At 43.8% G+C, this 267,232-nt stretch overlaps 5 protein-coding genes across 14 annotated transcripts; 4 read left to right on the forward strand and 1 right to left on the reverse strand.

The window, feature by feature from the left end:
• The first annotated feature begins 5,893 nt into the window (after positions 1 to 5,893).
• Positions 5,894 to 64,692, forward strand: LOC118228867 (connector enhancer of kinase suppressor of ras 3-like). 5 transcript variants are annotated; one of them, XM_035420434.1, is made up of 25 exons: positions 5,894 to 6,173; positions 14,992 to 15,155; positions 23,820 to 24,022; positions 25,718 to 25,805; positions 27,736 to 27,777; positions 28,633 to 28,752; positions 29,903 to 29,962; positions 31,690 to 31,758; positions 32,109 to 32,255; positions 33,601 to 33,725; positions 34,042 to 34,244; positions 35,349 to 35,435; positions 37,084 to 37,325; positions 42,309 to 42,346; positions 45,392 to 45,434; positions 54,001 to 54,054; positions 54,733 to 54,823; positions 55,785 to 55,954; positions 56,620 to 56,693; positions 58,525 to 58,596; positions 58,691 to 58,749; positions 59,483 to 59,586; positions 59,857 to 60,127; positions 62,069 to 62,250; positions 63,674 to 64,692. In XM_035420434.1, the coding sequence occupies exons 1-25, from the start codon at positions 6,122 to 6,124 to the stop codon at positions 63,878 to 63,880; spliced, it is 2,967 nt and encodes a 988-aa protein (XP_035276325.1). In that variant the 5' UTR covers positions 5,894 to 6,121; the 3' UTR covers positions 63,881 to 64,692. The 5 variants fall into 5 exon arrangements, with proteins under 5 accessions (XP_035276325.1, XP_035276333.1, XP_035276297.1 ...); XM_035420442.1 differs by having other exon boundaries at positions 37,087 to 37,325; positions 54,733 to 54,769; positions 59,857 to 60,190; XM_035420406.1 differs by having other exon boundaries at positions 5,896 to 6,173; positions 59,857 to 60,190.
• Positions 64,693 to 65,880: 1,188 nt separating this feature from the next.
• On the forward strand, positions 65,881 to 106,700 carry scaf8 (SR-related CTD-associated factor 8). The gene is made up of 22 exons (XM_035385012.1): positions 65,881 to 66,046; positions 71,985 to 72,068; positions 88,953 to 88,997; positions 89,397 to 89,558; positions 90,217 to 90,373; positions 90,853 to 90,980; positions 91,736 to 91,912; positions 92,371 to 92,450; positions 93,021 to 93,180; positions 93,484 to 93,612; positions 93,888 to 93,997; positions 94,501 to 94,694; positions 95,028 to 95,128; positions 95,452 to 95,565; positions 95,801 to 95,957; positions 96,311 to 96,441; positions 97,997 to 98,135; positions 98,639 to 98,704; positions 99,112 to 99,321; positions 99,485 to 100,566; positions 100,612 to 100,785; positions 106,686 to 106,700. Exons 1-22 carry the CDS (start codon positions 66,017 to 66,019, stop codon positions 106,698 to 106,700), a joined length of 3,645 nt encoding a protein of 1,214 aa, XP_035240903.1. The 5' UTR covers positions 65,881 to 66,016.
• On the forward strand, positions 100,577 to 190,241 carry tiam2a (TIAM Rac1 associated GEF 2a). Of its 3 annotated transcripts, none has more exons than XM_035387767.1 (27): positions 100,577 to 100,880; positions 134,596 to 134,697; positions 134,876 to 135,970; positions 142,724 to 143,183; positions 144,257 to 144,429; positions 145,482 to 145,706; positions 149,312 to 149,497; positions 149,995 to 150,144; positions 152,815 to 152,871; positions 156,499 to 156,666; positions 157,672 to 157,776; positions 158,164 to 158,242; positions 158,345 to 158,434; positions 159,008 to 159,247; positions 165,850 to 165,959; positions 174,169 to 174,357; positions 174,834 to 174,902; positions 177,007 to 177,132; positions 177,886 to 177,994; positions 181,614 to 181,793; positions 183,010 to 183,128; positions 183,605 to 183,713; positions 184,048 to 184,106; positions 184,246 to 184,348; positions 185,769 to 185,856; positions 186,215 to 186,363; positions 188,014 to 190,241. In XM_035387767.1, the coding sequence occupies exons 3-27, from the start codon at positions 134,876 to 134,878 to the stop codon at positions 188,616 to 188,618; spliced, it is 5,043 nt and encodes a 1,680-aa protein (XP_035243658.1). In that variant the 5' UTR covers positions 100,577 to 100,880; positions 134,596 to 134,697; the 3' UTR covers positions 188,619 to 190,241. The 3 variants fall into 3 exon arrangements, with proteins under 3 accessions (XP_035243658.1, XP_035243667.1, XP_035243674.1); XM_035387776.1 differs by lacking the exon at positions 100,577 to 100,880 and adding an exon at positions 116,611 to 116,849; XM_035387783.1 differs by lacking the exon at positions 100,577 to 100,880 and adding an exon at positions 132,294 to 132,428.
• A 1,383-nt stretch (positions 190,242 to 191,624) lies between these two features.
• Positions 191,625 to 223,537, reverse strand: tfb1m (transcription factor B1, mitochondrial). 2 transcript variants are annotated; one of them, XM_035387796.1, is made up of 8 exons: positions 223,476 to 223,537; positions 220,455 to 220,598; positions 218,810 to 218,961; positions 217,172 to 217,280; positions 216,677 to 216,828; positions 215,998 to 216,117; positions 193,974 to 194,101; positions 191,625 to 193,451 (listed from the first exon to the last, which is right to left on the reverse strand). In XM_035387796.1, the coding sequence occupies exons 2-8, from the start codon at positions 220,585 to 220,587 to the stop codon at positions 193,202 to 193,204; spliced, it is 1,044 nt and encodes a 347-aa protein (XP_035243687.1). In that variant the 5' UTR covers positions 220,588 to 220,598; positions 223,476 to 223,537; the 3' UTR covers positions 191,625 to 193,201. The 2 variants fall into 2 exon arrangements, with proteins under 2 accessions (XP_035243687.1, XP_035243696.1); XM_035387805.1 differs by lacking the exon at positions 223,476 to 223,537 and adding an exon at positions 222,222 to 222,303.
• On the forward strand, positions 194,166 to 205,161 carry LOC118211062 (claudin-20). 3 transcript variants are annotated; one of them, XM_035387819.1, is made up of 2 exons: positions 194,166 to 195,106; positions 203,224 to 205,161. In XM_035387819.1, the coding sequence occupies exon 2, from the start codon at positions 203,395 to 203,397 to the stop codon at positions 204,256 to 204,258; it is 864 nt and encodes a 287-aa protein (XP_035243710.1). In that variant the 5' UTR covers positions 194,166 to 195,106; positions 203,224 to 203,394; the 3' UTR covers positions 204,259 to 205,161. The 3 variants fall into 3 exon arrangements, with proteins under 3 accessions (XP_035243710.1, XP_035243719.1, XP_035243730.1); XM_035387828.1 differs by lacking the exon at positions 194,166 to 195,106 and adding an exon at positions 201,165 to 201,907; XM_035387839.1 differs by lacking the exon at positions 194,166 to 195,106 and adding an exon at positions 202,597 to 203,005.
• Positions 223,538 to 267,232: the final 43,695 nt, after the last annotated feature.

Genomic DNA, 267,232 nt, shown 5'->3' on the forward strand with positions numbered 1-267,232 from the left:
AGGCTCTGCTGTGCACAGGAGTGGGCCGGACGCTAGCGCTACTTACAAACCAGGGTACATCCTGAACAGTGGAGACCTGTGGAGACCAGGAAATTCCTTACACTTTCCTCCGTGCTGTGAGCAGGCCTCATTCACCACACTGGAAAATATTTGATACAAATTTCTAGAAAGTACATGGTTCTCCTCTCCTTTAAAATCCTTGAAAATCCTTGTATTTGGAAAATAAGCTCAACGAATGAAGCTGAACTATAGCTTTATTTATTTATTTCCTATGAATATGACCTGATAGTTGAACCGAGAAATCAGTTCCCTTTATGGAGATATCTTTTGGAATCAAAGTGGGAATGAAAGCATGGGATTGTATAGCCAATCAGGGGAGGGGAGGACTAGGTGGCCAGATGTAGGATGCCAATTCTTACATGAATTTGGCCGGGGATAACACCCCTACTCTTTTGAAACTGCTGTGGGATCTTTAATGACCACAATGAGTCAGGACCTCTATTTAATATCCTCCTACTGTGCCCCCATCACTGTGTTCGGGGAACTGGTTTTCTATGTTTATCCAGAGAGTAGACGTCCTCTACTGGCCCGTCAGTGCCTCTTCTTTACATTTTGAAGGGTTGGATTTGGCCACCTTTGGCATTTTGGGAAAGGAAAGGGGAATATTGTTGAAATTCTTGCAGCCATGCCAAAGCAATGAGCTTCGAGAGTTTTTGCTTCTTGTTTTGGGAGGAAGCGTGTGTTTCTATTGAAATCTCTTAAGCAAACAGGAAGCAATGGCTACCGGTCACCATTCTCTTCGCTTCTCAGATTAGCCCAACTGGATCAGTGAAAAGGTGTTTCCCTGCATGTTTAGAAGATGGGGAGGAAGGTGGGGGCGGAGAATATTTCAGGAATATTTAGGGGGGAGGCCCCCCACAGGGCTAGCATGACCTGTTCTCAGCTCCAACAGGAAGTTCCTCGCTGGACAACAATCCCATGATTCATTTTTGCTTTCAGGGCCCACCCCACAGTTTTGAAATCCCCTCCCAAACTCAGGAATTCCCTATGATTCACTATTGTTCCATCTATGAATGGAATGTCCCTTTCTCCGGCCCAACGGTGTGTTCAGGCACATCAACAAACACCTAGCAACACCTGTCGAACGTCTAAACGAGTCCTTCATTAGCTGGGCTTGGCAGGCACTGTCCTCTCACCTTGGTATGTTAACATCTAGCATGCTAGCAATACCCCATACTGTGGATAATGTAGGTCAGAGCATTTAGATTTAATTTCTGCAATATGCTGACCTGAATTTCGTATTGTTCACAATCTGATCATGAACTGTCCAACAATAGTGGCAATTTTGTTTGTCACAGTATCAGTGTGTACATTGCCATCACTAATACAAGAATGGACGAAGGCCCAAAGCATCTTGATCTTTTGGGTTATGATGGTATGCCACATCTGTGTGTGTGTGTGCATGTATGCGTGTGAGTGTGTGTGTGTGTGTGTGTGTGTGTGTGTTTATGTGTGTGCATTGCAGTCTAATCACACATATGGTCTAGTCCAGTGTATTTTTTGAATAAGGGATCATCTACCCTAAATGCTCTCTATTGCTCTGTGAGAACCAAAAGGAATCTGACACAACATCCTGTTTCTCCCAGCTCAACTCAGCAGACCACAAGGCAAATCCAATGCGGGAAAATTGAGATTTCGCACCCTCTTATGCGCGGAACACACTTGCTGTAACTCACCCTCACGGTGTTTCACTTTATTTGACCTCGAGTTGCTGGACAACTTTCTGAGATAACTTACTACATATTGCAGTTTCGACTCTCATCTCTCATCTTTATTTGTTATGGCATTGACTGATGATCATCAGGTTCCTGTAAAAGGCTGTTTTTGCATATAAACTTAAAGAATGGGCAATGGAAGGTTTAATAGAAATTCACTCTGATTCCACAGACTGTGCCTGCCATCTCTTTTGTTCACATACAAAGCAAATGCCCCCTTTCAACTCTGACACACACCCCCCCCACACACACACGTGCACTCATGAACACATGCACATTCGTGTTTCCACATTCAAACATACCTGCACGTGCACTTGTAAGCACACAAGCATGCATAAACATGCACACACATACTCACAGAGTTCCAGCTAAAAATACCCCACCTTAATGAGGGCAGTTTAGGACACAGTTCCCCCCTCACCTTGCGTCTTATACTGTGGGATGAAGACACGATTTCCTAAATTCTGATATTTTTTGTCCTGAGAGGATTTTTAGCTCTGCAGAATAGAATAATAAGGCAATATAAAGCCGACTGTAATTTTGCTTAGTGCATTTTAGCATTAGCGCTGGCATACAGCCACATTACTGGGGAACAGCAAACCGAGACTAACCCCTCAAAAAGCAAGATGGCTGCTCAGTGAATGGCGTGTTTGCTCCACTGGGGTTACCTTAAGAACAGGTGCGTGCCTGCCCTTTCCTCATTTGATGGCTCGTCAACAGTCGGACGAGGCACATCTATCCAGATCAACGATCAGGTGAGCAAACAGGCCCACTCATAGCAGGATATCGCCCGTCTTCAAAACAGAACAAGTTTAGGACAAGAATTCTGCCTCCATTTTCAGATTCCATTTCACGATGACTGTTGGGCAATTTCTCTGCCATATTCCTAAACGAAATATGTTCAACTGAAAAACAGTATAAGTTCTGTCCCACCCATTTGAGTCACGTCAAATGCTAAATCAGGAAAATGCAGAACAAATGTTTTCCCTAGAGGGCAAACTTGATCGTAGCACACCTGTATTCAGCGTCCCTGCAAGTTAACGCACGGAAGGCTTCTGTTTTTTTTTAAAAAAGCACAAAGAGAAATGCAGAACTAATTTTACAAATCTTTGCGGGGTTTTATAGCCTGCCAATAACCTGATGTGGGCTGAGGTTAAATTGATGCAAACAAGGTGCAGCTGGCAATTTGCGTTTGTGTAAAGAAGGAGGGGACTCCCCCATGGCTGAGTGCCAATGGAGAGAAAGGGATATCGTTTATACTGGTCACCAACTGTTTCTTTGACCTTAAGGAAACCACCGGGCAATTACATGTACCACCGCCCAGTCGCCTAGCGTTAGCAGGGCTATCTGCTACCGATCAGAACAAAAAGGCGCAAGCTAATATCCCAGTGTTTCGTTCTGCATCGTGCTGTAAATAGAATCGTGGACACAGAAATAGTTTTCCATGTCGCAAGCGCTCACAACGTCCTTTGGACTGGCCCTGAGGTTTAACTGTCCTTTCCTCTCACACGTGGGTGTGGTGGGCAAGGCCAGAGAAATTGTGTTGTTTTTTGTCCTCCTCCATCTTCCCTGGGGAAAATGAAAAAAAAAAACGAAGAAAAAATGAGAGCCAACACCTGAAAGAAAGCAACAGGGAAGCTTTTGCACGCCTGTTTTCACAGCAAGAGGCTTCCGCAATGAGGTTTATAAACCTACATGTTTTGCAGAAATTAAAGTTTGTATGAAAGTGTTTGATATTATGTATGTAGACTTACTGCAGTACTATATTGCTATACACACAACTCATACCATACGCCAAAGACAAATTATTATTTTTTTATATAGAAAAAGTACTGGAATGTATAACTTTCTCATTTATTCTCTCCGAAATGCCTTCTTTCGCACATGACTGAAATTGAGAGGACCACTGACAGAGGTTCATAAGTATAAATGGTATTCCAAAATGGGAGAGAAGTTCAACTAGTCGATAAAGATTTGTTCGAAAATTGACTAAAATGAAAAAATTAATACACTTAGTATATTCATTTATACAGACAGATATACACTAAAGCAAATTAGGTTAAATTCTATTCTCAAGAGTACAACAATAGTGTTCTACCTGGGAATCAACCGTGCGACCTTTAGATTGTAAGCCCAGTTCCTTACCTGTTACATTACACTGCCACCCTTTACATTACACTGCCACCAAAATAAAATGAAAAAGGGTTAATAAACTCCTTTGTTTAGCTATGTGTTGGTTCCTTGCCACTTAACACCTTGGTTGGCCATAGGTCAGTTTCTTGCCTTGGGTCCTTGCCAAACAAGTGAAAATGTGAGGTGAAGAAGCTTACACGTGCTGTCCAAGGATCCATAGCCAAGTCTTCTTAGTCACAGGGTTTTTACATAATTAGGGTCACCCCTAATCACCTCCACACATTAATTGTGTTCAGCTGTCAAGCCCAGGCTATGTCACAAATTACTACAAAGCGCAAAGACAACCAGCTTTAATCCTATTGTCTTCCATTGTCATTAGCCCAAAAGTGGCCAAGGTCAAGGGCTATAATGGGGGAAGGTGATCGGGTTACAAGTGCTTTTGCATCTCAGGGGTGCAGTACTCTTGCCTCCTACAGAGGGAGCCATTTTGCAGGAATTCAGAGAACTAAAAAGTATAGTTCATATTATTTCCTTTTTAATTGCATTAAACCATAAAGCCCCAAATGCCTTCATACCCCCCATTGTAAAGCCAACAGGTTGTTTGAAACTAATCATCACTTGTACTAAAATTTAAATTATTTAAAAACTTAAGATTATCCCTTTAAGCCTTTGTTACTGTACATGGCAAATAAATAAATAAATAAATAAATAAATAATAGAATGCATTTACTTACAAGGGATAGAGGAGGGATTACTTGCCAGCTATTCTGGGGGATACACAGTTAAACAGATTGTGAGAGCCAGGTTGGGAATTTACCAGGAACATTGAGCGAACCCCTTACTCCTTGGAGCCATGGGATATTCAGTGACCACAGTGAGCTACAGTAAGTTAAATGCCTCATATGGAACACAGATGGTCCACATCCATTGGTTGTTTGTATCAAATAGGCTCACCATATAGTCGCATAAATAACCGTACACTTGAGTGTGGAACCATAAACTAGGGGGGGAAAACCTATACCCGGAGTGTAGCACAGTGGGTAAGGAACTGGGTTTGTAACCGAAAGGTTGCAGGTTCGATTCCCGGGTAGGACACTGCCGTTGTACCCTTGAGCAAGGTAACAGGTACTTAACCTGCATTGCTTCAGTGCATTGCATTGCTTCAGTATATATCCAGCTGTATAAATGGATACAATGTAAAATACTATGTAAAAGTTGTGTAAGTCGCTCTGGATAAGAGCGTCTGCTAAATGCCTGTAATGTAAAATGTAATGTAATGTAATGTAAATATACCCAGTCTGTGGTATCCCGTAGCCTGGAGAAAACAATTATGTACCATAGACTGGAGTATAGAACCAAGATGAAAAACGAGTGGATATAGAACTATGTATCTTGGATTGAGGTAAACAACCACATATCACAGACTGGTGAATTAATGTTTATAGGCTAGCTTTTTTGGATTCCCAATTTCCAAATTGAACTGACAGAAAGCGTCAATAAGAGTTCTCAGTAGGCTACGATACAACATCTAGGTACGCTCATGCTACTTCTTCAGTCACCTGCATTAAAGAGTATAAGCAGTCAGGTACAAAGGCAGCGGAGGAATCAAAATTTGTCGGAACATTATTGCTCTGTTGGGTAAACCCGACGGCGAAGTCCTTCACACGCAGATTCAAACAAAAGCGGCGGGATCCCCGTCTTTGGCATAACCAAAAGGTGTATCGTGTAACCTGTAAAATACCAAATTATAAACGCACAAACTGTGAAAAACCTTAAGGGAACGTAATTACAGTTTTCATACAGGTCAAATGTGTAGCATTGAAGAAAAGTGCATCTTAAAACTGTCCGTTTTAAAAGGAAAAGTATACCGTTTCTTCATTGATATTTTCCATTGAGTGGGACGCGTCGGATAAAGTTCGCTCCTCCCCCTGTGGTTGAGGGAAACAGAGGGCAACCTGAGAGAAATCCCCTCCCGAGTCCTGCCGCTTCGTTGATCACAGACAGGCGCGTTGTCATTCGCTAGTGTGCGTCGAGGAGGGAGCATGGAGTAACTTATTTGTCTTTGAGAGGAGTTCCAGTTTGTTGTGGCTATGGGAATATTTTTAACATTTGGACAGTGACAATCATATAATTGAGTGCAGCAAAAGCTGAGTGTGGTGTTTTTCTCAGCATTGTGATTTAAAGTGTATGAGCTGTGTCTGAAGATACACGACATGGACGCGATAACTAAGTGGTCGCCAAAACAAGTTGTGGATTGGATGAAAGGTAGGTTTTGCAAAGTTTTTCTTTCGTGTTGCGAACAAGATAAGGTAACTGTTTTTAAAACAGTGAATTGCGAAGTGAAATGAAAACGGTATGCGAAATGTCACATTTAACAGCACCATTCCCTTCGTATGATGCCTTTGTTTACTTTTGACGAGTTTCGTTGAAACCAATGTAGGCTGTGTCGATAACTGGCGCAACGTTCGATACATTTTGGCTTAGTTTAGTCCAAGCAAGGTTTTGTCAAAGTGACAATATTTTATTCCAGTTTATAAGTTTTGATGTCATGGGTAGCCTTAAGCCTAACTTTGAATCGATTTGTAAACTTTTTAAGCTCATGGCTAAATACACAAATAAAAATGTCCAAAAGCATGTGAGTCCATAGCTTTGTCTAATTTATGAAGACATGATGCATGTTTGTGGCAGACAGTGTGGCGGTGTTAAGGAAAACAACTTGAAATATTTTTGTTTTGAGCGCCTGTTTACTTTCGATACACGTGCGCTCAAGTTGTCCAAAATGTGTTATGGTTAGGCTATGTTTGTGCTAAATGCTGTTTTGTTGCGGTGTTTATGTTTTTGTTGCCTTTGTTTGGAAAACGTTCACAAATAGGTGACCAAATCAACCTTATTGGTAACTGTAAACGGTCGTATGGTTTTCTTAACACAGAAGGCTGTTTTTTTTGGGGGGGGGGGGGGGGGGGGGGGCGGCTGGTGGCTAACGTCTTCTTTCAGCATCTGGATTCGGAGCGCTTTGGTCTACTTGAAGTGTTTGATCTTAGTGTATACATTTACACTCTTCACTGCCAATCCCATCAATGTCAGTGAGACCATTCTTAATATAGCATAACATCTTTAACCATAAACTGGTTCAGAGCGCATAACAAACTACCACTGCAAGCTTTTTATATAAAGCAGGCCAGGGGATGCTAATGGCGGGATCTAATGGGCAAGCATAAAAGCGGAACAAAGTTCCCAAAGTGGCAATATTTAAACAGCTGGAAATGCAGAGAATAAACAAAGGTTTATGTACGTAGTCAAACCAAGTCTGTGAACTGACAATGCTGAAAATTTGTTGAAAGGCAATACGTTTAGAAAGACATGGCATGGGCTGGGAAAGTTCAAGGCGGTAAGGTGCAGGTGCACTTGGGCAATCCATTCTGGTGTGTGTGTGCGGGGAGGCGCTACAAAACAGAGCCCACCAAGCATGTGTGCATGTGCAGGAAACTAATACTGTGTTGAACTTGAAGTGAAAGGTCTCACACAAATTTCTCCACAGACAGGAGAGAATGTTCTAGGGAAACAAGCCGGCTACACGGCTCTCGGGTTTCCACCCCCCAGAGAGAGTCCTCCCATGATCTGTCCCTGGAGGAATGCTATCCCACACCCACTTGTTTTTATTAGTATTCATTTTTTTAAGCTGAGAAAAAATGTTGTCATCATCGCTTTTTAAAACTGTAAAGCGGTTTGGCGAGTAAAGAGTGAAATGGGCCGTTTTAACTTCGTGGATTCCAGCGGCCCAGTGGTACTCCACCCCTTCGCTTCCTGGCGTACGGCTGGAAACGGAAAAGCGGAAAAGGGTGCAGGGCCGCGGATGCAGCGTGCGCACGTGGTCCTGCATGTCGCTTGCGGAGGGCGTATTTTTCCTCATGGGGCATCTTCGAGGGGGGGGGGGGGGCGGGGGCACCTTTGTATAAGTAGAAATTAGAAATGTTACAATGGCTTTATTATGAACTTTGTCTTGTAGCTGCAGCCGTGCGATGCTCTGTGTGGGGTGAACTGCTGTTTATTGCTGTCCCATTCTGGATCGGTGTACACCGGGGACGGGACAGGGGGAATCTGGTCCAAGATCAGCAACTATGAGCACCAAAGTAACGGCGGTGTTTTGCTGTCACTGGTCAGTTGTAGGTCAGTCTTTTGTCACTTGGTGTGTGCCCTCTGCAGCTGACTCGCTACCTCCTGGCTTTCATTTTTAAGCACTTTGCTTGACACTCACTAGAAATATGAAAGTATAATTTTAACTCTAAAATGTTTATTAGATAAAAGATAGGTAGGTAAGGCACCAAATATTTTCTCTATTCCTGTGCACATTATTTAACTCACTATTATACGGTGGGTCATCCATAGGAGGTGTGCAACCACTTTGCTTTGTGTGCTGATAAGAGTGTAATGTTAGTAACAGTTTTGGAATCAGACTCTTCGATGCTTGGCCTGATCTGTGAACCCGTTACATGGAGTTGTGTAACAGCTTCTAGGCTTTCATTTGTCACGTATTAAAGTGTACCGACAACTAAACAGTGTGGTTTCCATTCCTGTTTCAGTACTCGTGTCATTCTCTTTGTCCGCCCTCGGTTTCACAGTGCAGACTCCAGCTGTATGTGTGTGTGTGAGAGAGAGACAGAGAGAGAGAGAGAGAGAGAGAGAGCACCTGGCACACCAAACGGTCCCCTGATGATATACAAAACAAACAATTTCAAAACAAGCCACCTTTCTGTGTGGACTCAGGGGGCTTATGATGATTTACAGCCTCTCCTGATACCATCGCGATAGGCAGCGAAGGGGAACTTCCTCTCCGGCTCTTTGCTTTGCGTTGTGGAAGTCCCGTTTGTGATGACGAAGAGCACCCAAAAGCTCCACCTGAACTGAAGCGGCATCCCTATTTTATCGTCGCATTTTTAAAATAAATTAAGTGTGAACGGTCTCGATTGCTGCGCCCAAGGTAGGGCATTGTGGGAAATTCTCCGCCGCGCTCGTTGTCGCGAACCAAGCCGGAGGTCGTTCGTCAGGAGCGTTCTCCGTCTACCCGGCTCCCGTTCCGGATCTGTCGCGACGGGATGAAAAGGGCCGATGGGCGCAGTTCCCATTCGTTTTAACGCAGCCGAGCGCAGGAGTAAAATCCTGAACTGTGCCCAGGGCGCGTTTTCTGCACCCGGCACCGTGGAAGCGCAGACGAGAGTCGCGCTCGTTCGCTTGCGAGGGGCGTCCCAGCCTGCACGGTCCGGAACGCAGGTGGGCGAGCAGACCGCGCAGGTGTGTCCCCCCACCACCCACACCCCCCCTGCTTTCCCTGCCCCCTCCCCCGGTTCTGTGACGGTTGGTGTCGCCGCAAGCCGTCACGCTGCTGCTCGAGGACAACAAGCCGGCAGGAGTGACTCAGAGTCTCGAAAAAAAGCCTGCGAGTGTCGTCTTCGTCAGTGCTCTTCGCACACGATTTCTGTGGGAGGAATAATAAATAAATAAATAATAAAACAGGCAGAGCAAGTTTTCTTTATTTATTTAATTTCTTATTTTTTTCTTTCCCACTTCTTTCTCTTAGTCGTGTGAGATTGCACATTCAGTGCACATCTTAGGCTACTTTGCTGTACTCTGGCACATTTTGATTCTTTAATTGATATTCACTCACTGACAAACTTGATATTTTCATTCTAATTTTGTGGGTAGAATGCACAATTGTGGCCTTTCCATTTTGTTGGCGGGAACTCCATTGAACACCTCTCGGGCCTCAGCTCCTTCAGTGTGGGAAAGGGTCGGGACATAAATCTGTCGCCGAGGGTCTGCTCGCTGTGACATTCCCCCACCCCATCCCGGGCCCCCCTCAATCAGACGCGCTTCCATGGCGACGCGGGGAATGCTGCGTTCTTTTTTTTTACCCTCCGCCCGTCCCGTCCGAAAGCCCCGGTCTTAGCGACGGTGGCGGCCATTGTGATTGCCTGAGTCCGGGACAAAAGAGGGAAGAGTTACTGTTAATGCTGGATTTAGCAGGGAAAATGCACGGCGGGGTGTGCATCTCTGGGTCTCTGTGGTTGCAAGACAGCAGACACAGCAGGGAGATGTTTGGGCCTTTGGAGGGGGGACACCGGGGGTGTTAATTGCTGGATTTCAGCTGTAGGAGATCCGTATTCTTTAATTGTCCTGTCGGAATTTTTTATCTGGCCCATTTTGTGTTTGTGTGTGAGCTTAATGTGTACTGTGAGGACTTTGGTCTCCTACTGTTTTCCTCCTTTCACTGAAGGGGGTGAGGCAGCGGCGAACGCTCTTTTGATTGCATCTCAGGGATCTTTTCCACATCCACTTCAGTCAGCAGGGTTCACCCATTCTGATGCTGACCTCAGAGTGGATGAATTTTGATCAAAGTTTTGCGGACATGTTGCGGTCCTGTTCCAACGGTCCTCACAATGGCTCACAAAACAGTACTCTGCGATTTTTTTTCCCCCCACAACTTATTTCCCACAGATCCTTTTTCATCAGCTGACATCCCTGCATGGCAGTGCCTTGTTGGCTGTAACTATGTGCACGGAGGGAGCTTTTCGGGTTTGTGGGATTGTCCCTGACTTATTGTGCTTCCCTTGTGCCCATGTCCAAAGTGTCATCCACAGAAACAGTGACTACAGTACACTTCTACAAGGGTAATGAAGCTGCTACTTGCTAGATTGTATTTCTAAGGAGGATGTTGCAGTAGTGAGAACCTATTAAAACCATTTGCCGTAAAAAAAAAAAAAAAAAACGGTTAAAAATTGGTTAATAAAAATAAAGAGAGACTTTGCTGTTTATGTTGGTGCCTCCCTCTTGACCAGCAGTTGACCCAAGGGTGTGTGTTTGGGCTGACATGTCTAACGCGCTGCTGGCCTCGGGTGGAAGATTGTGTTGACATGCCCGTTAGGGCATGGCGTCGCATCCCTTTTTCTGGCCGTCTGCCAAAACGCAGCCGAGTTGGAATGCGGTTTAACCCTCGGGTTCCATCAAAACCCCGTTTTTTTTCTTTCTTTTAAAGTTCCAATTCTGCTGTGTCAGTCACCCTCTTCTGACTCACCGTACCAGAGGCAGATGTCCCTCCCCCGATCCCCGCTAAAACCGCCACAGACTGCCTGTCTGCAGGCCTGCCTTGCTGCTCCGGAGACTCTCACACAACTTTGTTTGATAAACAGGGAGCACAGCCACTGTATCATGCAAAATAAGGCTAGGGAAAATGTTAATGCTGGAACTGATAGCACTCATACAGCAAGCTTCCCCGTGGTCACACATAATGAACCCCCCCCTCCCCCCCGAGGTTTGGGCTGGGGCTGTGGCTGTCCCAAATCTGGTGTGGTGGAGCCTTTTGCACAGAATCATCTGCTTGGGGAGTGACTGCAATTCTGGTTTTGCCTCTCGGGTGGTGTTAGAGAGTGAGGGGGAGGGAGGCGTAGGGGGTCTAGACAGAGTCATGTCTCCAAGAACCCCTTTGAATGGCTTTGGAAGGCCTGTCTCTCACTGGGTGTTCTGACTGTGTTGTCTAAACAGCAGAACCACAACAGCTATTTGCGTGGAAAGGGGCTCCATTTTGGAGGAGCGTTCGTTTTGGAGGATCATGGCCAGTGGTAGAGACTCTTCTCTCTGCTTTTGCTTGATTGAGTTTTGCAGAGCAAGAAATGAGCCCAGGGGAATCGTTCGATCTTTGGTCGTGTTCACACACGGTTTGCTTCAAGGGGAACGTTAGTCGCCCTCTTATCTTGAAATTCTGGGGCACGTGTGAACAGCAACCCACCATTCCGTTCCTGGGAGGGAAGCATAGTTGTTCGCTGTGATTAAACCGCGGTCGACGCCGGTTCGTTTGCTCGTTTTCGCCCTGCCTGCTCTGCATAAATGATGGAGAGGTTGTGTACTCGCAAACAGTCAAGCGAGACTTTGAGCCCTGCATTCGTTTGTATTGAAAAAAGAAGAGGGAATTACCCTGGTGCCAGTTTGTAATGCAGATTCTGTTGCGTATTATTTTGTTTTCAATATTGAATTTTTTTTGCTGTAACACTGGTCGAAAAGCTCAATGATAAGTTCCAGGACTCACAATATATGATACTTCCCAATATATGACACTTCTGTTGTCAGCTGGGTAAAAAAATGAAAGCCCTCCCCTCCTTCCCCCTCCTTGCACGTAGCCAGTATACGCAATACCCTGTCATTTCCATGCCCCCCACCCCCCCGTACTTTTCACACAGGAATCTACTGTTTTGCTTCCGTAAGGATGTGAGGCAGGAAATGTTGGGATTATCAGAGTGGCTCTGAAGGGCCTATGTGAGGGGGAAGAGGTGCTCAACATCGGCAGGAATCTGCCTGCTTTGGCCCAGAGACAGCCAAAGCGTCCAGGGCCTTTGGAGCCTTGCAGTCAGGATCCTGACGGATGAGCCACCCAGCAGTCCCATTGGACTCCATATCATGAAAACCAATGGCCTAGCCTAAACGCATTGAACTGAAACTTTACTCGTGGAGGCCATACATTTTGTAAAACATTAATGGAGGGAGAACTCAGGAAATTACATTGGGGTCTCATTTCTAGCATGTGTACACCATGTGTGCACATCGTGTTTTATGAAGTGTGTTTGAGCCAAGTATGAAAATTACATAGAAAAACTGAAAAATATATGAAAATAAGAACCATTTTTGTTAATTCCCTTCTTGAAATTTTTCTTTTTCATGTTGCTTCCTGTCGATATTTAACAATATTCTTTTTACACTTGTAAACCCATTGTCTTTGAGCAATATCAACATTCACACACCAGTGAACCTACTGCCTGAACACAGTAGGAACTCTATGAAAGCACGATGCATCGAGCTTGAAAGGTATTTGTGCTAAAGCTAATATTTGCCTGTGGTAGTCATGTCCTTTGAAGAAGCCAAGGACTGAAGTTGACTTTACCTTGACCTTAAACAGACTGAAGTTTAAGTGCATGTGTTGGCTAAGTGCTAATTTCTGGAATGGCTGTGTAAAAAAAAAAAGCCATTTGTGAAAAAGATTTTGTTGAATAATTCTGTTAAATCTGTGGATATGTAATTCCAATTATGGTTACAGTGAGTCCAGTGAAACGGCAGACATTAGCAGATAATCAGGATCGCCTTTTTATTTATTATATTATAAATAATATAATAATATAATTTATTGTATTATTTTATTTGCCTTTTTTATTGCTCTGGGAGCTGTGTGTGACTTTGAATTGGAGTCACCTGCTCAAGGCTGGCCAGCAGACTCAACACAAGGCAAATGTGGATATCAATCAACCAACCTTTTTTTTTTTACAAACAGTAAATGCGCAGTACTTCATAATGGACATTTCAAAGGAGGTACACAAAAATAACACAATTCTGTCCCAGATGGACTGCAAGGTCGAAGTAGACCCAAGGGTGAATTCCAGACTCCTGTTGAGTGAGGAGAGGCAGGTCAGTTTTAGGTTGTGTGTGTAAATCCTTTGAAGATGGGATATGAAAAATAGCTTTTGTGGCAAAGGTTAGAAAGCATCTAAGAGTGAAATGCTTCGCATTATCTCTTGGCCGGACCTCGCGCAGTGCATATTCGGTTCTGAGTAACGAGGCTTCAAAGGAAACATGCGGCGAGAGAAAGCTGTTGATGCCCTGCTATCTGAAGTGTGCTCCGGCTGTCCTTCTCACCATCGCAAGCGATCCCCACGGCAAAAATACCGGTGTCGCTCTGTGGGAGATGCACCCTTAACGCAGCGTGTTGTACTCGACAAAAAAAAAAAAAAAATCAAACATTCAATATTCATTCGCTTTGTTTATGGAATGCCGGTACAAAAGCGGCACCCCAGCCGAACCCCTGGGTTCTGTTTGCTTTGGGTCAAGTTTGGTCCTCTTCTGTGTCGTTCTCACACTTGCATAAAGCTTTGAAGTGAATTCCATCTTTGCTGAACCACTCTCGATTTCAGTGTAAGTTGGGAATTGTAGCAGTATAAGAGTCATAGTGATAGAAAAGTTTTCTAGGAAAAGACATTTTGCAATTATTCACTATTATTATATCACAATTATTTATTTTGTGAGTAGTTTTTGGTCACCGTTCTAAAATGTAGTTCACTTTTCCAGAGCAGCTATTTAAGAACTTGTTTTTTGTTAATGTTTTTGAAATAAAACCACATTTTAAAAAGTATTGTTTTTATATCGATGGAACTGTTTGAATATTTCTAGGCCTGTTTTGTAAATCCTCACCAGCTTTTAGCTATTGTGCCCTGGCTGGCATATTGTACACATTACACATATTCAAATAAGAAAGTCATAGGCCATCATCAAAATTCATCAACTCTCAGGGATTTTCAGTCACCAACTTATTAACTCAATCACTTATTCACTGATTTAGTGAGTCAGTCACACAGTCACTGACATTTCTCTAGGGTATGCTTGCTCGGCAAACAAAATGGCAGCAAAATATTTGCTCCTGTTGAACACAACCTGTTCATTTCATGCTTGAGACCATTCCCTGTCTTTCAGATGAGGGTGGTTAGATACTGGTACTTATCCATAGATAGCATTTGCTCACTAATATAGTTTTCCTCTAACCAGCACTTATATATACAGTAGAGCCTGATAATCAGCACAACGTAACAAGTCAACGCAGGTGAAAACAGGGCTTTTTACTTTTTTTTTACAAGTGAAAACATGGCAGTACCCAAACAAATTGCCCTTAGCACTCCAACAGGTTCTGTGCGTGACTATACATTGTCTTGTTATTATTTTTGATAACTCTACACTGGAACAGGATTTCCAACTCCTCGAAGATCCTTCAGAACCTGTTCTGTGCCCTCGGAGTGAAAAAAGGAGGGGTGATACTGGTGCACACAACAGGCAGCATTAAGTGTGTAATGAAAAAAATAAAAATTTAAAAATATTTATTCAAAATGGCTGTTAAACATGAATGGGAATTTGCTTGATGGCAAACATTTTTCAAACTGTATTACAGCTGTGAGCACACATTAGGAATGGGAAGATTTTTCCATTGAAAGAGCCTCTTTGTCTAACATTTCTCTCTCTCTTTCTGCCCCCCTCTCTCTCTCTCTCTCTCACCCTACAGGCCTGGACGACAGCCTGCAGCAGTATGTGCAGAACTTTGAGCGAGAGAAGATCGATGGGGAACAGCTGCTGAAGATCTCGCACCAGGACCTGGAGGAGCTGGGCGTGGTCAAAATCGGACACCAGGAGCTGGTGCTGGAAGCAGTCGACCTGCTGTGTGCCCTGGTCAGTGGTGCCAGCTCTCTCGATCCCTTAGTCTCTGAGCGCGACTTTGGTTTCTCATCTGTTTCTCTGAGGTTTCTCTCAGGATATGCGTCTGCTCCTGTATGCTGTTCCTTAGAGCTTGTGTTTTTGCACTATACCTATTTATAAAGCTGGGTACATACTGACACATATTTAAGAAATTCAGGTCAAGTAGCTCCCTCAAGGGTGCAACAGCAGTGCCCCGCCTATTTAATTTGCAGCTAATGAACGTCAAGAGTAATTCCCCAAACGTTAAAATGGCATGCCAGGGAATTAGCCTTAGAGTCTTGACACTGCGTATCGTAGTTGTCAGCGAGTTTGCTTGCCGAACCTTTGAGATGAAAATCATTGGATGCCTCAGGTGTTCTGTGGCCGGGGTGAGTTTTTGGGGGGTTGGCTTATTTCCAGCGTAGATTTGGCATTCAAATGGTGACACGGTGCCTGGGAAGAGCCGCAGCGAGGGAGGACAGGTGTGAGCACGAGCTTGCGCCGACCTGCTTTTCATCCAACATCTCGGCAGGCGTTTGTCTCCAGCTGCATTTCAACAAAATCCCCTTAAGCTATAGGGGAGGTATTGAATCCTGATTGGCTTCTCTCGTTCACCTGTCCACACACCAGCCTATCATAATTCTTGTAAAGGTCATGTGCCCATTTTCTCTCTTACTTTCTTGCCCTTATTGTCTACACCCTAGTATTCCTTATAGTGAGACAGATTTGTAATTGTAAATTTGTACTTTGTTCCCAGCGCATGCATGTGTGTTGTGAGTATATGGGGATTTGCAGTCTTAAATCAAGTTTAGCTTGTAACCACAGGATCATGCCCATGATGAGAGAATGTGAGTGCGTGTGTGCGTACATGTGTGTGTGTGTGTGTGCGCGCGTGTGCGCATTCATATTATGTGTACAACTTCACAAATATAAACTGTGAATCATGATGTATAATTTTCATGATGCAAAAGTATTGTGATGATGATGACTTTTGACACTGATATAACTCCATAGTTTTCCATTTTTGCTGTTCTATCACTCAAGCTTTTCCATGGTCAGCCATCTGAATTTTCTCCCAAGTGAATGAAAAAATTCTGGCTTAGTATCTTGACCCAACCCTCTGTGCTGCCCACCATCCTTACCCCACCATACACAGAGGAAGCAAGTGAGATGACTTTCATCGCATTGACTTTTACCAAATGTGTGCACAAATGCTAAGCTAGCTCCATGATTCCAGTGGTGAGAGAGCCTCAGAAGTGCGGGTTTTGTGTGAATATGTTGTACAAATTAGCGCCAGAGACAACACAGTTGGCAAAAGGGGAGACCCTTATATGGTCATGAAGTCTGCACCGGGTCTGGGCATAATGTGATTGACAGCCTGATGTGGAAAAGCCCATGACCTTGAAGTCTACTTCTCCCTCATCCTTGCCACATACTACTTACTAAAATATCTAACTTTATCCCTGACGGATAAATTATCCAGGCGCCATGGAATATGGTTTTAAGTCAGAAATTTGGATAATGCTCTGAATTTAAAACAAATTTTGTATAAAATCTCATATAATCTGCTATAATTCAAGAGATGTGAAAAAATGTCAGACTGCCTAATGGGTTCACAATCAAGTATGGTGCCAGATGGTTACAGACAGTGAATTCAAACAAACTGAGAAAACGTGTGGCGATTGTAACAGACATGATAACTGGCAGCTATGTTGGGTTTCCATGAATCATCCCCACTGGCTTAAGAAGTTAAGCTATTACAAATAAAAAGTACACCAGCCTGTTTGACTAATGAAAGTTAGCAATGTCGAAATTCACTGTATATAAAATGCGCTTAGCTGGTGGAGAGCATAGAGGGAAGTACAATTTCAGTTCCCACTTAAAGACTGTTACTAAGCTCTTTTTGCTGCACTTTTTGCTGCACTTTTTGTACGTCGCTTTGGATAAAAGCGTCTGCCAAATGAATGTAATGTAATGTAAGCTGTGATAAATTCAATAATGTGACTAATATGTATTGTGGCATTAAAGTTCAAATGCATGTCAGATAAAATGCTTAGACACAAAGGGTGTCTATGCTTTTAATTGTGCCAAGGCTTATGGAATTACTCACCCGACAAGCCAGTAACCATGTTTGACAGGTTTTACATTTGCCAGCTAAGGTTAGCTAAATTGTTTTGGAGCTGAAGTTGCTAACTCTATTAGCATATAGGATTGACTTATATAGCAAATAAGCCTTATCGAGGTTAGGTCGCGGTAGGTAGGCTATAGTTGCTTGCTGCTAACTAATTAGTTGGTCAGACAAGTAAAGAAATCTCAGAATGTCAAGCTTGTTATTAATCGCTATGAGATACCGTCCCCTCGAGTGATGTATAGTGACTAGGCACTGATGCCAACTGTCCTAAATGGTCCACAAAATATTAAAATATTGACGCACTGCCACAGTCACTTAATACATTGACTCATGTAGAGACATTAGATGAAGAAAAAAACACCTATTGCGACTACGTGTTCTTGTGGGAAAAAATGATTGAAATTATTTGACCGCATTGGTGCCATTGACTTATCATGAAGCGGGTGGCTGAAAGACCCATACTGGAAACAACCTCACTGGTGCTAGAGAGAAATGACCAGGAAGTGAGCTTCAAAATCAAAGCCCGGTCTGAAGATAACCGATTTCTGCGTCATCAAGCCGGTGCTGTGGGTCAGTATGTTGTAGACTCGAGTGGCTGCATGCAAGGAATGTACACTGCAGGGAGAAGAGAAGGAATTACCATTCTTCTCTTGAGAAACAACACAACTGTACATTACAGCCCCCACTCCCCCTCACCATCCCTCCATAATCCCACCCCCTGCAGCCTCTACCCTTGCTGCACCATACTGGGAAAACCCTTGAAGTGGGTTTCTCCAGGTGCTGATAGCTGACCCGGCTGCCCCTGCTGTCTAATCCAGTTACAGTCGAGAGAGAATTTAAGGGGCCAAAAACCCATTTTGAACCCGGAATGCAGAAGGAAGCCTTGAAGGCACCGGGACCGAGTTCTCACACTGTGGTTGGGGATTTGATTTGGCATCTGGTAGTGCTTTTGTTTTACGGTTTCCTGCATCGTAAAAGCACAACAGGATTTAGGTCTGAATCTCAGAACCTTCAAGTGCAAGTGACACATACACAGCCTTGGTTCTGTCAAGAGAACGTTTTTTAACCCTTTCAGTCTTGAGAATAAGAATGCTTTTTCTCGTTCAAGATATTCACTCTGTTAATTCAGGCAATTCACAGGTGGCATTTTAATTTCTTAGCTTAACACATACGGATTAACCTTTTTGTTTGCTATATAAACAACAAGCAGCATAGTTCTACTTGGAGGTAGTTAAATATTCCATCTTAATTATCCCCTTAGCGTGCGATCAGAAGTCACCAGAGGATTAAGGGAGATTAATATTTGCATTAATGGGCTAGGTAGGGAAAGTTGTGGTTGTAAAATACTTGTTTTTTTTTTTGCTTTTATTTAAATTCTAAGCTGCTAAAGTGAGCATGGTAGGTGATATTGAAACCAGCTACATGTGATGGTGAAAGGGTTGGCATCTTTGCACAGACCAGACATGCAATGATCTTTATTTTTTGGAAAAGGTCAGCACACAACTTGGAAGAGAGTATGTGAATGACTTGTTGAATGGTGCTGATGGAAAAAAAAAACCTGAAAAGCAGAAAGTATCTGAATGCAGGAACTGAATGCAGGTTTCTTCCCCATTGGTAACGCAAGTTCCCTTCACTTAGAACATGGCCTTTACCCCGAATGCTGGCTCGGTCCGAATTTCCATCCTGGAACTAAACAGTGCCAATTTGTTAGTCCTGAAATTGAATCTTGGCTGCCATAAATGTGAAAGCGAACAGCCACTGGGAGGGGTTTCTCAGGTGAAACTAAATCAGTGTCAGCTTTTATCTGACCTCTCTATAACCAATTTTGAGCCTCAGCCAACTGTTGGCCCAGTACAGCATATCCACACACACACACCTTATCCGGTTACGGTGGCATCAGCTGATGACAAAGTTGGGAGCTCTGATAGATGTTCCCGATGTTTGAAGTGTTTGGCAGGGCTCTGGGCACCCTCTGAGTGGGGTTTGGACGAGGCTGCAGAGCTCAGCCTTGACTGCTTTCCAGGTCGATTGACAGAGCTGGGACTGAAGGCGTTAGGCCAAGGATGGGTAAAGGTTAGTTTGTCCACTGTAAACCATATCAACCCAATAATAGCTACAGCTGTCTTCATTCTAATGATGGAGGCAAAATGCTCAATTGATTAATACCAAGTATATTATGAATTATGTGTGAGGAAAAATGAAATGGAACAGCTAGCTCAATTTGTTGTGAGCCGCACTGAGGGACAGAGGCGAGGGCTTTGCCGAATTTATCTAACGCCCCTCGTGAGATGGTCTAGAGGCCATCGCTTAATGTCCATTTGTAACTAAGTCCAGATTTCTGGTTTGGCTCGTACTCGTTACTTTGAAGGGAAGGGGATTGTTTCAGTCCCGCTGATCCACTTCATACATTCTCCACGGCCCCCCTTCCCTACAGGAGAGAATTGCCATCTTTAATAAAGTCTCCCACGCCAGCAGAGAGCTCTCGTTCGGGGTCTTTAGCCCCGGAGTTACATAAGTCATCGGATGAGGGAGCTGACGGGGCTCTACACTCGGAACGCGGGGGGTGCAGGCGGTGGCCGTCACAGTCCGGTGACTGGGAGGAATGCGAAAGCCAGTCGCGGCGGTGGAAATGTCAGCGTCTTTCTCGTTAATTGCGAGGGCGGTCGTCAGCGAGGACAGGGGGCTCGCGGTGAGGAAGCGGGGAGCTTTGTTTTTGACTCATTTGTGTGAGAAAGGGAACACATGGCAGACCGGCCCGCGCTTATGATGTAACGCTGGGAACTTCACTATCTCCTTTCCTCTCCCGCGGGACCCGAACACGGACGGTTTCCAGATTGAGGTGGCGTTCTGAGAGGGTGGGAGGCGCAAAACAAAAGGAACAAATTCACAGTTTTTGCTACTCTTCTCATTTATCTGTTTTTTTTGTGTGCAGTTGTCGATGTTGACGTCCTCCTGCTCGTGCAGACAGCGTGACAGCCTGCAGTTCTGCCCAGTCAGCAAAAATCGGGGCATGTGTTTTAGCTTACCTTCAAACAGGGGGGGCGCTAGGACCGTGCGTTTCGTGATTTTAACAGATCGGGCTTTCTTTGCTGTGTGCGCGCGATCATGCCACGGTTATTTAAGCCACATGCATCACATGTGCGCAAGCCGCAAGCCAGCAGTGTGATTGCACTTCAAGGCTGGGAGGCTAAGCATGTTCTTCTGAGAGCTACAAACCTATGATTTACATGCGCTGGCTTTCCAACCCCCCCCCCCTTCACAAGAGGCCGATCTGCCCCATGTGTTTTAACGGGCCGGAGCGGATTCTCATCAGGTAACGGTCTGCGGACGGCGAAGCGAGCCGCTCTCCAGAACCGCTGATGGCTTGCGCAGAGTCCGGAACGATCCGAAACCCAACGCCCCCGTAGTGTTCTTCGCAGCGGGCCACTGTGAAGGAAAGGAACTTGTTTTGTCTTGGAAATGTGATGGAATACACATTAAACCTTTGGAGGCCAAAAATTCAGTGTGGGGAGGAAAAGGGGGAGGGCATATCTGATGCTGGTCCCCCCCTCCCCCCCCCTACCTGAAAGGCAGGAAATGGACACGGCCCTCCTGCTCCACCTTGATGCTGTGCCGCTCCCACCTGATGGGCACGAAATGGACCCGCCCCCTCCCCCCCACCTGTTTGAGCATGGGAGCTGTAGTCCCTTGCCCTCCACCCCCTGCTCACCCCCCTTTTACACAGCTGCTTCAGGGTAAACCCATTACAGTTGTTCCTGCTGCTTCCTCCAGACTGTATCAGGTGGTGATTTCCCAGCTGTGTGATGGAGACTCAGTGCTGCTTTGCCCTCGAGCTTAACTCCTTTCCCCCCTCCAGGGCCAAACGCGTCTCCAGGAAACCTTCCCCTTTTATTTTGTTTGATAAATCGCTGTCAGGTAAAATAAGCCTTTTCTCTTAATATTGTTGTCATTGCACTTATCCAGTGTTTGTATTGTAAGAAATAGCTGTACGCCTTACATAGATCCATGGTGTGGTTAAGCGATTTACGTGTGCTTCCTAGTGCTATTGTGTTAAGTATTAGCTGGACCGCAGCCTGTAATGGGTGACAGATGACAGAGTCATCCTTTTGAAGCTCATCGGGGTGCCTTTCGCACTCAGCAGCCCGCCCAGCGTCGTCCGGCACGACTGTGACCCCGCCCTCAGCCGTTGCGCACGGCGGGGGAAAGCTCATCTGGGCTCCGTCCCCGGGGGCGGAGCGAGAGCACGATGGGCGGCATGCAGTCGCGGTTGCTCGGTCTCGTTCCGTCGTCGGCGTGCTTTCGCTCCTGCCCGTCGGCGCCGTTTTTTAACACCTGGTAACGAGCGGGGGGCTCGGGCGCGGGGAACATCTGCCGCCTCCGTCGCCGTCCGCTCGCACGCTATTAGCCCGCTAATAGCTTCGAGCGGAGGAATGCTTGATCTTTATCAGCTCCTTATGCCTGCCGGAGCGAAGCCTTTTTGTGTTTGGTTTTGGGATTAAGATAAGAACTGAACGCACGTCTGTCAAAGATGCGTTGAAAGTTTTTTGCCCTTATTACCAGTCTCTCGACCTCTGCTGTCTTTCAGAAACATTGACTGAGGCTGAGATTTCCCAGTGCCCCAGACTGAGATTTCCCATGGTCCCAGACTGAGTCTGAGATTTCCCAGTGTCCACCACGCTCACCGGCACTAAATTCTTTTGAATATCAGTGTTTTTGTATAAGGCAAGAAATTGAAATTTAGGAGACATCTGGATGTCCATATTCCTCATTTTCAAATTCCAAGACTGTGCACAGATTCACAGAATTTATGTTTTTTTTTTTGGTAACACACTCTTACTTGGATGTAAAGTGTTTTTCGTTATAAAGCAGCACATTGGTCCTGGTCACCAGATTTCCATATTCCTAACATGACCGAACCTGAGAATTGACACAGCACAAATGGCTAGCTTTCCGTTGCGGGAGCTACGTGAACGTGATTGTTTGGATTTTTCTGGTAAAAGTGTAACGTGAACGTAATGTGGCGATGGGGAGTTTGGTTTCTGATCACGCGCAAGTTCCTGCTCGGTGTCCCTGAATAGACCCGATCTATCTGCAGTCCGCCGGCATGCTTGGCATACCGCATGGCGCAGGCACCCTGGCAGGGGCACAGTGCTCCTAAGACTAGATTCACCAGAGCAGGCGGAGGTGCCCACCCCCTCCCCCACCCCCAAACCGAGGCTCAGCTGCAGGTTGGAACAAATGTGTTCATTCCACCACTCCGAGTCGGGTCCAAAGTGGGTTGCTAAGATTAACATGTAAATTCAGCCCAATAATTACTTCTAATGAAACCCAGAGATTCCAGCAGAATGCTGGTTACCTCAAAGTGATACTGATGGTTAGCATCAAAGTGAATGAAGATGATGTCTTAACTTTGTATTTAGAACTTATCAGGATATGAGAATGGGACCGTGTTCTACCATGTTCTACAGTCCCGGGCCAGCCGGGCTAGGCTGTGTTTGAGTCAGGCAGGTTCCTCTTGTTTCACTCTACATTGTTTCCTTCAAACAATATAATTGTTTACCGGTTTTTGTCAGTGAGATATGCCTCTCCTCTCATCAGCCCAAGTTATGTCATTATGTGTGGGCAGTCAGCTGTAGTTACTGGCTCGTGGGTGTATTCTTTGGGAGTGCAGGTTCTTCAGCTGTGGTGCTCCTGGCATGCATTCGGATAGCATGGCGGTGACTCAAGGGGCACTACTGTCAAATACGCAGTGCCCGCCTTTTCCTTAAATGATATAATGCTCTTGGAGACTGGGCTGATGCCCGATCAAAACAGAAGCTCCCGCCAGCTACGCTTGTAAGGTGAGCCCCCGTGAAAGCGCGAACAAAGTCCTGCCTGCACGCAGACCTCGTAAACGATCAGAACGCCAGGAGGTTTATGGGAACTGGGAGTTGGGGTTCATGTGCTTGTCTCTACAGAGTCGTGGCAAGCTGTGAGAATCCTCCTTACTTACTATTTATTTGTCTGAAGTGGGGATATTATTTGTTGAAGTGGGGAGCACTGTTGAAGGCAATGTTTCCTGTGCTGTTATGGAGCAAGCGGTAGTGATAAAAGCTCCCTGCGCCGCTGTGCCAAGTGTGCTTCATTCGCTGACCTGTGCCACTTGTCATGCACATTGTAGCTTCCTGAGGAAAGCGCTTCTCCAGATGCTGTTATTTTGCCTTATTATATTTTTAAGCTCCATTTTTCATAATTTTGCTTATATTGTAGCTTATATGGCATTGGCATACTATATTTTCAGCTCATGTTACTTTGCTTTGAATTATGTTGAGCTCACTATTCGGGTTGTGTTTAAACTCATTCTAGCTGGTATTGACTTTCAGTATTTGTCTGCTCACACTTCAAACTTTATTTATACTCACATTTCAGTCACATTTATGCTTATTTTGTGTTTATTTTTGAGCTCTTATCGATATCTCATACTGCAAGGCCAGCTCATACTGCAAGTCGTATTTAAGTGCTAACATTGCGGTTCTTCCCTCTCCCAGAACTACGGGCTGGAGACGAACACCCTGAGGACCCTGGTGAAGCAGATGCGGGCGGCCGCCAACGGCCTGCGGGAGTACACCCTGGACCGCAGGAAGAGCCCCTCCTACGACGGCACCACCTCCCGGAAGCCCCCCAACCACTTCCTCACCTCCGTGGTGGGGCTCATCGGCACTGCAAAGAACCTGCTGGCCTGGCTGGACAGGTATGATGTAATGTCTGTCGCTACGTTTTGGGGTTGAGCGCTCCTCATTTTCCGGTTCACTTTTGTCCTACATTTCTATATACACCCTTTTTCTTGGAGTATTAACATGGGTAAACTTATTATAATAAGATAGCTATTGCGCACCATGTATCCTTTCTTTATTGACATGTGTTATGTTCTTCACAACTTATCATTACTATTATTTGTTGCAACACTAAACCCATAGTTTGTTGCAACGACGGGCTCTGCCCAAGAGCAGTTACTAAATATTTATGTATTGATATGCTGCAGTAATTTAACAGAAGATTTTATCCAGATTGGCTTATGTGAGAAAATATGCAAGCGCATTCAAATGGACAAATGGACCAATACCAGCAACAGTAACTTCAGAATAGGATCAATTTCTTAGACTCAGCAAGAAGACATGCTAGAATCATCTATGCTGTTAGCAATGTGAAATGTCCCAGTGAACCAGTTCAACTAACCGGATAACTTGGCAAGCTTTAATTAAAGTGCTATGATTGTTCTAGAAAAGAGCGTAGGGGTTGAAGGCTGAAGAGGTGGGTGCTCAATTTGAGTGGAAGTATGGGAGTGGGAGTATGACCTGTGTCTCTGTTGTCCCGGGAACCTCATTCCATCTCCAAGGAACCAGAACAGACAGGAACTCTTAGATTAACTGATTTAAAAAACCTGTGTACTGTTATTTTAAGCAGACAGAACACAGTATCTGACAGACAAATGCACATTATGGTCAACACTGAGAGATCATAAAAAAACTGCACAACCAGAATGCTTCTCCTCTCGTGTTTTGTCTCTCACAGGGTAGGATTCTTTTGGGATTGTTATGGCAATGTTGTTACTCCACAAAGTAATGGGTACCTCATGTCATCTCTCAAGTGATTGTTTTGTGAATTTGCACTTTTGTGTTTGTTATTGTTTGTCTTTTTTTTCCTCTTAAGAATTTTTTTATAGACTGGTTTATTTTCTGGATCATTCCCTGGTTTATTTCTCATTTGAAAAAGAAATTCCTTTGTCTCATCTTACATGCTGTTTGTCACAGATTAAGTGTAGGCATAAGTCATCTTGAGGTTAAGCGTAGGCGTATTGTGTAACGTTTGTATACACCATGGAGGTTGAAGTAAATCTAGTCAGAATTCAGCGAACGGAAAACATTGTCTCATACAGTGCTTTATATTCTGACAGATTTATTATGCCATTGCAATTGTTCTTACCCAGTGTGCATGTGTCTGTGTGTGTGCGTGCACGTGTGTGCGTGTGCGTGTGCTCGTTTGTCTGGATTTTAGTGTTAGCATGCCGTGACGTGTCATGATATCCCTGACCTACTGCGGGCAGTATTTTGGTTGGACTCGAAAGTTTTGGGGCCTTAAATCAAGTAAAAAGGCAGACAAAGGGGGAGTCATCTGGCACCACAAATCCTGACCCTGTGTCTGAATCTAGGACATGTGTCTGTGCTACTGCAGACTCTGGAAACAGTCAGATTGTGCTCTGTTCCCTTCTTCAACTTCTTTGTGAAGATCCTGGGCCATTATTTTAATGTACCAAATGGTATCGGTCTCTAAATGCTCATTCTCTCTCTATATATACTGTCTATCTCTTGCTTTCACTCTTAATCATTCACTCTCTCATGCAATCACTCGCTCACTCTCACTCTTACTTCCTCTTACTGTGCTGCAGGACGCCCCTGACCGGGATTAGTGACTTCACCACCACCAAGAACAAAATCATTCAGCTGTGCCTGGAACTCACCACCACGGTCCAACAGGTCGGCATACCGCTCCTCTCCCCAGATTACACCCCCAGCATCCCTCAAAGCCTTCTGGGTGCTTTCGCTGCTCTGCACAGACTTACCACATCACTCTAAAACTTGTTATTTAACAATGGAAGTGGGGAAGGGGCCGGATTTCTGAAAATAATGTTCAGAACACATTCCCTTTTCCTTGTCCATCTTGCCCATCTGGTTAATGAGAAGGGCCCCCCCGCGCACCCTTGAGTTCTCAGACTCACAGTTTGCAGTTTCCAAACAACCTCTGGACCCCTTTCGGAAAAGCGGCTCCAACATTCCTCTGCGGCTTTATTCTGGCAACGTCTTACCAGTTTTTGTTCCTCTGAGACCCTCCTAATCAACTCAACAACGCGATGTTGCGCTCCCTGTCAGCGGTAATCCAGGCCAAGAGGAGGTTATCCTCTTTTACCTAAAGCAACTACCATTTTACCCTCCTCTTGTTCTTTACTGTCTGTTTAAAAAGCTGTCAGCCTGCTGTTTGACATTGCACGCCGGATTAGAACTGGAGACCGAACTCCAGGGGGTTGCCCCGTTGCTCTTCGCAGTTTGCGATGCATTCGTTGTTAAGCCGTGGTTACTTCAGTGTTCGCCAAAGGGAAAGGGCCCAATCTGGCATCTCGGACGCCATATCTTTGTAGTAGATTTTATTTTATGATATCCCCTGGGATCATTCTCAGTCAATGACTGTCATAGTGACTCCTTGAAGGCAAACACATGTGTTAAAGTTCTTTGCAGGTATAGCTATTTGGCTCGTTGATTGAAGTCATTTCAGCACGGCCATGATTTATCACCCGGGGTCTTAACCTGGGCCAGTGCGGTAGTTAGCCGTTGATGTTTGAAGATTGATTTACCTCAGCATGAGCTCCATGCTCTGCTGACTGTCTGCCAGATCTAATGAGGTACATTCAGCCTCCAGACGGTGGCTCCATCTCCAGACTTTGCTGGGTCCCAACTCTGTACAGGGGCACCAAGGGGTACCCTGTGTGGTCCCCAAGGGGTGACACAAGAGTCATTTTTATTGGTTCAGCACTTTTTTTCTTTTTACCTAAAATTCTTTATATTTTTTCCAAATTTGGAACACCCTGGGCTGGTGTCATAACAAGATGAGGCACCCAGAAGCCGCCGGTTCAATGCATATTGTACAACAGTCAGCAAGTCAGTCAGGCCAGATGCGCTGTCATGGCAGTTCATTATGGTATTCTGGACCTTTGACCTTTAACCTTAGATGGAGGCAGAAGTCTAGACACCGTCCTCTCTGAGGAGGAATGTCTGCTGCGAGAGTGAGTTCAGCTATGCTTGCTACCTTGGTTCAGATGAAAATTATTCCCCCCTTGAGGTGAATCCACATTAGCTAAACTACATATTTTGGTTTCCGGGTTTTGTAAATTAGTCATGGTTACTGAACAATGTAGCTCAGATTAGCCTTAAGCCCTAATCATTTTGAAACCTTGGCTGACCAGAAATGTGGCAGGTTTGCTTTATGAACGTTTAATGTCAGAAATTCAGTCTCTAGTCTTTTGCCCTCTGTTGTATTGCCAAGGTGTCAAGATTGACAAAGTTTACATTTGCTTTTCAGTATGGAAATATCTTTGCAAGCCCCTCTATTTTAAACTGCATAAAAGGACCCATCCCATGTGCTCAGCCAAATGAAACTCAGAACTTGCATATAATAATAATAATAATAACGATAATAATAATTTTAAAATAAAAGATCCAATAATCACTAACTGCGATCTGTCTTTAAACTTTTTTTTTCATTTTTATGAATGTTACAATGGCAAGGAGCCATTTTGGCCATCTTGGCTTGGCGATGTGCCTTTTCTTCTTGAGGGTGTCTCAAGTGAGAACATCCTCCTGCACGTTGACATGGGACACGGCATCTCAAACGCTGTCTTCTCCTTTGTTGTAGGACTGCACGGTTTACCAGATGGAAGAAAAGATCTTGGAAGTGGTAGGTGTTTTCCCTTTGGTCCTGGTATGTGTTACAGAATACTGCGGAGGCGAGAGGAGAGAGGATGTAGTCGTAGGTAAATGAGTATTCCAGGACTGGGAGCTTGGGCAGTATACTCTCAGCCCTTCCTCCATTTTCAGGTCTTAGGGGGACTGGGTTCATTGGCCCCCCATCAGTAGGCTGTTATGCCTGGAGTCCCCGTTAATCACCGCTTCCTGCGGATGACACACTCCAGGCCTGTAGTCCTGACAGCGGGCTTCCTCTTTCTCAGACGAGCCCCTTCGCACACTGCCGTGGTGGCAGGGCCCGTACAGTATGCCTCCTGCTTGGAATCATTTGGTTCCAGCAGAAGTGGATACCTTGCCATGTTTACGTCAAACTGCACAGCTTCGTAGAGTCACAGCCTGCACATCCTGTGCTAGATAACAGTGGGGGCCTTGCTAGGTTAGCGTAAAATTCAAACAGTGATTGCCTTGTGTGTGTATGTGTGTGTGTGTGTGTGTGTGTGAGTGTGTGTATGTGTGCGTGTGCATACGTGTGTGTGGTTGGGTATATAATGTGTTGTGTGGGAGGGAGGGTACAAACCTAGTCCATTGTTGCTATCGCTAAGTGGTTCCCATTAATGGTGATAGCAGTAACGTTGCATCTAACGAGGGAGGCCTTGGATGTGAATGTAATTGATTGTTGATAATTGTCTTCCCACCCACACACATAGACATTTGTGTTCATGGGAGAAACAGGTGGAAGACATGTCCTCATTGAAACATGAAAGGGTTTATGTGAGCATTTATAAAAAGGGTTAATTAAATAAATTAATAACGAACATGATTGGAAAATGCCACCTGTGAATTCCAGTCAAAGGTCCTGAACAGCATCTGTGACCAGACCATAAGGACCACATCAGACCCCCTGAAGAGCCATTCAGCTTGTTTGGAGGAGGTCCGGATCTCCAACATCAGACCAGGAGAAGGATTGGTAAGACCACTTTGTCATATCCTCCTGCAAGATCCTTCTACCTACAAACCATTGAACCTCTATATATAGCCCAAGCTTTATTCAGTTACAACACCCAAAATTTGTTGAAGGCTTATGTACGTAGTGTTTTTTGTGTGCTGGCACACCTCATTTTAAAACTATTGGCACTGAAACTGCTAGTACTAGTGTATATATTTTCACTCATGCCAGGCCACATTTTAAATTAGGTGATCAATGTGATAAAAGCAATAGGAGGCCTGCAAATGTGTTTGTAAAATATGTCATTAGTCTGCGAGTGGCCTCTTGAGCTATATATAGCAGTGGATGCCATTGCAATGTTTCCATCATCATAACTTGCGTATCTCGCGTGTTTTAGTTCCGGCTTTAGCGGTACCTGTTCAGGATGCAAAATATCTTTTCTTTTTGATCCTTCCATTCTTGCACTCGCTGGGAGATATGTTCCAAAGTGTGTTGCTACAACCTCACTGGAATTTCCTCAGCGTACTCAGCAATGTTTGATTTGAATTTAATATTCAAATGATGCTCTCTGGTGCCAAAACCAGTAACCTGCAAGCTAAGTAGCTTCCCTCTGCCAGTGAGCTGTTGCGGCAAACTGATTAAATACTGGCCTGTTGCCATGGTGATTTGTTTTTATAGGAAGCTGGTTTTTATTTTTTTTTTTATTTTGTTTTTGTCACCAGCTACTAAGAGACTGGTACTTGTTAGAGACTCACCATCTGATACAACTTTTACAGTATGTTAACACGACTTTTACAAGTTTTAGCAATGGAAATTCTGTAAAGCTGACTTAGGGTGGTCGCATGTGTTGGGCCCTAGTTTTTAGAAATGCGCAGAACAAAACAGTCCTTACTTTCGAGATTTGAGCCTCAGCTACAATGTCAGCCCAGTATTCTGGAAGTCTGTTGCAGGGGCACAGTTAGCCTTGTACCACTGGTGATGGGGTGAGTTTAAGTCTGCCTCTGGTTATCAGTCATATGCTGAGGCCCCATGTATCAGCTTAAGGGCTCCTGGTGTGAGGGTAGCAATATTGGTGACTCTTTCCAAAATGAAGAATTCTTATGCATTTTAAAAAACGGGGACCTACGTTTTATTTTTGAGTCTGGTACATGAGCCGAATCTCTGTTTACAGGGCATGTACATCAAATCCACCTATGACGGGCTGCACATTATCACCGGCACCACAGAGCATGTGAGTATTACAAGACGGTCGATCCCAGGAAACTTAAATTTCCTCATGGGATTTATCCTCCTTTTATATGTGTTTAAGGCTGTTCTGAAAGCATACTATTTAAAGAAGGTTGAAGGAATTGTCTCAATTCTACTTCCCAGTTATTTAGTTCCTCCTTGGCTGATCTTTTTATGATTTTATGATGTTTCTTTTTGTGATGATATAGTTCCCTTGTTCATTACAGTTAATTTGATTGTATATTATTAATTAATATGCTGTTATATTCTATAATTTTGAGTATATTTCAGTAATCCATGTTAATTAATGAATACACTGGCACTTATAGAATGTAAGCCTTCACTTGCTGAATCAGTCATTCAGTGACCTTGTTCAAACATGTCTTTTATTAAAGACATGAAAAAGCAAATGGATGGATGTCAGAAGGAGGCATTAATATCCCGCGTACAGCTGTTCTGTTCTTACCTTCAGTTTTCAAAAGAATTTTCCTGGAAATTCAAATCCTGGCTGTGTATAGTATGCATGTTAAAAGGTAATTTTTGATCGATGCAATTATTCTGGGAATTGTTTTGTTTGTTCCCAAATTTATTTGATGGGGGAGGGACTGTAAACCACTTTCACTAGTTTAAATATATACCTAAAGGGTCAAATCAAATCAAATTTATTTATTTAGTGCCTTTTACAAAAAAAAAGTCACAAAGACGCTTTATAGAGTGGAAGAAAAAGCAAAAACCAGGGCAAATAGCAAGCACATGAGGGGGAAAAAATCCCCAGTAAAAAAACCCTCAAATGGTAGTGAGAAAAAACCCCCAGATGAGTCAAAATTTTCAAAGGTGAGAACACCTAATGTTCTCCATAAATCGAAACGCTCATTCTTTTCAACTGTTACAGAGTGAACTAATGTATTGTGTACGATAGCTCCCAAAGTTTTGTGGCTCTCTTTGTAATGTTTAAGACCCTGTTAAGTTATCCACTACTGATGATCGTATTTTTCACAGAAGTCATGTTGGTATAGCAACCATAATATTATGCTTCCTTGTGCCAAGCACTACGAGGGAAATAAATCGTCCAGTGTCGGCAGAAGTGGAGGCTGTTTACCGCTCCACATTTTTGGGCGTTGCTGTGAACTCGGGTTTGAGAGAACGAATCCCTCAGTCCCTGTCAGGAAGAGGAATGGGAGGCTGACTCTTCCCACCCCCCCCCCCCCCCCCCCCCCCTTTTTCTTTTTCTCCCTCTTTTGGCCCAATTGTATTTGTGGGCTTGTCCCATGGCAGTCCATGGTGCATGATTCTACCCTGAGAACTCGCACTTTACCTGGATGCTAAAGAGCCCTCAATCCCTGCCCTCTTTCTTACTTTGTATTTGTCCTAAAATTATCGAGCTTGTCTCAATAAGATTAAAATCTCTTTTCCAAGAGGCATAAAAACACACACAACAGTCAGCATAAAAGCAGTGGTACAAGTTAATAGAGGAATTAAAGACAATGCATGAACTATGATCACCTGTCAAATGTGCTGCAAAAAAATTCAAATTGAACCCTAGCGGAAAGCTTATACACACACCATTTAAAAAATGAGAAGGTGTATGCTTACGTTCTAATTAAGCAAGCCTCTATGTCATGTAAATCTATGGAAAGGATGGTGGAATAGGATGGAATAGTCTTGGGCTCTCTCTCTCTCTTTCTCCCTGTTATTCTCAATCTCTCTGTCTGTCCTGTGATCTGTTTGCAGTCTCCGGCTGACAGAACCTGTAAAGTCCATGCAGGGGACGAAGTGATACAGGTCAACCACCAGACAGTGGTGAGCACTCCTGCCCGTCATCCCTACTCTCCAGTCACTCAAGCCGCTCTCCTTGGGGCCACTCCCCCCAGCACCCTCCTCTCCCCACCCACATCACTGTGTTAAATGACAGTGATACATTTTCATTTGTCAATGTGGCATTTTAACAAATGGTTCAGTTAAGTTCTTACTTAATAAAGGGTACAGCAGAAATAAAAATTATATAATTGTCAGCCTCTTCACACACAACAGGTATCCCTTTTTTGCACCTTGTGTCTTTAGTGCATTGTCAGTATACCAACTGGGAACGTAAGAGGTGTTTTGGTGGGTTGTAGGTGATGGGTGCTAAGGGGGTGTACTGTTTGTTCTAGGTGGGCTGGCAGCTGAAAAACCTGGTTGGAAAGCTGAGGGAGGACCCAGGGGGCGTGGTCCTGGTGCTAAAAAAGAGGCCCACTGCGACCTCGGGCTTCACCCCCGCCCCCCTCAAGAACATGCGCTGGAAGCCCCCCCTCGTCCAGGTAAGGTTGCTACTCCCCTTTTCTGTCTCCCGCCCTTCTGAAAGCAAAAATCTTTTGTTATCATTTCCGGCCTTATCTTCCTGAATGACAGCAGGACTCTTTTCCGCAAGTGTTGCCTCTGGAGTTGGGCCTGGTAAAACAGTGGAAAGTCCAGAAGTCTCCCAGGCAGTGGGGGTTTGTGTAAATGGCAAGTGATGTGGATGAAGAATAAGGGTATCTTGTGTCCCCCAACCCCCTCCCACCCCCCACACTAAAAATCCCAACAATTGAAAATAAAAACATGCAGTGATGTCCTGTCACAAAAATCCAGGAAGTGGCCACAGCCAATGGCCTGCTCCGTTTAGCCTCTTCGTTGGGGTCGGAGGTCAGGATGTGTGCTGGAAACAGATTGTGGACATGCCAACTGAAGTCATAGAGGCAGGGCTGGGAAACTCCCTGTTGTCAGGGCCACTCTGAGCCTGTTGCACTATCCCAGGCGCCCTGTTGGACTCCTCACAATAGCCACTGAAAGGTCGACATCCAGCCCCTTTGAATAGATCAGACAAAAATAAGCTTCCTGTTTTCCCATCTATTTTCACACCGAGGCAGTTTTTAATACCGTTATGCAATAATAATCCAAACGGGAGCTTGTTCACATTCACATGCCTGTGAAACTGTAGATGGCAAGCCTGGAGAGGCCAGCGTTCCAATCCAAACCCAGCAGAACACAACAGGAAACAAAAGGCCTGTTTGTAACGTTAGCTTTCGGTTGGCGGCATAGCGTCCCGTCTCGGGTCCTTACCTGACCTCTACCTGGGAAGACGCGGTGAGACAAAAGGTCTCTTTTGGCCAGGACCGTGCCAGGACTTCACTGTTTGTTTATACAAGAGCGTCTGGGAGTCAAAAGTGCTGAATTTCGAGGTGCGATAAGGTGGCTCTGGTGCGCGGAACCAGGTCGGATGTTGTTAATCAGATAAATGACTCATTCTACCGCCTGAGTGGGAATTCAACAGGTAGGGCCGAGGTGGAAGGAGGGTGTAGTGGTGAATAAAACTGAAGTAAAGCTGCGGTAAAAGCACAGTGCTTGAAGATGTATCCACCCAAAGAAATTTGCTCTTTCACCCAGAAGCACTTTTAAAAAGCAATTTAAAAAAAAACCTGAATTCCCACTGAGGTAATGCACCCATACGTTAAACATAGAGATAAGAAGACTCCACAAAACCCATCTTTGAAAACATAATGGGATCTTTGACGGTTATAGAATTTATGGTGTGTTTCCATCTGTATGCCAGAGTTTTGGCAGGATGCCTGTTTGAGGTGGGTGTCTGAAAGGGGGGGGTCATCCCTGCTGTGTTGTGTGTTGCAGAACATACCTTCTCTGACTAAAGCCCAGCCTTCACAAGGCTCAGGGGTCAGCTCTGGGAAGAAGGAGAAGCTCGCCATCCTGGACCTGTACATCCCTCCTCCACCGTCCGTCCCGTACACCCCACGGTGAGTGCCTGCGACAGGGGGGCCCAATCCAAAAACCTGGAAGTTTAGTTCCATGTCTAGATAACCAGCCTGCTGCTGGCCTAGTCATTGATGTGAGATTGCATGACATTACATTCATTCAGCAGGCTTTCCTATCCAGAGCCTTTCCTATCCTACTGAGGACAGAGTGCACAGGTACATTCCTTAAGTTTATGGAAGCAGCAGCAACTTCTCAGGAAGGAAGTACATCAAATCCCGCCCCCCTTCCCCCACACCGATGAGAGTGACAGCAAACTTGTCCTTCTTTTCTCATTGTCTTTTTTCCCTTGCGGTGAAGAGATGTGAAGACCAGCACGAGTGCTAGCAGCAGCACGAGTGCTAGCACCAGCACGAGGCAGAAGGGGTCGGAGTCGCCCAACTCCTTCTTGGACAAAGAGAACCGGCGGCGCTTCAGCCTCACGGACTACAACAAAATGGGGATCGGCCCCGTGGTGGCCGGCGTCCCCAAACCCCAGCTAAGAGATCGGACCTCCTCACGTGGTCAGTACTGAAATCGCAGTCTGCACCAAATGCACCAGACCCCCTCTCACTATCTGTAGAAACACACTGAACCCCCTAACAAACAGTCATTACAAACACACCGGACCCCTCACACACAGTCAGTACGAGCACACCGGAACCCTCACACAGTACGAACACACCAGACTTCCTCATATCATTCATACCAAACAGGCACCTGAAAACATGGCCATACCCCAAGGGCAATATTTGAGCAGAATTAACATGTCTGTACATGTTCTTGCTTGCAGGCTAAAGTAGTTAATCAACTAGCAGAGCTTTTGAGTGTTCACCAACTAGCTAATTTAGTTTTACATCTATTCGCCTAGCTGCAGTGTTGTAATACAAATATAAGGCTACATTTCTAGTTCTAGTATATTTCTATTCTGGCTCACTATTTTGAACATGCTGTTATAGAAGTGGAACAGTCTGGGTCATTGTCTTTCATGTGTTGAGTTAAAGTAAAGCCTGACGACTAAAGTCCATGTATGACTAGTTTGACAGCCACGCTGAGGTGTGTCATTAAAATACCAAGCTGAGGAATGTGATAAGGAAGTTAAATTGGGCTTAATGGGTCACGCGTGTAAATAATTACTTAAAACGAACTTGCATACCAGAGGCAAGGGCTCTGAAGGTTGCCGGCGTGTGCCTGGGCGTTACAAAGGTGTGCGTGTGTGCACTGTTACCGGGAAAAAGAATCTCTCCAACTATGGGTTAAAACTCAGTTTTGAACCATTGACCATGTATGCGTGTGCGTGCGTGTTTGTGTGTGTGCGTGTATATGTATAATATTTTCATAAAGTTGATCCAAAATGTAAAAAAGAAAAAATGATGACAATGAGCCAGTGGACAGGAACCATTTAAATTATAAGAAATACATTTCTCCCTTTCAGTGTTTTGTTCAAACTTTTTTTTATTGATTTCTTAAATTATTCACAAAATTCATAATTATAACAATCCCCATTCATCAGATTCAGTGGTTAAACTGTATGAATGTACTATGCATTGAGCTCTGCCGTTAGGTCTTTTCCTTCAAATATACATTCCAAAAGTGCATTAAAGTCTGACCGTCTGTTCTTAATACAGGCAAACCTCGCCCACTCTCAATGCCAGCGGATACCTGCGTTGGAGCGGTCGACCCTTTCCCCAGGCCGTGGCCCCAAAGCCGAAGAGGTATGGAACCAGCTTTCCCTACTGGACGATATGTGACCAACAAATTTTCCTAGCAGAGAAATTTGACTTCACTACAATTTTGCATTGCACAACCTGAGCTGAAATCAAAGAAAAGGCAGTCGTGCATCCTTTCTTGCGGTGCTTTACTCATTGTGCTCAGGAATCACGGTGTATTAGCGGCCATTTGTGGCAGGAAAAAAATTATTGTCGATTACAATCTCCAAACTCCAAAGAGCTTTCCTGCCCCTCGCCTTCTGACTCTGTCAGTTGTGGCGGTGAGGAATTGCACCTGAGAGCCGTGTCCGGTGTCGAAATGAAATTGCGCCTCTGTCAGTCTTGAGTGCTTCTTGCGTGGTAATTGACGTGGCGCCCCGGGAAACAGCATCTGTGCTTCTCATCGTGTGGGTTCCAGTTTATTGCTGGGGGTGGGGAGGTTGGTTGGGGAGGTGTATCGCCACCACATGTTGCTTCCCCTCCTCCAGAGGTTGTTTCCATGGAGCTGAAACCCGTGCGCACGTACGCACGCGCGGGTGGTGGCCTTGGCAGCTGTCGGGCCAATTAAACCATGCCCATAAACCTGCGGAGGAACGCTCTAATTGGTTTGGAGTCCTCTGCAGCTGGACCACAGAGCCCTTGTTGCTAGAGGACAGAGATGGGTCCGTAACTAGGGGACGGAGACAGGTCCGTTGCCAAGGGACAGGGCAGCGTCTGTGCCATCTCTTCTCCACAGTCGGTCCTGCTGTTACTACTTAAGAGAGAGCCTGGTGTTTCTTTATAATGCAGTTCCACCTTCTGATTAAAAATGTCAGACTAAGTGTAAACCTGTCTTAATGATTCATCAAGTCCTCTCCTGCAAGCGATCTGTTCCTGTTAAACACAACATGGTCCATTTAGACCTTTGTCCAGTAAGACCACTTTCTTACTTTTGGGTCTAATAGTTAGTCCACCCTTTGATGCTATAACAACCTCCACTCTTTTGGGAAGGCTTTATACTAGATGTGGGAACATTGCTGCAGGGATTTGCTTCCATTCAGCCTGAAGAGCATTAGTGAGGTCGTGCACTGATTGGGCGATTAGGCCTGGCTCGCAGTTGGCTTTCCAATTGATCCAAAAGGTGTTGGATGAGGTTGATGTCTTGGCTCTTTGCAGCCCAGTCAATTTCTTCCACATCAATCTCAACAAAACCACTTCTGTATGGACCTTGCTGTATGCCAGGGGACATTGTCATGCTGAAACAGGAAAGGAGTGAAAGACCAAGGGGTGTCCTGATACTTTAGGGCGGCATATATTGCATATATTTGCATACAGAAAGCATTGTTGTGGCTATGTATTGTATAGACCAACTATTATAAAACTATTGCTTAGCTATATATCTAGCTTATTTGCTAGCTACTGTAGGGTGCTGTAGGCTTTGCTCTATAATGTCAGATTGTTATCTTGCCTAGCTTGAGAGAAAGCTAGCTTAGCAAGTAAATTTATGAGCCAGCCAAGCACTGCCGATCCACAATGGTGAATTACAAATCACCCAGACAAGGTCACTGTTGAGACTACTTTTAACCCTGTTTGTGTGGTATTCAGATTACTGGCATTCAAGATCAGTTTTTGGATGTGTTTCCATGGTGACCATGGCTCATGTGGTTTTACCCAGCAGGGATGGATCTTTATCGATACCTGAGCAACGAGCGAATCCCCACCATCGCTGAGGAATCCGCGCCCGCCCCGGTCCGCTTGCGGCCCACCTCACAGCTGCTCCACGGGGTGGACCACATACGTGGCAGCCGCCTCTTCGTCAACACGGACACGCACAACGTCAGTACGATCCCTTACCAAGAGGACACCAAGAAGGTCCCCGCTCACTCCCCATCCACCACTAAGTCGCCCTCGCTACTGGTCAGTTGGATCACGCGCCTAAAGCTATTGACTCATTGATGAGCACTTCCTATCTTTGGCGGGGCTGCTTCTGACTACATCTTCCTCAATGCTTTTTTTTTTTTGGTTCTGTGGGTGGTTTGTTGGTGGTCTCACTACCTTAACTGGGGTTTTCCCACCGCAAAAATTTCCACGCCACTCTGTCAGAACTCTTGCTGTGTTCTGCCTCTTTTTCCGGAACGTTCTGGTCCTCCACTCCAACCCTCAATGGAGTGCATCAAAGTGAACAATACTCGTTCGGCTTGTGTCCTGATGGATTGTGAATAAAAGGTAATGGGGGGGGGGACTTTAACTTTCAAGAGCGGAAGTTTAGTTGAGGTAAGGAAATGATGGCCTTGCTTCCTTTGGCAAGCTCTCTTTCGTATTACAATTAAGTTATTTTTTTATTGTTTTTATTGTGTCTACTATTTTAACTTGCCAAAGTGTGTACTGTTTGTGTAAAGGAAGACTAAAAAAGAGAATTAAAAAGTTTATTTTGTATTTAAATCTACTGTAGCTGTACATTTCTTTACATATTCTTATCTGTTTGCATTTGGTTGGAAATGTATCCACTGCCAATGGTTGCCTTGTAAGCTATGCATTAGAGAGATCTTTTGTACACTGCACTATTATGGTTGCCCAGCCTGGTTCTCATTGTTGAGGACATAATGTGTCCAGCATGTGTTTGTCAGGCAGAGGGAACGTGGGCCTTAATGTCTCCTGGGTCTCTGAGGTGCAGTTGTTCCAGTCACACCTGTGCATTTCAGTTTAGTCACATGTGTGCAACTACTAGTGTATGTTAGTGTGAAAGTTTTTTTTTTTTTTGATCCACTGAACATTTCAGCAAAAGTCTATGATATGGTGCTTGTTCACCCCATTTAACTTAGATGAAATTATCATTTGTATCATTTGCTCACAGTAGGGCATCACGGGAGTGTAGTTTTTCAGTTTTGTTGGACGAAGAGCAAAAAATGCGCTGAAATTGCACAACTACTATATTCAACAAATCTGGAGGAGTACATGGATTACTTTTTTAAAGATGGACTTGTGCCTTGCCTCTCCCTCTCATTTTCAGCGACTTTTTGTACAGTGTGACTGAAGACTGGAGACAAGGTTGCATGGGTGATTTTTGATAGTATGACAGTTTGCAATTGACTTTCCTTGTAAATCTGATGAATGTGAGATGTTCCCATAGTTTCATGGGACATAATCCCCAATAATCACAATTAATAAGATTTCTAGAGAATCACAGGATAGAAGGCCATCTGGTGCCCACATTGGGTTATGGCTAACAAGTGTTTCCAGGGCTTGACTGTCAGTATTAAATACTTAAGGCAAGAGATGTGTATAACGCAATTGTACCTGATCTGCCATTGTAACACTATGGGAAGTGTATTATTAAAGCTGCAATTGACTCAGACACTCCTTTGTATTGTGTTTATCAGGCCTGCTGAATGTTTCGTTGTGCAGTTGCTGTAATGAAAATGGAAAAGGAAAGCTGCCGCACTCTCAACCTTCTATGCCAAAAATATCTCAAACCAAACCAGCATTTCGGCAAACTGGTGCCTTAGTCATGGTATCCGCCTCAATCAACTGAAACACATTTTTTATTCTGTTCACACGGATGCGTGTAATCATGTGGTGTGGGAGGGTCCCACTACCAGATAGGTGCTTGGTTACACAACATGATCAGTGAGCTGTGAAGAACAGTAAACACAGAGACAAGTCTAAAAGTGAGCTTGACATTGGACACTCTGAAAAAAATGCTGAAATATAAAAACATACCTCCTGAGTTGACATACTTTTAAATAAAAGGCCTTAAATCTAAATCTACATGTAGACCATGGGGAGCCAGGGCCCTAAGCCCTTGGATCCGCATGGCTTCACATCTGAGGAGAAGGGTCACCCCCTCAACTTGGAGTATTTTTTTTCCATATCGATATATTGAAGGGAGGACACGGGGTGACCTGCTTCGCTAAAGTGAGTTTTGACCAAATATGTTAGGCTTTCATGCCTGATAGTACTGCGGCGTTCTGCAATACGTACCTTTAGCTCTCGTGTAGTCTTACCAACAAAGGCTCTGTCACTTGGGTATGTAATAAGGTAAAAATCCCCCTGGGAAGAGCAAGTTATAACCCCTCTAATAAGAATTGTTTTTTTTACCCGGCTGTGAATGTTTAAAATAATGACATTTGCAAGTACGATTGCATTGAGCCGCATTGCGCACATAAGTTGCATTTATAATTCTCATCGGGCAGAGGTAGGAGCTTAGATTGTGGAGACTGGGACTTAAGAAAAGGGGTTAGATCAGAATGGACTGGAATATCCTTTAAGGTACGACCTTGAGAGATCACTGCTAGAGACGGAGAATTTCTGAAATGCAGTCATCTGATTGAAGAACATACCAGCGTTTTTGCAAAATAGGTTTTCAGTTCAGTTCAGCACAGTGAGAATACCGGGGGCTGAACATACAGGAATTGTTCCGTATTTATGCCTGACCCTGTAGGAGTTCAGATCTTGACTTATTGATTTTAGCTATAGCATCCTTGTTTTGTGAATCTCTGTAGCCTCTCTCTCAGAATTTTGCTTTCATTGTAGTCAACTTCTTATTAAGAACATTTTACAAATACATTTACAAAATTGGTTATATGGCAAACTATTCTTAAGGGGAAGAGGATGACCGCTATTGGCTCTCAATAAGCTGTTGTGGACAGCCGGGTGCCTATAAAGATCGGTATACTGTACATTTTTTGTACACGTGGTTCATTTGATTCAGGAGGACACTCTGACGAAGGCACCAATTTGCAGAAACACCGGTTTTGTTTTAAACAAAAATATTCTGCGCATCAAAGCTTGAGAGTGCAGCAGCTTTCTGTTTTCAGTTTATGTTTCGCCAGCCAGCACCTCCGCAATCTAGGTGTGCCTCACTTTCATTCGACTATAGGCTGTAATGAAAATGTCCTTGTGGTGAAGGTTAAGCAGTGAAAAAGGGCTGTAGTTCAGAGATTAGAAGGGTCATATTGAGGTTTCAGGAGGAAGAAATGTAAACTTCTCACTGGTCGAGAGCCAAATCTGCACATTAGGCATACATTAGAGGTAGCTACTTATAAACATTTCCCCCTATGAAGTAGGTACATTTTGGAAAATAGGTACATTTTTTGGGACCTAAAATGAATGCTACTGTATATACTGTCCTTAATGACATGGTGAAAATTGATACAATTTTCTTAGGTAACACTGCTGAATTTAGTTGTTGTCCTTTAGTTATATTAGGAACATTTTAGAGATGTATACATTGCTTTTAATTTAGCTCAGCTGGAAAAACACCTCAGAAAATTGGTAAAGGTATTTTTGTGTAAAGCACATTATTTTATTTTGCCAAAAACTTGAATGCATGGATAATCATTCAAGTGGAAACATGTCAAGTTAATCCTTCTTATTAGTGTCAGGCTGATAACTTGGATAACAGTTTTGAGTGCATTTTTCATTCCTATTTTATCTTTTATCACTTTTTATCCAAGAAGCATACAACATTGTTGCTCTGGTTCACTCTTACCTGGCCAAGAGAAAAACACAAAAGAATGCATCAACGGTTGTCCTTGGGCCATCAAGCTGTTGTTAGCTAGAAACCAGCTGTAGCACAACATTCCCCATAACACTTATTATTTGACTGATTTTGTACTTTGCAAACATAAGATGGAATGAGGTCACACGAAAGCGCAGCTACAAAATAGCCCGGCTTTACATTCCTGATAAAGATCTAAATTATATGAAGAGCCTTGTCAGGGAAGCTTGATTTAATCATATCTCTACTCCTCCCCGTCTCTGTTTCTGCATGAGTCTGCTGGTGAATGGGGCCTCCTGTCAATCTCCCTTTGTCTGCTCTGCTCTCTGCCCTGTTGGGCTCCCTCCTGCACTGAACTGTGATCTACAGGTTCTGGGTCTAAGGTGATGCAAAAGAGGGAGAAATTCCTTAAAGCCTCTTCTGGATCCACGTGGTCAAGCTAGCCCTAAGCTATGGTGCTGCTGGAAGGCTGGAATGTGATCGATGAACTTTCCTCTACCTTGCTGACGGTGGGGAATGGCTGGGATAATTGTGTGTTTTGGGGGAAAGGGGGAATGGTGTATAAACAACTGTATTGGCAGTTTGCTTCAAATATACCAATATGCACTATGGACATGAATTGCAGTGCAAGGTTAACATGGTCTGGAACAACAACAATAATAGCCATTGTGAAGCTGGTATGGCATTTAAAATGGATCAAGCATAAGGAAAAATTAGTAAAGGATGGTGCCTAACAGGCATGCTCAACAGCACCATTCTTGGAGATTAGAAAAATAAACAGAATTGCAATATATGAAAGCAACACTCAAAACAACTCAGATCATCGTGTTTTCACAGTTCTAAACAATAATCTCTAGAGTAACTGCATTGGTTGTCCATCGGATGACTGTTCTTCCTGAATTTCAGGTTGCATGCAGTTTTTTTCAAGGAATATGATTGGCAGCTTTAATTGCTTAAATAAATTTTGGGTGTCTGACAGACCAAAGTGTTTATGCGGTTGAAGATCCAAGAATGTGTCTGCTGTGGCACGCAATATACTGTACAATAGTCCACTTACTGGCTCAGGGAACACATTTTCTAAAATCAGTGACTTCAGTTTTCAAAAACACGTGAAGTAATAATGCGGCCTCCTTTAAGACTGGTTATATCTCACTAAGAAGGTGCACCACTGTTTTGGTTGTGATTAGCATAACTGCAGTACGAGAGGAGAGGCACCAAAGATACTTAAAACTAATATATGGATGTATTTAAGGTTACCAAATGAACATTTTCCAAAATTTATTGCCATGACCACAGTGAAAGTTTACCAAATTGTTCCCATTTTTAAATGTGGCTCAGAAGATGGCAGGTCCGTTTGACTTGGTGTCCTGTCTTAACGACCCGCTTTGTGTCCACCGCAGGTGTCAGAATGGCCTCCCCGGTACATGCCCAGCAGGAGGTGGGTAGATGCCGAGACATCGCTCCTAATCAAGTAGCACTATTCCTATCAGCCATTTTCTTCAAACCACAAACGTGTCATTAAAAAAAATCCACAAGTGACTACTTTAGTACAAAGAGTATGCAGATTACAGGTGTATTACGGGTCAGGGTGCTCACCAGCTCAATGAGCTCGCCCCCAGGGGTGATTAATGGGGGGTGGTGTGAGGTCAAGTGTTCTTAAATGACGCTCAGCGCCAGAGACGCTAATGCTGCCTGTGCGTGCTAACAATGTTTGGACGTATTTACGACCCGTAATGTTACACTAAACCCGGTCCCAGTGCGGTGTCAAAACGAGAGCAGACTGTTTGCAGGAAAAGAGATAAATGGAGGGGTGTACTGGCTGGATTTCATGCCAAGTGCCTAAGTGCTGGGTGCAAGTTTGATTTAAATATAATGAAAACATTTCACCATTAACCCTGCTATTGAGGTGGCTAGGCCGAATCCCAATTTTAAAGGGTGACGAATCCGGCAAACGCAAATGTCAATGTTGTATCAGTCACCCAGCGATTGCATGGCTCCAGAATTGGTCACGAAACAAAGAGAATGTCAGGCATCTGTGCGATCTTTAAATGCTAACTCTTTGAAATGGTTCTTTTGTGCATTTTTTAAGACTACATCTGTTTATGCTGTAAGAATCAGATTAAATGTCAGACACATATGTGTCCTAGATGTGATTTTGAAGGCTGAGTGACTCTCATTCTTAGCGGCATGATTGATGACTAACTCCAAGTTTTCTATTTAAGGATATTTCTCTTGGCTGTTAGTCACAGCCTTTGCAAGCCCCCACGTTTGGCCCGAGACCTGCTTACACGTTAAAACGCTTCCATCAAAACAGGGCCTCTGCTTATTCACTAAATTTCAAAATGAAATATTATTTTCCATTTCAACGTTCATTTCTTTCCAGGGTTTAAGATAAATGCCTACTATATTCTGTTTAAAGTGCAGCAGTCTCAGGTTTCATGTGCCTACACCAGCAATTGTAAAGCCAACACAGCATCAGAATCTCCTGTACATCCAGGACCTGAAATATACTTTGTTGCAAACAAGAACTGTCTGGGCTATTGATAACGTACACTCAAGCTGAAATAACATCATAAAAAGGAGTAGTGAAAGGGATAGTTATCACTTTAAGATGCACATGAAGTGTCTTCTTCCTAAATAATGTCTGTGAAAATTCAAATTTCTGTATTGCGTTGTGTTAAGGAGCAGCATCTGATATTACATGCTTCAGAGGAGAGAATATGTTGGTTGGTCCTCTCCTGGAATTGATAGCTGAGGTTGTGGCAATTATTGTTGATTAATGCAATTTAGCATTCCAAAATGGGAGGGAGGAGGGCACATTTTTTTTAACTACAAAGAAAATTCAGTTCCAGATTGCACAATTAGAGATGTAGTGGTGTAATTTATATATGCATGAGTAAAATATGATATTATGATAATATGATACACTACCTGCTGACACTCTTACCATTAATATGTTATAACAGTTGCAAAGGACAGAAAGGACTGTAAACTACAATTAATTTTAACATTTTAAAAACTTGATCCAAATACTCAAATCCGTTGTCTTCTAGCATTGCAAAAAATCTGAGCTGGAATATTTCATTCAGACCAAATATGTCCTGATAGGTGTAAACACAGCAGAACTTTTCCTCGAAAAATATCTCCAGATTTGACAGCAAAATACCAATAGCCCTGGTTAATCGCTTAGCAATAACCAAGATGCGATTGGGTCACAAAAATGACAAACAATTAACATACCGAAAACAGACCGCTTCAGCAAGCGATGCTGTCATTCAATAAGGTTAATTTACTCCACAGCACTTCACAGCATGTGCTTCAGCTGGAAAACGTGCATACCTCTCACGTGCCCTCACATTCGAATGATTTGCGAGATAACGCGGCAGTCAGACAGCCTTTGAACAAGCCGATCTTCCCCCGCTTTTGTGCGTTGCAAGGCTATAGCAACAGGCCATCATCAATCATGTGTTAATCAGTTCAATCGTACTTAACTTTGACACACGGATAATTGCAGAAGTTTATTTCTTTTCCACAAGCCTGCCTAGTCAATTTTATGTAGATCGCTGAACATGTCAGATTAAGAAAATAGATGATCGCTTGCATTTCCATGGTTCGTTCAGGACATTTTCTATGCTCGTAAACTATATCTTAACCACATGCCGGTTTGGATTGCGATAAGAGGATGGTTCTGCAAAGTTACTCCTTACAAAGTAACTACTTGGAGCTTTGCCTACAAATATTTGAACTCCCTTTCAAGTTAAAAACAACCTTTAGTGATCTCAGAATGCCAGTTTAAATGGTGCCTACTGAAATATGAATTTTGGCAGAAGGAATGACAATGCTCACTTTGCCAAAATGTCTTGGAAAAGACGTGGGGAAAGAAAATCTCAGGAATCCACATTCAGCAAAAACCAAGGCCTTTTATTTTTTCCAAATTGCAGGGTGAGCAGCACTATGTATTTGTGTCAATCTGGGTATTTTGAGCGATGTGTACACTGCACCACAGTGGGTCCCCGTTCGAAATAACAAGGTTGCAGATAGGTCTTCCAGGAAAATTGTGGACTAATCTTACCCTGTAACCCACCAAATAATCTCTGTGTCCTTAAAAGAAATTATCGCATCTTACCAGAGAAATGGAAACATTTTCCATAGAGAATGAATACGCTTAATTTTTTTGACAGTGGCTGAAAACACGGTTAACCATTTCATCAAGGAACTTCAAGACTTTATAAGGTTGCATAAACCTCTGGTTGAATGCAGCACCTATTTAACATGAAATATATATGACTGATATCTACAAACTCTTCCACATCTGTTATTCTTTAATTTATACTGAATTTAAAAAACTTTGCATCCCAACCTACAGTATGTTCTTAAAAAGCTGAGTGGCCATCTGGTGTCTTTCAGTATTTTGATTACTGGCTATTGTGTGAGTTCACATGCAGCTGGTTAAATGCTCTCTCCCTTCCCTTTTCACCCTCAGATACAGCTACCCTGCAGTCAGACCCTGGTCTTTCTCTCAAGCGGTAAGAACATTTCTAAGACCTGATCCGGATCCTGTCATCTTTTCCTTCACTGACCTCATGAACACCACTGAACACTGCATTGTGTTCCCATATAGCCATCACTGCAAACCCCCTGACTTACAGTGTCTTTATTCTCCGCTGAAGGAGTGCACTAATGGGGTTTCAATATTGCTTGAACAGATTGATATGCAGATTCACATAAATTGAATGAATGCATTTAAATGCCTGTTGGAATGACTGTAAATGACCTACTGTCTAATGCCTGGGTAAAACTTAGTGGCTTGTGCCAACTGGAAAGTTTGTGATGGCATTAAGTAAATGGCATTAAGCTTCTGCTGGAATGTGCCCTTTTGGAGTGCAGGCATCTATGTCTGTATTCAGAGGGCCCTTTGATTAAAGAGGTAGTCTGCGTCAAAAACTGTGGTTTTAGCTTTTCACCATCTTAATATTTTGGCTAAAAGGCTAAATATGCTTGGGTGTGCATAGTTTGATTACTTTGGATGCCATCTTGAGGTCTGGTCAAAGGTTTTTAAGCACATGGTGAGAAACACTTACACAGATGGAAGTGTGCATTAAGGCTTACCACCAGACTCTTGTTCATAGTCGTGGTCTCTATCGCCCCCTGGAGGAAGTGGGCGACTGCTCTCTGTGGCTCAGTGAGCAGAATTCCCTCAGGCTTACCCTTTGCCCTCCTGTCTGCTGTGGTATAAACACAGGGCCTTTACTGGAATTCCTCTGTAGCTGCACAGATAAGCCCAACTGCAGGACCTGGCTGTTTTATTGCTCTTCACTATTGGCATTTTTTATTTTTGCTGTGTGAGCCATTTTTTTTTGGAATACTGTGAATTTCTTTGGTACTTTTTCTCTTAAGGCAACCATTTTTCTTAGTTAAGATCTATTTAAAAATCATTTTCAGTCATGTCCTTCCTGGAATGCCACTGTAATTGCAGAGCTAAAGGCAACAGTGTGTATGGGTGGAAAATTCAGCTGAACACAGATGAACGACTGCTAGTTATTAACGTAATTACCACACCATCTACGTTATGCCTTCCTTACAGTGTGTGGATGTCCCCTTTACAAACATTTCAGTTTTTTGTTTTAGTACCAGTGAATAATAGTAATAATGTTATAATACAGATTTATTTTTTATTGGATTTAGTTTTAAATCATTATCAAGTATTTGTGACATGTCTTTTTGGGAAAAATATTCTAAATAGTTGTGATAACATAAAATAACAGAATTCTCCCATTTTTAGTATATTATATATTATTACCTGTATTACTCATTTTATACAGCCTTCTTCGCTAATCTTTATCATGGGTGTGACTAATATTGGAGGATACTACAGGTAGTATATATAACACTTGCTTCATATCCCTGCATGTAGGTTTCATTTAGGTTCTTTTCCCTTTTCTCTTTACCCTTTTCCCCTCAAAGATGGAAAAGGGAAGTTTGGCTAAGCAGGTTTTTTTTTTTCTTTTTTTTTTTCCCTTTTTTCAAACAAATATTTATAAATTTTATAAGTTGCCCACATTTACTCCTGCTCGTATCAAAAGGTTCTCTGCCATATCACAGCAGCAGCTGATTTGATAATCTGACATGTAGATGGAATGTATGGACCATGGCCCCTTTAATAAAATAAAATGTGCAAAAACATTGAGGCTCATTGTGAGGAAATGTGTGGACAAGTAATAGTCATTAAAAGGCTATACACTGCATGGCAAGCTAAGCTATGCCAGCAGCTGTTTGTACAATGATGATGGTGAGCTCTAAATGCAGATATATGCTACATACTACAGGCAGTCTACAGGTATTGTCTTTTTTTGACTGACAGAAACCTATTGATTTGGCGTCAGTTTGTCAAACATTTGTTGCGAACAGGCAACAGTCAATGTTTGGCAAATATGGTTTGAACACTAGCGTGAAGGCTAATAAAAATGCTGTGACGTGTGATTGGCAGTGGGAAGGAACCTGGAAGCCTCCTCCTCTTGGGCTGTTGCCAGAGCTTCCTGGTTTTTCCCAAAACCTTCAGGACCATGGATAGTGGTGGCCTCACCAACAGGCGGGCACAGCTGAGGTTGATTGGTGAACAGCCCTAGTGTGTCTCCTTGACTTTGGGACAGACGTTTACGATGACAGATGTGTGTTTGATGCTTTCGTCGCAATATCTTCTAGTTTATGTCATTTCAAAAATTTTATTTTAAACTCCAAAAATTAAATGGCAGTGGGTTTTATTTTATTTTTTTTCCTTATTCACCTGCACACCATCTAGCATGACTGCTGTGCATGTGCATCTCTTTTTTATACCTCGCCATACATGAATTGACTCAGACATGCATCACTATGTGCTAAATCTAAGTTTAATATGTGCATTGTATAATTACATATTATTGTGTAAAGGTGAAAAAAAATCTCAGTTTTAAAAGCTGGCAGGTTCAGCCAATCAGGTGACGGCGAGATCAAGCATCAAGTTTGTCACAAGCAGCTGTAGACATCCCTACCAGGGATATACAGCTGTTTTTGTGTAAATTTTTACTCTTAGCTTGTTCTTTCTGGGAACTGTAAAATATCTTGGAAGTTTATGGCACATCTTGTGCTCTGTCTTACCTCCAATGCCAGATAGTAAATTGTCCCTGTACACTCTGGCATGCAAAATGCACATTTTTAGTTTCTGGCAAAACTCAGCATGTAACTATACCCAGTCTAAGAGTAGACGCTGTGAACTGTGTTTCCACCAGGTATACAGTGAAACTTCCCCGCTGATAAGTTTAGCGGCAGCAATTGCAATGTCAGGAATATTCATATCGCTGCTATGATCATTAGCACCCACTGCAGTTTACGGTACATATCCTGACTTCCTGTAGAGCTGTGTGTGCTATTTCAAGCAACACATCTTTTGGTTTGATTGCTACTGCACTTAAATGAATGTACTGAAGAGAAAGTATACAAGAAATTACAGTGCATGCCTGATTGCATCAAAGGAGGACTATAAAGGACTACAGAATTGCACATGTTTTGAGCACAGAATTTAGCGAACAGAATTTAGCGAAAGGACCAAAAGGCATGTCAGCTGCTTCAACATTAAGGCAAGTTGTCATTGTCAAACAAAGAAGATATGTGAAATACATGCACATGCTGCATTTTTTTGTTGTTCTTATATTTAATAATGAAAAAACACAAAATAAATGTATTTGTCCAAAATAAATTCCAATTTATGAAAGAAGACGAATAACTACCTGTTTCATAAATGTTTTTATGGGCCATCATCAATACCTAGAACAAAATGCCCTGCATTTTCACCCCTCCATGTGCTCTTGCCAGGATAGATGTGCAAAATATTAAATTAGTCTGCAACTATCTTATGACAATCACTGAGAATGTGTACAGCCATACAGTATGATAACAACTGTTTACTCATCCAACTTTTAAAAATTTAAAATAAAAATACCTATATTCTGTCTATTTTGTGTATCGTCATTTAAAATTGGAACAGATTACTGAATTCTCCGTAATTTTGGAGCTTGTAGTAAAACAGAATTCCATAGAGAGTGAATTGGAACTAGGATAAGAATAATAGCACAATGGATCATACTTTTTAGATAAAAGTCCATAAATAAATTTTAACATACATTTATTTATACTATCCATATAATATCCATCTCCATAACATCCATGTATTAGTTGTCTGTGTAACAAAATATAGAAATGAATGCAGGCCTTGTAATATAAGGTGTTATTCATGGGAAGGTTATTTTGAGAGCAATATAGCTTCACACAGTGCTTGTGTGAACCATAGAATTGGTAGAAACATATATCACATATCATACAATGAAACCTATATCCTTAATATGCCAACCCTGTCAAATGTTGGTGCAGAATTACTGCCACTGGGATACAGAATGTACTCATGACCTTTAGCATTTGGTACCAGCATCCAGCAGGTAGCTTTTCCTCTCTCGCGTCAGAAAGTACAGGGTTCATGCCAAGTTTCAACACACAGGCCTGGATTCAGCCAACATTTCTCCCTATCTTCCCTGTCTTCGACTCACAATTGAAAGAATCTGAAGAAGTGTTCACAAATAGTTTGGCCAGTTCAGCAATCGAAACTGTCCACACTGTGTTTGTGAAGGAAAATAAACTTGTAACGAAAGCAAAGCATGTGTTAAATGTGGGCCAGAGGATCCTCTGTGTGGTCATGAACGCCATTCAAATTTGTTGGAAAGCTATATTGTGACTTCTAAACATCTGGAAATTCAGGAACCATTTTCTTATCTGCAGAGCATTCAGGCAACTGCTACATGTCAAGATTGGTGTGCATGGGCAGCACAGCACCAGCACTTAAAGAGTTAACTCAGAGTACTCCGCTCTGCTACAGGGTTACATCAGGAAACAAGGCCATTATCCTAATAGGGCTCTCAAAGGAGAACCCAGTGCCAATCCTTTCATCCGTGTGACGGACGGACAATGCTGATCAGAATTAGACCCAACAGAATGTACTACCCTAACACGGCCACAGCCTGTGAGAAAGAATGGCCATACTGTGCTTCACAATAGCTCTGCAGCAGCACAAAACCCATGGGGAGGCTTTAGCTAAAAGGCGTGAATGGGATTGGGAGGCTTATAGTTTCCTGAGATGATGTAATGAATGTAATGAAATCGACCGATTTAGCAAAATTGTTGCCACCAGGTTTGTAAACTGTGTCCTGGTGATGTTTTTCTTAATGTTCTGAAGTTTAAAAAAATGAGGAATGAGAGGTCAAGAGTGGGTGGATCTAACAACTGGGACTGTCCTTGGGCCCCTGAATGTGGCAGACGGTGAGGAATTAAGTGTGTCCCTGAAAAAAGGAAATAAATACATGTAACACTTAGCCATTCAGAGTGTAATAACTTACCAAGCACATAGCAGGGTACACTGACAACAGTGTTCGTCCCCACTGTATATTTACAAATAAATGCAAGTTTTTTTTTATTTCACAAATAATTTTGGTCATTGACAAAACTGTACTGATCTTGTATTTGTTAGGCAAAGGTAAGGAAAAAAGTTGATTGAATCCAGGCCAAAGTTTGACTACAGCTTTTGCATCTGGGGGAGGTGGTGCTAAGAGCAATCCTGTTAAATAGCTTCCTCATATACATTTCCTCTACTGTATTTGCTTTGCAGTCTCTCTTATTCAGACTGATTCACATAGCTTTTTTTACATGCCATTAATTTATACAGCTAGATGTGTTTGGAGTGCTTCATATTGTCCTCCACATGCCGGAAGATGTCAGGGTGCGTGGGGGGTTAGGACCCAAACGCAGAGTGAGGGGAACTCCAAATGGTGTGAATACAGACTTTACTAAACAGAACAGGAACTAAAGCAGGGGACAAAAGGCCTCGCAGGGCAACTCTCAAAAAACGCAAAGAAAAACTTCAAAACACAGGAGACAAAGAAAATCCAAAAATCCAAGAGCACGTAAAAAACGGAAAGTGGGCAAAAACACAGGAAGCTACTCTCAGAGGAAACACGCGGGGCACAACACAATCAGAGGCACACACAGGCACACACAAACAAGGATCCAGCACCTGAGTCAGGGAGAAGGGAACTTAAATAGACAAGACACTGACGAGACACAGCAGGGCACAATGCACAATCAGGCCACAGGGAGGGAAGGGAAAAGAGACAACCAAAAAACAATAATTGAACAATTGAAAACAATAATACAATTAAACAGGGTACACGCAGGACACAAAACAGAAGTGCCGCCATCTGGCGGCCCAACAAGGAAAGACAGAGACGGAAGCACAGAACCATGACAGGAAGATGCAAAAAAATGTAACTGGACAGTTTTAAGGCGGTTTATTCATTTTCATCTATGGAGAAACGATGATACGGTACCTTGAGTTAGAGTAGACCAGCTTTCAAAAAACACTTGTTTGTGCTTGGGTAACTTGTGAGTACACAAAGTACAAAGAAATTGAATGGCAGCACAAATGTGCTTGAATACATAACTAATCTAGACGTCTGGACCTTTAAAAGAGGATATGTAAGGTCTCCCTGCTGACTGAATTTGTGGCTTCTGTTCTACAGAAACATTTCCCATTTTTCTTGCCTTTGTCCAAATTTAGAAGTTCATCTTTTTTTCCGCTGCAACTGCTGTTCTTCGCTTGTTCTGGCTCCTTGATCCTCAAATCAAGACCACAGAGAACAGTCGAGCTGTCGAGAGCAGTCGCAGCTGTGACACTGCGGTGACTCATCCTAGGTGCATTTATCCAATGAGAAGGCGGGGCCGTGAAACTCATAATCGCCAAGCTTCTTGTTTATTGAGTAAGTAGGCGACACAATCAACGGCACCGCGAGATGCTTTGAGCCTATGGATTTATCAGCTGGGACAGGAGCGGCCAACAGAATCGCTGGCTGATGAGAGCAGCACAGATCTAGATCAACCTATCTTCCCCTGTTCTGTAATTCAGAGGAACAGGTGCCGTGGCAACAGGTGCTTTGAGAGAAAAGGAGGGGAAGAGTAAATCCGTAACTGTCTGATTGTATCATGCTTTTTGTTGGTGTACGGATCTGTTTCTGTAAGTGATGGTTTTACAGACATAATGCTACTTTGCTGAGAGTGATCACAAGCTTTTTCTTATGGGCACATCAAGTGAAGTTATTGATTACAAATTATTTTTATTTTGTAACAATTTCAGTTGCTGGTGTTTCAGGACAATTGATAAGAAGGCAGTTTTAGGAGACTCAAGTCTGATTTCTTTCGTGGCTGAATTCTTCTGTACCTCAGTATTCATAAAGATGATCCAAGAGCACATTTTCTCTAGGATAATCTTTATGTAGCTGTACCAAAAACACAACTACACAAATATTCCTTTTTGATATTTTGTTCTGGCAGCAGTGATTAGAATGACTTTCTTTTTTTGGTTGTGAGGTCTTGTTTCCAGGTTCTTTGGCTAGTAGTGTATTAAAATAAAATAAGCCTGACTGCCCCATGTTTAGAATGTATCTATAATGTTTCTCAGAATGTGTTTGCTTGATGATAACTTAGTGCCATGATAATTCTGGAATACTGTATTCACTATCTTAGTTATGACCTTATGATCATAAAGGAGGGACATATAGGCTAGATTTGTATTTTAGTTGCTGTGTTTTTGTTTCTGTTGAAGACAAACTTATTTTGTTTTCCTCTCTTCTCTGCTGCCTGTCACGCTGGCAATGAGGAACCACAGCGCAACGCAGGAAGTTGGTCAATTCTGACTTCGCCGTTGCACAATTTCTGCATCTGAAATTTGTCTGATGACTGCTCATATCTAGTTTCACCCCTCGATCTGTAAATATTTATTTCGTAGGAAGTAGTGAACTTGCTGGAAAAATCTCATTGCTTCAAAAGTTTGTGTTTATTTCTGTGATGAACTAGGCTGGGTTGTGAATTTTGAGGCAGGTTTTTTTTTTTTTCCTCCTCATTGATTCAACAATTTGCCGCTGTGGTTGGGCAGTGAATACGCCAGTGACGTGCCTAAAGACACATCGGTTCTGCTGGGAATATCTTTACTAACTACAAAGCCGTGGATGAAAGGGAAACTTCCTCGCCGTGGTTACCGCACCATTCAGATCAGTGCTCGTTGGCGTGTTGCGGTGTGCGTTTCGAGCGTTGAAAGAAAGGAAATGCGAGAAGCATTTGCGCGCTTCTGCATTCTGAGGTCAGACCAAAGACTGACTCACTGCGAATATTGCTTGCTGAAAGCGCATGCTACCTGTTTCATTAATATGCGATTGACATTTCTGTCACACTTCATATTTGCTTTGTCACCTACTGGATAAATGCTCTGCTAATTTAAGGATATTGTTAAGGAAACTGGCATATGTAAAAGCAGGGGGATGCACAATTATTGATGGGTAAATTAGGATATCCAGGAGATTCTGGTCAGGCATAAACTAAAGCCCTAGTGAATTACAGATAGTTTAGAAGTGGGAAAAGTGTGAAAGTAAGTATTTTTTATAAGAGGTGAGTGTTTAGACAAGCCAATGTCAATGGGTTATCAGGACATGATTGTTGTCCTGATGAGTTATGACAGGGTTGTTAAAATAATAAGTAGGCTCTGGACCTGTCTTGCCAAGATTTCATGCATCCTGATATCACTTGAGGAATCCATGGGGCAACTGAAGACTGACATGCATGTGACAGGGTGCAACATTAAGGTTATTTCACACTTGGCTGGTCAGGCAAGTAGGTAACAAACTACTACTTGCCCAAGCTAAATTTATACTTGCCTGGATATGGAAAATATGATTTTGTTCTTGTTGGAGGATTCTCATTGCAACTGGTTGGGTAGATGTTAATCCTGACTGATACTAATATTCAGATTAGTACCAACTAACAGCTCCTTGAGTAGTCAAATTGACAATAATTTACTTCATTCTCATTAGATGATTCAATCCAGCATTGCCTGTGAGTAGATGACAGGATCATTAAGGAAACGACAAAGAAAAGGAAGACAATGACTGAAAATATAATGCAGCAGCAGCAGCAAGCAGCAGGTTTTAACCTTCAGTCTTCATTGTTCTTTTTCTGTTCTTGCAGGCCGCTTTCCCCCTCTCAGTGGCTCCCCCTATGGCGGCTGATGGCTATACCCCTGTAAGTAAAGTTTGTTCACTTTTATGCTCCCATACTTCCTAATAAAACAAAATTCTGCAATTGTGCATGTGCATTACAACAATGGGCAGTTTCTCATTTTACAGGACCAACGTACGCAACATTTTGCATATTGTTTGTGTTACAGCTGTCTGAGGTTTCTAGTCAACATTTTATCCTTTGACTTAATGAATGCACTTTTCTTCTTCGCAAACAGATGAGCAACTTAAATGCATGATTTCTGACCTCATGAAAGAGAGAAAGGAGAAGGACTTTTAACACTTATATATAACTGATGTCTAACGAGCACGAACACAGGCAGTGGTGAAACATTAAAAAACAGCGAGAGAGAGAGAGAGAGAGAGCGAGAGAGAGAGAGAGAGGGAGAGAAAGAGAGAGAGCGAGAGAGAGCTGTTGAAGGCAGAGGCGGGCCGCATTTGTGATTCGGTGAGAAACAGGATGCTCGCCCCAAGCTGATAGGAGTGGAGCAGTGGTTGAAGCCGTTGAGCTTTGAGCGGCTGAAGCTCGGGGCTTTGTGGCAGACGGCTCGTGTACCCCTGCAGTGACGACCTCCGCTGTCCCGCTGCCTCCTCCCTACGCTGTCTTGTCATCACCTCTTCCTCTCGCGTTTTCTGCTATCCTGATCAACCTTTCTAACCATTCCTCTCTCTCCTTCTGAAGGTTTCCTTGCGACAGAAGTCCAGGAAGAAGAATAGAGGTGAGACGAGAGCTTCCAAAGTGTTTCTTCATGACAGGCTCCTCCCCTCGGACTGTAAGCATGATTGGTTGGGTGGTGTTGATTAGAAACTTTAAACGGGCTCAGTAGAAGGAGTTTGCAGAGTTGGAGAAATGTTCGCATGTTCTCCAAGCCTATTCAGTCAGCGAACAGTTTTTGCAAAATTTTGTCTTTGGTGAAAGTCTCCTGAAATTGTTTATAGAATTCTTCGGGTTGATTAGTGGAAAAAAGATACGCGGTACTGAGTGTCAGCTATGGAAACATAATTACAAAAAACGGCAGTCATGCAGTTTTCCAACATTAGGCTCAGATGTAATTTACAGATAACACAAATTTACTTAAAGGGGCAGTTCACCAAAAAATTTAATGAAGGTATGTTTCCACTTACCTGGAGTAGTATCTGTCCATCCAGATAGTATCGCTGAAATGGAACTGGTTTTCTAGATATTCACTGCAACTCACCCTGATGAAACGGACCTTACGAATCCATCTTCATGTGGCCTCAAAGCGCCAAAATATGCATTCAAATTCAAAATGTTTCTTTCCAACTATAATCCTGCGGTTACTAACAAACATCCACAGAGCTTAATTTCTGCACAGTTTCATCAAACTATGCAGATAGTATGAAATGTGAGTGGTGGTGATGTGGGGTTTGGGATCCCTGCTATAGAGGGTGTCATGTTACAGCCTGCACACAAGCAGGACATGCGCTTTGTCTCAGTGGCCTGCAGCACACAAACAACAAAGCAATGTGGTCTTGGTCCATCTACCACGTTCATGATTTCTGAGTTTCCGCTTCTTTGATGCTGTCTGATTCTGGGGCGGCAGAATGCAGCTTGCAGCGCTGCCGTTCCTTACAGCCCCGTGTCTCTCTTCGAAGAGAAACCGGGGGTCACTTCTGGGCCATTCTATGAGAAACAGACATTGAACTTTTTGCATTCATCCCGGAAAATCGATGTGCAGCGGGGACTCAAATTAACGAAACGGTCTCGCGCAGGCAATGCTCCGATGAGCCGGAGGAGGATCTCGGTGAAAGAGCTGGGTCAGCCCGACCACCAGGGCTGGCTCTACAGGAAGCGAGAAGACAAAGGCTTCCTGGGGATGAAGTGGAAGAAGTACTGGTTTGTGCTGAAGAAGTCCTCGCTCTACTGGTACGCGTGCCCGACGGTGAGTCACCCTGGCGTTGGACGTTGTCCATAAGAGCCAATATGGCTGCAGCAGAAAGGTCACAGACTGATGGTAGCATACTGTATGTCTTCCTCACAGCTGGGTGAGTAAGCATCAGCTGCTGAGCATGCTGCAGGCATTGCAAAATGTCTATGGGAAATTTGAAGGCCATTTCAAAATGTCAAGGGGAAATTTGAAGGTCTTTTGAAAATAGGTTTTATACTGCATACATCATAATTTGGAAAGCATGTTTTTTGAGAAATATTCTGTCCTATAAACCAAAAACAGGGTGGAGCGGGGGAAGGCTCTTCCACTTTGAGGCCTCACTTCAACAAGTGCTAATAATATGCTAAGTGCTGATCTTGAAGAGCACACGTGCTTGTTCTCTGATAACTAATCAGTGGTGTACCTCGTTGTCACCATTTAACGTTATCGTTTAAAGTGTAAGCTTGTGAATACTTCAACTTTTTTTCAGTCAAAACAATTTCAAATATGAACCCCAGAGAATGTTTTTGCTAGGCATATCGAGCCCAAACCAGTCAAATTACCGTTGCAGTGCTGATTGGTTGACGTTTGGTTTATAAAACAGAACACTTGAACAAACCCAATTTTGTTAAAAATCTAGGTTTTTAAAACATTGAATTGCTGTTGCTTTGTCGTAATAGGCTGAAAAGGCTGAAGGATACATAAACCTAACGGATTTCATGATTGACCGGGCAATGGAATGCAAGAAAAAGTAGTAAGTTTCCATTTCCTGTTTGTCATTCTAAGCACACCTCTGTGTTATTTGCGTTTAGAATGGACAACTGTGAACCCATCATGTTGAGTATCATGGCTGTCTGACTATTTGATAGATGATAGATGTCTGTTGCTGTGAAATCATTATTCTTCCACATCAAAATGACAGTAATGAGATTTTTTATTCGGTAATCAGACGCCCACCACAACCATTTCAAGTAATGTGCTGTCAGCATTTCTTTCACACAGGAAGTAGATGGGCATATGAGTCAGTTAGAACTGTACTGACTACAGCACAGTTTGTTTCCTGTTCCAAAATGAACTTAAACAATTTTGGCTGTTAATGTGGTTCTTTTCTGCTCATGTTTGGGAGAATTTCATGGCTTTAGTCACAAAGACCTTACATATTATAATGTAAATACTGAAATATCTACATTGTTCAACAGTACCATGACAGTCAAATCATATAACAGTGAAATTGTTAGCTCAACTGTTAGCTTTCTTATGTGTCTTAGGTGCGCTTTGTGTTGTTTTGCCTCTGTCAGTGTTTGGTTTGTGGTACGCCTTACCTCCTGTCTTTGTCTCACTTGTCTCTGGTGTCTCTGTCTCTCAACATGGCTGTGTCACAATTGCAAGTCAGAGTCCTTCACAGGTGGTAATAAACTCTACCAAAAAATATCCATCTCCCTCTACTTTGTCTAGTTATGGTTGTGAGCGCCCTTTCCTAATTTTGTATCTATTCTTTAATTATATATTTGCTATAATTGGTGATAAATTAGATTTAATGCATTTGCTGTTCATAGTCCCTGAATATTGGTATTATCGTTCTGACTGTCTACAATAGAAAAATTACTTACCTGGTGAAATGCCTTTTTTGGTCTTTCATGGCCTCCGTATTCTATAAACGGTGATTAAGCTGAGTTGTAATAAAACATACAGACAGTGAAGCAACACGTTTTTACCATTACCGTGCATACAAAACATGGAATGCATGATCTTGTCCTTTACCATCCAACCAGCAAAGTGAATGAATTAAGTTATTAATTGAAGAATTGAACTATGATGATGATGATCAAGTTGACAATGATATTGGGTGCCAACTTTCATTGTGTTGTCACCTCTATGCATCATACCTACGGGGAAACATAGCTCAGGAGGTAAGAGTGTTTGTCTGGCAGTCGGAGGGTTGCCAGTTTGATCCCCTGCCCTGGGCCTGTCAAGTGTCCCTGAGCAAGACACCTAACTCCTTAGTGCTCCCAACGAGCTGATTGGTACCTTGCATGGCAGCCTTTTACCATTGGTGTGTGAGTGTGTGTGTGAATGAGTGAATGAGAGGCATCAAATGCAGTCCATTACCTCTGATATGAAATAAAGTATCTGATATGCATGAAGTATACTGTAGATATTCAGACATGGCCATAGTCTTACTTTCTATCACTGGTATCCCTTCTTTCATGTCCTGGCTCAGATGTCACTGTCTCACTCCCGGTCTTTAGTGTCTGTATCTCACTTTTTGTCTATTGCATCTCTTTCTCATTTTCTGTGTCTGGTATCTCTGCTTCACTTCCTGTCCCTGGCATCTCTACCTTACTCCTTGTCTCTGGCCGGGGTTAATAAAAAATTGATTTGCAGTAGACCGTGATGTATTAATGCATTGGTTCCAAACCAGAACTGAACAGCTACATACATTTTTATGTCTGATTACTTCCCGTGTGGCACTAATAAGTGGATACAACAGTATGTTGTATCCCTATTCTACCAACCCTGTCCCTGATATCTCCATCCCATTTCCTGTCACTAGTATCTCACTTCCTGCCTGTGATCTCTTGTAGTGCCATGAAGGCTTGCCACCCTGATGTCATGATGTTTTACTTCGCAGCAGAGAGCACTGAGGAGATGAACAGGTAAGAAATTGAGGAAGAGGAAGAGCACTAAATGTGTGAAAAGCAGTGACTGCTAATCAGTATCATCTATGCTTCTTATATGCTTCTTTTGCAGGTGGTTGAATAAGCTTGGGCTGGCTGCTATTCTGTATGACCCAAATGATAACACAGGTGGTAAGTCATGTGATGCCTTCTTCTTGTTATCATACTGTTATTATTTGAATTACTATGACTGTTAAGTTTGTATACACAGTACATTTTGTTATGCATGATACCAGTTGGACTCATATGTACTCTGTTAGAGTTTAATTAACACTGGACATGCGTGACACCAATAGTGCCGTTTCACATTATAACACAATTGCAAAATCGGAACCAGTTTCCACATTCACCGAGCACAGACATCCAGTTACGAAACAGGAAGAATGCAACAAATGTTATGCATTGCCTCTCTGGTGCACATATGTTGTGTCATTATATTGGCCCATCATATTGACCATAATCTTAGCACTGGGCAGATACCAATACCAAGTCATTTTAAGATAGTATTATAATAATAAGATATTATTATAGTTTATCATTATAATAAGATTTCATTATAATAATGATAAACTATTAGGCATCATAATTTATGCACCTCTGCGTGAGATATTTGGACCTAGCCAAAGGTTTAATATCATCCGTGAATATGCAGTACTATCACTGTGATGAATAGTATAATTGCACAACGGATTATTGCGTTTTCATTTTCATATTCTCTTACTCACTTCCAGTGAAGTATTACACTGTACTATGCTCCAGTTTTACAAAGCATATGTGTGTGTGTGTGTGTGTGTGTGTATCTGTGCGCGTGCGTGTGTGCGTGTGCGTGTGTGCATGTGCTTGTGTATGTGTTTGCGTGCCCCAGAGTGTTACAGTGAAGGGAGTGACCAGGAAGAAGAAGACTCCTCGGATGCACCTCCTCCCCCGTATTCAGAGCAGATGAGCACAGATTCAGGGAATGAAACACAGGTCAGTGAATTATTTGTGCCGGTCAAATTGTCTCATAGTATGTGCATAAATAAAGAAAAAACAGGAAAACTTACTTTTTTCCACTGAGAGTCAATGTGGGGAAAAATCTGAAATTTTCATTTATTAAATTGAGCTAAACTCAGTAAAACATGGTAGGCTATACAGAATAACAGCATATGTTGACATTATTAAAACATGGAAATCAGGAAGCTTCCGGAAGTGTCATTGTTCCATTTCTACTTCCCATGGCCTTATGTTTATTTCAAACAGGGCAGCCTTCCCCCGCCTTACTCCTCTGGCCCTCCCAGTGACGCCACTGACTCCACCTCCTCGCCTGTCAGTACTATGACATCACAGAGCTCCGCTTCCTCACTGACCAATCCCAGGCAGTCCTCTCCCGACATAGTCCCAAAGTCCACGCCCGCTGCTGGAGAGACATTGGTTTGTTCTGCGCAGATTCACCGACTGGATGCCTTGCCTGCTGAAGATGAGAGGCCAAATGGGGAGTCTCAAAAGCCCCAGGACACCTCCCTCTCGCAGGATAACTGCATAGAGCAAAATGAGGAGCAGGGGGAGTCGGCTGTAACAGAATCTAGAGAAGGGGGTGAGCATGCTGAGAAGCTGAGTGCTTGGGGAATGGATGTCAGGCCATGGGCACCAAATGGATTTTATTTATTTATTTATTTTATTCATTTATTTAGTTGTTTGTTTGTTTTTAGTTGACCAAGCAGGTCAACTAGAAATAAATCTGAAGTGATGGCTTGGGGAGTCAAAGTAAGTGGGGAAGGAATGTGTCGCCAACCAGATGTAGGGTGGATGATTTGATGGCAAAATAAGAATCAATTTATGGCAATTTGGCCAGGAAAGCAGAGTTATCACCCTTACTCTTATGATAAGTGTCATGGGATCTTTAAAGATCACAGTGAGTTAGGACTTTTAAAGGTATGCTATGTAGGATTTTGGGGCCCTTGTAGACTCTGTGTTTGTAAACCCCACTCACTCCTAAGTCCTCAACCCCACCCACACCTCCATTGAGGTCACACCCTCAAGCACTACAAGCAAAGTGCCCAGCAAAGACGTGAGGTGGTCAGATACATTTTTAGCAACATGAATGATTCCATATAGATGATAACGGTAATTAGGCTGTGTTATAACGACATTTGCACTGAGTGCGCCCCTAAGCTCCTGGGAACATTGTATGGTAGCTACTCGATAGTGCCAGTGCAGCTATTTTTTGTTTTTCCTCGTTTGGTATTTAGCTATTCTAGACCCTGTTTCACAAAGCAGGATTACTGAGTTAGCTGGATAAATGCAGTGTAACTTGGAACTCTCCCAAATCTGGAACATGGACTGAGCTCTTCTGGGTTTTACTCCACACAGTTGGTTCCTTCCTATTCATGATTATACAAAATAATTTTCTTCATACCATATTCCCCAAATATTAAAGACAACACCTTATAATGATCTCCTACAGTTAAATGTGGAATTATCACTGTATTTAATTTATTTCTTTATTCTTCAATAAATGAAGTGGGATGATGCTCCTGAATTCACTAAATTATTTTAAACTTCTTACTTTGATTATGCTGTATTTTATTGATTGTATTGAAACAGTAAGGGATGTAAAGCTGGTGACAGGCCAACAGATATTTTGCAAAGGGCAAGCTCACTTGTTCTTTAAATGAAAGTTCCCACCTCCAGTCTGAGTACCACAATTTTAAGGCCACACCATATCCTCTTTCTTGGATTTTTTAGTGTTAATTCCCCTTAAAGTTTGTTTGGCTGAATCTGAGAAAAAAAAAAAAAAACTTATGTCTGATTTGATTGAATTGGAAATGCTCTTAAACTAAGTCCACTTTAATGTAGGGGAATGTAGGGGAGTCTATGTATTGAGTGTGGGTGGATACTTCTCTATTTCATTACCACCTGACACATTCACAGCCCCTAACTGTCATTCAAAGCACAACAGTAGAAAATGGTCAATAGAAGAGGCTCCGGAACTGATTGTTTAACCCACTTCTGCTGTGTGCAGCAACCGGAAGGAAAATTGCATCATTTCAGCAGCGCAATAAAGCCATCCCCTCTGTCCTAGTTCAAAGCAGGGGGGGGGGGGTGGTGGGAGCAACCCACTCCCTTTATCTAAGTTTAAAGTAATTATTTGGTCTGTGCCATGGTGTATATCCCTTGGCTAGGCTTAAAGAGTTTCTCATTGTGCATCATAGGATGGTACAGCATGTACATATCATTGCTATGAGTCACTTACACGTAAAAGAAGAGGTTTATACAGTGCTCAAGGGGTCGGTTAGTACTTCAGGTTATGAGATTATTTTAAATGTGTTTCTCTAGTGTAATCTGGTGTTTGTACAGCCATGTAAGAATATGACATGTCCTCTTTAAAAAAAAAAAAACAATGTTCCTTTCTCTTAAGCTGGTCAACTGTATGGACTATTTATGTTTTCTTTTGTGTTTTTTAATTGATCAGAAGCTGCCTCTGATGAAATGGAACAGTTATACATTGGCCTGAGAGCCGCCAGCTTATCACCCATTGGTCAACGCAAGCCTTCCACTAAGAGGGACTTCAGGAAGTCTTTTATCAAGCGCTGCAAAAATAAGAACATCAACGAAAAGCTGCACCTCATTCGGACACTGACCAGCACTCTCAAGGTAGTATTTGTGATTGGATAGTGACAGAAGAGTGAGGCTTCACAAACTCCAAAGAAGGGCCATATTACTGTGTCCTATCAGTGGCTTGCTGGCTTCAACCAATTACAATGCACTGTGGAGAACCAACTATTGCTATTTATTCATACAAGTCAGTAGTTGACAGCAAATGGTAGTCCTACCCAGTGTGGGGTCCACAAAACCTCGACAGGTAGAATGGTTCTTCTGAATGGTGCCACTAGGTGGCAGTATAAAACATGTGCATTCAGAGCCATATCTATACCACAGATTCTGTTGGCTGCTCAGGCTGTCCGCTCCATATTCTTCTCATTGAAAGCTAGTGAATGAGTACGAGTGGCAAAGACAATGCTGATGGCTATGGATGTTCAGTGCTTGGGCAGTCCACTGAATAAATATAATTAATTGTAAAAGTACACTGGAAATTTACTAGCTGGAACCTGGATAAGGATGGAAAGAATACTGAGGTTACCGTCTAGTTACATACTATAGGGAATCTCTGGCTATTTTGGAGTTTGGCCTTCATCATTCTGGCCATCAACTTAAATATATAAAAAAAGGGTTTGCTGATTATTTGCTGCACCACATATGGCCCAAGAATAGTAGGGATCCTGGTACAAAGGGCACATTGGGTCACATAACGTACAACATGAATGGTGTAATATTTAACTAGAAAGAGGTTGTCTTCTCAGTGCTTTCATAGAGGGAAATATATTTGGAATTGTATGTGCTCAATTTGAAAAAAAAGAAAAAGAAGAAAGAAATCGGCAACATAAATCATTTTCTGTAACATTCACTTTTACAATTCTTGTTTTCTAAGTACTGTGTTATTAAATATCATGATTCCACTGTTTTGGGTCAGATTAAATATGCAAATATTGATGTAACGATTCTTGCTCAAGTCCTAAACATAGATCACTGGCTGTGTCTCTTTTAGGGGTACTAGAGTTAATCTTTGGGCAGTAATGTAGAAAAAGTCAATGGAAACAGGGCCATAGTGGTTTGCATTTATCTCTTCAGAGCGCTGACATTCTACTGTAGTATATTTGATCTGTTGAATGTGTGCATTTGTGTGCCTTGAAATGCCATATGTGTGATCTAAACATAGGCGGTGACGGTGAGAAAAGGCATTTGAGTCCTGTCATGTAGGCTGAGTGTAATGGCAGCATAGACCACGGAAGAGAAAACAGATTAATATTTCTAAATGTGTGCCCTTTTTTTTGTTTACTTTGTTTTAATATCTGCTTGTAGAACTTTATTTTGAAGCACTCTGAGATTCAGAACAGCACTATAAAATAAAATTGATTATTATTATTATTATTATTATTATTATTAGTAGTAGTAGTAGTAGTAGTAGTGTACATGTGCAACTAATGTTTCTATGTTCCCTTCCCCTCCCCCGAAACAGGCTAGAGAAGCCGACCTGTCGACAATCGAACAGTTGCTGAGTGACCACTGTCTGACCTCACAAAAATACAGGGAGTGGAAGGAAGCCAATGTGCAGCTGCTTCAGGACGTTTCCCAAAGACACCAACTTCTTGTGGGGGAGGAGGAGAATAAGGGGCAACCCGCAGAGGTGGCCAGAGCTGGCCTTTTCTCTGAGACCAGTGTGTGAGCGCCCTAACTAAAGACACAAAGCAAAGCACCAGAGAAACCCAACACCATTATGAACTTTTTTTTAAAACCACTGTTTGTAAAGAATTTACTATTTAATATGGAGTGTGACTGCCTTGCTAGGACTTACATGACTTTAATCGTGGATATGTTTGAAGCTTAATGGCTTCGGTTCAAACCCAACCAAGGAGGCTGGAAGACAAACGACTTCATTCCTCTGTTCTATTTAGGGCACTTTTTCTTGAACTTCACCTGCATGTGTTTTGTGTTCATGTTGTGCCTTCAAATGAACGTGGTCTCCCCAGTTTATGTTCTCTTTGTTTTTGATGATCACTGTAAAATTGAGAGAATTTCAACCAATGTGCAGTTTCTTCTTTTCATAAGTAAACTTAATTTAATCAATAGATATTGATTAAAGTACAACCACCACAACTGAAAACACTGTAAAGAGAAATGTTGTAATAGGCTATGGACAGTTATGGACAGTGCTGCGTTCCCTTGCAGTGCTGTCAAGTGTTACAAAATGTCACTACTATGAGAAAGGAAAACTAATAACGTACAAGTGGAAAACAATTAAACTTTAACAGCAATATGGCATATTTTGCCTTGAGGGATTTCAAGCGTTCTATCATTGGTAAATCCGTTTAAAAATATGCAACTTTAATATTGTAAATAAACGTGCGTTGCTGTAGACGACGCCAAAACATGTGTAGTTCCTGTTTTTTTTTTGGAAAAAAATGCATTAGTAAATACTCTACAGAACTGATGTTTTGTAACGACAGTACAATAAAATGTATATCAGTAAATGTTTGATATTGGTGTCTTTGTGTCCTCACTTCTTAGTTAACAATTAATATTACGCGACATAATGCTGTCTTTTTTTTTGTCACTATAGTGATTGCAACCAACAGGGAAGCAAACCTTGTCAAAGACCAAACTGAGTTCCCTCTTTTTATTGTCATGTATTTCTGTTGGGAGGATATGTTCAGTTTTTATGCCTCTAGATGGAGCTTGGGAGGTCGATTATTGCCGTGATTGAATAGTTTTGCAAACGTGATATACCTGATGAAACCTTGCCCAATATGTTGTAATGGCCCATCTCCTCTGAATTGGGAATTGCGCTTTGTTCCTTGTTGGAGGCTTGTGGGTTTTCGCCTTTTCTTATGTTTGTTTGCAGGTTTCAGGAGGACAGGCAGTGTTTGTTTTCTTTTCTTGTTCCTTTTTATTTTTGTTAAGTAAGGTCAGAGCAGAAGTCTTCGGAAGACTCCCCTTTTTGTTTTTCGGGAGGAATGTTACTTTATTTTGCAGATAAGGTTAACAGTCACCTCGAGCCCTGCGCCATTACGTTACATTTATTTAGCAGACGCTTTTATCCAAAGTGACGTACAATAAGTGCATACCGAAGGTCACTGGAATAAAAAAAAACACAGATCCGATAAGGTACAATAGTCATTTTGTAAGGGTTATTCATAGCCATGAACACATTAATAAATCCAGTTCACACAGTAAACATTACTCTTTGACCTATACCTATGTTTAGTCAAACCAGGAGGCATGACAAGCTACAACATCAAGACAATGATAAGTAAAGTACAATATAAGTGCTGCTCTGACCTGACCACTGCCCTGGCCTGCAACTCTGTAACCTAGCTGTGTTGTATGCATCTTTTGGTGCCTGTGCTGTAACCGGGTAATAAACGCTGTCTTGCCTGTTTGCCGTTCTTGCTCTTTGGCTTTAGTTCTTAATTCTTGTCGCGTAGTTGTAATGGCCATTTTCAGTTACCCTTGTTATTAAAACACTTTTCGGGACGTAACAAGTCAGAAGTTATACTTCTTTGGAAACCACCTTTCACTCCATTAGTTTCAAGGAACAGGCTGAGAAAGTTGACTGTGTCACTGCAAAATTTGACCGAATGTCGTCGCTGTTTACTTTATTTTACTTTACTTTGCAGTACTGGCACCCCAGCACTGGGGGTCGCTCGGCTCCTCATGTTTGTTTCGCCGTATAGCGATTGCCCGCCATATTGGTGGTCTCCTCCATCACACTGAAACAGAAGCGAGAGCTTTCAGTTTACCGGGGCTGTGAAAACGTCAACATCATCGTTCTTGTATACTCTGCACTAAGAAATACGACATCATGGAGGCCGTTAAAGCATTTAATGGCGAGGTTTGTATACTTGCATTCAGTTTCGGCCAAATAATATGTTGATTTTCTAAACCACTCATGTTCGTGTGACTGAGCTAGTGTAGCTAGGGAAGGGCAGTGTAGTGGATACTGGGCCTCAATTAACTGTGCAAAGCAATAGTAACGTTAGCTAGCTTGCTGCTTTGGAAACTGCGTGCGGAAAAATTGAGTTATGAGTGAAATCGGAAGTATAGAATTGGCCCATATGCGAAATTGTATGTTTATATTGCGAGAATGAAACTAGATGGCCCATTATTGACCATTAAACCCACTTTGATGGCTAAGTTTTAAATCATGACTAACTCGCTGTAGCAGTATTTGCTAGTTGGCGACACACTAGCGCAACCTCATGTGGTAATAAAGCTCTGGAAATCACTCCAGTGGCCAGCATAATTTTACCAACTGACCATTATCATATTTAGCTACACTAATCGTATAGTAAAGCCTGGTCTGTTTAGCTTGATTCTGAATTCTACTCAACTGGCTAGGGTAACGCTAAGAATACTGTACAAAAACACCGACAAGCGTAAGCTCATGTTTTGCTGGTGCTAGCACTACAATTTGCTAGTTGGTATCGGATTCTCAGTAACGTTAGGCGTGTTTTAGCTTGAAGTACGTGCATCTTGTTCCAGAACAAGATCAATAACGTACTGCACATACCTTTATTTACGTGTTTGATATTTAGTGACATTAGGTTAGCTAATTGTTGAATGGGCCCACGCAACGTTCGCTAGTTGCTTGGTCAGTTCACGTTACGTTAGCTAGTTGGCTAGCTAGCTAATATTATTTGTTTTCATGGTGGAGTTGTTGGCTAGCCATAGTTACAGTAACAATGAGGGGGCATGCGAATCTATGCATAAGTCTGGGTAGTGATGTGCGTTAGGCATCTGAGAAGCTTCATTAAAAATGACCAGACCGAAAATCTAACTAAAAAGTAACGTCGATAATTGTGCAGATACGAGCCTCTTTTCGCTCAGGAATGGCCGATATTTTTCAAGATTACGTAATGCAATATTGTTTTACATTAGTGCAAAGTGATCAGATGTAATCGCCCTAAGTTATTGTAGCCACGTAGCAAACTACTACTTATGTACTTATTTAGCCAGATGGGTCGGAAAATACTGATTATTGACGTAGATTTTTCACATTCAAAAATTTATAGCTGGAAAATGTCGTGAGCATAGGTTAGCTGTGCAGCTGGCCAATATGATGGAATTGGCGGCCGCAGGTAATCCTGAATTTTCTTTTCGTAGCTAGATTCGCATGTTCTTTCACTAGTCACGTGTGAACTATAACATGGGCTTAATCTATAGGTTTTTCTCCCCCCATTTACCATGACTCGGCCGTCCGCAGTTAATTAATGGATTCCATGTCACTGGATACATGTCCTTATTTTATCAAGGCAAATAATAAAGTATACTAAGTTCTTACGAATGGTGCTTTGACACTGATAAGGAAAAAATGAGTTGTATTTTATAATTATATGCATACCAGGCAGAGGTACAGACATATGCCATATGCCAGTGTGGAAATAGTTTTGGGGTGGTAGGAACTTTGAATATAAATGCATATATATATATATCTTCTTTTTTTTGAGTTGACAAACTGTTGGGCATGGCTAACCATGTTTTGTACGGGCTTGACCCTTTGTGTGTCTTTGCAACTGAAGTCTCCCTACAATCTGACAGGTTCAGCTATGGAGGTTTGAATATGATCTCTCTTCTGCGTTTTAACGCAATTCCCCCTTTCCATTACTGAGGCACAGAATGTATTCCATACCTCATAAAACTGAAAATATGGTATATTTTGTTTAATTGCTCTCACACAGTTTTCTGCATGCATCCAGACCTCTGGATTCAACCTCATTGTTTGCATTGTGTTAAGAGTTCCTCTGCTACATGCTACCATACATTTACACGCATTGCACAATGACATTATGGGCAATGTAGTTACAGAAGTGTTACAGCCTGTTAGTGGTACTGCTCTTAAGGTTGGTCTCGGTCTTAATTTAAGTGTCTTTTAGCTGATGTTTTTGATGGCATCATACATTTCTAAAATGGGAATCATTTTGGCTCTGACCTGTTAGTGTTTCTAAAAACAGATGAACAGATGTCAGAAAGCAGCCAAACAGCTGAATTCTATTCCCCTTTGAGCCTGCGCACCAACGTCTGTGTGGTACTTTAATTTTTAAGACATTTGCAGAAAATGCGTCTGAAGCGGTGACATTCAATTTCAGTCTCGGAGGAATTGTGGTAAACACGAAACTGAGATGAAATCGAAAGCACAAATAGACTTGGGTTCCTTTATGTTTTTGATCCCCCCAAAATTGAAATGAAATACTTTTGCACAGTCATAGTTTTAACAAAATAATGGGAAGAAAGACATGTTTACTTGTTCAGAATGTTAATTTGACTACATTTGTACACATTCTACACACTGATTGATCTAAAACAGTGGTTCTCAAACTTGGTCCTGGGGGACCGCTGTGTATGCTGGTTTTCAATCCAACCTCAACTGAGGTCCTCAGTCTTATCCAGAAAGGGCCAGTGTGGGTGCACACACCTGATTCTACTAATCAACACCTGATTCTACTAATCAGCACACCTGATTCTACTAATCAGCACACCTGATTCTATAATTAAGCACTTTGCTCAGCACCTTGATTAGTAGAATCAGGTGTGTGCACCCACACTGGCCCTTTCTGGGGACCCCAGCTCTAAAACATGAAAAGCACCTTATTAAGACAAATTAGCAACTTGTTAAAATTCTGGGATTATGCAGTTGAGGTTGGACTGAAAACCAGCACAGACAGTGGTCCCCCAGGACCGAGTTTGAGAATCGCTGGTCTAAAACATTTGGAACGCACGATCACATAGAAAAAGTTTAAAACTGTGAAAAATGCACACACGCTTACAGAGTTACTTTGCTGTAACTTAGCAGGTGCTCTTATCAATGCAAACACAAGTGCAAATAAGGGATCAAAGTACAGTAAATCCCAAGGGGGTGAACATATAATCCCAAGAGACAGCAGGTGCAAGAGGTGCAGACTCCATTGACAAATTTAAACTACTCTATTGAAAATTACATTTACAGCTGTGCATTGTACAAGCAAGGAGGAAACTACCTGAATTCATTAAACTGCATCAAATGGACAACAGCAAAGGAACCAGCCAGCTCTGAAACAAACGAGAGTGTGTGAAGTTACACCTAATCAGAGTTGGGTAACCCAGCTTCAAAGAGTAAAAAGACTGACCATGTATTTGCTCCACCAACATGCACTAAACCAACTGATTACAATAATTAGTTCCATCATGCTGAAGAGTTATGCTAATTAGAATCAGCTGGTTTAGCACATGGTGGTGGAGAAAATACATGGTCAGTCTTTTTACTCTTTGAAGCTGGCTTACCTACCTCTGCACCTAATCACTTGTTAGGGCTGTTTGCTAGATGTGGGGTGGGGTGGGGTGGGGGAGCTGAGGTTAATTGTAAAGATGCAGCGTTTCCCATACGTTGAATTTATTTGTGTTGCTCGCCAAATAGATTTGCCCTCACCCCAAATGTATTTTTTTTTGTATTTAACTTATACTCATGGTATTCCAAACACGGCATTTGCGGTATTTAACACCCTGAAGTAATGTAGTATTCCAAACACGGCGAAGTAGTGGAGTTTTGTCCTTTTTTATTGGTCCAGTTCATATCAATTTAGTGTCTTGGAGAGCCAATAAGCAACCACAGTCATGATCCTCATTCATCAGGAGAAAAACTACCATTGAACTTGGGGACGTGAACTTCTGCATTCAAGTGGCTGCCTCCCCATGTTTTGTTCGGAACACCGCAAGTCTGCATTAGTTGTTTATCTCTGGAAGCAACACACAATACTTTGTATTCATTATTTTTCCTTTCAAATGTCGAAGTGACATACAGCCATCTGCCATTTCACTGTGCCAACTGCCTGTCCTAACTCCTTCAGGTGTTGCCAAGTCTGCTTATTAGCGACTTTGGGCTTTTTTTATTTTTTATTTTTTTACTTAATTCACTGTTAAATTTAAAGGCTCGCACGTGGGTTGTGGTTTTTTGGGCTTGTTTTAGTCTGGGTATGCCTTTGTTTTAGCTGTTTTTATTGTTCGGCTATTTGGGTTAAGGTTAAAGCTACACTAAGTAAAATGCCGCTTGCTGTGTTTTCAAAACAAGCCAGCTCTCCCCCAAAGGTAGATCTGAGCGCTGTCGCTTGTTCAGATCTACCAATAGCATGAGCCGTGAGGAATGTGTTGCACACAGTTCCCACCCTCGCCACAAACCCCTTCCCCCTCCAATCACACACTTCGATTCGACCGCCACAGATAGATTCTCAACCTCTGGGAAACACTTAAAGTGGTGGGTCTTCAGTTTGCATCGTAAGATGGCTGACGCCTCTGCTGTTCTGACCGCTCTGCGAAGCTCATTCCACCACCGAGGGGCCAGAACAGACAGCAGACGTGACCAGGAATTTCCAGACGTCCAAAAGTTGATGAAGCCGACAAAATGGCTTCGCCCAGAGAAATGTCACGTCGGTGGGCAGACGTAGCAGGGATGTAGAACGTCTCAATCTTTACCGAGCTGACCTTCAGGTGGTGATTTTCTGTCCAGCTCCAGATGTCATTCGGGCGGGCTGAGACGCGTGCCGAGTTCAGATGGCGGGAAAGAGGTCGGTGTCACTGGCGTAGCAAGGATATGGCAAACCGCAGTGATGATGGGTTTTTTCTTTGTTGCCAGTTTTATTGTTTGGGAAGTGAGTTTGTGTAATTATACACACCATTTGAATTTCCATAAAAACGATGAAATTGTAGCTCGACCTCTGAATCTTCCTCTTTATTTCTTTGCTGCTCAACATGGGGCTAAGCAAGTCCAATTCCCCCCCTAATTTGGAAAGTTCAGTTAATTATTTTCAACAGCAGCCATGTTCACGCGTGGTCCCATTGCCTGTTTGGGAGAGTTTAGACATCAGTACTTGTCCTCCGAAGCTCCGTGTTGCTTTAACCAAATGAGCAATCCATCAGCTTCTTCTATTCCTGGAAATCTTCATTGTACAAGCAGTGGAACTTGGTTATAGATTTTTCTGTCTCTCTCTATTACCATCTCTTTCTACACTAGAAATAAATATGCGGTGGAAACCATAACCTGTTATTACACATTGTGGTATTACTAAGTTATGTTGGTCTTAAGTTACAGGAAAAACAAGAAAGTTGGCTTCTAAGCCATGTTTTATGTAATGTAATATTTTAAGCTATTTCATTAATAGGGCCAATGCGTTGTTGACGGCACTCTTCCAACAACTGGATTTAGGTGGGTCAGGGTTACTTGGGTTCTAACATTCCTCCCAGCAGCACAGCAGGTGCATTCATTATTCATTTGAGCATTTAAAGTGACTTACGCAAGTTTTTAGATGGTATCCATTTACAGCTGGATATATACTGAAGCAATTCAGGCTGGGTACCTTGCTGAAGGGAACCGAACCTGGGAACCGAAGGCCAGTTCCCTAACCATTATGCTACAGTGCCGCCCATCACCGGGGCCTTCACGTTACCAGTCACCAGTGAGCGATGCCTGTGATTCACTCTCTACTCTAGCACCGTGTAGCATTTTGGATGGGAAACGGTCATTGGAATGCATCGGCGGAGAGTTAGCATTTCAGCAGCTGTGCTTCTGGCATGTGTCTGGGAAAAATAGTGACTTGGGAGGCGCAGTTAGTGGGAGAAACAATTGTACCTTGTTCTTTGTTTAGCATTGGTTTACGGTCTGTTGTTATTGGTCTCTCTTTGCACATGTACAGATTTTGAAACCTGTTCTGAATCAAAGCCATTTTTGCTGTGACTGAAGAGGCAATGGCCAGTGATGACTGTCAGATTGAAACCTCTATATTTTTTCTCTTGTCTTTTTTCAGCTTTACTCCTTGAACGAATACAAGCCCCCAATATCCAAAGCAAAGATGACCCAGATAACAAAGTCTGCCATAAAAGCCATAAAGGTAAGTATTTAACGTTAGCAGCAACACAACAACAACAACAAAATAAATACATTTTCATAAGCACATTTTGTCTGAAACCTGGCAAGGTGTTCAGCTTTCCTTCATCTTTTGGGTGGGAGCTTTGAGGAGCCTCCACAGTTTCTCTGTAGTAACCAGATGGTCAGCTGCTGTGTCCCCTCTGTCCTTCCCGCTTCCGTACAGCAGGAGGCTCGGGTCACCAACAGTTTGTTTGTTTTTTAATATTCATGGAAAAAGCGTGCCAATGGACAGAACTCACCATTGCTGCAGTATTGTCCTTGGTCATGTTGTTTCATGAATTTCCACGTAATGCGTCAAACAAAAAACTGTTGGCCTTCTCGCATTGAGACGGAACATTCAGTGTGCTCAAAATAGTTTTTTCTTGGTCTTTGTGATATTCAGTTTTAGTGTGTTTGTTTTGCCCTGCTTGTGTTATGAAGGATATTTTATGTACTTGCAGAAGTTTCTGATGACCTACCCTCACCTGCTTCTCTTTGGGGGTTGTAGGGGCACCAAAGGGTTTTTTGGTCTAAATAAAGAAACTCCATACCAGCCATTACAATACCAGCAGGCTGTCAGAAACATCTGTAAACATCTAAAGTACCCTTCATGGCACACAGAAACTGTCTGGGCCAAGTGAAAACATGCTCTAAAACTGAAACCATAAAAGCGAAAGTGAACTATCCCTTTAAGAATACAGAGCCAAATATCAGATGAGTCTATGAGGAGTAGACAACTCTGGTCCAGGAGTGCCAGTGGTGCTAGTTTTATGTTTCATTCAAGCTTGATTGCAAGCGTTTGATCATGTAAGACTGAACCTGAGTATTCAGGCCCTGCTTGATGAAATGTTGAGTACCTCCAGCCCCTGCATTCATTAAGGCAAATATGGAATTCAAATAATTTAGTTTTATGTTTGGATGGAGCTAAATCCAGGAACACCTCTGGCACTGCTGGATCAGGGTTGCCTGCCCTTGTGGAATCTTCCCTATTCCCCCATATGGCCGTGTACATCTCTGTAATCTTGTTCTCTGAGCACAGGTTATATTACCAGGCATCCTTCATAGAGTAAACAAAAAAACAAAAAAAATTGCTTGTTTGTGTTCATTCACCTTGGCATCTGTCCACTTCCATACTTTTAACTTTGCTGGGAACCGATCCGGTTACTCAGAATTGTTAGAATAAGGTGAAACAACATTTAGGCAGCACCTATGGCTATTTCCAAAATGAAAAACAATGACTCCGGATATTGTGTTTGTCATGTGCCATTTGTTTGAAATCATTTCTTAAAATATTAGAAAATAAAATAATTTGAGATGCAGGGATAGTGTTTAGCCTGTAATCAAGAACCAATCTTATGATAAAAGTTTCCCATTTACAGAGTGCTACATAATATCAGGGGTGCACAAAATGGAATGAGGAACTACTATTACTTTGATACTCCAAAGCCTTTGTGACTGCCAGGAAATTGTCTCGCTGTTTCTGCCATGAATGAATGTGGTTTGCAAAACAAAACAGAAGAAGAAAAAACCATCTACAATCTGATTGGCTGAGATTGCTGGTAATTTTTGTATGATTACCTTCAATTGGTTCCCTGATTTTTATTTTTGTCAGCATGTATCAATTAATATACAAACTTATAGTAATTATTGTGAAGACAGGGAAGCCACATAAGAAGGATACCTCACTGTAATGAGTTTTTAAAATGTGATATTTGCTAGAGCTTTATTGACATATCCTAGATAATTGGCATATCCTAGCAATCTGGGAAATATAGGTAGTTTAGCTAGAATCCAAATGAAAACTTTACTCGGCTTGCTAGCTATGTTGTTAGAGTGTTAACACATTGCTGATGGAAATACAGCTCATTATTTCAACATTCATGTTGACTTCTCCTTTAGTCTGGACGACGCTCCTATCACTCCTTTTAAAAAGTGCAGTGCAGTAAAATTTTCTGTGTGTTTTTACGTTCAGTTTTCAGAAAATTAGTGAGAGCCTTGTGAAGTAGAAAGTAGAACATATGAACTAAGTTTATAATGTCAGTTTGTGTATATAGTGTTGACAAAAGGAATCTGATAGTTCACGTGTACTATGTGTTATAGTTGTCCAATTTATTTTATCAACTAGGGGTGGGCAAACTGAATTTATGTAATCACTGGTACAATTACAGCCATAATACCATGCAAATCTCAGAGATCCTCATTCAAAATCTACTCCGTGTACGATTGCTAACAGCTGATATGCTAACCAGTGTTGCTTGAAAAGACTCGGTTAGCTGTAGTGACATTTCAAAGTGGTGGGTTTCGCAACTATATTGAAGTAGAGCTGCGGTAAAACTTCATGGTATTTATTTTCCCCCGTTACTAGGCATGTCACAATATGGCTTTGACAGCATGATAACCAACCTGGAAAATTCCGCAGTAACCATTCTTTCACAGTATCAATGGGTAGCACACAAAAAGCCTTTGACATTACAGGCATTTGAAATCACAGACTTCCTGTTCAAGCTAAGGACTTATCAATATATTTGGAGAAACTTATTAAAACAAATTAGAATTTTTCAAATGAGTCTAGCAAAAACCTTTGTTTATTAATTACGCTATCATAATTACTTTATTAATCCTGTTAACACAAAATATCATGAAGTATTGTATACCTCCCGATTGTCTGGAGAAAAAAAAACTGATATTATATCTTTGGAATAACGACCACTATTTGCATCAATGTGTGATTTTTGAATTTCCTGTAGTACAGTATTCCGAAATGGGGAGAGGTTCTTTACTAAGGGTGCAGGTTATATGCACAGGACATACTGGCGTAACGGTATACAGTGTAGAATTTAGGGCTAGGTGATGTATAGTAATGGTGTTTATCAAAAGCAGTAATGGCCATCGCCACCATGGTGTTATTAAAAGTCTTTTTCTCTCTAATTATACCTCATGCGGTAGTGAACATCTGAGGCTGTGTGAAAAGCTTTCGGGGGGGGAAATGTCACCCCTGTTATCTTCTGATGACACAGCCAATCAGCAGCTAGGCTGTACATATTCGACGTAACAACGACTGTTATTGCATTCAGTAAGTATTGTTAACTAGCTGTAGTATAGATCCAATGCTGGGTTTGGCCCATGAGATTTGACAGCTTGGTAGCTCACTGTACTCCCACGTAGATTATTTTTCCACCTTTGAATTTTTTGCAGAGTTTTTTGCGGAGGTTCCACCGTCATGACTGCACTTACTAAATTGAAGAACACCGCAGGGATGCAATTATTCATATACTGATACAGGAGACAGAGCAATGCTGGAAATAAGTGTTTAAGCAATACTGAGTTTTTCGGGTTCGCTCGTGTCCAAGGCGTTCAGTCGAGGCTGGCGCTAAATAGCCTACTTCAGCGGAAGCATCTGAATTCTGACCTCAGTGTTGTGGAAGTACCAGTGGTGTGGATGTACTAGTGGTTTGGAAGCACCAGTCAGGCAGGGTGTTGTTGTGTCAGCAGCTGCCCCCTGGGGCTCACCATTGAGAAATCTTCCCTGTCTTTTGTCCCTGTCTGTAGGTGCCCTTGACCAGCGTCTCGTCTGCGTCTCTGTGTCGGCACTCATAGGTCACTCTGGCTCCTTTTGTATGGTTTTAAAGGCAGTGGTTCAAAAGACCTGACCGCACGCGATCTCTGAACTCCCACTGGCGCTCGTGCTGTCGTCTGGAGCTTTAGCGGCCTCGTGGCCCAGCAGGCCGGTCTCTGCTCAGCAGGTTCTGGTCTCACTGGTCGTCGGTCCGATTCCGGTCGCCCTGTGGTGACTGCTTGCTAGCCTGGCCGCGAGATGTGCGCAACGTTAGCATGACTATAAGCGCCTGCTGAGATTGGTAACTGCCCTCATTGAAAGGCTATACTCAGCTGATAAAGTAGCCGCGGCACACCGGATGGTTATGCGTCATGCTGACAGGTTCAAAGGACCATTTGCGGACCCGTTTTTCACTAAGCCAGTTTGGCCTTCAGGTTCACCCCCACCCTTTCACTGCAGTTTTAGCAGCCGGATTGCGGTTTTAAATGTTAGAAGGAAGAAATCGCAGCTTGTCTGGTCTGGACCGTTCATTTAAATTACTGATGAGGGTTGGGGGGGAGGGGGGTGGGTCTTCATACCTCTGCTTTCCCAAAGTCTCTGTGCTCTTTCCTCGCTCTCAGAACATATCATGGAATTAAATTAGTCAGTGAAATCATGACCACTTATGAATGATGGAAGGAAAAAAATGTTTTGATTTTGATATAGCCTACAGAATAATAGAATACCCCAGTCTCCTTGCCAACTCAGGTGTTCAATTCCTGAAAAACACTCTGGCAAAACTGCAAGTGGCAAAAACGAAATACTTGGGTGGTGGGGGGGTTTGGTTCCACAGTATGTTCATGTTTAAGACTAATCAAAGCCTAACTATGTTACGTGCTCCTTCATTAAACTAGGACTAAATACAATACCCTATTGCATGTCCGTAGTTGCCACAGACTGCTGCAGTTCAGGATCCTATAACAGCTGTGGCAGCAGCAGCAGACTTGCTATGATTTGTAGCAATTACGCTAAACTCATGTTCTCGGTCATGGTGGCCATTTTGCAGGTCACAGATATGTAAACTTGATTTAATATTGAACTACTGTTTTGTCATCCTTGTCTGAACCGTAGATACATAAAACCTGATGTCGCGGTTGGTAACAGGGTGTCCAAAGTGAAAAGCGAGAATACACGGAATCCGCTGTTGGCAAAACTGCTGTACTTGAAAATACTTACTGTATGTTGCACAATAAATTAGAGTTTTTGCTTTCAGAGCACATAGTTTCATTACCATTACATAATAAGTAGCATGATTACATTTACTGTGATTCAGTGGTTCCAAGAAAATACCCTTGATTTCCTCATTTAAGTAGTTCTGGATGCAGTCTTGGAATACTAATTATGTGTTTTCACTGCTGCCAGTTAAAATAAACTGTAACTCAGGGTATTACCCTCATAAGGATAAATATGAACACACTTGGGTGCGCACACAAACATACTCCCCCACTTGTACGCAAGTTCACATAAGGCACATGCGTGTGCATATGCTCAGACACTCAGGAAACCAGACCGTATTTGCTGGGCACAGAGACCGCTTTACCAGCTCACCTCAGGGACACTGTTATGTTGAATTACAAATGGCTTGGGTTTGGATTGTTCTTTATTGTGACTGACATGACAGTAGACACATTCATATGCAGGCCATTTTTATATTTCTTTATTGATAGTTGGAGCCGTTGGTATTTAGCCTACTTTTAAGGTTTTATGGGGTCCTTTGCCAGAATGAGACCCTTAAAGGTGTTCACCATCCTTGAGCTGGCAGGTTTCATGCGGGACCACTACATTAGTCATTTTCTTTAATAGTTTGCATGCATAGGAATTTGTCCATGACCAGTCTGGCTTTGGGCATCCCTATTTGGGAGGAGAAAGGGAAAGGGGGGGATGAGTATTGGTGTAGAAGCACTGCTGTGTTGTCTGTGCCTGAGTGTGCTGTTTGCCTGTGTTGAATAACCCCTCTCTCCCTTCCCTCAGCGGCTCTCCCCGAACCTCCAAAGTGAAGAGCGTGAGAGAGTAACAGAGAGATAGAGGGAACCCTAACCAGCTTAGGTAGGAGACGGGCTGTTTCAAAAGCACAAAAAAAAAAAAGGAAGGAAGAAAGAGTCTCACCTGAAGAGAAAAAGGGGGGATAGGGGAAGGGGCGGGGAAAGGGGCGGTGAGGGGGGAGTGGTCTCCCCATCGGCTGTGCTGTCCCGGAGTAGATGTCGTCTGAGCCTGTCCTGTTTTTAACCTGTTAATGGCCGCTTGTGTTACACAGCCTGGAAGTGCTGAGATCTGTTCTGGCTTGTATGGATCGTTTTCATTGTGCATCATTTTTTTCCCTGCATCATTTTATTTTATTTTATTTTATTTTTAGTATGGAAATTTCATCTGCAGGAGCTGGCTGTTTGTGGACCTATTTGAGTTTAATTTAGACTGACACTAGAACTGAACTGGATTTGCTGTCAGTAATTTGACCCTTTCCTGTAAATTTCTTAAATAAAACCTGCATCCAGAACTAGATTCTTCTCTGTACTCACAGAATTATCTTCTTTTTGTTGCTAACCTTTTTGTTGAGTGCATTCTATATGTGGTAGTTTGTCTGTTCTAATGTAATCGTGTCACAGTTATGATTATTTTACCAGCTTTTCTAGTTTCAATATAGTATGTCAGTATGGAGTGAGTTTTGAAGCCAGTTTCTTTGCCAGCGTTGATTTGCAGACATATGTGGCTGTTTTAAGGTCTGCTTTCATTGGTAACTAATATTGACACCCAAGTCTTTGGTTAGCTTTAGTTTTGTTTGCAAAACGAATGGGAGTGTCATGTTTTTCCCCTGATGACTGACGAATCATTTGGCTAATCAAATATTTTTTACCGAAGCAGTGGTGTGCTGGAGGCTAAGTGTCGTTACTTGGGCTCCACGGTGTATTTGTGGGTACACCTGTGCTCATTGCAACATTTTTTGTTTATTCAGTAATTATATAAAAAAAAAAAAAAATAATAGACATTGAAAAATGTATGTAGACTAATGTTTTATGTACTGGCCCTCTGCACAGAATCAGTTGAGCACCGTTTTCTGAGAGGATGATTATAAGCAATTAGTTAAGCCATCTAGGGGCAGGGTGACTGAGCTCACTCTGTAATCCTTGCAAAGGGAGGATGCCCAGTGCACTCTAAACTTTCTGGGAAGAAATCAGGCCTTTTCCTGACATGAAAAGGGTCTTTAGTGCTCTCCAGGGTCAGTTTCACTACCCCCTGTCTGCAGCTGTATTTATTTCTTCTTTTTTTGCAGTAGAAAATACTGAGTTACCAAATATCATCATTCGCTAATATAAATAAAAATAAAAATAAAATATTGTGATATCAATTATCACCCATGTTTCCCAGCACTTGTCTGCTGTCATCCCACTGATTAAAAATGCCATCCAGCTAACATTTTGGATACAGTGTGGTGTGACCTGCTCCATCATTTTTGAGTCGTTTTGAGCCAGAAACACTTTTTTTGGGGGGGGGGGGGGGGGGGGGGGGTTATATGTGGCTGTGAGGAGGAGGAGAATCTCAGTTTTCTTGTGATATATCTTTCTACTCCAAATTTTCCATGAGATGTGCTCTTTTAAATCTTAACCATCGCCAAAGTGTGTTTTTGAGCAAAAAAGGCTCCGCATTCTCCGCAGTTTAACAGAAATGACATGTCTGTACACACAAGCCTCCGACTCAAAACGATTGAACGCTTTTCGTAATGACAAGGGTTAAAACATTACGAACGCTGGCATCGCTGATTACAGACGCGACGGGGTTTCATCTGCCTTTAGTTCTGCCGGCGCGTGCCTTCGCAGCTCTGTCGAGTGGGTGGCAGCGCCAGCGAGCGCCCCTGCGCGTAGAGCCCATGGGTGTGGTGTCTCACTGTCGTGTTTCTCTCTGTGCCCTTTTCTCCGATTATCAGAGGGCCCTATTTCGCCGCTAAATAAATAACGCGCTAACGTGCTAGTTTTAATAGTTTGTTTTCCCTTTTTTCCACGTTGGCCTACACCAAAGACTTCTATGCAGGAAATTTTTATGCTGATAAATTCTCTCTCTGCAAAGATGTATTAGTCCAGAGAAGAGTCCAGGATACAAAATGTTCTCAGTTTCATTGAGCATTCAATGTACCTCATCACCGGCATTGATTTATTAATTCATTTTTTGTCATACAGCCCCTCTTCTCATCTTTATCATGGGTGTGAATAACTTTTGAGGGTGACGCAGCTGCATAATGAAGCGTTATGAGGGAAAATGGGCATCTGGCCAATCCTAGGTCGTCGTTTAGGCCTAGGATTCAGGAGTTGAGGAATTTTGTTTATTGGCAGCAATGCTGGGGAGTAGAATTCCTGACGGTCTTTCCCGTGCGTTTGTCCGGTGGAATACTTTCTACTGCAAGAGTGAAACAAACTTTTGAGCTCCTGTTCTCTTGATGGAGCATAGCTCGAAACGGCCTCTGTGGTCCACCATATTGATCCCTGTCCAGTGTGTATACCTCCGTAGACTCCCCCTCTGCCTCTTATGAAAGGCTCATCTAACACCGCGCGCGTAGCGGGCATGACGCATATCATCGCACTGCGTCTGTTGGCGAAGCGTATAGCCTACCTGAAGTAATGGCTGCGGAAGAGGTCATCTGCACCAGAAGCCATTGTGCTGCAGTCCGTGTTTATTCTATATTTTCCACTCGCCGAGCGGCACAGCGGAGTGTTTACATGCACACGTTTGCTCTAAAATGCTAAGTATACATGATAAGATTTAGACGAATTTCCATCGTTCTATCGCTGCTGGCGTGTTCCTTGTTCCCTTCTATAACAGTGGAGAGCAGATATTTTTTTTGGGCAGCTAAAATATCGAAGAATGAATCTTTTGCCATATTGTCCGAGCAGAAAATAAAGTGAATTAAAAGCTCAGAAGAAAAGTAGTGCTGTCTTCCAGATTTTGTGAAGACAGCGGGGGTGATTTTGGACTACATAAGATAATGTGCACAACATTAAAACAGCATATTTGGATTGCTAATGAAAATGCAACAGATTAGCTCTTTTTTTTTTTTCTTCATGATAAAATATTAATCTTTATGAGGAGTAAACGGCTTCTTAATCTGACTCTATTCTCTTAAAATAATGTAAATGATTAGAGAACCCTACTCTGTGAGACAATGTGGTATTGTCCAATGAGGTGTTCGTCTGCCCCCGCAATTCAAAATTCAGAAGCTCACATGGTGAGTTGTGTCAGTAGTTTCCAAAGCACACATTTTTTATTAATTTTTCATAGAATAATGTTTGAAGGCAGCAATCGGTTTTCCAAACCGATAGTCTATTAAATTTGGTGAGGGTTATTCTGAAACTATAGAAACACTTGCAAGATGTTGTGGAGGGGATGGATAGCTCAAAGGACGAAGGCTTGCGTAGGCCTAGCAAATAGAGAGGGCAAAGAGAGCTGGCTCTGAAAATTGGCCTACTGTCACCATGCAGGAGAAATAAACATGAGTAAAATTAAGAGGGATAATAGATATCAGGAGCTGAAACATCTACAAACTCATTCGATAAGCACGTTTTTTAATATAAATGTCATTAACAGTGGCAATGACAAAATTGTATTCTGGAATTTATTTGAACAAATTATGTTTTTCTCATGACTGAAGCAAGGTGCAGGTGCATAACAAAGGTAGCCTTCTGGAAAACCCAACGAAGGTGTTCACAAGGTAGAGAGCAGACGAAACCAGTCAAGACACAGCAAACGACATGCTCTGCTGCTTCTGCCTGCCTCAGCCGCTACGCATGCAGTTTAGATGAGACTTAAGTGTGCTCTTACCCTTAGTTTGTTTGCTTTGGGCTGAATTGGGGTTAAGTTGTTACTTTGTTGCATTTTGTTCGTTATGTTCGATTAGGTTCTAAGCAACCGCATTTTGTAATCTAAAGCCATGGCGCCGTGCAGGTCATTTGTTTATTGGGCAGAAATTTGGCTGGGTAAATTTACAAAAGAGATTGCTGATTCCTCGCCAAGGACAGACATGGGGCATCCATTAGTCTACGTGTTGTGCTTTCTTATCGTTTCTCATTTTTCTTCGTTGTCCTTACCAGTTAAAACATTTGAGGGAACTGCAGAACATATGCAACTGTTGAGACTGTGAGAACTGAACAATGTAAACTTCATACTACAGTAGACTTACTCTGAAAATATTCTGCTACCAGAGAGTATGTAGGAAGCAAGTAAGCTCTGACTCACGTGTTCCATCTAATTTTACTAATGGACACACAGAAGAGGAGTTGGGAGAGATCAGTCACAATCTGATGATAAGCTGGTGTGCAGTGAGAGTTGGCGTAATATTCAGAAACTACTCGTGCAAATTATCGATACTGCACATTGAAATTTAAAATTGTTTACATTTTTATAATGCTAGTCATTGTGCAAGTGATTTTGCTTATGTTCTGAGGCATTTAAGAATACTTTACAAAATAGTTAAACATTGGCCCTAATGATGCTACATTATTACTTATTTTACCTAGCGTGTGACATCAGCCTTCAAGCCATAATACATAGCGTATTTTGGGTTGTTTCCTGTAGTTCGGTCAGATTGTGTTCTCACCAGTAATTGGTGAGACTCATGAGCACCCTCTTCAGGTGGACCACGGTGTGGTTATTTGCTGGACACCTGAGTGAGTTGACTCATCTGCCCAAACAAACCTCACCAAGGTGGTTGAACGGACCGGGGATCAGAAAATCCACTCCCCGTGAATTAGGTGTGAAAGCCGCAGAGAGAACCTTCAGTCCGTTTTCATAAGCCATTGGTTGTAAGACCTGGAACAAGGCTTGTGTGAAGTTGTCTGTCAGCTCTGACTTGAGAGCTTCTGAAGATTTTTTAATATTAAGTAAACAAATAATTTATGAATAACTGACTGCTCTATGAATGATTCTACGTACAGCAGCATTCTTTTAGTCTTTTTTGGCTGCTGCTTTAAATAGAATACAATTTCCAGAAGCATCTTTTTGCCCCATGTTGTGGTTACTGTTATGATTTAATAAATATTTCAGGCTCATTCTTGAATAGCCAGGAACATTTTATTCATCCATTTATAATGTAGCTTTTGTAATATTTATTAAGCCATTTCTAATGTGGACCTATATTTGGTTCCAGTAAATCAGTGAAATCAATATATTAAAGCAATTGTCTTATAAGACTATAATCTCATTAAAATATGTTTGTGTAAATTTGATGACTTCAGAAACGTCAGCCTGCCCAGCATAACTGGTATTGGCAAATGATGTGAATTAACCTTTTTTTTTCATCTTTTTTATTATGACACAGAAGCATTTGGGAGTATTTATTTTGTATCCCAGACAACTTCCTTTTTAAAAAGCTGCTTGTCAGCTTTTATTTTGGCCATAAAGCACATTATACGGTTGGTGGTTTAATGATGCAGAACTGTCCTCTTCCACATTCGTTCTTATTAAAACTACACAAAAGATTGGTGCATCCTCTGTGGAGTCCATACCAGTAAACTTGAGTTTACAAGGTAGATCTGACGCAGGCCTTTTGTCTTAAGGACATCAAGAATTATGTAAAGAATAAAAGTTTTGTTTCATATTGGAATTTTATTCATATATATATATATATATATATATATATAAGCAATGGAATATAAAACAAAATGGGGACCAGGCGTATGCATTTATATAGCAACTTTCAGGATTCAGGGCATTTACGTGAGCGATTTAGTGTTTTTCTCTATGGACAGCCATAATGAAGTCATACTTAAACAGGCATTTAATTCAATCAGAGTCCCAGGTCCCAGTTAGCGTGGTGTCCATGTGAGGCCCAGTTAGCTTGATTTACATGTGAGTCCCTGTTGGCATTGTGTCCATTTGAGTCCCGGTTAGCACGGTGCACATGTGAGTCCCAGTTAGCATTGTGTGTGTCCCAGTTGGCGTGGTGTACATAGGAGTCCCTGTTAGCATTGTGTACATGCGAGTCCCTGTTAGCATGGTGTAAATGCGAGTCCCAGTTAACATGCTGTCTGTGTGAATCCCCATCAAAATGCTGTCCATGTGAGTCCCAATTAGCTTGATTTACATGTGAATCCCTGTTAGTGTGGTGTACATGTGTGTCTTTTAGCATGAGCATAGTTGAGCTCACCTTGAATATTCCTTAAGCATTTTTATGTCTAAAAAGCAATGGGTTATATGCTGTTCATTGATCTGAAAAAGGGTTTCATTTGATGCATAGGTGTCAGTTTGCATGTAGTGGATCTCATTACTCTCTTTTTAATTTATTATTAGCCATTTAAATTGTTATTCATGTATTTTCATGAACATAGATCAAGTCAAAACGTTGTCTGTTTTGTAATTCCTTATTTTTAAGTGAAAAGTATTGCGCAGTGTCCTTAAATGTAGAATTGTATTGAGCATGCTTCCAACAGGAAATCACTTGTCAGGAGTTAACTGGTTTTTGAAAATGCTTGATTTATACTATTGTTTATCATTGTTTGTTTAGCAAGTGACCTGAAGAACACAGAGTATGTACTAAGAATGAATACAAACATTAATGACTGTTACCGTCAGAAATCTAGAATTACACTTAGCAAAAATTTATAGCTGGATAAACTGTGGAGCAATTCAGGTTGAAAGCAAATGGGTATCTAGCTATTAAGACAGACTGTGAATGTAATTAGGTAACAAATGTGCAATAAATTATCAGGAAAAAATCTACGTAGGGTTAGACTAGCCAACCCAAAATAAAGTCCGTGAACATTATATTCATTATCCTATTTGGCCTCAGCTTTGATATTCTTTCTTTTTTAAACACTGGACGTGATTATACAATTGTCTGATGTTCTGTCAATTTTTTGTATTCATGATTTTTGTGTTATAGTACCAGAACCATCAAAGAGCAGCAGTGATTATATTTCCTTCTGTTCCTTTGGAAAAATTGTCAAAACACAAGGGACATAAGCCATGCTGGCTGTTGTCTTATTCACAGGGTACCTGCCATACAGAAAGGCTGGCTTTTGGCATGGAAATTTTACAGTAATATGCATTTATCAGCATTTCTGCTGAAGCTGTTTTTGGGACAGGGTTCCAGAGTGCTTCTGGGCAGGAATGTCTCTTAGGAGCTATTTCACTTAAACTGCAGATCACATCAGGACAGTTCTCAGATTTTCTGTCGATTCTGCACTAGGTTTTTACAATAGCGCACTCGGCAGTGAGTTGCACAGATTACGTTTTTACATAGAGTCCAATTATACAGCTGGGTATTTTATCGAAGCAATTCGAATGCAGTCCCTCACTCAGTGATGCAACAGCAGCATACCATGTTGCCCCTGGGAATCAAACTCACAACACTGTTACTAACCCAGTTCCCTAACCACAGTGCTACGTTTTTGGCAGCCTTTGAGGAAATGCTTTCAGTGCAGTGAGCAATTCTCAGTACTGTTCAGATATCCTATGAATCCACCACCCTGCGTGCACTTCAGGTGCAGGTACACAGCTACAGGCTGAAGTGGCCCAAATCCGATTTTATTACCTACATGTGACACAGGTCTGAAATTTTTTTTTTTTTCTTCTTCTTCATATCACATTTTAGTTTGTGATCCTAGATTGGATGCATATCCGATCTGTGGCCATGTGACCGCTGTGAGGACTGGTTTTTTTAACGTGACAGTTTTTAACTGCGCAGCCGCATATCACTATTGTCATCATTCAGTGTTGGCAGCTGGTCACTTAAAGAATAAATTAAAAAGGAGGACAACAGTAGTGACCTTAGTAAGTGGCGAGACAGTGAAGTCAATAATTTAATAGATGCTTCCATTCTAGCTAAAGTCAACTTCGAGCAGAGTTTGAACAAAACGCATGAGAAATGGATGAGCAGGGTCACAAAAGGTCATAGGTGCAGTGCCAAAGGAAAATTAAGGGCCTGTTTTTGTCGTTAATGCGTGCGTGCAGGTTCCTTCAGGGCTTTGAAAGACAGGATTATTTGCTTATGTCGATGACTCCAAGTTCACAGTTAAATCTTGCTGGTTGAGAGTACCACAGCCTTGATTTGCTTAGTGCCTAATACTGTACATATGCAACAATGTTATGATAGGCTTTGTCAAAGGAGAGGACAAAGCTTCATCACTTTTTGAGTAATCAAAGTAATCAGAAAACGTTAAATAAAAAGTAGGACCTCGGCCTAGTAATCATGGAGTGCCTCCCATGGGCCAGTTGTAAATCATAGCTTGCTTGTTTTAATCTGATTTTTATGCCTCCGTGACGGCACAGCCGTGGCCGGAGGCATTATGTTTTCGGGTTGTCCATCCGTCCTTCTGTCCGTCCGTCCCAATTCTCGTGAACGCGATATCTCAGGAACGCCTTCAGGGAGTTTCTTCAAATTTGGCACAAACGTCCACTTGGAATCAAGGATGAACTGATTAGATTTTGGTGGTCATAGGTTAAAGGTCAAGGTCACTGTGACCTCACGTCCGTCCCATTCTCTCGTGAACGCGATATCTCAGGAACGCCTTGAGGAAATGTCTTCACATTTGGCACAAAAGTCCACTTGGACTCAAGGATGAACTGATTAGATTTTGGTGGTCAAGTTCACTGTGACCTCACAAAACACGTTTTTGGCCATAACTCAAGAATTCATACGCTAATTATGAAAAAGTTTCACACAAATGTCTAATAGGATAAAATGATGAAGTGATGACATTTTATATCCAAACTTGGCAGAGGCATAAAACCGCGAGTCGATATTTTTAGTTCAACTTGTTGCTTGCTATTGTTTTGTGTGTACAAACTTGAGTGTTGAAACGCTAGTTGATTCACAGAAACAGAGGATCACTTCCAAACATTATTTCCCATCGTCTTGTATTAGAACAGCTCTACAGGAGAAAGGAGAAAGCTTGAAGCCAATTGTATCGTAAACACTCGCTCGAGAGCAGGTCAAGTTCAGTACCTCAGTTGGTGCAGTTGTTGCATGCATGCTGCCTGCTACACTGTTTGCGAATGAAGTCCTTAATAGGCACAAAAACGTGACATAAAAACCCCCCAAAAAACTGACATCTTCAATGAGTCCATTGCCCTACCTTTTGTGAATATGTAACTGAGTACAAGGAGATTCCCACACTGATTATCTAACAACCGCAGAGGTTTGTAGATGGCTGTAGATATGACCAAAGGCAGCGAGCCAGGTTGCCATGTCTTGTAGAAAAGCACAGGGAGAAAGGCCTTCTGAGCTGCATCCTCCAATCACTGCTGAGGTCCCATGCATGTGCAATAAAGCAAGGTGGAAAGTAATATTCTCATATTCTAATCATGGCTCTTGGTTAGTTAGCATTCATGGGGTTCACATGAGAAGGGGATAGAGTATGTTGGAGTGCTATGGCCTTCAGGTACTCGATGTGTTGGAATACGGGTTGTACAAATGTCTGTTGCGGCCGATTGCGAAGCATCTTATTTTCACTTAGTAGCCTTGTTTATTTTAATCATTTATATTCATATATAGGAGCGCAAAACCTACTTAGGGGACTTTAAATGTTAGTTACGGTCTACTTGGAAAACGATGTGCAACCGATGCATTTTAACTGAGAAAGTTAAGTCATTTAAAAAACATTTTCTTATGAAAGTTAATATATCTTTGGGTTAACTGAACTTGCTGATTAATGGTAGCCTATATTAATCTAGGAAATTAACATCAGAAAAAGCATGTTAAATTGTAAAATTTAACATGCTTTTGGAATCGGAATATTTTTAGAAATGTTCAGAACATCAGATAATCCTAATAAACATTTCATTGACAGGTGCATGATGTATTATTAGAGGGGTGTTTTCATGGCTCAGTTCAATGAATATCTTAATCCCATAATGCGGACTCCGAAGATTGTTTTTCACTGTGATGTTAACAACACGACAAGGAAAGTGGGGAGATTTATTTTAGGGGGTGACACACACTCATACAAAATCACAGAAAGTTGCAGTTGAACAAACTTCGATGTCACACCCTTCTGCTGTTTTCTGAAACTCTTTTCAAAACAGCTAGTCAGAAGTCACCTCAAGGTCAAAAGTGGGCGGGGCAAGAAAAAAGCCAAGCTTCTGCTGTACATAGATATTGCCTCATGGCTGCACAATAACTCAGTCGACAGTGTAGAGAGTCGGCCGTGTGTGTCCTCGCCGGTCTGAGGCCTCGAGATACGCTCGGTGAAATGGGCCGTGTAGCGAAGAGGGTTGTGGAGCAGCTCACAAACATGGAAAACCCTACGTTACCTGCAGCAGGAGTGCTAGCTGTTTATTTTTTCCTGGGAAATGCAAAAGACTGGTTTAACCAGGCAGGTTTGTTTACAGAACTAATCTGCAAGACCTGTAATCTGCACGTGCAACCAGATACTTTCCCTGGATTTAATTTTCTTATAGAACTGTCCTGCAGTGGACCGGTAGTGGGTTTAGTGCATGCGCACCAAACACCTGTGTGTGTATCTGCAACTCTAGAGCTGTGAAAAATGATTTTGTACAGATGAGTGAGTGCAGTTTTTCTCTTTTTTTTTACCTATGTATTTGTGAAAACTGTGTGTGAAGACGGACAGGACATCCCTTTTTAACACGAATTACTGTTCATTTTTACAGCTGAACAGCAATATACATTTGTGCACACATTTTTGTGCAAGCAAAACATTTTCAGTGACAGGGCCTGTCATGGGCACAGATGCACTGATTTGTATCCGCGTTATATAATTCCCATAAGACATTTTTGTAGGTTTTGCTGAAGTATCCTTCACCACTTACTATGCTAATTTTAACATGGTGCCTGTTACAGTGGATTGATGTTCATATGTGGCTCCTTCCAATATATGTGAAAATGTGTAAAGCAACTGTGGTGCATTTTTTACACAGAGGATAATAGAGCCTTTTGTTGTAGTGTCTTTTTAATACTTGAAACGATGTGATGTAATTGAACATATGGTTGTAGGATAATAGTGCGTTCACAGTACTTCCATATATTCAAATCAGTCGGTGTGCAGAGTAATTTATCCCCGATAATTGATCCCATGGTGAATTAACTTGTGCCTCCCGAGGCCAGATTCTGTTAGGTTCCCTTCATCTCCTAAGCCTGTTTTTTTAAAAATGGGATTTAATCCCGGAGATGGCGTGGTAACCCCACCCGTATGGACGAAGGTGCTCATCTCGTCTGCCCTCGTCGGTGGCACCTTCCAGCGAAGGACAGCCCCCCCCCGCCCCCTGTCGTCTGGTTTCATAAACCTACCCGCTTTCCCCCCTGAGAGACTTTCTCTTTCTCTTCCGTTTCAGTTCTACAAGCATGTCGTGCAGAGTGTGGAGAAGTTCATTCAGAAAGTGAGTATGAGTTCGGGGCGTGACTTTCACTGGGGTCGGTTCTGCTCCAAAGCCCCCCCCCCCCCCCCCCCCTTCAAATTGCCGTTAGACAGCTTTTATGTCATGAATGCCTGTAATGTTTTTTTTTTTTTTGTTATTCTGCTACTATTCTCATTACCGTATCTCTTTAAATTGCTCTGAGTAAGTGCATCCCATTGTAGTTTAATGCACCCCACTTGCCACGTTCAGTCGCTTAACTTTGTTGCTGGCGGCGGTCTGGAATGTGCGATTTCCTGTGAATTAAAACGAGTTTATATTACGCGAAGTCGTAAAAGTAAATTGAGAGCGGCAGCGGAGTTGAATTTGACAAGGCGTGGAATTAAACATCCACCGCCCCCCCGCCCCCCTCCCCCCCCGCAGTGCAAGCCAGAGTACAAGGTCCCCGGGCTCTACGTGGTCGACTCCATCGTGCGCCAGTCGCGGCACCAGTTCGGCCAGGAGAAGGACGTGTTCGCGCCGCGCTTCAGCAAGAACATCATCGCCACCTTCCAGAACCTCTACCGCTGCCCTTCCGACGACAAGGTAGGGTCCACCCCACAGGGTGCGTTTAGCTGCGTACTGGTCGACTTTTGAGGCCCCAGCGGGTTAGACTGTGAACGCAAGTGCGCCGATAGGGCAGGAAGAGGCTTGCATGATCTTGCTAATGGCCTGAATCATGGCGCTAATGACAGTCGGGACTAATGGAGAAAGAACAACCGCAGCTCAGTTAGCTTTCATTTTGACTCGAGTGTGTTTTTCTGAATTGGTGACCTCAGATGGCCCGCGTTATCTGTCGTTTCCATAAATATTGTGTAAATACCGTAATAAACATAACTTTGCATGATATTTTTATTGAAAGTTGTCATTCACTATTTTGGTGATGGCTGTAACCAGTCTTTTTGATGGTTACTGGAACCGGGCCAGGCAGTTACCTGTCTTTTTGACGGTCACTGCACTGGGCCAGTTGAAGGTGAAGGCTAGTGACTGAATTAGTTTGGAATGGTGTGCATGTTTATGGTGGACCTCTCCATCGGTGGTGTAAAATCTTGACAAAGGTCCGTTGAACTGAACGTCAACATAATAAACCATAATGTCTGCGGAAGCAGAGAAATTTGAAAAATGTGAGTGGGAGCATGAAAAATGATACTTAGTTTGATCCTGAGCTCTGTCCTCTCCTTGTGTCGTTGTGTGCGCCCAACAGAGCAAGATCGTGAGGGTCCTCAACCTCTGGCAGAAGAACAACGTCTTCAAGAGCGACATAATCCAGCCCCTCCTGGACATGGCCGCCGGGCTGCCGCCCCCCAGCCTGACCCCCGTCACCGCCAGCAGCGCCGCGCCCGTCAACAGCACCACCCCCGGTGAGTCCGCCGGCACACGCGAGACCCCGCCCGTGCCACGCCCTTGCGCTTTAAATGAACCGAAAAGCGGACAGAGGCGGTCACAAGATCGGCTGGTTGTCGACAGGAGTTGTCCACGAGAGTGCAAGAGCTGCCGCTCCAAATTTGTGTTATAGTGACCCCTGGTGGCCGATTCCCCCAGCTTTCCTTTAAATCAGGAGTGGGCAATTTCATTGCTGCAGGGTCGGTGTGTATGCAGGTTCTATTGTCGCTGGTTACACTGGCCAGAATAACAAATTATCTGCACTGACACTGGTTGAGATGTAGATTAGCCAAAAATAAAATGTGTCATGTTGGGACACAGGAAGAGACTTCAGCTGTCATTCATGAGCTTATCAACAAAGTAGCTGAAATATCAGTTTCTAAATGATCCTCTCTCTCTCTCTTTCTGTCTCCCTCTCCCATTCTCTCCTCTTGCTCTCTCTCTCTCTCTCTCTCAGGAACCCCTACAACCCCCGCCACCCCAGCCAACATGGTGCAGAGCCTGCCTGACTGGGCCTCACAGATCTCCAACACGGACACCGTGGCTGCTGTGGCCCAGATCCTGCAGAGCCCGCAGGGCCAGCAGGTGAGCCCGCGTCCGACCCCGCACTGCTCCTTCACCACCACCACCTCCTCCCCCTCTCTCTACCACCTCCTCCTACCTCTGCCACCACCACCTCCTCCTACCTCCTCCCCCTCTCTCTACCACCACCTCCTCCTCCTCTCTCCTTCATCTCCTCCACCTCCTCCACCACCACCACCTCCTCCCCCTCTCTCTACCACCTCCTCCTACCTCCTCCACCACCACCTCCTCCCCCTCTCTCTACCACCTCCTCCACCACCACCTCCTCCTCCTCTCTCCTTCATCTCCTCCACCACCACCACCTCCTCCTACCTCCTCCCCCTCTCTCTACCACCACCTCCTCCTCCACCTTCTCCACCACCACCACCTCCTCTCTCTACCACCTCCTCCTACCTCCTCCACCACCTCCTCTCTCCACCACTTCCTCCTACCTCCGCCACCATCACCACCTCCTCCTCTCTCCTTCACCTCCTTCTCCACCACCTCCACCACTACCACCTCCTCCTACCTCCTCCACCACCTCCTCTCTCCACCACTTCCTCCTACCTCCGCCACCATCACCACCTCCTCCTCTCTCCTTCACCTCCTTCTCCACCACCTCCACCACTACCACCTCCTCCACCAGCACCACCCCCTCTCTCCACAGAAATAGCGACCCACAGTCCTGTACAGTGTGTAATCGCTCAAACCTGACAGCATTAAGTTTGACTTCATGCGTAGTGGTGTAATGGTGTGTAATGGTCTCTGTGTTTTAACAGCTGCAGCAGCTGGTGCAGAGCCTGCAGCTCCAGCAGCAGAAGCCCCAGCCCTCCCTGTTGCAGGCTCTGGACGCCGGCCTGGTGGTCCAGCTGCAGGCCCTCACTGCCCAGCTCACCGCCGCCGCCACCGCCAACACGCTCAACCCCCTGGAGCAGAGGGTGTCCTCCTTCAACAAGGTACAGTACCAGGCCCTACCACACTCTTAACATTGCTGCTCACCGGCTACTGAACCCTAACACACTATTAACATTGCTGCTCACAAGCTACCGAACCCTAACACACTATTAACAATACTGCTTACAAGGTACTGAGCCCCAACACACTCTTAACATTGCTGCTCACTAGGTACCGATGCCTAACACACCTTAACTTGGCTGTTTACATGATAACTAGCCAACACATGTCAATATTGCTGCTTACTGGGTACCAAGCCCCTAACTGACTTAGCATTGCTGTTTACAAGGTACCTAACCAGCATAGGCTAACATTGGTTTTTATAAGGTTCCCCGCCCTAGCACACTCTTAACATTGCAGTTTGCAAGGCATATTTTGTTGTGTTTCTGAATCACTCCTGTGTAATATGCTATGCTGTGCTAAATTGATGTACTTGTAAACCCAGCTCCTCCTTTCCCAGAAGCTGTTGGGACAGTTTGATTTTGGGAGCGATTCTGAACGCAGCGAGAGTTCCAAAAAGGACACGCCGTCATCCCAGCTGTAAGCATCGTTTACTTTACTTTTTGGATTACCATTTACAGTTGAGCCGTATTTCTGTTTTTCAACTCGTCTGAAGTGAAAGTGAATAGTAATTGGTTTCCAACATATTGGTGGAATATATTGGTGGGACATTTTTTGAAACACTGATGCACTTGGGCCCCATTTAACCAGACATTGCAGGTTTGAGGTGAGGCTACAATACTGTGGAACAGCTAGATTAGCATACCGTGTTGTCTCGAGGGCCATTCATGTGCGCCATTGTTGTAGCTTCACTGACCTGCCTTTAACGGTGCTGTGCTGTCCCGGGTGCCAGTTGTGCATTGTCAGTGTAGCTTCATTGACCTGCCTTTAACAGTGCTGGGCTGTCCCGGGTGCCAGTTGTGCATTGTCAGTGTAGCTTCATTGACCTGTCTTTAACAGTGCTGTGCTCTTTTGGGCTAGTCATGCGCACCATTAGCATAGCTCCCGTGTAATATTTTTAACTGGGCTCCGGTGTCTCGAGTCACAGCCACGTGCACCGTTAGCCTTAAGTTCAGCGTAGAATCTTTTGTTGTGTCTCTCCCCCTCTAGGCCCATGGTCTCAGACTCCATCAACAGCTCCATTTTCCACCAGCTGGCCGAGCAGCTACAGCAGCAGAACCTGGAGCAGTTCCAGAAGCAGTTCCTGGAACACCAACAGCAGCAACAGCAACAACAACAGCAGCAGCAGCAGCAGCAGCAGCAACAGAAGGTCTCACAATCACAGATTCTGTAGATGATAAACAGATTATCTGCTCTGCATTCTTTAACTTTGCCAGTGCTCGTATATGACCAATGCCACACAGCCGCCGGACGTTCTACAGATCTATTGTATACAAATCACATGGTCAGCTCCAGCATTCCTTCCATTTGCATACTTTCTTATTGTAGAAGATTAGGAGATTAGGAGCACTGATTGTGTATGCTGAGCATTAAACTCTTAACATTGAATCTTGAGGCTCTGTTATTGTGAGATCTGATGATTTGGACCGTGGTTGACATGTCGCCGTTTCAGGCGATGTCCACGGACGGCCAGGAGGCAATCTTCGGTTCCGAGAGCTCGGCCACGCCCTCTCAGAGCCGCGCCCAGCAGCACCAAGAGGTCGAGACCAAGATGGACGACTCCATCGACAACCAACAGCAGGCAAGTTCCCTGACACGCGTTACCTGCCTGCTAATGCACGTAGTCCGCAACCTCCGGCCGCAATTTAAGTGTGGAGTCGCAGTTAAAGCACTAGACTTGTTACCAGAGGATAGCAGGTTCATATCCTAGGGATGGGGCAGTGTTGGTGGACATTGTATTGGTTTGAAACTGCTTCTGAAGCAGCTTGCCTGCTTTGCGATTTGTGGGGTATTTTTTTGGTTGTTGCGTTTTTTTTTCGATATCATGTTTTAATTTTCCTGTTTCTGAAAACGCAGGACATGGATCTGGACGAAGGCCAGGACACGGTGGACGAGGACATGTTCGAGGCCGAGGAGAAGAAGACCGGCAGCACCAGGTCCAGGACGCGTTCCAGGTCCCGGTCCAGGTGAGAGGGCAGCGCGGACACGGTCGCCGCGACCTGAACTGATTCACTCAAAGCGTGTCGACGGAGTACCCGAAACACACCTTTGTACCGCTGGCCACACGAGCAGTGATGGTGTTTATGCTCCCAGAGTCATTTCTTACAGCTTCTTACTTCAATCTGAACAATAAAATAGATGGAAATGGCACATTTTACAGATTAAAGTAGGCCATTCACCCCTTGTCCTTTGACTATATATTGTTGATAAAAATAAAAAACAAAACGTTTTAGGACCACAAATATAGCAAGACCTAATTAGTTGAAAAATACAAGACAAATAGAAATATTGTGATATGTGGAAGAAGACCCCATTTTTTCCACGGCTTGTGAAAAATGAGTCAACCTACATATTCATGTAAATGGTGATGATTTATTAAGCCTTTCATTTATTAAGCCGCAGTTAAAATGGCCATATGATGGCAGCTTAGTACTGTAACCCAGTAACATTTGTGTGTCTGCGCTCACAGGTCCCCCAGGAAACGACGGTCACGGTCGCGGTCGGGTTCGCGGAAGCGCAAGCACCGGAAGCGCTCGCGGTCACGGTCCCGGGAGCGGAAAAGAAAGTCGTCGCGGTCGTACTCCAGCGAGCGGCGGGCTCGCGAGCGCGAGAAAGAGCGGCAGAAGAAAGGGCTGCCGCCCATCCGCTCCAAAACTCTGAGCGGTGAGAGAGAGGCCACCGGAAAAAAAAACAACAAAACTACTTTCCTCATATATCTGACCAGTGTCTCTATTACTTCTGTACATTATCAAGCACATGCTCTCCTAAGCTGAAAACTTCAGGACTGCAGCAGTGCATTCTAATTAGTAGTTGTGCTCCTAAATTACTTTTCCGGTTAGCACACACCATTTCCAGGAGTGAATGTTCCAAAAATTGGAGCACTGTATAGCCCTGCAATGGGTGTTAAAATTTGATTTGATCTGTGAGGGTCAGGCTATGACTTAGGTATTTTAAAAAATGCAAAAGCATGACAGTTGCTTTTCCCCTTGTTTTCAGTTTGCAGCACTACTCTCTGGGTGGGACAAGTCGACAAAAAGGCCACACAGCAAGATCTCACCAACCTCTTTGAAGAATTTGGGCAGATTGAATCCATCAATGTAAGTATACGGCAGGTCCCCGCTGTGCATATAATCTTGTCTTGGATACCTGCTGTGTGGATATCAGGCTTCTCTCTGCAACTGAGTATGAGTATTATTTAGATTCTTTTTTTTTTTTTTGCCATTATGCTGTTTAAAATTACTTTGAAAATATAAAATACATTTAAAAAACTACTTGGAGTTTCTTCCAGTGCATGGTCTCTAGAGGCTTGTGTGGCAGTTTCCCTCACCAAGTCTAAAGTTCTGAATTCGGGGGCCCATATTGGTGTCAGTTTGCCGAGTGTGGTTGGCTGAGCCGACCGTGCTTCTCTGCCGAATTTCAGATGATCCCCCCCAGGGGCTGCGCCTACATCGGCATGGTGCACAGACAGGACGCCTACCGCGCCCGGCAGAAGCTCAGCAGCGGCTCCTTCAAGATCGGCTCCAAAGTCATCAAGGTAACGGCGAGCACACCCCACCCCAATCCTCTCTGGGGATGTCGGCCAAACTTGATACCCCTGCATCTGCTGTGGTTTTGTAACGCGCCAGTTTCAAAGCCACCAAGCTCAGCTTCTGAAAGAAGGGATTCACAGAACAGTTGTGCAGTTGTGTTGTAAACACAAATGGGGGGATTATGAGATGGAGGTTGCCAGGACCTGGGGAGTAAACTCTGGTTCCGTACGCTGTCTCCAGATTGCCTGGGCCCTGAATATTGGGGTGAAGCAGGAGTACAAGCAGTTCTGGGACGTGGACTTGGGGGTGACCTACATACCCTGGGAGAAGGTCAAGCTGGACGACCTGGCTGGTTTTGTTGAGGGGGGCATGATCGACCAGGAGACGGTCAACAGTGGTGAGTTTGTTATTATTTAACATTAGCAGTTAGCTATAATTTTGAAACTTTTTTTTTTAATAGAAGCCCATATTTTATGTTTTACTGATTAGTGTTTTGTTTTTTTCTGTTCTTTTATACTTTAACCATGGACTGAGGATCACGTTGAATTTCATTTTTTCTGTGTTCAATAAACTGTTGTTATTTAGTGACTTAGCTACCATGTTTTCCTTTTGGCCACGCTATCGTTTTGGTATTTAGTATTGTGATGCTAAACCTGATATCGGTATCAGTGTCGGTGTCAAAACTCTGGTATTGTGAATACGCTATTGGCAAGCGTGTGAAATTACTGTTGAAACTTTGGAACCTTCCAGAGTGGGAAGCTGCGCGGAATGCTGAGCCGCCCAAAGAGACGCCGGCCCAGCCGGCCAGCGCAGAGCCCAGCAGCCTTGGCAGCGCCCAGACGGAGGCCTTCACCCAGCCCGTCACCATGATGCCCGTACAGGTAGCGCCGCCGCGCCGCTCCCTGCCCGAGCACTCCGCTAACCAGCAGCGCTCGCGTCGTAAGATAAACTGAGACGAGGCGTCCGCCGAGCGTTAGCTGTCGGCTAGCTATATGGGGCAACATAGCTCAGGAGGTAAGAGCGGTTGTCTGGCAGTCGGAGGGTTGCCGGTTACCGAACCCCGCCCTGGGCGTGTCAAAGTGTCCCTGAGCAAGACACCTAACCTCTAACTGCTCTGGTGAATGAGAGGCATCAATTGTAAAGCGCTTTGGATAAAAGCGCTATATAAATGCAGTCCATTTACCATAGCTAGCAGACTACAGACCTCTGTTCGGTCGGCTACTTGTAAGAGAAAGAGCCATCATTAATTTCTAAAGACTACGGGGGGCAAAAGGTCTGGCCTAATTGGCTCAACCTGACGAACATGTTGTTCGTCTGCGTGATTCGTTCTGGTCTTTGGTCTTTTTTTTCACCCTTTCAAGCCATAAAAATGATGGGAACGGAACGTTTTGTCTTCCCGTTGCCGGCTAGCTACTTTTCTCACCTAGCTGGCTACTCAGAAAATTTGGGGAACCCCTGCTGAGAGCACGTCATCTGTGCCTGCCCCTGATGGGTTTTCACAATGGTACTGAATCTCTCTTCTTAAATCGATTGTCCTTCCCCTATTTTACAGGGTCTTTGTGTCCCTGTAGTCTTTTCAGAACGTGTAGCAGGTCAGGTAACTCACAGAGGTGCGTGGGTTTTTCGGCTTTTGTTTGCAGTTCCTCTTTGAACGTGGTACATTCGGGAAATATTATGAAGAAAAGAGCAGTTACTGTAAACACCTGTATAGCCATACCCATATTTCCCTTCTTCCTCGCTCCTCCTCTCCCGGGTGTCGTTAAGCCTGCAGATTTGGCTCTGTGCGACTGAGGGTCGTTGTCTTTCCTCTGATTAACTTTTATTAGCATCTGGACGGCCTCTCCCTAAGGGGGGGGATCACCCTTCATTAGCGTGTAGACTGACAACAGGAAGCGCACCTCTTTTAAAAGTCTGCTTGTCGGTGGGCTTTCTCGGCTAAGCTAAGCAATGTCGTGGGTAATTTTTATACGCAGCACAGAGAGAACCTGCTCCATTACTTTGTGTATTTATATAGGAAGCACTTCATATAGGATGTACTTTAGTCTACGTTATGTAATCTACATAGCCAGTATGTCAAAGGCAAAACTTCCCTGCAGTAAAGGTTTCAAATCAAATTAGACGTGCTTGTTTTTCACATTTTAAATAACTCTTAATTACTGCATTATTTGGAGCAGGTGTCCCCAGCCTTGGTCTGTGGAGAGCCTCTGAATTTCTGCTCATTCAGCTGAACAAGTGAAGATGCTGATTACACCATTAACTCACCTCGCCCAGTTTTTTGGGAACTAAATTGGTTACTTATTTTAATCTGAGAACAAAAACCAGCAGAGTTGAATGTGCCCGATTTACACAGTATTTCACACAGTCCATTGTGAAGGCAAGGGCACCGCAGAACTGCAAGCGCCTGCCACTTTTAACCGGTGTGAACTCTCCTCACAGATCCCGGTGGCACAGGGTGTCCCGGCCGTGGGGCTCATCCCGCCCTCTTTCCCGGTCACCATGGCGATGCCGCCGCCCGGTTTCGGCCCTCCGCCGCCTTTCCTGCGGGCCGGTTTCAACACCTCCCAGCCCCCTCCCGGTGAGTGACCCAAAGAGGCCGCATGCCAAGGGAAAAGAATTACAGTCGGGGTTCCCTTGCCCTTCTAAAACCCTTCAGTGCTAAAATTTAGAGAATTTAAATGGACCACTTGTAGCTTCTTGTAAATAAAAACTAGGCATAGATACCTTGATGTGCTTCCATTTTGTTTCATGTGTGTATCCACAAAAACTGGTCTTGGGTCAGAACGCACATTCTCGAAATGGTTGCGGTCTAGATTGGGATTGATTTAGAACTGATTCCGGGACAGCATTCATTTTCGGGAATTTCTAAGCCATTTATATTTTGTCTTAAATCATGGTCTGTGCAGGGGTGTATCTATAGTTCCTTCAGTTTTATGGAATATTAGCTTGAAAGGAAAGTTCTTGAATTAGTGTCATGATGGTAATATTGTCATGTTCTCTTCATTGAACAGAAATGTAGAATTGTTTTGTTTAAAGTGTCTGTTACATAGTTAACTTTTAAATGACCTTTTGCCCCCGTAGGTTTCATGCCACCTTCTGTAGTTCCTCAGACGTCCGTGGGATCTGGCGTCCCCTCAGTACCAACATGTAAGTGTTGAGGTGCAAGTGTGGAAATGCTCTTCTCCAGCGCATGAAGCCAGACTGTACAAAGCCTTTAAGCTTGCCGGCAGCGCTTCCCAAACCTTTTCATGGCTGTGGCTGAGGTCCCCCTCCACCATGAAAAGGGTTTGATGCTTGAGGCAATTTAGTATAGCATAAATATTTTAGAATTGCAGAGGATGTGCAGACCGGAGATGGTCTCATCTTAAAATCTAAAATATGCAGTGTTTTCGGTATGGAAATGGAAACAACATTTCCAATTTCAAGAATATTTATTTGTTTTTCTTGAGGACCGATAGGTACTCCTTTGTCAACCCCAAGGGGGACCCCATTTGGGAAGGTGTTCTGCACTGACTGTGCCTAACGTTGGCTCGTTCTCCTCTGTGCGCTTGCAGCCCTGATGCAGTCCTCCATGTCGGGGGCGCAGGAGGCCCCGAAAAGCTCGCCCTTCGGAGCCATGATCCCCCCCGTCAGCACCATCCCTGGGAGCTACATCCCCCAGGGCGTCTTCAATCCCGTGGGAACCCAGCCCCAGCTGCCTGCCGACAATAAGGCGGGCCAGCCCGCGGAAAGCCTGGACGCCGCCGCGGAATTAACACTACAAGGTACAGTCACAAGGGGGTCACTGCTTTGCTTTACACTTAACGTGGCTAGCTAAAATTTTGCCTTAAGTCTGTGGGGGATTTGCTGTGGTGTGCTAACGTGCTAACACTGTAACCTACTAGCTGTGTGCTAACATTGGCGTGTGGTCTGGCCGTCCCCTCGTAGGCATGCAGAACGCCGTGCGGAGCGGTATGGGCCTGCTGGGCATGCACCCTTCGGCGTCCCTCACCCACCCGCTGCACCACCCCAACCTCGGCGGCCAGAGGATGCCGGGCCTGCTGCCCGTGGAGGCCCGTCCCAGCCTGCTGCAGGGGGCCGGCGGCCGCTTCCCCCTCCTCATGCCCAATAGACTGCTGCACCCCAACAACAGCCTGGCCCCCAACCCCGCCCTCAACCCCGCCCAGCCCGCTCCCCCCCGCGCCCCTGCCCCTTCCCCCTACTCCGAGCCGGACCAGTTCGGCAGGGCTCAGGGGGTGTTCGGGCAGCCCCCCGCCCAGCCTTCCGACGGCCCCGCCCAGCCCGAAGCCCGGTCCCCCGGGAGGAGCGACGGCGTCCCGCAGGAGAGGGACCAGGACTACCGCTTCCCGCCGCCCGAGAAGCAGGGGACGGGGCTGCTGCCGACCCCGCCCCCGGAGAACAGACAGATGAGGGAGGGTCCCCAGGGCGATGGCGGGGAGAGCCAGGGCAGGAAGGAGCCGCTCGCCAGCTTCAAACACGAGAGCCGCTGGGGCCCGCCCAGGGGGGATTTCGACGAGCGGGACCTGAGGGGCGTGCCCGCGGGGGGCCCCAAGGGCTTTCAAGAGGAGCGGCCAGGTCCCAGACCAAACTTCACTAATCGTTTTGAGAATCGAGGAGGAGGAGGTGGAGGTGGTGGTGGAGGAGGAGGAGGAGGAGGAGGAGGTGGAGGAGGAGGCGGCGGTGGTGGTGGTGGTCCTGCCTGGAGTCGCGGTGGCCGGCCTGGGGAGGCGGACCTGCACCAGGACTTTGATGACCGGCGGCGGCCCTGGGACCGCCAGAGGGACCGCGACGACCGGGACTTCGACTTCCGGAGGGAGATGAACGGCAGCCGCCACGGACGGGACAGGGAGAGGGACCGCGACCGCGGGCGCGAGAGAAACCGCGAGCGCGACCGGGAACGAGATTGGGACCGCGACAGAGACCGCGAAAGGGATCAGGGGCGCGACCGCAACCGCCAGGCCTGGGCTCCTCCCGCCCCTGCCCCTGCCCTGGCCCCCGCCCCCTCCCCTGCCCCCGCCCCGACTCCGGCCCCCGCCCCCGTCCCCGCCCCCAAGCCCCAGGCGCCCTCCGTTCCGGAAAAGCCTGCCGACGGCCCGGAGCAGGAGAAGCCGCAGTGTGTCAACGGGGCGGGGTCTAACAGCGCCCCGGCGGCCCCAGAACCGCCCGAGGCCACGCCTGCCGCCGAGGAGCCCCGGAACAATCTGGAAAAGCACGCCTCCCCTAAGGATGTAAGCAATGAACAAAATGTACCGAAGGAGGATGCAGAAACGCAGCCTGTGCTAGAGAAAACAGAAACTGAGGGGACATTATCATCACTCAGTAGGTAAAGATCATTTTGTAAAGTTGTCATCTCTGTACTCATTCACAAAGGCCCGATGGACCTGTTGAGAGTAAAATTCACCTATTGTCCCGACACAGATAATTTAACCAGCTTTGTGTGCATCCTTCACATAACTGTATATGTTTTAACTTCCTTAGAATCAGCTCGCTAGAAGATAAAATGGTAGGTGATGTTTTTATTTTTTTTTTGTTTTTAATCGCAACGGAAGCAAAAACCCTGCCCCCATCGTTTTAAAAAGGCAGTTTTTCATGAAGTGCTCGCTAAGGTGTTTTTATTGTGAATGTGAGAAGGGGGGGGGGGGGAGCTTTTACCTTCCTATGGAAGAGTTGTAAGGAATCCTGGCTGACAAATTTGACGATTTGACGATTATGGAATACTTGAAAACAGCGGGTTCTGGCCTGTGTCGTCTGTCCTGTTTTTAAAATGCTGCAGCAGTTTTAATTGAATGCTTTATCGTGGAGTTCTTCGCTGTTTCTGTCTTTTTAACACACACACACACACACACTTGCGAGTACAGTGAGAAGCTTCCGATGTCCTCTGAAAAGGGTATACATTTAAAAGATTAAAACATCTGTGTTATCCCAAAAATAAATGTCTGTGATTTTTTCCATCATACTGCAGTGAATCCTATAGCAACATTAAAAAAAGAGAAAAAACTGTATTTAAAAAAAAAAAAATTAAATGAATGTTGGGTGCATTGTTTTTAGTTGCTAATAAACATCCTGTTTGATAAAAATGCTCTAGGATTTTATTTTGTGAACTGTATATATCCCTCTAATCAGAAATGGAAGGATATTTTTACACAAATTCAGCCTTTATGCATGTAGGGACATAAGAAAATTTGCCAGTGTTGAGCCATTCGTAGTCTTAAGTGCACTTGATCCTGTCTTTGTATAAGGAAGCAAGTTTTGCTAAATTACACTTCACAAAATTTTGGCAGCCAGTAAAATGAACAATAAAGTAAGAAATTAATTAAATGACTCACAAGAATGGTTTTAATCCCTTTCTAAAGCAGCGTATAGAATCATTTCCACATAGTGTTGCCATGGTAGGCCACACTCCCGAAAGACAATGCAAGCAATGCAATGGCTTTGCTTACTCTTTATGGCCGTCAACTAGGATTTCGCTGCTTCCTCAAGGAAGTAGGTTCTCATTCACAGTTGACAAGGCCATCCAATCACGATTCCCAATTTAGGCAGGGTCCCTGTTTCCAGGCAGTAAATGTTTATATAAAAAAATAAATAACGCCCTCTCTGTCAATCGTCCCGTCGCATTTCAATTTTGAGACCGGAGGGAGTAGCTTACCAGCGATACTATAGGCAGCAAGCCGTCACTTTTCCCTCATACTACCGCTTCTGAATTTTTAAGATGGGTCAGCTACCCCCGCACACACCCCGGAGAGTCCGCAGTGTCTGTGCAGGCATGACAGCCAGAGGACAAGGGACTGCCGTGGTCAGTTTTAGCTTCAGAGGTCGAGACGCTTGTCCTTGTCAGACTGCCGAGTCTAAAAATGCCTGCTGGGCAAAAAGAGCGGCCTCTTGTCTTGATCGCCACCGGTCCTGGCGTTCAGCAGGCTGCTCTGACCGTAGAACGCTGCGGCTCTGACTTGACAGCCGAAACCACCGCAGTGCCTCACCGTCGGTCCCAAATGACAGACTGCTCAAACTCGTGGAAAATATTTGTATATACACACTTTCTTCTTCAAAGTATGCAGTGCCCGGGCATACATTTTGCTGCAAAATATAACTAAATCTTCGTGCTGAATACAAATACCTTTTTTATGAATGAGTCCAATGACCATATTCCTACAGAGTATACCTTATTCGCTGGAAGGTGAGCCTATATTGTGTAGAAATTTGGCTGTTCGACAGGTTTGGTCATCCATGAGACCTTACCTTAGGCCTCCCCATTTTGCCTCACTTCTACATTACCTGATCTGCAGACTGTGCATATAGGCAACATTATAGTATCGGTACTTTCAGCTGAGCAGTGCTACGTTGCATTCAAAGCTTAGTGGCTGTGCGTCATTGGCCACTTCTAGCCGTTCACCGTGCAGAGAAATCGGGGCTCGGGAGGGTAGTCGGTCCCTCGACCTCAGTTTAACCCGACTGCGTGGTATCTCTTCCTGAAGCAGTAGGCCATGCCGGCTGACTGGCATCCCACCAAGTTCTCGTGCCAACCTGGCTACTGAGAATACACCCGTCGCTCCAGTGCACCAGGTTTCAGATCATCTCTTTGTCTGTAGGACTGTTCACATGCGTTGGGTTCTATACTCACGAACAGCTGTCCTCTATCAGAATGGAGGTTATCAGCCGTGCTTGTGTAATTTATTCTGCCATCTAAGGCTGACCAATGGAGTTTTTCACTTTAAACTTAGTGTTCAAAGAGATATTGCCCACAAATGCAGTTCTCGGCTTCTCGGCTGTAAGGTGCTCACAAGGATAGAAAATATGACAAATATTAAACCTATGTTCTGTGACATAGGTTGATATCATACACCAATACATGCATACTTTGGTTGTCATGAGACATGCCATCACATAACAGAGATTATATTTCATAATGGTGTCATTTCTCTTCAGCTGTTCTCAGACTTAATGATTCCCATTCCAGCTCTTGTGAGCTTTGAAGTTTGCTCTCTTTAAACTGATTTCCGCGGAATGTAGCCACTTGCTTTTTCTTTGAACTCTGCTCTTTCAACAAGTGGTTTAGAGACCATGTAGCCTGTCCATTTAGCCTACCCCATTTTCATTTCAATTTTCAGTCTATTAGTCAAATGTGGTAAACTCTCTCAAAAACGAAAACATGAAAGCTGTCATACAGGCTAGGTCATTCCTAATGTCTGCTTTGGAACAATGAACAGCTCATTACACTTGCTGGCATGAAAACCAGCACACAGAGGGAAGCCCCAGGACCAAGTTTGAGAAAATTAGCTTCCGTAGATTCTTATTTCCCTGAAGGTGGCCAGCAGAGGGCACTGTGGTGCCGTGGCCGAGTTACTGAGGGCTCGTGAAGGGCTCTGCGGAGTGGTGTAGTGCTGCGTCAAGCAGAATCTGCAGCGCTCCGCTCCCGTTGTATTTTACAGCTGTGTGTTTTTCCCACAATAAACAAACATTAAATAGCGTACCTTGAAGAAACAGGCAATTTCTTCATTGATGAATTGCCTGAGATTTCGCCGACTCTGTCCAACTTCCCGATCCAATTTAAATATCCTCATATGTGGTTATGAGGATATTTACATTTGCAGTATCTGAGTTTTCTGTGATGGAGTTACGTAAAGAAACCCAGGCACAGAAATTTGAGTGCAAGGTTCAGTAGGTCGGCCATTTTAGTTGTTGACTATAGCTTGTCTCTGAAACGTGCCTTTTGCTGGATTTACGCATCCATTTTAAAAAGGCCAGACTACGTGTTTCAGGGGTGCATCAGCCCACAAATGCATTACAGGAAAACTAGGCTGCCTTTTATGGTTTAAGACAAGGAAGAAATTCTCGCTGGCTGCAGAGTTTAATGATAAAGTCTGAATGTGCAGCAGTCAGCCTTGGAAATTACAATGTTGTGAGAAGAAAGAGAGGAAGCAAAAATGATTTGGCAATACTAAATGACTACCATCATGCTAATAAAGCCAGTCTGAATCCTTCCAAAAGTAAACTAATAAAAACCTAGAGGGGAGAACAAGAGTGAGGAGGTTAGAGGTAGAGAGAGAGGGAGTCAGAGAAATAGAAGAAGGGAGGGAGATGGGAAAATGCAGTGTGAGGAGGATGGAAGGAGAGAGAGAATAGGAGATGTATGCGCTTAGAAGCACGGGCCTGCAGCAAGCATCTGTAGTTAAGTCCTGATATTGGAGCTGTAATTACCCCGCGCCCCAAAGCGAAACGAGCCGCAGACCTGGCTCAGGGCCTTGCCGCACCTGTGCCAGGAGAGACGCCCCAGCCTTCTGCTACTGTAGCTGACACGTTATTGGTGTGGGAAACGAGAGCTGGCTCAGCGTTCGGTGCCATCTACTCAGCTGAGGTGTCTGCGGCGCTGTATACGCTTCTACGGTTCAAAGTTGCGCAGCTCGTTGTGATAGGAAACCGAGCGAGGCTTGCCATCTAGGCTAGGCAACGTGCTAGCGCAGCGCAAGTCGTGTTGGCCTGGCTTCACTTCAGTGCGAGTTTTGCATTCCCTGAGAAAAGGGTGTCCATTCCTTTAACAGTCTGTTTCAGGAACCGGTGTGCAGTTCTGAAAGAGCACTGCAATTGCGGTCATACTTTCAGTCCCAGCGCTGCTTGTGTGTGCGCGCATGCATGACTGTGAATTCAGCCTGAAATTTCACCCAGAAAGGGTGTGCGTTTTAAAGAAAATTATATTTGGTATTAGCTGTATATCTGAGTATCTGCATAAGCCAATGCTTGAGAGGGTCTGTGGGGGCAGTGTTGGACAGGTTTCAAAGCTGACAAATCTGTCTCTGCCCAGAGATTGTGACTATAGATGTCAGTACTTCAGGTGTGTGTTTGTGAGAGAGTGTGTGCGAAAAGCAAGGTTTGAAGCTACTGAATATATGCACAAACCAGGGGTTTGTATAATTGTTAATAGTGTAGCATATGGATAGCAAATACAGCGAGAGGACCACAGTTTTGGCAGCTGAGTCAGGAGCAGAGGTGCAAAGTCCAGGGGTCAGCTTCTTCCACCCATGAACTCAGCCAGCTGATTTTACGCATTAGTTCTACCTCCTGGCTGAATAACTATGTTAATTAGCAAATCCATGTGATTGGAACAAAATACTGGGGAGGACTTTTGCTTTCTGAACCTGGATTTTCCACCTCCAGTCAGGACTTTGTTCAGGTGCCTCATTCCCCTTTTCCTCGCCCTATATTCTACTGTAGCGTTCCACATCTGGTATTCTGTAATTTTCCTGTCGAGAAAAATCACTCGGTGGCTAGCTAGCTGCCTTAGGACGCAGGGCCTGAATGGAAACTCAATGGCAATGAAAACACTGTTTAGCCCTGCTGCTGGGATCCCACTCGGGCACACTCTTTCTTCCTAGTTTGATGGATCAACATGTAGGCGCGTGGAGCTCTGGATCGCCCTGTAGTGACTGCAGCCTGTTTGAGTCAGACAACAGACATTACATTACATTACAGGCATTTAGAAGACGCTCTTATCCAGAGCGACGTACAACAAGTGCATTAGTTCAAGGTGCAGAGGTGCAAAAGAAACACACTAGAGTGAAGTAAAGATCGTAGTGCCAGAAGTGACCACATAGATCAGGACTCCAACCCTGTAGAGTAACCTGTTCAGCAAACAACAATCCTGCCAAGTACAAACTAGCACTGAAATCACATTTGCCGTCATGAAATAACGTGGGTCTGAGCGACGTCCACGCCACCCACGCGAACGAGGAGAGAAAGGCCGCCATATTCCGTAAATAAAAGAATTAGTCCTTTTTCATTTGTTTGTTTGTTTTGAAAGATGAGCCTGCCGCTTTCATGTGGGAAAAAACTGTATTTCCCGCCGCAAACGTTACAAAGGATTCCCTTTCGACACAGTGTGGAAATCAAACGGCCTGCTCCGTTTCTGTGTTTTCGCCATGAGCCGTTTGATGTTTAAGTGGCACCGTTCACTCAAAGGGTTTTTTTTATTTATTTTTTTTTGTTATTCATGCCTCCGGCGAATGGGTTTCCAGGCAGAACAGGAAAAGAACCGCGCCGCCGCGTGTTCTCACACTTGCCTTCGCGCCGCGGTTCAGTGGTGTGAAGGGAAGAGAGTCGGCTGACGGCGATACCCTTAGTGTTCTGCCGGCTTCAGGGGTACGGCCCGTGAGCGGGTTGTCGGGTCGGACTGCGGGCCAATGAAAAAAAGCCAGCGTGGGAAACGAAGCCACTGAGGCTCAGCCTCTCTGTCGGCCGCGACCGGCGTCGCCCATGCAAAAACGAGCCGCCCGGGCATTCAAATGAGAACCAACGTGCGCTCGGTTCGTCTCCCGTTTGGCACGATACCCCCCCCCCCGCCTCTGTCAGGCCCTCTCAGGCACGGTCTGCGCGTATTGCCGGTGTTTGTTCACGAGAATGTTAATTATAGATTATTAACGATCCCTCCAAGTTCGTCTCTGCCTTTTAAAGTAATGGGATTTTCCGTTTCTGTTGGTCGTTTTGCTAGCGGCGAGGTCGAGCGGGCGTGTCGCATCCGTCGCCTCGAACAAAGCCCTCTTGTCCGCTGATGTCCCTTTCCTTGTTCGATTCGCCCCTTAGGGCCTGTGCAGTAGTCTGAAGGAAGAGCTGAGGTGATAAAGGTTGACTGTATGCAGCCATGTAGAAACAGGCCAGGGCAATCTGCTGTGGAGGGGGAGACACAGAATACAGGCACTCTACAACTCATCGTGGGGGGAATCAATTGATGCACACTTTCTGTGGGGGGTCGAGGGGGTGGCTGTCTGATTTGCTTTTCAAGGTGTAAGAGCGGGGAGCACTTTAGATAGTAGCAGAAGTTCTGAGTCAGCTGTATTTCTGGCAAGGCTCCGTAAACAAAAGGATAAATAACTAAATAACAAAAGACTAAGGCAGACGTGGCTCATGTGTCACTAGTAACATCTTGCATAAATAAAGAGTAGCATAAGCCGCTGATGTTTGAAGCAGAGGCTTCAGCCCTTTGGCTGCCCGGAAACCTGTTTGCCAGATGGGGTATGATACCAGTGATTGGACGGCCATTTGGGGAGAGAAGGGCAGTGATTGGGTGGACATAAGGGAGCGAATGGCAGTGACTGGTTGTCCAGATTACCTTCTTTTTCAGTGTTCTACTGCACAAATCAGGCTCTTCTCACACCTCTGAGATCTACAGACTTTTTAAAACCACATTTTACCCTCAACATTTTTCAGTATGGAATGGTAAATCGGATTTAATAGGCCCATTTCACCACTTCAACACCTTCTGTCTCCTCCTGGGAGTCTGTGGACTTTCACACGTCCTCATAGACACGATTGGCCTGCCGCAGCTTATTTTACCGTTTGATGATAGGGCCAATAGCTCCATACACCACCCAGGAGACAGACTGTGCGCTACACTGTACTGTTTCGCTCGACCGTGCAAATTATTAATCCCTGTCCAACCAAGGGCTCATTCAATTAACAAAGTACCCCAAAGGATTTCACAAAATGGGCTGATGGGAGGTTAAGTCCCGAGCTTGTCAGGCACACTTGTCAAGCTCTTCACATCACCTCCCATTACCTCTGCCTTTTGAACTCAGCCCCTCATTCTTTGCTGAATGAACTGTGAGCAGCGATGGCTCACTATAAGACAGTGTTTTCCCCAGGATTTTTTCGTAGGTGGGATGGTGAGATGCATCGGGGGGGGGGGGGGGGGGGGGGGGTTGGGATGGGCATCCGCTTGCATTCCATTCTTTTCTTCCATTAGTGTGGTGAGCCACCCCAAATAGCCCTAATGTGATCTAATGTGTGATTAATAATATTAAAAAACACAAGAAGCCATTTCTGTTATTGCTCTTGTTGAGCAAGCTAGTTTCAGCGTGACATCTTGTTTTCAACTTTTCATGCAAATTAACCGCTTTCTCTGCATCTTGCAATGCTACCAACTGCTGTGTAAATATTGTGATCAATAAATAACATCAATGTCATGACTCAAAGACGATTGGCTCAAAGAAATATAAACAATTTTGTTGTAGTTCAAGTCTGGGTCATCGGGCGTCGTAGTCTTAAAAAAGATTAATTTTATGCCTTTAGAACTCTATATAGTGTATTTTTTTCCTGCTTTTTGGCTCTTTTTTCTGCGTAAAATACACAAAATCCTGCCTTGAAGTGACCACTGCTAGAAGCAATTTCTGTTTTCACTCATGTTGTGCAAACTACATCTTGTTTTTGACTTTTCATTCAAATTAAGGGCTTTCTCTTTGAATCTTGCAATGCTACCAAATGGCCGTGTTCTGTGTAAATATGGTGATCAATAAATAACATGAAGGTCATGACCGACAGATGAGAAATTATTTCATTGTGGGTCAAGTCTGAATGTAATCTTAACAAAGACCTCAAAATATATGCATTTATAATGTACCCTACTTTTCCGTGTTTTGGCTTGACGGAACCACTGTAAAAGCTGCTCTGTGACTGGGGTATTTAAGAGTTTCATTCTCTAATGAAGGTCGCTAACTTTAGTTATGAATTAGTATAGGCTGCTTCACTAGGCCTATTCCAGCAACGGTCCCCAAGTCAGGCCGGGCCCTGCATAGACTCCGGGTGTTTCGACACTTTGGCTGCACGTCTATCATTCACGTTGGTGTCCAATCAGTGGTTTCACCGACAACTGAATGGCTCCTACTGTCACCATTCTACCTGATCTTGTTAACTTGTTGGCAAAAGCAAGATGAGATGTTTACCTGACCCTTTTTCGGTGGCAAGATCCTCTTATTAGCTGAAGATGACAATATTACCTAGGCTAGTTACTCGCTTTCCTAGGATAAATCTCAACCACGTGAAAAATCCAGACGATCCAAACAAATCGTCTGCACGTGGCCAAGCAGCCAATCATAGTGAGGTAACCGCCAAACAAAACGCTGTTACTTCATGCTTGGGAGTTGGAGGGAATCTACACACTCCGCAAATTGAACTGTCGACCATTTCCGAAGACAGATTACAAAATAGGGCGCTTAAGCGAACACTTTTTCTATTGTTTTTTAAATCATAGTAAATTAGTTTTGAAACAAAGACATTGCCATAAATATATATTTTTTATATTTTTAGGCAGGGAGGTCTGCTCAGCCTAATGTAGGCTATTGAAGGGGAAACCTTGTAAGATATAGGCCTAGCTGGGGCAAAGAGATAGGGGGAAATGGTAGGTACGGCAGGAATCTCCACAAAATTAAACCATACAAGCAGAACTGCATTAAATCTGTACAAATGATTCTTCTCTCAATCTTTAAACAAATTTAGGGTTTTAGTTGTGAATTAGGATTGAGTTCTCAGGTGACATATCAGGTGATTAAGTAAAGATAAATAATTAAAAAATGACATTTTCATATATAGGTAAAATATCATTTTTGGTCTGCTGGGGACAAAAATGCTACCCAATGGACTATAATTCAGTCACATTTTTATTTATTTATTTTGTGATGTTCTACATAGGCCTGAGTGCTTTTCATTTCTAATGTCACTCCTGGTACACACTGTTGCCATGACTACCTCAGCCGCACTCAATAAACGTACAGTACGCAGCCTGTCTGAGTGGGATGCTGCGCTGTCCATAAAAAAAAGGAAAAACACATTGGTCATTTCTGTCAGTTTGGAAGGCAGTGGTAGCCTATGGAAGAAAAAAAATGGTATGTTACTCATTTATCTAAAGCATGACTGTTACTCTTTACCTCAAATCATAAGTGGGGGCACAGTATTTTTTAAATTATTATATACACATTAAGGGGGGCAAATGCTGTGCTGATTTTGTTATGATTAGTAGGACGCCAATGACCAGAGGTACCACAACATACTTTTTTTTTGTTTTTCTTCTTCAGAAGTCCCAAACAGTTTGCAGACACACAAAAATGCACACACAACTACGTACTATATGGGCACGCTAAGTACAAACTATGAAGTGTCATCAAAGCCAATTGGTGCCAGCAATCACATGACTGCCACCCTGTTGCATTTTATGACATATGTTCAATACGGCCCTCCTCAAGAACCCCAAGAACCTCTTTACCTCAGGAATGCATCACATATGCTGGCATCCATTTTGGATTTTAGCACTTTACATGTGAACTCACCATGAACTATTGTGGCAACTGTCCTGACTTCAATCTAAATAGTGAAGGAAAAAAAAGAATGCACTAAATTATGGTTTCCACAAGCCAATAGCTTTTCAGTTTGTGTGATTCTGTGCATAATAGTTTTGAACAGCAGTATGTTTTCCTCAATTTGGAATATTTCATATCAGGGAATGTTTTCACAAAAATAATTAAACCAAATAATCCCATTCAAAAATCATATCCAAATTATTTTAGAGCTTTCTTCAAAACAAAAGTAACAAACATTAACACAGCTTCCATGAAACACTGAATTTTGCGCTTTTTATTCATTTATGCCTAGCTGAAATATAAAATAGTTAAATAATTTAACACATTTTTACTCTAGAAATATATTCACAGGCTTTATTAGCAATGCATTTTTAACCTTTAGTGGGTCCATATTTAAATGCAAAAAAGCAAATATAGACCAACTGCTGGTTTATTAACGGGGCCAAATAAATGAAATGCCACATTGAGTGTGTGTGTGTGTGTGTGTGTGCGTGTGCGTGTGCGTGTGCGTGTGCGTGTGCGTCTACACAGTGCAGTCCATCAGTATTCAGACAGTGACATAATTTTTGTTGTTTTGGCTCTGTACTCCAGCACACGGGATTTGAAATGAAACAATGGATATGAGGTTGAAGTGCACACTGTCAGCTCTAGTTCAGAAGTATTTGCATAAATTCTGGATGATCCATGTGCGAATTACAGCCTTTGTTATAGGCTACATAGTTCCCCAGTCTTGTCTTCAGCAATTTAAATACAGGTTGAATTGAATTCAGGTTGGGTGACTGACTTAACCAAGTCAAGAACATTTTGGCCCTGAACAACTCCTTGGTTGCTTTAGCAGTGTGTTTGGGGCTCTTTGTCCTACTGCAGTGAAGCACTGTCCAATGAGCTATGAGAAATTTGACTGGATCTGAGCAGGTAAAATGTTTATGTAAGCAGTCACATAATTAATAAAAAGTAAGCCAGATCAAGTAGCAGTCATATCTCTAACTCCACTGCCTTAGTGAGGGGGGGGGGGGTGCTTTGGATCATGAGCTGTTACTTTCTCCACACTTATGTCTTTCCATCACTTTAGTACAGGTTAATACTCCTCTCATCTGTCCATAAGACTTTGTTCCTGTTTTTTAATGTACTTTTTAGCAAACACTAATCTGGCCATTTTGTTCTTGAGGCTTACCAGTGGTTTGGATCTTGTGGTGAACCTTCTGAGGTCACGTTGGTGTAGGCTAATCTTCTCTTGATTGTAGTCTTTGACATATCTATGCCTGAATCCTGAAGTGTTCTTGATCTATTTTCCAGTTGAAAAGGGGGGTTTTCTTCACAACTGAAAGTATTATTTGGTCATCCACTACAGTGGTGTTCCGTGGTCTAACGAGGTCCTTGCTATTGCTGAGGTCACCAGTGTGTTCTTGCTTCTGAACTAACAATGCAGCAACACACAGTTGAACAAGAAACAGCTGAACAGCCAATTGTCCAATTACTTTTGGTCCCCAATATATGTATGCATAAGAAGTGCTGCAGTTCCTACATAATTCATGGTTTATGGATGTAAATACCCACAAATTAAAGTTGACAGTCTGCACTTTAACATAATATTTAAAAACAGGAAACTTTCATCAGTAACTTTTCAGCCCTTTTCTATATTTATCCCCACATATCTGAGAAAGGGTTTTTTCAGCATGTGCTAATGGCTGCAGACTTCTTGGATACCTCCAGTTGCATTTTACAGGCTCTGAACATGTTATACATAATATAGCTGCAGGAATATCTTGGTAAAGCTAAAGGTTGAATGTTCTTAGTGCCTAAGATGCAAGCACCAGTGATATGACAATAGCTTCGCATAAATTAAAAAAATACTTGCATAGGGATATGATAACCAATTTCATGATTCAAACATAATGCAAATTTCAAATAAATTAGTTTCATTCCAATTAAAATATTTGCTTTCAAAGTGTAACCAAACAACAGCATATTTCAATTTGCGTGCTTTCAAACATTTGTGCCTGAACATGGTCCTCACCCTTTTTGTGTTATCTCACTTTTGGGATTAATTTCTTCCTCTTGTTTTTAAATGGGCTAAACATCAAAGTTGCTCCAAAATGGGCAAAAAAACAAACAAACAATCAGTTCAAAAAAAAGTAGGCCAAATATTTGAGAAGTGTTTGGATTCAATGCAGCTCTTCGGAACGTGGCACAGAAAGACACAGTAGTTCACAGCATAGATATCACTGCATCCAGCAGAGCTCACAAATATCCCCCCATCTGAAGCACCGGTGTCCAAACTGCCACAAGGGCAGTTTCCTTTTCCTCACCCGCAACACTTACTGACTGCTTGGACGCAATGCGTGTAACAATCCGGATACATGACACTACATATATTTTGTAATATATACCAATAGATACATTTTTATGTAAATAATACTTGAAAGCCATTGTCGGGGACAATTGGCAGCCCCAATAACTTTACAAATACAGTGAACTCCAAACATATGCCCCTTCAGGGCACTGCTCAAGAGAAACCATATCATAAAACTGGGGGGACTCGGAACAAAACATGCTGCAATATCTAGACTGTTTGTCCGACATGAAGATACCCACAAATTAAAGCTGGCAGTCTGCATTCGATTCCACAGTGCTGGAACACAGAGCCGTGACAATAAAAACGTGCGCCGGTCCAAATATATTTGGAGGTCGCTGAATAATGACCTCTTGCGAATAGACCTAAATTAATAATTGTTAGGTACACATAACCAAAATGTTATGAATTTACAGTAAATGTGTTGGCTACGTTGCCAGTAGCCAGGAAGTAAATTATTATCGGCAGCTGTCTGTCTACTACAGATAAAAAAAATAAAATAAAATAGCTGCAAACTGTACGTGGGCACAAGTGCAGACTTGAAAGTCTACAGTATCTCACCTTGTTCCATGCCCACATACCAAGTAAGTTAGTCTGGTAGCAGTAGAATTTCTTTTTTCAATATATTAGTAATAATATATTAAGTATTTATAAATGTAATAATTTCTAAACATCAAGCAGAATCAGTATAAATTTCATCATATGGTTATCTTATTTTGTGCCTTATTATTATGGGTGTGAAAATTTTCCTCTCTAAGTGGTGCAGAACTAAACCATTTTTAAAGATATCAAGATAATATTTTATTAGTCCACAAGCACACTTCTCACAACAGATCCTTCAATCAGTATGAACCATTTTCTGAATGATGAAGGCTTATTCAGTATTTTAGAGTTGTGGCTCGTGCCAACACTAAAAAAGGCAGCAGAATGCTTCTCACCACATTTTATAATATGGCAGATGCCATGACTTTACATCAAGCAAACCAGCACCCAGTATGTTTTCTTTTGGTCCACTTTAGACATTTGTCTTTGCCCGGGTGGCGTGATCTAAGAATAAAGCTTGCAATAACCTCCAGTTGGCAGCATTGGATCATGCAGAGCGGTAAAGTCTTGTTCCTGCCTGAGACTGGACCAAACCAAATTGGGTTGAATGATGGCATGCACTAAGAGGAGAGGGTCAGACCAGGGCTTGCTCAAATACGGTCCCTGCCTGTTTAAGTGTGGGGCAACAGCTTGTGTACAGGCTGCGAACTAGACACAGTTGTGACCATAGCGTTGTGTCACCAGGGCAACGTATTCCCATTACCTCAATCTATCGCCTTTTTAGCCAAGAAAGTGTTTTGTTCAGACGCTTTATGTTGTCTAAAGTTTGAGCATTCTGGAGAAAACCACAGCGTAGCATGTCACCTAATTGTCACCAATTAGTAAACTATCTCACTGTCAGAATTTGGAAATTAGTATAGAAAATGCATGATGGTCAAGAGTGCGCTTGATGGAAACTTCAGAAAGCGCGCGCCACATCCTGTGTTTTAGACGCCCTTATATTTCTGGCAGCGAGAAAGCAGTTCTGTGTCGGACACTCGTGGGATCTCGAGACAGTGATCCTTCGCAAGGATTAGCCACTTCAGTTCCATGCTGTATGCTAATTTACCTTTTCTACTGGAGCTTGTATATCCGTCCAAGTGCCACTCACAACCGACTAGTAACACTAGTATTTTGTGAGAAATAGATTTCGAATTTAAATTGCCAGATGGTACCTGTCAAATAATTACCTTCTCCGTCCCTTCTCAATGTCTGTATCAGTTAACTAAATATGACACTTGAAGTCGCAGTAACATGGCTGTCGTTCGAGTAGTAGCTGTAGGCTAAATTCAGTAAAAATGTAGGCAATTTACGTCATACGAAATTTTTAAAAATTAGCGGGGAATTGCGGCTACCTTGAGAAGTTAATCCCGTCTGCTTTGTGGAAATACAGGAGTCGTCCTCGGCTCCTCCACACAGTCTCCATCGGGCCACACTAGGCCAACTCCAGAAAAAAACTGCTCCAACATTTCTCCAGGCAGCCCCATTACACACCACACGAAAAATGACCACAGCAATTACCATGACGAAACTACAGTCTCTTTGAATATGGACGAAAGAGAGTGCAGTAACGGTCGGCGCGTGCAGCACAGGATGCATTGTCAGGAATGAAAGGGCACTGCTTGGACCCAATTACCATGACGACCCTATACAGTAGCCTACCTATTATCCCAGATTGAATTGAAGGCACACCATTAGCACGTGGGGAGTGATTGTAGGTAGGCGTTCATTGGACCCCCACCCCCAGTCTTTCACACCTGGATTTGATAACTAGGCCTACCCGTGGGAAAAACCGTTGCGAGTGAACATCTGCAGTGCAGTGTTGATAGCTGGCGTTACATAGGCAAGCCCACATCTGAGTACTATCAGTGAAATGCTATTTTACTGAAGGGGTGGTTGGGTTCCGTCTTTATAGGTAGGCATAGGCTAAATTAATAATAGCATAATAAACGCATAATAGCCTACTTTATTTTTTATATCCCTTGTGGAATACACAGTAAAATGTCCAGTGTTAAATTAACTCTTGCAGAGTACATATATGTAGACTATTCCGATAGATCTGAATTAACACTGGGCATTTTACTGTATAAAGACTGAAGATTAAGTCACAGCAGGCCTGCACGAGGTCAAGACGTTCATTGGAAATCCTTAAAGTTAGTCGTGCATGCTGTTAAAAATCATTCTGGTTGGTGAAACGGGTTTTTTTTAAAATCCGAAATATGCATGCAGATACAAGCACTGATGCATGTCGTAATTTATCTTTTATGATATTGTATTCGTTTTTATACCAAAACATTTTTTTTCAAGGCAGAAACTAGCTGAATAAAATAATAAATAAGACTGAAAAGGAAGCGTAAGTCTGAACCATTTCTCCCTCTCGTTTATCATGTGTACGTTTAGGAGTAGGCTACAAATGATAAACAATTCTGGCGTTTTAAGTATTTTTTTCACGTTTTATTAATTTATATATAGTTTTTTTTTAACCTTTAAGATAATATAAAACGTCTGTATATGCCATTACATGTAACATCGAATCGACATTAATAAATAAACGTTCTCTTACATTACAATAAGAACTAATTTTCTTGGGTCAAATGAACGTGCCACTATCATAAACAACTAGGTTATCTAGTTTTGGAAATTAACTTCAAGTCTCAACCTATTAAGTCATCTATAACCTGTAGGCTCCATGTGTGAATATGTGGCGTTATTGTAGTAATGCCTTTGATAAAGCAAGCCAATCATTATTTGGACGTAACATCAAATCACTTATTTGTCATATTAATATGATTTCAGAGTCTGTGTGTCTCCGCAACTCTGAAATGACCTCTAGAGTGTAACGGCTTTAACACCCCAATTGGTGCAATAATTGGTCTTTTGTAAATGCATATATTAAGTATTCCAGTTGCCCTGCTGTGATAGGTGCATGCCATTGTCCGTCAATGAGCTGGAGGTGTGGTTTTTACCGGCTCAACATTGTGTGGTACATGTACGCTGAATTATCGAGACTGTCCACAGAAGGAATTGAGGAGGATAATTCCTTTATAACGCCCAAGACTGGGGGAACGGTGAAAGTTCTCATAATTTGGAATAATCGGAACAAATATGTAAAGTAGCCTGCAGTATCTAAATTGCAAACGATAAAACAAACACCCTCGAGATTTGCTTAAAACCAGCAAGCCGTCATTGCGATTACTTCACCAAATTACTTTAAAAGTTTGAATTAGGAATTCAGCATCTGGTAAGTCAAGTAGCACCGATTTTTCTTCGTAAATCACTAGAACTACTGCTCCACGCTCCAAGCACTCTAGTCTTCGTTGTAAATCGCATACTAAAATATATCAAAAGGCATATCTTTTGGCTCAGGTAATATGTAGCCTAAGTAACTATCTGAGATGATGCTGATGTATCGCCTCGCTATATAAACACATTTTCTACTCGTTAGATTCGTCTAGTGCTACAAGTTTCTCGTGTTGTTCTATGGATCTTTTTACTGTATCAGTGGTGAATTTGCACTGCAGGGAACTGTTGTTTTTTCTTTCTTCATATTTACACTAGGCGAATTCTTGTAGGTTTGTAAATAGCTTTGTGAATAGTTTGTAAATACCAGTCATCACGTTTAAAACTAAAAACGTTGGTAGCTAAAGAAGGGTAATGTAACTTAATTATTAATGTATCGCCTATACTATTTAATTAGCCTATGTTGAAGTAACAATATATTAGGCTATATTTTTGTTGTGGCTGCTAAAATCTTGTGAAATGTTTACCACCAGTTTCTTTGGTTACTTGTGCTGTGACAGGCACAGCATAAGTAATTTTTACCAGCATAAGTCCTTTGGAAAATGTTTCGGGTTATAATTAGCATGGAGACATTTTTTTATTTTTTTACTAAGACGGTTATTTTAAAATTACTTAAAAAGTAGTTGGGTTGCCGTACATTGCCTATCATCAGCCGCTCAAAACGATGATTTCAATGACCGTGCATTGGTCTTGTTCTTTCAGTTTCCTATACAATGGCTGATCTAAGTGCTAGATATATGCGAACACACAACCACACTGCTTCCCAAATAGTGAGAATTAAATGCAAACATGCATAATAATATCGATGAAATTAAACCACGTGTTTGGTAACAGCCATGCATATGGCGAATTTGTTTACTCACCGACTAAGACCTACACAAAACCCACTGTAAAGTTTAGCCCTTATTAACGTAGTTAACTATTCATTTGTATTGAACAACCTGTAAACAAAATGTTCATAATATGACAGACTTATTTCGTCAGACGTTTGTTACATTTGATACCAGATGCAGGACTAGTCTGAAAGTATTGGCCGGACTGTTCTGTTCTTTCCGAACGTATCCAGTATCCAGTAATAACAGCGCAGGCCGCGTAAAATATGCTGCAAGGGCACCTTCTTTCCCGCCTCCATATTTGCGGCATAATCCCTTCGATTCAACGTGCATCTAAAAAACAATTGTTTTCTATGACAGAAGCCCCACCTGCTGATGGGGAATTTCAGGTACCATGGGTATGTTGCACCATGGCCTTGGTATTTCGGTTACTTGGCAAGAAAGTATACGAGACATTGCTTTTCATGGCAAACCGTGGTTAGGGCACCCCTATGGGGCACCTGATGCGCCCCTGTGATCTAGCTGCTCTGTCTCTCTTATTGCCGCTTGTTAACTAGACAATATATTATGGCTTGCATAGCTATTTCAGGCGTAAACCAGACATTATTTTAAGTTTATACCAGGAGAGGTTCATCTCCTATAGTGGGTTCATCTCTTATAGTGGAGAGGTTCATCTCCTATAGTGGGTTCTGAGGTTCGATAGAGTATTAGGCAGCACAGGAGATGCTTGCTGCACTTGTGTTTGTGTGAATTATGGATATCAGCCTCTTCTTGGTTTCAGGCTTCTTGCAAGGCTGTGTGTGTGTGTGAGTGAGTGAGTGGGTGAGAGAGAGAGCGAGAGAGAGAAAGAGAGAGAGAGTGCCAGTCATTAATTCTGAAGTGTTGGGAAATGTGAATGTTTCACCTCTGCCTCCGGCACACTTTTATCCATATAAGGGTGTCTGCCCGTGGCTTAGCACAAAGAGGTTTAACATCCGTGCTTGATGTCACATTCTTTGCAGGTGAATAGAGACCATTTCTCCACTGTGAGAAAGTTCTGAAAAGAGATCTCTGTTAACATGCATCCTCATTCCTTTCAGTGGCTAAAAGAAGTGGACAAAATTTTATGGCAGTTTATGTAAAAACTAGGTGGCAACCTTCCAATATGCTGTCTTCCAATGTTGTTTAACCAGAAAGAAATTACTTTTGAGGAATAGCATACCAGAATACACAGTATCCCTTTAAATATTTTTTGCAGCTGCAAATATATTGTAAAGTCTTGTAAAGCAAAGGGAAGAGTCACCTTGTCTGTGTGCAAAGACTGTAGTGCCTGGTAAAGGCTGTAAATACCAGACAGCTTCCTGGAGAGACCGTTAACACCAGCTGTCTTTGAGCCAGTGGCTGGTTTGAGTGATGCCCCGTTGGAGATCACATCCTGTCATCTGAGAATCAGACACAGGCTATGACAGAGTGCCACTGCGGGTTGACCGGCCATTGCGGCGTGAAGGGGAAGGAGAAGGAAACGCTATCACGTGTGGATCAGTACCTTATGGCAGTGACTGGCACTGCTCTTACGTAGGGACTGTCATGTGGTGGACACTATTTCCACTGTTGGTGTTTGGTCTAAACATGCTGAGTATGATACATCTAGCACAGCACACGAGTAGTTTGAGTATGAGCAGTTCTCAGGGCTTACGTGCTTTTGTTGTGAATGAGCAAATGGACCATTGCCGGTTGCACATTTGAGCCTTTGTCTAACTGCACGAGTTACATTTTGCGGAGCTGAGAAAACACTCACTGGAGAACTACGCTACGCTACTGTTTCTAGCAATGGGATTCATGGTGAATTTTCCACTTAATTAGCACCCATTTTCTCTGGAAAGCAAGCACGATATAGAAAGACAACATTCCTTATTTCCTGTTTTTTCTTTATTATTAATAGTGGGTGGTCACCAGGAACCTTGTAACCCAAGAATTGTAAAGCACTTAGTCATTTTATGAAGAGAAGACAGAAATATTTGGGCTTTGCCAATACCATCATTTTGGCTTATTTCAACTGAAATTTTTCGGCTATATGCAGGTCGTTGCAGGTCATATGCGGCTCAAATGTTGCCCCAGATCTACAAAGCAGGTCTACAAATGTGTGTGTGTGTGTGTGTGTGTGTGTGGGAGGTACCTTAAATTTAGTGTTTTGCTTTGACTTCAAGCCTGTCTTTGTGTGATAGTCTTGGCATTGACCACAGCACAAGCGATCAGCTTGGATGCTGGAACGCTGTTTTGCTCCGAAGCTTAGGGGAGAAGAATGGGCGGGAGCAGGGGCTCAACTTTGAGAAAAGGCCTTGTGTGTCAATGAACACAGGAAGCTGCTGTTCGAAGAAGAATTCTTTTTTAATTGCAATTGACTTCAAGAGTTGAAAACTGCTGCTAAGCCAAGGGGCTGTGCCAGTGTTTGGATCCACTCGCTTACGTCAACACTGTTTTGTCCAAGAACAAGTGCACATGCTCTAAGATGGTGTAAGAACACTTTCTGTTTTCTGCATCCTCTAAATGTTTCAATGATTCTGTGTGCCCCCCATACATTATATTATTACCACAGTCTTGTCAGGGATTTCACACTCCGCTCGTGCGTCTGAACTAATGGTTTCCAGAAGTTTTCTTGAGAGTCTGATTTGCTGTTTTTTTTTCTTTCAACAACTAACCTTTCAGAACATCTGAAACAAATTCTGACCTGACTTTTTTCTTACTGTAGCAAGGCTGTCTCATTGTTGCAAACTGGTTGTGTAGTGAAACGGTGTGTTGTCAACGCCAACTGAGAGAGGAAAGGAAGGGTGATGTTGAGGAGTTGGCTTGGAAATAAAAATCAAACTGAACAAATATTGTCCTTGGCAGTCACTCGTTCTCCCTGTGCTCAAAGCGAAAGCTAAATGTGGACTGAGGTGAACTCACTGGCAGGTCCAGAGCTTCTGTTTGAGGGCAAGATCTGCAGATGGGATTATAAGATTAAAACATCGCAGCTGTGTGCTTGAACCGGAAAGGTCATAACTACCTATTATATTCACTTCAGTTATCCCTTTGAGTTTATGTCTTGTTGCAGAAGTGATTAGAGTCATTGAAAATGCCAATTTGGTTTCATGATAGCATCTGGACTACGGCTTACCTCTAGAAGGAAGGCATTATTTCTAAATGCATTATTTCTGGGAATGACTTCCCTGCACACCGACACTTCCTCAATCCTTTCCAGTTTATTGCCTCCCTTTGGCTACCTTTTAATAAATGTGCGAAATTAAATTACTTTAAATGGGAGAATTTCTATTATCTGAAATTGCATGAAGACTGGAGCCTGGGCGCAGAAATGCAGTTCTTTCGCCTCCATTGGTTCTACAACCAGGAGATATTCCATCTTCAAAAACATTTTTTTTGGCCACATTGCTAAAGGCCAGATTGAGGTGTTGAATTGTTTCCTGTGACTTTCTCTGGCTAAACATCTCAGAACAATGCCCTACACTCTCTGATGATGTGTCCCACCCCTTGGAAATTCAGGGACAGGTCTTAATGCTGTTTGTGTTGGATCCAGAAGCTGTTGAACCAGGATTTGAGGTTCTTGAATGACACCGTTGAAATTGTCAGAGAAGTTACAAGGTGTAGAATAAAATGATACAGAATCACCATATGTTCTGTTATGGCACTTATATATAATATAAGTGCCATAACAGTATATATTTTCTGACAATATATTGTCAGAAAATACATTTTGACATACAAATGTCATGACCAGTGTGCTATATTCAAAGTTTGGGATATGACGTCTCGCCAATATATCCTACTCCTATTTATGGTTCTTCACTGACAGGGTTCAGAAAAGCCAAGAAAGCTAAAAAGACTCCTTGCTGAACATTTTGAGGGTTGATTGTGGGGTTGCATTGGCTTTGGAGTACGGAATGTTTATGCACAGATGCTATGTGCCAGGCTATTCCTGGCCTGGCGACATTCAAGTGTCATTAGAGAGGCTTTCCTCAAGTCCTTCTTAGCGGTGATCCTAATATTAGAGGGACTGCATTGCAGACTTGAGCGGGCATTCCCTGTTTACAGAAAGCTGGTGTCTGGCAGTGAAGCATGCCCATTCACTCCCAAGCGCTGCCACTTTAAGACCAGGGTGAATCCTGCCTTTCTCATCTTTCCCAGCTGTGAGTGTCTGTGCAACTGCAGTGCGATGTAGCGCATGGCTCCCCATCCCCCTACTCTCCCACATCTGCTGCTCATGGTTGCCAGATGCCTGTGGTGTGTTTCCTCCAAATATTTCAGAAATATTCCCATCTACAATTGACTCCTGGTATGTTATTGAGGCAATGTATATTTTATAAATTCAGAAATTGATACAGTTTGAGAGGATTTCTCTTAACTCTGGCAACCCCACTGCTTTTGTGAATGAGTTCTACTATGGGGATTAGTCACCACTGGCCACGAGGGTCACAAGGGTCACTTCTCTTTCCCCTCCTCCAACCCTTTTTTTTCTTAAGGGAGACAGAATTTGGGATGGCGCTGACAAGCTCCAGTTCAGGCAGGCTCTGTGGCTGTGGGGAAGCTTTGAGTCACTGGCAAGGGGAGGGGGGTTTGGGTGAAATGCACGTCTTGCACATACAACTACGAAACAACTGGAGCTCTGGTGAGCTGCTGTGACTGTAACTGTGGCATTCATACTGGGCTGTGTGGAGAGTAGACTGTAGAATAGCATAGCATAGTCCTAGTAGCATTCCAGCCCCAGGTCCCCCACCCCAGAGGAATGAATGGCCACTGTGTGAGGAGACCGCCCATCCAACCCATATAGCAGGGGGGGCTGTATTATATTAACAGCACAGCCTCTCCTTTATACTCTTAATGTAGGGGAAATGCTCTACAACTGAAACACTTTAACTATAATCCCCATTCGAGACATCTGACAACTGTAACCCCTTCTAAAAATTCAGCCATTTACTGCAGGACTGTTGAGAGACCTTCAGTTTCAGAATGGTACAGGCATGTTTTTCCAGTGTCACTTGAGTGGTTGGTTTAATGATCAGTCTCAAGCTTACGCACACATTGAAAAGCATGTGAAGACAGGTAACGTTACTTGTCTGGCTTTTGCATTTAATAGTAGTTTTTAAACCAGGGAATCAATTTGTAGGTGACTAGCATGGAAGGGTATCATCATGTCAGCAGGCAGTCAGTGAATGATCATAGTGTCTAGTGTGTCAGTGTGTGGGTGTCTGCGCTGTGCAGGGTAGCTTGTTACAGGAGAGAAAATACAGTATTTATATATTAGTCAGCTTTTTTGCTCAGACACCTTTCACTATAATAACCTGGTGAATGGAGATTTAGGCCTTATTTAAGTGCGTCCCTTTTTTGGACAGGGGAGTATGTGCTATCTTGAGGGCTTACAAGTCTCAAACTTTGTCAGAGACTTTTATGCGAATGCAGTGCAACCCGCTGGTCTCTGGGCAGAATGGTGCATGGATGTATACTTTTACTGACTGAGCTGGATAAGATTCCTGTAATTTGCCTGTTGGATTGAGGAGTATGAGCTCCTCTGAAAACTTGTGGGTTCATAGATGAGAAGACATTTTACAGTAATTTGATTATGCCAGTGACTTTTTGGTAATAACTGCTCATAATGTACGTGAAGATTTGCGCTCCACCTAGTCCTCTCCATTTTGTTATTATGTAATTGTACATAAACTTCCACTGATGCTGCACCCGAGCAAGGGACCAATTTTGAGATTTGTATTCATTCCTGTTTCAAGAAAACTGTATTTTGACTGGCTTTATTCATATAACTATTCTCTGTTTTATTGGCCAGGACATGCCAGTGCAACTTCCTTAAATTAAAGTTAAGAAATGTTTGAACACGTTGAAGAAAATTTTTCTCAGTGGAATCCCTTTCAGTAAATGTTTGGGGAAATTCCATGCGCTAGAGTGAATTCAGGTTTTATGGGATTTAATATATGCACAAAAGGGACAGGCAGTGGGAGAAGCCCCTCCCGATTCTGCATAAATTAACCTTCAAAGTACATTTTCTGTGCTTCCGGCTGTGGGCAGGAAAATGGACTGGGAAGCTGTAGTACTGTACCAGGGGTAGCCAGCTTCAGGTTGTGCCAGCCTGGCTCTATCTGTACAGTGATAATAGTGGTGCTCAGCCAGGACACCAATTCACACCCCACCCACCGCAAGCTACTCATGCTGTTGAAACTGATACTTTGGAATTATTTGGCAGTGAATTTGTTTTCTTTCTTTCTTGGCAGTGTGCTGAGGGCTGCCTCTAGCCCAGGGGAGAATATTATAATGATAATTTATGATTATTATGTATTTTTTTGTTGTGTGAACTGACAAACAGTGTGATAAGGTGGTGCCAGGAAGGTAAGCCCGGCACTGTGCTAGGAAGGCAAAGAGGTGTCACCTGCCCCCCCCCCCCCCATTGGAGGGGGAACAGAGCTCATTTTGTTTAAAAGACAGGCACAAGACTGTTGAGTTGAATAGCAGGTGACAGATTAAGAAAGAACCCCTCCTTGCAGCTCCCTCCCCCCTTCCCAAAGGACCAGCCTGACCTCTGCATATCCCCTCAGGCCTAGGGCATCTGCTTTATCATTCACAGACCGCTACGGTGGGATGGAGGGCTCTGCCGAATTCCACGGTACCCCCCTGGTTAGCCCCCAGTGTCTGGATCCCAGTGTAGCTTGTGTCCTCCTCACCAGGGAATGCAACCACACTGAATGAATGAAATAAACCGAAATAGCCTCAAAGCAAAACCTTTGGATGACCAAATAAAAATCCTAAAAGTGGGTGTTTCTCTTGCTGCTGATATGGTAGTTTCATTTTGTAAAGATATGCATATTGTGTTGCGCACCAGTGAAGCGCCTCAAATGCTTATAGCATTAAAGCGTTAATGCTGACATGCTCAACACACCTTCGCACTGCACTGCACTGATCTAATTTCTCTCACTTACAGTAGTTTATCTAAAAAACAAATCTATTGATGGTGAGATTAACATCAGGTTAATCAAATATTTGTGTCTGCAAATCTGTGTCGGTTATAATTGATTTGATGAAGTCCTGTATGCTATAATGCTATCAGTCTAGCAGAATCAGTGAGGTTCAGAGCAATAAACCTTCTCAGTGTTGGGTTGGAGTCACTCATTTCTAACCAATCGCATCCACTCATGGAAGACGGGTCCTAGGTGAAGGCCACTTCCCTGTGTCTGTAGCTTAAATGGTGCACCGCTGGAAACGTTTGTTCACGCTGCACAGTAATTGAATGAGGACACAGTTGCTTACTGTAGGACCTCTGCAGGAAATTGTATATGACGATAGTTATTTCTTGCCCACTTAGTTTACATTGTATTTTGGGCTATGCACAGCGTAGCTGTGATTATGTAACCGGTCAATGTTTCAGTGAAGAACCATTTTATGATTTTGATCTTTGAGTGCATTCTCCTTATTGCCCTGTTATATTCAGGCTTGCAAGCAAGTAAATACGTTTAAATGGTTTGAAAGCCTCTATATTCAATTTACGAAATGACACCTTTGGTTTATTGTACCTTTCATCATTAAAACACGCTTTCAAATACCACACAAGGTTTTTCCAGGAAAACCAAGATTTTTTTTATTCCTGGTATTTAAAGTAGTACATTGTCAGAAAAAATATGATGACCCTGTAAAAGCGTCCACACCACCATGTGAGTTGACAGGATGTGGCCTCGCGTGAATTGTTCCACCTCTCTCTTTTCCTCCGTCCACATCATCAGACCTGCTTGGCGACACTCCAGCCTCCTTAGCTCTCGGAAGAGAACTTTCTGAAGTGTTGGTGCAGCGGGGACAATCTCCAAATTCTTTTTTTAAGTGTTTCTCTGTGAGATCAGCTTCTGTTTTCTTTTTTCGGACTCTGAACAGATGTTTTTTTTTTTTTCTGAGCTGCATGTCAGGTTTTAATCAGTGCACCTGAAACCTTTCTCTGGAAACATTATGAGCAGTTAATTGCCGGTATTTAACACATAGATTTAATTGGAGTTTCCCTGTGTAGAGTTCTAGACACCCAAGAGTTACAGCAGAAGCTCCAAAGCCTTCTGGGGCCACTCCCACTTAAAGGAAAAGTCACCCCAAAATACTTGGTATATGTATTAACCTATGTTGATAAGATGTGTTTAATGCAGAAAGTAATTGTACATCGACATTCATGCTCTCAGCTACATGCTCTTCGCAATTTAAAACTGTACCATAAGTGCATACTTGTTGTCTGTTAACCAGGAAAGTAATTGTTCCCATCTTAAAAGAGTGTAAACACAGAAACATTTATTTTTTTCCCTTGCCTCAAGCTGTTATTGTAGCAAAGTCTATGTCAACAATCTATATGCATTGTTGGTGAAATGCTTGATGTAAATTGTATTTCTTTGCCAAATCGGAAGTCAAAAGCTTTGCAAAATATATATTTTCAAGATGTATAATATAAAATAAACCAGCCTAAATGTTCTTCTGTACAATTTAATTTATTTAAAACATAGTTGGAACATGCAGTAATTGACATGATATTGAGAGTGTTGATTGGCTTTTGAAATATATCAATTCTGCCTTGTTTTCATGTTATTGAGAGTTGGAAGCTTTTTTTCAACACTCTCATCTTGGTGCATTGTCACATTTCTCATTACATCGCCTAGTAGTGCCCCCGATACTGCATCTAGCAGCTCCGCCCAGTTCCAGAATCTCTGGTACAGAAACCTCCATGCATTAAGCTGTGCTGTCTGCAGTACATGTTGACGTCATGCTTTACTATATGGCTTTAGATAGCTTTTAGATATCCGTAAATACCACCCATAAATCCCAGTCCAGCCCAGGTTGATTCATGCTCCCTGATAACTTCTTTGTAGCCCTCCTGATTCAGCCCTCCTGTGAAGGGCAGCTGCTGGGAACTGTTTGTTTTTGAGGGAGAGGTTTAAAAACACCAGATTGTACTGTATCTTATTTGGAAATGTGCCTTCTTGTGGACCTGAAACCATTCAGGATTAATGAGAAATCCATTCTGGTTTGGGGGTTAGAACATCTAATGGACTGATGAGTGATCCCAGCTGTAATGGACCCCAGGCTGTTTATAAGCGGTTCAGTGTTGTGAGTTAGTTCCCAGACCTGGGTTCCCAGGGTACTTTCTTCCACCCCAAGGGGTGATTATTCCCTGGTTTTTCTTTTTAACATTGTCATATTCTATCGTAGTTCATCTCCATGATCACTTTCATACAGGGTCTTGCATGTCTTCTGAACGACCACTCTGTCATTCCCACTTGAGTGACCCGTGGCAGCCATTTTGGATCAGAATACAATGCAATGTGTGGTGTCTTGCAAGTCAGCTCAGCTGTTGCCACCCAATTTTTTTCCACTTCTGTATCACCAAGCTTAGTTTGATTTCCATTGGCTACTTCTTGCTTGGTAGGGTGGAATTCCAACCACCTTCATGAGTCACACACCTGAAAAGAAAAGAGCATTGTGATTGGTCGGTGACCGAAACGATAGGCCAACACACAATTAGAGGGGCTTCCAAACGAATTAGCGCTCGTGTGCGTCTACTTATGCGCTTGTGCCTGCCTATTCTTTGGAGGATTTGTCAGGCTGACCTCTTGCCTTCAAAGAATATACCCGTCAGCAGAATTCCACAGTTCTGCCGCTGCTCTGTCTGCGCAGCTCCTGGCTCTGTGCCAGGCGACGTCCCTGGGGCTCAGGCGCTGGTGAGGAGAGCAGGCCATAAATATGTTTACATGGCCGATCACACAAGGAGAAAAGACGCTTTTCCTTTGCTTTTCCCTCCTCACCGACCGTGATAATTCCAGAGGCTCTGGCCTTTGAGCTTCAGCCCCGAGGAGTCCAGCCGCTTTCAGGTTCGGAGCTGTAAATGTGGAAGGGAAACAATGGGCGCACGTGGGGTGGGTGCCGTCCGTAGGGCGACGCTCAGTAAGCTTTCCGAGCGAGTCTTTTCATGGCCGTCGAGCTGCCTCTTGCAATAATTTTTTGGGAAAGCTCAAGGGTTGGCTGAGACATTGTAGCTTACTCATCATTCTCTTTGCGTACTCCTGCGGAATGTCATTTTATTTTCTTTTGTCGAGAATGTTTTATCTTCGTGTTTTCAACCGATAGTCCAAAAACATTCCCTAATGCGGTATTTTATGTACTAAACGTCCATATGAAAAAAGGCCCGTTGCAACTGATAAGCGTCAAGAGAATCGGCGAGTACAACTCTTACTGATGTCTTTTGCCGAGGCAAGAACTTGAGACACTTTAATTAACAGTACTTTTAACTCAGCCTAAAATGATAAAAGCAGCCAGTGAAGTAATGCTGCTGTAATGTGACGTGATCCCATTTTTTTCTGTTTTAGTCAGGCTTGCTCCATTTTGTATTAAAGAGAGATAAGGGTGCTGCTGGCATTCACACGGAAACACTTGCATTACTTTTCTGTGAAGGCATTACAAAGCTCAAATAAAGTGCATTTGACTGTGAATGATCCATGGTGATGATTTAGCCCTGGAACTACTTGAGCTATGGGATTTGAGGTAATTGGGAGGACTAGCAGACTGTTAAATTGCTTGCTGCGTGCAGCTCAGACCAGCTGTATTTCTGTTTGGAAGGGAACGCCTTCACTTTCGGACACATGGGTAAGCTTTAGCTAGTGCAGTTGCTTGCTTTCCATCAGGCCTTTTACTCAAAGGCTTGAGTGCTGGCAACAAGTAGCTTAGTGGAAGACTGGCTTTTTCATGCTCTTTTCCCTTTTTTATTTCAAATTTGAAATGGCCAGTGGTATACGTCAGTGCTCAGTGCTGGGACCTACTCGGTCGAGTTGCGAGAGTGTAAGCAATCAGGTGCCGTCCTTCGAAGCACACGATGGCACGCTCAGAGAGGAGTTGGAGGAAGACACTCCACTGCAGCTCTGCAGACGAGCTTGCAGGCATCCAATTGGCCAGCGGGGGTCGCAAGAGAGCAGGGAGACGTGGGTCCAAACGGTCCCCACTAGAAGGCCACCCTAGTAAGGGTGAAAGTCCTGCCCAGAATTAAGACAAACAGATGAAATGTAAAAATAAACGTTTGGGGTTGGGAGAGGGGCAATCTTAATTTCTTTGTTTTTTTTCCAATTTTTTTGTAATTAATCTTAATTTTAGCAGTAAAATTGATGCACACAGCTAGAGGTCCCTAGTCTAATGAAACATATAAATGGGTCATTTGGAGGATTTGACTAAACGTACTTATTTACATCCTGACGGGAGATTAAGCTGTCAGCGGGACTTCTGTCCTTTCTTGGACGGCTATCTAGTGTTGACTCAACTGAATCGTCCCTTTTCCTGGGAGACGGCACCGCCAGACAGCAGGCCCGATCCACACACTAGAACTAGAATGCCTCCCTAGCCAGGTGAGCAGGCTTTTTGAAGGCAATCCTGTGTGGCATTGCAGTGATGTCTGAGCTTTTTGCTACCAGGGATTCCAAATAATAGTAAAAAAATGGGAAAAATACTTTAAAAATATTTACTAGTATGTTTGGTAGAGCAAGGCAGCCAGTGTTTCTGGATTTGCATCAGTGACTGCAGATGCAAATACAAGAACGTCCGGGGAAGTAATTGTGTTGAGAAGGTCTTTTTTAATTTGATTCCCTTTGTGGATATTCAACAAAAACAATTTATTTAGTGAGTTTTTTTCTGAAATGTTGGAGAATTAAGGCATCTCAACATGAATGTGTATGACACATCTCCTCCCGAAGAATGGAAATTAGCTCCAACACTCTGACAGACTTTGCAGCTTTTCTGTGGTCTTAGTTTGCTGTGCTGTCTCAGATACAGAGCTTGTCGAGTCTTTTGAGCTTATTGTGTTCGACAGTACGAGAAGCTCATTCTTTCTCACAGTATTGAGGCTGAGCAATTACAGCAACTACTAAGGTAGCAAAACCAGTACAAATAAATACAAGTTGACTTTAAACCTTTAGTACACATACACTTCCTTCTGTGTAAGGTTACATTTTCCTGCATGGCTAAGATTCAGCAGGCTTATCATTTCCCATTTCTGAATATCAAAGCCACACCCAAACTCATATCTGGCCCTTGAAGGCAGTTTACTGCTGGCTTTCATTCTTCCCCTCTAATCAGGACTGATTTATACCGGGGACATGAGGTGCTTTTAATCTCTTGCCAATCATTGGCATTAATCGATTAATTAATTATCTGGTAGAAAATAAAACCAGCAGTATTACTGGACTCGAGGACCCGATTTGAATATTCCTGCTAGTGAATGTGCTCTGTTCTTTGTTGTGACTGTTCCTTGCAAGACTTTAACCCCTGACTGAAGCCATTTAACCCAGACTGACTTGTGGCCGTGGTATCTGAGGATCCTTAAAATCCCTAGTTAATTAGGTCTGAATAGATTATGGCTTGTCATCTTGTGTCAAAGCAGTTTTACTTCCCTGTCATCCTGAATGACCGCGGAATAGCATTACCTCATCGGTCAAGAACTCTCCCATTAAATTTCATCACAAAACCTGGTTCTCAGACCTAGGCCAAGATATTGAAAACACCTACTATATTATCGAATAACTCTAAATCCCATTCAGACCTGTGGCTGTACAGAGGTGTGATTCGGTCAGATACTGTACTTGGGTCATATGCCATAATTTCAGGTTGTTGACATAAATGCTACGTTTCTCCAACTTTTAACACAGAAGCCCTTTAAAATTATAGCACTCTGGAAGAAGATTATAATCTTTGTAAGATTGGTAATATATTTATGTACTAATGTAACTCCCACAAAAGTTGTGACATTGAGGCGATTTATCATATTCCCAAGGAATGTCTAAACCAGGGTTTAGTTAAAAAAATATGGACGCATATGAACCCAACAGTTGAATTTACTGTGTACATTGTGCTGTCTGTGCAGTTCTAAAATGGGTAATTTATGAACTATGGAAATATCAGCACAATATTTTTAAATGGAAAATATTTTTCCTGAGAATGCCCTGGGACTCCTTTACAGACCCCGAGGGTCACTGAGTACCAGTTCTGGAGCCCCTGCCTTAGAGCTTACAAAATTTTACTACATGTTCTCATTTGTATTGTAAGTTTCCCGTAAATCAGCTTAAAGTTTGTACAGAAAACAGGAAGCAGCACTTTGTACAAAAAATAGTACATTTTTTTAATGTGTTTTTTTTTTAATTCAGATTTTTAAAAAAAGATTTTTTTAAACCAGATTTTCCCTTCTCCAACCGGTTTCACTCTTTACTCGGGGTTATAAATATCGTGGTGCCTGCCTGCCTTCTGTGAACAGGCCCGCTTTCGAGCGAGCCAATCGCTGAGGGGGAAGAAAGGCTTCCGCGGTCGCCTTGCAGTCGACGTTCCCCGCGCTGCGGTCTGACTCCGCTGAGTCGATGGCTCCAGGGCAGGGCGCTTTGAATGAACGCTGTGACTAGGCCCAGGCCGGGCTGCCCGGGAGGAACACGCGTTGTTTTATGAGCGCACTCGCAAAGTGGGAGGCGACCCTGGAACGACTTGTCTTACGTGAGTTTAGTTTTTTTTTCTTAGCTTGGTCTTTAGCTTGTAAGGTACACGTCACTCCTCTCTTTTAGTCTCTCTTTCTCTCGGTTTTTCTGCGAACTCTATGTTCTTATATTCTTAAGAATTCTATGAAAAGGGGCAGTATGTAGGATCCTCTCTTGTTGTTGCAGAGCTTATAATTGCATAAATGAAAGCTGTACTACTCTGGGGCCTTAGTTATGTTGTTTTGATTAAATATTTTCCCTATGCTTTTTGTTTTAATCAAGTTTAAATAAAGGACTGTTAAATTTATATCTCTCTTTCTCTCACTCCCCCTCACCTATCTCTCTGTCTCTCTCTTCCCTTTCCTCCCCCTCTCTGTCTTTCTTGCTATCTCATTTTCTCTCTCTCCCCTCTCATTCTTTTGTTCTCTCTGTCTTTTTCCATCTTTTTCTCTGTTAGCCCTCTCCCTCGCTTCCTCTCCCCTCTCTTTTCTCTTTCTCAGTCTCTCCTGCTGACAGTATCGGTGTTCTATCTGGCGTTAGTTCTGGAATGCCGTTTCTAGCTGGGCTGAGGGTCTAGTCCCCTGCAGTTCCTTGGCATCATGGCTGCCTGTCCGTCCAAATCAAATCAACAGCCCCAGTAAAACACTCTGGGTTAAGCTGTCTTCATCTAAGGTGAAGGAGAAGAGAAAGAAAGAAGGAGGGCAGAACAGTGCGCCTTCCAAGGGTGTAGCTCAGCAAATCAAATCCGTTCAAAATGCATCTACTGCTCGTAGCACATTTTGCAAATCGTTGGCCACAAGACGCTTCACGGCGTACCTTGGCCTAAACCCCCTACGAATGCAAGCCAAGGCCAGAAGCAGCAAGGCAGAACAAACATAAACACAGACCAGGCTCAGTTCAGTTTTTCCCCTTTCTCTGCGTCTCACATCGCGTAACGTCTCCCTGCTTCTGCTGCAATGGAGGATTACCAGTCACTGAGCCAGAGCACTGGCAGAGGAGTTTCCACGTGTGCGTTTGTGTGTGTGTGAGGGTGTGTGAGAGGGTGTGTGTGTGTGAGACAGAGAGGGTGTGAGAGGGTGCGTGTCGCTTTAAGAGAGCGGCTCCAGCTCTGAGAATCCACTTTGGGATCACAGAGCACCGCTCCTCTTTGTGCTTGAAAGGGACTGTAGATTAAAGCTGTGGACAGAGGTAAGGGTTCGGCATGTTGGTCTTTCTTCTTCGGTTTGTTTTATTAATCGGATGAAGGAGTGTAAAGTCTCCACCGGGCCGTTTCATCCACAGAGAGGCGCGGATTTACTGAGCCTCTGTTTTATTTCCTGCGTTTTCTAATTATTTCAATTTCTTGCCTAACTCTGATTTCAAAAAACGTGTTTCAGCTTGTTACCTCTTTTTGATCTTGGCAGAATTTGATTTGTTTGTAAGCCTTGCTTGACTTCCGTTAAAGCAGTCCAGGGTTATTCCGTGTCATTGCAAACTTTCCATTTTTACCCCCTAGTATTGCGTTTAGTATATTCCAAAAAATGCATTTCAGCATGCCGTGTTTTCCGGATTTGTTTTGGGTGTTTGTTTTAGTATCGCATTTGTCAAGTAGTCACGGATTTGTAGAAAACCTTTCACAGGTTTTTTTTTTTCACAGTTCTGGTACTATTTTCAAAAACGTGTTTCACCGTGTCATGTGTTCTGGCTTGACAACTGAATTGGATTTTTGAACACCGCTCTGGAGAAGCGTAGAAGTATTCAGGGGTCTTCCTGAGTTAACGCAGACTCTCTGCTCCCAGAGTAGTCTTGCGTTGCGATGAGGGTGGCGTGTGTGGCCAGTGTGCAGGTCGTGAGTGAAAGCTTCTTTTCCCTGTGCTGTAACTGTACGGTTGTTGTTCCCGCCCCCCTTTCCTGTGGGTGGAAAGATTGACCTGACGGGAGCTGTGGTTCGTCTCTTTGTTTGTTTTGCTTGCTCTCGTAGGTTGTCAGGGCAGGCTACACACTGGTCTGACATGTGTGTGGCTTGTGTATGTGCATTGAAGAAGAGTTCCCATTCATTTTTCATTCTGTCCCAGAGAGGAATTGTAGACAAACTGGAAATGTGAAACGATAAGCTGAAAAATGGATACATACCTGATTGCCAGCCAATAGGGTGGCATGCATTCACTAAGCTCAAATTTGCCACAGTGTAGTCTTTGTATCCTCAAAGTTTTAATCAAAATTGTTAATGTATTTAAGCATTACCTTAACCTTAATTACTTTAATCATTCATACAGGCTTACATATAGGTGTTTGTTTCAAGACCAATGAATTTCGCCTATTCTGGCATCGTGCCTCTCTCTCGCTCTGTTTTTGCGCTGCTTGTCCGGATGATAAGAGTAGTCTCCTGTCATCATATCTGAGAACCACAACATGACATGAAAGTGTTAAGTAGACCTGTAGACGTGAGCTAATAATAACAGAACTTCATTGTGCTACTGAGTGAGGAGACAGTCATGCTCCAAGAATAGCGAAACTTCCATTGCTCCAGAAAGCTAGCACAAGCAGGCAGCTAACACATTCTTATTTCATTAGAATTACATTACAAATGTAGTATACTGTAAACGTGTTACATTCCCGAGCAGGTCTTATGAACGAAACAACAATAGCTTAACCTGTTGGCTCCAAGCTTGAAGTATTTTCTCTTACCTCTGATAAGAGGATCCTCTTACCTCTAAGCTATACTGGTTGTTAGTTTTAGTTTTAGAGTATTTCCTCTCCAAGGGATTTCTTTATTGGTACCAGCTTGGCTTGAAGTGAACCCCGCCTGTGATTTTCAGAGGTCATTGCTCTTCAAGATTATGTTCAAGGGCAAACCTTGATAAACCTTGATAAACTTTTATTTATATAGTAGCAGGCTCTGGATGTGTGAAGGATTTTTCCTATGGCCACTGGCCATTTCATCCAGGAACATAGCCTCCACCGCTTTGTTTATATGTCGTTTTCTCCTCCTCTCACTATTTCCATATGTCCCTCTCTTCTTCAATTTGAACTGAGGACCACAAGTTATTTTGTCTAATAATATGGGATTTCCACATCTTACCAACTAATGAAAAAAGATAATGTTATGAATATCATTGGTCCTCTTCAGGAAGAAAATAAATATCCAAATACAACACATTATCTGTGAATTTACCAAAAGGGTATTTTAGTTTGGATACACACCTGTTAACTTATTTTCAGTCAGCAGGATGTTGCCTCACAAAATGAATTAGGAGGCTTCAGTTACAGGCAAATGAGGCTTAGGCCCCCAATTAGTATCAGTTGTGATGCATGATTAAGCTCCACTGAAGGTGCACTAATGCACCTGCTTGTTTCTCTTTTGTGTTCCTCCTAGATGACTTGGGGAGAGCTGGACTGCTGCTTGAAAGGGGAGAGGTGGAGTTCGCAGGAGGATGTGGAACTCTAGGTGTTTCACCGAACACAGACACCTGAACTGGTAAGATTTATCCTCAGTCTAACTGCAGAAGGCGTAGTGCACTCACCCTTTAATAATAATAATGAATACATAGGGTTTGCTCACGTTACAGTTCGACCTACGGATTTAAAGTCCTGTCCTTACTGTGAAAGCACTACCTGTTTTTTGTCTCAGAGGAGCTGTGTTGTTTTGTCTCCAGATGACAATGGGTAACTCAGAGAGCCAGTACAGTATTCAGGGCTCCAGGCGTGCCGGCCTCGTCCTCCCCGGGAAACAAAAACCCTGTTCCCTGAAGTTCCTCCCCATCAAAGAAGAAGCTCTGTCCCTGCACGGCTGGTGGAGGGGCGGGGCCGGGGGATCAGCCACCCACCTGCGAGCGGCAGGGAGCGGCTGCCAGTCTCACACTACCCACCCCTATGACTCCATCAGCCATGGAAATAAGCCCAGCCCCAACGGCAGGCTGCAACCCAAAACGTGCGAGCAAGACGGCGAAGGCGACGGTCTACACCTGCCTCCGGAGAACGGCTACCATTACTATGGCAACAGTGAGCTGGCCGACGAATTGACAGGCCGTGCCCTGAACAGGCGGTGGTCGTCTGGGGGGAGGTTCCCTGGGGATGGGCGGGGAAGCCCCAAGGTGGTGATCCGGAAGGACGGGAGCCTCCGGGTGGAGTTCACCAGCATGGACGACGGCGGAGAGGCGGCGGGCGAGTCGGACGGGCCGGTGCAGCTGCTCCGGTTCTCCCCCGCGGCCGAGTCCGCGGTCGGCCCGCCGGAGGAGAACCTGTGGCTCCGGACCCCCCGCGGCACGCTGTCTCCGCCCTCCGACCCCACCCCCCAGACGAGCAAGGGCAGCTCGGCCAGCTCGGACTGCTCCTGGTACGACTGGTCCTGCGGGAACGATGCCGACCCCGCCCTCTCGCCCGGCGGGCCTCTGACCCGCCGCGCTGGCGACGCCAAACCGCTTGGCCGGTGCCCGTGCGCCGCCTCGTTCTCGGACCTGTACCGCGACCCCTCCCTGGCCTCCACCTTCCCGGCCGCTAAGGACCTGTCGGTCCGGTACCTGGACCCCCGCCGCACCCCCCACCGCCACTCCTGCGTGTCCGCCCTGGACGTCACCGCTGAGGAGGAGTGCCCGGAGGCCAGGCAGTACGCCTCCTACACGCTGCCCTGCCGGAAGGCCCGGCCGACTGCCGACGCTGCCGCCGCTAAGAAGGAGGACGGCCTGATAAGACGCATGCGCCGCTTCAGCGACTGGACAGGAAGCCTGAGCAACAGGAAGAGGAAACTGCAGGTGAGGGGGCGGGGAACTGCTTGGGGGTGTGGCCCTGCGAGGTGGGGCCCTATTGGGGGGTGGCTCTGCGGGGGTGTGGTTCTGCCGGCCGGTGGGGCTCTACAGGTGAGGAGCCTCATTTTGCATATGTTTTTCACATTTCCTGCTGTTGCCTTGATGAAGAGGAGATATATTTTTTATGCTTTTACCTAAACATTACATGTGACGCATCAAGGCTGTGTGAAAGGATTCACAGATTTCAGATAAAAACTCCATTTACTACTATTATTTGCTGAAAATTTTTTTTTATTTTTTATTTAGATTCACACAGCAGTTTCCCTAATTATATATCACGTGTATTATGAATATTTTTGTTTTGACTGAGCCAAAACTAATATTTAGAAATAGTAAAAAAAAAAGTAGTGCTTTATTGTTACATTCTATATAGTGAATTTAAGCATTTCTAAAGGAAAGATGCCATCCTAAGTTTTTCCTTTCTACTACCACATTGTTCTTATGTATAATATAATATAGTAGTTCCATTGTCTTTCATTGTAGGACTCTTTCCCAGCTTTCAGTCAGAACACCTGTTGGGTGTGGTCAGGGTGTGGCCCGGAGTGACTACTTTTCATCGTTGGTTATGCAAACAAGCTGGCCTTTGTCTTTGTTGTTGTCTGTTATTACTAGATTTTACAGCCTTAATGTCCCTGACTGCTTGTATTTGTACGTGGTGAGAATTCATTTAAGAAAGCATGCCTCAAAGATATGGTAGAGTAGGCTGTATTAGCCTAAAATGAATAGGCAGACATGAATTGTTTATTGTTTTGGAACATCCTCAAGGATTTAAGACAGACTGAACAAATTCCAGTTCTCTGGTTGGAACGTACGTCGTAAAAAGTTTTTAATAAAAAAAACCCGGCACATTCTGCCAGAAAGACAACTGCCCCCGCTAGAGATTCCAGCTGCATACCTTATGGAGTAGCGGCACGGGAAAAGAAGTCAAGGCTAGGCGTCTCTATAGGAGCTGACATGTGAATGGAGCGTTCTGAAAATAACCACTAGCAGCTAGCAGCAGCTGTCAGCAGAGTGGGAGGAGATAAGCGTCTTCTCAAGCGTTCTTGGAGGGATGGGGTTTGGGCTGTAGCGTTTGTGCGCCACATCACCGGGGGCTGAACATTACCCCCCCCCCCCCCAACCTAGAGCTTGTGGTTGCAGGGGCGTGGCACCGGCTGTCAAGGAAGGAGCTCGCAAGGCGCCGTAGAGCGAACTATGGATCCACATGTGGATCAGATTGGCGTGATCATCACCACAGGCATTTAGCAGATGCTCTTATCCAGAGCGACTTCCACAACTTTTTACAGAGCATTTATATTGCATCCATTTATACAGCCGGGTGTATACTGAAGCAATGCAGGTTAAGTACCTGGCTCAAGGGTACAACGGCCGACCATTGCGATGTGGCTACAAAGAAAGGTTTCATACTGTCCGTGTGAGGGTATGTTATAATGGGCAGCAGGCCACCAATGTCTATGATGGCTATAACAGAACTGACTAATTTCAAAGCCATTTTCACCGTTCAGTGGACCTCCTGCAATTTTACACAATCCAGTATACTCAGCCAAATACCTTACTGCTCCTATAATCACACACATAATAAGATAATGAATGTAGATTAAGTCTGTCTACTATTAAACTCTATTATATTGTTCTTCTCTTTGCGCACTGGAGCCACTCTGTAATGGAGAATGTGGGCAAAGGGAAGGATGGTATAAATAACATCGCTACTTTGCTTACGCTCTCAAAATAAGCAGACCGTTGAAGAGGTGTGAAGCAAATGCTATTGTAGCTCTGTCCCCAGACTTTATTCACGGTGCAGTGCGGTGTTGACCCCTTGCATAGGTCAAAGGTCATAGGTCTGAGACACTGTAAAACGGCACCACTGAGGTGCATGCGAGTGTCAGGAAATCCTTGACGTGCGGCTTGCTCAGAATTACTCACATACCAACGTAAGAACGAGCTGACAACTGGATGTAGCGCCTGTGAATGGACCCGTCAAAAGCCTGTTATTTAAGGAGGGTCATTCACACATGTTAGAGCTGCATTCAACATTCAAGCAGCTGTCTGACTGGCATCCACAGCCATGTTTTTCATGTTTTATGCCATTAAAAGTAACTGCAGTAACAAAAATTATTTGACTCTTTGTTTGATTATTTGATAGCTGTCTGTTTCTGTAGTGTTTTTTTGCATTCCGATTCCCCTGCAATAACTGAAAAGGCAATGGCTTCTGTTCAAAAAACGCTTTGTGCCAGTATGCTCAGGGTTTTTTAAAAATTTTATATAAAAACACTCCTGCATCCGTTTGGCTTACCCCACCTTTCCGTAAGCAAAATCTGCATGAAAATGAGAAAATCAGTAAACAGGTGAAAAAATAATTTATAAGATGTATTTTTGGTTGAATTAACAAATCCCCTATGGCGTGCAAAGTTTGAATCAGATTGCCCATCCGAGCCGTATATTCAAGTATATTCAATTATGGCTGTCACAGCTTCCTAACCTCGTCAAATGAACCTGTACTGATCTGGACTCCTCGTGAGTGTAGCTGTACTGTACGTAGCTGTACAAAATAAGTATTGTACCTTACTTAGTACCCGTGTTTAGCAGTTGTCTATGACCATGAAATGCACTTTTTGTACGTCGTTTTTTATAAAAACGTCTGCCAAATAAATGTAATGTAATGTAATGTGAGTATTCCTCAGTTGTTCACCGGCAGTTATTTATTTAGTTTTTGCAGATTTTTGCACGTTATTGGACTTGCTACGTTACGGCAGTAGCCGTGACCATAATTTACTATTCGCAGGGCGTTCTTTGTCCTCCGTGTCTGGGTGCCCGTCTGCCTGCGGATTACAGCCTCACAGCCTTGCGTATCCGTTACGCAAGGAGGCCTCAGCCGCCTGTAAGCCGCTGGGGCTCACCTCCAGGCCAATGTCCTCCACCGCTACAGCGCCCGCACTTAGCGTGCGCGGAGTTTGACATGCAAATCGTGATTTGCTAAAACTGTACATTCATATTCAAATTTTATAGTTAGTACGCAGAATCATAACGAGCTGTGTCTTGCGTGGTATCGCCGAAGGTGTTCTCAGTAAAGCGTAGCCTAATTTTCAAAATAAAGAAAGCGTGAAACATTTCGTGAAGCTGGTCACCGCACATTATCTTTCTTGATGGCTTGTCCCCCTAAAAAGTGTCTGTCAGCGTCCCCAGTTTAAGCTTAATGGGCCATTGACTTGTTCCTGGCCCTACGACAAGTAATTTGTACAATAGCCAATGAATCTTTGTCGAGTGCCTTGAATATATGATCTGTATAATACAGCAGTCAAAACGTATGTTTAATAATAATGCTTTGGCGTAATGTTTTATTGTGTTGGAAACCAAATATTTGTTCTGAAGGCTGATTACTGCCATGAGAGGACAAATCCAGATCACTCGTCAATTACCCGCTCAATCACACCTGATTAATAAAGAGGCCAGTTGGAACTGATACCAGCATTAGGAGCGACTCATCACAAACCCATGCAATAAATAATGATTTTAACATTAAATATCCTTTAAGGAACACCTGAGGATAACAGTTTTTTTTTTTTTTTAACATTTTTACAGTTTTTCATCTCGAGTCACTATAAATTTATTTTGATTTTAAATGTCAAACAGCCAAGGGCTTTGTTAAAAAAACACGAATTCAAGCTATTTGGCTTGTCACCAGTTTTACAATCCATTAACTGTTAAGACAAGAAGGGTGATAGATTTAGAATCTTTTTTTTTTTTGGAGAATGTCCTTGTGTTTTGTGGAACACTGAGCATAAATATTGTTATCTTGCTTGGTTTTGTGGTTGAAAATGGTATAGCGGCAGCCTACCTATAATTGCTTTAAAAAAAAGTACCATTCGTTTTCTGTGTTATATTGTTGAGGAAAGAAGTGCCAGTAATTTATAGGCTCATACCAAGGCTGATAATCTCAGGTGTAATTATAGAGGCAGCATAGACATTTACTGGTCAAATGTAGTCACAAGTGGCCAGGTACACACAGCAAAGCCAATTTGCTTTGGGTGCATTACTATAGACCTCTACCAGACATGCCCAATGGTCATACCATGACTAAAGGGTGTCTTTAATTTGTGTATCTGAAATATTTTAATGTTTTAATATCATACAGTCGTTTAATATATAATGTCCCATTTAAATGAAAAATTGACCCAAACAGTAAAAAAAAAAGAAAATTTATAATACAAGCACTCGACGCACAGTGCCTGTAATACCCTGTTTGACAAGATAGTAGACAGATTATTCCTGCGGGTGTAGGTGGGAAGAACTCCTGTTTAATATGAAGAGTAGTTCATGTCAGCACACTCAGCTGCATGTCATTATCTTTACAATTTTGAAATGAATCATCTGTACATGCGTGGGTCTTGCCCAACTGAAAAATGTGGCATGTCAGTACAGCGTTCCTCTGTTTTTAACTTTATTTTTATAAGTGAGTGTAGGCAGCCATTTCTGTGTTTCCCCTGAATGAAGATCCCACAATTCACTGCAAAGTGTTTGTCTGTATGTTATATAATGAAGATAAATCAAGCTATATTTGGTGCAATTGCTACCACAATCAATGTAAGGAATAACATAGGGATTAGCTATTGGCAGTGAATTTTAAGGCTTAACACGAGGAAATGGTGGAAGTCTTTCCTATATTGGTATAATTACCGGTGATCGCACAAGGCGCAGTGCAGTAATTGGCCTGCCCCCTCCATGTGAGGCTAAAATCGGCACGGGAAGGTGTGTCTTTATTTGGGTTCTTCTGTGTAAAAGGACCAGTTTCCCGGAGAGCCGGTGGTGTCACATTCGATTAGCTCTGCTTTGGCCTAAGCCTCCTGTTCCCTGGTTAGCGGTGTAATCCGTTAGCGTGTGCCATCCGTGGCCCCCATGAATGAAACCGGAGGCTGGGTAGAGACGCAGGCCCTCCTTTTGGCCCTTCCCCTTCCTCTTCTTCGTCATTACATCCACGGCCTCATGCGGCATGTGATGGAGTGTGGTTGTACATTGGGATTTGGATTTGGACGCAGGATGTCAGTAAATTCCAGAGAATCACTCCTGTCCCTTCTATACACACTCAAGCACAGACACATACAATCACACACATAGACACACACACACACTCACGCACACATTAAATTTAACAAAAGCATTTAAATACCTCCCTTTGAGTTTTCTGGGTTTATTGGTCCATTTATTGTCTTACTTTTGCGAGAAAAAAAAGAGTTCATTGACATTTTAATGAACTCCTGCGTGGATATCTCCTGGATTTTGGTTTCTTGCTGAGCCCTTAATGGCCTAATTGAAGAAACTCGGGGGCTTTATTAGCACAAGCAGATAGGATCAGCAGGCTTTTATACGGGGCTGCTCATAAACCTGCAGACCACATCTGGCCTGAAATCTGGATCCCATAACTGCCGGGGGTGTCCACGGTGAGGCCCCACCCTCCACGTCCCCCCGCAAGTAGACTGGAGATCAGAGCATGACCCCATATTACCTCATTCCACTGTTTCACAGAGCATTAGCATGTGCTCCCAGCTTTTATGTCTTTTCAGATACCTTGACGTGCGTATGTTATTGTTCAACCAATATTTAACCTGGAGGTTGAAGAAAGATACTTAAAGATGCCGCTTGAAGGTTGCTGGGGCAGTGCGTGTACGCCGTGCGCACTTAAAAAAACTTTCACACAGAATGGCCTGGGGGAAGAATCAATACATTTTAATTTAATGAAGTACCGCTAAGCTTCAATGACAGATTCTGCTCTGCCACTCTGAGTCTCCTATAGGGATTTGGAATTGAGTGAGGATGGATGAACTTGGGGGGGGGGGGGGGGGGGGGGGGGAGAGAGGAGCTTAATTAGATTCAGGGATGGAATTGATCGTGAATGGTAATGCGGGTGTCCTGCAGGTGGGTCTTCGTGTTGCATCTGTTCTTGTACAAAGCCAGGCAAGCAAGTGCCCTATCCATGCTCCTTACAGAGTACATAACAGTATGGGACAGATACATGACCTGAATTCAGTCACCTCTGGATGCTTTGCTGTTCATCTGTCTTTAATGCAATTCAGCAAGGCCTGCATCAGGCTAAATAGGTCATAGTTTTCTTAGCCCTAAATGCTTGCACAGTGACTTTGGTGGCTGGTCCTGGAATCACAATATTAAAGCTTGTCTCTGTGCCCACTCCAAATTGTGGAGACGGACTCTCTGTTTGTGTTGTCTCCAAATTGTAGGAAAGTGAAGATAGGTCATTGTTGAATGTGTGTGCGCATGTTGTAGATTGCTGATAGCTTAGCGGCCATTTTGAAATTGGGGGGCATGTTCAGAAGCAACAAAATGGTACATGAACTTAAAATAAAAAAATAAAAACAGGACTGAACTGAAAGTCTGCTTGCAGAATGTTGCGGGTTTGGCAACTGCAAGGGCGATTGTATGAAGCATGTATTCCATGGCTAATGACATATTTTAACTTGCTGCAATATGTTACCCTATGACCAGTCAAGCAGAACCAACATTCTGTCCCCCGCAGCTGGACCACAAGCTATTTCCAAAGGAGTGTTGCTAACTGCAGTAAACCATGCAGAGTGAATTTCCAGTTCAATAGCTGGCAACTTCAGAATGCACCAGAACATTCTGCCTTTTTAATAAACCCTGGGCCCACTTCCTGCCCCATGACCTCTGACCCTTGACCCTGTCTCACAGGACTCCAGGAGAAAGGAGACCAGCGAGTGCTTCGACAGCGGGGTGGACGGGCTGACGGCGGACACCAGCTCGCCCTCCCAGGGCTCCAGCCTGCTGTGGCACCCGGGGGCGGCCCCGCAACCGGCGGCCCTCTGCGAATCGGCCAACGGCCTCCACGGCAACGACGCGCTGCGCCAGAACATCTACCAGAACTTCATGCGCGAGCTGGAGACGGGCCGCGCCGGGGGCGGCGGCGGCGGCGGCGGCGGCGAGCCGCACGAGCCGTCCACCGGCACCGAGGACACCAGCAGCGGCTCGCTGGGCTCCCTGGAGCGGCTGGACCTGCGCTTCGAGAAGGAGCAGGGCGTGGTGCGGAAGGCCGGCTGGCTGTCCTTCAAGCCCCTCCTCACGCTGCACAAGGACGGGAAGCTGGACATGGTCCCTCGGCGCAAGTGGAAGCAGTACTGGGTAACGCTGAAAGGTAAGGAAAGGCCAGGGGAAGGAAGCGGTGTCGCAGTGGGTGGAAGTGACGTCGCAACCTAGGAGTGACTGCCCATTGCTCACCCCTCAGTTAAGATGAGCTCAGATTCTAACAGCCAAGGTCAACTACTAGGACAGGAGATGAATATTAGCAGAAGAAAAAAGCTGCACCTTTTCTCAAAGCTTGACAACTTCAATTTATTAAAAGGGTCAATAGCAGCACCGGTGATTTATGGCACACATTGCTCTATTAGCCACGGATCTTACTCTTTCAACCGCCTTGCAGTTGATGGAAGCCTAGAGCAGGGGCACAGTGGAAGCTCATGTCTCTACATGACCACAGCACAGCTACAAAGCAAATGTGACCATAGACAGTGACTCAGCATCACGTTACTGTTGCCGACTGGAGCTTCTAACTTCTCCTCATGCAAATTCATGCAGTTCTCTACTGCGAATCCACAAACTAATCATAACCTACAGGGAACAGTGTTCATGTTCCAAAGATGCAAAGACTGCCATTGCTCATAGCATTTGGGTTTGTGTCTTTTTTCAGAACATTCTTTCTGGTTTTAACAAAATTTACAACATACTTAACCGACCAGTTGGTGGCTAGAATAATAAGTGGAATCACATGCGACTGGAATCTCCAAAATCCGTAACTAACTCCCAAATTGCCACAATTATTTTCCCCCAAAATCTATAATCTGTGAATTGAGTGACATTTCAGTCAGCTTGACCTCCATCGAAGCACACATGCCCATTGCGTGATGCTCTCCAAAAACAGCATATCACAGAAAAGCCGGAAGTTGTGGTTTTATTTACGTTGAAAATCTGTCTCTGCTCTGTATATTACAATGGAGAGCTGCAACAGGATGGGTTTGTAAAGGCTGTTTGAAGACTCACTTCAGGTCCGTGGTTTTTCTCCGTCCCGTCACCTAACTCAGCTTCCTCCCCTCTTCTTCGTCGACACCTCCTCCACTTCCGCATCTTCGCCTTACCTCCTCTTCTTCCTCACCCCCTCTCCTCCAACCCTCTCCCCTTTCTCATCCTCCTCTTTTCTTGCCCTCCCCCCAGGCTGCACGCTCCTGTTCTACGAGACGTACAGGAAGAGCTCGGCGGAGCAGGACGTGTCCCCGCGCTACGCCCTGCTGGCCGAGGACGGCGTGGTGCAGTCCGTCCCCGAGCACCCCAAGAAGGAGAACGTCTTCTGCCTCAGCAACTCCTACGGGGACGTCTACCTGTTCCAGGTGCGCGCTCCTCGTTCAGGACTCCCTGCCCACGAGCAGAGTCCGCAGGGACGGGTGGGGTGGGGGGGGGGGGGCAACCGCAGTGGAACTCGGTTCAGTCTGGCGTGGCACGTTTGCGTTTCCGTTAAAAACGTGTTCTGACCGCCCCTGCCTACGTGGCCCGTGTGTGCGGGACACGCGGTCCTGCGGGTCTGGTTCCTCTCGCGTCGTGCGAGCGGTTGGTGTCGACCCAGCGGGGAAATCAGAACCAGAGAGAAAGCCCTTTAACAGGAATCCCTCTTCTTCCGCCGCTGGAACGTCTCGCGCTTTGCGGGTGGCTTGGAGGGGTGGCTCCTTTTCCCTCAGCCTTGCACGTTGTGGCGACGCTTCTGCGATCTGACCCCGCTCACCGGATTGGAGGCACTGCTGCGCGACGTGAAGGACAGAATGGCGACCTGCTGTCTGCCCTCATTAGGACTGCGGTTAGGTTTCTGGTGTACGTAGCGCTGTCTCGCTGCCAGGCGTGCGTCTGCCCTCAGGACACGGTTACGTTTAGAAAACCTTGCCTAGAGGGCTGATGGGAAGAAAATGTGAGTGTGTCTGTTTGTCAGCTGTTGGGGTTTGCTCTCCTTTCGACAATTTGGAAGCACAGAGCCTTTTTAGAGTTTGCGTTTGAAGTGCTTACGAAGTGTATACGTGCATAATTGCATACCAAAGGATGTGTAAAAAACAGGTGTGTAGGAGAAGAGTGTCACAAAATGAAGTCCCTGTAAGCTGTTAGCAAATGTTTCTGTATTCACTCTTTTGTTATTGATTTGAGGAAGGTTTGAGGTTGACTACCTACCAATTTGCATTGGGCCGTGTTTCCTTTGCAAGAAAAGAACCGTACAGAAGGGACTCAGAAAATAACTTGTTTCTATATGAGAGTGCTGACCCTGCCCCCTTCTCTCCGCAACCCTCCCTGATTTGTTCACAAAGTGCCTCTAATTCTATGTGAGAGTGTTGACCTCAGCCTTCTTCCTTGACAACCTTCCCTGATTGGTTCACAGCACCGTTCTGTTCTTCCTCATTAGGCCACCAATCAGACGGATCTGGAGAACTGGGTGACAGCGATCCACTCGGCCAGTGCCTCCATGCTGGCCAAGCGGCAGGGCAAGGAGGACACGGTGCGGTTGCTAGGCAGCCAGACGCGAAGCCTGCTGCAGAAGATCGACATGGACGGCAAGATGAAGAAGATGGCCGAGTTGCAACTGTCCATCGTCAGCGACCCCAAGAACAGGAAGGCCATTGAGAGCCAGGTAAGGGAAGTAGGCTTGGCAGGGCGCAGTCTGGTGCTTCTGGGCATGGCAACTCAGGGATCAGGTTTGAAGGCTTTATGTACAAAAAGGCTTTCACCTTGTTTCTGATATTCCTTGCAGTGCATTTTCCAGTATTCAAACCCTTATTGAATACGCACACATTTGTACACTTACATCCATCTGCTGATTTATGCACATATACGTACGGTGTAAATTGCGTGTGTATTTATCGGCACCTGTATTTGCGTGTTTATGCAAATATTTACTCATTCACATGCACAAAGTACAAATAAAACAGAATCGTGCATGATTGACGCACACACACACGCACACACAAACACACACACCTACACACGTATGTACACACACACACGCTGGTCATGGTATGCAGGTAATGCTCTTTTTATTACACTCTGAAAGTAGATGTAATGACACAATTGCCAGAAGGTAAACGTGTAAGTATATGTACCCCCACCAGTGGTGATGCACACTGAGGACTGTCTATAAACTTCTAGCACCTTCCACCCCCCCACCACGAACCAGTTAATAAAGCCAGTTTATAAGGGGGCGATTAAGGCAGGAGGCAACTCTGCCCCTGAGCCATCCCCCTATACTGGCAGCCAGGAAATTGGTCCCATTTCAGTCAGGAAACAAAACCTCAGTCTCAGCAACCAGATGTGAGAAGTCTAAGAGCCAGACCTAGAGCTCCGCCCCCCCATTTAATTAACACAGTGATGTCATGGTCCCCACTGGCTATCTTTCCTTCAAGGGAGCAAGAGTTGCAAGTAATCGTAGTTATCATTTCGAATGTGATTTATATAGCACCCTCAGGGCGGAAGTGCCTCACATAAAAATGTGCCATAAAAACATGAATACCAAAAAATGATTAATATAATGAATAACTAATAGAGTAATATAGCAGTGGTTGTTGAAAATTGATGGACTTTGCATTGTAGGTCATTTTAAAAGGTGGGCCATAAAGCAGCTTTGATTAGTGCAGATAGTAGATGTGGAAATGGAGTGAAAGTTCTCCATTTTCATTTTTCTTGGTGTTAAGTCATAGTCTGTGTACGGCCACTGTTTCCTTTTACCGCAGTACCGCCGGCCTTAACATCTGGAGGCAGGGCTAGGGGTCAGGAGGTGGGACAGGGTAGGTGAAGGGGGGTGCTGGTCCATGGCCCAGAGGGGTTGATTGATTAGGATGGGGTTGAGGGGAGGCATTCCAATCAGAGGACTGACCTCTTTGATGTCCCATCCCCTGAAAATCAATACCAGAAGGTGTTTCTGTGACAGTCTGCAAACTGACAGTCGTGTCACGGTTCAAAGGATGCAGCATCTACATCTTACGAACTGGGGTAGACAGAAGACAATAAACAGAGGGACCATATCTGCATGGGAAAAGTGTTTCACTCTAAACGCAAAATGTTCTTAGCAAAAACAGCCAAAAAACCCCAAAACCAAACCATAAACCACTGTCTTTTTACTATATAGGCCCAGTTCCCAACATCTCTCTCTGTCTTTTGATCTCATCTTCATTCTCTCTCCCTGTTTGCTTTATTGTCATGACAAACCTATGCATATACAAATAAAAAAACCCAAAACATTCATCGAAAATAAAATCCATTTGCTTAGTCATGTTCCTTTGCTGCTGTCTTTCTTGCTCTGTCTTTCACTGAATACATTACAACCTTTTCTTCTCTTTAACTCACTCTGTTTTGCTCCCCTAGTCTCTGAATCACTGTAATTTAATGTTATTCTCTCCCAGTCTTCCTCTCTCATTCCCTGCCAAAGAGCCCCTTGCACTCTGCTGTTCCTATGAGCAGTGCTTCATGTCCAGATACCTTTACCACAGCTTGCTTTCCATTTTCCTAGCGTCGTTATTTATCAAAGGATTTCAGGAAGCAGTAACATTGCATTCGCGTCCAATGAAACCGCACATCGTTGCGTTAGACCTCCTCCGATCAGCAGCAACACCTTCAAAGTTCAGCTCCGTTTCAACGTCTCGTCCGTATAGATCAGAAGTGAAATATGGCTTTCAGATGCCAGGGCTGACGCCGGCGGTTCCATCGGACGCAGAGCGCTGGAAAGGGTGTCTCCTGTCAATCCGCGTTAAACCTGATTCCCCGCTGGTTCCCGCAAGAGGGACGTGACACCACTTTTTCGGATGACTGCTTTAAATCTTCTCAGCGCACGGCTATTCTGCAGTGTCTCTAGGCGCAGCGCACCCAATACTAGTTCCTGCGTATCGTTAGATTCGCACAGTGAGGTCTGTGAAGGAGTTCCAGGGGTTCCTCAGCTAAATTGGGAAAAAAATATTTTCAGATTTAAAAATATTTTGTTTATATCACCATGTTTCATAAATTGCATAAAAGTTACTGAATGCGGGTCTATGTACTGCATTTATCCACACTGCCAGAAATTGTGCAATCATGCAATTTACCTGTGCAGTATGTAATTATAGTATAATTATCATGCTGGCCCATTTATGAAATGTATTATTTTTATTACCATTTACTGTTTAATAAGTGATTATCGCATAGCTGTTTGGAGATATATATTTATAGCCCCAAACAGTAAAATAGCACAGAATGATTTATGGTTTAAGCTGTGATTTAAAATCTGGAACTGAGGGTGAATCTCTAGTATACTGAAGGAGAATGTTCTAGAGTTCTGGGGCATGGGAACTAAAAGCTGGTTGTCCTCCTGAGACCAGCTGTGATTGATTTAAGTGTTTTCTCTATGCTGTAAGGTACTAGCATGTATCTTATGCTTGTACCTTAGGTATCATCCTCTGTTTGCCTTCAAAAACCAAAAATAAAGTTTTAAAATCAGAAGTGAACCGGGAGCCAGTACAGGCTATAGCTACTGGAGGAATGTTTTCCAACTTCTTTGTATTGTCAGCACTCTGGCACTCTGCTACATTCTTGATAATCTTGTCTTTTTCTGTGAAATAATTATGGAGGACAAAGCATTGGATTAATCCAGTCTAGATGCTATAAAAGCATGGCTCATTTTCTCAGCATCAGACAGAGATAAAAATGACCTTCATTTTTCTTTGCTTTTGAGGTTATAAAAAGAGGTTTTGGTATGTGTTTAATATGGGATTTCATATTTTGATATGACTGTAAGATTACTCGCAAATTTTAGAACTCAGACTTTAAGTTCGCCATTTTAGAGGTAGGATCCATGATAAAAAATGAAGGATTAGCTTCACACCGCACGTACAGTGTCATCATCAAGCACGTATAGTGAAAACAATAATAATCCTGGCAGGTATTATTTTAACTGGTTATTAATGCTAATGTTAATGATAAAATTATAATTTTATTATCAACATTACTGTTCTCTCATCAAAGCGAACAGCAAGCAAAGCACAGTGTGAAAACGCTCCAAGTGTACAGGACTGTGGATTTCAGTTTCAGGACGCCCTCCTGGCTGAGTTTCATCGCAGCGAATAACAGAAATGTCAAGCGGGCTTTGGAGATTAGATGCATAACCACTGACCCCGCCAGCCCTGTCCCTCTTCCCCCGGGGCTATCTGGTACATCTGAAATCAATTTCACACCCCCTTCCTCCTCCTCCACCCCCCTTCTTTTGGAATGCAGATCCAGCAGTGGGAGCAGAACCTGGAGAAGTTTAACATGGACCTGTTCCGCATGCGCTGCTACCTGGCCAGCCTGCAGGGCTGCGAGCAGCCCAATCCCAAGAGCCTCCTGGCCACCGCCAGCCGACCCTCCAAGATCACCCTGGCCCGCCTGGGAGTCTTCTCCGTGTCCTCCTTCCACGCCCTGGTGAGTGTGTGTGTGGCTGTGTGTGTGTGTGTGCGTCCCTGTGTGTGAGTGTGTGCATGTGTGTGTGTCTGTGTATGTGTGCATGTGTGTGTGTCTGTGTATGTGTGCGTGTGTGTGAATCATGGGCAGGGACTGGCTCTTACAGTTCATTGTTCTTTTGAAGTCTAATTTGATCTTTGGTGCTTTTGTCTGGCATAAAAAAGTCTACCCCCAGGACTTGTTTGAATTCACTTGGAAGTTTTTTTAATGTTTAAAACCACACAAAGAGATCTTGTCATTCAAAGACTGTTTCTTGGTAACAACTATTCACGAGTGTTCACGTTATGAGAAAAATAAATTGTGTTGGAGCGATTTGAAGCCATGTAAAACCGGGTATAAACATTCCTCTACAGATGAAATATTCCTATAATTAGAGTTGAGAAAACGCAAACATAAGTGAGTTTTATTCTCCCGAGAATGCGGGTCCAGAGAGCGAGCGTTTTTTGTCTCTCCCTCAGATCTGCTCCCGAAACGAGGCCAGACCCAAGAAGCACTCTCTCTCCTCGCTCGCCCAGCAGCACTCCACCAAGAGGCGGCTCTTCTCCTCGCTCAAAGGCCTGGACGGCCTCGCCAAGAGAGGCCACGAGCCCCGGCCTTCTTCCTCGCAGGTGAACGCTCGCGCCCGGCTCCCGCGCCATTCCCCGCACAGCGCCACTGATGAGCGGCGGTATCGTCCCCGGAATTTTTAGCGCTGACCTGAAATCAGGTTCCCTGGCCGCTCTGCCAGAAATAACCACGGCGGCCATGTTTCTGTTCATTTTCTCACAAAGAGTTGAAGCACCTGCTAGGCATATCTAGAACTGAGTATTTTCCTTCCATACTTTCATACTTTCAAACCGGCACATTGTCTTAATGTTTTATTCTTTTTTTGTTGCAATCAAATGTTTACTGTTCTTCAAATAAAAGGAGCCTACACACTGAACATACATTGTTAACATAGTATCTCTTCCGATACCCACCCACACACACACACATACCCCTCCAACAGGACCTTGAGAAGTACACTGTTATGTCTATCAGTGTCACGTTCAACATGGAAATCCATTCTGCCTCGGTGTTGAGAGACCCAGCAGCCCTTATAATGAGGTCTTGCTAAACGGTGCGTGTTCTCTTGCCGGACGGGGCAAAATCACAGAGAAAGGGAAAAGAAATGGAACATGAATTATTAAAAGCCATATGTGGTAAATTGCTGTGACCTGTCCCCGTGGAAAAGAACAGATGGTTCTGGAAAGCCCTCAAGCCATTCGCTGAATTTTAAGCGGCCCAAAACGTTTCTGGAGGACCCTCTCCTGGATTTGCACTTGGCCAGGTTCAGTTATTATTATTATTATTTTTACATTGACAACTGGGTCTTGAGAACCTTTGTTCAGTCCCCACGGGTCACGTGGAGAAAGTCCTGACCCCACCTCTCTGGAACGTCACCTCGCTTATCGAAGAGAGCTACCGCACGTCCCGTTTATTCTCACTTCCTATTTCTCTTACTTTGCTTTTCCAGTTTTTTCTGTTCATCCCAATTTGCAATTTGCATTTTAAGTAGATTTTTAAGTGAACTGCACTCTTTTTTCAGCTTTTAGTCTAAGAGGTATGGAAATGAAAGATCCACACTCAACATTTTCCAATAAAGATGAGCCTAAAGATTAAAAAACAGATCTTATTTGAACATAGTTTCCCCCTTTTGAATGCCTTTCTTATCCTGGATGGGCAGTGAAGATTTTCAAAGACTCACAGATTCATTGAGCATCCTATGTCAATTAGCCCTTTGAAGAGTAGGTTTTTTAAAATATTCTAAGTCAGTTTTCTAGAACTCCATTTCTTTCAGTAACCATAGCGATTGTTACATCAGCAATAGAATCACAGTTAATCACATCTTTGTGGTCTTACACCTTAAATGGTTAAGGAGGGCGTAGACTAGCACATGGCTCCTCCATAATCCCCTTCTTGCCTCTCGCCCTCACAGCCCAGCGCTGGTGTGGGTGGTGTTTGTTTCTCGACCACGGGGCGCATGGCCGTGTTGAGGAATAATGCTTTATCTTGAGTCGCCACACAGGAAACCCCAGCTGTCTCCTTCTCATGCCAGGGACTCCTCGCCGAGCACACGTCTCTGCCAGTGCAGGAGCGCTAGCAGACATTAACAAGAAGCAAGCACTCCCTTAGACCTGACAGATGTGCTGGCTCGAAATTTTTCCAATTTGCAGGCTAATCCCGCCTAGCGTCAGACTCCCGTCGGCTTCCTAAATTCTAGGACCGGCGTCGCTCTCTGTGCCCGCCCACCTGGGTCCGTCATGCCCTCAGAAACCCGCCGCGTCAGCAAAAGCCGCCGCCGCACGGTCTCTCCATGCCCCGCCCTTGCCGACGCAGCAGCCTAAATTTAAATGCTTCCGTCCCTTGCCTCCCTGGGGTCTGCCCCAGTCGGCCTGCCCCCGTTTTTGGGCAGGAGGACACATCCCCGCGATTCGGTGAAGGCTCGGGTAAAGGAACGGGGCTGCAGCAAAGTCAGATTTTGATTTGTAGATTCGTAAGAGAACTTAAGTCTCTAAAATTAGGCAGTTTTGCAGCGAATGCGTTTCCCGCTTCACCCCCGCTGCCCCATTCGTCAGATGTGGTTTAAAAAACTTTTTTCCAGACCGCGGTCGTTTACTTATTTAAGAGGGTGATTTAATGTATTGCTTATTTATAAGTGCCATGGTTAGAGGTACAGCGGCAGTGTTCTACTGCTGAACTGAACATGCAAAAAGAATCTGTTTTTTCTTTTAATAAAAAAGAGCAAGCTATGTGATGTGATCTGGGCTGTCCTGCATCACGCAGATTCCTGTATTACAGCCTAGAGAATTCAAGGTCACTGTACTTGTCAGTCTACGGTTAGCCATTCAAGCCAGAACTGGGAAGTCCTTTAAGGTATTGAGAGGAGAGAAACTCCGCTGTTATGGAATGACTGGTGAAAGCGAGACAGACGGCGGACAGCCTGTGCGGTGGCAGCAGTGATACAGCCGGCAGCCGACTCACCACACCGGCCGAGCCAGGCCCGTTTTAACTCTTCCACCGCATCGACCGTTATTTTTAGGGAAGTACTGGAAGTTATTTTTTCCCCAGAATGGAAACGAGTGGAAGAGGCTGGAGGCTGAAAATAGTTTCATATATATATATACATGCGTCTGTGTGTGTGTGTGTGTGTTTGTTCATGTTTGTGTTGCCCTTGGTCACTGCGAGGATGACTAAGGGTTTTTTTTCCTCAGTGAAGTGGTTGGTACAGTACTTTTTTTTCTCCTTCTGTCTTTTAGGTCTTTGATGGAAGTTGTGAGGGACAGCTAAGCCCTCTTCCTCCCTGCAGCTCGGAGGTGAGTCACGCCTTCCATGTCTTCTGCTCACATTTCACACAGTCTACTATTGAGGACCTGGGTTCCCTCAATGTATGGAAGACGTGTCCTCTGCTCACATTTCACACAGTCTACTCTTGAGGACCTGGGTCTCGTCAATGTATGGAAGACGTGTCCTCTGCTCACATTTCACACAGTCTACTACTGAGGACCTGGGTCCCCTCAATGTATGGAAGACGTGTCCTCTGCTCACATTTCACACAGTCTACTACTGAGGACCTGGGTCTCGTCAATGTATGGAAGATGTGTCCTCTGCTCACATTTCACACAGTCTACTACTGAGGACCTGGGTCCCCTCAATGTATGGAAGAGATGGACAGCAGGCCGTCAAAGACTTTATTCAACACTTATTTTTCCTTATCAAAATGATAAAAATACAGTTACACTTACTAATATGTTTGATAAACGTTTTTCATTAAAAAATTTGATAACACTTTACTTGAACCCTTCTACATAAGGCCATAACACCTTAAGAAAGATGTCAGAAGATGGCAGAACAGATGATGTCAATTTATGTCAAATGTCATCATTTTTATTGGCAAATGTTATGACAGATGATACCGATAAAAGTGTGACATTATGTAATTTGACAAAAGCTGTTATGCCATCTTGTGGCAGCTGTTATGTCACGCGTATGACAGTGTTATGTCAGCCTTATCCCGAAGGGTGCAAGTAAAGTGTCGCCAAGAATTCTTTGGCAAGAGGCACCCAGTTCACTTTAAACATGGTTGAAATGAAAGAACACACCCTAGCAAACAAATGAGTGTTGCGTGTGTGTGTCCTGGCAAATTGTGATATTGTTTCCAATTTCCTGTGACTGGTCTAGGTCAGTGGTATAATAGTGGAGTCTGCAGTCACACATATCTATGTATATTGCTGTCTCTCGTGATTCATCATGATGGATGACTCATAGACATCACATAGATCATCGCAACAGCATCACATCCAGAACATGCCATTCATCCAGCGTAGGTTCATCATTTTCCCATCTGAAGTAAATCTCATGTGATCCATCACTGTGTCTAGTTCATTTTCAATTGAGCCTTCTCAGTCTGGAGTCCTTTAGCTCTATTATAAATCCTCTGAAGTTGCTCCTGAATTTAGAGAGCTCATGTGCAAAAATACTTTGTGTTGTCTAGCAGAATTGCAATGGATTGTCTGGTAGTTTTTATTCCGTAATGTAAAACACACAGTGAACCACAGAGCTTCCCAGTCAGTGTCAACTTTGACGAGGTGAATTGTGGAGACCAGACCCCTCGTTTTACCCACAGTGCTTTGCATTTTATGCAGTTGGTCAGTTGGGGAGCTTCAGAGCGCCCCACAAGCATGTGATGCTAAACTAACATGAAAGAAAATCCAGGCCGGAACAGAAATGGAGCTGTAGATCTTTAAATGTACGCAGACTGTCAACACCAAAGATGACACCTTGAGAGCATGTTCTTTTTCTACTTCTTAAAGATGCTATTGGACAACACCCAGTTACAGTTTCTGAGCCAGGCCATTCCAAGTGTGTTGGAAAAAACTGGTTAAATCATTATTTATGATTTCCAGGATAGATGTTTGAAAACACCTTATCCTGTACTAGTAAATGTATACTGTATTTACCTCAAGGGGGCACCACACAACTGATGGATTAGGAATAGTCCACACTGTAAGGCAGAGATACGTACATCTGGCCCACAAGGCCAGTAGTATTGCCGGATTTTCTTTTCTGCCTGACATTTAATTTATTGATTAATGCCACTGATTAGCCAGGGATTTAACTCACCTGGTTTCCCAGGTTTAAATCAGTCTTGATTAGAGTGTAAGAAAGGATGCAATTTGAGAAAAAAATATGTTATTTTAGTTTCAGCTGAACTTTCCAGACTGACAAAATGTTGATTTCAATTGTTTGTCAAAGATAAAGACAAATGGTGACTGAATCACAGCCAGTATCAGTTCACCAGGCCTATCTGCACGTAGGGAACCAGGCCTCTCTGCCTAGTTGTAACAGCAGGCTGGCAATCTGTTGACTCTGCAAAGAGTAAACTGTAGATCTCATTGTGTGCAAAGGGATCTTCATTGGCTGGCTCGCTCACCTCAGGGGTAGAGGCCCTCCATCTTGGCTCCGGGGGGGCCCGTTATTCCGCAGGATTTCCACTACGCTCCCAGAATCTCCCTAGTGCTGCTGGAGAGAGGAGCCACTCATAGACCCCGTTACCACAGCACACAGACAGACACCTTTTACAGTTCTCCTCCTCTTTTCATTCCCAGCCCGTACCTTCCCCTGCCCCACTGCACTCTCATCTGTCTCTCTTCCTGTTGGCTCTGTATTTGAATGCAATGGATCTCTGTGATCCCATTGGTGATACCCTTTCACTTCGTGTTGTGTGCAGGGTATGCTGAGAGATCTTGGATTTCCCTACATAATCCTAATCGAAGCCCATCTAAATATGTCCTTCAGTATGTGCAGTTTTGCAATCTGGAAAATGTATTCATCTGCAACAGCTATGGGGTTAGGGAACATGCAGAAAATTACGACAGGGGCCCCTGTCCTAGTTCTGGAAAGCTCATGGGTCTTCTGGATTCCTTTGTTTTTTCAGGATGAACTTTAGCTGAAGCAGCTGATTACAGAGTTGACCCACTTCACTTGGTTTCCTGGGCCCAAATTGGTTTTAACGTTGAAGCAGGGTTTTGGTGTTGAAGTGAAGGGCCTACTACAGGCTGCCTTCTCTCCCTAACCCCACCCTTGGTTAAAGTAGTGCCTTGTGTGTGGCAGAATGAGTGAGGGTGAGAGAATATTTCCAACCATTTTAGAACTAAAGAAAAGGCTTTTTCTTCTCTGAATAGGACTTTTCCATGGACGTCTGAGTTGGTCTCAGAGTCTGTGACTACTGCAGTGACATAGTGGCAAACAGTTTCCAGTAGCCTCAGAAATACAAGTCCTTCTGTGCAGAATTCACCCTGACCGATCCCAAATGTTTACTCTGCGTATGAGTCATTCGGGTTTGAAAACAGAAACGCGTCTATTCCTTAGCGAGACGGCTTTCCACAAGCACGAACAATTATTTGGTTGTTCTGTTTATTTTTTCTTGTTAGTTTTGTGTACTGGTGTGGATCTTTTTTTTCTTACATGCTCGTGTGGCTTTCTTGTGGCGCATTTCTGCGAGTCTGAAGAGCTGTAAGATGACGACCGCCATTTGCATTTCGGAGACGCGAAGTCTCAGCCCGAAACCGAATGAAATGGCGCTTAAATGCGGAATCACGGAAGCATGAAATTACCGGTGACCTCCTCGTGGCCATGTGACTGAAACAGCAGATGACTCTTTTATTTTTATTTTTTGAGGGGGGCACGGCAATAGTGAGAACAATCAAAACGCTTCTTCATTCTGGCAGTAATTAGACTGCGATGATCGTTATTTCGATTATAATTACTTGAATTTCTAATGTCTAAAATCAAATCAATGATAAAATCATAAAGATTTTGTAATTAGCAAAATCTATTTGGATTCTCTTCAGCCCCTTTACTCTGTGCCTGTTTAGTGTTGGTTGCATTATTAATTTTTTTTCATCCTGTTTTTTTCTCTCCTGCCCTCCTCAAAAAAATAGGGACTGGATGGTTTGGCTAATCTCTACGCTGCAGCCTTGTGTAAAGGCAGCCACTGGGACAGGTGCCCAGAGACTGCGTGCTGCGTTTATCTGCCGGACCACAGGGCCGTCTCCGTGCCTGTAACGGGTGACTTAACGGCGACGGACCTGCTGTCCTCGGTCTGTAAGGTAGGTACTGGGAGTTTGGGATTTTTTGTTATTGGGAACAGTAGTCCTGCACCTCATTAAAAGGCACTTCTGTGGATGGCCTCGTAGGTGAACTTTCCTCATGTGCCTGAAGGCACAACATTTATTTTTTTCAATTTTGACTTTATATTTCAAAATGGAATGTTTCTTGAGGCTTCTTGAAAGATGCAAGGGATTATACGGGTCAGTGAAGAGGTTGATGGTAGGGGCATGACTATAATGTATGTATAATAATGAACCAGGTGTTTGCTAAATGTTTGAAATGCTTTTATTTTGAAAATAGACTCCAAAAGAGGATTATGGGAGTGGTGAGGGGAAAAACAAACAAAAAACAAAAGCGAGTTGAGATGTAAACTACCACAGGCCTTTTTGTTCAACAGTGATGTAGTGGTTTATTGGTGTGTCATGACACAGGGTCAATACCAACTAGCTGAAACAATGTTTCCACCATGGATGGGAGAGCAGTTCAGAGAACTGGCAAAGTGGCTTTCTACAGACTTTTAAAGCAATCCACAGTGTTTTGGTGGACAAAGGCTACTGTACAACATTGCATCTTGTGTTGCAGTTGTCAAGGTGTTGTAGTCTGTGTTGAATGCACTTTGACCTGTTAAAAATTAATTTAGAGTTGTGTTGTCAGCCCAGGAGTTATTGTATGTCTTTGTTTTTTTTTTTTTTGGAATTGATCTATGGGAGGTTGATTTTGTAATTGTGGTGTGGAGGGTGGGTTGGTTGGTGTGGGTGGGGTTTTCTTTTGCGCACCCCCTACAGTTCCTTCACAGGCTCCATGTTGAAAACCAGGCTTTAGGTGGAGCGGCAGAGGCCTGAAAGCAGTCAAGATTATTATCACCTGTGACTTGCAGTTCAATGCATGTTGAGCGTATCCAGGCCACTGCTCTCTTATTTGGAACACTACTTCTCTTTGTGTTACCATGTATTGTTAGGACCCCAATACGAGTGCTCATTTCTGTTCTGCCCCCGCTCTCGCAGATGAGGCAGCTGGACGCCCGTCTGCACGGCCTGCGACTGCGCAGGTGCATGGGACAGAGCGTGGAGGTTGTCACGCTCGCCCCCAGCGAGCTCATTCAGGACCTGGTAAGGCCCCAGACGCTCGTTCATACACGTGCTCCATCAGGGTTATCCTAGCCCCATTTCTCAGGCTTACAATATATCTGTCTGAGGCTCTATTAATTAGGCAATTTAAAACCTGGAATCAGGACAAGCATTGCCCTTATGTTTTTCTGCACAAATTGCATACTTGTTGATATTAAGAGCATTGTAAGTTTTTACATTTTATATTTGTAATAAATGTCTGATGTGCAGTCATAGCTGGTGACTGCGATGTTTGTACTTGTGCGGTAAACATTTGGTACATTGCAGCCCATAGTATTTGTATGAAAAGATGTTAAAATGTTACATTTTGAATGTCGTTTACTGATGGATTCTGATTGGACTGTGCTTTTCTGAAATAATTGTTAACAGCTGTATGACAGCTTGGAGGTCTTCCCCCTGGATGTGTTCGCCCTGCAGCTGTCCAGGCCCAACGACATCTCAGATTTTGGTGAGTTTCAGGGGAAACTGGGTGCCCATTCTGCCCGTGACCCCGGTCTTGCCCTCTCCTCTTTCATGCCTTTAATGTTTGACCTTTGACCTCTGATCACAGGGTTTGCTGTGACGGGGCATGTAGACGGCTGTGGGCACAGCCACATCTTCGTGAGCGAGACTCTCCCAGATGGACTGGCTTTCAGTGAAGGTACCACGTTGTTTCTTTTTTTGGCTTTTATTCAGTTTGGGTTTAAAATATATTATATTCATATAGATTTTAGACCAAATGGCGTGTAGACGCTTGAATGTTTTGCATTGCAGATGTGAAACGTCCCTTTGCTTTCGGACAGAGTATTTCTGTCTGTTTTCCGTATTGAGAACAAGTGGAATCTGTTTAGGGCCTGGCGTGACCCTGCCTGGACACAGGGCTGCATTCATTCTGCACAAAGAGGAGGACAAAAAGAAAGCCCGCTATTCAGTAGTGCTGCAGTGTCGGGGAGAGTGGTGTCATTTCCTCACTTCCTGTGTGTGTTTGTGTGTGTGTGGGTGTGCGTATGCCTGTGTCTGTGTGTGCCTGTGTGTGCGTGTGTGTGTATGCGTGTGTGTGTGTGTGTGTGTGTGTGTATGCCTGTGTCTGTGTGTGTGCCTGTGTGTGTATGCCTGTGTGTGTGTGTGTGTGTGTGCGTGCGTGCGTGCGTGCGTGCGTATGTGTGTGCCTGTGTGCGTGCGTGCGTTTTTGTGTGTGTGTGTGCGTGTGTGTGTGTGCTTGTCCTGTTGGCAGGGCTGAGGCCGGGGGATGAGATCCTGGTGGTGAACGGGAGGACAGTGTCCATTCTGGAACTGGGACAGATCCAGCCACTTTTCAGCGGGCAGACCCTGGACCTGACACTGAAACGGGAAGTTCTCTTAGCCCCGCCCAACTCTGAACTCCAGGACCCTGGCCCCCCTGTCCCATCAACTAGCCAGTCCCAGCTTCCAGAGGACCTCAAGGACGGTCACAACCAGGCCCGGACCTCTGGAGGTGAGATACCGGTGATCCGGTACAGTAGCACTGTTTCACACACACGCACACACACACACACACACACACACACATTCACACACACAACCTACACCCGCTCGCGAAACCTTACAGCTGCACGAACACAACCCTACAATAATACACACTTGCTCCCTCCAAACACAATTTTAACGTTGTAAATGTTACATTATGCAAATACTCAAACATTGTATTGTGACACTACTGTCGCATTATACTGAAAAACCACTGTAATATTACACAATAACGCGACTGTCACGTTATATTTCAACTCATAATGAAACATTCACAGTTCAACTCAACTCCAAACAACAAAATGTCCATGCGGTCAGAGCACCGGTTTTGTAACCTATTACTGTACGACCTAGAAGCGTGTAGGCTATAAAATCCCGTTTGCCAATTGGTTACCGACGCATAAGCTGACCGGACCGTCGACTGGGGGGAGACCCGCTTTTCTTGACGCGCTTGCAGGACCGCGTTTGGGAACAAGCTTTGCCGTCTGTGACAGACGGCTGCGAGTGTCACTGCAACAGCGCCATCGCTCAGTCGGAACGCTTCGGCTGTCGAGCCGTTCTTCGCACAGAGGCGACTGGGTGCCCATGCTGTCCGCGTCCAATTATCCTCTGCAGCTGAGGCATCTGTCTGTGGCCTGTGTTGGATTTCCCAGCTTGCAGGGCTTTATCATAGCAGATACAATTGTAGTCTTGACAGTTCAATCTTACAATGCTGTCAAGAGGCAGCGGTTTTTCCTTCATACCGCCACGCGGTAGTTGAAATTCCGAAGGTGGCTCGATTTAAAATAAACAGCGAAAAGAAACATTATTTTAAGTTTACAAGAGTTACAGTGTGACCAAACAATAGTCACTCAAAATGGATTAGGAGTCAGTGGTTATGAGAACTTGGTGTCCAACTGACATGTACTGCGCTGTGGAACGTACTATCAGAGTCCTGACAGAGTAGCCAGATGGTTTGATACTGAGATTCAGCTGTGCAACACAGGGGTTCCCAAACTTAGGTTTGTGCACCTTGGAAGGTCTGAAGGAGTCCCCGGGGATCCTCATTAAAACTTGAAACTTTGGCTGTTCGTACTTAAGATGTTATTTTTGTTTCCTTGCATATTTGAAAAACGACATATTGTTTACACATTATTGTGATCCCTTTTTCGTCATTTAGTATTGGTTTAGGTGGTGGTCCTCCGCCACAGGGTAGTTATTTTTAGGGTTCTAAAGAAGAAAGTTCTAGAAGCTCTGGTCACATGGTTGCGCCCGGGTGAGTGTGCTGTCGATCGTACAAACATCTCCATTCGCTCAGTATGCAGTGTGAACATCCCGCCCAAGACCTGCTAGGGACCCACATTCACGTCTTTTGGTCCCACTCAGTTTTCTTTTTCCTCTGTTGCTGACTTTGGGTTATAATACATTTGTTTATTCACTCGTATTCCTTTCAAGGATACTTGGAGAACCAGCCTTTATCATGGATCATTTATCTGAGTCCACAACATATACCGCCAAGTTATTCCATGCCTTTAGAACTAGTGGAAATAATTTTTTTTGCATCAGTGTGAATTGTATTCTGAAGTTTTTGATAATTCCAAAGGAATTTCTACTAAATACTTACTAACCAGGACTGCAGATTGTTGGGGAATGATTTACAGTTCTTTACATGACAGAAGGCATTTTTGTCACAGTGCTTTTCTGTTCTGAACGAGACACCAAAAAGTAGGTCAATCTTTGGGCGAAATTTCATCCGAAAACATGCGGTAGCAGTGGCTTCCCCTTTTCATCAGCATGTTTCATCAGCACCAGCTGAGCAGCAAGTGCCTTTAAAAAGGGCTTGAAGAGCAGGACTTGAAGTTTCTGAGTCGTAGAGACACAGACATACACACACACACACACACACACAGTTTGAACAGCAGCTCTGTTATATTTACACTAAGAGAACCTGCAGGGCATAAGAATGGTAAGCTACGTCTTGATATCTCATTCAGGATTGTTGTGTTTAGTAACTTTTAACATTGCAAAAATGCTTGTAGTTGGAGTGACTGTATTATGCTCAATCATATTTGTACATAATATAAATATTATCTTGCACTGGGTTTCCCCCAGCTTAATATCATGCGTGTTCTTTTGTATGTGGCTGTTTTTGACCAGTGTATGTTTTCTCATTTTAAATGGAAAAACTGCCCTGGTTTGAACTCTGGCAGAAGCGCTAACTGTGAAGTGAACATGTTGTGGCAGTCCCACCAGCTTGCCACTAGAGGCCGCAAGTGAACAGCTGTTCAGCGGCCTGGCAGCAAGAGACAAACCGCGGCAAGATTACATACAAAATGATACACCCGGCCAGCTCTGGGTGGACATATTGCAACAGCCCCCCCCCCTTACCCGCTGCATTTGATTATGAAAAGATAATAATAGACTCTGAGATTTTTCACACCTTTAACAGTTAACAGGTCCAGATGGAGATGGATGAGATGGATGAGTGTGAGACATTGAAAACCCTCAAGACCTCTGCCTTTCTGATTTAATATTGCTCTGAGCCCACAAGGATTCTACACAACATTTTAAATACTGTGGAGGTTTGAGGACACGGAGCCAAACCATATTTGACCCATGGTGCTTTATAAAAATGTTATGTGATACCCTGCTATTGCATAAGAAATAGTTCTTAACTGTTATCGCTTGGGTCATATTTGCAAAATAATTTAGCTTAATGATCATTAAAAAAGGCCCCGTAATGGGGGCTGTGTCAAATCTTCAAAATAAAATTTGTTTTAATTCATGAGTAGTTCCCTGAGCTACGGCTAAACCTAAAGGGAGAGTAAGATTAGCAGATCATGGTATAGCTCTTTATGCAAATATGTAATCCAATCTGTTACTGTAGGTGGTAACACCAGAGCAGAATAGCATGGCCGCAAATAACCCAGGCATTTACAAACCGGTGGTGCCACAGGCAGAAGCAAAAAAAAGGATATTTTTACGTATTAACATTAGCATAAACTGTTATTATAGCCCCTTATTTTACGCAAAATAGCTGCTTCCTGTGACTAAATGCATTTTTGTGAGTATAAATAACCTTCTCAATCCCATTTTTATAATATTTGAGTTTTCATCTCATATTTATGTGTTCTTCTGGTTCAAGTAAGGCCTGAATTGGGGGATTAATGAGCATGCTCTTTAAAGAGATTTCTAAAATGCCGTGCAATGGGTGGGTGGGGGGGGTGGGGGTGGTTGGAAGGACAACAAGGGTCCAGTAATGAGATAGTATTTTTGAACGAACCTGAACGGAATGTGGTAATTAACTGATTTGAACTGTGCTTGCTTCAGACTAAAAGTGGTGGTCTTAAGGGTATGCAGTGAGTTTTTCTTTGAAAAAGAAGGGGAGTTTTACACGGCGGGGCTACAGCACCGGCCCTGTGAGTGTCTGAGGCCAGAGAACTCCCCGGGTGAATGGGCTAGCCGTGGTTCAGAGTAGGTTAGGAGCATGAACGCGGTTAGCTTGATGCATTACAATCTAACGTAATGCATTGCTTAGTGTTCTCTACCGACAGTATGGCCCCTGTTCTTACAGCTCTTATGATATGGACATTATTTTGAATGACATTATGACACGGTAAGCCCCTATGGATAAGAAATTATTAAATAATAATGCTAATGAATAAATAATCACGGTTCGCATGTGAATTAATCTGCTGCGTATGGGTTGCTGGTCTGAGGATCTGTGGAGAAAATGGAAGGACCCCCAGGAGCAGGCCCAGTGTACCCTGGTGCTCTGCCTTTACCTGTGCTGGACCAGGAAAAGCAGTTAGCATGTTAGAAAGAACTGCTAGTGAGCATGATTGTGTTCACTTATCCAACACATGCTTCATAAGTTTCCAAGCAAGCTAAAAATGAGCTTTGGTGTATATTTGTGTATTAGAGCGAATCAAGATATGACTTTGGACTTATGGCTTTGACAAGGACTGGCTGTGCATTCTTCTTCCTCCTTACACTTTCTTATGTTCTTTGTGTATTACACTGAGAAATATTAGTTTCAATCCCTCTACTTTGTTTTCAGGCAAGAGGACCACTAAAGAATAACAGAATGATTATTTATAACCCATCCCCCCCATACATTTTATTTTCAACGCATGAGTTTATCCAAAGTTTGTCTTAAGCACACAGCTGTCCATTTTATAACGCTTGCTAATTGCTGGTGTCCTGGGTTGTGCTTAAGAGCTTGATAGAGGGTTAGGACAAGGTTTAGTTTTTACTTCTGGATTATCCAATTTTTTTACTAGTGGGATGTGACGCTATATCCTCATATATTTGGATAAGTTAAATATGTTTTACAAAATGAATGGCTTCACTGTGCCTTGCTTTGTAATTTTTATTGAATTGATATTTCAGTTGTTTTTCATCCATTTGAATTGAAAAATCTAATAGTTAATGCACCTAACATTCAATTGTATCATTTAAAATGAGTGGGGGTGTCATAGTCTCATGTATGTATGATGCATTAAATTATATCTGGGATTGTTCAGTCCAGACAGCTGAACTGTGTCAGCAGTGGGCATTATGAAATTTATTTTAATGAAACTGCACCCGCTCTTTGTTACATTACATTACAGGCGTTTAGAAGACGCTCTTATCCAGAACGACTTACAATGTAAAATGCTATGTAAAAGTTGTGTATCTATTTACACTGCTGGATATATACTGTAGCAATGTGGGTTAAGTACCTTGCTCAAGGGTAAAACGGCAGTGTCCGACCCAGGACTTGAACCTGTGATCTTTCGGTTACAAGCCCAGTTCCTTACCCACTGAGCTACACTCAGTTCTTTAGTGGGTAAGGAACTGGGGTCTATGGTGCTAGATTACCTTTTGTTGACCAACAAGCACGTGATACCTTTTTATTGGCCAAAACTAGACTGATCTGTGATTTTCGGCCCTAGCTGGGTTCCTTTTGATATAGTAGAGCTGCACAGAAAATTGCATATATGTGTTTTTATTGTGTGAGAAAATAATTTGTATTTAACTGTTGACCCTGTGTGCCTTGCCGGAAAACACATACAAATTGGTTATACTGTGAAAATAAAAATAGCCCAGCGTTCCTCCGGTTGGTGCGTAGGAGGCAGTGTGGTTTTCCATTGTTTTTTGGTGCGTTTGTTAGCCTGCAGTGTTCAAATGATGATGTTACATAACTCACATTTGACTTGAGATCATGGAAACTGCCTTAAATGTTCTGTTATCGATGTGCTTGTCATATGACGATTGCACTTTGGACCTGCTGCTAGTTTTCACTTTGAGTGTTTCCACGACTCTAGGGGGGACCGAACTCATCACATGTCACTATGGGCCCACACTTGTGTCATTATAGTCCTCTGGATAAGCTTTATACGGCATCTGCCAAATGAGTGTAACATTGCATGCATTTAACAGGCTCTCAACCTCTCCTATCCAAAACAAATTGCGTAAGTGCATTGAAATGGATTTATAAGACCGATGGTACTACCGAAAGGATGTTCAGCACTTAACATTAACAGTGAAACAAGAAGTACTAGAATGAGCTGTACACTGTTATCATAGTCGACTATCCTGACTCATCTGATTGTAGATGAAGTGGTACGATTGTGCTAGAAAAGAGGGTCAGGCTTGAGGAAGCTAGGCTGCAAAAGAGAAAGCACAAACATAAAACATGAAAATGGGAGCCACATTTATATGCAATCAAGCATAAAATGGGTATGCGCAATTATTTTGCTAGAGCTTTATAGAATGCCATTTTGTGTCAACAGCTGACTGCTGATTTTCAGCTGACATCTTTTTACCCAGGAGCAAAACTTGAGAAATTACTTATCCTATTTATCTTTCTGTTTCCTGTTTTGCCATAGACTTAAACACCAATAAAGGCTGAGCTTAACTGTAGGGAATGTGTGATTTGACACAATTACACAGTATGAATAGTGTGATTTAAGAGTCGTTTCATTTTTGTCATATTTCATCTCTTGAAGTTTGTAAGGCTTTGAAGGAGACAGGTCCATGGAAACCTGCCGGTCATGATTACCTGGACCCTTGTCTTCTGAAGGACACCTGCTGCAGATTTAATGTTTTAACTGCTGACGCATATTTTTAACCAGGCTCTTATGAATTAATTTTGTCAAGAGTAGAAGGCTTCCTGTGTTCCTACCCATTTAAAGGGTGGGAATCCTTTTGACCTCAATAATTGTCCCATCTCTAATCTACAGCTAATAGCATTTCTGTAGGTTTAGTTTGTAAAAACAGCTGCTGAAGATTGTACCTGTTTTCATGCATGACAGAGTAAGGTTTTGCTTTAACAGCACTGTTCAATGTTGTCTTGCCTACGCTTGTGTATTTGTTTTGGTATACGCTGCTTTCTTGGCCAGTTCCGCCTTGATAAAGAGGTGACAGTCTCAATGGGGCTTTCTCCCAGATAAGTAAGGGATAAATTAGTAAATAAATTAAATATTAGAAACAATGTTGGGAAGCAGACCACTGCAAATAAACTACTAATGAATCTGGACATTGAAATGTAGTCATTACTCTCTGTATTTTAAAAATCGCTCATGGTTCCTCCTGTCTCTTCTCCAGATGAGTTCGGAGTGGCAGACGGCCACAGTGGCTTCGTAGGATCTGGTCTGGAGAATGGTCCACAGCCGCCTTACGGCACCCGCCAGGGCGAACAGAACCACGACGGAAAGGTAAGCGGGGCTGGCGGGACTCGCGCATGCGCTCCGAACCCTCCTGCCGTTCCCCGATCAGCGCTCCGCCAGCGTACGCGAACCGCTCGACTACAGACAGCTGATCTGAGATCAGCGTTGGCGAGCGGCGGTGCGAAAGAGCACGCGGTCTGAAGCACGATCCACGTTAAAACGCTGCGCCGTGGACCACAGCGCTTTACCGGAACGCGTCTGACTCAAAATGACCCAACGGGGGAAGAAATACTGCGACCACACTTTCAGTTAGGGTTTGGAGCTCAGTACTAGGGGAGAAGAGTGTGGAGGGCTGGGTTGTATTGTGGCTTTATAGCAAGAACAGTTCCTAGTTCTTTTAGAGTTCCTGGAAGCGAACTCAGGGAAAGCTATAACACGTGTTTTGTTATCACCCTGCCTATCTCTAACGCTGAATTTGACACCATCCTAAATAGGAAATCGTGCATGCCTTGCTGTGTCCCTATGAACTTCTGTGTGTGTGTGTGTGAGAGAGAGAGAGTAAGTAAGTGAGATGTCTTGTGTATACATATGTATGTAAGTGTATATGTGTATAGGATACGTAGTGTATGTAGTGTATATGGCCATAGTCAGGAGCAGCTGTGGCCTTGTGGCACGAGCCGGTATCCTCCTGATCACCCTGTAATTAACCACCCTCGCGGGTGTCCATTGTCTCTGGGAAAGCCTGCTTATTACTGTCAGAGCGCAGGACAGTAATGAGCTATAGAAAGAAGCCAAGGGCTAATTTTTCTTGACGTGAAGAACAAACACTTCTGGCACCGTCCTTCCCCCCCCCGTTCCGTTTCTGACCACGACTGCAGCTTCTCGCGGAACGATTCCAGATCGAGCGCTGGGAGAAGCCCGGGGCGCCGTCGGTGAGCTCGGTCGAGGTCCCTCGAGAGGCCGGTCGTCGCATCTTGACCTGACCGTTTGGCACCGTAGCCTCCGCATTGGTTAAGCTAGCGAGGCCGGTCGAGGAGTGGTCACGAGGCTTGCGGAATTATTCGCGAGCACGTCTCGAGGTTCTAGGGGTTCACCCCTTCCTCTGACTCTTTCCCCCTAACATCAAAAGAGACTGAATCTTACCCTTGGGAAGGAGAGCAGGGCAGAAAACGTTGGCGTGTTGTTGTGGACTCCTGTCCTGATCGCACTCTAAATACTGTAAGTACTTGTTAGCTTCTTTCCAGCAACTCTGCATGATGACAGGTTTTTTTCAGTGGGCTGGCTTCTTTATGGATTCTGGATCATTTACATTTAGACAGTTAGCAGACGGAGCATATCTAGAGAAACTTACATAACTGTATACGTAATTGTTTAGGCAATGTGCAGAGCCACCGCCAAGTATCACAACCAATGGAAGCAGCCATTACATAAACCTACAACAATTTTAAACCTACATTGTAATATTAAACCTGCAGCATAATATTAAACCTACATCGTAACGTTAAACCTGCAGCATAATATTAAAGCTGCAACATGTCGCATCATCAGTGTGTTCGTCAGCTTCTCTCTCCTGCATCTCGCTTATATTAGATTCTTACACTTCAAGTGAACTGACTTCTTTATTGACTCTGAGCTATATTTTCTTCTTTGTTTAAACACTGATTCTGATACTTTGGCAGAGTGCCCTAGATGGAGATTCAGGGTACTCAAATGCGTTTGCTTGCGGTCACACAAAAGCACACCAACCTGCTACGGATAAATGCTCTCCGCGGGCGGCGCTAAATTACATAAATGGAGTGGCCTTTTGCGCAGTAGCGCAATTTTGTGACCCGGGCTGTTTTGTGTCGGGTCACTTATGTGCTGTTCTTTTGCCTGTGAATGGTCTTATGTAGAGACCCATTTGGGGCTGATGGTGTTTTCTCACTTATGTCATTTTCCAAAGCTCAAGAGATGGTGAGTCGCAAGGCATATTGGTTAAGGAAAGTACTAGACTGGCCAGAGGGTTGCAAGTTCAAGTTCCAAATCAGGCACAGCTATTTGTAACTTTGTATATGTGTATATGAGTAAATACAGTATTTATAGCGTGAGCTATGTGAGAAGCCCTTGGATTAGAGCATCTGGAAATTAAATAGCAGAGTAGCGGTTTCTCCTCCCTTTCCTGTTTGTCCGATAACGAAGATGGCTTCCCTGTGGCCAGGATTTGTGGTTAGGTTCACAGTACAAGAATCAATTGACTTATCAGCCATGTGACACCGCAGGCAGGATTGTCTGTCTATGAGCTGCATGGTGGAGATCAGCGAAGGGAAGGAATTTGCATTTGAAGATATGTGTAATTCTGATAGATTTGTAGAATAATTCATTCCAGTATTTTCTCTGATTGTCGGAGTTTAGAATCTACCTACCTGGAATGGGTGTGTGTCACCAGCATCTCGGCGAGTTAAAAAAACGTAACTTGATTGGGAGGAAAGCTTCCATATTTTGTGGAAAGTATGATGATCATTATTATCAGTATGCCTGTAGGACGCTTTTTTGATCTCACTCATTTTTCACTGCAGTCCTGTAGTGCAGTCGTACTTCACCTATTCCTTGCTGTAGCCCTATTGGGCAGTCTCACCTCACTTTGTTTCGTTCTGTAGCCCTATAGGGCAGTCTCATCTCACTCAGTGCTTGTATTAATCCAATAATCATGGCCTTGTCCCACGCCCTGACCTCTTCCTGCTCACGTGCCACTGTCTGGGCGTGGCCGTGGGGTGTGAGGTAGCAGATGGAGCTGGGAGTGATTAAGGGGTTATCTGGAGGAGGGGGCTGAAAAAAGGCCCTCCACTCTACATGGCTCTGGCTCCGCCTACTTGTGCGCTGACAAATCATTGAGTCATTCAGTCAAATCTGTCTGTCAGATATGTAGATGCATGCCATAACAAGGGTATGTATCAATATATTCTGGCCTAATGCTTTACAGTCTTTAAAATGTGCCTTTCACTGTGTGCCTTACAACTGCCAGGAAGAAGGCACACAGGCCTGGATCCAATCAATATTTATCCTTCAGTATTTAATATTTAATATTAATATTAAATGTCATATTAATATTAGGCTTTATTTCAGTCACAATTAAATGGAAGTATTATTTTATTTTTTAACAAGTAGTTTTTAAGCATTGACCAAAATTAGAGTCAAAATCTAACTATGGGCATTCCAATGTATAGGCCATTGGTTTTCAGTGTGGTCTTGGAGGGCTGCAGGGTCTGGTGGTTTTTGCACTTAAATCATTTTCAGCAATTCAGTACACAGTTAACTTGCCTCGCTGGTTTCTTGGGCCTGAACTGGTGGCTGATTTTAAGGTGAAAACAAAAGCCATTGTTCACCGCTGCAGAGTTAAGACCCCTTGGTACTGTATAGACCTTTTTATATTTACACTTTCAAAAGAATTAATGCTTTTGTATAATAATAATGCAGGTTGGAATAATTACAATGTGGGTTTAATAGTTGTAGTTACCTAGTGTACCCTTTATTCAACTATTAAACCCACATGGTAATTATTCCAACCTGCATTTTTATCATACAAAATCATTTTTTTTAAAGTGTAAATATAAAAAGGTCTATACCTAAAATGTATCAACTAAAATGTTAAGTTTATGCATTTAACTTTACATTTTTAGTTAAATGTATTAACTAAAATGTTAAGTTAAATGTTTGTTGTAGCCAAACCTGCTACAGTGTCACGGAGAACTCCACCACCTGGTACTTCAGTGCCAATGGCAAATAAATGAGTGTGTGCCTTAGCACTTAGCTTGTCCCACACTTCAGTCTAGTCTCACAGCAAACCCTGTGTTTTATCCGGGGGACTCCAGATGGACCGTGGACGGCGCTGGCCGTGTGCCTGAGTGTTGTTTACACTGCCCACTCAGAGATCCTGTTGACCAAATGGTTGTTTAAACTAAGCTACTTTATGTTGCCTAAGCCTAACTAAGAGCTTTTAAAAGGATTTGTTGTGTGTGTTTTTTTTTTTCAGGGAAGCTACACCCACAGCTTTAAACTGCGGGCTTTGGGTCTCATCGCTGATTAGCTCTGCGTGAATAAACTTGAGGTGGACGGGTTGCGATGCGATGGGTTCAGAGTCACGATGGCGATGCGTGTGTCGCGTGTGGCGATGTAAACGTGTCGAAGGAGGGCAGCGCAATTTCAGTTGATGGTTTGACAGGACCGCACTGCTCTCGCGTTGCTTTTTCTCGGTAAGGTACCGCAAGTTATGAAGTCAAAAGCGCTTGACTGTGGTGGCATCGACTGTTAGATGAACTGCTTTACTGCCGTCTTGATCACAACACAAGAAGCGAGGCCTGTGATGTGAGTCCTTGCTACAGTGCAAAACTGCATACTTCCCATATGCGGACACTGGGGTGTGGCATTGATTTAGGGGGAGGCGGAACGCTGACTGGGAGGGGGGAGACTAGGGGAGGTAGCGAATAGGCTGGCTACCAGCTGAGATTAGATACCAATCAAATGCGCAAATTTTTGAGTCTGAGCCAGTAAGATTGAAGAATATGACACATTTGTGTTGTATTTACATTTTTTACATATTGCTCACGAATGCCGGACCAATATGCATAAGACAAAAGGCGGCACTGGATGGAGGACATCTCGATCAAACACCGTACTGTTCGGCTAAATGTCTCAATTAATTTTAGGCCACTTCAGTTGTTATCTTGATGGGTCCATGCTTGGATCTCAGAAAAACCTTTCAGCTTTGTTGGTGCATAACTATGGTTCCTGAAAAAAAAACACCAAAAAACCCACACTCCCTCTTGCCTGTGGAGCAGTCCCATCCTGAACCCCCAGACGGGGAGGTTGTTTGAGATGCACGTGTCCAGTCAGGGAGGGTAACTTTAGTCCCTTCGTCGACATATGGCCCCGGAGGTCAGGCAGCTAATCCGGGTTTACCGGCCAAACAGTCGCCACGACCGAGCGAGGCGGCGGCGGCACGGTCACCGGAGCATCTTGGAGCGGGACAGTGGCACGCGACCCAGCCTCCCCACCCCCCCTCCCCTCCCCCGGCAGCGGCGATGGCCGCCGGGCCGTGCCTGCACCTCTCCGCCCTGATGGAGCTCTTCGTGCGGGACCACCTCCCGGCCGAGGCGCTGCGGGCCGCCCTGGCCGTGCGCCGGTTCCGGGCCGGGGGCGCGGCGGAGGGGGAGACGGGCGACTGCCTCGGCTTCGCCCTCCTGTGCCTGGGGCGGGCGCTCAGGGACGAGCTGGCGCGCCTGCTGGAGGGCGCGGCCGCCTGCGCCGCCTGCCGTCGGCCCGCGGGCACCGTCGTCAAGGTAGCGGTCGGGGGGGGGGCCTTCACCTTGTTTGGGTTGCGTCGTAGCTTCGTTCTTAGGTAGTCGTGGTGATAGGGCTGCATTTTTTAAAACAAACCTATGCAAGCACTAGTGTGAGGACACAGTGCCTTTTTAAAATAAAAACACAGCCTAAATGTATGAGTGGAACTGGGGCTGTATGGGTTGCAGTATTTGTTGGGAGCACTGGACAGTTGCAAACCATGATTTTGTGAGCTCAGGAATGGATTGGGGTCTGTCAGAGCCGTGTGCCGTCGTGACACGATGGTGTTATGGAAGTTATAGCAGGGTTCTGGTGTCATGGTGAGGTTACAGTGTTACTGTGAGCTTATGTTCGCACTGTTTGAGAAGTGTCTCCAGGGATACTTGTCCCTGTCGTGTTTCTTTGACACTGTTCTGAGAGAGAAGTGGCAAGACTTCTCTCACTTTAAGAATTTTTCAGCGTCTTTGTGTGTGTGCGTGTGTGTATGCACGCACATGTGTGTGTGTGTATGTGTGGGTGTGCCAGTGAGAAATCCATGTGTTTACTCATGAATTTTTGTTTTGTGCGTGTAAATGCAGGTGCGTTGTATATGTGTATATGCGTCTGCACACGTGTGTGTAAATGTGTGTCTGTTTTTTATGTATGTGTGTTAAATGCCTGCGTGTTAATTTCTGTATACCTGCATATTTGTATGTGCATGTGTGTGCGCAAGTCCATATGCATGTGTGTGCGTGTGTGTGCAGTGCATGGACAATGCCAACCTAATGTAATGCTTGCCAGCTCAGTGATGTGCGGGGACAGCGTATCACAAACAGCTTCCAAACTGACCCTATAATTACCCCTAGCCCCTGCTGCGGCGCATCTGTGAGGGTCTGTGCTGTTCTAGGGAGAGATATTCTGTTCTTTCATAAGGATGAACACAATTTACCATTAACACATTGTGCAGTACAGATGGAATGCAGTTTGATGCTATTAGCCAAGGCTGATTTCAGAATCTCTAGCTAAAATGACATAATCTTCTCCAGCCAAGCTGAATGTACAGTAACAATGCTACTTGATTAAAATCAAAACCCAAATATATCTGACTATTTTACAGAAACAGATTTTTTTAGTCCCCCATGTACTTTTGGAGGGCACTGTAGAGGTGTGGAAAGAGCTGACTGGATTAGTTTTGGGAATAAACCCGGGCGGTCGCGTGTGGGACGGTGCGGTAGGGTCGTGCAGAGCGTCGGGGGAATTCCCGCCGAGCGATTGGTGGGTCGCCGCCGAGTTCCGGGCCGGCGGCGGCCCTTCACGAGCGCCCGCCCTCGCAGAACGCCCACCCGCGCGCGATCGATGCGTCCCGCCCTGCCGAAGGCTGCCAGCTCCTCCCCCGGACGAGCGAGTTTAGCTCGGAGTGGGAGAGGGAGGGTAGCGGTTATCGCAGCGTGAGACTCCCCCCCCCCCCCCCCCCCCCCCACCTCCCACCGGGTATGGCTGGCTGCGGAGGAAGGACCGCTCGCTGGTGCCGAGCTGCTCTTCCTGGTGAGTTCCAGCCCCTGCTCGAGCCGCAGGGGGGACCAGAGAGACGAGGGGTGCCAGGGATGTGGGGTACTGGGTGGAGCACAGCTCAGCATAGTATCAGCTCAGCAGTTTACTGGCTCTACATTGCATCGGCTTGGCATGGAACTGAATTACTGTACCAAATTTATATTGTGCAGCTCACCATAGTACCAGCTCTGTGTAGTACAGGCATTGCATTTTATATCACTGCGATACCGTTTATATTGTATCAGCCCAGTGTAGTACTGACTGTGTTGTTTCAGCCCAGTGTAGTACTGACTGTGTTGTTTCAGCCCAGTGTAGTACTGACTGTGTTGTTTCAGCCCAGTGTAGTACTGACTGTGTTGTATCAGCTTAGTGTAGTACTGACTGTGTTGTATTAGCCCAGTGTAGTACTGACTGTGTTCTTTCTACTCAGTGTAGTACTGACTGTGTTGTATCATCTCAGTGTAGTGCTGATTGTGTTGTTTCAGCTCAGTATAATGCTGATTCAGCATAGTATTAATAAGTATCCTTTCTGCAGGAGTGATGTTTTCCCAGGGGAAAGGTTGGGTATGAATTCAGAGTTTAAGAAAGAGAACTGCAGGAACTGCACACCATGTCTGTCCTTTGACTTTAGCCGCTTGCTGCTACAGCTATGTGCCTGCTCATCAAAAAGCACTCTCCTGTTTTGGTTGAGGCCTTTTTTGTTTTCTATGGCAATACAAATGAACTGGGACAAATGTCAGGTTCGGATTTATTTTTAAACCCACTAGGATTAAATCTGTGTCCTTGGTTGACAATGTATTCGCAAAGTACATTAGATGGGGCTTCTAAATTTTATTTAGACATACATTACCTGCTCTTTATATTGTATTTTACATAATCCTCTCAATGTTCAAAAAAGATGATGATGATGATGGTGATGATGATAATCATGATGATGATGAAGAACAATTATTTTACAAAGAGGCTACATTTTGAATCGGTTCAGTTATAGATTGACAGGTGAAATCAGTGGTCCTAATTGCTGAAAGCGTGGACACCTGCTCACCATTTGGGGAAAATTACCAGTTCAATGAAAAAGCAAATGGCAAAGGGCCAAACTGATATTGTGTTACAATAAGTTATGGTAGAACCTCAACATGTGTTCATGAGCCTTAAATAACAGGCTGAAACAGAAGCTGCCACAGTGGATCCCCAGGCCCGTGTTTGAGAACCACTGGCTGTAGTTATGTTGCATGCACATGCTCACTATGCCCTTCACATGTTCACTATGCCCTCCACATGCTCACTATGCCCTTCACTATCCCTTCACGCACTCAATATGCCCTTCACTATGCCCTCCACATGCTCACTATGCCCTTCACATGCTCACTATCCCCTTCACGCACTCACTATGCCCTTCTCTCTCCCGCAGAGCATGGAGACGGTGCGCACGGTGTGCCACGCCTTCCAGGAGGGCTCCGGGGGCCTGACGGAGGGCCCCAAGGACCCCGCCGGGCCAGAAGCCGGCCCGCTGCGCGCCTGCCCCCGACACATGTCCGCCACCGAGCGTCTGCGCAAGGTCGTCCAGGAGCTGCTGGACACGGAGAAGTCCTATGTGAAGGTAGGAGCCCCGCCCCGCAAACGCAGTCCCCCCCACCCCCAAACCCCCACCTCAACCCTGCAAAAATAGCATCTATACATAATAATGATAAAGAATGTAAAGCACATTGTCAGATTCAGTTCAGATTGAAGCATTACAATAGATTGGCGTAAACAGAAAAACGGCTAAAAACGGAAGTTAACAAAATGGCTGGAGCCAGAGCCAGTAACAGGCGTGAAAAAGCATGACCATTATTTCCAGATGGACATATAAAAGCGTGAAGTAATAAATAAACCCCAAGGGGAGGTTTTAATAAATAAATTGAGATTGTGTGGGGGGGGGGCGGGGGGAGGGGGGTGGGGAAGAAGGCTTTATGATGTGGGATCCAGATGTGCCGGGAGTGTAATTACAAACGACACGTACGATAATTACATAATGATTATGCGATTATAATTACGAAGCGTCTGAATTACCTCTCCCCTCTCTCCGTCTGGCAGGACCTGAGCTGCCTGTTTGAGACGTACCTGAAGCCTCTGGAGAACGAGACCTTCCTCTCGAAGGACGAGGTAAGGGGGCGAGGGCGGGGCAACGGCGAGGGGGGGCGGTTCTGACATACCGAAAGAGCATTTAATCCTCATTACTCCTCATTGGTTTGGGTTCCTTTTATACTTCGCCAGGTGTAATCAATCTTATACGCCCTCAATAAGTGTCAAATGGTTACGTTTCATGCACACAGTGTTCTGGATGATGTGCCTCATGATACTTATGGTCGTATTCCGAATAACCTGTTTACACGCATCGTTGAATCTGATGCCCACTGATATTCCTGTACACATGGTCTTCAGAGTATCCAAAATAACTTCAGAGTATCCAAAATAATCCCTGCTAAGGACATGGATGAAAGTTCCTGCTAACTTTGTTGGTTGGAGAAAGGCTCACTTGAGCATTCTATTGTGCTTAAAAAAAATGTTTTTAAACTTTTGCAAAATGCTAACTTTTGCTAAAATCATCCCTATCATTTTCTTCTCGGAAGCTCAGAAACTTTGTTGGAGGACTGCTGTGGCGGTGTTTCCTTTTGTCCAGAATTCGCATTGTACTCGTGTCTTTCATAAGTAACCGAGAGACCGGAACCCTTCTTGGGTTTGCTACAATGACAAGTAAATTTTGATCTACTGTTGAAAAGTAGAACATATGGGGTAGGAGGTATATTCCATAGGAGGAATATGTCTATACAGGTTACTCATCCAGGATACTGTCTAACTTGGTTATGGTTGACAGAATAAGGTGTTTGTATGACTTGTGTCATAGTTGTAATGCTTAAATATTCAGGTTAACATTGGAGTATTAGCATGAATGTAAACCTAGTCAACCATAGTCCATTTTATTCCTTTAGTGCTACAGTAAATAGGTCATGCAAGCCTGAAGCGCACAGACATTCCACCATAAGCAAAATGGAGCTACGGTGGCATTGATTGGATGGCACTTCCTGTGGGTAGTGAGCAAACTCACCCCAGAAGCCCTTGTGTTGTCACATTTTTTATTTGTCATTACAGCCACCTAGAGGGGTGTAAGATGCCGTCTTGGGTTTTAAAATCGTTGTGACGCAAAAAAATTTTAATCAAAAAACCGTGAGCTGGAATGCATGCTGCTCTGTGCGCTGTGTCAGTGTCACACCGGGTGTTCTTGTGTTCTAACACTCTTTGGTGTATGAACTAAGCCGTAAGGTTCATTTCACACTCAGACACGATATTGGATGATACTGGTTCTTACGAATGTGCTTTTTAGTTTAGTTCATTTGACAAAATTAAAACACATGTATCAAAAGACTTGCATGTGAAGAAATTGTCAAGGAATACACAAAAAAGTCCTGGACTTATTTCCATCCTGGTCCTTGATGTTCCATTATGAATGTGCTACTGTACCGCTGACACAATGAAATCTCTTTTCCGAAAAGTTATAGTCCTGGAATGGAGGCATCTCCAGTTAGGCCCTTACTTATGTAGAAAAGTTTTGTTTGAGGTGGTTCCAGGTGCATTAATTCCATATAAAAATGATCAGCAATCTGGATTTGGCCTACGCAGCATGAAACGTGTGAGATTTAGCAGCCCGTCCCTGCCAGCTCGCGACAGTTCCTTTGCCGTGAGCTGTTCAGAAATTATGGCGACGCCGAGGCACAGGGTTGAACGCCGCTAAACGTGTTGCAGCTATAAAAAAAAGCGCGACGTTAACATTTTGAATTGCATTCAGAAAATCCCATTACGTAAAATTACAGAGCTGTTGGGCTGGTAGGTTTGCAGGGCCATGTAAATCAGTCACTGACAAGCTTCTGACACCAGACCGAATGCCCACCTCTTCCACTTTTTCTCTCCCTCAACTATTTGTAACTTCGTCTTCAAATCGCAGCGCTTGTATTAACAGATATTCTCTCAGTCTAGTTGAATATCTGAACAGTACAGTTCTGTACTGATGCTGACTCTAAGCGCTAATTGTTCTTTTTTTGTAGTACCGCTGCTCTTAACAGCTGATTTCAATGCATTTGAAGTGCGTTTTGCTTGATTGTCGCAGTGGATGAGAGTGTCTGCTAAATGAGTGCACTGGAATGGGAGGATGTGTTTCTGCTGGGAGTTTTTTCATTAGTTTTCCAATGGCACTGTGCCCCCCCCCCCACAGATGGAGAGTCTGTTCGGCAGCCTGCCAGAAATGCTCTTCTTCCAGAGGGTGTTCCTGCAGACTCTGGAGGAGAGGATCGCCTCGCCCCCGGACCTCAGCACCCTGGAGAGCCCTGTGCATTTTAAGGTAGCGCCTTCACAAACCCTACCCCGCCCTCTGCCTTACCGTTGTCCGTCTATGTTTGGAAAACCGATTAAACTTTAATTAAACACAAATCATTTACTGATAAAGTGCCTCAGTTGTTCTGTTTTTAAGGTAGCACACTGCCCCTCCCCCAATCTCTATGGCCTTACTGTATGGAATTGTCAACAAACCGTGAAAATCAGGGCTGCTGGGTGGCTCATCCTGTTATAATGTGGGGATGGGCCACTTTGCCAATGCCGGTAGCCAGGCAGGTTGACACATATTTGGCAGTAGCATTGCCTGAGTTTAGGGAGAGTCCGGTTGGTCAGGATCTGCTGGTCATTGCTTTAGACCAACCCACACTGGTCTATGGGGAATAGTCTTCCTCCGACTCATGCCTGCGAGCCTGGCTTGTGAGCCGCAGTGTGAAAAGAAGCAGATGGCAACTTCACATGATTTGAAGGAGAGCGTGTGGTCTCCGGCATTAGCTATAGCTATATATAATTAGCTATATCCCACTATATGTTTGGGGAGAAAAAACCCTGAAAAATCATGCATGAAGCACATCTGCGATGCATGGTGACAGCTTTAAAAAAAAAGGTGCTGTAACTGGCACACTGCGCTACGTGCTATAAATGCCACCAGGGGGCTGTTTGCCGGGTGTTTGATCGGGGCTCTGGGGTGGGATCAGGCAGACGGGAGCTCTCAGCAGTGCGACTCAACCTGTTTGTGTGACCCCCCTCCCTGTGCTTCCAGAAACTTCTCTTCTCCTTGGGCGGCTCCTTCCTCTACTACGCTGACCACTTCAAGCTCTACAGCGGTTTCTGCGCCAACCACATCAAGGTCCAGAAGGTTCTGGAGAGAGGTACGGCATCGAGCCGTCCATAGAACATCCGATTTGCATCGTCTGGAATGTTCACTCTGAATTAGATGCATGTTTCAGTTTGAATAATCCAGAAAAAACAGTGACTCAACTACTGTCATATTTATTATATATATATATATATATATATATATATATATATATATATATATATATATATATATATATATATATATATATATATATATATATATATATATATATAGTTGGCTGCATTTTGAACGCACTGGTTTGACAGTTTTTGAATGCATATTCTATGAAGTGCACAACAGTCTCAAACATGTACAGCTATCAGGAGTTGCCTGATTTTATTAATGTCACTTGACAGTAGCAAGTGTCAAGACATTGTTTTTAAGTGAGATACAATTAAAGAATTTCAGTTTGTGTCCTCACAAGTTCAGCAACCCAAAGTGTTTGTGAAGAAAACAGACGTGCTGGCATTTATGGATAAGTCAAAGGTAAAATTAAGTTTTATGCAAATCTGAAATTGCCGTTGGGTGTGATGAGCTCTGTTTACCGTCCTCATCCGTCCAGGTTCTGGGCCCACTTTAAAATCAATATAATGCCCCAGACCTATCTGTAAATGTCTGTGTGTATGATTGATGGTGTCTGACAGAATAAAAATGACATTTTCGTTCCTGCCCTTATTTTCATATTTGGCAAGCAGCCCAGTCTCTGGTGAAAGATGCATCCAGGCACCGTCCCACAGTGGGGGAGAAATTGTACCACTGCGCCTCTTAAATTTGTCACATTACAGGACCCGAGTGTCAGTCCTGCAGACACGTAACTGAAATGAGGTTTTTTTTTAATGGCGAGTGTTTAAAGCTGGCAAGACGCTCTATGTGTATTGTAAAAAAATGCAGGACTAAATCAGAATGGAGGAGGAGGAGGAGAGACAGAGCGAGGGAGGGAGAGAGAGGGAAGGAGGGAGGGAAAGAAAGAGTGTGAAAGAGGGAAAGAGAAAGACAAAGGGGTAAAGATAGTGAGAGAAGGGAAGGGGTGTCTACAAGAGAGGGAGAAAGGGAGAGAAAGAGAGAGGGCCGGAGAGAGAGGGAAGGAGGGAGGAAAAGAGAGTGAAAGAGGAGGGAGGGAAAGCGAAAGATGAAGGGGAAAAGATTGTGAGAGAAGGGAAGGAGTGTCTACAAGAGAGGGAGAAAGGGAGAGAAAGAGGGAGGGGGAGGGAGGGAAAGAGAGTGAAAGAGGAGGGAGGGAATGAGAACGATGAAGGGGGAAAGATAGTAAGAGGAGGGAAGGAGTGTCTACAAGAGAGAGAGAAAGGGAGAGAGGGAGAGGAGAGTGGCAGGAGAGTGAGCAGATGTGGGTGTGTGGCAGCAGCCAGCGTAATTACAGCGTGCGCGCGTCAAGCTTTCCGTTGGTTCCACAGGCCCCGCGATGGAGTGCGCGGGCTATTGTATTTACCCCGTAATTGCCTGCGCTGGCAAGGCCGCCCGTCTGCTCTGGCTTCGAGAGCCCGAATTAGAGCCGTAATGGCTCCTCCATCCACAGTGCCTGAGAGAGCACCAGCAGCCAGCGATCATAGGAGAGAGAGGCCGGCAAAGCGGGGGCCATTCTTAACGTAGCATCGTAGCAGTTTAATGCATACCATGATAGGGCCTGGGATCTGAAAGGCTGGTAGCGTTAGCGTTCATGCGACTTCACTCTGCGCTGAATTGAGCATGCTCCAATGAAAAAACACCCAGTAACTGAAGGTTGTTTTGTACTTCTGCGGAGTACATGTAAAAATGGCTCTGCGTTGCGGTGGTGCGGAATGTGCGGCATGTGCGAAGGTTGCAGACCACGTCCGTGTAGATGTCGCGTATATCCCCAAGAATTTAAATGCATGTAGTTAGCAACCAGTGCCCACATACGGGTGATTGGTTGGTTACCGCCAAACGTCACTCTATATTGTCACGTGTGGTCACTTGTATAGTTCAGGAATTTTAAATGGCCTGTACCTGTACAACATTCTGCAGAAGTATAAATGCCCTGCCCGTTCACAAATGTCACACACAACGCAAATAACACAAACTGTGCAGACTACGCAGAAATATAAAACAGGCCTTAGTTCCTTAAAATGCCGGTAACTTGCTGTTTTGGAAATCAAGCACAATTGAAATGAACCAAAGAGGATACCAATGCTTTAAAATTTTAAGGGTTTAACTGTGTTGGTTAAGCAGAGATAAAACAACCCACTTGTTTATTCATTTATTTGCTGAGAATTGTTTATAGCTTTTCTGTTTTCGGTACACTATAGTTCTGAAAGTCAAACTCAGCGCACCAACCATCAATTTTTATCGGCTTACGAAGAGCTGCCGTTCCTCCATGATTGTCTCAAGACACCATCGGAGTTCCACATTTTGTTATTCATCAGGTTTACCTTAAAGCTTAAAGAGCGTAGAAATGTCTGTTAGAAATGTGGGGCTTAGACTAAGTCCAAAACCAACATGGACATCTGCTCTGAGTGCCTTGCGCTCGGGATACCATGGAGGAGAGTGATTAATGGTAATGGCGTAATGAACAGTGCTAAATCGGACGAGTGTGTGTTTAAACCTGAACCTGGCAATCTGCGCCGTGCCGCTACCACTGATCCGTGACAGTTGGCGGAGCAGCCCCCGCCTTAGCCTCACACCTGGTCAGCTGACTGACTGTCTGTGCTCTGCCTGTGATGTCACAGGATCGCCATAGCGCCGAAGCACAGGTGGCGTGTCACTGCAGAGAATGCGCTGGCTTGGGGGGTTGCGGCAAACTTCATCTTCCCAGGATGGGTAGCTGCCAAATTAGTCAGGGCCCACAAGCTACCAGTTGCCACCGGTGAGAGATATGCCTCTTCTCCAGCGTGAGCTGAATACTTAATGCAGGACTGTGTGGACCGTAGAGTGCTAAGAAAACCACAGGTTTTCAGGCATGTGTAATTGAGGAGTGCAGGTGCTTCTGCTGCAGTACTACTGGAGTGTGCAAGAGGTGTGGCACAGCAGGATCGTAGAGGCACGATTTCAGATTCCAAATTGGGAAGTAAAAAGCGTGCGGCTGCATGGAGGTTGCAAGCGGAATGCACCCTTCTTCCTGCTGTTTCTCGTTTACCTTTATTGATTCAGCAGACTCCTATCAAGAGCGATCGTGCATAGGAGGCTGGGTATGGTGATAGAGATAGGGTCTGTCTAGCAAATTGCCAGCAACGCAATCCAAACTAGCGTCACCATTTAAAAGGACACCGTGATAAACAAGGCGTCACGCGGCGAAGGGGACGAGCTGACACAAGCCGATAGCCAAAGTGCTACGACAGCAGTAGCAAAGTGCGCCAGTAATCAGAACCGGCGCGAGTTCAATAAACCCTGGTTAGCACTTGGGACAGCTTCACAGTTAACTGCAGTGGTCACGTGAGGTCTTTGGATGGCCAGCGCTGCCCTCTAGTGGTCAGAGGTTATGTAGTAGCAAGCAGGGAGCAGCCATATCCCATCATTCCGTGGGAACAATAGGAACCGCATGAGTGAGTGCATTAAAATGTATTGGCGAAAGTGGCAGTAGCTGCCCCACTGCGGGTCACTGCGTTATTGCTGTGGTTAACTATTCTGGCCTGCCTTTGTCCCTCGTCCCGTTTCAGCGAAGACAGACCAGGCCTTCAAGGAGTTCCTGGATGCCAAGAACCCAACCAAGCAGCACTCGTCCACTCTGGAGTCTTACCTGATTAAGCCTGTGCAGAGAGTGCTGAAGTACCCGCTGCTCCTGAGAGAGCTGGTGTCTCTAACCGACACAGACAGTGAGGAGCACTACCACCTCACAGGTACACAATACCACATATATATGCTACCACATCATAGGTACACAATACAATTCTACACTACCACCTCACAGGTACACAATACAATACTACATATATGCACTGCCACCTGACAGGTACACAATACCACATATATACGCTACCACGTCTTAGGTACACAATACAATTCTACACTACCACCTCACAGGTACGCAGTACAACGTATATACACTACCACCTCACGGTTACACAATACATAATGTATGCACTGCCACCCCACAGGCACACAATATAGCATAGCACTACATATATACAGTATCATCTCACAAGTACACACTACTACACTGCATATACTGCCAGCTCACTGCTACTCAATACAACACAACATAAATGCTTCTACAACACATCATGCATACAGTATGTACACACATACATGCACACTTGGATGCACATGCAAGTACATTCAAAATTAGGCGCTCACGTGCATGAATATGTTACGTGCAGGCGCACACACACACACACACACACATACAGTATATTAAGGGTGGGCAATTTGCCTAGACATCATAATATAAAAGTATTTTTAGGCCCTTAGGTGCTTATGTGTCATAACAGAAAATGGAGTGATTCAGACCTCAAACGTTGCTTTTAAGCAAAAATAATAAAAGAAGTAGGCAGTAGCTTGTCAGCTTAGAGCAGGGGAAAGCATTAGCACATGAGCATTCAAGCTGCCTGACTTCAGCAAATTGCAGCAAAACACATTACACGTTACCCTTCATCAAATTAAACTGCTGTTATTGGCTAGAAAATGGCACAATGTCCCCTAGATTAACACGCATTAGATTCACACTGTGAAAAGAAACACCTGTGGTGGAGTTTCTGATGCGTCACTCCCTCACCAGTATAGTTTACACCAGGGGTGGGCAAGGAGGTCCGTATCCGTTTCTGGATTTCATGTCAGCTTCCGCTCATAACTATTAATTAGACCAATCATAATAATTAATATTGATTTTATCAATATTTCTGGATCATTTCATGAATGACATCTTAAAACTTCCTGTGTCCCAACATGAAACATACTCATTGTGGTGTAAACCACGGTTAAACCAGGAGTCTAGTGTTGAGGATAATTAGCTAATTTGGCCGGTGTAATTGGTGACAATAAAAACCTGCATACACACAGACCCTGCAGGAATGGAATTGCCTGCCTCTGGTTCACACACTCTCCCCACCCCCGCAGAGGCTCTGAAGGCCATGGAGAAGGTCGCCGGCGACATCAACGAGATGCAGAAGATCTACGAGGACTACGGCGCGGTCTTCGACCAGCTGGTGGCGGAACAGACGGGCGCGGAGAAGGAGGTGACCGGAGGCCCCTCCCCTTCCTCGTGTCTGTGTTAACACCACCGCAGTTTTCAGAGAGACGAACGAGTGGTAAAAACAGGGACCGTACAGTCCCCAGGAGGCTGGGCATGCAGCACTGCAAACTCAGAACGAATCAAAATGTTGTTGAAAACAGCCACAATTTTGATCGTGCTTCAGTGAAACATCTGCACTTTCCTTTACATGTTCACTTTTTTCTAACACTTCTGCTCACGGCTTTGATGGCCGATAAATTTCCTTTTGGCCTTTTTCCAGACTCCCAAGATGTTTAAAATTTTATATAGCGTGTAGAAAGGCACCTGCTAAACGGCTCTTATTAATATCAATAAGAAGAAGGAGGAGGAGGAGGACTGGGTTGACTGGCACTTTTTATTTTAATGGTTTTCTATTTGATGGAGAGTTAAATCGTAGTCAATCTGTGGAGTGTATAGGCTCATGCTGCGTTTCCCCCCCAGGTGGCAGAGATCTCCATGGGGGAGTTCCTCATGCACTCCTCTGTCGCGTGGCTGAACCCCTTCCCCTCGCTGGGCCGCATGAGGAAGGACCCAGAGCTGACCGTGTTCGGTGAGTTTGCTGCACTGGGACTACAAAATTTTTTACCAACGTGCACTTGAGTACTCTTGTTTCTTTTTTTTAAGCCTATGGCTAAATGTCAAAGCTGTTGTTCTATTTTGGATATTAAGCATAGCTTTTGGTGAAAGGAAAGGAGTCATTTTGACACTGTAAATGTCACATGGAGAAAAGCTGGAGACACATCAGAAAGGACTAATAAATGAGCCCAGGAATATGAATGAGCACTTGGCATTGTTGCATGGCAGGCTAGGGTGAATGAACCACCGCTATCCCTGCTGTGCTGAGAGTCAGCGGAAAATCTTTCTCTTTTTTTCTTTTTTTAAAGTATTCAAAAGAGCTGTGATACTAGTGTGTCGAGAGAGCAGCAAACTGAAGAAAAAGATGGTGAGTCCACCCTCTCCCTTTTAATTTTAATCCCTCTACGGCTTTTAATGTAAAGCATGCAGGTTCAGGCATCTGATTACCCACGTGTCCCTCTGTTCTGTCTGCGTGTCTCTTATTTGCATATGTCCGCCTGACGTAGACCTCCACTCGCTCCGCGCACCCCCACGGCGACTTGGACCCCTTCAAATTCCGTTGGATGATCCCCCTGTCGGCGCTGCAGGTCCGACTGGGCAACACGGCAGGTCGGTGCGCCGCTCGGCTCCCACTCGAAATTTCACTGAACTGAACCTCCCACTCCTGCCAGCTGAACACTCTGTTCAACCGAAGGCATATTCAACAAGCACAAAGTTCTGTTACATTTTTTGTACATTTTGATAATTCTGTATACCGAACAGGAAGTTCACCCTGAACAGTCTGCTGTGTTTCACAGCATTCCTCAGGAGGTGTGTCATGGGCACGTCCAGTTAAATATATAATTGGAAGCTGTGTGAAGGGTGTACATCGTCTGATTTTATTGTTCTTTTATTAGTCATACCTATTAGCCGTTCCTAATATTCTGAAGACATTCAGTTCATTTGTGTTTTAAAGCGTAACATTTTGGTGCCCTTGGGTACACCTTAAATCTCTTCCCTCCCAAATCCCACCCAAAACGTCTACTAAACTAAACCTCCCACTCCTCAAAACTAGCAACCAATGATTTTTTATATCTTCAACAAAACTTACCACTGAGAGTTCAGACTAAAATAAACTCCAACTCTTCCCAACTTACAGTTAGATCCACAATTGTTGGTATCCTTGATAAAGATGCACAAAGAAGACAACACCATATGATACTGTAATTTCCCCACATGTGGAGAATACTGTACTTGGTGACCCCAAAATGCAACTAAACTGCCGTTCTTGAACTGTGGTCTTTGGATGCACCTGTGTCCTCTACCGGGCTTGTATTCAGCTGTTCCAGATGTTTGTGAAGTTTTGTTTATTGTCCGAACATTACTCAGTCGCATGCCTCACCATTTACATATTTTTGTATCCATTACCTGACTTGTGGAGGTCAACAACCACATGGCTTTTGAATTTACAGTTCTTTGGCTTTGTGCATGGTGATGGATATCTAATGGGTTTGGACGTGTGTGACCCTGTTTTTATATATGAAACAGGATGTGATAGAAGGCCGCAATACAGTTCCTTAATACTGAGTTGAACTCCAGAAAGTCACATTTTATTGCAGATTTAACCTTTATTTTATATGAAACCTTGATTTTATTTTATTTGTTTGGCATTGGGTGGCAGTAATTTTGTTATGAACACTAAAGCACTGTTTATAATTTAAAAAAATAGTATTACTCAATAAAATACATTTTTTCAAGACTAATTGTGTTAAAGTAAAAGCATATGTGTAGTTTTCCCATGTGTGGACATACAGTATAGCTCATTTTCTGTATTATTTTTAACAAGGCCTTTTCCCGTGTCAATAATTCTTGACCAGACTACTAAACTAAAGCTTGTGCCCAAGAGCAAGAGAGCTTTTACTGCATTTAATTTAAAACAGCCATAAATAAGGTCAGGTATCTAGCCCTTTGGCTAGATCCAGGTCCAGGCATGCCATGCCCTTTTAAATAACACCGTTCAAATGAAACCCTCATTCCCCTCCCCCTGCAGGAACGGAACCAAACTGCATCTGGGAGCTGATCCACACTAAATCCGAGCTGGAGGGACGACCGGAGACCGTGTTCCAGCTCTGCAGCAGGTAGGGGGCGCCATCTGCGGCTCGGACGTAACCTGGGAGGGGTCGGCGTGCTGGCAACCCCTCGCTCACTCCTCCCTCGCTCTTCCTCTCCCCTTCCCTCTCTCGCTCCCTCGCTCTTCCTCTTCCCATCTCTCTCTCCCTTGCTCATCTTCTTCCCGTCTCTCTCTCTCTCTCTCCCTCGCTCTTCCTCTTCCCGTCTCACTCTCTCCCTTGCTCTTCCCCTTCCCATCTATCTCTCTCTCTCTTGCTCTTCCTCTTCCCCTTCCCATCTATCTATCTATCGCCCTCGCTCATCCTCTTCTTGTCTCTCTCTCTCTCTCTCTCTCTCTCTCTCTCTCTCTCTCTCTCTCTGGCGCAGCGTCCCGGAGTGCAAGGCCAGGACGGTGAAGGTGATCCGGTCGACCCTGCGGGAGAACACGCGGCGGAACTCGCGCTGGGACGGCGAGCGCGTCGGCAAGGAGCGGCTCACCCCGCTGCGGAGCGGCATGCCCACGTCCGCCAGGATCGGTGAGAGAGAGAGAGAGAGAGAGCGCCGCCCGCGTGCCGCTCACAAGGGCAGGCTTCAGTTAGCAGCCCCTGCTCACTAACCAATAAAAACTGTTATTTTTGGCTGGACCGCAACAGCGGGGCCAGCCCTACAAACACGAATGTCTGTGACTGAGTGACTGAGTGATGAAGTTACACCATTGGTCGGCCGAGTTATGAAGTTACACCATTGGTCGGCCGGATCACGTGTGTTAGGTCCAGCCATATACTAGGTTTTAACCTGGTCTTGTTAATGACAAGAACAGGCCTTTCAGCCAGTTCAAGCCATTGCTTTACCTCGTTTGTTTTCTACAACATGATATGGATCATTAGTGGAGTTTGGAAGAAAAAGCAAGGAAGAGTCTCTCCAGGTTGTACAGAAATAATAGAGAATAGAGGCCCTAAATGTGGTACTTTGTGAAAAATTCAGTCGGAGAGTTATTAATTCCCTGTTTGAATAAAGAGTTTATTCTGACTGAAGGTTTTTCAGAGGTAAAGTGCAGTGGCATGGCACACCAAGCATCAAAATATACCGTGAGAACAGGTGCAGTGCAAACAGATACAAAATTACTCTAGCAGCTAGTGAATACATTTACCATTTAATTTACTGAATTTATTGCAAGCGTTATTTTGGTCCTCGTAGGTTCGCCAACACATTCTGGAAACCATTAAACAATGTGCTTACTAAGCATGCTGCACTCAGAGGGTAGATCCAAAAATATTTTATTGTTGTTTCTTCTGAACACAGCTCTTGTTTGCGACATGGAAGGACAGAATTGACTGATATGAACTGTATGCTGCTTTTCATTCCAACCACTGTTTAATTCCCAGAATTTTAATAAGCAGTTAATATTTTTCTTAAGTGCTTTTCATGTTTTGAGGGATTATTTAGCCACATTATGTCAGAAATATGCATGCCATCATGAATACAAATTGTGCTATATTGCAATTATGTAAAAAGAGGTACCAAAAATTTTCAACTGATCAAATTAATGACTAAAGTTAACTCCTAATAATTTTGTTGAACGTAGTTCATAGTTTTTTCCTTAAATTTATTAACAATGCAGGTTTGCTTGGTCTTTGACATCTTCATTATCTACCAAATGGTTAGTTTTAGTGGCCATCTGTCCATATTTTCACCATTAGGAGCATTGATTTACCTCAGTCTAATTTTATCAGTTATTTTTGTTTCCTCTTTTTGTGTAATTTATGTACTTGTATGCACAATAAGAACAATGTTAACATGGGATTTTTATTCTTCATGGTATGCCCAGCTATTTCTGACAAAATGTGGCTTAAGAGGGTAAATAATCCCTCTAAACATGAAAAGAACCTAATTAAAAGAAAATGTAATGGCTTTTTAAAAAATCTGGGAATGCAACTATGGCTGGAACGAAAACCAGCATGCACAGGGGTCCCCCAGGACTGGTGGTTGGGCACCACTTTTCTCCACACTAAAAACTGAGGGGGAAACAAATAAGGCTTCAGTTGTTTCTGAAACATACGGCAGGCTACACGACTCCCTGTGTGGCAGATAGAATCCCTGTGCGGTGTTCCCCCTTTTCCCCGACACCCTCATCTGTAATGCAGCGTGATGGGTGCAGCTCTCTCACACAGTCTGTTCCACTGCAGGTTCCTCCAGAGCCTCGTGGAGGTGCAGCCAGCCCACCATCGAGATCAGCGCCCCACCGGAGGCCGACGAGGGCAGCCAGGGAGCCCGCGCCGACCCCGACCCGGGCGGGAGGCCCCATTCAGGGCAGGGCCCCGACGGCGATGACCCCGAGGACCCCGGCGACTGTGGCGAATTTCGGCCAACCGGTGCCATGGAGGGGGATTTTCGGAGACTGCGATTGGTGGAGGAGGAGGCGGGGCTCCGGGCGCCGCACGTGCTTCCCGAGACCACCGAGCTGGACCCTGACCTGGACCCGGACCCGGACCCGGACACACCCGAGAGGGAGCCCAGGCTGGTGCGCGGTCACTTCTGCCCCGTCAAGAGGAAGGGCAGCGGCGTGCGCCGCAGCCAGGGGGCGCTGCTGAGCATGAGGGAGCACTCGCGCTCGCTGGACAGCCAGACGGACGCCGCCGCTGCCACCACCGCCACCGCCGCCGTCATCGACCTCAACGCCCTGCTGGAGAGGGAGTTCAGCGTGCAGAGCCTGGCCTCGGCCGTCAACGAGGACTGCTTCTACGACATGGCGGACGGCCTGGGGTCCACCGCCGCCATCCCCACTCTGTAGGGCCCGCGAAGCTCCGCCCCTGTCTGCAATCCCACAAAGCTCCGCCCCTCTGTGGATTACTCTTCCGGGCCGGGTCAGAACCAGTGCTGCTCTGGGCTGGAACTGTGTGAGGTGCACCCACCCGTCGTGTGAGGATTTTGCCCGTTAGCTGATCCGTGCATCATGGTGGTCCGGTGCCTGGGCCTCTGTTGGAATAGGAGGGACCATGAATCTTGCCTTGCTGTATCTTGTGCCCTAAGCACACGATTCGCCTGCGTTTTTTGAAAAATTCGTTTTTTTGTTGTTTTTTTTACTTGGTACTGCCAGGTTTTTTTTTTAAAGATATTGTTCTAAATTATTTTGTATTTATTTATAGGTTTCTATTTTTTTAAACTGCATAGGAGGAAAGCAGCTGTTGGGTTAAGACTTGAAATCCTTGAGTTTAACCACCCCTCTACACTGACTGGAGATTGAATCTGGGGAAAAAATGCTTATTAAAAATGTTTATTTTGTTAAACTAAATCAAGTAAATTGAAAATGAGGAAAACTGTTTTTATTAACCAGTCTTAACCAGTATGCAGCTTTGTTTAGGCATAATTATCCAGATTTTACATACCACCTTTCTGGTTGTTAAAGCAACAATGCCGAATTAATTTGTCTAATGCACGCTGTATGCAGCTGTGTACAGGGAATAAAGGTCTTATTTTGAAAACCGTTTAAAAAAAACTGATTTCTATTTTTTCCCATATCCATTTTGATTCAGTCCCTTACATAAATGTTTGATGTCATACCGTGTTCAGTGAGTCATTCTTTCATAATCACACAGAATAATGTTGAAGGCAGCCAATTTCCCCATTGCATTATAAACAGGAAATGTTTAATCCCAAATATACCTTATTTTTGACAAGTGCTACACAAATACAATGTTTCCGGGTACAATTGTGTACAGAGCAAACTATCAAAATATACTCATATTTGTCAATGGAATGATGAAACTAAACTGCTTAAATTTGGTGATTATAAAATTCTACTGAAGTATTTGAACCTGCAGACAATTGTACAACTAGAAGATTAATTCAGTCCTCATAAATTAATGAAAATTTAAAAAAAATGTGAACTGAACTGTAGGTTTAACAGCAATAAAAATACCACGATATGATTTTATCTATCATTTTATAATTTAGCAAAAGGTGTGACTTTATCACTGATAAAGTTCTAGCATTTTTGTCTCGCCATCAAAAAGCAACTTTTTTTCTGTAATTTTACCTTGAAATGTGACAAAAGTTGCATTTTGTCACCCTTTGTGATTTACAAATGAGAGTTTTTACAAAAACGTTTCTGTACTGTATTTTCTCAGAATGAATCATGTTACTTGAAATGTCTTGCGTTCTTACATATACTGTACGTGACACTGAACAGCAAAGTGCAATGTGCAATAAATTATCGTTGTATCAGTTAAGGGATGTTTGTGAACATCTCCACGTTTATTTTAGCTGCATTGTAAAGTGCACAGCCAAATGGACTCAATTCCAGCTCGCTGTTCTGTGACCCTGCAAAAAAATTTGTTATCAACACTCGCTTAAACAGGCAATGTGAATTTGCTTTTTGAAATACTGTTTTAATAATAAAATGTTGGTACACGTGCGCTTTCCCGGTGTGACCTATTGGGAATGGGTGCTCCTGTGTTTCACAGAAGTTTCTGGTACGTTCCGATATTTGCCCCCCCCAGGTGCACCTTGGAAGTTGTGTGGAACTGATAAATTCTCCACAGAGCAAAGGTAAAAGCAGCGGTTTATTGCGTTTTCACCTGTCCCGTGTTAACACAAAAGCAGCTTACTATCCACCAGACCCTGGAACTTAGAGAGGAGCTGTTATGTATTGGAGTTTCGTGGAAGATTTCACCAACCCCCCAGCACGTTTCTACTCAAGCCCTTAATTAAACAATTACACTAATTAAGTAATTAGACGATGGCAGATTTCAGAGCAAGAACAAAAAGCCTAAGTAACTGCAAAGGGCCTCCTTAAGATCTCACTGTATTGCAAACTTATCGGTGTACAAGGAGAAAGCCATGGATGATTTTTCAACCACTTACAATAGTAACCCCACCACCACCATATTGTAACACCCCCCCCTCCCCCAAGGTAATCAGATGATAAATCAAGTTTTTCAGCTTACTATATATTTAAAGGACAAATTTACTTCTAGCTCCATCTAACTTTATGCATTTGAATAGGACATGGTAGAGGAATAGTTAATTCATTTGGTATAAAAAGCAAAGCTGAGATACAATGTAGCTTCACTCAGAAACTTTTGGGAAATTATATTGTGTGTGAAAATTCCGATTTATGTTCTTACTGCAATACCGTTATTACCATCACAATGGATTAGAAAACAACTGATTTCGAAAATATTTTATCATTTATTCCAAAAAATTGTACTTGGAAGACACAAATCAATTATGATGTAAATGAAGCAAAGAAAATTACATATTTTTATCCTCAGCCCCACTGTAAAAGCAAGGCATTCGTAATAGTTATAAAAGGACTCATTTAAAAAGCCATTATGATTATAATTGCACACTATTATACTGACTTCATGTCCTGATCAAGGCTTTTTGACACGATGCACAGGCGTCTGCAGCATTCATTGTTTCTGTATTTTTTTTTATATGGCATGTCAGAACAATCTTTCTACTAACTTCATTTATATAAGTGTTTTGTACTGGCGTGCAATCCTCCAATCGAATGAGAGCACTGGCAAAACCACCGCACCACAGACGACGCTACTTTGTTGATGACTGTTCCTGTGTCTTAATTGTTACTGTGGTACACTGCTAGTCTTTACCTTATATGTATATGGCTGTTGACGTGATTGCATTTGGATTTAAAATATTCATAAATGCAATGGTACATGCTTCAACATCATACATTTTGAAAAAGACTTCTTTTACAGAATAGGTTTCTTATTCTGTGCAGGTAGTTCAAAATTTGGAGTTGGCAAGATAACCATTAACATTGAAACGAACGATTCATTAAAGAAATGTCTTTTATTTCTCTGTCGACTGAATTTATCGGACAACAGCGCCATGATTAATGCTGTTAACACCTTTATTGTGAGCAAACAGATAGTGCCAGCAGTCTTTGTATTTCTTTCAAAATAAATTTCAGATATATACGAAACACAAGCGCAACACAAACTATCAGTGCACGAGATAAAAGTCAGAATGAAAGAGGGAAGGGATGAACTATAAAATAACAACCCTTCGCATCACACACTGGGTCATGCTATCATTACAAATCCGTTTCTCCACCTGAGAAGTTTTTTTAGATCGAACCACTTCCCCCCTCACAAACCCCAACTCTCCAGAGAGAGCGAGACGGCCGGGGTAAAAAAAAAATGGCCCGAAAACGGTGGAGGTGGAAAAGGTCTCCTTTGTCACCAGGTGCTTGGGTGTTCTGGGATTTCTGAGCCTAAGAGCAGAGACATGGGCAGGACAAGACTGATTCCTACCCTGTTACTTTACAGCTGTCTCTCTGAACCTTAGTGCTCTCAATTAAGCTAGACCGAGCTGCTAATTGAACACTGATCTGTGCTTGACATTAACAATTACCGTGCGTGTGTCTAGAAGCCGAGCTTGTAGTTCAAGAGCCTTTTGGGACTTTTTTGGACGCAAAATCATTTGGCGTACTGAACATTTTTTCTCCCCCCCAGAAAACGATCCTTCAAATGTTAATTACATTTAATTATGAGAACTAAAGCGTAGCTTTCTATCCAAACAAACCACCTACACAGCCACTCAACTTAATTCAATCTTCAAGAACATTAAACAGAAAACAACATGAGGTATCAAATGCTCTTACGTTCAATCAACAGCTCAGCTCAATCTTAATGACAGCTTGGCAGGAGACAAATCTGGCACACGCACATAATCTCTACGCAGGCACTGACGCAAAGCTAGAGCCAAAGATTCAGTTTAACCAGATGTTCGGCTCTGTGGTCTTCACGGCGAAGGTCTTCTCTCCATCACTGAAGCTAAAACGCTCCAATTTGATGCAGGTTATGAATATTCATGAACCGCTATGACCAAGGACAATACCGGGTCAGCGAATTGTCTGTCGCTTGGACGCGCCTCTTCCTGAATATTTATAAACCGTACCGGAACAGCACTGGAAACTTGGTGACCAACCAGAACCCTCCTGTGGTTAGGAAGCGTAGAGGCGTTGCCGGATCCGGCCATCTGGACGCTGCAGAGAATGTTCGCTGCCGGTCCCAGTGCCGCGGTCTTACGGCGCCCGCTGTGCTTCAGGAGGGCGGGCCCTCTGTGTTCTTGAGCGAGACCGGACCGGACCACCGCGTCCTCCCTTTCTACCTCAGCCCTGTTTCCGCTGGTTTTCCGGTCGCTTCCGCAAAAAAAAAAAAAAAAAAGAATCATTTGTCCGTTGTTAAAAATTCATACTTCGGCCCGCTGAAACTATCACAGCCGAGAGCGAGCGGTCTGCTGTGTGTGTGTGTGTGTGTGTGCGCGTGTCAGGGGGTTTTTCTTCTTGAAAAGCCATTGGCTTTCCCTCCTTTTTCCGGAACCTTCCTTTGTCGGTTTCCGGTCCTAGTCGGCGTCGTCGTCGTCGTCTTCGTCGCCGTGGTCCGCGGCCGCGCCGCGCCGCTTCCTCCTCAGCTCGTCCCGGAACTCGTACGCGGCGAGCCCGGCGTTCTCGGCGCACAGCCGGCCGTAGGCGTCGGCCAGCGCCCGGAAGTGGGGGACGGTCAGCTGCGTGGGGCGCAGGGTGGGGTCCACGTCGGCCGTCCTCAGCATGAGCTCCGCCAGCTCCAGCCGCCGCGCCTCCGGGAACAGCATTCTGGGAGATTCAACAAATAAATAAATAAATAAACGAATAAACTCTAAACGTAGCTGGTGGCACGTGCACACGGTACACGGCAGATGTGCGTCAGACGTTAGGAAGCCCGATAGCCCCTCCCGCGCCAGGACCCGGCCACGTTTCGGCGCGAGCCGTCTCTTCCTCGTCATGCCTCAAAGCCGGAAGAGGAGCCGCGAGCCGGTAACGTGGCCGCCATGGTTACGTAAGCCCCCCCCCCCCCCCCCCCCCCCCACACACTTTCCCTGCCGTGACACAACATCCCAGTGAGTCATAACTGCCAATCTCCTCCTTCAGCTCCTTTAGTAATTCCAGGCTAGTGCTGGAAGGTGTGTGTGTGTGTGTGTGGGGGGTGAGTGGGTTTGAGGGGTGCTCAGTCTTGTGCTGTTGCCAGCGTATTTCATGTTTTATTGGCTGAGAACACCGCGTACACACGGCAAATACAAACACAGGGAGCCGGGAGCCGCGTGGAGAGAGAGAGAGAAGCAGGAGAGAGGCGCTCACTCGATTCCTCTGTAGCAGCGCTTTCTCCGGAACTGGAAGACGTTCCTGACAACCTTCTCCACCAGCTTGAAGGGCTGCTGGATCTGGGGCTCAGCCAGGGGGGTGAAGTGAACCACGCCCACGTCCACCTACACACGAGAGAGGGGGGGGGGGGGGGGGGTAGGGGGGGGGGAGAGGGGGAGAGGAGGAGAGGGAGGGAGACAGCGAGAGAGAGACAGGAAGAAAGGGCGAGATGGGAAAGGGAGGGAGAGATAGAGGGAGGGAGGGACAGAGAGAGAGAGAGAGAGAGGAGAGGTTAGAACAACACGTGGGACCAAACTGAAGAGGGTTTTTCATTTAAAAGCGGGGAGTGGGACGGAGGAGGGAAAAGAAAAAAAAACAAAAAAAAAACACAGCGACGCAGAGCCTTGAAGGCCGGCGGGCTCCGGTTGCCACAGTAACACCTGTGCGAAGGAGGACCACGGGACCCGGCCTTCTCGCACGCGGATGTTAAGCGAGCCGCTTCCCGTCCGCCGCGCTACCACCGCCGCGGGAACGCCGGCCTGACAGCGGGAACGCCGCCTGACAGCGGGAACGCCGCCTGACAGTGGGAACGCCGCCTGACAGCGGGAGAGCGAGAGCAGAGGAGCCGGAGCGCGGAGCGGCGAGGGAGGCGGAGAGACTCGGAGAGGAGGAGGAGGAGGAGGAGGAGGAGCTGTGCAGTCTGGGCGCTCCTCCCTCCGGGCCTGGGCGCTGAATTCGGGCTGAAGGATCAGCTCCCCGCACCGGCAGCCGCCTCCCCGTCGCTCTCTCTCTCTCGTCTGGCCGAGCCGACGTGACGCGCACCCTCGTCCCGGCGGCGGCGGCGGCTACCGTCCTCCTCCTCGGCGTTCGGAGAAGTAAAGCATCGTGCCAAAAAAAAAAAACCCGCTGCGTTCCCACGGAGACGGACCCCGCGTGTGGCACTTCCTGCCCTCGCCGTGGGGCGCGTGCCTGGAGCGGGCTGGCACGTGCCACGTGGTCCGCGCCTCACCTGTGCCCGCGGCTGACTGACTGAGCGTGCTCGCGGGGGGGGAGCGGAGCTCCACGCATCAAACAGCCATCTGCCACGGATCACGCCGATTTCACTGAAGAGCCAGGCGGACAGCACACTGGTACGGGCAAGGGCTGCTTATTATTATTATTAGTAGTAGTAGTAGTAATTTAAATATTTTAAAATGATTATTATTGTTGTTGTTATTGTTACTATTATTATTATGATTACTACTATTGTTATTTTAAAAATGATTTGTTACTATTATTATTACAATCACTGTTATTGTTATTATTATTCTTACAGAACTTGATAATGATTTGCATCAAGTGCTTCAAAAATGATCACTTGCATTACTCGCATAGACTTAATTCCCCTTTCTTGTGGGATTAATGGTTCTTTAAAAGTTTGTGGTGTTTCCGGGGCGTGCTGTTTGGTTGTTATTATTAGACGGGTATTTGCTGTAGTTTTAAATCACAGCCTAGCCTATTTGGCTCATATAGGATGAATGGTCAGTCAGGTCATCTCTTGCAAACCACAATATGTTCAGCATTTGCTATTTGCTCAGATCCCTGGTAGGGAAGAGGTTATGTCCTCTGTAGCCCAGGTGAATCCTTTAGAGTGCGGCGCATTTCAGGGATAAATCCACAAGCAATTAGCAAAAGGGACGAGCCTGTCGGATTCTAATTACGGTCTCAGCCGAGCGAAGATTGATGGAAAAGGTAACTGACAGAAGCCGTCGCAAATCATTCACTCAGTCCGCATCAACCGCTTCGCGAGAGCTCGCATTAACAAAATTAATTCCACTACCTGTCAGTTAAAACATGCGTGGGCGCTCGCATTTTTTTTTTAAACGTTCAGGGCAATGCCGTTAAAACGGCCCGGTTCGCCGCGGAGACAGACAACAAGGTGGGCGATGCCACAGGATGCTTTTAATCTCCCCCCTCTCGGAATAATTACGCCATAGATATTCCGCGCCCGGTGATTTAAGATGGAGAGACCGGCCCAGGGACGGCACCCGAACTACGCGGGCGGTAACGTTTCCGCCGCGGAGCCGTCCCAGCCTCTTTATGGGCTGATTTACAACTGACCATTACATGCCTCTCTGCCGCAATACATCCTGAACTTGCCATTAATCCTCCTGCCGGTGACCTTTCCGCCAAAGACGCTCGCCCTTAAAATCTGGAAGTGTCATCTCCCTCTGCTTCGCCCCCCCCCGCTGTGAATCTTCCGCCGCGTGGCTCAATTCCGTTTGAAAATGCGCCCGGGTGCACCCGCGGCGGCTGCAAATCCGGCTATCTGTGCGATTTATTTATTTTGATTCCTTCGAGGTTATGCAGATTATCGCTTATCCATCCCCCAATCACTGTTTGCATTAACTGTCAAAACCGTACCCCTAAAGTGGCTTTCCTCAAATGTTTAAAAAAAAATTATTATTATTCTTCCATTTGAATTCTTCAACGCAATCCTGTTTTCTTGAACAAAGACCTAAGCAAGCATTTGACGAATTCGTAGGTAATCTGTCTCGCTGCAGTTGTTTTTTTTTTTGTTTGTTTGGAAGATGTAACCATGCAACCTTCACTTTCACTGAATTTTGGGTATCTTTCACAACAACCACCCCCACTTCCGCTCCCCATTGCCCAGTTTGATCAAATTAAAATTTACAGTTTGCCCACCGCAAAAAAAAAACAAAAGCATGCAAATAATACGCTACACCTCAAGGCTCGCTTCGACTGTGGTGTGTTCTGTTTCGCAGTGCCCGTCCTATGGAAAACTTAAAAACTTTCCAGCTTTCGCCCACAAGCCACCTGGTTATCCACTGAAGTGTGAGAATGTAATTTTTCTGTTTTTGCCAAAAGAGAGACTGCAACCACCCCCCCCCCCCCCCCCCCACCCCTTCCCCCGCCCCTCCTCCCTGGGGGGATGAAATATACTATTGCGGATGGAGAGTGAGAAATGAAATAAGATTCTCACGAGCAGGAGGAAGGCATTAAAGGTAACAATACCTTCAAAGAACTGCCTGCATTATCTCAGCCATGAAGAGGATCTACTTGCAACTGCAGTAGGCAGCTACAGACAAGTAGAGCCAGCACTATATGGAAACTCAATTGGCATATGAGGCTCACCAAAGCAGCCCTGAGTGCTGACACGCATTTCAAACCGTCCGCCTGATCCCCTCAAAGACTGATGGGAAACTGAGTTTTCATGAACCCCCGCAATTGGTGGAGTCATCGGGCCTCATTCGCAAAACATCCGTACCGTCAGATTTGATCATAACCTGCAGGAATGTTTCCGTGAACATTTCAACATTCATTTTTTTTCCTTATCTGAATTTTTTCTTTGGTACAAGCAATTTCAGGAGTTAACTTACAGACCGCATATTAATAGCAAAATGTTTATCAATACAATTATAGGCTTTAATAGGCTATTGATTTTAAATGCATAAATGAACCTATCCAAAAAAACCTCCAATTTTTAGTAGTTTTTGTTTTTATTTAGTTTTTATTTCATTTTGACTTCAATTTCAGTTTAGTTTTAGTTTTGTTTTAAATGCAGGTTTGCTAGTTTTAGTGTATGTTCTTTTTCCTGCAAAAACTGGTTTTTATTTTTATTTTAGTTTACAATAATGTTCTTTTCACAACTACGGCTAGATTCACTAAGGAACATTCGCTGTATTGCACCAGCATCCAATCTACGAACTTTGTCATTCACCATCTTATACATCTGGGATATGCACAAATCAAAGCGCATGTTTCATGAATCCCACGTTGGTTTTCGTAGGAACTTTTCAGTAAAACAAAAGAAAATTCCAGAAAAGTTTTGTGAATGTGGCCCACTGTATTTTTTTCCCAATGGCTTTGAGCGATCATAGCAACGCACACTGATTGGAACAAGATATCAAAAACCAGTTCCGAATTGGAATCGGTTACAAATTTCCAAGAGTGGGGAATTCATTAAGAAACAGAAATCTGAGTTTTGAGTTTGCTCATAAAGTCATAAAAACATCTTGTTCACAAAACAAATGAAATGTACTGAGCATTAAACAAGCGAATAAAAAAAAGTTCAAGTCAACTGCCAAGACCTGCAGCTTTAATGCCCACATCTCTGGTTATGTCAGGCGTCCTCGTGTAGACTGTTGTTTACAGCATGGCTGGCCAGAGTAAACGGTCTAAAGCGTGGCTAAGCTTCGCTAGTGAAAGTAGCAATACAGATACAGCAAAATGTAATCACTGTGGTAAATGAAATGCATGTAAGGGAGTAAGCTTCTACACTTTTACAGTATGCTGAAAGATTTACTGCAGCATGGTGTAAACCTCCACCGTTGCCCCATTTTCGAAGCCCCCAGTCCCAGTCGTAACCCCCCCAGATTCAGCTAGCACAAGTAGCATCTTGCACGCAGGTAACATACAACAACACAGCGTACATCCAGCTTTTATATGGCGAGATATAAAATGATATTTATGTGTCTCTGAGATGAGTTCGCAGAGCAGTATCATCCAGTTCAGGCCCAGACCGCTCCTGATATGGAAACCATTATTTTCCTTTTATTTTGCTGTATTTCTTTACCGTAATGAAGGGAAGGGCACCTTGCCATGTCATTGTTGACGATTTACATTTTTTTAGCAGCATGAATCTGCTAAGAATAAAGGTAGTTTTCCTTTTTGAAAATTATTGGTTTCTTTTCTTGCTCAAAAAACGTAAGAATCGGAACCAGGAATCGATAAGAACTGGATTCGAGAAGCAGATTTGGAATCAGAATCGGAATCGATAAAATCCAAGCAACACCCGACCCTAATGAAAAGTCACTAGCTCTAATGATCCAATTAGTGCGCATTGCTCTGCAACTCCTGAAGTATGTCTCCGTCTGAATAAATAATTAGACCTTGCCGTCTGGGATTCATAAATGGCTTACAGTCTTGGCAGTCGCATTGTATTTGAGAACAAACATTCAATGTAGAAACACTAGGGCCTTGAATCAATATTTTGGACAGAGGCTTACAAGACATCAAGTAAATTAATGCAGTGAATTAGTGATTATAGAACATACCACAACACTCGTGTGTATGTGGACATACCACAACACTTGAAAGGCATTTCGTTTCACCTTCAAGGTTTGCGAGTTACAAGGAACCATTTTGACAGCAACGGCGCCGTCGCCCAAACACCAATACGTGCGGAGCAGGCTGCAGCAGGGGTGTCTGCGAACAGCAGGCAGTTTCCGCCAAATCTCGAGGGAGACGCAACTGTAAATAAGTACGAAAACCTCGCACAGCCTAACAACGGGTGCTACGAAGCCCCCCCCCCCCCTTCTGGAGCACGGACGTCTTTGGGTGGGAGTGCTGGAGATGACACAGAACCCGGAGATGACACGATAAAAAAAGAGCGCTCTTATAATAGCCTGCCATCCCTTCACACATCGCAGCCTCACACGTTGGCATTCCCTGGGTACATGTTAACCGCGGCTCCGCCCCAACCCAACCCCCCCCCGCCCCCCTTCCACCGGCACCCCCCCCCTCCTCCCTGATTTAGTTCCAACAGCACAAATAGTCAGCGTCAGCACCCAGTATCTCCTTGGTGAAGTCGGACACGGACACACTCTCACACGTACACACACACACACACACACACACACACACTTTCACACATACACACACACGCACGCCCTTTCCCACTCGGAAAGGAAATGCCTCATCCCACAGTAATGAGCTCCCCGAGCCATTTCACCTGCAGGCCAACGCCTACTGTTTACTGCACGGCGCCGGCACCTACGTGCGCTTCCTGGAGGGTGGAAAAATTCTGAACAGCATCGGACTCTGACTAACCGCCGAATCCGAAAAGCCGTGATTCGTTTTTTTTGTCTGATCTTTAATTATTAAATTCTTGCAGCTTTTTAGCTGGATTTTTCTATCTTCGGCATGTTTTCAGGCTGCGGTTTTTAAATGTAAAAAACCGCATCCTTGCCGTTGTTTGGGAAACCAGAACAGCGTACTGCAGGAACTCTCTAGCGAGACCCGTTTTATAATGAGCGCAGGAACTCATTTGCCGGACCGGGAAAGGAATGTCGCACGCGTCGTCTCCAAAGATCCCGCCGGTAATTTTCACACGCGGCGCTAGTCTCGCACCTGAGGGGGGGATCTATCCCACAATTCTCTGTGCCTCTAATGAGGCGGGTGAGCAGGGGGATTCGCTGGGGACTTTTTGGTTAACGTGTCCCATTTTCGACTAGATCCAGCCTCTTTATTCCTCTTCCTTTCGCCCTCTTTGTCATTCATGAATCAGGGTGGTCCCCCCTGCCCAAACCCCCCTAACACATGAAGGGGGGGGGGTGCGGGGGTTTGGCAAGAAAGGACGGTGGTCCTATGAGACTTTCTTCCCGCACACTCAGAAGAGGGGCAGGATCAGACATGTTAGGGTCCTTCTTATGTCCTCTGTGGAGGGTCTGTCTTGTTTGTTGGTGGAGAGGGGGGGCGGGGACCCTCATACCCGCTATACTCCTCACACTACGGACTAAGAGAGAGGAACGACAAGAGACCCACAGTAATGATGAATTTCCTTCATTCAACCATGCTCTCATTCATTCACTTCTTCTAAAAAAAAAAACTAATTTCTCAGAGTGTTTTCCAAAATAGGTTCCTGTACCAATCCGTAGATCAGAAAGACTGAAATCTGTCGGTGCGATTTTCGTCCAACGGCTCCTGAACTTTTTACATAGCTGAGTGTTGTTTAGGAATAGCGACAGCAACGTAATGCATTCAGAATAAAAAAAAAACATCTTTCGAGAAAAAAACATTCAGCCCGGGTTGGCTAATTATGTTGAATATACTCTAGAGTACAAGTTTGGCTTTGATGGATCTTCACAATCGCCTAATTGCCAAGTGATAAAGACCGCAATCCAAAAGCTTTGTAGACGGCGCCACTTCCATCATATTCTGTAGGCATCCATGTACGGTTAACCATTTAATTAGGCATCTGGGTTTTATTTTTTTACTTTCCAAATTAGCCAACTGTGTACATTAACAAAAACAAATGCTTCATGTACTTTATACTGGAACCAAATATGCATTTCGCTGGTGAGCTGATGGTCAATACCAATGTCTTGGACGTTGTCTTGTTCAATGTCTTGTTCAAAGCATTTAGCTTAATTTTTTCTTTGCCAAGCAGATTTTTAAAAAAAAATACTGCAAGATGCAACAACAAGAGATCAGTAATGATGTTCCATGCCAATCATGAGCAGAACACACTAGCTTATCTAAACAGTGGCTAGTTATTTATTATGTGTTTTGGCAAGAAATTAGTTTAGTCTTAATTCCATAAAGCTGAAATCCTACTTCGAAGAGAAGCTTCATTCCTTCCTGGTCATAAAACTGGAAGATTTTGGATGCGTAGGGTTTATTTTTTGAGCCAATGTTCTGCAGTATAACATGACTCAAGAAAACAGAAGGTTACACGTTATCACTCTCTCTTCATGAATTTAAAATTTTTCATCCCCTGAAAAGGTTGCGGTTCAAAGCAGCGTTAATTGATTCGCACCAGACGATTGCCCTTAAAAGTTAACGAGTTAGCCCGATAGCCGACGCTCGCATCGCTAACGGAAAACCGCAGCCTGTTCAGTTCGGGGGGTCGGCTCGCGGGGCTAGCGTGACGCACGGGTCCCTCCTCAAAGCGAAGGGAGAGAGAGCAGCCCCCCCCCCCTTTTTCAAAAGCGCCGAGCGAGCAGACGCAGGAGCGGACCGCGACCGGAATGCCTCCCGAACGTCCCGTTGCCACGGAAATCGATCGCGCGGACGGACCCCGCCGAATCTTCGACCCCCCCACCCTTAGGCTCCCGCTCGCGTTTTCCCTCTCTTTTTTTTTAATGATGTTCAGGTTCTCCTGCAAACAACTTAACGCGTCGCCGCGCTCGTTATGCGTCAGCCCGGAGGTAAGAGGGTCTCGGCGTTCCTCCCGCGCTCGAAAGACGATCAATTATTCACTTTAACGGCCGCCGGAACTTATCGGGAGGAGGAGGAGAAGGAGGGAGGAAAGAGAAAAAGAAAAGAAAAAAAAGCTAGCGCTAGCGAGCCGCGAGACGCCGGGAAGGAAGAGGAGCTGTAGCCTCACGGAACGTGCTCTCCGAGCCGCGGGGGAGGCGGGGAGAGAGAGAGAGAGAGAGGGGGAGAGAGGGAGAGAGAGTGAGAGAGAGAGAGAGAGGGGGAGAGAGAGAGAGAGAGAGAGAGAGGGAGAGAGAGAGAGAGAGAGGGAGAGAGAGGGAGACAGAGAGGGAGTGAGCGTGAGAGAGAGAGAGAGAGAGAGAGAGAGAGAGAGAGACAGAGAGAGTGAGAGAGAGACAGAGAGAGTGAGAGTGTGAGAGAGAGAGAGAGTGAGAGAGGGAGAGAGAGAGAGAGAGAGAGGGAGAGAGGGAGAGAGAGAGGGAGAGACAGAGAGTGAGAGAGGGAGAGAGGGAGAGAGAGAGAGAGGGAGAGAGACAGAGAGTGAGAGAGAGAGTGAGCGTGACAGAGAGACAGAGAGAGGGAGAGAGACAGAGAGAGAGTGAGTGTGAGAGAGGGAGAGAGAAATTGAGAGGGAGACAGAGAGAGAGAGAGAGGGAGAGAGACAGAGAGAGAGGGAGAGAGTGAGTGTGAGAGAGGGAGAGAGAAATTGAGAGACGGAGAGAGACAGAGAGAGAGAGATTGAGAGGGAGAGAGACAGAGAGTGAGAGAGACAGAGAGGGTGAAACGAAATGTTGACAATACCCCTCAAAGTTTATGATGCGCGCTAAACGGAGGAAGTAGCGGGAGGGTTTTTCTTTTTGTTTGTCACGGCGGTTACCTGCCCCGCGCCGGCGGGATAGGTCGCGGCAGAGGCGGAGCGACCCGCCCGCAACACCCCCCCCCCTCCTCCCTCCCGACGGAGGATGCTGTCGCTTTAAGCGCCGGAGCCGCGGCTCGCCGATACCCGCCACTCGCCCCTCTCCGCCCGGTGAGAGCGGAGCGTTCGCGGAGCGGCGGAGGAGAGAGGAGGATGCGGTCGGACTGAAGAGGTGCGCGCGCGGGAAACGGGGGGGGCGGCGGTGGTGAGGGGGGGTTGAGTGTCGTTCCTTAATGACCAGGGACCTGGTCTCACCCTTCGCTTGGTGCTTTCCTTTGTTCCGTCAGAGAGAGAGAGGGAGGGAGGGGAGGCGGCGGTGGTGGCGGTAAGGGGAAGGGGGGGTGGTTAAGTTATACGGTTCCCGCTTTCATTCCTTGTCTCTTCCCACAGTCCCGAGGAGCCGGAGGTGAGGAGCCGTCCGTCTGGTCCTGCTCCGGAGGAGGAGACCGCTGAGGGGCGACGGGAAGGAGGGAAGGGGGGTTTCCGACGGGCGAGCGGGACGGCGGGACGGCGGCCGAGGCCGGACCGGAGGCGGGGCCGGCGGCGGCGGCGGCGGCGGGGATGGCGTCGGCCGGCGTGCAGATCTTCGCCTTCATCCTGGCCCTCCTGGGCATCTTCGGCGCCACCGTGGCCACCCTGCTGCCCAACTGGAAGGTGAGCGCCGACATGGGCGCCAACATCATCACCGCCATCTCGCAGATGCAGGGCCTGTGGATGGACTGCACCTGGTACAGCACCGGCATGTTCAGCTGCACCCTCAAGTACTCCGTCCTGGCCCTGCCGGCCTACCTGCAGACGGCCCGCACCACCATGGTGCTCTCCTGCGTCCTGGCCGCCCTGGGCCTCTGCCTGGCCTCCCTGGGCCTCAAGTGCACCCGCTGGGGGGGCGGGCGGCGGGCCAAGCGGCGGGCGGCGCTGGCCGGCGGCTCCTGCCTGGTGGCGGCCGGCCTCCTCTGCCTGGTGCCGGCCTCCTGGTTCATCGACGAGGTCATCTCCAGCTTCCTGGACTCCAACGTGCCCGAGAGCAGCAAGTTCGAGCCGGGCGGCGCCGTCTACGTGGCCTTCGTCTCCTCGGGCTTCCTCTTCCTGGGCGGGGCCGTCTTCTGCGTCTCCTGCTCGGGCAAGAGGCGGGGCCCGCGGGCGGACCCGCCCGCACTGGCGCCTCCGGACAAGCTCCTGCAGCAGCAGCAGCAGCAGCAGCAATTGCAGCAGCAGCACCACCAGCAGCAGCAGTTGCAGCACCAGCAGCACTTGCAGCAGCAGCTGCAACAGCAGCAGTTGCAGCAGCAGCAGCAGCAGCAGTTCCAGCCGCAGTTCCCGCAGCACCTGCTGCTCCAGCCCCCGCTGCCGCCGCCGCAGCACCAGTACTGCACCCTCTCTCCCCTGGACAACCGGGCCGGCTACAGCCTGCAGGATTACGTGTAGCCGAAACCCCCCACCCCCCGCCCCCGCCCACCCCGGAGGCTCCTCGGATTTCCCGGGAAACCATTTCCCCAGACGGAGGGAGGAGAGACGACAGAGGAGGAGGAGAAGGAGGAGGAGGGAAAAGGACCTTGGCGCCTTCCTCCGCGTCCCACCCCCCTCTCTTCTCCTCTCCTCCCCTCCCCTTTCCTCACCGCGCCCCCCCCCCTTCTCCATATCGCCAGGCGGCGGAGGTATTCCCCCGAGCAGGCGGGCGGCGAACGTCGCCCCCGCAGCAGTCCGAGGGCGAGGCGGAGCGGGACGGCTAACCGGCGGCTAGCCGCAGATACCGCCGAGAGCTAGCGAATCGCGTCGAGGGGGGTGCGGGGAAGGTGGGGGGGGGGGGGGGGGGTGGGGTGGTCTTGTACGACTGAGCTAGAAAAGAAAGGCATTTTTTTTCCTCCCCTTCTACTCACCAAAGGTTTGAACGGAAAAACATAAAAAGAAATCGTTTAGTCATGATTTCATCACCTTTTCGCTCAGACCAGCCTCGCGGTGTCATTCTAATTAAGGCAATATTACGCGGTACAGCCTTGCCAGGCGAGCTTTTTTTTTTTTGTAGTTTTCGTAGAAGGTTTGCCAAAAGTAATAGATTAAATAACCACGATTCCTTCAGTGCTATTTCGATAGCCGGTAGAGTGGAGAATACACTCTACCTTAGCATGCTGCCTGGAGCCTGTGAATTATGCAGTGGAATGCCTGCTAGGGGTTTGGAAGGTACATACTAATGCCTGCACCTGAGGAGCTTTGTTTAGCTAGTGCATTATGCTAAATGTGTCTCATATTTGTGTCCGTAAAAAGGCATGCCAGGATATACAACGAAAAAAAAAAAAAGATTCCGCACAGGCACACACGTAAGCACACGTAAGCACACGTACTGACGCACACATAACAGACACACGCACGCGTGCAAGCATACGCACACACACACGCAAACCTAGCTTCCATTAAGCTGCGAGGAAGGGAAGCCCCCTTTTGCTGGATGTCCGATATTGACGCGGTTATTTGATAGATTGATATACCGATATGTTTTCCGTTATTTAGCTAGAAAAATAAGCCATCACTGCTCACTTACCACACAGACACACACACACACACACACACACACATACATACACAGACACACACACACACACACACACATCCACGTGCGATTATCACGCTCGCCGTTCTCACTGCCATGGTAACGGAATCCTGAGCCCAAATATCTTCATTGTGCGTGACTGTGTGTTAGTGTGGCGACAGGGATGGCGCCCCCAGCCCAGCAACGCCCCCCCCCCCCCCCCACGTCCATTCAGGACGAACAGCTGCTGCCCCCCCATGACTGTGGGGATCAATGCAGAGAGACAAAGGCTTCAGCAGCACCCCCGCACACTCAACGTCTGTCCCCCCGAAATCCCCTTACCACCCTCCCACCCGAAATCCCCCCGTCCTTCTCATCGTGGGAACCCCCGGAAAACTAAAAAAAAAAAGACAGGAGCGGAGCAATCTTCCTTTTTTCCGTCAAACGCTGTTTCTATCTGCTGTTCCTATCAGGAGAAGGAGGGAAATGCGTATGGAGGTGGCCAGACGGTAAACCCGTGACGAGGGGGGGGGTTATCTCTCTGTCACGGTTCGGACTGAGGAGGCGAGCTCTGCTAATGTGGATTCTGCGGTGTGTACAGGACCTGGAGCGCCAGGTTTGACTGGATGGCGGGTTCCTTTGCGCTCAGTCTCAAGGGCGCGTGAGGGATTCCTCTGCACTCCCTGCTCTGCACTCCCTGCTCTGCACTCCCTGCTCTGCACTCCCTGCTTTGCACTTCTTGCTCTGCACTCCCTGCTCTGCACACCCTGCTCTGCACACCCTGCTCTGCACACCCTGCTCTGCACTCCCTGCTCTGCACTTCCTGCTCTGCACTCCCTGCTCTCAGGCTGTGGATTGGCTCTGGGCTCGTCCTTTCGTGTCTGAAAAGGGAACGTCTGTTCCCGCAGCGTGAAAAGGGCAGGGCACCGAGGTGGCGGTTCAGTGCGTACGCCCACACACACACACACGCACACACACACGCAAACGCGCACACACACACTCCCACATACTCACACACATAAGGACACACACACACACACACACACACTCCCACATACTCACACACATAAGGACACACACACACACACACACACACTCCCACATACTCACACACATAAGGACACACACACACACATTCCCACATACTCACACACATAAGGACACACACACACACACACACACACAAGGACATGCACACACAAGGACACGAACACGCACACACAGGCATATACACTCACACACACACGGACACACACACGTACACTGAAATGAACTCTTACACAAACACAAGCAAGCATGCACACACACAGTCACGCTCACATTCACATTCACATAAAACACTCACATAACACGCACATTTAAATGCACCCTCCCTTCCTCTCTCTCTCTCTCTCTCTCTCACACACGCATGCACACACGCGCGCGCACGCTGAAATGTAGTCGTGCACAAACACAAGCACGCACACACACAGTCACGCTCACAAACTCATGCACATAAACACCCACATAACAAGCACATATAAATGCATGCTCTCGCTCGCCCTCTCTCTCTCTCTCTCTCTCTCTCTCTCCCACACACAAACACACACACACACGCGCACAAACACACACACACGCACAAACACATGCACACACACACACACACACACACACACACAGGTCAGAAACGCTGGCGGACGCAGCCGAGATCATACGCTCGTACACCCCCCCCCTCCCCCTCCCCCCAAGCGCCCCTCCTCCCCTTAAAGGACCGCTCCTCAAGACCAAACCCGGCAGTTTGGCTGACAGGCCCTGGCAGTGATGCATGGCGCGGTGAATTCTTCGCCCTCCCGCCGGTTCCCACGGGGGCCCGAGCAGATGGCAGGGCCCCGCTCGCCGCAGCGTGCGGGCACGGCGGGCATCGCCCGGGACCTGGCCGCCCTTTCCGAAGAGGATTAAACAAAAAAACAACACAAAAAAAAGGCTGCGGAAAAATGCCGTGCTGACTCGGCGGAAAAAGCGCCGCTAGGTCCGACCGGAAGCCAGATAAAAAAACACGCCCTCGAGCGAACGAAAAGCAAAACAAACGCATTCCGGGTTTCAAGAAAAAGGAAACGACGAATAAAACGCGCCAAATCTGGACCTGTGACAAGTTCGGCGCACGTAACGTTTCATCATTACGTGCAAATAAACAGCAAAAAAGGAACGTTTTCCTCTCATTTCTTGAAAAAGCACAACAGTTTGAAACACGGGAACGCCAGGACAAGCTCGGGACCGCCCCTCGCTCTTTTCCGACGGGGAAAAAACGAAAAACCGCGTCGAAAGACTGCTTGTTCGTAACCCGTCTGTAACTTCATGGCGCACTGTACGCGTTTAGAACACCTTTCCCGGCGGTTCGTTCTCTACAACATGTTTGTTACCAGTGTGTGTGTGTTCATATCTTCTTTATAAGAGGTCCCATCGCTTCACACCTTCAGAGGTGTAACACTGGTCTTGAGAGAGGGTCGTTCCAAACACGGCGAAGGTCACAAAAGGTCATACTCACTAACAAAGCGTGAACAAGTCTGCCGCTGTCTTGCTGGCAATATTCGTGGACAAAATTTTGCCCCATCCCTCCCTCCCTCCCAATGTTTTCGGTGGAAAAAAATCTGTGAAAACAGTTTCTTCTATTTAGCTGTGTAACTGGTTCTCCTGCACACAAATTTCTTAGCTTCAAATGGCCTATGCACAAAAAGAAAGAGGCCCGCCTACTCACAAATACTATTACAGCACAACGATGGCCATCATTTAGATAGAACCGTGGCTTATTTTTGTGGATATTTTAGCTCTTGTTATGTTCGGCAGAGAACGGGGAGGACTGTAAAACCTTTCGAAAGCGTTCTTCTGCCATTGTCCCGGTGTGCTTATGCAAGTAGTTATATTTTTACGAATAATAAAATAATTTTGTAGAAGCCACTTGTCTTTTACGGAAATGGTCTTTTTTTTTGTGTGTGTTTTCTTGGCTCGGGATTTTGGAGAAGGGGGGCACAGAACCGCCTGCCAGATGCTGGGAACATTTATGGACGGAGTGAGTGTGAAGCGTGGGCTGCTCGCTGATTAAAATCCTCACACACTGCAGATTCCGTGGAAAAAAGGCAAACCAACCAAACCCAGTAACCCAACCTTAACCAAATAAAATGAAAACAAGCTAATATATTTTAAAAAAAGGTTAGAGGGGGAACTGATATCAGATTTAGCTATCAAGAAACACTATTCACAGGTTGTTCAAAAACATTTTTATCCGTCTATATGTTCTATTTTTTCCTGGTTTTGAACAGCTAGTAAATTTGAGAAATCGGAACACTGCCCCATCCTCGCCCAGCAAGGTGCGGACTAGCGCGTCCGCTACGACGTGCGTGTGGCTAGCTGCCGGTTCTTTCCCGCAGCCCGCCAGCTGAGCCGCGCGGTCACCGTGACGGGGCGGGGCCGCGATTGGGGCAGCTGTAGCACGGGCAGGCCGACCAGAGGAATCACCAATGCAGTGAGGAGGGGAATAACCCACGGACCGCAACCCTCTTTTGGTGTGGTTCTCCACCAGCTGTGCGTCGAACCCCAGGATTGACCCCTGGTGAGAGTACTGGCAGGATTTCAATGTCGTGAAGTAGTATGTTACCTGGCCTCCGGGGAGGCCTCCTCTGCAGCTGAGGTGGAAAGTCCAGGGTTCAGAAAGTGAAAGTCCTGCCGTGTGTTTCTTTCACCCATAAACTCAGCCAGCTGGTTCCACCAATTAGTTCTACCTCCTGGCTGAAGAACTTTGCTGAATGAGCACATCCAGGTGATTGGAACAAAAAATACTGGGGAGGACTTTTACTTTCTGAACCTGGGTTTTCCACCTCTGCTCTGTAGCGTGCTTTTCTCCGTGCCGCACGTTCTACAGCCCGGCGCGAAAAACGTGTGTCTGTCAAAATCCCCACAAAACGGGAAATTCGCTAGACTTGAGCGCCAGGCCTAGAAAGCACCGCAGCCGCGAACGTACGTCGATTGGCCGAGAGGCGGATCGCGGGAGCCGTTTGAGCCCAGACGGGGGGGAATCCGCGTCTTCCTCGCCGGGAGCCTAAATCTCCGACTTTAAATTAGCTTAGCCTGTACGGCAGACAGCTGGGCTCACGCCGCGCTTCTGCGGCTTGTTTCTCGGTAGGGGGGGGGGGGGGGGAAAGCGGATTCTTTTATGTCGGCGGTTGCGCCGATCCCGGCTACGGCGCCCCTGAGAGGAAACAAAATGGAACCCCGTAGCGCATGAAACGTACGCTAAAGAACAGCCGTGCGCTGTTCAAAGTGGCGTCTGGCGAAGACGCTGCCTTTCTGATGAAAACAAACAACACCGGGGCCTGGGTGACGCTGGGCGATTTCAGTCCTGCGGAGTTCGGTTTCGGGTGACGTCACGCCGCGCGGCGGAGACGAAGGAGCGAAAGCGTTTCCCCCGGTGGCGGAGCGCTAATGAGACCCGCTCCTCCGCGCGTTCGCCCTGCCCTCCCTCTCTCTCTCTTCAAAGGCTCTCGTCGGCTGCTGCTGCCGCCGCCGCCGCTGCTGCGGCAGACCGCGGACGCCGGCGAGCGAGCGCGGCGGAAAGGCGCCGCCGCCAAACGCGCCGCGGCGACTCCCTCTCGGGTCTCGCGCCCGGACCGAACCCGGCACCGCGCAGGAGCCGACCGTGGCCCCCCAGGCCCACAAGGCCTACGGTTAGCCAGCTCCAGGGTCGGCCCCCAGGTACGGGAAGGGGGGTGTGGAAGGGGGAGTGAGAAATGGCGGCTTGCATCGCGTACTTTGGGAGAGAGCTTCTCGGCGCTCCCCACAAATCTACATCGAGTTTGCAGCGGCGAGGGCAGACGAATACGGATGCGCGCTCCAAAATGGGGAGAAAATGGAGGGAAAGCATAAAAAAACAAAACACAAAAAAAACTCCCTCTCATTCCCCTTTCTCAATGCGTACAGATTCATATGCTGTACCTCACAAAATCCCAGCATCAACGTTGTCTGCGGGAAAGGCACACAGCTCTGCTGGAAATATTTGCAAAATGGCACATATGCACAGCGCACCTGAAGTATATGAATAAAAAGGTGCATGCGCTCTCTCTGGAACCTGACCTAAAATCAAAGTGCTGTACTTCTCCTCGCCTCATATAAATTTAAAGAAATCTTTTCATAGACTCCAGCAGACAGCGTATTGTAGGCTTAGGCTCTTTGTCCCAAAAAAAAAAAACCTTTACCATAATGATAAAAAAGCATTAAAAATTAGGTGCCTGAAAATATTTTTCCGCAAAGCAAAAAAAAAAAAAAAAAAAAAAAAAAAAAAAAAGCTTGCCAGGGTTTCAGTATAAAATATCTGCAGGAACTCTGTCTCTACGCATAATAAAAATCGAGCCGTAGCCTTGAATCAAAACAAGAAAAAATAACTGCAATAGTCCTCTGAGGCCGATGAGGACAAAATCTGCAGAAGTGTGGATGACTAGCTTTTCTGCAGTAGATACACAGCGTAGGACGCGGTGAGCATTTTCGCACTGTGGCACCATTAACAACAGCGGCAACGTTTCCCAATCGGTTTGTGGCCGGATGCTCTTCACGTCACGACAGAAAACAGCCAGTCGCCGTTCCCCGTACAAGAATAAGGCTGATTGTAATGCTACCGATGACTTGCCCGGGCGGTGTGGCATTTACAAAAGCTAGCTTTCTGTCTGGGTTTCAGCTGTGCACAGCAATGACTCAGCCTGAATAAAAAAATCTGCCTGAGCACAGCCTGCCCGATGTACAGATGTTCATTTCCCATAATTATAAAAGTATCGGTTTGTCAGTGAGCTTCTGGGGCTCCGACGCGCTGGAGCACAGAGGAATATTTAAATTTCACGAACGCCAACAAGCTTCCTCCGTGAATCCAATCGGAGGGGTGTCGCGAATCTCCGGATTTAGCCTCTTCCCGCGCCGAAACACCACCTCCCTCCTGCTAATGTTCCCACCGGATGGTAAAATTCGCCGCGGTGAATTACCGAATATCCACTGAACAGAGAGCTAATCTGCCAGCCTTCCGGAGGTAATTGTTGTCATCAATCCCAGGGTGCACTTGTGACACTTTTTAAAATACAGGGGAGGCCTGCGAAGGTTATCGACTGAATTGCGACCACTGACAGCGGGAAAGGGGATCGTGGGCAGTTAAATGCAAAAGTATTTGGACAGTGACATGATTTTTGTTGCTTAGGCTCTGTACTCCAGCACACTGGATTTGAAATTTAAAAAAAGCTATATGAGGTTAATGCAGACTGTCAGCTTTAATTTGAGAGCGTTAAAATCCATATTGGGTGTTCTGTGTAGGAATTAAGAGATTTTTTATATACAGTCCCCCCATTTTAGGGGAGCACACACACACAGACACATATATTATGGCCATTTTTAAATTCAGTCAGTCATTCATCGATTGAATTGAACTAAACTGAAACAGAATTCATTCCAACCTTGCACATACACAAATATATCTGATTTTCAGGAAAAGTAAGGAAGAAAGTCTTGTTTTGTAATGAAGAAGACTGATTTTTCTGGAGTGAGGTCATATGTTTCCACAAAGCCAGTAAAGTGCATGGCCAGATAGACAAGTCACAGCCCCAGCCTTAATTATAATCTACAAGAAACCACCATGAAGTCAATACTATTTAGACTGAGCATTTAGCCTAATGCTTTTTTCTCCTAGCAACATTGAGATTGATACTATAAGCAGACACACACACACACACAAACACAGAAACATATACACACACACACACACGCACATACACACACACACAGAAACACACCTAACAACAAGAGTTTATCAGACTTGCTTTTCATTCCACTTCACAGGCGTAGTTACTGACCGCTATCATTTTTATTAAAGGATGTCGTGTAATGCATTCATACAATAAATGCAATCTCACCTCAACCAGCGACAATTTGCATGCTCCCAGTCACCCACGTGGGTGATGCACAGCGGCCATTATGCGTCAGAATGCTCCCCACATATTAACGCGGGTTAGAGAGGGAGGAATTATTTAGTCAATTATGCAGGCGGGTAATTATAATCTCATCTCGAACTGCGTAAGAGCTCCAGTTGCCGTGCCGTATTTTTGTTTGAAAGCAGGTGCGGTATTTTTAGCTTTTTTAACCTGGGACTACGATATTTCGGGCAAAATTAAGCCTCCCGGTCTGAGAAGCAGCGCGAACACATCTCCCCGCGCTCTCGATATCTTAATCGCGCTCCATTTACCTGCCGAGATGAGCTAGAGGGCAAACACGCCTGTCTGCTGATATTAGTCAGGTTTCCTGCTACACGGAGATAAGTGCAGGTTTCCATTTAATCTGAAAACGTGGCTTTCACACGTCGTAATTTACATTTAAATAAAAGCAACCGTTTCAGATCCGCACAACCCACAACCAAACAAAAATAACGCATTCGGTACTTTTAATGAGTACATCGTGAGTAAAGGTCAACACTGTTTAAATAAAACTATAACTGGCATCTAAAACCGTGACTTCATTCAACAATAACCATTTTTGCTCGTACAGAACAGAAACACATATTATACTGATACATATTTTACACATTATCCACTGCTGTGGCCCAACATTAATGTAAATAAGCTTTGAAACAACGCTGCCCCCAATCCTCCACAGACACCGCAGAGGCAGGAATGTAATTTGTCTACTGCGCCTCCCCACCCTTTCCACGGGCAGAGTAGCTGATACAGGCATTTGCTGGAGGTGCCTGGTGACCAGTTCTGACAACCATCTGCTTAAGGTACACTGCGCTCTCCCCTCCCATCAGTCTCTGTCCACAGGCTCACACCTGGCAACCCGCCCTGAGCCATGGAGGGGAAGGGAGGGGGGGGGGTGCTGCAGGAACGCTCTGAAGGTGTATGTTGTGCAGGGAAAAGTCTTTTACTTTTTCAAGGCGGGTCAGGTTTTAACCAGGGAGGAAGGGGGTTGGGGGTAGCGGCTGTGTTGGGGGGGAGGGGGGGGGGGTGGATGGGACCTGCCAGCTAGCGTACCTGGGATGGTGCGCGGGATCCTGAAGCAGCCCTGTAGCCCCAGTTAGGTTAGACCGTACATTCAGCCTGAACTGTAACTGTCCCAGCTAAGAGGAGATGGGAACTGTGGCTGAGCTCAGGCTGGTGGGGCTTGGAGTTTAGCCCAGTTTCTGTGACGCGGCCCAGCGTGAGCCACCAAAGAGGCTTCCAACCCCACACAGGCCTTACGTTACATTACATGCATATAGCAGACGCTCGTATCCAGAGTGACTTACACAATTTTTACATCGCATTTACATTGCATTCATTAATACAGCAGGATATACACTGAAGCAATGCAGGTTAAGTACCTTGCTCAAGGGTAAAACAGCAGTGTCCTACCCGGGAATCGAACCTGTGACCTTTAGGTGACAAGACCAGTTTCTAACCCAGTTTCTAATCTCTCCCTCAAAAAACGAAAAAAAACGTATCGTAAGTACACGCACACAAGCCTCTGGGGAAAGGTCAAACACTACCCTAACACCAGCACCGGGGCAATGCAATACTATGACTTTCGCCAAGGTGACAAAATATTGGCCAAACTACTAAACTTGAAAACTGCCGCTATAGCTCAAAATAAATACATGAAAATAATGGACGCCAGATGCTAACGGACCCATGCAACACAAACTCCACTAGCAACAATACAGGAGAAAGTGCATTTACCTCAATGCATAATGTGCAGCAAAGGGACGTCGCATTAGCAATGCGCTAGCACACCCTGGAGGACGTACGAGCACACTCGAGGAGAAACGGCTTCAAACCTCGCTAGCGCCGAGTGGCCCTTTCCTCGCGCGGCTCGCTTGCGTCGACGGGAGGGTTCGCGCGTAGCGGCGTGCGTTCGTATGCGTGCCCACGCCCGTCCGTTTGTTTGTTTGTTTGTTTGTTTGTTTGTTTGTTTGCTTGCTGTGCGCTAACGCGAGCGTGCTGTTTATGCGTGAGCACGCGCGGGGGCTCCCGCGACAAATCACGGCGGTCCGCTAACGAGACGCGCGGTAAAAACCCCCCGCCGGGATTAGGCGCGCTCGCGTCGCCACGGAGACGGGGCCTCCGAGACCTCCGACGAGCGAAGGCTCGCCGGCGCGAAGCGTCGCCGGGGAGAACTTGAAAAAAAAAAAAAAAATCCAATCTTCGGAAGCCCGTGGAAAAAAAAAAAAAAAAAAAAAAATTACAAATTAAAATTAACAACCTGACGCTCGGGGGAATTAAGGCGGCTCATTAAGGAGGAGAACCGGGCTCGGCGGAACTCTCCGCGCGTGGGGCCGGCCCCGCCTCCGAGCGCTCGGGCCTGTTTTTCCTCGTCGATAAAATAATCGGCGGCGGCGACGACTGCAGAGATGCATTATCCCTGCCGCGCAATTATAAAAGCATATTTGCGCGAGCAGCACTGGCGTACTGAGTGAATTTTATTTTTTGCGCTTAGGGGGGGCGGCGGTGTAGTGTAATGGGTAAGGAGCTGGTCTTGTAACCTTAAGGTCACAGGTTCGATTCCCGGGTAGGACACTGCCATTGTACCCTTGAGCTAGGTACTTAACCTGCATTGCTACAGTATATATCCAGCTGTATAAATGGATGCAATGTAAATGCTATGTAAAAGTTGTGTAAGTCGCTCTGGATAAGAGCGTCTGCTAAATGCCTGTAATGTAATGTAATGCTTAGTTGTATGAAACTGTGTTGGGTGTATGTTCCAGACCACGCTGTTCCGGAATGATCTCAGTTGAAGGGTATCACTGGACATATGAGAAAAGTCTACTGTACTGAAAGGGAGTGAAGCTGATGGCTAAAGTCCCTTGTGCACTGCTCACAGATTGCTTTAGCTTTCCTTCCTCTTAATCTCAAACTGTTGTTCTGCAATACATAACCCGGCTCTACTGCCATGGCATCAAGGAGCTGTCTCAACTAGCAGCTCCTTCTGCCAGCAGTGACATTTAAAAAGCCTGTCGTTTTGCAAAGACGGCCCAAAACATGCAGAATGTGCGTGTGTGTGTGTACAGATATACACATTTGCATTCATACACACAAGTGCACTGTTTTGTATGTGTGTATATATAGTCCCCTTTTTCTTGTTTGGATTCTCATTTGCATAGGACATGCACTTGGCCCGCTCATTAAGATCAAGATTACGATAATTAAGATATATTTAGAGTTTCCGTGTGCGTGTGCACACGGAAACATGAAATATTTCTTAATTATGTACGTGTTTATGTATATAGAGCAAGCATACATGTGTGGTACACTGAGATTATTACTTACATCATAATTACAGTTGTGGTTGCAGTTCCAGTTAGGCTAATTTCAGTATTCCATTGAAAGGAGTACTTAACAACACAACGTCTACATTACTGTGACATCTGGGTTTTAAACTGATCACCGTTTCTTAGTTTACTGGCACAAAATCTGTTGCTCTTAAGAAAACACCAAGCACCGACAGACAACAAACTGTAGTAGGTGAATTGAAATAAGTGCTTGCTCCCTCCTGTAGTACTGTGCGGAGCAGCATTGCGTACTTTAGGGAGTCTCTGGCACCAGGAACTCGAGAGGCGCGACGGTTCGTTCCAAACCGGGGGAAGATAAAGAGGAGACGCGCGGTCCTACCTGAGGTTTGGGGACGAAGGCCCGGCCGGGGATGGTGAAGCAGCTCTTGACCGTGCAGAGGTACTGCGCCATCACTGACAACCGGCTCCTCTGCCTGCTGCCCGTGCTAGCAGTCAGCCTCTAACCAGAGAGAGAGAAAGAGAGCACGGTTACCAAACACACACACACACGCAAAGTGACAAACTGAGCGTGCTCACAACACGTCCCCCCTCATCTATCTTCACTGGCTGTGACAGCTCACATCAAGGTTAGCCTTCAGGGACATAGCTCTTATGACTTATGGACTTAAGGTATCCTCATGTACTATTTTGCTTTTGGAAATAAACAATTTAACTGAATATGTGCTATTTTTCTCGCTGTTTTTAACTTTGGCAGTGTCCACAAGCTCCACTTTACCTTTGTAAACAGCAAACCTCCGAGACTATGAATATTAAAACAGCGGTGAGACGTTATTGTTGTCATGCTATGACAGCCCCGTTAACTTGCCGTGTTAAAGAGCATCTGCCAAACTAATAAACAATAAAAAAAGCACATAACAATAAAACTACGGTAGCAGACGCGGCACTCGTTACGAAGATTCAAGTCCCTGTAAATCGCACATTAGTGAGGAACTACACGTCAGTCACGATGACGTCACTGAGGGGAGGGACCACCGGCCGCGTACTGAGAGAACACAAACCTCCGCGACCTCCTTCTGGAAGGTGAGGGTGAGCCGGGTGCGTCCGAAATGGAAGGGGCCGTCCCGGTTGGACATGTTCTCCAGCCACTTGATGATGAGGGGGGTGGAGACGCTGAAGGGCAGGTTCCCGATGACGTGCAGGTTGGGCGGCTCTGAGGGGGCGGAGCGGGCGATGACACCATTGATATCGGATTCAAAAAAGGGTTCGTTTGGGCTCTGAACCTCACGGTAAATCTATCGCTACAAACATGGCCGTGTGTTTCGAGTTTTTTTTTTTAAACGAAGCCTCACTGTTACATCACTGCTGATAGCCACAAACCACCAGAGACACCAACTGTGTAACCCAATCTCCTGTCCTGGACAACGCCTGCAGTATGACAGAGCCCTGGTAACGTAGCTGGCTTATTTCTTAAACAGCACATGCAACTCGAGTTCTAGTCTAGTGTCTGCGGGTAGGCCGTCTGCTGCAAAGCCGAACGCGTCATCCCAACTCACCGTCCTCCCACTTCCGGGCGACGTTTGAGGGAAAGCCCCTGTCCATCCGGTAGGTGAGAATGTCTCCGTGGACGATCCTCACTTTTCCTGGAGCCGCCTCCGACAAGAGCTGTGGAGAAGAGCGCGTAGTAAATTCACAGCCGTTTGGCTAATCCACCCACCAGGGAATTAAGGTTAGCAGCTCTCAAACGGTGCACATATGCGCATGCATAAACCAGTACCGCAAGATATAAAGTACATATGGCTTACACGGCATAGAGGTCAAAATAAATGGCAACAGTTTACTTCAAGTGGGTCATAATACTATAATAACAGCATAATGCATCATTGTCATCTAACTATTGTCATAAGCATCCATATATCTTACAACCAGCTTATGGCATCTGAACTTCATCTGTCTGCAGGTGTTAGTTCACTAATAATGTAAAGTCTATTACATGCGTAATAACATTACGTCAGTTCTTATTAATGGGTCAATAAGATTATGTCCAGGGATATTTCCACTATTTTGAGCTGATAAAGACATTATGAACCACCACTTACACGCAATACACATCGCCGTGTTTTGTGTGTTCACTTCAACGTGTTCTTAAAGTCTGTTTAAACCAAAGACGAGGGGCAGACAATTCAAACATAATTTTCTTGAACGAGACCTCAAACAGACAATTACCCGTCATTGTGCAAGCTGCAATGGACAATTATAATCAAAGGCCCTACAGAGAATTTCCCCCCGTTCCCTCGTACACAATTTCTACAAACAAACTGAAATGACAAATACAGCCATTATACACCATTGTTATAGATACAGGACTGGCAAACTAGAGCTTGTTCATTTGCTTTGAGTGGCTATACTGCCTGTTGTGTAAATTACCAGCTCTTGAAATTCATCAAACATGAACATCACATTATTAAATACAGTAGGAGGCCGTATATATATTCAAACAACAGGTACATTAAAAATTCACTGATGCAGCATCCAATGTGTTTTCATGTTTTTCATCTTCAACTGAAAAGAGTTCACTGAGGATAACAGATAATACCTTCCAAAATAAAGGACCCCTTACAGCAAAAGATCTTTCATTTTCCACCTTCACAAGCTCTAACATTCTCATGTAAGATTAAATGCATCTGTGTATAGACCACACAGGGAACTTGCAACAAAGCACACAAACAAAAAAGAGAAATACAGCCTCGCGGTTGTATGCCTTCGCCAACCAAGGCAAAAATGTGTTTTGTGAGGTCACAGTGACCGTGACCTTTGACCACCAAAATCTAATCAGTTCATCCTTGAGTCCAAGTGGAAGTTTGTGCCAAATTTGAAGAAATTCCCTGAAGGCGTTCCTGAGATATCACGTTCACGAGAATCGGGACGGACGGACAGACGGAAGGACGGACGGACAACCCAAAAACATAATGCCTCCGCCCACGGTTGTGCCGTCACGGAGGTATAAAAACAGCAACAACAAAGTTGTTTTGTTGCTTTCTGGACTTACCAAACTGCTTGTGGCGAGAAAACCGCATTTGCACTGATTTGTGAGCGATAGTTAAGGATGAACGTTAACTGAATCCCAGCCTTCCGAGTTCTTTCACGTCTCCGATGGACATTCAAGTCGGTGTGCGCTCGAGAGCGCCCCCTACCTGCAAGCTCGGGATGAAGCGGGTGTCCTTCTCCACCACCAGCAGGTCGGCGGCGCCGGCGTTGAGGATGGACCGGGTCAGACCGCCAGGGCCCGGGCCTACCTCACACACGTGTGCGTCCTTTAGGTTGCCCGCCTGCCGCACGATTTTATCTACACGCAAACACGAACGGAAAAACACCACAGATTACTAATGATATTAGAGCAAGGAAAGCATGGCAGCAGTTGAATTAATGCCACAGTGCTTACATATTGCTGTCATAAGCATGATATAACAACATAGTTGTAACTTGTCAGGGCAGCATATGAGAGCTTACTGACAAATGCCATAACACTGCAATACCGCAGGCTGTTATTGTGATAGTGTTTTAACATTGGATATTACTTGCAATGCACTGTGTTGTCTGGTTATGACAAATGTATGACATGCTTACAGCATGAAGTCAGCTTTATGAAATGTAGTTCTAGCAAAGAGTTATGTTACATCAAGGCTAGATTACATTCTGGTTACCAGGATCATTTTGATTGAAAATGCCAAAATTACTGTGTACCCACTCAAAGTGTAAAATAACTATTCAACAAAATCTCAGTTTTGATTTTCTACATTTTTCTCCAAATCATCAGAGTGAATAAAATACTTTATGCTAATTACTTAAGCAAACGTTACTTTTGTTTGCTGATGCACTAATCAAATACTTGTCTCACAAGGAAACGCATAATCACATGTGATTCATGTGTTATTTTCGTTTTTCCCAGTCAATGAACCAACCTCATGACTAACCAAGCACTGAAATCACAAATCTTTGTTTTCTTGATTGCCTCTGACCCAGATGAATATAATTAACCACAGTTTTCATTATATTGAAATAATGGTAAAAAATAAAAACATGGCCATAATAAATGCAACTGAAATCATGATCACAAAGTGTATAACAAAATACCTGACATTTGTTTTTTGCTGGATTAAAAGCTTTGGAAAAAGGACTGGTAGGTACACTGGAGAAGAGCATTGCATTGAGCCAGAAACCCAGAAAACTACAGTATAAGGGAGGAAGTCAGTTGAAAATGTCCCTGTAGCAGACATGCGGTCAATTAAAAATGGTTCCATCTTTTTCTGATTCAGTTATAATATAAAGATGGGAGGCCGAGAAAGAAATTTGCCTTATAACATTCCTGTATTAAATAATTCCCCAAGGACAACCCTGACAAAAAATACTTTAACCTATTTAACTCATAGGTGATTCTGAGCAATAATCGGCATACCTACACATGAAAACGTTCAGTGTTAAATAAACTCTTACAGAGTACATATGGGTCCCTAATGGACTCATATGCACTCTGTTAGAGTTGAATTGACTGGACATTTTACTGTGTAAAGAATTTTGTGGACATGGCAAAGACAAAATCGCTTTCCTTAACAGCTGAAGCTACACAGATGTCACGAGCGTTCTCAGACCCCGTGGGTCTGTGCTACAGAGAGCACCATATAAATAATCTTGGTTTGACACCTTTCATATTCAAGCGACGCCATCTCAGATCGCCTGGCAACACAGTCGAACCGCCGTCTTTTCGCGTTAGCACGAATGCGGTAACGAGGCCACGGGGCACCGGTGCTCTAACGGAAAAGACTGAAACAGCCGGCTCACCCGTGAGCCGCAGGTCCAGTAGAAAGTTCTGAGACAGCTGCTTTTCCGCCCGGAGGTTATACAGTCGGATGATCTCTCCGATGGTCGGGAGAGGGGGAAGGCGGAAGCTCGCCACTTTTCTTGAAGCCGCCATCCCTCACGGCCCTTCGGGGGAAAACAAAAAATAAAAATAAAACAATAGCTGTTCCCACTGGAATATGTGGCGACTACATAGCTCAAGTATAGTAATCTTGCTTCATCTTGCTTCACTTTACAAAGCGCCATCGCTCATGTGTCTTATCCCGTCACCCATGCTACATGCTTCCAGTTGCAACTACTACACTCGGGGTCTGATTTACTAAGACCTTTAGTGTGAGCAAAACCTTTAAGCATATGCGAAATTAATAACACAGCCAAAAATTGGTGCAAAACAAATACCATAACCAATCACTGTGTTGAAAGGTTGTGCGCGTGCTAAAGGTCTTAGTAAATCAGGCCCTTGGACGCTACAATCTAACAGAGCAAAGATATAAAAATACCCTTAATAGAACCCAAGACTAGCAGCAACTAGGGCTGTTTTTTTAAATTATTTTTTCTATTAAATGTGAGCATTTGCATTGCCAATGAGGTGCTGTTTTAAGTGCAATGTTTAAACTAGGCATTGATTAGCATTCATAACTGTATTATTAGTTTATTATGCATTGTGTGGGAAGTGTTATTTTGTAGTGCAGCTCATATAGCTACCCGTTATACACATCTCCACATTCAGATTTTCACTCTACATGTGATTTTGCAGATTGTTATGCACGCACTGCTCAGTAAATGGCACTGTGGAATGCTCCATCAGAGAATGAACCCAGCAGCCTTCAATTTACAAGGGAGCATTCCTAACAAAGCAAAGTGCAACACCACACTGCGAGTACTGAGGCATGCTATGGACCATTCCCCATGTAGGCCAATATGCTGCAGTGCATAGACAGGTGTATGTCTGCAGCATGCATTAATACTATTTGTATATTTAGATTTTGGCCTAGAATATTTCAGGACAATAAGATAGAAAACAAGATGTTTGTTCAGCAAGTCACACATTTGTGTGTATAGTTCCATATAAACTGCTATGGCCTACCTGTCAATCAATCAATCAAAAATTGCCCTGGTGGGCAAATTTTACAATCGGGCTGTCACGCAACACTTGATGGCAGACATTTTCTAAACAGGGAATTACAAACATGGGAAAATCTATTTCAGCCAAGTAGGTTAAAACTGGGGAACAAAAGCCTCCTCAAACTTCACCACATAAAACCTTGCATACCCTCTTGGTGTTGTCATCCATCTGGCTTTCACATTTGACAGATCTGTACTCAAAGATAAATCCATGGTGAGGAATCTGGATTACCATAAGTCATATATCTGAGGACTGTTGCCTGGAACCAGCCTAGTCTCACGTGACAATGTGTGATGCTGTCTACTATTCTGCCCATATTTGTAATGAGCGACAGCTGCAGAACCCATCACTGTGCCCTATATAACAGGGTTGGCTGGTCCTCTCCGTCAAGAAGATGTGACCGACACTGGTACGTCTTTATTCATAAAGCCATGCTCAATATGCTACCTCCTTATTTGTCTTTACTTCTGGTCTGGAATGCCACCACATACTGTACCCATTTTCCCAGGTAAACTCCAATCTCGATCTGCATTCTCCTTCACTGGAATATGTAACAAAATACACTAAAGATAGTGTCGTTCATGCTAAGAAAATTCCAGTGCTTGATTTTAAGCTTAATGCACCTGTTTGTGCTTGTCTTAAGTGATGTTTGTTCCGCAGTAGCTCAACGACATTGCAGATGAGGGTCTCTCCCTCCATGCATCCCTGAGATTTAAATAAAGGTTGAATGAATGAATGAATCAGTCACCAGGGACCAATTTAGGACCTAAAGAAACAGAAGCACGTATGGCCATATGACAGCTAGTTTCTTCATCAGTGCAGAATACAATCATGACTACAACTACGTTACAGGGCCCTGCCATAAAGTCTAACTTTATGGGGGCAATCCAACATCAAATGTCATTTCAGGGTTTGTGATGACCAGGCACCAAGGGATTGTCAAATAATTTAAGAAAAATAAATTCTTAACTAGGAATTAACTGATTTTCTCGAATATTGGGTATAACACCAAATATTTACGAGACAGATCTAGTATTGTAGGACCAAACATAATGCAATCACCTACAAAACATGAAGTGTTCCACTCATCCTTTATTGAACCACTTTTTTTTGTGGGAGGCAACACGAATGTATGGAACGGAAAACACTGTAGAATACACTGTTACCGATTGCCACCCAGTGGTAATATGGCTATTGTGCACAACAGGAGCGCAGTTTCTCAATATAATTTCTCCACAGCTCGATTGTGTTGACTGGATAGCCAGCCATGGCTAAGGTGACGTCTGAAACAGATTTCAGATTCAGCTTTCTCGCAGGGATAGTTTTATAGTTGTATAACATGAAGTAGTATTAATAATATTGCCACTAAAGGCTAGATAGTAGAGCAGTCTTGCCTAGTCTAGTTATTTGTAACTTCGGTAACTAGCTAGCTAGCACATCAAGCTCATAATACCAGTTTGTTACATTGAGAATTATAAGACCACATTTTGTAAGATAGTTAGCACTACCTACCAATGTAATTTCATAACGTTACAATACGGACCCATATATGTAAACATTACTATATAGACAGTTATGCTAGCTCACGTTAATCAGTAATGTTTGACATGCGACTAATCAGATGTGGTATTTTAGCGAATATAACTAGTCTAATGTGTTAGTTTAGGTAAATTGTGGTGTGCTACTGTAGGCTACTGAGCTTGAAACGTGCTTAAATTTCGCCATGTAATTCACGGAAATTGTTTCATTTCCCAACTCCTGCCTGCTTCAGCTCAAACCCGACTTTTGCTTTTTACAATTGCATTTCAAAATGCAAATTTCAACAAAGGCATGTTAAAATAGCGAACTAATAGTCAATATAAAAACACGTTTCTCACCAGGATGATGACGTTGCTGCTGGGGAAGATGGCGTCATTAATTGACAGCAGTGTTATCCAGAGAGCTTGCAAGCCTTACAAATCACGACCAATCATTTTAGTTAAGGCGGGATTACCCTTTATTCATGAATGTGTCGCGTTCATGTAGGTGGCGCTGCGGTTGCGCAAAACTGGTCCTACTGAAGGTCAGGGATGTACAATTAAGCATGGTAGGTCAGTGAATATATGCAACTTGAAGCCATAAAATGAACCGTTCACAATGAATCAGAGTTAATTTCCCACACATATAAATCAAAAGAACACGAGAAAAGTGGCACGGGAACAAATCATTCACAGAGTGTTCACATTACTCACAACTAGTAATGCTATAGGCTACTGTAAAACAATACACACATTGTTTCAAGTGATATATTCATTGGATGAATACTGAAATTTTCATTGTAAAAATTTAAATGCTATACAAACAAATTGTTAAAGGACCCACACCATATTTAAATGCAGCAAAGCAGCAGTCTGTAAGAAAAAACAATATATCCCCCTTTCAAATAAAAACATTTTTAAAAGGTGAGAATAAAAGTTTGTGGTATATTGCAAGCCATTGTATTCCATTTGTGAGGTTTATGAGGTTTGGATATGATAGCGTAGACATAACCACACCAGTTATGTACACCTTGACTATGACAATGAACACATACTGGCTTGTGCTGTCTCTCTGGTTGAAAATCCTCCAGTGGATCTACCATTGATTCTGCACTAGAAATAACATGCAGCTTAGTTTCAGGGGTTCCAGAAAGGTCATGCATTAGAGATTATCCTATTGTTGTTCATGGTATTGCAGAACACAGCAGTGATCCAAGAGACCTCTACAATACAGATTTTACACCAACTGCTTTTTATGTGTGAAAATCAGTTTACCAGCAGAGACAGTGGGACAGGGAGAAGAGAATACGTTTTATCCTGCTTATACATTTGCTTGTAGCATTTACGTTCCAAGTAACAATAATATTCAACATATTCTTCAACTAAATCACAGATTGTCCTTAAGCTGGGTGTTTCATAACTGGAACTACATTGGCCCCAGAGAGCAACTATGCCTACAATTAGTGCCTGTTTTTAAGGTGGAAACAAGACCAGTGCCTTAAGAATGGAGACACCTGGCCTAGAATAAGGAAGTATAGAGGATGGAAGGAACACAGGAGTTACTACAGAGAATCTGTGGTAATATCAAATGGGCTTCACTAGATGGCACTGCTTGCACATACTCCACAGTGCAATGTTTAAGGCAGCACTAAACTGCTATCAAGAAACAGAATGGAATTAAACTACTTTCATTGTCTTCTCAAAGCAGGGTTTTACCCTTCAAAGCCTGGCAACTCCAGGGAGCTAAAACCTGTCATTAGTACCACTCAGTTACAGCATCTACATTACGCATGTGCTGACAGACGCAAAAACTCACACTCTTGTTCCCTCAGCCTTTTAATTTATTCAGGTGAAAGCTTATGTGTTTGCAAGTGCAATGTTTTGTATCATATTGCCTCAACATTTAAAGTTTAGTACACTGCCTTTGCCCTGTTCTTGAGAAAAGAAAATATTCCTGGAGATTCATGCTTTGATGCCACTTAAGACATACATCCTCTTCCTACCACTAGGCCAGGGGTCTTTCGTTCAGAGCTTCAGTAAGTATTCATACAAGGGATAGCAGGAACAAGAACAACCACTTTCATTTCTCTGTGGCACATTTGGCTTCTCTGAGCCTAAGTTAGCTTGCAATGCAACCGAACACATCAAAGCTACCTCTTCTCTTTTGATAATGTTCACTCTGTAGCACAGGAAGCTAATGTTGCCCAATGCTTTTACACCCCCCCCCCCCCCCCCCTATATTTCAGATTTTACCCCACCTCCCTCCTTAGCTAAGCTAAGCTAAGCAAGTGTGGGCTTGGTTAGTACTCGGACAAATGGTGCAAAATGGCTGCCGTGCATCACCCAGGTGTGTGCTACACATTGGTGGTGAGTGAGATGAGTTCCCACTCATCACTGTAAAGCACTTTGAGATTTCAGAAAAGTGCTGTATACATGCAATGATTCATTCATTCATTCACCTCCCCACATAGACATGAAAACAGAACACTCAGGAAACCCAACAGGAAGTATTCCTTTTTCAGGTCTCCTTGCTTTGTTTTCTTCGTCTCACACGTCAAGCACATATTGGAAATGTCAGGAGAGTGTCTATTCCATCCACGTAGCATTCATCTTATCAGGCCTTTTCCGTTCCTCTCAGATACTGAGAAAGGAATCTATGCTTTTATCATATCCCCACTTCATATCTGCAGCGCTACGCTTGCAGGTGTTCCATCCGCTCTTTTTACAACTGCAGATGCTGTAAAAACTTTAGCTTTCATAGTCCTTCCTTTCCTGCATTTCCAAGGGAGTTGTGTTGCTCCGACTACGAAAAAGCACACCACAGGAGACACAGTCTGTTTCTCAATAGCACACTCTCCGCATATATTTTAGGAATGCTAATATCATTTACATTTTAGTCTGTAATAAAACCCATTAAAAATATACACTTGCTTTGTGTGCTCCCATATTGTCTATTTATTCTTAATTGCGCAGGGTATCATGGGCGGCAGAGTAGTATAATGGATAAGGAACCGCTCTTGTAACCTGAAGGTCAATTCCCAGGAAGGACACTGCCATTGTACCCTTGAGCAAGGTACTTAACCTGCATTGTTTCAGTATAAATCCAGCTGTATAATTGGATACAATGTAAATGCTATGTAGAATGTTGTGTAAGTCACCCTGGATAAAGGCGTCTGCTAAATGCCTGTAATGTAATGTAATGCAACATGCAATAGCTCATTGGTATATTGCTTTGTGTATTCTACCTGTACCACTTTAGTCAAATAATCTGTTCAAGACACATCATATCTGAATGAACCTGTACCTTAGTAAGATAATATTTCAGTTTTCAGTCAGGTTTTCACAGTAAATCTTGATTTCACTGTCTATGAATTGTTGAATCAACTGGGGTTTGTGTATTGGGTAACTACAGTATTTAATTATTCGCTTGTTTATGAATTCTGACTGCATCATTGTTTTGATTGTGATGATGTGATTTTGCTTCTTATTCTGTTCAGAGCATCGAATGGCTAGTCGGCTAAACAAATTGAACTGAGTCGGTTTATTAATACAAAATCAGAGCATCTTGATTATCGCAACATTATTGACTACCACATGGGGGCAGTGTGGAGAAGCAGTCGTAGAATTAAGCGTGAAACCAGAAACTATCAGATGAAAAACCCCAGTGGGCAAATGCATTTATAAACCACTGTCCTTGATTTGATTCAGCTAATGTCCATGGAATATCGGCCGCGCACATTGCCCTGGTAAATGGGTATTATCAAGCAGAATTATTTTATGTTATTAGAGACGACATTGTCTGAAAAGCTTCCAAATGAAAGCCTCCGAGTAGCGAGCGCATCGTTGAGATTTATTTGTTTGACGTGGCATGAGCTAACTGACAGGCTGGTGTCTTTCCTGCTAAATGCTTTGCATCACGGAGGATTATTCTGGCCCCTAGACGAGGACTTTGCACAGCTGACCTATTAATTATAAACCAAGAAAACAAGAAAACAATGTCTCTTGCTATATTGTGATTTGTGAGGCTACACACGGAGGCTTTTGTGTTCTGGTGAACGAAGTACAATAAAAAATAAAAATTATGAATTACAATTGCATAACAATTTAACATTACAGTACAGATAGGCTAATGGCATCACAGCTCTAGCAGGATACTTTTGAACATCTCCACTGTATGTGTAGGAAATGTGATCTAACTGGGTCATTGTAAACATTTGTAAACAGTGGGGCATGAAGCTAAATCAATTCAAAATGGATTTGGACAATTAGCACATAAATGACAGTACTGCAGCATTTCTGAGGCAGACATTCAGAGAAACATTACAAGCTTATATCACTCGACCTGTGATGGGAATTGCTGAAATTTCCATTGATGAATTTTACTAATCGATCTTCAGGGCACAGGCTCATGATAAATACATACAGAATGAGTGAACCATTTAATGTGACACCACCGCAAGAACATGAACTGTTGTGGTCAGAAGCAATGTTGTCTTCCTCACAAACCACCCCCCCCCCCCCCCCCCCCCCCCGTCAAATCATAATCAAGGGTCAATGTTCTAAATTGGGGTTGGGGTAATTTCCTGTGCACCCTTCTCTCAGTGAAAAAGAGGATACAGTGACGCAGCAGGTCTGGAGGAATTCCCCAGAGAGCTCACAGCACACAGGCCCCTCCCCCTGCCCACCCCCCTCCACGTGGACCAACCAGATTATGTTGCCATGATACCCATGCATCACTGGTGGTTATGTGGGAGTGAGGCTTCGTGAACCCTAAAATGGATGGAGCTATGATGTGCAATATGAATAACTGAATGGTTTGAAAGTCACTTTTTTGTTGCTAATTTTGATTGCTTCGCATGAGTCAGTAAATGACAGCTCATGGTAGCTCCCCTCATTAAATGGTTCATCAAGTGTCGCACTCAAATTACTACAGCCAGTTCCTGTTTGCTAACACGGTTGAGCTGCTCCTCACAGAGCGAACATTGGCTGAATATATTCAGCACATCCAGAATATTCTGACCTCAGTTCTCTGCCTGTCATGGTGGCAAAGGCATTGTACCTGCAAGTGGGCTCTTCAGAAAACCTCCCTCTAAGCAGCTCCCCTAGACACTTACCGTAAAACAGGACATTACATACTATGGGACCATATCAGACGTATTACCTTCAGTTTGGGACCAACTGACCCGCAGAACAACTGTGGGAAGATTTAAAACCAGGGGACACTGCCATTGTGCTCGATACTGTAAAAAACCACAGTGGCTCCTCTGAGGCATTTCAGTGGAGCTTGAGCAATGTGAAAACATGAAATATATGACTGTAAAGTGCAACTCATTGTCAAATTTTTCCCTATTATTATTAGCATAATTAGGGCTATAATTTATGGAGTGAACCTTCAAATAATGTGTTAGCCTGCCTAGTAATGCAGCTTTAATCACTGTGTCTCACAGAGTCTGCCTGTTCTGTTCTGTTCTTTGAAGCCGGGTAATTCAATGTAAATGTTATGCCCCCCGACAGGCCTGTGATGTGGGCAGTGCTGCCAGACGGGGTACCCTGGGTGAAAGGGCAGCCGTTTGAAACCTGGGGAGCCGAAAACCCGCCTCTCCCCCCAGCCGTTTGGAAGTCGGCTGCCGTTAGGCAGGGGGGTTTGAAAAAGGCCACCCGCAAGGGAAAGGCATTTACGCCCCTCTCCCCTAACCCCCCCCGCCCCCCCCCCCCCCCCCCCCCCCCGCCCCCCCCCCCCCCCGCGGCACGAACGAGACACCTGGAAGTAGCTGTGACCGCATCTGCTTCCGTTTAGGAAGACAGCTCAGCGTGTGTCACCTTGGCGCTAAATTGCCCGTGCGGAGACCGGTCGAAGGTTAGTCACCGCAATTTTAACGACCGCCGGAGGGTCATGGTCCGGCATGACCGTGGGTGGAGGATGTACCGACCGTACGCATCGGTTAATGGTTCGCAAGCTGTCCATTTGCATTCGTGATGGAAAAGGCTGAGACGCAGCATGAATTAGAATCGCGGTCGGGGTTTGATGATTGCAGCTCGACTGCACAGCCCCGTTCTTCCCTGTGGCACAATGCACCGTGCTTTAAATTCACGAAATAATGGCTGCATGATCACATACAGGCAACAATGCACAGCCTCATGCAAACTGCATGTGAATTTTCTGGAATGGAACAACATATTGTATGTGTCTGTGTTAGTGTAGCCTACTGTATGTATATTTGTGTGCGTGTGTGTGTGTGTATACATGATTTCAGAGAGAGAAACCGAGAAACAGTATCCTTTAGGTATGAACATGAGTCATATCAATTGAAACACTTGATAAATGCTCACGATTTTAAGGGGACTCTGACTGGTATTTCACCTGTGATTTGAATTTAAGCTGAAAAATATAAATGAACTGAATAAATAATGTAACGCAAGGGTACCCATAATTTTTGAAAACTAATTTTGCCTAAATATAAATTAATTTGTTGGCATTTTGCCCCTCATTCTAAAAAAAATGAACCTTAAACATCTGTTCCAGCATGTACAGTATGTTAATACATAAAACATGTACATACGTACATACTGTACATACATACATACATACATACATACATACATACATTCAGTACATGCCTACACAGAGGGACATATTTTCTCAGAAATATGATATCCCCACTTCTATTCAGACAGCTCTTATTGAATTACAGGACCCTTCTCAGAATCTCTTTAGCCTTCCCTAACCCCACATCTGCTGGAGAGTTCTGGTGGCCAAACTGTGATCTTGGGCCGCCTTCTGCGTTTATCGCCATCCAGTCTTAAGCATTCGGTAACGGCGGTACGGCGGATTAGATTTTCCCGCCTGACCCCCCTCGTAAACCTCTCCGATTCGTTTCTCCTCGCGGAGCCCGCCGTAAAGAGGAGACAATGCCTCGCCGCGGGGGGCTCGGCGATAGACCGTAAAAGCCAATACCGCGAAACGCGCTCTCGCAATCGCTCCCAGATGCAATTTCCACCCAGCGGCTTCATTATTACCAGCCGCTTGTGCAAATACACAAATCATATTTCGATAGCTTTTAACATTAAGAAATAATAAATAAATAAATAAATAAATAAACGAACGAACGAACGAACAGACAATTTACTTTCGCTCGAGCATGTGAATCTTTACGCGATGCGGAGAGAATGACGAGGGGGATTGGCGGACGGCTCGACTTCGGGATTTCAGGAGAGGCCGGCCCGTGCGATCATCTGAGGCGTGGCCTCCGCAGGATCCACAGAAGTAAAGAGAAATAAGACTACGCTTCAAAAATACATCAAAGCCCAGTTGCCTTACCCCAAGAACCGGTTGGGCCGCAATAGTCACACGACAAATATACATCACAACTGCTTGTCAATCGCTCCTTCTGTGAGGATACCGTTCTTTCTCAGCATTCTAAAGACGCCTGGCTAGATTTCAGGTCCCTAGTACAATGTTTATATTACATATACACATGTTGTGATTGTGATGTAAATTTGTCGTGTGGCTATTGTGCCCAACCAGTTCTTGTGGCAAGAAAATGTTCTTCTATTTATCAGTATTTTTGTGTTACTGTTCTTTATCGCTACACTCTCAAAACAGATGTGTTGAAAATGACACATAATGTGTAATTTTGAAGAGACACCTCCATGTCTAGTTAAGGACAACACGTTTTGTGTTACTCTCAACACAGTCTGTGTTGAAACGTCTCCCTTTGTAACACATAAAAGGTATATTTGCGAATGCAAAAGTAGTAACGCAGAAAGTGTGTAGGATATTCACACATCCTTCTTGTGAGAGTATGAACTTGCTTACTAATGAGGCAGAAAGACAGAAAGAAAAGATACTGACCAGCTGCCCTTTCCAAATGACTGCTATTTTGGAAATGTTCTACTTTTCAATTTTCCAAAGATTAAATTTAGCATTATTTTGGTTTCCTAAAGGGCATGGTCTTATATGCATATTTTTAAATGTCAATTGATTGTGTTTGGTTGGTTACAATTTGTCTATCTGGCTGTTACAGACCTTATGAGGATAACAAAGCAATTTTCACACCTTTTGGACTACAGGCTTTCTGTTTTATATGAAAACGTTGCCTTGCATTCAAAGTTATGCTAAGGAGAGTGGGAGGTCACAGAATCACACTACCGCCTACCCGGCTCTGGCTCATAGCTTTTACCTGTCTCCTCAGCTTATGAAGTCACCAGCAGCCAATGACGAACTGAAGATGTCAGACAGACACAGAAAACAGCATTACATATCAAGTCCTTTACTATACCAAATAATTATTTTGCTACATTTTCGCTACATGTAAAGGCACCATTTGAATTTATATTTATACAATTTCCTCACTGGACTGATTGAGTTCAAATTAGTTTGAATTTGAATACATACTGCTCTACTGGGAATTAAGCTTCACCTTGTAAACTTTAATTGTTTACAAGGACAATCTGAATTCCCAGCCGAGCTCCATGCATTCAAATCTGGCACACTGGAGGGAGGGGAACGTAAGCCCATCCATAACATTACACAGGAAACAGCCAATAAAAACAACACCAAAAAACAAAACAAATACCGGCACTCTCCTCATAGCTCCCAAATGTGATATATATTTCATTTTATCCATTTTCTGTTGTGAGAAAGTGATCGGCCTTTTCTAGATGAAGACCGGACATGATCGAAATGTAGTAGCAGCACGAAATGGGAAAATAAAATATATATGGCGTTCGGGAGCTACCAGAGGCGTGCAGCTTTGTTTTGTTTTTCATTTGCACACCGGACCCTGCCATCCTGGACCTCCTGCCAGTTTCCGCCCACTCACAGAGCTTAGCTTTAATGACACCGGCCTAACCGAATTACTATAATTAGGCCGTATTGAGCCGCGCAGATTGGACTGTCCGAGCGATCGTGACCGCTGCAGAATCGACGTACGACACTGAAGCACGGAGACTAAACCTGAGGGAAATCACGGTGTGGACGCACACACGTGTACACACACGCGCGCACGCACGCACATACGCACGAACTCACACAAACACAGGCACCAACACACAGACACTCACCGGCCACTTCATTAGGTGACAGGAGTGACACCCGGTGTGGTCTTCTGCTGCTGCCATCTGCTTCAGGGTTTGACGTGATGTGCGTTCAGAGATGCTCTTCTGCGTACCTCGGTTGTAACGAGTGGTTATTTGAGTTACTGTTGCCTTTTTATCAGCTCAAACCAGTCTGGCCATTCTCCTATGATCTCTGCCATCAACAAGGCATTTTCGTCCAGAGAACTGTCACTCACTGGATATTTTCTCTTTTTCAGACCATTCTCTGTAAACCCTAGAGATGGTTGTGCGTGAAAATCCCAGTAGATCGGCAGTTTCTGAAATACTCAAACCAGCTTGTCTGGCACCAACAACCATGCCACGTTCAAAGTCACTTAAATCACCTTTCTTCCCCATTCTGATGCTTGGTTTGAACTTCAGCAGATTGTCTTGACCATGTCTACATGCCTAAATGCATTGAGTTGCTGCCACGTGATCGGCTGATTAGATATTTGCGTTAACGGGTGCAGTTTGCAGTTGAACAGGTGTACCTAAAGTGGCTGGTGAGTGTATATGCAAACACAAACACACAAATGCATACACCCACAAGGATGAGCACACACAACCGATGACTGGACACAAACAGTTACAGATCTTCCACCAGATCAGTGCTAAGTATCAATCACAAGGTGCCCGCACTTTTCAAATTTAGGACCATAGTGTAACTTCACCTACTATTCAACCAAACTGACAACCCAGCAAATCTAAAATCTTACAAAGGCCTTGCTTGACCCAGAGCTCATTACAAAGTAGGTATACATTCTTGAGGACTGATTTGATATTTGATAGATTAACACACAATAAAGTGATTAAAGGCCATTCAGTCATCATAGCAATTCATCAAGGCTAACAATTGCCAGCATCGGATTTAGATCAGATTAAGATTATTTATATCCAGGGTATTGCAACTAAGGTTGGAACACAAAGCAGCAGCAAATTTGGGAAGCCATATTTTAAGAGAACCAAATCTGCACATTATCATTCACAGTATACTTTACCATTCACTGTTTCTGCAGCTATGCTTAATTTATGAGATTGCACTGATATACTGTACAGTAGCATGCTTTGAAAGATTCTCTAGTATATAATATTAGTTTGACATCTATTCTAACTCAAATGATTCAGCATGTACCAGTCAACAGGAAATGGATGAGCAAGATTTCATTCCCGGCTATATGACAGGGAAGCAGACCCTAGTGGGCTGGTTCAGGTGGATTTAATTTTCCCTTGTGAGCAATACCTTTACTCAACTCATTGCACAGTGCTGCTCACTGTCATACAGGCATGTGTTCATAATGGCCCAAATTAAATTTAAAAATGAAAAGACGTCTTGTTTTGGAGGGTGGAGTACAAGAATAAAAATCTATTTTAATACCACGTGTTAAATATGATAGTTTTAGGCATTCTGTGCTCTGTTGTATTCTTCCTAAAAAGAGAAGCGTGTGTGAACTTACTTTCAGTCCAAAAACACGTCCACCAGCTTCCAGTTTATCCCTGTACACCAGCCGTAAAGCCCTCACCTTCAACCTCCCATCTTTTCCCCTGCTTTCCGAATCACCGCTAATCCAGCCAGCACAGGCTCTGAGCCTGAATGAGTCATTCTAACCTCACACACCTATGGTTGTGTGTGTGTGTGTGTGTGTATGTGTGCGCGTGGATATGATACATCTTTGCCCTGAAGTCTCTTCCTCTCTCCCAACCCAAGAATTTTCAAATAAAATCTGAACTTTGACTGAATCGCTTATCAAAGAATTCCATGTGCAGCCACAGGAGGCATTTGTTATTTACTTATTTTTGACAGGTTGGCTCTAATCTAACAGGACCATGTGTCAATATTCGGTGGATGCATCTGAGAAATCAATGTGAGCTGCTGTAGTATCAGACAGAAACTGAATTTGTAGTGGGCAGAACGAACGAACCAGGTGTGCTACATGGCAAAATATCACTATAACGCTAAGAACTAATCACGCTAACAAAACTATTACATTGTACAAAATTACCAAAATTACAAAAAGTTGTCAAAACTGCGTTTTCAGAATGGTTGTATTTGTTCCATGATTTAATCACACAGGGCCTGAAACAGAGAGCCAGGCCTAATCATTCAGATTACTGTTTCATCTGAACGACAGATAGAAGGCGTGTTTTAAATTACATTACATTACATTATAGGCATTTAGCTGACGCTCTTATCCAGAGCGACTTACAACAGTGTAACCAAACTCAGGATCAAGTCCACTTAAGTCCATTGAATAAAATGCAGATAAAAAGCCTTTACTATATAAATGTTCACTTCCTGTCCCTGTATATCCCAAAATGGGCAAATAACCTTCTGTAGTGGGTTTCAGAGAGGACTGGTCAATTGCTCCTCTCCGATTTTATTCTGCTCGCACCCCTGCCCGCTGGCCGCAGATAAGGACCATCTCTGAAATCGAACCCGGGCCTGCCGGTGCTTCAGTCTGATTAGCGGCCTGGGACAATTATCCTAATCGTGTCATCTTAACGAACCCGCTGATAAGTGGTAATCCGGGGGGACCTTTGCCCAGAAGGAATACGGTTCCTTATCGTCCTCCTCAGAAAATAAATAATGACACTCATAAAGGAACATGCAAAAGGCCTGGATGCAAATCCCTGCCCCCCCCCCCCCCCCCATTCTCTCTGCTAATAATGCTTTCAGCCACAGGGATGCTGAAAGTCCTCTCCCCTCTACTCTAAGTGTTTTGTTCCAACTGCCGGCACTGTTCAGAAAAATAACATTTCCGGCACGTCAAGGCTTCAGAATACTCCAGAACTTTTACGCTTGTGAGATATACTGCTTGTGAAATAATAAAATGAGTTGATGTGTTTATATATATGTGTAGGTATGAACAGTACGTACTGTGCAATATATGTATGTGTGTACAGTGCAGTCCGTAAGTATTTGAACAGTGACTCAATTTTGTTGTCTTGGCTCTGTAAACCAGCACATAGGGTTTAAAATGAAACAAAGAATATGAGGATGAATGCTGATTAACAGTTTTTTTACATCCATATCGGGTGGTCCATGTAGAAATACTCTTATACATGCAGTAATTGGATAAATTAACAATCTTAAAGTTGTCATATTTAGTACTTGATTGCAAATCCTTTAAAGCTTTTGTGTTCCCTGACTCCCTGAAGTGTGCAGTGTAGTATAATGGGTAAGGAACTGGTCTTGTAACCTAAAGGTCCTGGACAGGACTCTGTCATTGTAACCTTGAGCAAGGTACTTAACCTGCATTGCTTCAGTATACACTCACTGGCCACTTCATTAGGCGACAGGAGTGGCACCCGGTGTGGTCTTCTGCTGCTGTGGCCCATCTGCTTCAAGGTTTGACGTGGTGTGCGTTCAGAGATGCTCTTCTGTATATCTCGGTTGTAACGAGTGGTTATTTGAGTTACTGTTGCCTTTCTATCAGCTCGAACCAGTCTGGCCATTCTCCTCTGACCTCTGCCATCAACAAGGCATTTTCGCCCAGAGAACTGCCGCTCACTGGATATTTTCTCTTTTTCAGACCATTCTCTGTGAACCCTAGAGATGGTTGTGTGTGAAACTCCCAGTAGATCGGCAGTTTCTGAAATACTCAAACCAGCCCGCCTGGCACCAACAACCATGCCACGTTCAAAGTCACTTAAATCACCTTTCTTCCCCATTCTGATGGTTGGTTTGAACTTCAGCATATTGTCTTGATCGTGCCTAAATGCATTGAGTTGCTGCCACGTGATTAGCTGATTAGATATTTGCGTTAACGGGTGTAGTTTTCAGTTGAACAGGTGTACCTAATAAAGTGGCCGGTGAGTCTATATCCAGCTATGTAAATGGATGCAATGTAAAAATGTTGTGTAAGCACCTCTGGATAAGAGCATCTGCTAAATGCCAGTAATATAATGTAATGTGTGTAACTCATAGACATCACCAGACATTGGGTATCTTCCCTGGTGATGCTCTGCCAGGCCTGTACTGCAGTTTTTGTGTACTTCTTGGAATTTTTGCCTTCAGTCTTGTCTTCAGCAAGTAAAATGAATGTTCAATTGGATTCAGGGCAGGAGATTAATTTGGCCAGTCAAGAGCTTTCCACCTTTTGGCCATGAAAAACTCCTTGGCAGCTTTAGCTGTGTGTTTGGAGCCATTGACCTGCTGCAAGGTGAAGCAGCATCCAATGAGTTTTCAGGCATTTGTTTGGATCCGAGCAGATAAGACATTTCGGTATACTTCAGAATTCATCCTGCTGCTGCTGCCGTCAGCAGCCACATCATCAATGAAGACAAATGACCCAGTTCCAGTAGCATCCATTCATGCCCAAGCCCACAAAACGACCTCCATTATGTTTCACAGATGGGGGGGTGGAGGGGTGCTTTGGATCATGACCAGTTCCTTTCTTGTTCTCCCCCCTCTCTTCCCCCATAGCAATAGAGTGGTGGTATACTATGGCCAGGGCCAAAACAGCTTCGGAGCAGTCTCATCAGCCTATTGATCTGTGCGCAAAATGGCTTGTGGCTCAAAATACAAACCAGAACTGTAAAAGCCAGTGATTTACTCGTCTGCCTGGATATTGCCCTGCCGATCTATTGTACTGGCTACATAGTTCATTTGGAAATGCTTTCAGTCCTTTCAGCATTTCTCCAGCGACACCACATGAGAAACAACCATACGCTTACAGTGTGCTTATTTGGCTGTCTGTTTTTTTAAGCATAATCTTTGGTTGTTTTTAACAACATTACTGTATGAAACAATGAAATGCAAAAAGGGAAACTGTAGTTTCAAAAACAAAAAGAATCTGAAAAAAACATAATATAGACAAATAAATTAATACATTCACAAATTAGCCAGGCTCATAATTTTGTTCAAATCACAAGTAGAAGATGTGAAATGTTCAGTCATCATTATCAAGCTTTGAGAAGAATTTCTACAAAAAGATATAGAATCTACATTTCTGTTTTTTCCTGACAATCGAAACTTGCTACGAGAACTAACCCAATTCGATCAGCGTTTGTCAAAAACAGAAGTCTGGACTCCGTCAAGATTTACCCGTAACTTTAATTAGGAACTTGGTTTTGCTCATACGTATTTTATATGAGGCTCTATAACTCTGCCCTGTATCCGAGAATAATCAAGAGTTACAGGGCAAGATAAAAGCAATCACCAGGAGAAGTTCGGAGATTAAAAATAATTGACAGTCAACCTTGTCTCTTGATAGTTTCACCAGCAGTACTCTAATCTTATCTAAGTCCAGCTCCCCACTTCTGTGAGTCACAGGGCTGTCCACACCATTGCCCCTGCTCCAGGGGAGGATGAACCGGTGTGCAGAGCGGCCATCGGATAACAAAATCCCATTAAGCGCTTGCCAGCGCTCGCCCTTATTTATTTAACTGGATGGGCTGCGGGAGACAGAGGAAGGCACGCTCGCTCCTCTCTTTTGAGGAAAGATGGGGCGCGGAACAGGAGAAACCCGAGGTGCAGAGAGTTTTACTCTTACTCCCTCGGCTGAGGGACCCACAGCGGTTTGGAAAGCACTCGCCGCACTACCGAGGAGACAGCCGCACAGAGCGCCGTCCGCGTCATGGATGAAATGGAAATTGTGTTAACCGTAGCATTTGCAGCCACAAAAACTACTATTCTCATGCAAATGGGGCCTCAGGGAACGGCCTATTCACACAGGTGAACGCAAATTACCGCTCGCAAAAAGCACGGATTTGTTAAGACATCCTGGCAGTAATATGGATCAACTGTGGACGGATCCTTCCTTGGCTTAACCAAAACAGAAATGATTAATCATACAGGCTATGCAATGGAATCGCTTGATGACAAAGATGACATTGAACCTGCCGCCTGTCATCAATTTAAATCACCTATTTCAGTGTACAGGGACAAATATTTAAACCAACATTTAAGCCATGTTACTGAAATGAAAACTATTTATTCAACATGGTCCAATTCTTGTCATTTGCAATAGTAAGCTGTTCCAAGAGATTCTGAAGAGGTCCATTTGCTGGCCGTTCAATTGATTCTGTCTTCGGCCCGATGGTTCGTTTAGTCATTACCATCCCAGCAACCTTATTCGTGCACCACAGCGTGAGCCACAGAGCGACATCCGATGACCTCTCTGCAGAAACAGGATGTGACAGCGCTGAGCCACGATAAAACAGTGCCGCTATCTAACTGATCTGCCGATGTGCTCGTTTGCTGGTGTGTGTCAACCACCGTTCCAGTAAGAAACTGTCCTTGCTCATTTCCACCACAGCATGAAATGGCATCAACAGCTCCCCCCCCCCCACCAATCCCTCCTGCATCAGTGACACCCCAGAGCAGCGCGTCCTGCTGCTGTTCTCCTGACTGTGCAGTAACACTTGTGACCCCAATTAGCCCTCGTTCACACCTCTCTTCCCAAACTCCCCACCCCCCACGCGCCATGGCTATACCTCTCCCCCAGCACCCCTCCCCCCGACCCCGTCTGAGAGCAGAGAGACAGTGAATTACCGGCACTGCTACCGGTAACAGACTTCCTAACGTTTCTAATGCACCTCTACTGTGTGAGGAGCAGGTTATTCCACAGATAATTACAATTGTAACGCATAATAATCTATGCATTGGTTGCTTCGTTCTTTTGTAAAAAGATAGATCAGCTGGGCTTTGAGGCAAACCACTGCATTTGAGGGCATAGAAAAGCATATGATCTCCTCTGAACACAGAGGTTGCCGGCACTTTATTTTCTGGAGGTCAGCTTTCTGTGATTAACCCCGAGCCATGAGACTTTCTGCACATTTACCAGCTGCGAGGCACTTTTAAACGACAGCCGAGAGGTTTTCTCTGCCGAAGTAAAGGATATAGTGTGACACAGAGATGGGGTAATAGTTACTGTCTTGGTAGTCACATTGTTAGTCACCCAGATGGCAAGCCTGGCCTGTGGCTTACTGTCGGATTAAATTTGTCCGCAAATTCTGGATAACTACTTCAGCGAATTGTAAAGCTCACTTCCTGAAAGTTAATCTATGTTTGGCTGGGAAAGTCCAGAGATCTTTGTGGCCAAAGAGCAATGAATGGAAGTATTCAGTTTCACAACAAAACAGCTTTCACTTTCCTGTAACCTCTTGTTTTTTAGATGAACATCGAAGCAATATTGTCGAAACATGTTAGCTAATCCAATCCAAGTCACATTGAATCGACATTCCAGCTATTTTCTTGCATAAAGTTGTACCCACAGGCTACTCAATACACATTGTGTGGTTAGGTTCTTATGCAAAAAAGGCAGTGTGTGTGGTTATTCAATCTTAATTTCTGTAATTTGCATGATATTTCAGTTTAATAATTCTTATATGGAACTATTGTTGAGCTACACTACTGCAGAAACTCAGCATTTGATTCATGCTATCAACAACAATGTTCTTAGTGGGACATTGATTACCAGTTCACTCAGTACTGAATTTACCGGCTCCAATCTTGATTCATCATATTATAGTTGGCAGGGGGATCAGCTGGGCTCCTCCTTGCAATTTGGATGGGTTTATCCTCAAATACAGTGCTTTTCATATCAGGCTTTATATCCGCAAGGATGCAGAAATGCCTGGTAAGCAAGGTTACTTTTTTCCGAAATCCTTTTTTATTTTTTCTGGAAAGCCCCTGATTATTTGGCACTTCACTCAGCGTAAGAAATATTTTCAAACGTTAATGAAAACTGAAACCCGGGAAATGAATGCACATAAATCCTGAACATACTTCAAAGGCACAGCGGAGTTATTAACAACACACCCGGATTGTGTCTGTTGTGTAAGGATTGAATTTCAGCTTTAACTGTCCTAAAGAAAGATTTGGCTGGCGTAGATGTGGCAGAAGATGAATATATTCATACCCTAAAATGGCTGAATACCTCAAGTTGATATTTGGGGAGCTGGATAATGAATCTGAGAGAACCATGCCAGATTCCTTAGCCCCAACTGACCTATTTCTTTTCTCTTTTTTTTCATTTGTATTTTGAAAAAAAAAATACACTTAATAATAATTCTTGTCAAATTATTGTGATGTTTTGTCAATTTCAAGAACAATATGATGCATAGGCCAGATAGGCAATGCCTATAAACATTGTAACTGCAGTATTTAGTTAAATTAATCCACAGTTGCAGTCAGACATGAACGGGACTGGTGGACACTACATGCCAGTGGAAGGAAATATTGTTCTAAACATGCTGAAGATGTCTGACAGTGCTTCTAAAATAGTTTACCCATGTTCCCTTTTTCTTACCCTTCTGATAGTTTGTGACATTCATAAATGACTGATATTATATAGGCATTTGGCAGTGTGTGGGGGCATTATTACCAAATGTCCATATTTCCATGCGATGTACTTAGATTTTCTTCACAGACCATCTAAGTACTGTATCTTTTTAAAGGCCTCTTAAAGCCTACCCTTAATTAGTGGGTGAATAATCTTAACTAATTCACCAATAACTATTGGCATAGATGCTGTGTATTTAAGATGTCTGTGACTGTTTATGGTTATGCAGCCTCCGTTTGAGTCTTGCTCAATACTGCTATCAACCTTAGCAGCCCTGAAAGCCTTCGGATGTGTCTGTACAGCACAGCTCCAACCATCCTTGGCGAGCAATGTCTGTAATTCATGGCCCTACATCGTGTCTGCCTTGTATTACACAAGGAAAGTGACACCAAGCCCTGGGGCTTTGTTTATAAAGAAGTTCTTGGATTTAAACGTAAACTCAGTCTTAAGGTTTTACTTACGCTTGTAAGTAAAATTGCTTATGCTTGATTAATAAATATAACTGAGACTGAAGAAAGCTGCTTAGGTTGATTGAAAGTGGCATCTGTATCTTACACACCTGGGAAAATCTCCAATGAACTTCAATTTGAACTCACATGAAACGTGCTATACCATTGTCCGTTTTTGTGAATGCAGCCATTAACAGCCATCTTCCTGTTATTAAGATTGTATTTTAACATTTCTTGGACTGTTCATACGTAAAATTGATTATCAATTAAACATTATTCTTAAAGCACAAACATAGCCCACTTCAGGGATTTGTGTGCAGCCCACAAACATGCACTACCTGCGCAAAAACCAGCAGGCTATTAATTCAAATCCAGTATTAACTTTACGCAGAGATACAGTCATATCCACGTCAATAAGTAATTTATATATAATTACGTAGTCATGGTTTTCTGCGTAAGCTACTATTTAAGATAAAATTTGATTGTAAGACCATTTCATAAACGAGGCCCCTGGGCTCAATCTACATTTTCCTTTCAGTACACTCACACGCAAATGCAAGCCTTTGTTTTCAATGCGCAAACACAGCCTGGCAAGTTCAATAATCATCCAGATGAACTTGCTCAACTGTTTCTCTTGGTGTGCAGTACAAGCATCAGGGAACAGTCTGAGACCTCCAACAGATGTAAATATCTAATGTGATTACCCAGATTGCTCATCAGTGGCTCAGGGGCTCAAAAGGCTACATGTATTTCCCATAATTGTATTTTATTGTTTGTGGCCTGTGAGAGGGAAAAAAAAGAGCAGTGAATGTTGTATTTTGGGTCTCTGGGTTAATGGATTGAAAACCTCTCATTTAGCGATAATTAGCTATTCAAATGTCTTTTAATCTTCCCCAATAAAGCAGCAGCACAAAGATGTATTTAAAATGAGAATATTTGAATGTGCATCATATTAGCTTGCTGCAATAGGTAGCAGGGCACTGTAATGAACTGAAGTTTCATTGCATTTTTCAGTATCTCAAAGAGCTTTTATGGAGGGGGGTGGGGGAGGGAGGGGGCAAAGTAGCTTTGAACTAAGTGATGCATGGCAGAAATTCAGTTTCAGAATGTTCACCACACATCAACTGAGGAGAAGGGATCATTTCATTCAATTTAAATGGGTGACAGCGAATGAGGTATCAGCCCGATATTGACTTGTCTGAAAGTTGATGGACAGCTGCATGCTAGTGCTCTTCTCTTTCTTAAAAATATCAGACAGTGTTCCCTTTTTGTAAACCTGATAGTTTTAGACATTTTGGATTTGGTAATAATCTATAGGTGTTACACTTCTAAGCATTTCATATAAAAGAAAGACTTTCCTTTTGGAGAGTAGTATGACTTAAAATAAAAAACATACATTTATGTAAAAAGAAATTCTAGATTCAAATGCAAAGTGATGGTGTCATCTTGGCTTTCTAGTATTCAGCACAACTGCTTATATTTAGCTTCCCCATGCAAGACTGATATACTGTACTTTACTCTCTGAGATATTTGTCTGACCTAGTGATGAAAGGCTCAAAGAAAATGTCACACTAGAAATATACATACAAAGGCCTAATGGTGTGTTCTACCAGATTAGGATGTGATTTCACACACACGCACACATATGCACGCGCGCATGCACACGCATACACATACACACACATGCACAGATGCATACATGCACACACGCACACACACACACGCATGCACGCACACACACACACACACACACACATAAGCAATGTCAGACATGGTTAACAGCCTTCCCAGACCAGAGGGTCTAAGTGCAAAATCACTAAAGAACGAAATGTAAGTCACCTTTGGCCGAAATAGAACTGTAATAATCTTCAGTCTTTGTTGAAAAATGACCAGTGATTCTGCTGTCCTGACCTCTGTGGCTTCAGTGGTACCCGATCCGACCCGGCATCACAGAGCTAAAAAATAGGCCCAAGACGAGCAGGCGTACCTAATAAAGTGGCCACTATATGTGTATATAATGCAATACAGAACACACATTTTTCTCTACCTTCTTATGGGCGGCTTAAAGCAGCAGTGACTAACTTTTTTTAAGAAACATAATCATGAAATGGTCTTAATTGGAAGCAATGACAGAAAGAGCTGCTTTGCGAGTAGCTCAAAAGCACCATTGTCTGTGTTAATACACTCTAAAAAATAATTTGGTGGCCTTTTAAATGAAATAATAAAAGTCACACTGTCTCAATAAGATATATTGAATACCACTGAAGTGATTATTTGAGTTGGCCATACCAAAATAAATGCAACAAGTAATTTTGTGTGAAGTTGACTTGTATTATTTCAATTTATTTTCATGAAAATAAATTGAAATAACATAAGTCAATTTCATACAAAATTACTTGTATTTAAGCAAGAAATAACATTGCTTAAATCCTGTTGAACATTTTTCTGGAATTTACCTAAATTATTAGGAAAAAACCAGGTACACTATTTGATTTAAGAACTTAAAATTATCAGTCGTTCCAAATGAAGTTTATTTATCTTGAAGAACAACATACAGTTAAAAAATAAGTAGACTACTAAGTCTACTGCTGTTAACCGCACCACCCACTTTCCCAGAGTTGCACGTAGTGCTGAAAGATTCAGACTGACATTACAAAATAAATGCTGTTACAATTGTTGAAAATGATGAAGTGCTACAGTAGCAATACCTTCAGTGTAGATAGTTATTGAGTTAAGGGTGAAATTACACCATGATACTTTTAATGATACTAATCAGAACCTATTTGAATTATCAGTTATGCTTATTCAGTTTTTAGTGTATATATAACATGATTTTTCTAAGCTTTAAAATTGACTCAATATTTTTAATGTTACAGCAATAAAATTGAGTAAATTGGGGTTAAAGTTTTGTGCGTGTACCCTCAAATTCTGCATTGTGAAACCAGGGATTTGGCCCAAATTCTTGTTTTCAAAACAATGTGGTTCACAACATGAACCAATTCAAGAGATTGGCCACTTCACATCATGAACCAATCAATGATGAAACTAACCGTTCACATATTTGAACACATAGCTAGATGCAAATGCTGAAAGTATTTCACCGATGGCTCCTGCATTGCTGGTGGTATCTAATACCAAAAAGAGAGAGATGGATAGAGCTTGCTCTAAAAGTAGAACAAACATAGGAGGAGCAGAATTCAGATGGTGGCAAGAGCTTTGGAATCGGGTGAGGTTGAAGACAGAAAATTTAAATAGCAGTAAAATGCTAATAAATAATGCAATGTAGTAGCTTAAATCATAAGGACACATGGCAGAAAAGCAAGTCAAAAACAAGAATTTCTTGGAATGTCAGATTGAAGTGCTGCGGACGGAGGTGCAGGCAAGAGCACAGCTATTGTTTGGTCCCATCAGCAGTCCTCTATCCACCAAAATGAACTATGCTACTTGGCAAGCTATGACAGCGGCTGTGAATGAGGCTGGGGATCAGAACAGAACCTCTGCCGAAATAAAAGACAAGTGGACCCATATGAAAACCGGGCACAGGGCGAGTGTGGAGGCCACAAGAGGGGCATGTGGGGACTCACACCTCTCTCCCCAGGCCCAACGTCGTGCTGCTATCATCGGCGATTCAGCGGCGGATGGCATTTTCGTAGAAGGAGTCACAGACATCTCGCTTGAAAGTAGATGTCTACAGGAGTAAAATTGAAGCAGCCTGGCAAATGTCAGGTTGCCAAATATATACAATTATGATGGTAAAATGATGGCATTTGGATATTATTTACGAAATGATTATTATTTGCAGATGAAATCCCTGGGCCTTCTGGGACACTGTCTGCTGGGACTGAAGGGATTGGAGTCCAGGCAGATGCTGCATTGGGTGGCAACAGAGAGGTGCAGGCCAAAGTGCAGCAGACTGTAGCCACTCCATGTCAGCCAGACATTGGGAGTCCTCCAAGATTCGCAAAATCTTTTTTGATCTCTTCCTGGGCTGCAGTGGTGTCGGGAAACCAAATGTGTCATGGAGGAACAATGCCCCTCAGGATCACAGGCAAGATGCGGCTTAAGGAGGACTGTGATATGCCGGACCTATCAATCAATCAATGAATCAATCAAATTTTATTTGTATAGCATATTTTACAGCAGTTGTCACAATACGCTATTTTGGCAACCCTGGCCTAGACCCCCACAGGAACAAGCCTAAGGCAGCAGTGGCAAGGAAAAACTCCCTATTGGCAAGTTCGGTATGGAAGGTACTTGTGACCAAAGCCAAGGGTGGAGAGGACCTGTACAGGTACAGGTATGGCGTGTTTGCAATGAGTTGGTCCCTGCGGTGTTGGACCAAGTCATTGCAGAGGTCCAGGGGCTTTGGCTCTGGGTAAGCAGTAACGACTCACGAGCCATTCATCCTCATGTGCAAAGAAATTCATCCAGCAGTGCTAGCGTAGCCATGATTAATTGAATGTGGATAGTTCACACATAGGTTTTTAGTCTTGCCTATCAGTTAATATTTCACAGCTGTGAAGCAATTATCATTAGATTTTTTTCTCACTGCAACCTGAAAGTGCTATCATGTGCCATTAATTTAAAACACATTTCTTACTTTGTCATGCAGTGTAACTATTCCCATCATGCTTCTATTCCGCTGGTTTAATACAATCCTTTAATGCTTTGGCTCAGTTTTTAATGTGAATATTATCTTTCAGGAGATGCCTTTTTATTATTGTGCTGTGTTTATGGATGTTAATACAACCCACATAAAAAATTCATAAATCTCAATGTTATGGATTTCAGTGTACACCCAATGTACAATCAAATCTGTGTGTAGGATCACTTTATGCATGAGACTCTAGGTTTAGACTGGCAGCATGCAGCAAGCATGTATGCAGGAGACCGTGCCAGTGAGTAGAGGGGGGCTGTTTAAATAGACTTCCCTGTTATGTGAACGATCTGTGATAGGTGAACATCACTAATCAGTTGAGCCATCAGCTGATTCAGCCAAAGCTGGGCTTGACTCCCGTGACCTGCCTGAATAAATGTGTTGCTCAATTTACACTTAGGTGAAGTTAGGTAGTTTACCAAGGCTAGCTAAGTAAGCTAGCATTGCCTATCGGATAGATAACGTTAGATAGAACCAGCTGGAACCCTGCTTGCCAGCTGTAGCCTGCTAATGTACAGGAGCTAGACATCTTTCTCTGTGGACAGGGTCAATGGATATTATGATTTTCAAAATGTTTTCACCACATTGCAAAGTTTTACCATTGAGAAAGTTGGTTACTGATTCTTTAGCATCTGGTCAGTTAACTCTCTTGTTCTGCTCTGTCCATCCCCCTCTCCCACCTGCCGACCCTCTGCTCCCTGCTTTGTCCCTGCTTTCACCACCTGCCCATCGTTACGCTGTTTAACAGGGCAGCTAACACCCAGCTCTTTGTCCTAATGGGTCCAAATGCCCCATCTGCGAATTAACCCCCTTGTTCTTCTGGCTCCAGAATCTGGCATGGATGCTTCAGCCCATTTTGTGTAAAGAGATTACTTTGTAAAACAGAAGAGAGTGTTAGAAAGCAAATTGCATTTCACAATTCCTCAACAGCCCATGCACATCTTAGCTATTGGTGTTACCATGCTCATATCAGTGCCCCTTGTATTTGTACCTAAAGGGTCTATTTGGCTATTTGGTCTATTAACTCCCTTTAAAATGATGAATAAGGCTTTTTACCCCAGAACATGTGAAATGGTTGTCATAGTTTTTTTTTTTTTATTAGTTTTTTTTTTTTAACAAAAATGTAAAATTAATTAAATGAATCAATGGGAAATTATTTATAGTTTGGTTGGCACGTGGCTCAACCTGATGAAACTTCTGAATACTCAAAATCTCAAGGCAACTTGCTTCACTCAATTTTAAACCGCTAAGAAGGTTATAATTCACTAAATTAAAACCACTAAGAAAGAAATTTGGTCTCTCTGACTGTGGCAGGCTCTGAAATCACCCGCGCTAATAACCAATTGGACAGCTGGATGGACAGAGGTTTCCCTATCTGCCTGCCAATCATGTTGCACCTTCACAGTGCTGCCAGTATTCGTTAAAATGTGGTGTTTATTCAAACAAAATGTAGTCATGTATTAAGAGTAATGTCGGGTAGCCTATTGTAAATTTATTTTATTAAATGTTATTGCGTTATTTTAAATACTAAGTGTTTGCATTTCAATGTGTCTGTCTTACGACTTGCTAAAACAAAACAAATGTATTATTTTTGTGACAGTAGCCTAACCTTGCACAGAGCTTAAATTCCATCATTTTAAAGCATTCTTAGGCTGTAATGTTAATGAGATTTATTATGAAATTCAAGAAGCAAAGAACGTGATCCTGCATTGAAGATATATCACTAACTGGGAATATCATGTTTTGTAACAAAGAAAAACAATTGCTTGCTAGATGAATGTAAGAATTACTTAGGCTAACCTGTCTATGAAATTATGAAAAAAAAGAAAATATGATTCTTATATATGATAGTGCCTGTTGAACATCACATTCAACAAACGTGATGAGGCTCTTCTGTTGCTCTTCTTGTCGGGAAAAAAACAAAACAAAAAAAAGAAAAAAAAAAAAAAAGAAAACAATAATGCCGACACAGTGATTCAGGGTCTAGATCCAGGCTAATAATGTCCAATATTGTTGCCAATATTTTTTAACAAAGGCTAAAAGATCAGTTTCAGTAACTTGACATCTATTTCTGGAAAGTATTGAGAGGAGAATTGCACTTCATCCCATGTCTGCTAATCTTTTTTTTTTTTTGGTTTTGCATTTGAACAAGTAATAAAACGTAGTTCATGAAACAAAAAATATTTTGTTTACTGAATAGCCCAATATGAGCACAATACAACTTATTTATGGTTGATGTGCCAACATACAAAGCTTGTCACCAGAGCTTAGAATTTGTAATCCACAGAACTTTGAACCTGGAAAGTTGAGCAAACTTAAAAGTGTAAATAGCAACGTAAATATTTTCAGTTTTGAGAACCAAAAATTTTACAGTGTGCAGAGCAACACATGCTTGGCTGGTCGGTCCATTGCCATTTAGATAGGTTGTGCTCTCCAAGCACTGGTTACCCCTCTACATGAATGTGCAATACAGTTGTCTATGCCAACTAATGTAATGGAATGTAATATAATGTAACTACGCATGAAGTGTACTCCATGATTGCACAGAGTGCAGGCTGGATCACAGTGTGAAAGGTAACAGTGACTGGGAGCGTGAGTCTGAGCACCTGACGCTTGTTTTTTTACAGGTGAGTAAAAGAGGAAGACATTCCAAGCCCCACATTATAGCAATGTTTAATTCACAATGTTTGACTCGTTGTGCATGCAAATTAGAGCTTAGATAAAATAATAATTAGCAGCCACTTAAGCAATCAGAATGATGCAATGCGTGCGTGATTGCAGCGTTCACAAGCGGGTAAATATTTGATTTGTAACAGCAGTCCTGTAATTACCAAACTTCAGCTCCAACGTTTCCCTCAATTTTGCGATCTAATTTTTGAATATAACAAAATTACCCTGAAATTCTGTGGTAGTGCTCAATAATTAGGTGCCGTTCTAAGACTTGGCATAATAACATGGGTATATAGCTCTTCTCAATAGACGTGCTCCACTTTTCTCCCAGTCGTGTTGGTTGATCTGCCGAGTCTGAATGGGCAAGTGATTGTGACTGACAGACCTGAAAGGCAGGTAATGAAACTTGGCCTCCATTTGTAATGTTTTACATGGCTGCTGCCTGTGAATCACAGCTGTTAATGAGACATTTCTAAATCAATCAAATTTTCATCAGAATTAACGCATAAAGTATAATTGTAGCTCATTTTCTGTCCACTAAGACAAATAATATCACCCCTGGCATTGGTTTTGTCATTATTGTTAAAAACATTGCGTACGTTGCGTGTGTGTGTGAATCTGTGTGTGTGTGAATCTGCATGTGGATGCATGTGTGTGCTTGTGTGGGAGTGTCTGAGATACATGAGATGTACTGTATGAGATACATACATACATGCGTGTGTTTGTTTGCATTTTATCATTGTCATTATATTTTGCAGACCAAATGTTCAGGTGTCATTTTCTCAAAAGAAGTGTCGGCAGTTGGCCATCTCAGATTCATTATTGACAAAATAGTTTTTTTTTAAATTTCACATTGATGTCCACCAGGGCGAGGGAGACTGGCTGGAATCAGAATGGATTTGAGTGACTCAAATCCCGATCTGGTCCACTGTCGTCGCTACGGCAGCACTTCCTGTCAGGCGCTGTGAGCGGGGGTTCAGTAACCACCATCTGATTACCTCGCTGAATGGCTCTGGTTGGTTCAGTGGGCACAGCAATAGCCAATTATATCTCGGTGGCCATCATGTGCAAAAACATATGATGACTTATGGCCCTTTAAAATGAAGCCCAGAAGGTTTGTCATCTGAAAAATGGCTAGCAATAAAATAGATACTTCTTTAATCTTGGAGCATCTTATCCCTGGCCGTCATTCATGAGCTGATTATGATTAAGACGAGAGCACCATAAATTCCCATTATAGGGGCATGACTACAGGGTAAGCTTTTCACCTGCCACAGGGAAATGTGTCTCCCTCCAACACTTTTGTTCTTATTGTTTAAAACCTCTCTTTTTATTTTCAGCCCTGGTTCCCTTCTGTTTTCTTTTCCGACTCACGTCAATATAGGAATAGTTCCCTATAGGAATAGTTCATCGTGCAGGGAACTATTACTATATTGGAATAGTTCTATATTCCTATAGGCGTATTTGCATTATTGATAAATGTGAATGTGACACAATATTAAGGGCAAATTGTAAAGAGTTAGATTAATTAGAGAAGAACCTGATGTTTGTAAGAGAGGACAACAAGCTTCATTCACAACTGGTCGAAGATGACATGATCATAATAAAAAAGTGTGTGAATCTTAAGTGTGTGATCGTCATTTTGTGGGTGGTTAAAAAAGGAGGGAAGAAGCGGAATGGTTCCATTGCTTCCAGATATGCCAGTTCTCAAATCCTCTTATGACGTGTGCCTCTAATAGGGCAGGCTAATGTGAGGGCCATAAACCACACAGGCAATAATTAGACCCACGAGGTTTATTAGCGTGGATGGGGTAATTATCAATTACATGCTGGACTAATGACGCTTCCCTTCATTTGCATTTCTTCCCTTAGGACAGAAGTAGATTTATGGGTTTATAAAATAAGATTTTTAGCTACATTTTGATATATTAACATTGAGTTGACGCTCTGTGACTGAAATGCTCTTTAAGATGCATCCTCTCTTTGAAGACATGCAAAATAACAATTCTTTAATTTATTAACTGATGCCCACCCTCTGCTGTCACTGCTAATATATGACTACTCTAAAATTCTGTTCCAGTTTGGTTAAAGAGGTGCCAGAAACAACCTTTCTTGGGTTTTGCTAAGTTAAACAGGACTGAAATTGATTCAAGCCTGTACAGTTATAATGTTCCAATAGGGATCATATGTACTCTTTAAGAGTTAATTTAACACTGAACAATTTACTGTGTGGCTGTACCAAGTGGGAGTATATAAATCAGCAGCTCTCCCACAGCACTTGTACCACTCTCAGCTGCGGTTGTGCTGTGCCTAGATTACATTTGCTTTGGGGTTAAAAGCTTCCTTCCAACACTAATGGCATTCCAAGGTACTTTTTGTCTCTGCTACAAAGGTGAAAGTGGAGGGGCATAAAGGTGAAGTGGGGGAGAGTAGAAGGGAGGATTCAGGGATTCAGGAGTACAGGCGAGTGAAGGGTGGAGGTGGAGGCTTACGCACAAGGTACTCGGGAGGAAAGTAAAAGGGGGTGATCTTCTTCCTCCTTCGGCTCTCCCTCTAAGCTCGTCAGGGATGACAGGCTCGCTTCAAAGGTGCTCAAATGCACTGCCTTGTCCCTGAAGGGGAAGCCTTAATGTCGCAGTCCCCGCCCCTTCCTTCTTTTTTTACCCTGGTTCGCTCCCCCTCTCTCCTCCCCCCAGTATTTTTCCCCTCCATTTGTCATCCTCTCATCTTGCGTGACTGTCCGTTCGGCTAATGGGCTCCTCTGTCAGTGCACATATTTCTCTTTTTCTATGTGAGTGTGAGTGGGTGGGCCAAGGTGGACACACCGAAGTTCTAGAAGCAGGAGAAGGGAAGTTAACACGCTCTTTCCTCTGTCGCACTGCTGCTGCTTTATTTCAATAGACCTTAAGCCATATGAAGTCTTTAAAAAGGTCTGAATTAAATTATAGCAGCTCGGACATATCGTGTTTGAGTCGATTGAATTAAGGAACAAGAAACATTTACAAAACCCCTGATCTAAGGGACAAAGATACAGGGCATTACAGAAAAGATTCCACTTGTTCACAGGCAGTAAATTGCACTTTCATCATTAAACATGAATGGTCTGCGTAGGTTGATACATTGATGCGAAATATATGAATATGTGAAATGAGAAACATATCACAGAGCTAGAGCAAATATCAATGCACCCCCAGAATAAAGGGATTTTCTTCTTTCCAGGAAGTAACAGGATGTGATATACATTCTCAGTGAGCTGCAAACTTGAATGTGATCGTCAGAAGACTATGAAATTAGAGAGCACTCAATGAGGCAAAACATCTTGGATTTCTACAATTGGTGCATATAATCAGAGCAAAACTCCCCGATATTTATGCATCACGAATATCAGTTAATTTATTGGTAAATTCATTTTATCCGTATTTTCTTTCAATTATACTCGTATATGATCTGGTCTATTCCCTGCTGCAATGGAATTCGGAATAGACAGCTATAGAACGGGCCTTTTATAGTGTATGTAATAGTGTATGTAATATTCAATAATTGTGTAACTACTTATTAATTACATATTCACTATTTGTAAATGGTTAATAAACAGATTGTAATCAGATAGGAAATATTTTGTTAGTAAACCGCTGTTGTAAGAAACAACTGATTGTTTATATGTAAATATCTGCATTATGGGGGGGGAGTGAGGAGGTGCGAATGGTCAAAGAAACTATAGGTAATATTATCTAGGGAATTGGCCTTAACTGTATAGACTTCAAGGGTGTCATAAAATGATCCTGTTCTTCTAATCTGATTCTTAATGTATTGCCCATCTCACAGTGAATCTCGCTTTGCATAGTCTTTTTCAGAGGACTCACTAATTGTGGAAAATAATATAAAATAAATAAATTATTATTTCAATATAAATTAAGTAAAAAGGAACTGTATCAAATGCAAAATGAATGAATTTACTGAGCATCTTGATGACTATTGTTATAATTTCCACAGATTTTTTTACTGCTGTTTTTTTTTTTTTTTTTTTTTGCCGTACAGCAGCACAGTAGTTTCAATATAGGTGCTTTTACAGAAAGACCTGTCTACAGAAACAAGGATTAAGTTACGGTCTTCACTCAGACGAGCAACATAAAAGCCTTTTCCCCCGTCAAAGAGGATTTCTAAAATCACCAGAAGTGCAAGGGCAAACCACTCAAAGGTGATTCATTGGTAGAGGATGTTATTGGCTGGATATCCCCCAATTGGACCAATCATCAGATGCTGCGGGTGGCCTTTTCGGTAAAGGTAGCACTAATTCAACAGCTGTACTAAGAATAACCTCAACAGGGATTGAAACCTGCACACAAATGTTCCCTTGGTAAAAGTGTTTAAGGGGACCATATTTTTCAGGGCATACGTGAATAATGATGTTCATATTTATGATGGTACAAGCATCCTTTCATCCCAACAGGCATTGTGTGCATAGAGTGTAATTTGGATATGTGATACCCTCGGTGGTACACACTGTCCTCACCTATCTGCTCAACTGAAGTTACATTCCAAGATACAACAAGTAAAGAGCTATATGCAGTAATGTCCAGTGTTAATTCAACTTTAATTTTATGAGTCCAACAGCGACCATATATATATATATATATATATATATATATATATATATATGTATATATGCACTGTAAGAGTTAACAGTGAACATTTTAATGTGTGGAAAGGAATAATATATAATAATATGTCATTAAAAACAACTAAATGCTTTTAGCCATTTTCAGTTTCCTTCGCTGGACATTATTATATTCTTGCTTCTCTCGCAATTCAAAATTCCCTGTTTAGATTTTCCATCTCATCACTTCAATGTCATCCATTAACACACCGCTAACCCGTCCCCCAAAAGGCTAGTGCTCATTGCACAGTTTCATTGCTGGGCTGAAAAGCAGACCGTTGGCAGGATACATGGCCGCGTCCCTGTTCCGTTTCTAAATTTAGGCGGCATGTCATGTTCTTATCTGTTTCGTCTGATTTATAATCTTATTCGTTATCTTGGCAGATGCAGGCAAGGGGACAGAGATCAAATCTCTGCGTCACGGCTGGACTCCTGTTCCAGCTCGCCGGTGTTCTCCTGGCCGAGGGGGGCCGCTCCACCCCGGGAGCGCCTCACTCATTTTTAGCGATTCCTGTGTTCTGAAGCACTGCTGCTGACAGTAGATGGTTGAGCTGTACTGGTGCAAAATCATTAATATGTGTGTGTGTGTGTATATATATATATATATATATATATATATATACTGTATATATATAGTGAGCTCCATAAAGTTTGGGCCACTGATATTTTTTCTTGATTTGCCTCTGTACACCACAATTTTAAGTTTATAATAAAACAATTGACATGGGGCTGACCCCTTCACACAGATGCCAAATCTGGCCAATCCTATTTATATAGTGTTTTATTTAAGGTTTTATATTTAAATTGAGCATTGCTGTAAATCATAAAATAACCATATATTTCACTACAAATCAACTGTTTTGACTCACAAAGCATCCTTGTCTAGTGGAAATTATTAACTTTTCATCAGTATAGGGAGATGGATATCTAGGGGTGCAAAAAACTTTCCAAAACCTCTCCAAAAATGAATAAGATGCTTTTTGTCCATTATAAAGCATTTAAATTTGTCAATTTTTCCCAGATTCTTGGAAGAAATGTGTGGACCTAAATTGCTGTTGCAAACATCCAATTAGACACGGCATACATTGTTGGAAAGCTTTTACTGTCCTCTACTGGATAAAATAATTGTCAATCAAACCAGAATGAACTGGAAGGGGGCTACAATGCCATCAACAGCATGTGTGGTTTTACGCACAGCTATCTCCGAAGGTATACAGGCATTGCAAATGAGTGTATATCTCACAAACCGAAGCAAAACATACCAAATTCCTATTGTATTTCACTAGCCAGTTAGCCAGCATATTACTATTATTGTCTCCCAACGTTCTTAAGGGCTAATGATGTTAAATTGTGTTGCATATAAGCTTTAAATTCATGTGTTATTTCTAACCATTTTTATGCTCTGGCTGAAGTTAAGTTAATGGATAACATAACATAATTACAACACACAAATACATGTTTTTTGTGATAATTTTATACATTTCAGTTGTAGGGGACATACCTCTACTTCTCATACAGGGCACCAGAATGTAGCTGATATATATCTATATCTTCACTGGTGGCCACAGAATGTAATCAGTCTCATAAAGGCAATATGCAAACTATAAATCAGCAATCAAGTTATTGCACATCTTAAACAAATTATAATATTATATATATTCAGCTAATACCAGGTTATTGTAACTGATTCTGCTAAGAGGTGAAGGTATTCTTGGAAGTTATTTTGATCAGCAGTGGTTGACTCAAATGTGGGAATGTCAAGTCTCACCATTAATTGAAGACTTTTAACTGTTTAGTTAGCTGTCTAGTTCTGCATTCAGTGAGGCAGTGCAAGGGCGGCATAGCCATCTTCTGCACCTGCTAGTTTCAGGAGCAAGTTGCCTTACGTTTTCCCTTCAGCATATCAAATACTTGTTCAAGTGGATTCAGTTCGGTTCAGTGACATTGTTGCTTTAGCAGTACGCTTGGGATCATTGTCTTGATGAAACATCCTACAGCAAAACAATATGTACCATAATTGTGTTGGAATAATATTTTGACATTTGTTGGTTGCTAGTTATATATTATATATTATCAAAGACTTAATGTGGTGCATATAAATAGTAATACACTTACCTGCAATTTGATTTTCTAACTGTGTTTGTGTGTGTGAGAAGGGGAATATTGGAAGGTGGCAGAACCACCATAAATGAAGATCCTCTCTGTATGCCCACGGGCACCATTTAATTCATCAAAGTATACATTCAGCAGCATCCCTGGCACTCTCACGCCCACACATATCCAAACACTTAATCAGTTTTGGGAAATTAGTCATTAATGGAGTGATTCATCTGCTGGGGGGGTGGGGGGGGGGGGGGGGGGGGGGGGGAGGGGAGGGAGGGAGGAGGTATGAATGGTCCAAGAAACTATAGGTAATATTATCTAGGGAGAGCTTATTTAATTGGCCTTAACTGTATACACTTCAAGGGTGTCATAAAATGATCCTGTTCTTCTAATCGGATTCTTAATGTATTGCCCATCTCACAGTGAATCTCACAGAGGTATGCAAGAGTTATTTGAGAAGGGGAATTTTTTTTTCTTCTTCTGTTCAATATTTAAATAAAAAAGTTGAAAAATGCAGAAAAGATCCAAAACCTCCCCCATTTGTTTCCTCTCACGTATATTGCACTCAAGAGAGGTGAAGAGTCATTGACTTCTTTTAGAAATGTCTCCTCTCTGTTACGTCATGCAGCACCTGCAACAGTAAAGATAAGCCCTCTTATCGCAGTGCACAAACCAGGCCAATTGTTTTCACTTCATTCCAAGTTAGAGCTAATTCCCCTGCGTGAACATACACAAACACACACACATACACGCACACACACAATTACTCACACACACAAACACACACACTCCCACACACACCCTACTCACAAACACACACACACACACACACACACACACACAGAACAAAGAAGCTTTTAAATCACTATTTTAGTATGCTTTGATTCAACTCTTGGGTAGATCAAAAAATAAATGTAATTTATGTAGACTAACAAGCGTTCTGTGGTTAATGTATTTATATTAACGTTTAATAGCTATATGGAAAACACCACCTTGTCACATTAAATTACCATATGAATGGACCTGAAGATAAAAAATTGCAAATTACTATCATTATCAATTTAATAATTTAGAGAATGCCCTTAAGGTGGGTGATTCATGACGCATATAACAATTATTACAACCAGCTTTCCATATCAGTATCATCAGACAATTCAGGATTTAATTATTGAAGTTAATTAGCCAAAATCACTTTGGATTCAAATGGGAGACCTGACCAAACTACAAAGTGCGGAATAAACTAACACCAGGAAAATTTGAGCAAGAAAAACTTTCCAGAAAATGATGGTTATCATAGAGTAAAATGATATGAAATACATGCATTTCAAAGTGGGGGATGTAACCGTTTCCTGAATAATAACGTTATGAGCAATAACTGCACTTAATTAATACTTGATGCATAAAAGCAGTATTCAGTACATCAATTAACAGACGAATTGAGTGCTATTGAAGAAACTCTGTTGACAAAATCCGACATTAAGCATTTTTCTTTTGATTTTGAGTTTAGAGGCAAGACTGACATCCCAAACTTAGAAAATTGAAAAATAAAGAGGGAGACAAGGGGAGGGAGTGGAATATATGAAGGAATGGTGTAAGGAGGAATGAAGCATTTTCTACCAGTAAAAAAGCAAGTTCAGCAGGTTGAGCTCAACCAAAAAGGAGTCTCTCTCTCAACTCCATGTTTAAAACTCCAGTATTAGAAAAACTAGGCACAAGGAAAGGCTGAATGAATGGTTGTGCTTAATTAAAATCAATTAAGATTATACAATTGTCTGGGTAATATTCAATTCTGATTGGCTGGAAGGTCTGTGTTGTGATTGTGTTCTGTATTGCGGGTTCAGTTTTGCTATTTTGTTTTGTGAAATATTGTTGTGCTTCTAAGCTGTTTTTGTCGTCTGATTTCTTAATTTGTCTTACTCTTGTGTGTGCCTGAGGAATGGCTACATGTATTGCACAAAGGAAGACTTTTTAACACAGAATATGTTTGAAAGTAACACAAAATGTGTTGTCCTTAACTAGGCATGGTGTGTTAAAAAATCTCACGTTTCACGTGTTTTGCTTACTGGCACCCAGGGCAGTATAAAAGGCTTGCAGTCTGTGCTTCTGGGTCAGTCTGATTCTATGTGTATTGGGAACTACACCTTGTAAATAAACACAATCAGTGCAAGATCTGCCTGGTCTGTCTTTGGAGGCAATCACAATAGTCTAGCTAGCTATATCTCTTGCAAGCTAATACGTACACTGGAGTATATAAAAATACATGTTATGCATTTTTTTACTCCTGTGACAGAGGGATGACTGAGTGTACCCTATGTGTATTCACAATAGACTGGCTAACATTGACATTTTTATAGAGATATTCGTGTCCATGAATGTATCTCAGCATGCAACTACTGATGCTCCGATATGATCATAGAGAGTATCGTTCAGTGGATACCATGCAGTCGAATACTTCCAGTCATGCAGATAGACAGCAATTATGTCCAATCAGGGTACCTATCCTTTCCATCTTGTGAAATGTTGATTTGTTTCCGTTCTTGGCGTTGTGGTTTCACATTTGTTAATTTGTTTTGACAAATGTTTTGTTTAACTTTTTGCTATTGTGTTAACTAAGTTTTGAATATGTTTCATGAAACGTTGTTTACTTATTGTGTTATGTGACGTGTTTTCGGCTTTGTTATACTGTTTTGTGAAGTGCCGTTGTGTTTTGAAGTTGTGTTTTCTGAGTTTTTGATGTGTTTTAACTCTCTTCACCTGTTAATCTCACACAGAGAATCAGAGAAGGTCACTTCACCTGTGGCTTGTGCACGCAGACAGGAGCATAAACCAGTGGGGGTCACTCATACATGATGAGGGAACTGAGATCCTTGCCAAACCTGCTGTTCAATTATGTGCCACCCTGCAGGGTTGCCATGCACAGCCAGCACTGGCTTGGTCCTGATTCAGACAAAAATGGATCACGAGCCTATCCAAAGGCACAACAAGTGCATCCAGCAATGGAGAGAACGGTATGCATAGAAATAATAATGAGGAACAGCACTTGCAGTCAGACACAAAATGAAATTACATTGGCAAGATGCGCATCAGCAGATTACTTCAATTTGCTCTAAGGAGGGTCATTAAAAACCCAGACAGTCATTTTGAGTTCATGTTGATTATACAGGGGAAATGTTTCTTTAACCCATTAAGACAGCATCCTTAAAAATGACATAAAAGACAATTGGCTTCTTTAGAGTCACAAGGATTTGGAGTGCGGCCACAATGTCTCTCTTTGCATAATCTGAAAATTCAGATACGTTTGAGATCTCCAGGGCTCCATCCATAATGTACATTTCCATGATGGTAACCAATTTTAAACCTTGACCCTGATTTAATCAACCTTTGTCCCTAATCAAGCCAATGCAATTATTTTTTTCTTCACCAGCGCAGTTAGGCGAGTTCATGTTTGGGATTGTTGCGCGGTAGACGCTCTTGTGCTTAATTTTCTTCTCTTTCACAGCCGTCCACGGTCAATCATGTGCCTTCGGGGAGTTCGTTTTAATGAGGCGAGGCCCTAACGAGCATTTAATTAGCGACATTTATTAAATTAATGGCCGGAATTGGATTGGCCCAAACGCAAGCATGCAGTTCCCCCTAGCCTCTGCCCTGGTCTAGAAAGGAGATGTGAGGCGGCGATGAGAAGACCCGCCTCGAGCCACTGTTAAAAAAAGGACAGTGTAAGCGCCAGTATAAAGCTTACAATCTTACAAACATCTTGGTGTTCCAAATGACCTCCAGTCCCCAGGTTGTCATATAACAGAAGTTCTACTGTACTTTCCTATACTGTCGTACGTAAGTTAGGCTTGTTACTTATTTATTGTTATTGTATTTGGTAAAATAATATAAAGGGGTAGATTATGTGTTCATTGTACAGACCTATTTGGACAGTCACAGTTTGTACCTACATCCATCCATCCATTATCTATACCTGCCTATCCTGGTCTGGGTTGTGGGGGGTGTTGGAGCCTATCAGCATGCATTGGGTGAGAGGCAGGAATACACCCTGGATAGGTCACCTATCTATCGCAGGGCCCACACACTATTCACTTACCATTCACTCACACACTCATACCTATGGGCAATTTAGAGTCTTCAATTAGCCTACCTGCTAGGCTGTGGGAGGAAACCCACGTGGACACAGGGGTTTCACTGCATCACTGTGACAGCCTTGTACCTACTTGTTAAAAACAGGTTAAAACAATAATGAATGCAATGTCAGATCAGTCCATCAAATATAAATACACCAAGTACAGTATGTCCTAATAATGCTGTATTTTTAAATAATACTGTTGATTTCAACTGCAAAAGATGCAATATATAAATCTGTTATTATTAATCTTCCAACTGAGACATTCAGTTCTTCATAAAAGACCAGTGAATAAAAATTCAGTTTTGTTCTTTCCTGACACATTGTAATATTGGATAGATAATCAAACCTCTTTCAATCTGACAACACTAATGTCCAGCCACAACAGCTGTCACGAAGCCTACCTCAGCTGTCAGAAAACGTTGCTTCTGTCATCTACACAGCACAAATTGATTGTCCATCTGAAACCCACAGTGTACAGTCAAAATCATTTTCAATTAAAGGTTTCAAATACCAGATCCATAAGGTTTGTTCCACAGAACATTAAAAAAATAAAAGATAAATCACAAGTTTTCAAATATCCTATGTGGTAAATAAAGAGTAACTGCCTGCTGGCCACTGGCATTAACACACATAAACACAATGAGGCCCTTTAGGACCACAGGCATTCCCAGGCGGTGCCCATGTTTCATGTTTGAGCTCTTCTTTAGTTTTATTTTCAAGTTACTTGGTCCGCACCTGGTCAAACAAGATGTGTGCTTTCTTTTTCACTTGGAGCCCTTACGGCCATGACAACATTTTTGTTCATGGCCACCAAAACCCTAGGTGTGCCATCGTTATTTGCTGTGGTACACTTTTTTTTGTATTTAGCAAATTTTGCTAAACGTGCTGCTTCAGACAGTTAACTGGGGGAAGACATACTGAAAAAAAGTTTTGAAAACAGAAGACAATGCTGCAGCGGACTTGATGAATGACAGCGTTATTGACAAATCGTGCTATTCTGAGCAACCTGACAGTTGCTATCCCACGGCAACCCACTCGCCATTGTGCCAATCAAAATCGCAAGATGGTTAGTAGGCAGCAGCAATAACCACATTTAGACACGCTTTGTGTTAATACACACCGGCAAATCTGATTAAGGTGTTTACATGTTCCAACAATTCTACAACAATGCAAGTAAAATTGACTACTCAGAATATCTTACTGACGTTATGTTTATTTCGATGAACAGTTTAGTCGCAGTACCATAATCAGAGTAAGGCGATTACGTGACGTGACCTGCCTTTGTTGCAGTATCATCTTCATCACATTAAAGACTGGTTATTATCATGCATGTGAACATGGTCACTGTCTGCTTGATCCTGAAGTAAGCACTGGGATTATCCTCTTAAAACAAGGCAATTCATTTTTGTCCCTTGTAGGGGACATGAGTTACTGGTCTTAATTTCAACAAACACATATCCTACTTTTCTGAAATAAATACTACAGGGGATATTCAATACAAATAAAATAAACAATATTTTAGAAAATATTTTCACTGCAACATGTTTTTGTCATTCCAGGCACTTGTATTTTATGAAAAAAGGACCTGAGGGGAAAAAAGGTTTAAGCATTTCGGTTTGTTAAAATTTCTATCAGTGATAAGCGTGATAAAATCTTAAACACAGTGAGACAGGGGCTTGGCGTAGCACAACGTCTCTTGGTATTGTGTCCCCATTGCTGCACTGGGGCATGTTTTCATTGGCTTGGTGTACAGGAAAGCCTGCCCCACTTCTTACAGCAACCTGGTTTATCAAGGTGTCCCATGCATGTTCAAACCAAGCTCAGCCCTGCTTGGCTATAGCCATCAGGCAGGAGAAAGGCACAGAGAAACAGAATTTTGAGTCCGCTCATGTTAAATTGTTATATAATCGTGATTAAAATAATGATGTCCTTACTCTTGTCATAAATATAAAAATCTGCAGTTTTGAGCAATGTGTCATGAAGGAAACTTGTCATTTATTCACAAAGCCCCACCCAAATCAAGCATTTCATAAAAACTGAATGTGTTCAATTTATCCAACTTAACCTCCTTTCAATTGCTACTCAGGCCATAGCAGAAATCAATGCCACCTGTTTGAAATTTCAAACTTCAACGCACAGGTCACTACAATTAGACCTAAATGGATCTGTGGTAGAGAAGCATCTTGTCAGGCTTTCCTGCACACTGAACACTGACAACTCTGAAAAATCCCTGTTGAGATGACATTTTCTGACATTTTATTGAACATCAAGCTGATTACAGAGAACATATTGCGCTTTCCATTAAAAGAGCAATAATGCTGTGAAGATCGTGAATCATTGCTATATTGTTTTCATGGTACAGATCCATGACAATCTTATTGCTTTTATCTGAGCATAGAACACTGACAGATACTATTTCTGCTGCACTTTAACCCCTTCATTTGCACCAGCCTAAGGGGATTATTTGCATTCATTCTGTTTTTTTTTTTCCCAGTGAAATGTTAAATCAATATAGTCACAAGATACACCATTTGAAAGTATTAAAACTCACACTTCTATATCTATAAACGATTTTACGATGCCTATGTTCCTCATTTTGTATCAAACTGGGTGGCAAAACAAGCTTGGAGCCCTTCCCTTTGCGTTTTGGAAACCCACAGACAACATACATCACAATTAAAGCAGTCACAGCAAGACTCCAGTCAACAAAATCCAGTCATTTTTAGTCCCAACAAACACGCTAACTTGGAGAAACCTAAACAGAATGTCCAATGTTTACTTAAAAATCTCTGGAGGAATTATCAATGGTGTCTGTTTTGCCATTGCATAAATGTTGAAAATATTTTGTACAAAAAAACTTTATTTCTGGGTTGTATAGATTCTCTGGAATACAATGAGCCCACCTATAAACTTCTCTAGTAGTAATGGCCAAGCGGTCCCTCAATATAGCCAATGGGGCCCACAACAATATAACTTCAGTATAACTTCTGCCCAGTACACCGCCAGCCAGTGGCATGCAGTTATAGTGACAACTGAGAAGAATTTTAGACAATTAAATTACAGTAACAGTTGATAGTAAGGTTGTACCATCTTGGAAAGTGCTATATAAAAATCTACTTCCCAAATGAACACAAGATCTACAGTGGAGGATTTTACATATTATCCAAGACAATAGTACAGTGCAGTGGTTCATTCCTATAGTTGATACACTGTGTTTTGTTTCATTGTGAAATATTGTTTTTATTAATTTGGGGAATGTCCCAGGTTGCAGCCTATGTCCAGTTTTCTAGTGGGGTGGATCCCTAACAGTGTATCGGTTGTGTCTGGCTTGCATAAAAGAACACACATCGTTTCTCCTGTTTAAACAAACCATATTTTTTTAGTTCGCATTCTGAAAACATTCATGTTCTTGAGATTTCATGCCTAAAAAAAAAATTATCTTGCAATGCCTAAGGCATTCGGAAGACTTGAAAGAAATAATTCATCTGGCTCAATATTTCTGAGGTGGACAGTGAAAATGGCTTTGACTCCACAGCAGAGGGCATGTTCAATGAAGGACTTGATCCCATTTTATATTTGTGAGCATCAATACATTCTCAATGAAAAAAAAAAAAAGATTCGGTACTCTCATAAACAAGGAGTAGGCATAATGAATAATAATAAAAATATTTTGAGAATATTGACAGTTGAGAATATTTTGACATGTTTATGGGGGTGGGGTATTTGATGTAAACTTCAATCAATGGACCTCAATAAATGGATTAGTATACTAGATCGCTAATGCATTTATTTTCTACAGTCTACCAGACTTGCTGCTGCCAGAGGTTGCAAGGCAAGAGCAAGGAATAAGAAACTCACTACTTCTTCTATGACTATATGGTGTAAAGTGTATGGAATTTTACACCTCTAATAACCTATAATCTCATTTGGTTACCAGATGTCCTTTTGGAGTCTCCAAATGTATTTTTTGGTAACCTGCCTAGACATAGCTCAGAAAAAATAATGCAGAACGCTCATTTTTGGTGGTATTGTCATCAGACGCAGCCTCAAGCAACTGTATCCCCTCAAAAAAATAATACTCTTTTATTTGAGAAAAAAAACTTCCACTTGCACTGTGTTTGAGCTTCTATTACTTTGTTTCCTGTAATATTTACAGTAATTCTGTCTCCTGGAAAATAAACTCCCCAGGGTTACCTTTCAGGAGAGACTAGGATTATGCCTGTTGTCAAAAGGAATCAAGAATAGCAAACATTTTATTTTGGCTATGTCATTTTCAGGCTTGTCAATAAAGGGGGCGATACATAAGGGCTTAAAACTCAAAATGATGTTTCATCGGTACAATAAGTCTTAACTACAAAAGTACTCACAGCTGCCACATATAAAACCATGAGTGACAGGCAAGTACAGTGTCAACACAGAAGATTTAGTCAATGGCTAACTACAGTGCAGTATCTACTTGCCAAGAGTGTCCTTATTTCAAGGAAAACCATAGTAATCTAGCTCTTGGATAACATATGTGCATCGTGGGAATCTAATATCTTGGCCTCCAAAAATGTTTTTTTGTTCTCCAACATTTTTATTTCACATCAAGATGAAAGCTGTCATGGGAATCCTTCATATCTTTCTCTGCTAAACAGATAACACAAGGGGAAATGAAATTGAAGAGAAGCCGTGCGGGTAGCGTGGAGAATTAATTAAATTTTTTTTGCATAGTACTGATGAGTCGTGACTTGGCCTTGGTGGCCCCCCTGCAACCCCCTGCCGATTTCCTTTCTACGCACTCTGATGAGGTTGTGTAAGCCAACTTCCATACGAAGTAAGGCGGCCATTTAAAAAACACTCTCTTGACCCTGCTGGCAGATCCTGTGCTGTGAGATGCTTCTAGGGAGGGGTTGGAGAAACGGTATTGTGCCAAAATGCAATTCACTAACCCAGCATGGATCCTTTTACCAGAGCCTACTTTCCCAGCATGCTCTAGCACAGAAAGCGGCTTGAGTGTGGATCACCACATGTGATGCATCTAATGAGGTGTTCATTAGGTGTCACTAGGATTCCTTTATCTCTTACACATAAGCACACACACACACACGCAAACACTCACACACACCCACCTACACACACACACACACACACGCAAACACTCACACACACCCACCTACACACACACACACACACGCAAACACTCACACACACCCACCCACACACACACACACACACACACGCAAACACTCATACACACCCACCTACACACACACACACACACACAAACACTCATACACACCCACCTACACACACACACACACACACACACACAAACACTCATACACACCCACCTACACACACACACACACACACACACACACACGCAAACACTCATACACACCCACCTACACACAAGCACACACACAAACACTCACACACACCCACCTACACACTCACACATACCCACCTACACACACACACACACACACACACACACACAAACACAGTATGAAATGCTAGTCAAACGCCCCCAAGAATGATTTGTGAAATTTTCTAGAATTTTCCAACCTATGACTTTGACCTATAAAAGGTTCTTATGCTGTACACCATTGCACAGTGTGTATAAGCTCTCATAAGCACTTAGACTCACCTACATCTGGATAGACTATTATTGCTGTTGCCATAAGTGATATTATGATTACATTTGGAATGGATATGTCCTTGTCATGATAGCTATCATATTGATGGAAATAATGCTGACAGTAATTTGTTTGCATACATATTTATTAATGGTTATGCTGTGGTCATGAATGCTCTATTTAATTCAATGGACGTTTTATGCAGCCCACATTGATGTACAATATACTTCCCCATAAATACAGTAGTAAACCTCAGTTATAGACTGACAAATCAGAGGCAGACCAGAATTCTGAAACCAGCAGTAGGATACACAATTATTTTTTTTGTACAGCAAGCTCTTAATTATCACAGATGCAAAAAGGTGAGCTTTAAATGGCAGTGAGTCACATTTTTCACTGACAAAAATGTTATATACTATTAATAATAAGACAAAGGGGAATGAGCATTATTTCTGAAGAATACAATGTGAGAAAATCAACAGTGATATACCCTCCCAAGACCCGGCCATTCATTTTTGTCCCCTGTAGGGGACATGGGTCTCTGGCCTTAACCTCCAGAACCATATTCCACTATACCATAATCCTACAAATCCTACACTACAAGGGACATTCAATAAAAATGTAAAAAAAGATAACCTTTTGTCAATAAAAATATATACCTAACAATATTCTACCACTGATTTTAATAATTAATAATTTAAACGGCACTATAGCTTCAAAATGAGAAAAGCCTATGTATAAGGCTCCTGTAAAGAAAGTTGTGATTACAATCGAAAAAAATATTCAAATTCATAACCTTTTTGAATTTCCCATTTTTATTATTTCTGATTTTAACCCCAAAAGTCTAAACAATTCCGAAACTGCATCCCAGCTTCTTCAACCCGCACACCCCACAGCTGCTACACCCCTATAATTTCACTGGCCAAAATGAAATGCACTTAAGCACAAATCACACGGTACAAAGCCATTCCCCCATCCTCTATTCTTTACGCATCCTCTTGGTCAGAGTCATCTCCTGTCCTTTTCAGTGCAAATGTTAAATCAATGATGTGAACAAAATGATTAACTATCCACTTCTGCATCTTTAAGGCTGATTGCCTCTCGTCCAGTCCACCAGCCCCACAGTTTTGCCCAAAGCAACCCCTCTATCTGTGTGAGTAATTTCTACTGCGTCTTACCAGAACCGAAAGCCTTGTAGATAAAAATATACGGGAAGCACTGTGGGTTATCTGCAGGTCACTTGTGGTGTGTACATACATTATTGAGTCAAAGAGGTCCTTTGAAAGATTACTTTCTTTATACAGTGTGTATATATCACGTATGTTTGTTTTTTTCTGCCAAAATGTCCTACCGTAAAGGTTTTTTCTTTCGCGTCACAATGTCAACAGGCAAAAGTGGGCTTTTTTGTTTAAAGGAAGTAATATTACATTTGCCTTTTGTGGTGTTTTATGAGACTGTTGAATATATTGTGGTGGATCTCTGACCTTTCCTCCATACAGTCTCTTTCAAAATCCTTTGGATCCTTCAGTCTATACTTCAATTCAAACCACACATTTTCAATCAGTCGAAGTCTAGCAATTAGGATAGCTATTAGAAATCAGTAAATTTGTGCTCAGTTAACCCCTTCCTGGCTGATTTTTAGCCATGGCATCATAATCTTCCATTTACAGCCACGTTATTCGGGGGGATACCAAGCTTTGGGGAAATGCATCTGTCTTGCTGCCGGGGCTTTAGGTAAAAAACAACCCCATAAAATCAAAGATCCACTACCATGTTATACCACGTTTCACTGTAGGTATGATATCCTTTTCAACCTAGCACGTTTCTTCTTTGGTTAAACCCCCTGTTAGTCTGCATAGCCAAAACACCTCAATTTTGTTCTCATCTGACCATAAAACCCAGTTCCAATAAAAGTTCCAGTGCTGTTGTCAATGTACAGTGTTTGGACATCTATGGTCAGATGAGACCAAAATTGTACACTTTCATTTTTCTTGTGAAGGCATTTTATGGAAAATAGCATAAACACAGGTTTTCCCATAGGTCTGGCCTTCTTCTTATCTAATATACATATGGCTAGAAACACATGTTTAAGATAATAGCAGAACTGGTCAGTAAACATTTACTTGCATCTAGTTAAATAGTCATTAATTATTTATTAATTAGGACTTAATACATGAACCCTAAAATGAAATATTTCATTCTGAAATGCAGGAAATAGCATACTCATATTTACATATTTCTTATCTAGTTAGTTATTTCTGCTGTTCTTCATTCTCTCTTATTATTTCAATTAAAGCAGATAAACAAGCAGCAATGCATATTTTGCTGTTCAAACAGATATGAGTCCATGAAAAAAATTTGTGAGCACTGCATCATAAATCAATTACAGACCAGTCACGGACGATCATGCACAAATAACACAGTAGAAGCCACAAATCACCTTCTTAGGA

Source organism: Anguilla anguilla, chromosome 1 (assembly GCF_013347855.1).
Source record: "Anguilla anguilla isolate fAngAng1 chromosome 1, fAngAng1.pri, whole genome shotgun sequence".
NCBI classification, from domain to species: Eukaryota; Metazoa; Chordata; class Actinopteri; order Anguilliformes; family Anguillidae; genus Anguilla; species Anguilla anguilla.

Coding starts and splice junctions, on each gene's coding strand:
- LOC118228867 (XM_035420406.1), top strand. CDS start 6,122: ATGGACGCGATAACTAAGTGGTCGCCAAAACAAGTTGTGGATTGGATG. Junction 27,778..28,632: donor AAGAAAAGATCTTGGAAGTG/GTAGGTGTTTTC, acceptor TGTGAATTCCAG/TCAAAGGTCCTGAACAGCAT. Junction 28,753..29,902: donor TCAGACCAGGAGAAGGATTG/GTAAGACCACTT, acceptor CTCTGTTTACAG/GGCATGTACATCAAATCCAC.
- scaf8 (XM_035385012.1), top strand. CDS start 66,017: ATGGAGGCCGTTAAAGCATTTAATGGCGAG. Junction 72,069..88,952: donor CTGCCATAAAAGCCATAAAG/GTAAGTATTTAA, acceptor CTTCCGTTTCAG/TTCTACAAGCATGTCGTGCA. Junction 95,958..96,310: donor CCAGGAGACGGTCAACAGTG/GTGAGTTTGTTA, acceptor GGAACCTTCCAG/AGTGGGAAGCTGCGCGGAAT.
- tiam2a (XM_035387767.1), top strand. CDS start 134,876: ATGACAATGGGTAACTCAGAGAGCCAGTACAGTATTCAGGGCTCCAGG. Junction 177,133..177,885: donor AGAGCCCTGTGCATTTTAAG/GTAGCGCCTTCA, acceptor CTGTGCTTCCAG/AAACTTCTCTTCTCCTTGGG. Junction 185,857..186,214: donor GTGTTCCAGCTCTGCAGCAG/GTAGGGGGCGCC, acceptor TCTCTGGCGCAG/CGTCCCGGAGTGCAAGGCCA.
- LOC118211062 (XM_035387819.1), top strand. CDS start 203,395: ATGGCGTCGGCCGGCGTGCAGATCTTCGCCTTCATCCTGGCCCTCCTG.
- tfb1m (XM_035387796.1), bottom strand. CDS start 220,587: ATGGCGGCTTCAAGAAAAGTGGCGAGCTTCCGCCTTCCCCCTCTCCCG. Junction 217,281..218,809: donor GCTTCATCCCGAGCTTGCAG/GTAGGGGGCGCT, acceptor TCTTCTCCACAG/CTCTTGTCGGAGGCGGCTCC. Junction 193,452..193,973: donor CGCTGCTACAGAGGAATCGA/GTGAGCGCCTCT, acceptor TGAATCTCCCAG/AATGCTGTTCCCGGAGGCGC.